This window comes from Hypanus sabinus, chromosome 2 (assembly GCF_030144855.1).
Source record: "Hypanus sabinus isolate sHypSab1 chromosome 2, sHypSab1.hap1, whole genome shotgun sequence".
Classification (NCBI taxonomy): Eukaryota; Metazoa; Chordata; class Chondrichthyes; order Myliobatiformes; family Dasyatidae; genus Hypanus; species Hypanus sabinus.
Genome location: NC_082707.1, coordinates 157,678,811 through 157,897,859, shown reverse-complemented (window position 1 = coordinate 157,897,859; position 219,049 = coordinate 157,678,811). Strand labels below are relative to the sequence as shown.

At 39.3% G+C, this 219,049-nt stretch overlaps 4 protein-coding genes across 7 annotated transcripts; 1 reads left to right on the top strand and 3 right to left on the bottom strand.

Annotated features, from left to right (window-relative positions):
* Positions 1–13,323: 13,323 nt before the first annotated feature.
* gch1 (GTP cyclohydrolase 1) lies at positions 13,324–60,165 on the bottom strand. Its single transcript, XM_059957652.1, has 6 exons — positions 59,721–60,165; positions 34,833–34,942; positions 28,114–28,169; positions 26,446–26,477; positions 24,704–24,788; positions 13,324–16,842 (listed from the first exon to the last, which is right to left on the bottom strand). Exons 1-6 carry the CDS (start codon positions 60,067–60,069, stop codon positions 16,716–16,718), a joined length of 759 nt encoding a protein of 252 aa, XP_059813635.1. The 5' UTR covers positions 60,070–60,165; the 3' UTR covers positions 13,324–16,715.
* Positions 60,166–82,029: 21,864 nt separating this feature from the next.
* wdhd1 (WD repeat and HMG-box DNA binding protein 1) lies at positions 82,030–160,335 on the bottom strand. Of its 2 annotated transcripts, none has more exons than XM_059957607.1 (26): positions 160,205–160,335; positions 145,315–145,400; positions 143,933–144,044; positions 140,943–141,094; positions 136,479–136,590; positions 136,197–136,247; positions 135,011–135,106; positions 134,543–134,635; positions 134,078–134,184; positions 131,235–131,364; positions 129,901–130,105; positions 128,012–128,181; positions 125,340–125,524; positions 119,196–119,437; positions 115,233–115,370; positions 113,223–113,379; positions 111,836–111,950; positions 107,581–107,712; positions 106,501–106,697; positions 105,585–105,748; positions 105,147–105,203; positions 102,016–102,059; positions 99,963–100,136; positions 99,275–99,399; positions 98,852–98,990; positions 82,030–82,744 (listed from the first exon to the last, which is right to left on the bottom strand). In XM_059957607.1, exons 2-26 carry the CDS (start codon positions 145,389–145,391, stop codon positions 82,538–82,540), a joined length of 3,381 nt encoding a protein of 1,126 aa, XP_059813590.1. In that variant the 5' UTR covers positions 145,392–145,400; positions 160,205–160,335; the 3' UTR covers positions 82,030–82,537. The 2 variants fall into 2 exon arrangements, with proteins under 2 accessions (XP_059813590.1, XP_059813598.1); XM_059957615.1 differs by having other exon boundaries at positions 102,016–102,056.
* A 47-nt stretch (positions 160,336–160,382) lies between these two features.
* Positions 160,383–179,509, top strand: LOC132385505 (suppressor of cytokine signaling 4-like). 3 transcript variants are annotated; one of them, XM_059957646.1, is made up of 3 exons: positions 160,396–160,538; positions 168,880–168,922; positions 174,847–179,509. In XM_059957646.1, exon 3 carries the CDS (start codon positions 175,007–175,009, stop codon positions 176,339–176,341), a length of 1,335 nt encoding a protein of 444 aa, XP_059813629.1. In that variant the 5' UTR covers positions 160,396–160,538; positions 168,880–168,922; positions 174,847–175,006; the 3' UTR covers positions 176,342–179,509. The 3 variants fall into 3 exon arrangements, with proteins under 3 accessions (XP_059813611.1, XP_059813629.1, XP_059813621.1); XM_059957638.1 differs by having other exon boundaries at positions 168,826–168,922; XM_059957628.1 differs by lacking the exon at positions 168,880–168,922 and having other exon boundaries at positions 160,383–160,538.
* Positions 179,510–188,001: 8,492 nt separating this feature from the next.
* Positions 188,002–212,770, bottom strand: LOC132385485 (organic solute transporter subunit alpha-like). The gene is made up of 7 exons (XM_059957594.1): positions 212,499–212,770; positions 209,243–209,397; positions 203,707–203,780; positions 203,461–203,619; positions 200,028–200,139; positions 198,595–198,850; positions 188,002–195,727 (listed from the first exon to the last, which is right to left on the bottom strand). Exons 1-7 carry the CDS (start codon positions 212,545–212,547, stop codon positions 195,600–195,602), a joined length of 933 nt encoding a protein of 310 aa, XP_059813577.1. The 5' UTR covers positions 212,548–212,770; the 3' UTR covers positions 188,002–195,599.
* Between the last annotated feature and the right edge of the window lie 6,279 nt (positions 212,771–219,049).

Here is a 219,049-nt window from a genome sequence, read left to right as displayed (position 1 = left end):
TGACAGTACAGATGTGATGTTTTTGATTTTCTGAAAGTCTAGATGCAAAGTTTCTTCACTAGGTGATTTCATAGGACAGATTAGAGTCAACCAACTGACTGGATTTTGGGGAAGAATTGCACCTGTACCTTCATATTAAAAAAAAATCATTAATAAACAAGATGGATTTCAACCTTTATTTATTCATAGCTTTTTAATTCTAGATTTAATTACTTAACTGTTTATACTTGATTAACTTCAGATGGTTGAATTTGAACATGTGTGAATCATCAGTCCAAACTTATGAATTGTTTGTCCTGTTAGATATAATTTATGTATAAGGTATATGGAGCTTTATTAATTTTGTGCCTAAAGGTATTGATCTCTAAATGTGTAATCCTGGTGTACAGTAAATAATTCAACAAAAAAATACGACTCAATTAGGAACTGCCTCCCAGGTGCCAAGGTCAGGGGTGTATCAGATCTGTCCACAGCATCCTAAAGGTGGGAAACAGCCAGAAGTCATGGTACGTATTGGTACCAATGACAAAGGTAGGAACACAGATAAGGTCTTGAAGGAATGGAGAGAACTAGGCAGGAAGCTGAAAAGCAGGACCTTACAGTTAGTACTCACTGGATTGCTGCTTGTACCATGCACCAGTGAGGGTCAGGCAGATGAATGTGTAGCTGAGGAACTGGTGCAGGGGCAGGATTTTAGGTCTGTGGATCATTGGGATCCCTTCTTGGAAAGGAATGACCTGTACAAAAAGTACAGGTTACACATGAACTTGAGGGCTCCAATATCTTTGCTGGCGGGTTTGCTAGAGCTGTTAGGGAGAGTTTAAACTAGTTTTGCAGGGGGATGGGAACATGACTGTTATGAACCCCGTAACTGGGTTACTTACCAGCAAAGATAGAGAGGTCCGTTGGAGTCTGGTGATACTATTTTTAACAGTATTTATTAGCAAAAATACACAAAAATAATATCAATGCAAATATACAGATAATATATGTCGTCAATACTAAACCTAAAAGTGCGGGTATAATAATAATCAATAAGAAATAAGCTCTATCATTGTCTAGGGGATAATGAATTGTCCGATGGAAATATAAAGTTCGCTGCAGTTCACACAGGCTGCCGTCGTTTGGGAGTCGTTGGGTTGCAATTGTTGGAGAGAGAAAGAGAAAAACTTGCCGACTTCCCTTTATGATTTTGATCCATCAGGTGTCTCGTTGACATGGCCATTCAAGTGTGACCTCTCCTTTAGCTAAACCATTCTTCTGTGATGAGCCCGCCACCCAGGCAAGGGAGGACGCACAGGAGCTCCCACCGGCTTTCGCTATAGAACGCTGTCACTGGATTTCTAGCGTTTCTCCTGGTGCGTCTAAAGGGGTTGTTCCCCAGACCCCTCTTTTATCCTCACTCACGGGGTCTCAGATGTCAATCAGGTTGGGATGATGCAATCCCTCAACCAGACCACTCTGGTTGTCCCCTGAGGGGTTTCAATGAATAGTACAGTACTCAATACACAATTCCTTCTCCAAGAGACAATAACAGTAATCAGTGGTTCCGTTCCGCTTATGTCAGGAGACATTCCACCTGGTTGTGTATTCTGCATCTCTATGGCAACTGCCTTTGCTGTGATCCTGCATCTCGCTCTCTCATTATTGATGTGTATCTCTCTCATTTCCTGGGTCTCAGACCCGAAATAATAGCAATCTTGCGATTTTCAAAAGGGGGGGGGCAGGCATTGGCGATTCTGGACTCTTCTGCCCATCAGATTTACTCCACATTCGTAACACCCTCATCCTTCTAAGGATTTTTGCCACAGGTAAAAATTAATTAATACAGAGTCTTACAGGATTTCAGAATCTAACACAATACAAAAGTTTTTTTTTCACTACAGAGTAATACAGTTATACATTCAATTCAGCATCTAAACAGTTAGCGATTACATTGTCACTTCCTTTAATATCTTAATATCTTGTACCTTAATAAATTCCTGTAGCATCAGACTCCAATTTAGTAACCACCTATTTTTATTCCTTTTCTTCAGCAAAACAAAACTAAAGAGTTGTGATCTTAGCTCACGTGTATATTACAAAAGTACATGCAAATACTAATCTTTATTTTATTTTCAAACTTAACAGTCAATCTTCCATGGTGTTGTCTTTATTATTTACATGCTTTGTCAAAATCCCTTAAAACCGGATCCTGTTATTTAAAGTGGCATCCTGTCAATCCTCACTCCCACGTGGTTAGTTTGCATACCAGTGTGGAATAGGCTTTTGCATGCTCTTCCCAGTTACTCTCTGGGCAACTCGCTTCCAGAGTAAACTCAACCCTGTGGGCTGAAACAACCCTGTCTGCCAACCCAGCAGACTCCTTCAAGATAATGGCATCCTTTTCATCTAGGACTGCCCCTCATTTCATTATCGGGAACACCTTTAAAATTTTCAACTTCTTCAAACAGTTCTGTCAAGCCAGACAGATCATCCATGTCCAACCCTGGACCTTCTAACAGCCTTATCTGTTTCTCATTTTTACTCTGTGCCTCTATAAATTTCCTCCTGGCTAAGGGTAGGTCTATCTCCTCTCCTTTACTCTCTTTCACCTCCCCATTCTCCATTTTACCACCCTCTAAACCCTCTTGGTACAGGGTCGGTAAAAATGTCTCAGCCAAATCGATACTGGCCTGAATTAAACTGGTCTCTTTCTCAGCTGTCTTTCTCGACATGCTGCGAGTGGTCGCGCATGCGGGATAGATCTTGGAACCTAGGGGCGGGTCCTCAACACTTACAGGCTGGCTCATCAGCTCCATGGCTGACCAAACTTCACCACCAGCTAAATCGTTACCCAGAAGGACGTCTACGTCAGTTCTCGGAAATTCTGATCACACCCCTATTTCAACTGGTCCAGATACCAGCTCACAATTTATAATGATCCTATGCAAAGGCACAGCTTCTGTCCCTTTTCCTATGCCTCTCAAAGCTACCTCTCCAGTCTCGGGACCAAAATCTAGTACCGTACTGCGAATCAATGACTGCTCAGCTCCAGTGTCTCTCCAGATCCGCACTGGAACTGGTGTTTCTCCCTCTTTCACAGACACGATCTCTTCTGAAATAAATTTCTCACGCCCCTCTCGTATTCTATCTACCTGGGGCTTTCTCGTCAATTTACTGATCAACACAATACATCCTGTAGGGACTGCTGCTTTCCCTTTTCCTGTCTCCTTCCTCGGAGCAAGGCACTTAGATGCAATATGACCCACCTTTCCACAATTAAAACAGGTCAAGCCAGGACCCCTCCTGCCGTCTTGCCTTTCTTCCTCCTTATTTTTACCACTAGCTCCCGGCGGGATCTCTGCCTCAGCCGGCGGGCTTTCTCTACCGTTCCCACGGTCTGTCTGGTAACTCTTATTCGAGGAAAACTTTGTCTTGTGGGTTAGGGCATATTCATCTGCGAACCTAGCAAATTCGGATATGGACTTATTCAGCTTCTCATTCAAATACATCTGGATATCATCCGAGACACAATCTTTAAATTCCCCAATCAGAATTAATTCCCTTAAATGCCGAAAATCCTCTTCCACCATTTCTGCTGCACACCAATGATCCAAGAGCACACCCTTCTCATAGGCAAACTCCGCATACGTCTGGTTCCACACTTTCTTTAAATTTCTGAACTTTTGTCTATAGGCTTCAGGTACCAATTCGTAGGCCTGAAGAATGGCCTGCTTTACTTCCTCGTAATTCTCATACTCCTCCTCCTCCTCCACAGACAACACTGCATATGCTCCCTTTTAACACACTTTGTAACAATGCCACCCACTGATCTCTGGGCCACTTCTGACTCACTGCCACCTTTTCAAAATGCAAGAAATAACTATCAACATCCATCTCCTCGAACGGAGGTACTAACCTCAACTCCCTACTAACATTAAATCTCTCCTCTCAGTCTGCCCCTTGAGCTCTTTGCTCTTTCCTTAACTTCTCCAAGTCCAGCTCATGTTGCCTCTGTTTCTCCTTCTCCTCATACTCCCTCTGCTTTTCAGCTCTTTCCTTCTCCTTTTCAGCTGCTTCCAGCTGTTTTAACCTAATTTCATGTTCCAACCTTAATTTTTCCAACTCTAACTGAGCCATCCCACTAGCTGGTACCTTTTCAGGGATATTTTCCAATAAATCAGCCGAAAACACATTCTTCACAATATAATACTGAGTTATGGCCCTCCACACCTCCCACTTTTTCATTGACAACCTCACCTCTGTGAGATTTAGTCCTTTTGCAATATTTATCAAGTCCGACTTTGTGGCAGCCTCTAGCGCCTCTGGAGTCAGGTTTTTTATAAATTCATCTATGTCCATCTTTGCTGGTTTCCCGTCTGGTTACCCATGCAACCAGATCCAAGTTTGGACTTAAAAGCCCGATTTACTGGCCCTCCAAAATGGTATCAAATCCCGGACGAGCCCCCAAGTTGTTACGAACCCAGTAACTGGGTTACTTACCAGCAAAGATAGAGAGGTCTGTTGGAGTCTGGTGATACTATTTTTAACAGTATTAGCAAAAATACACAAAAATAATATCAATGCAAATATACAGATAATATACATCGTCAATACTAAACCTAAAAGTGCGGGTATAATAATAATCAATAAGAAATAAGCTCTATCGTTGTCTAGGGGATAATGAATTGTCCGATGGAAATATAAAGTTCGCTGCAGTTCACACAGGCTGCCGTCGTATGGGTGTCGCTGGGTTGTAATTGTTGGAGAGTGAGAGAGAGAGAAGGAGAAAAACTTGCCGAGTTTCCTTTATGATTTCGATCCGTCAGGTGTCTTGTTGTCGTGGCTGTTCAAGTGTGACCTCTCCTTTAGCTAAACTGTTCTTCCGTGATGAGCCCGCCACCCAGGCAAGGGAGGACGCACATGAGCTCCCACCGGCTTTCGCTGTAAAACGCTGTCACTGGATTTCTAGCGTTTCTCCTGGTGCATCTAAAGGGGTTGTTCCCCAGACCCCTCTTTTATCCTCACTCACGAGGTCTCATATGTCAATCAGGTTGGGATGATGCAATCCCTCAACCAGACCACTCTGGTTGTCCCCTGAGGGGTTTCAATGAATAGTACAGTACTCAATACACAATTCCTTCTCCAAGAGACAATAACAGTAATCAGTAGTTCCGTTCCGCTTATGTCAGGAGACATTCCACCTGGTTGTGTATTCTGCGTCTCTATGGCAACTGCCTTTGCTGTGATCCTGCGTCTCGCTCTCTCATTATTGACGTGATGTGTATCTCTCTTATTTCCTGGGTCTCAGACCCGAAATAATAGCGATCTTGCGATTCTCAAAAGGGGGGGGCAGGCATTGGCGATTCTGGACCCTTCTGCCCATCAGATTTGCTCCACATTCGTATCAACTGATAGATCAGAGGATGGGGCAGTTGGTGTACAGGTAAGGGCAGCCTATAGAGAGACAGTTTATAGGGCAAAATTACAGTTGGTTGGATGGGTAGAAATTTGTCTATTTTAATGCAAGAAGTATCAGGAAAGAGAGTGATGAACCTAGAGCATGTGTCAGTACATGGAACTAAGATGTTGTAGCCATTACAGAGACTTGGCTGTCACAAGGGCAGGAATGGCTGCTGGCTGTTCCAGGGTTTAGATATTTTAAAAGGGACAGATAGGGAGGTAAAAGAGGTGGGGGAGTGGCATTGCTTATCAGGTATGCTGACAAGAAGCTCCCAGACCTCGGCCTTGACCCTGCCTTGTGCAGCTAGATCCTGGACTTCCTGTCAGATTGCCAGCAGGTTTTAAGAGTGGACTCCCTCACCTCCAACCCTCTGACTGTCAATGCAGGAGCCCCTCAGGGCTGCGTACTGAGTCTCCTCCTTTACTCCTTGTATCCCCATGATTGTGTCGCCACCCACAGCTCCAATCTGCTAATTAAATTTCCTGAAGACGCTACATTGATTGGCCTCATCTTAAACAATAACGAGGTGGCCTACAGGGAAGAAGATATCTCTCTCCCAAAACATCACAAAAAAACAAAGGAGCTGGTTGTGGATTACAAGAGGAATGGAGACGGGCTAACCCCTATCGACATCAATGGATCTAGGGTTGAGAGGGTAAACAGCTTCAAGTTCCTCAGCATCCACAACACCAAGGATCTCACGTGGTCTGTACATATCAGCTGTGTGGTGAAAAAGGTACAATAGCACAACTTTCACCTCAGATGGTTGAGGAAGTTTGGTATAGGCCCCCAAATTCTAAGAACTTTCTACAGGGGCATAATTGAGAGCATCCTGACTGGCTGCATCACTGCCTGGTATGGGAACTATACCTCCCTTAATCGCAGGACTCTGCAGAGAGTAGTGCGGACAGCCCAGCGCATCTGTGGTTGTGAACTTCCCGTGATTCAGGACATTTACAAGGACAGGTGTGTAAAAAGACCCTGTAGGAACAATGGGAACCCAAGTCACCCCAACCACAATCTATTCCAGCTGCTACCATCTGGGAAGCGGTACCACAGCATAAAAGCCAGGACCCACAGGCTCCAGGAGAGCTTCTTCCACCAGGCCATCAGACTGATGAACGCACGCTGATCTGAGAGTACTCTATATTACATTGACTGTTCTATTTATTATAAATAGTTATGATTGCATATTTTTGGAGACATAACGTAAAGATCTTTACTTTTATCCTAGTAACTTTTATCACAGCTGCAGAAAGGCTTTGGAGGGATCGCCCACCAAGTCATTGTGAGTGGATGTCAGATACACGAAGGGAGTATTCTATAGTGGATTGGTTAACCAATAGAAGGGTTGGTATAAATGGGTGTTTCTCCAGTTGGCAGTCAGTGGTGAGTGGGGTGTCGCAGGGGTTGGTGCTGGGCCCACAGCTGTTTACCATTTACATTGATGATTTGGAAGAGGCGACTGGGTGTAGTGGAGCAAAATTTGCTGATGACACTAAACTGAGTGGAAAAGCAAATCGTACAGAGGATGTGCAGAGTCTGCATAGGTTAAGAGAGTGGGCCAAGGTCTGGCAGATGGAATACAATGTTGGTAAATGTGAGAACAACCACTTTGGAAGGAATAATAGAAGAGCAGATTATTATTTAAATGGTGAAAGATTGCAGCATGCTGTTGTGTAGAAGGACTTGGGAGTGCTTGTGCATGAATCGCAAAATGTTGGCTTGCAGGTATAACAGGTTATTAAGAAGGCAAATAGAATGTTGGACTTCATTGCTAGAGGGATTGAATTCAAGAGCAGGGAGATCATGCTGCAAATATACAGGTTACTGGTGAGGCCACACCTGGAGTACTGTGTGCAGTTCTGGTCTCCTTACTTGAGGAAGGATATACTGGCTTTGGAGGCAGTGCAGAGGAGGTTCACCAGGTTGATTCCAGGGATGAAGGGGTTAACCTATGAGGAGAGATTGAGTTGCCTGGGACTATACTCTGGAGTTCAGAAGAATGAGAGGGGATCTTAAAGAAACATACAAAATTTTGAAAGGGATAGATAAGATAGAAAATAGGAAAGTTATTCCATTGGTAGGTGAGACTAGAACTAGGGGACATTGCCTCAAGATCCAGGGGAGAAGATTTAGGATGGAGATGAGGAGGAACTGTTTTTCCCAGAGAGTGGTGCATCTGTGAAATTTTCTGCCAAGGGAAGCAGTTGAGGCTTCTTTAGTAAATATATTTAAGAAACAGTTAGATAGGTTTTTACATAGTAGAGGAATTAGGGGTTATGGGGAAAAGGCAGGTAGATGGAGCTAAGTTTACGGGCAGATCAGCTATGATCTTATTAAATGGCAGAGCAGGCTTGATGGGCTGGATGGCCTACTCCTGCTCCTATTTCTTACGTTCTTATGATCTTATATTGCCCCCCTCCCCAATAGCAACTGAGAAAATGAAGAGGAGATTGATCGACAGATTTTGTAAAAGTGCAAAAATAACAATGTTGTTGTTATGGACGACTTCAACTTTCTTAATAGTGATTGGCATCTCTTTAGTGCAAAAGATTTAGATGGGGCAGAATTTGTTAGGTGTTTTCTGGGAAGATATCTGACACAATATTTAAACAGGTTGACTGAAGCAGAGACCATACTGTATCTGGTTCTAGACAGTGATGATGTCAGATTTCTTAGTAGGTGAGCTTTTAGAAGACAGTGGCCACAACTCACTGAGTTTTATCTTGGCTTTGGAGAGGGATAGGAGTAGGTAGTATGCGAAAGTATTTAACTGGGGGAGGGGAAATTAGAATGTTATAGGTAGGAACTTAGGAGTGTAAATTGGGAATAGACGTACTCAAGGAAATGCAAAATGGAAATGGGAGCACTTGCTTAAGTCTCTGTATAGGTTTGTCCATGGGGCAGGGAAAGGGTGGTAGGGTGAAGGATCATGGTTGACAAGATATGTGGAATATCTAGTCAAGAGGTAGAAAGAAGCTTAAACGATGTTCAGACAGGTTCCAGAGAGTTGCAATGTAGCCAGGAAAGAATTTAAGAATGGACTTAGGAAAGTTTGAAGGACGGCCTGATAAGGCCTTGGCTGCTAGGATTAAGGAAAACCACAAGAGTGAGGGTATGACTGATCAGGGATAAAAGAGGAAACATGCCTGGAGTCAGAGGAAGTAGGGGAGGTCCTTAATGAATCCATGCTCGGCTGATTCAGAAAATCAGGCATGGGGTCCAGGAAAGCTTTGTTGTATGGCTTTAGAATTGACTTGTACATGGGAGGCTGTTGGTTGTAGATTGAAATATATTCTGCCTGGAGATTGGTGGTCAGTGGTATTCTGTAGAGATCTATTCTGGGATCTCTGCTCTTTGTAATTATTTTAATGACTTTGATGAGGAAGTGGAAGTGTGGGTTAGTAAGTTTGTCAGTGACGTAAAGGCTAGTGATGTTGTGGATAGCGTAGCAGGTTGTTGAGGGTTACAACAGGACATTGATAAGATGCAGAGGTGGGCTGAGAAGTTACAGATGGAATTAAACCTGGAAAAGCGTGAAGTGATTCACCTGCGAAGGTTGAATTTGAAGGCAGAATACTGGGCTACTGTAAATGAACAGAGGAATTCTGCGTCCATGTCATTAGATCTCTCAAGGTTGCAATGGAAGTTGATAGGGTTGTTAAGAAGGTGCACAATGTGCTGGCCCTTATTAGTTGGATTGAATTCAAGAGTTGTGAGGTAATGTTGCAGCTCCATAAAACCCTGATTAGGCTACATTTGGAATACTGCGTTCAGTTCTGGTCGCCACATTATAAGGATGGGGAAGCTTTTGAGAGAGTGCACTGAAGATTTACCAAGATGTTGCCTGCCTTGGATAGCATGTCTTATGAGGATAGGCTGAGTGAGCTTGAGCTTTTCCCTTTGGAGCGAAGGAAGATGAGAGGTGACTTGATAGATGCGTAAAGATAATAAGAGATATTCATCAAATGGACAGCTGGAGACATTTTGCTAGGATGGAAATGGCTAATAATAGGGGCATAGTTTTAAGGTAGGATTATTATACAGCATGGTGGAGGCATGGAACATGCTGCTGAAGATGCTGGTAGAGACAGAGTAGAGGGCTATGTGGGAGGGAAGGGAAAGGGTTAGATTGATCTTGGAGTAGGTTGGCACAACTTCGTGGGCTGTAGGACGGACTGTTCAAGAAATCAAGTCTGCCAAATATGATAAGCAAAAATTAGATATCAGAAACCTACGTGATCCTTTTGCTTGTATGGTTTAAGCTTTTCTTACATTCCTTACCTCAGCAGGGAATATTTTTCCTCTTTAGAACGCAACTTCTTTGCCACTGACAACTTTGCTAGAAGAGTCTATTATTGAAAGTGGAAATGTTATACTTGTATTCAATTACATTGATCTCATTACCTGAATTTATTATTACATTTTGCTGATCAAGCAGTGTTTGTATAATCACTCATAAGTTCTCACTCAGTCTGTGGCTGCAACCTTAAAGCTGGAACAAACAAAACTTAAATATTAAATATACCAGACCTCAAGATTTGATTAAATAAACAAAAACGATTACAAAAGAAGCCCCGTTAAGAAATCAGGTAGACTAGCATTTTCAAAATGGCAAAAAACTGAGGTAAAATAATGGGATATTCCTTTCTCTAAGAATTGAGAAAATTTGGTTGTTCACAATACAACGGTCAAAGGTGAGTGAGTCCATTTAAGATTGCCCAAGGTAGAAGGTTAAGCAAAGTTTATTTTTTATCAACAAGTATTAATCAGGGTGTGGATTCTGAGACACCCAGTCATCATCTGCTTTAGAGGGAATTATGAAATTTTCCTTAACTATCTGATACAATAGCTTAAAATATTTTTTTTCCTTTTTGATGCAAATGACTGCTGGTTTTCAATCAGTTTAATACTCCTATATATCTCTTGCTTGTTGAAGGTGCTGTGTTTTCTTTTGGAATATACCATGATTTATTTGGTTAAAATACTTCCCATGACATTACTAAAAATGTAAAACCAGAAATCTAGGTTTTCATATGCCAGTACTTGGAATAGACCAATTCTTGGTGATCGATTGTAAATTAAAACTAACAAGGCAATACACAAGTAGGTGATGATAAACTATTAATAATGTAGCTTTTTAAAATAATTTATTTAAAATTAATTGGCTAATATGTTAGGAAAATTCAGTCAATAGAAGAGAAACATATTTAAGAATGGCCAAGCTGGTGAATCAGTTTCTGAACTGTAATCCTCCTACAAGTTCCTTTCAATTAGTTTCCCTGCTCATTGCAAACAATCACTGTGTAGTTTTACAAATTTAAGCATTCCCAGTGGATTGAAATAAAGTTACTTCCACTTCAGCTGGAATCATTGCTATCATTGCTAACAGCACAGTAATCTCGATTTTACTTACACCATTGTGCAATTTGTTTTGTTATGTCTCCCCCCTTGCTGTGAAATGAGGACAACACCTTCCCCTATTAGGGAGGGAGAGAGCCTGTGGTATGTCGGATTACTGGGTGACTGAGTAGACTTTGGGGTACTGTAAGTTTGTGTCTTGCTTGGTGGGGGGTGCCGATGCTTTTTTGCTGGTGGGGGTAGGGGGCCTTTGCTGCTGCTTATGTGTGGGAGAGGTTATTTGGGGTTCTAACATTTAACTGTTGTTCATTCTTTTGGACACTGCTCTGTTCTCAACGATGTTTGTAAAGAAGAAGAATTTCAGGATGTATATTGTATCCATTTCTCTGACATTACATGTACCTCATGAAACCCACCTACTGAAATAACTAACTAGGTTAGTCCAATTTTAGGAATAAACAAACAAATCTCATATAACTTAAAGTTGTTGCAGAGTATCTTGACAGTAAATTGCTTGTGCTTTTTGCTAATTAGAATAAGTACACACTTACAATGAGTATATTATAAAATAGCAACTTCTTCAACCAGCTAAGGGGTTTGAACATTTGGATTTCCAATTTAGGAAAGTGGGGGTAGAGTTACTGACCAAATTCAAAAGCAAGATAAATGTTGGTCTGCAGGCGTGTTGAGGACTATGGGGCAAAATTAGCAAAGTGAAACTGAGCTACAATTACATCAGTCATGATCTTATTAAATGGTGGAACCGCACCAAGGGGCTACATAACCCACCTCTCTGTTACTATGTGATCTCCCAAACATATATGGAGGGGCATGTTAAAGCCCTGCTCACTAATGTAAGAAAGAAAACATTAACAGCTGGCCGTCACAAATAAAAATAATCAAATGTTCGCAAATCTCTAATTTTACAGTAACATTAAGAATGAATTAAAACAATTCACATTGTAGGTAAACTAATGAAAGTAATATAAAACTCAACTGAATCTCACTGTTCACTTAATCCCATCAATAGGATCCAGCGCTTTAACATATTCAATTTATGTTCTTTACTTGCCTCTTCACAACTTCATCCAAGCCGCACCTTGAACACATCTATTGGTAACTCTGTTAATCACCAATCATGATGGCACAGAATTTGCACTTCCAATACTGATGAACTATCAGTGTTCACCACTGGAAACAGTTTTCGATTTTTTTTCTATGAGCAGTTATAATATGTGCTATATTTTTCTCCGACACAGAAGACTATTTGGACCATTGAGTGCAAACCTGGTCTCAGAACAATTCCTTTCACCCACCTGTTTCACTGCACTGTACCTTACACACAAATCCTGAAGCTATTTTCAGTGGTTGGACTTTTAATGCCGAGAAGAATAAGTTGACCAAAATGTTAACTAGTTAAAATTTCAAGCTGCAGTAAAATAGAACATAGAACAGTACAGGCAATTCAGCCCACAATGTTGTGCCAACTTTTTAACTTCAAGGTCAATCCAACCATTCTCTCCCACATACCCTCCACTTTACTTTCATCTGTATGTCTGATTCTTCAATCTCTCTAATGTATCCACATCTCCCACCACCTCGGCAGTGTGTTCCACACAATTAATACTCTCTGTGTAAACCACAAAATCTACCTTTGACATCCCCTATACTTTCCACAAATCACTTTGAAATTGTGCTCTCTCATATTAGCCATGTCTGCCCTGGGAGAAGGTTGTCCACTCTATCAATGCCTCTTATGCTCAAGAAAAATGCTATGCGGTCATAATTACTGCTGTCAAGCTCCCTAACCCTAGTAAATATTTCCAAATGTAACAATCTTAACATTTTGGCTCTAATTTAATTGTATATATTTTAATCTTTTCATAGTGCTCTGGCAAATGTTTAAAATATTAGCCTAAAAATTGTTCAGATTGTTTCTAATCGATGAGTTTTGTGTGATTGGCTGGACAGTTGGCTTGATGTTAGCCCTGGAAAACAGCAGAACTACCTGCTCCACCACTGTGCACTCAACATGCTAATCTTGAAGTTGCACAGACCTCCGATGTCTGGGATCAATTTTAGACAGATGTCTGACAGTAATCAAAGTTAGGAAATTGGAAGCCAGTGCTAGAGATCGTTTGATATTTATGGGAATGTTTCTTTTAGGTCAACGGCAAGTGATTGCAAAGATCCAGGCCAGGTTGTTGTTGACTCGCACAAGTTCAATGTCTTATCTCTGCATTAGCAAAGTAATACTTTAACAAGGTTTAATTGGATTTGTTCTGAAACAGCTGGCTTATTTGTACGTCATAGCACCTGACATGTTCCTTCACCTTACCCCATTCCTCCCCAGTTATTAACCTGAGTGAGATAGCCAAGCCAAAATCATTATTCTACCTCAAAGTCAAGCAGGAAGGGTAAAGCAAAATGTCAGTGTTACAACCGACACTGAAATGCTACTCAAGTTTCAGATATATTTGCATTTTAAAGGAACGGTTTGAACACAAGCTGAATTAAAGTTTTAAAGTATAATTTAATGGACATAAATTAACAAATAAAAGCTAATGTACAATATATTAATTAGACGCAACCATCACAGTGCTGAATGTGCATTAAAACCACAAATACATTTCAATAAAAGACAAAACAAGTACAAAAAGCAAGATTAAAACAAACAAATCTGTTTGCTTCTGAAGATACTACAGAGTCCAAGGCCACTTTTTTCTGTGAACAAACACTAGGTTAGTACACCCAACAAGGATACTCGGAACAACATACAGTGAGTCTGGATTTTTACATATTTGAATGAGTTCATGGTAAATTTGAGTACCATTCTGGATGTCTGTGTTTTTTATATGACAAAACAGGTCAATTAATGACATTCAATTTTCAATATACAAAATTGCACAATAACATTTCAGCAGTTCATTCACTTGAGGACAAGTTTTGCAACATCATAGAATGAGAATGTGAAAGTAGTCATCTTTGGGAATACAGGCATCAAAGATATATGCATCCATATTACAAAGAGAATAATTCTGTCACTAAGTCTGTGGCATTTAAGTGCAATTTAGAACAAATCATACAGTAGTGATTAGACAGTGCTTGTGTAAACAATGTCATCTTGGTCAATGGCACATCACATCATGGACAACCAAACCAAATTCCAACTGGTTCCTAACATAAATGAAATATACAGCAAATCTACATTTACATTCTGTTTATTACAAATAAAATACCTGCTCAACTACTTATGTAAATGAAATCCTAAATCCAACCTTCAACCTTGAAATTTAACAAGAAGAGTAAGAAAATAAGTGGAATTAGTCTCCTGGTAAACACAACAGGATCTGTTAAAGTCACAACCCATTTTAGACATTCATTTACATAAATATATGCATATTAGTTAGTTTCTAAATTCCCAATGCTTATTCTTAACTGGATAATGAATTGGATCTATTCTTTTTTGCTAATCATCAAATGACATACTGCTACATACTTAAACATAGTATTGCACTCTCAAAACTAGAAATTAGGCGATGCTCAAGAAGTGTTCATTTTTTAAAAAATTATGATTATCAAGTTAACTTGCAAGTAACTAGTTCTGTATTTCATTAATAAATTGCTCACTGACGATATATTGATACTTTGACATAAATTTTCCTTCACTGTTCTATAAATAGTTAAGATCATTACTGATATATGTGCATTTTTAAATCATACTATATACAACTGCTTAACACCCTTCTACAAATTTATTTACCTGGTTTTTCAGAGACATTAACTTAGAATCATTAAAGAATTTAACAATACCATTAAACCTAAGCATCAAAATAATTCTATGCAACTTCATTATGCTTTTTTAACATCTATTACTTGTGATTTCAAATCCCCACTTTGCAAGGTTGCATCTGTTGTGTTGGAACTTTAATGAATAGATACACATTTAAACACTGTAAAAACAGAATAGTTTATAAGAATTATCTGTAAACAGGAACCTGGTTGGTCCTTACATCAAAAGGGTTTCTTACTTGTCTTCTTACACTAAAAGCTCAACCATTTACCAATGACAAATGTCTCAAATTTGGTCATCTATATTCCTATTGGAAGATATGGCAGTCTGTATTCTCATTTCAGATAAATCTGTTAATGTTATTAACATGTTATTTTTTTTCACACAATTTCTTGATCTTTTCCAAATCTACTGTAATTTGTTATTTATTTTCCTTCTCACAGAGAAAATATTCTCTCTTCTGTCACCCACTATCCCTCTAATTGACCAAATGATATTAGGGACTCTCAGTGAGGACATAACATCCATTCCTTGTTATTCTATTAATGTGATGCATCCTTTATGCTCAGGGGCAGGTAGGAATGATTAAGGCTAATTGAGTGATGGACCTTATTGAAAGGGTGTAATTAAAGATGTTGTAGTTGAAGGAATTTGGTAAAAATTTGATAGGGCTTTGGAAAAAATACATCTGCAGTGGCGTTTTGGTCTCTACTCTTGGAACGATGTGCTTGCATTTGATACAGTATATTGGAAAGAAGTTCAGTTCCTGGGATGAGAAGGTAGATCCTGAGCACACGTGTTTTGCACAATACTCAGAGGAGGTGAGTAGAATAAGAATCAAGCTCATTCATTTATAAAAGTTCAAGAGATTTTAACAGAGTTGATAGTGAGAGGCTGCTTACCCTCACTGGAGAGCTTGTATCTAAAAGCAGAGTCTCCCTTTAAATGCTCAGGCATTTAGGAATGCAATTGAGAAATTTCTTCACAGCTTGTACTTCGAAAATCCTGTATTCCAGAGGGTTGTGAATAATTTCAAGAGAGTTATCAATATATTTTTGGACCTCTAAAAGAAAACAGGACTAGGCCATTTTCAAGTTAGAATATCTATGGAAATGCAATACATTATTGAATTATATTAGCAAAATTTAAAGTTCAAACTTGAAATTTATTACCAAAATATTTATACCATGGACATTTTGCAGGCATGGTCAGACCTTGCCATAAGTATCAGTTCCACTTTTAGTCACGGTGACAAAGGAGACACAGCTATTCCCTAGGACTTTTAATGTTCAGAAGAATTTGGGCTGAAAAGTTTTGAAATAATAATTTGAAAAATACTTACAATTGTGAGATTGAAGCAAAGGGTGCTAGGATGAAATAATTAAAATGCATTGGTTCTGTCCACATTTTGCTTACCATTCAGAACCAACTAGAGTTGTAGCTGTAGTAGAGGCATTCCAGCTAAAAATTTTAAAGAAAAGAAATCTGGGATACATTCTGGAATTAACAGGCCAAATGTGGTGATTGATCCACATTACTGGTTACGTAAACTCTGGTGCTTATTTCAATGGTTAGAGAGATGAAAAAAAATCTCAAAGAAAGAACAGAACAGTATGGGGTGTAGTGGTCTGGGAAGTGAAGACCTATGCTCATCACCAGAGCAAATTCTCCCACTGCATCAACTCTAAGCCATGAGAATCATTAACAAATATTGACATGGGAAATAAAAGTACCCAAACCGTGTTGGGAAAAATATCATTTGACTGATGTAGAACAGACTTAATATTTAGTATATCTATGTGATCATTACAACAGATAGGGAAGGAGAAAATATTTTATGTAATTATCAAACTTTATAGATCTGCAGCTATTACAAATCACTGTTTAACTGCATCAGATGCTATGCTGTTTTATCGAAAATCATAGTTATAAAACTAAAATATTGTCCATTTGAAACTTTGATACAAGTATACAGTCCAAATTTAGTTTTTAACTTGTATGACTTAAAAGAAAATCTAAATCCAACATCTCTTCCTCTTACAATATAAAACATCTTCTGAATGTCTATAAGGATCTTGACCATCCAATGAGGTTCCATCAAGGACAAGATTTTCAATTCCTGATAAGTGTCAGAAACTCTTCTCGGGTCTTTGGGTCTTCCCGAAACACACCCAACATAGTGCTGGTTACTGTTTTACTGTTCATCTTTTGTACTCCCCTCATAACCATGCACATGTGCCTGCAAAGAAAAGTTGCATTAGGAACTGTTGCCAGTGTTGTTGTCCATCTTTTTTCCCAATGAAATCCTCTAGGTGTTTGTTTGTTCAGTAATATTAGTCTAACTTCATTCCATTAAAACTTTTAAATTTAAAGAAAATGTTCGTAGTGATTTTGTAATTGTACTACCAAGTTTTCCATTTTCCAATATCAACCACTAGCAGGTGCGCTTTTTGTTTTGCCAGTAGGGGGAGGGGGGAATTGTTGTTTACGTGTGAGGGGAGGACTTTGGGGTTCTCGCATTTAACTGTCGTTCATTCTTTGGGCATTTCTCTCTGTTTTCATGGATGTTTTGTGAAGAAAATGCATTTCAGGATGTGTATTATATACATTTCTTTGACATTAAATTGAATCTTTGAACCTACCCTTACACTCTGGGTAATATTTAAATTGTGAACTTCCGCCATTAAGATTTTACTCTTTTCTTTTTCAATATTTTTATTGATTACTTGCATAGATGAATACAAATACATTATGATATTACGAAAACAGAATCAAAGTTGAAATGTCCCATATCTGTATATAGTAAATTAAACGTGATATTGAAAAGGTATATTTTATTCTAAACTAAAACAAAATCAAAACCCCATAACAAAAAAAAGAAAAAAACAGCCATTTGGTTAAAAGAAAAAAAAATCCTTAACATATTTGTAAATTCAAACATATAGTAGCCATCATCATTGCTGAACAAGTCAAAGACTGTGAAAGTAGTTCCAAAAATGTCCCCATAATGTGAAAAGATCTTGTCTAGAAATAGAACACCTAATCTTTTCTAAATTTAAACGTGATGTAACATCAATCAACCAATCGGCATGAGCAAGCGGAGCAGCATCTTTCCATTTAAGCAACAAAACTCTTATGGCTAAAAGAGAAATAAAAGCCAAAATATGCAAGTCATTCCGCTTAAGAGTTTGTTGGAGATAGTCATCATATTTCCTCATTTGATCAACTATCTATTCAATATAATCTTTGTAAAGCTCACCTTTTTTACACATTTACAAATTAGAGACTTCTTGCGTTCTCAACTTCATACATTTCCTAAATGTCCAGATAAAAATCTAATTGATACAATATTTACTCTGAAACCTATTCATAATGGATCTATTTCTAATATTTATTGTATGTTGTTGGCAATGAGAAACATTCCGTTAGATAAAATTAAAAATCTCTGGGAGCAAGACCTACAGATTTCAAATGATGAGGATACTTGGTATGAATTTTTTTCAACTTGTTTACACCTCTTCGTTATGTGCGCATCACTCTCTTTTACAATTTAAAGTGGTTCGTTCTGTAACGTTCTCCTTCGGGTGTAACGTTACAGTGAAAAAGCGGCATTATCAGGTGTTTCAAGTGCTGCAATGTCATCTCAATCCAGCATCAAGTCGATGCCGCCCAGCGACAAGGGCGGTAGGGCATCAGCAATTAAGGCCGCCCAGGCAAGAGCTAAGGCAGATGCTGCCCATGTGCGGGTGGACTACGCCAAGCAACTAGCAAAATTGAAAATGGAAGCGGCCGCAAGAGAAGCCGAAATCCAGTTGGAAATGGCAAGGATGTCGACAAAGTTGCAAGTGCTGCAGCCAGAAAGAGAAGAAGAAGCTGCCAAGGCGGAAGCAGAGTACATAGAAGCTGAAGGAATGCATGATCTGACCGAAGTAAGATCTACTTCAGAAAGGACCAGATTGGAACGAACAAGCGACTATGTCCAATCTCAAATAGACAGGCAGGCTCGTCCTTCCTCTCCATATGTATTCGATAACATCCCATGTCACGAGGATCCTCAGGGAGGCACGATTGCATCACATCCATACGAGGAAGACAATTTACCCTCGCAACTCCGTGATGAAGTCGAGAATGAAAGAACCGACAACGCTCCTTCACCCCCACAACAGGATGGCGGGGAGGGAGAGGCTCACTCCGGGACAACAGTTGTCAGCACGAACTGTACAGGAGTTTGCGGTCAAGGTCAGTCAAGCCGTTCTTGTTCCTTTCTTTCTTTCTAAATCTTTTTATTAATATTAGTAATATGGACAGAATACAGATGATATATTGATAAAGAAATTACCAACATACACATTCCATTACATATGAAAAAAAAACATACATAATAGTTACAATATAAATGAGTTTACCAAGACATAAGCCATAAGATATATGTATGGACATAGTAAATCTAAATATTTCATAATGTATAATATAAAAAAAACAGAAAAAAGAAAGAAAAAAAAACAAAAAAAAATTTTTATAATGCAGAACTAGCTAATCTAATCTAATAACTATAACTAATAAGTAATATAAAAGAAAAAAAACAAAAGAGAAGGAAAAAAAAGGGGGGCTGTTTATAATATCTCACAAAAATAAGTATTCATCAATGCCGTCACTTCCGGTCCTCTCAAAATACATAAGCTAAAAGCTGGGAAATCAAATGAACTTGGCACAGGGTCATATTACATCATATGAAAATGTTGAAAGCCGTTCTTGTTCCAAGATCTGCCTCACTAAGGTGTACCCTAAGGAAGCACAACAAGACGTTAACAAGTGTAAAGTAACTGACGAGACGCTAGGTCAGTCAGTTTTCGTTCAAACCGAGCATGGTAATAAACTTGCTCAATCAGCTCAAGATGCCATTTCCTTAAAAACAAAGGTCTTCAGAGATGAAGCAAAGAATGGGGTCACCCCATTGGCTTTCAGAGAACCACGCCAGCGCTTGCCAAATAACAAAGAGCAGGCAGTCAAATGGTTCACGTCCTTACAAAAAACCCGGAAAAGGAAACCTGAGATGCAGCAACGCACCCGACTGACCCACGAGGTACTGTGCACCCTAATGGCAGAGGTCACAGCCATTATAAACGCACGACCACTCCTACCTGTGTCTTCTGACTCAGAAAACCCCTTCATACTTTCGCCATCAACGCTCCTTACGCAGAAGGCAGGAGCTCCTCCTCCACCAGGAGACTTCTCAGACAAGGATTTGTACACAAAGCAATGGAGACAAGTCCAAGCTCTGGTAAATCGGTTCTGGTCTCGCTGGAGACTGCTCAGGGACAAGCAAATCGCCCGCAACAGCTGGCCAATGGCCAGAATCACTGCTACATTCCCTAGTGGGGATGGACATGTCAGGAAGATCGAGTTGAAGACTACCGACCAAGGCAATGTGAAAATTTACCAAAGGCCAGTTACAGAAGTTATTCTACTTCTACCTAATGACTGATTAAGAGACTAAGTTTTGTACCCTGTTCATTGTGACCTTACGAAGGTCAGGTGGGGAGCGTGTTGTCTTTATGACAGTTATTTAGTTTATAATATTTTTGCTCAGTAATTCATTTGTTAGTATTTTGTAGTTAGAATTAGAAGTGTTTATAGTATATTCATTGCCTGTAAAATATATCGGCATGCGATGACGTCACATCCGGTTTCACCGCGTCTTGTGGGAAAGTACCGGTTTGAGATCAACACGAGGGTGGGGGCTCACCACGAGGCAGACCCAAGCAGAAGTTGTTTTGCAAGCATTAGAAATCACAGTGAGAGCAACGCTGTAAGTTAATAGATAATCGATATATTGAACTAAGATGTTAACGCCAATCCTGTTAAAAGTAACGACGGTCGATAATGTTTATGTTTTCGTTAGTTAAAGAGTTGCGGATAGTTTGCATTGAAGTGTATTTAAAGTAGTCAATGGCGTAGGTAAACTCTGCCTGTATACTGCACCTTAATGTAATGAAGTTATAGTCACTTTTACAAGTATTTACGATGGAAATGTGATATTAAAAAAGGAACAAATACTGTATCAATCTTGTATTGTTTTATCAACAGTTTTCACCATATGTTAATATGAAGAGTGAACAGTAAATGGTTAATCTTACTGCGACCTGGTTCTCATTGACTATGGTTTATCTCGGTGTTTAATTCGGCGTTACGTTACACCCGAAGGAGAACGCTATAATGACTAAAGATAAGCTCTCTCGTTTAGGTGTAATGTCGAAGCCGCCTCTCTAATTCATATGTTTTGGTCCTGCCTGCGGCTTGATAAATTTTGGAAAGCAGTATTTCAAACTTTCTCAGAGCTTTTCAAAGTAAACTTTAAAGCCAACCCTCTGAATGTATTGTCTGGCATTGTTGAAAGATTTTACTCTTATTCTTCTGCTTTCCCTTTATATTTCATCTTCTCTCTCCTTATTGTTTTTTTAAGTTGTCTTCTCTTAGTGTTTAAAGTCTTCCAATTCCCTAACTTCCCACTAACATTTGTTAAATTATACACCCTCTCTTCTGTTTTTATTCTGTCTTTGACTTCCATTGTCAGTCACGGTTGTCTCATCATCCCATTAGAATACTCCTTCTTTGGGATGCATCTGCCCTGCATCTGATTTTAGCTTCTCCCTCTGAAACTAGTTCTGGGAAATGAGCCTGGCCAAGTGACTAGCCTTTCAGTGGGAGAGCATTTGGAGAACAGTGATAACAACACCTTAAGTTTTAATATAGTCATGAGTAAGAGTAGGTCTAGACCTGTCAGAAAGTACCAAAGGGATGGGATGGGGGGGAAGGACAAATTACAACATTGTGAGACAGGAGCTAAGGGTCATTAACTGGGAGCAGCTGTTATCAGGCAAGTCCATATGTGCCATGTGAGACTTGTTTAAAGACCATTCTAGGATACATGCCATTAGGCCTTGATGGCATACATGTATGTCAATCAGGAGAGGGAATCAGTTGGGTACAGGCAAGCTAGGATCACAGGAATCCTGGGAGGAGAGAGGGGATGCATAAATGTACTCAAGAAAGAAATCAGAAAAGAGGCAGAAGGTAGCTTTGGTAGAGAAGATTAAGGCAATCCATACAAATTTTATAATTATATTTGGAGTAACCAGGAAAAAAAAAACAGGGTTCCTCAAAGACCAAAGTGGACTGCAGGAGATGGGTGAGATCCTCAATGAATATTTCTCCTCTGTTTTTACCATAAAGGCAATGAAGAGTTTGAACCTTGAGGAAGTAAATGGAGAAGTCTTGGAAACAGTTTTCATTGCAACAGGGGTATTATCGAATAGAAAATTAGAAAACCTACAGCACAGTACAGGCCCTTCAGCCCACAAAGTTGTGCTGAACATGTCCCTACCTCAGAAATTACTAGGCTTATCCATAGCCCTTTATTTTTCTAAGCTCCATGTACCTATCCAAAAGTCTCTTAAGAGACCCTATCGTATCAGCCTCAACCACAGTTGCCGGCAGCCCATTCCACACACTCACTCTGAGTAAAAAACTTACCCTTGACATCTCCTCTATACCTACTCCCCATCACCTTAAACCTGTGTCCTCTTGTGGCAACCATTTCAGCCCTGGGAAAAAGCCTCTGACTATCCACACAATCAAAGCCTCTCATCATGCACACATCTATCATGTCACCCCTCATCCTCCATTGCTCCAAGGAGAAAAGGCCAAGCTCACTCAACCTATTCTCATAAGGCACACTCCCCAATCCAGGCAACATCCTTGTAAATCTCCTCTGCACCCTTTCTATGGCTTCCACATCCTTCCTGTAGTGAGGCGACCATAACTGAGCACAGTACTCCAAATGGGGTCTGACCAAGGCCCTATATAGCTGCAACATTACCTCTCAGCTCCTAAGTTCAATTCCACAATTGATGAAGACCAATGTTGGTGAGGCCACTTATGGAATATTATATTTAGTTTTGATCAGCCAGCTAATGGGAAGCTTAATGGCATTATGCTGGAAAGAGTGCTGGGGGATTTATAAGAATGTTGTCTGGACTTAGGGGTCTGAGTTGTGGAGAGAGGTTGAGCAGTTTAGGAGAGCAGGAGAATGAGGTGTTTACAAAATTATGAGGGCATAATGTAGATAGGATGAATGAACTCAGTTTTTTTAAATCTAGAACTGGGAAATCAAGGTGCACATTCAAGATCGGAGGGAACAGATTAAAAGGAACCTGAGGACAACTACTTCCAGTCAGAGAGTGGTTAGTTTATTTCATGATCTGCCAGAAGAAGTGGTTAAAGCATGGACATTAACAACATTTAAAAGGTGCTTGGGCAAATACATGGATAGATAAGGTTTAGAGGGATATGGACCAATGGGAATTGCTTAGTTGGGAATCTTGGTGGGCATGGGCCAGTTGGGCCAAAGAACTTGATTTTCTGTACTCTATTTGACAAGGTTGCTCATAAATGCTGATTCATAAGATCAAGATACATGGGATCCACAGTGACCGGGTAGTTTGGCTTCAGAATTTGCCTTGCTCTTAGTGGAAGGGTGTTATTCCAGCTTGAGGTCCATGCTTGTGGTTTTCCACAGAATTAGTGCTGGGACTCTTTTTAGATGAAAAAATAGAGAAGTGGGTTAGTAGATTTGCAGACAACACCAAGCTTGGTGGAGTTCTGGACAGTGAAGTAGGCTGTCAAAGGACACCACTCTGAAAGGGGACGTACGGGTAAGTAGGGTCGTAAAGAATCCTGTCTATGCCTTCATTGCTTGGTCACTGAGTACAAGAGCAAGGAGTTATGTTGCAGACATATAACATTTGTTAGGCTGTGTATTGTGTATTGTGTGTATATAATTGTGTGCCCCATTGCAGGAAGAAGGTGGACAATTTAAAAAGAATACATAAGAGGTTTAGTAGGATGCTACCTAGATTACAGAGTAATAGCTATGAGGAGACATCGAACAAACAGGTTATTTTCTCGGAGGCAGAGTGAAGACTGGATAAAAGTTTATAAAATTATGAGGCCCGTAGACAGGGTAGGTCAGAATCTTTTACCCAGGGTAGAAATGTCAGATACTAAAGGACATACATTTAAGGTGAGGAGTAAAGTTTAAGAAAAATGTATGAGCAACTTTGTGTTTTGCAGAGAATGATGGGTGCCTGGAACAGGCTGCCAGGGATAGTAATGAAAGCAGATACAATAGTGGTGTTTAAGAGGCTTTTGGACACATGAATAAGCAGGGAGTAGAGATTAATGGATCATACGCAGGCAGAAGAGATTTAGTTTAATTTGGCACTGTTTGCTGCAAAGATTTGGTGGGCTGAAGCCATGTTACTGTGTTGTACAGCCTGAAGTTCTAAAACAGTTTGCTAGTATAGTGCACCTATCAGAGAACACGTAGTCTACTCTAGGTTTTCTAGGATGCTGTCTGGGTGACTACAGTGATTGTAATCTCACAAAGACATTGTAGCAGCTCACTAAATTTAATTCAGCCACACTTCACTATACCAATGAAGCAATGTTAAGAACCACATTATCACTTCTAATACTGACCAGATATTTTTTGATACTGCAAGTTTCTATCAATATTAATATACATTAGTTGTCCACCACTCCCTTCTCAGATAATTAATATAAATACTTACATTCACATGGATATAAAATCATATCCAAAATGGACTTTGATTTAATCTGAGCATTCCAATTCATGAAAAACACTTTCACCTTTGTAAAATTTCATGCTATTAAATTGCTACAGATGGCAGTGGAAGCCAAGTCATTAGGTATATTTAAGGCAGAGCGTGATAGGTTCTTGACTAGCAAATGTATCAAAGATTACAGGGAGAAGGCAAGAGAATAGGGTTGAGAGGGATAATTAGCCATGATGAAATGGTGAAGCTGACACAATGGGCTGAATTATCTCATTCTGCTCTGTCTTATGGTCTTAAAAACACTAACAAATTCAGTGAGAGTCTTTAACTAAAAAAAACAACGCATACTCTTTGATTCTCAATAATACAATTATCAACTTAATGTTGGATTCATTTTCAATCTGTATTAAGAATTATTAGAGAGAAAAGAAGGAGTTTAGCTTTTCTGTGTTCAGAACTTACGTGGCTTCGATTACAACTCCAACTCCTGCAGGCTGTAAAGCTTCTGTGATTGCAACAGCAATCTGTTTAGTGAGACGCTCTTGGACTGCAAATGGACAGAACCATGTACCCATTAGGAAGGAATTCAGAGCTAACTATTACTTTAAAAAGGGAAATCAGAACTGTACTTAATGATGTTTATTTCAATATATAAAACTAAATTCAGACCAGGATCAGTGCTCACTTTTTGTGGAAGGACTGAGTTCATGCAGCCACTCTCCTTGTGTGCGGATGGAAGGATATTTCCAATATTCTGAGATTTATGTGATTACTGGGCTGTACTTTATATTGGTTTCCTTCAGTTTTTTTGGTGTTTTCTCTCTTGTGGCCAATTGGTGGCTTGGTGTATCTGTTAGTTTTTTGTGTATAGGGGGGTGGTGATTTTGGTGCTACTGTCGCTGTTCTTTTCTATGAGTGAGGGGGTCAGGGATTATTATTGTAGCTGTTATTTTCTGTGAGAGAGGAGGTTGAGGATGGTTATTATCTGTTTTTTTCTCTCACGGATGAGGGAGTCGAGGGTTGGATGCTTTTTTTTTGAACGGGGAGGGGGTAGAAGTTATTGGGTTCTGCAAGTTCTGTTTTTTTTGTGTGGGGGAGGTAATGTTTTTTCCTTACATCAACTTTCATGGTCTTTCTGTATTTCATGGCTCTCTGGATAAGACAAATATCAGAGTTGTACATGTATACTTTGACAATAAAATGAACCTTTGATTTCCTACTATATAGTAGTTTGATACATTTCATGCAAAAGGCAAATGTTTGATAATACAGCTATTAGCATAAAAATATATTAAATCCTCATTACTCTTCGCAGACATAAGTAATAAGTAGAGGGTACATGTCAGATGGTAAAAACCCTTCACGGTGGAGGTCACATTCTTGGGGCACTGCTTGTGAAGATGGCCTTAATAGTGGGGAGGGTTGTACATGTGATGGAGCTGGCTGAGTCGACAACTTTGTGATCCTGTGCAGGGAGCCTCCGTAACAGGTTGTGATGCAACCAGTAAGAGTGATCTCCACCATTCAGCTATAGAAATTGCAAGAATCTTTGATGAACATCATCAAACTCCTAATGAAGTAGAGCCACAGATGTGCCTTCTGCATTACTGCATCAATACCTTGGGCCCAGGACAGATAGTCCAAGAAGTTGACACCCTAAAATGTAAAGCTTCCTACTTCAATAAAGACCAGGGCATGTTCTGATATCTTCCCATTCATTAAGTCCACAATCAATTTGTTGGTGTTGAACAATTTTCATTAAGCACTGGCCTCACTGGGTTAGTTTATTAATTATTAGACCAAACAGCACAAAGACTACAGTTAAAATTAGGTAAGCACATAAGAACACGTGTAGCAGTATGCCATAGAGCTTACTCCATATTCTGTAATTGTGTTCATCTGACAGGCTCGGATTCCCACTCCTGCTACATCCTGAAACCTTAGTTCCCCTCTCTATCTCAGCCTGGAAAAGATTCAGTGATTCAGCCTCAAATACTCCACCCACAAGATCTGTAAAGTGTATTCCATATTTGTCTTAAAAGGAGTGTAGGCGTCTCTATGAGCTTGTGCCTCAATGTTAGAGATTTCCCCATGAGGGAGACCTCCTCTTGCCATCTATCCTGTCAAATCCCACCAGAATATTATGTGGTAAGATGCATATCAAATTTTTTTTGAAAACTTTGGCAGTTTAATTAACTACTTACCCTGAAGTCTCCTACTGTAAATCTCAACAATTCTGGAAAATCAAAAGTCAGAATGAGTAATTAATTTAAGCATGTACATAAATGCAGTAGAAATGCTTCAGTAAGTTACAACAAACTTTTCCTATCACTCAGTTTTTTTTTCCCTAGTGTGGCACGAACACAAAAAAGACGGCATTTAAGTACGTCTTAATGTTATTGCTTCTCTATGATATTTGCATTTAATATCAAAATCCATAATAACATTAATATCTGTATTTTGACATGGCATTTTTCCGAACTAAATTAGCTAAAAAAATACCAGGAGGATGCATTTGAGAAAATGTTTTATAGTAATACTTGTATAACTTGATTATGAGTAGATAAATCAAATGTTTCAATAGCAAACAATATACTCATGGTAAATGAAGTGTAAATTGAGTTAATTTGCATAATTTGTATTACCAAGGTGAATTTCCATTTCAGATTTATGGAGATGCATCCTGAAGGTAAGGAAGGAAAGTCAGTATTCCATAGAAGATCAAATATTAATGAAAGAAATAGTACTGGAATAGCAACTTTACTAAATGATGGAAAGTTTAATTTCTAATTCATAGAACATGAGGACTTCCCCAAAGAATAATAATTTATTTGCTTTAAGCTTGAACTGCTAGGATAGTTTAACACTTGACAGATGTCATCACACTCAAACAATCAGCTTTTGGCTACTATGCAGAGATTATTTTGGAGTCATCTTTGGAATCTATTGTAAACGCACAAGTACAAGGTGTTTTTATTGGATAATTGATTGCTGCAATATTCAGATATTTCAGCCTTGAACCTGCCGGTCCATCTTTCTTTGATGTGTTACTGTTGACTATATGTTCTATGAAATATTCCCATTCAGGGTGGTAGTTGCTAAATATGTTGAAGGAAAGATCTTCACACCTGAGGAATTACTGAAAAATGAATTTAATTTGTGTAAATGCTCGCAATTGAAACTAATTAATTTTTGCTCCAACTCCACACTTCAAAAGGTGTGTTAGTAGATAAATTATCATTGATTTATTATAAAATGTCAACTAGTTAATGTTTTTGACGGAGACATGTAACAAAAACAAATGCAACATTACAGGACTGCACTAATGATCGATTTGTGATTTCTGAACAAAATCAGATTTCCAGTTTGAATAAATCTATTCTTCTTTACCTTAAGGATAAATACATTAAGAATATCTGACAACCTATAAATACAAATCAAACTGTTGTCACAATATGATTAAAGAAAGATTTTTGATATATATGAAACAAACAGATATATATGTATTCCCTTCACCATAGTGAGATTCTGTCTGTTCCTCTCACTCACCACTTTCTTGCCATTCCTAATATCCTCAATCCTCTTACTGCCTCAAAAATGTACAGACTTCAGCTTAGTACCTACTCAATAACTTAACATTCATATATATCTTAAGTGTATCTTGAATCCAAAATAATTAATGAATTAGCCCAGATGTTTTTGAAGTTATGGTTTGTTAGCAGTATACTGTATCTGATATATTCAACAGTTGTTTTGCACCAATTTCTTAAGGTAAATGTAAGATGTTAAATAAAAACAAAGCAATGATGGAAGGCATTGATTTGAAGTAAAGATGCCCTTATAGTCCTCATTCACAGCTATTCGCTACTTACCTGGCTAGCTTGCTAAGACCAAGGAGCCGCCTCTCAGGTAGATAACCTATATGTACCTACAGAATGGAAAGAAAACATTGACTACATCTGACCACACAATGAAGGGACCGAGAACTTTCTCAGCCAGGTCAAACTGAAATTTCTAAACACAAAAGAGATGCTGATATTTTCTGATGGGTCCCGAATCAGTATGAGGCCAAATGTGTGCAATGGGATGACCATGCAATTGTAAGCAGCCTTTTGGAATAAATAGCAAGCTGTGAGTAATACTGCTCCAGGGAAAGGTGTTCATTCAACTACAAGACAATGAGCTAAACTATACGCAACTCTGATTTTCTAAAGGAATTAACAGCCAGTGTTATATCTCTCAAGTCTTTGGCAAAACGGGCATTGCAAAAGATTTCCAGTAATGCAATGGTCATGCAGATCTACATCAATGGCATTTGGGTATCTTTTGATCACACCAATATATAGTAATGTTCAACAGTTAAATATGATTAAAATAGTTCATTAAGAAAAATTACTGGCACACATGCACCATGTTACAGTGGTTTTAACTTCTTTCTTCTGTCAAACCAAAGACTTAGGGTATTGCCACAGATAACAACAATTGGGGAAATTTTGTTTCATTGGGTGCTTGCTCCTATTCAGGCTAACTGAAATAGTGCACATCCAACTGAAACCATTGTTTCTACAAACTCCCATTTGTTGCATCTTTCACTCTCTCTCTCTCGCTCTCTCTCTCTCTCTCTCAAGCTCTTAGGCCTAGTTACCTGGCTAATTTGCTCACTCCTATAACTTTTCTGTTTGGTATATAACCAATTGAAACCTGGAAAAAAAGGAGAGAATTTCAAAGGTAGAGAATCTGACATTTAATAGATTATATTGGTAACTCTGGTTTATGAGCAGAAAATATAACTGAAGAGACAATAAAGGAAATTAGTTTGCATTTCAGCTGCATTAATCCTGGTTAAAGGATGTTTAAAGGGCAAAAAAATACCCGGGCAGGTTAAAGTAGCATGTCGTGTTGTAATATGTATTGCATCCTCGATTCTCTGAATGCTAGATTTCGTGACTTTCTCCTGAGCTTCCAATTGTGGGGACAGTTACTTGTGGTCTTTAGCGTCAGATTTATAAACCGAGCAGAGCTTTCTGGAAAAGTTTGAGATCTTCTGGGTTATTATACAATTGGCAAGCACCAATAAAAAGAAGTTAAGTTTAAGCAGAGCAGCCAAAGTGTGAGTGGGATGGAGTTAGAGTGAGTTTGGCTCAAAAGGCTTTGGGGAGGAGAAGCAGTGGCTAGTTTGAGTTTTTGACCGATTTACTTTTCTTTCTGTCTTAGTGTCTAACTAATGTAGTCAGGATGGTTCGCTGGTCAGAGATGTGCTCCTCATACAAGATTCAGAAGATCTGGGAGATTGCCAGTCTCCCTGATTGCTACATATGGTGCAGCTCCTAACGGACCATGTCAGCAAACTAGAGATGGAGCAGGATGACCTTTGGCTCATTTGGGAGAATGAGGAGGTGATAGATAGGAGTACAGAAAGGTAGTCATACCCAACTTGCAGGAGGCAGGTACTTGGATGACTTTCAGGAGAAAGAAAAGGCAGTGGAAAATGGAGTACCCGTGTGGTCATTCCCCTCAACATTAAGTGAACCACCTTGGATACTGTTGGGGTTGGGGGGTGGGAATGACCTACCAAGGGACAGCAGCAGTGACCAGCTTCTGCCACTGCAGCTCAGGGTGGAAGAGCCAGAACAAGAGGAGAGTGGCGATGATTGGGGATTCAGTAGTTAGGGGAACAGACTGGAGATTGTGTGGACATGGAAGATATTCCTGGATGCTTTTTTGCTTCCCAGATGTCAGGATCAGGGACATCTCAGATCAGATCCACACCATTATTAAGGGGGATGCTGAGTAGCTAGAAGTCATGGTACACTTTGGTACCAATGACAGAGAAAGGAAAGGGATGACGCCCCATAGAGAAAATACAATAACCTTCTTGCAATGATGGATTATAATGTGCCTGCGTTCATCTGAGTTGAGAAAAATGAAGCGGATTTCATAGACATTCAGGATTCTGCGAGGAATTGTTTGTGAGAGGTTGTTTCTCTGGCTCATCAGATTATAATATTCTTTTTAGAGAAATAAAGAATATAGATTATTATATTCTTTATATATAATTAAAAATCTCTTAAATACAGGTGACCCAAATATTATATTTGCTCTGGTTACAGAAATTTGCTGTTATGAAATTCACAAGCCATGAACACAAAAACCTAAGATACAGAATGAAACTTGCTTTTACAGAAATTGTTTGTTTAAAAGAAGTATTAAAGAAACACCAAATGTTTTGTTTTCACCTCTCGTCTTTTGTTGGATTTGGTGAGAAATATAAAGTTTAGCATTTTGGAAAATCATGATATGGGTGGTTTGTAGGAACACTACCATTCCACCACATGCATCACCTGTGCACCATTTGTGCAGGGCCGTGGATGTTTTGTTCAAATCAAGAGCAAGGTTTTTTTTTAATGTATCATGGGAATGTATGGAGAAGGAACCAGGCTTTGGGATCAGAAATGATTGTTTTGATCAGCAATGCCATTTTGGGTCCCTGGAGCCTGGTGCTCGACCCAATGTTGTTAAAGTGAGAAGAACCAAGAATACTACAATTAAGTACACCGTGACAGCTGTTTTGATCTATTATTTCATTATTGTATGCTTTTGTTTCAAGATGTGGGGAAGAGCATTAAATAATTGATTGAAAAGTGAGTCTTTAAATTCCTTAAATAACCTAGACTAAGCAACAATCCCCATTAGAATAAATGCAGTAATTTATAATTCCTCTTCCATCTAATATTGTTTTAAAAATAAATTGAAGAAAAAATTATTATGAACAATCAAGTGAAGTCAAATTACTTTTTATTGTCATTTCACCCATAACTGCTGGTACAGTACACAGTAAAAACGAGACGACGTTTTTCAGGACCATGGTGCTACATGAAACAGTACAAAAACTACACTGAACTACGTAAAAACAACACAGAAAAAACACTACACTAGACTACCCAGGACTGCATAAAGTGCACAAAACAGTGCAGGCACTACCATAAATAATAAACAAGACAATAAGCACAGTAGAGAGAAGTAAGTTGGTGTCAGTCCAGGCTCTGGGTATTGGGGAGTCTGATAGCTTGGGGGAAGAAACTGTTACATAGTCTGGTCGTGAGAGCCTGAATGCTTCGGTGCCTTTTCCCAGATGGCAGCAGGGAGAAGAGTTTGTATGAGGGGTGTGTGGGGTCCTTCATAATGCTGTTTGCTTTGTGGATGCAGCGTGTAGTGTAAATGCTACATAATCCTGCTACATAAACATTTTGTCTATAAAAATGGCGGCAATCTTTATCCAGGGTTACATAGGCAATTGCTCTTTTTGTCCCCAGATCAAAGGAATGCACAAACCCATCAAAACAAAACATAACACTTACAATATATTATCAGATCAGATGTATTGCAGGCAATAGAAGATAAGACTTACCCCCCCCCCCCCCGAAACATTTGAACATTGTACTATTTATTATTCTGCAGTTAAAATACAGCTATGAATTATAGCCTAAATTGGCCACTCTTTTCCTGGTTATTGCAAACAGGTCCAACAAAAGGACCAGTTTGCAGGCCATTCTACCATTGACCTTTACACCTGGTTGTTGCAAACACTCTTAGACAATGCAGATGTCAGATACCATTACTCCCGATCTGCTGCTCTGCCAAAGGGCTCAACACAACGTACAAAATGTTCTGAGCTGAGGAGCCAGTTGCATTCTACACCTGGTAATTCCAATTAATTAATTAATTAATTGGTTGGGGTTGGGGTTGCTGACCTTAGTAGTAAACTGCAGCAACCGGTTTGATTGAGTTGAAATCAATACTAAACAATTAGTACATTTAAAAAAATAATATCTAGGGAACATATTAATATTTTATTTAAACCAGTCATGAAAGATGGTTCATTCCAGCACCACCTGTATGGATTTTGTATGTTCTCCCTGTGACTGTATGGGTTTCATTTGGGTTCTCTGCTTTCCACCCATGGTCCAAAGATGTACTGGTTAGGAGGTTAACTGGTCATGGTAAATTGTCCTGTGATGAGAGTAGGACTAAATGGTGGGTTGTTGGATGGTGCAGTTCACTGGGCCGGGAGGCTCTGTCCCGCATTGTATTGCTGAATTAAGTAAAAATTTTTCACAGTGAGCTGTCAACAGATGGGGGAGAACTTAAAAAGATGTTTTGTATTCAGGATACAGACACAGAGTCTATAAACTGAGGCAAAGAGTAACAAGATTATGAACCATATATGGAATATAAAAGAGGAGGTTTTGCTGTCTTAAGGCAAATTAGGGTGGAAAAATACCCAGGACTTGACAAGGTGTTCCCTCAGATCTTAAGGGAGGCTAGTGTAGAAATCAGAGTTTGGTGAGGTATTTAAAAAGTCCTAAGCTACAGGTGAGATGCTGGAAGACTGGAGGATAGCAAATGTTATTCTGTTGTTCAAGAAAGGCTCTGAGGATAAGATGGAAAATTATTGGCCAATAAGTCTGACATCGGTAGAGGGTAAGTTATTGGAAGGTACTCTAAGAGACTGGATGTGCTGTACAAGTATTTGGATAGACAAAACCTGATCTGGAATAGTCATAGTGGCTTTGTGCGTACTAGGTAGCATCTGATTAAAGTTTGTTGAAGAGGTTACCAGGAAAGCTGAAGAAGGAAAGGCAGTGGATGTTGTCAAGATGGGCTTTAACAAAGTGTTTAACGAAGTCCTGGATGGGAGGCTGGTCAAGGAGGCTCATTCACTTGGTATTCAAGATGAGGTAGTAAATTGGATTTGATCTTGGCTTCACGGGAGAAACCAAAGCGTGGTACTAGATGCAACATACACAAAATGCTGGAGGCACTCAGCAGGCCAGGCAGCACCTATGGAAAAGAGTACAGTTGATGCTTCAGCCGAAAGAGCATGTTGACTGTACTCTTTTCCTAGATGCTGCCTAGCTTGCTGAGTTCCTCCACCATTTTGTGCATCTCGTTCAGATGTTTCTCTTGTTAGTGGTAGTAGATGGTTGCCTCTCTGACCAGAGGCCTGTGACTAGTGGTGTGCTACAGGGATCAGTGCTGGATCCCTTTTCGTTTATCATCTCTATCAATGATCTGGATGATAATGTAGTTAACTGGATCAGCAAATTTACAGATGACACAGACTGGGGGTGTACTGGACAACGAGGAAGCCTACCTAAGCTTGCAGCAGGAGCTGGACCAGCTGGAAAAACAGCAGATGGATTTTAATGCAGACAAGTGTGAAGTGTTGCACTTTGGGAGGAGAAACCTGGGTAGGACTTGCAGTGGGTCACTGAGGAATGTGAGAGAACAGTGATCCATAATGGGGATACAAATCCATAATTCCTTGAAGGTGGTTTCACAGGTTGATAGAGCCATAAAAGAGAGCTTTTGGCATATTGGCCTTCATAAATCAAAGTACTGAGTACAGGAGTTGGGGAGTAATAGTGAAGTTGTATAAGACATTGGCAAGGCCAAATTTGGAGTATTTTATGCATTTCAGGTCACCTACCTACAGGAAAGATATCAATAAGAATGAAAGAGTACAGAGAAAATTTCAAAAAATGTTGCTAAGACTTGAGGACTTGAGTTATAGAGAAAGGGTGAATAGATTAGGATTTTATTCCCTGGTGTGTAGAAGAATAAGGGGGAATTTAAAGAGGTATACAGAATTATGAGTATGAGGGTAAATACAAGCGGGCTTTTTCCACTGAGGTTGGGAGAGACTGGAACTAGAAGTTACGTTTTGAGATTGAAAGGTGAAGTATTTAAGGGGAATCTGAGGGGGATCTTGTTCAGTCAGAGGACCAAAGGGCCTGTTTCTGTGCTGCAGTGCTCTGGGACTTTATTCGGCCTTCCCTGCAGCCTGTCAGAGGAATCGGCTGGGCCTCAACCTTTAACATCAAAGGCAGGCATTGTTTGTATCAAAACATCTCTTCAGTGTATTGGTTCAATTGAGTGGACAGCTAAACACCAGACTGAGATTCCATCTCAGGATTACACTTTTTTTTTGCTGCAGCTAGTCCCAATCTAAAATTAAATGAAGGAAGATTAAAAAAATTAATATGAAGTAGGGGAGCTGGGAATATAATCCTTAAGCCCAACAAAGAGGGCAGAATTGCAAAAATATTGCAAGTATACTAATCTTTTTTTTACTGGAAATGGTCACGGTAAAATTCAATATTCACTAAATATTTATTGACCATTCGTGTTGAATTGATCCCTTAGGTATGACAGAAAACAAACATCCCCTTGCAGAGACCTGCTCATGCAATAATTTTCAGATTGTATAAGATTCTGTCAGTTGCGATCTGGTTTATTTTGGTGATGTCTACCCTGAAGCATTCCTTGCACTCACCAAAGAATTTTTAAATAAATGTCAAGAGCTTTTCAAATGCTCTAGCTCTGGATGGTGGTAAATTAACCTCCTCCTATTGGAAATCAGCCTTCAAAAAAGTTAATGCATGACTCAGAAACCAAGATTATGTCGCTTTTCTCGTTTGACGTTTTATCTCACTGTGCAGTTTAACTACAGTGTGACATTGTATTCAGATTAGCCACTCAGTTAATGGTGTGGCTGATCTCAACTAAAGACAGATTTTGTTGTTCTTACCTTTCCAATAAATGGAACTAAATGATGTTCACACATTGAAAACATGTCAATGTCCTTCACTATTACCATCTCATCATGGTCCTCGTCAAATATGGCATCATTCAAAACATCTAAAGAGGAAAAGACATTATCTTATATAGCAAGAAACATGCAGGATTGAATATACTTTTGATATTAAATTGCTACTCATCACTTGGAGCTAATGGAAAGCATTTCATATTGCTTGGTTACAAGTAGTTAGCAGAAGCTCTAACATCTTTCAACACACACAATATGCTGGAGGATACATCCCTTTCCAATGCCAGCACATCGTTTGTGCCGAAGTGCTCCAAGTGCAGTCAGACCAATGCCTTATAAAGCTTCAGGATTACATACTTGTTTTTATATTCTAGTTCTCTCAATATGAATGCCAACATTGAGTTTGCTTTCATTACCACCAACTACCTGCAAGTTAACCTTTAGGGAAGGACCTCTCTAAAGAAGGGGATCTCAAACATTTTTATGCCATCGCTTAATGGTATTGGTCCACGGCATAAAAGTTTTTCGGAACCCCTGCTTTAGAGATTCCTGCACAAGGCCTCCCAAGTCCCTTTTTACCTCTGATTTCTAATTGCTCTTTGTTTAGAAAATAGTTCTATGCTTTTTTTTAGCCTTCTACCAAAGTGCATGACCATATTTTGTTTTACTCTGTATTCCACCTGCCACTTCTTTATGCATTCTTCTCATCTGTCTAAACCCTTCTGCAGTTGGCCTGCTTCCTCAAAACTAACTGTCCCTCCATGTATCTTTGTATCATCCACAAACTTGGCCACAAAGCCATCAATTCTGTCATCCAAATCATTGACATATTACATGAAAAGAAGCAATCCCAACACCGACACCTGTGGAACACCACCAGTCACAAGCAGCCACCAGAAAAGACCCCCTTTATTCCCACTCTTTGCTTTCCTACCAGTCGGCCAATCTTCAGTCCATGCTAGTATCTTCCCTATAATACTACAGACTCTTATCTTGTTTAGTTGCCTTATGTCAAAGGCCTTCTGAAAATCCAAGTAAACAACATCCACCTTTGTCTATCCTCAAAGAATTCCCCTTAAGGAAACCATGCTGACTTTGGCCTATTTTTATCAAACACTTCAAAGCACCCCAAAACCCCATCCTTAGTAATAGACTCCAGCATCTTCTCAACTGCTGAAATCAAAGCTAACTGGTCTATAATATTCTGTTTAACATCCCTCCCTTTTCAAAGAGTGGAGTGACATTTGCAGTTTTCATTCCTCTGGGACCATTCCAGAATCTAGTGATTCTTGGAAGATCATTACTGATGCTCCCACAATCTCTTCAGTTACGCCTTTGAGAATCCTAGGGTGTAGTCCATTTCAATTCTCTCACTAACCAGAAACACACCTTTGTACTTTATTTGATTTTCTTTTGGAAAATGGCTATATTAACTCACCCTACCAGTTTTAATGACGTATTTGCTCCAAAATCCTTTAATTCCTTATTTGATTTAATTTTTCCCCCAAGAAATATATCACCTTGTGTTTATCTGTACTTTTCTTTATGCTTTTCTTATTTAAACACCTATTCCACAAATTTAGACATGTTCTCTTAAAATTTATTGCAAGCAATCTCCACCTCTACAATTTGAAATTTTGCACATTTTTAGAAATTTGATTCAAGTCCAAATCCTTAAGAAAAATTGTTAACTACAACTGTTCAGCACTTGCCCTCCAAGTCTGTGATACTACACTTGAAAACAGCTAACCATCCAAATCCAGAGCAGTACTGACAATTCTAAAATTTTATGCACACCACTGCCTCTACTTCCTCAGATGGCTGATGAAATTCAGCAAATCCCCAATAAGGATGAACTTTCAATCTACATGGCCCTTGCACTTTATTTGTCCACCTGCACTATAATTTCTTTTTATCAGTAACACAATATTCTGCATTTATTCCTTTTGTAATTCTGCAATGTACTTATGGAACGATCTGTCTGGAAGGGGTGGTATACCTGTTCCTGTCTCCTCAATGGTACTCAAGGTGAAAGGATTGAAAGTTTCTCGGAATGAAGATCAGCAATAGCCTGTCCTGGTCCAACCACATATATGCCACAGCCAAGAAAGCTCGCCAACGCCTCTACTTGTTCATGAGGATATAAAAAAATTTGGCATGTCCTCATTGACCATTACCAATTTTTATCAATGCACCAGAGAAACACCCTACCTGGATACATCATGGCTGCTCCACTCTGCCCGTGACTGCAAGAAACTGCAGAAAGCTGTGGACTCAATTCAGCACATCACATCACATCCCGGAATCCAGCCATCCATCTATGGACTGCTCGCTGCCTCACTAAAACACTCAGCATAATCAAAGGCTCTATCAACCCTGGATATTTCCTCTTCTCCTCTCTACCACTGTGCAGAAGATACAAAAGCCTGAAAGCATGTACCACCAGGCTCAAAGACCGCTTCAGCTCTGGTTTTAAAAGACTCCTGAATGGCTCCCTATTACGACAAGATGGATTCTTGACCTCAGAATCTTCTTTGTTATGATCTTACACCTTATTATCTACCTACACTGCACTTTATTCTTTATTTTGTTATCATCTGAACACACTGTGTAATGAATTGATCAGCATGAACAGTAATGCAAGACAAGCATTTCACTGTACCTTGGTGCATATGACAATAAAAAGCTAATTCCAATTCCAAAAGAGCTTCTCACTGTATCTTGTACATACCACAATAATAAAGCAATTATCAATTAGCTAAGGAAATGCCTTTTAAGAATATAGAAAAATAAATACTTCTAAGGCATTAACTTTGCCTACTCTCCCTGTTCCATTTCAAAGAATTCAATATCATCAATCAAGCAAGATTTTTCCATGTAAGATCTGAGCTGACTAAAACCTGGGCCTCCGTACCTCCCTCTGCAACTGGATACTCGACTTCCTCACCAGAAGACCACAGTATCTGTGGATCAGAAATAACATTTCTTTGAACAATACCTCACAACTTTTTTGCACTACTTATTTAAAACACACACCTCTTACAGAGGCCCAGGTGACAGGGAGAAGGCTGGGAACTGGGGTTGAGGAGGAGAAAAGAAAAGGATCAGCCATGATTGAGTGGTGGAGCAGACTCGATGGGCCAGATGTCCTAATTCTGCTGCTGGTCTAATGGTCTAACATCTCCACCTTGCTGATAATCAACACTGGTGCACCTCAAAGATGTGTGCTTAGCCCATTGCTCTACTCTCTTTACATCCATGACTGTGTGGCTAGGCACAGGTCAAAACTCATCTGCAAATTTGCTGATGACACAATTATTGTTGGCAGAATTTCAGATGGTAACGAGAGGGCGTACAGGAGCGAGATATATCCGCTAGTTAAGTGGTGTCGCAGCAACAACCTTGTACTCAACATCAGGAAGACCAAATAATTGATTGTGGCCTTCAGAAAGAGCAAGATGAGGGAACACACACCAGTCCTCACAAAGCTATTGGAAATGAAAAGGGTGAGTAATTTCAAGTTCCTGGGTGTGAACATCTCTGAGGGTCTATCCTGGGTCGAACGTATTGATGCAGTTACAAAGAATGCACAACAGCATCTGTATTTCATCAGGAGTTTGAGAAGATTGGTACGTCACCAAAGACACTTGCAAATCTCTACAGATGTACGGTGGACAGCATTCTAACATCATCGCCTAGTATGTGAGTGGGGGATTCTGCACAGGATCAACACAAGCTGCAGAAACTTATAAACTTAGTCAGCTCCACCATGGCACTAGCCTCCCCAGCATCCAGGACATCTTCAAGGAGAAATGCCTCAGAAAGGTGGCATCCATTGTTAAGAACCCCCAACACCCAGGGCATGTCCTTTGCTCACTGCTACCATCAGGTAGGAGGTACAGAAGCCCGAAGGCACACACTCAGTGATTCAGGAACAACTTCTTCCCCTCTGCCATCTGATTTCTGAATGGACATTGAACCCATCAACAATACCTCTCTACTTATTTAACACACACACACACACACTTTTTACTGTTATTCAGTTTTTATGATGTATCACACTGTACCGCATCCACATAACAACAAATTTCATGACAGATGCTGGTGACAGTAAACTTAATTGTGATTTATAATAGTTTTATTTCCAGTTTAGATTTTTCCTCTAGGATGGAGTTCATTACATTTCTTGCCACTAAAGAAGGTTACTAACAGCCAATAGTTTTGATGTTACTGTATATGCTTTTATCCTGCCTGTGCTTTGATGAACCCATTCTCATGTGAACTCTAGTTTCTTTCTCGGGGCGGATTACAGCAGCGTACATTACTGAAATACTCTGGACATCCATAAGGAATCCTGGGGGTTCTGAAATATTTTGTGATACAAAGCAGACATTTTACTATTTGTTCAGAATCACGCTCATGGTTTTAAGATTTAAAACACCAAGCTCACTTGAGAGGGAAAGGAGATAAATTAGGTATAAAGAAATAGGAGAAAAGAGTGCTGGAGGATAAAAAAAATTCTGCAGTATGACATGACATGGAGTACTGCATTCAGTTTTGGTCTCCTTACTTGAGGAGGGATACACTGGCTTTGGAAACGGTGCAGAGGAGGTTCACCAGGTTGATTCCAGAGATGAGGGGGTTAGACTATGAGGAGAGATTGAATTGCCTGGGACTGTACTCGCTGGAATTCAGAAAAATGAGAGGAGATCTTATAGAAACATACAGAATTATGAAAGGGATAGATAAGATAGAGGCAGGAAAGTTGTTTCCACTTGTAGTTAAGACTAGAACTACAGGACATAGCCTCAAGATTTAGATTTAGACGTAGACGAGGAGGAATTGTTTTTCTCAGAGAGTGATGAATCTGTGGAATTCTCTGCCCAATGAAGCAGTGGATGCTACCTCAGTAAATATACAAACCCCATTTCCAGAAAAGTTGGGATATTTTCCAAAATGCAATAAAAACATAAATCTGCGATATGTTAATTCACGTGAACCCTTAATTATCTAACAAAAGTACAAGGAAAAGATTTCCAATAGTTTTACTGACCAACTTAATTGTATTTTGTAAATATACACAAATTTAGAATTTGATGGCTGCAACACACTCAACAACAGTTGAGACAGAGTTAAAATAAGATTGAAAAGTGCATGGAATATTCAAGTAACACCGGTTTGGAAGACTCCACATTAAGCAGGCTAATTGGTAGCAGGTGAGGTATCATGACTGGGTATAAAAGTAGCGTCCATCAAAGGCTCAGTCTTTGCAAGCAAGGATAGGTCGTGGCTCACCCCTTTGTGCCAAAATTCGTGAGAGAATTGTTAGTCGGTTCAAAAGGAACATTTCCCAACGCAAGATTGCAGAGAATTTAGGTCTTTCAACATCTACAGTACATAATATTGTGAAAAAATTCAGAGAATTCAGAGACATCTCAGTGCGTAAAGGGCAAGGTCGGAAACCACTGTTGAATGCGCGTGATCTTCGAACCCTCAGGCGGCACTGCCTAAGAAACCGTCATGCTACTGTGACAATTATAGCCACCTGGGCTCGGGAGTACTTCAGAAAACCATTGGCACTTAACACAGTCCGTCGCTGCAACCAGAAATGCAACTTGAAACTGTATTACGCAAGGAGGAAGCCATACATCAACTCTATGCAGAAACGCCGGCAAGTTTTCTGGGCCCGAGCTCATCTCAGATGGACTGAAAGACTATGGAACCGTGTGCTGTGGTCAGATGAGTCCACATTTCAGCTAGTTTTTGGAAAAAACGGGCATCAAGTTCTCCGTGCCAAAGATGAAAATGACCATCCTGATTGTTATCAGCGAAAGGTGCAAAAGCCAGCATCTGTGATGGTATGGGGGTGCATCAGTGCCCACGGCATGGGTGAGTTGCATGTATGTGAAGGTACCATTGACTCTGAGGCGTATATTAGGATTTTAGAGAGACATATGTTGCCATCAAGGCGATGTCTCTTCCCAGGGCGTCCATGCTTATTTCAGCAGGACAATGCCAGACCACATTCTGCACGGGCTACAACGGCGTGGCTTTGTAGACACAGAGTGCGTGTGCTTGACTGGCCTGCTGCCAGTCCAGATCTATCTTCTATTGAAAATGTATGGCGCATCATGAAGAGGAGAATCAGACAACGGAGACCATGGACTGTTGAGCAGCTGAAGTCTTATATCAAGCAAGAATGGACAAAATTTCCAATTGCAAATCTACTACAATTAATATCCTCAGTTCCAAAACAATTAAAAAGAGTTATTAAAAGGAAAGGTGATGTAACACAATGGCAAACATGCCTCTGACCCAACTTTTGGTGAGTGTGTTGCAGCCATCAAATTCTAAATTTGTGTATATTTACAAAATACAATTAAGTTGGTCAGTAAAACCATTGGAAATCTTTTCTTTGTACTTTTGTCAGTTAAATAAAGGTTCATGTGAATTAACATATCACAGATTTTTGTTTTTATTGCATTTTGGAAAATATCCCAACTTTTCTGGAAATGGGGTTTGTATTTAAGACAAGGTTGGATAGATTTTTGCATAGTAGGGGTATTACAGGTTATGGGGAAATGGTAGGTAGGTGGAGATGAGTCCATGGCCAGATCAGCCATGATCTTATTGAATGCCAGATCAGGCTCGACGGGCCAGATGGCCTACTCCTGCTCCTATTTCTTATGATAATGGAGAGTTGGAGATAACTGGGAAAGAATAAGTGAAGGAGGTAAAAAGGAAATTAAAAGTAATACATTATCTACTCTGCTTACAAGCAGAGCTAAGATCTTAGAAGATTTTACTAGTACTCAGTTGAAGAACTTTTACTGAAGAAATGTAAATTCCAGATCCAATTCCCGAACAGGAATTATAAAACAGTATTCTATTGCCAGTTCAAATAATTAAAAATAAGATCTGTGTAAATGAAGTTTCATTCCTGTTCCTCAGTCTCTCTAGCAAAGTGAATAAAGACAATAAGATGTTATCAACTGTCATTTTCAAATTGATCTGAGGAAATTCACTTTACTGCTCTGAGGTCTGAACATCCAAAAGATTGTGGAAGTAAGCAGGAAATCTTTTTAAGCATGACACTGCAATTTCACAATACAGTGCAGCATTTCGTATTTTTTCCCCAGTGTGGATGTGAACAGGTAACAGTTACTGTGTTTCAATCAGCATGGAATTCAAATACAGAAATTATGAAGTGGAGATTAAAAGTAATATAACAAACAAACAACTTTTTTGTTGGAAGTGTTAGGTTTGAATAACTTCTGCCATTCATGTGTTTTGTTTTTCTAACTCGTTTCTTTTCATTAGGAAAACCAGTAAGTTGAATGGTATCTGAGCAGCTACATACTACAATACCACAATGCAGAAAAAGGAACTTGAAGAGATGGTTGATGACACTGGCAATTGCAAATGTTCTGTCACAGAAACAGGACTTCTTCCTCAAATTTCTTCCTCCAGATATGTTATTTCAAAATATTCTGGCAGAGAAATGAATTCCCTGAATAGACACTTGGTTGGCTGGAAGTGATGCATCAATTATTACATCAGAATATTTAACCAGAGCAATTAAACAAAATGTATTTCCATTTTTTAAACACAAGTAGCTTTGTGGCTTCAATTTTCTTTAATTCTTCATTTTCTTTCCAACTTAGTTTTGATAAATCTTTGTGCCATTGTAAAATCCTCATCTTCAAACCCTCCACTGCCTTATCACGCTGAGTTTCCTATTCCTAGTTTCACACCCTGTTCAACCCTACCCTGACAAGGAATACAATTTCCATGTACTTTCATTTTAGTATATTGCATTCCCACACACAAAAAATTCAGCACAGAACTAATTGCCAGCATCTTTCAATATACTTATTTTCTGAGATAGAATATCTAGAGATAGAAATGAATAATGCCTTCCCATTCCCATTCCGACATGTCAGTCCATGGCCTCCTCTACTGCCACAATGATGTTGGAGGAACAACACCTAATATTCCGTCTGGGTAGCCTCCAGCCTGATGGCATGAACATCGATATCTCAAACTTCTGGTAATGCCCCGCCCCCCACTATTCCCCTCTCTCATCTTCTCTCCTTACCTACCCGTCACCTCCCTCTGGTGCTTCTACCTGCTGTCCCCTCCTTCCTTTCTTCCATGGCCTTCTGTCCTCTCCTATCAGATTCCCCCTTCTTCGGCCCTGTATCTCTTTCACCAATCAACTTCCTAACTCCTTACTTCACCCCTCTCCACCCTCCCGGTTTCACCTATCACCTGTGGTTCTTCCTCCCCTCCTCCCATGTTCTTACTCTGACTCCTCATCTTCTTTTCCCCAGGCCCGATGAAGGGTCTCAGCCTGAAATGTTGACTGTACTTTTTTCCATGGATGCTGCCTGGCCAGCTGAGTTCCTCCAGTATTTTGTGTGTGTTGCTTTTATTCCCTCTTGTTCATGTGTACAAAATTAAAAATCAAGAAAGCAAAGCTGAATAATTTTGTTTTTTAAAATCCACATAAAATTACTGGTTAAATGCTGGGATATTTAATTAACTGAATTTCAATTAATCTTCTCAAACCATTCATAGTTGGTGTATCTGAAAATATTCCCACTTATTTTAAAAAACATTTTCTCCTCAATCCATTTTTCAAAAAATGCATTATTACTCGTGGTTCACAGGATCAAAGTGGCACTGCACGATGTTAATTTCCTGTCTTTCATCCATGACCTTTGTCTGTAATTACAGAAACCACAAAGTGCGCATAATTCTCAGTTGTTACACATAGACTTCAAACAACACGCTTGCACTGTATTTATGGGCTTTATTGGTTGCATTGGCTACTTATGGTCCTTATAGTCAGGGGTGGTAGTGGGGACAAGCTCCCAATACTTATTAAATGCTCCCAATGGCATGCATTTCAAATGGCCTTGACAATCAAGTCCAGCTCCTGGCCTCCATGGGTGGCTTAGCTACTAAGTCCATCAGAACCATTCTACTGACAGAAGGGGCAAAGGTGGGTTACTGGTGCCTTAAAACCTGTTACTTTGGGCAGATGGAGCTCATCTGCCTAGAGAGTTCATGGCTATTATTATCACAGCAATGTATATTCTGCCGCAGGCTGATATTGACCTGGCTTTCAATGAACTGTACGAGACCACCTGGAGACTGTACACCGAGGCTGCCTTCACCATTGCCAGAGATGAGTGTGACTGTCTAAAGTCTCTCTGAAGTTTTGTCAACACATCCAGGTGAGTACACGGGGAGATAGCATACTCTCCCTTCCGCAATGCTTACAAAGCACTCCTCCGTCCGCCATTTGATAAGTTGGATCATTCCTCCAACTTGTTTCTGCCAATGTACAGGCAGAAGCTGAAGCAAGAGGCTGCCATAGTTAAAACCGTCCAACCAATCGGTCTCCATGGCCTGCTTTGATTACGTCAACTGGAATGTCTTTCATGATGAGGATGTCTCCGAGTTCATGGATGGGTCACAAGCTTTATCCAGAAGTGCATCGAGGATGTTGTTCCCCAAAAATCGGTCAGGGTCTACCCAAACCAGAAACCCTGGATCAACAGTTCCGTGCGAGCAGCACTTATTGCACAAGATAGAGCTTACATTACTGGTAACCAACAGGAACTCAAGAAATGCAGCTACTATCTATGCATCAAGGCAGAGAAATGACAATACAGGGACAAGATCCAGATACAACTCTCCACCAACAACACGTGCAGCCTATGGCAAGATCTGCACATCATCGCAGACTTCAAAGCTAAACGCAGTGGTGCTGCCAACATCACTGCCTCTCTCCCAGATAAGCTAAACCTTTTATACACTTGGTTCAATGTCACCACCACTGAGCTCGAGGAGAGCTGCTGAAGTGACCTGCACCTTGGTCATCTCTGAGGCTGAAGTACACAGGTGTTTCCAACGAGTGGACAGCCATAAGGCTGCGGGACTGGACGGCATCCCAGGGTGAGTACCCAGAATGTGTGTGGTACAACTGGCAAGTGTGTTTACTGACATTTTAAATCTCTCCCTCTCCCATGTAGAGTGCCCTCCTGCTTCAAAACATCCACCATTGTCCCTGTACGTACATGTCTGAACAACTGGTGTCCTGTCGCACTCACCTCAAAGCAAATGCTTTGAGAGGCTGGTCAACGACCACATCTGCAGCATGCTGCAAACCCACACTGGACCCCCTACAATTTGTCTACTGACATAACCATTCAACAGATGACCACAATAGCCACAGCTCTACACATCGTCCTTACACATCTGGAGAAGAAGGACACTTATGTGAGAATGCTGTTCTTGGACTACAGTTCAGCATTCAACACCATAATTGAAAGAAGCTCAGAGACCTCGGCCTTCACCCTGTCTGTGCAGCTGGATCCTGGACTTCCTGTCAGATCGCTGGCAGATGGTAAGAGTGGGCTCCCTCACCTCTGCCCCTCTGACCCTCAACACAGAAGCACCCCCTAGGGCTGTGTCCTAAAGCCCCTCCTTTACTCTCTGTATACTCATGACTGTGTCGCCACCCACAGCTCCAAACTGCTAATTGAAATTGCTGATGATACTGCATTGATTGGCCTTATCTCAAATAATAACGAGGCAGCCTACAGAGAAGAAGTCATCACCCTGACACAGTGGTGTCAAGAAAACAACCCTTCCATCAACCTGTGCAAATGCAAAGGAGCTGGTTGTGAACTACAGGAGACAGGCTAACCCCTGTTGGCATCAATGGATCTGGGAGTGTGAGGGTGAACAGCTTTAAGTTCCTCAGCATACACATCACTGAGGATCTCATGTGGTCTGTACACACCAGTTGTGTGGTGATAAAAGTACAACAGTGCCTCTTTCACCTCAGAGAGTTGAAGAAGTTTGGTGTGAGTCCCCAAATCCTAAGAACTTTCTACAGGGGCACAATTGAGAGCATCCTGACTGGCTGCATCACTGCCTGGTATGGGAACTGTACCTCCCTTAATCGCAGGACTCCACAGAGTGGTGTGGGCAGCCCAGCACTTCTGTAGATGTGAACTTACCATTATTCAGGGCATTTACAGAGATAGGGGCATAAAAGGGCCCAAAGGATCATTGGGGACCTGAGTCACCCCAAGCACAGACTGTTCCAGCTGCTACCAATAGGAAACTGTACCGCAGCATAAAAGCCAGGACCAACAGACTCCGGGAAAGCTTCTCCCACCAGGCCATCAGACTGATTAATTCAAGCTGATACAATTGTATTTCTATGCTATATTGACTGTCCTGTTGTACATACTATTTATTACAAATGACTATAAATTGCACATTGCACTTTTAGACAGAGACGTAATGTAAAGATTTTCACTCCTATGTATGTGAAGGATGTAAAAAATAAAATCAATTCAATTGTTGGTGTGAGACTAGAATTTTATATAGGATGGAAAGGTAGAGATATTAGTCAAGGGGGATTGATTTTTTACAGAAATTGTGTGAATTTATAGTCAACTCAATTATTGACAAAATCTTATTTTCAGACATTACCTTGATAAGAAAGACCATTTCTTCATGTCTGGAAACACCACTGTAAATCATGCACCAATCATATGCTATTGCACAATTCTTTGTAATATCAATAGTTGGAATTAACAAAACACAATTCTGACAATGATTTTGGTTAGTGGTTACAGCCAAATAAATAATCTAATTTATATTATTTAAAGATTAAACTGGAGATTTTTCAAATATCTTTCTTCCATTTAATGGCAAAAGAACACATCGATTGTCATACAATATGATTAGCGCCAGCTAAAACAATTCCAATCACTGTAAATATTTCAGCAACACGTTTAGCTGACATAGAGTTTCAATCACTTGGGGATATGAAACAGCAAACATGATGACTCCATATCTTTCAATAAACTGAGATTAAGTTTGACTATACCCATTTATTTTCAGAAACTGCATTATATAAAGACAATGGGTTGATATGGCAACTGTCTCAATTGTTGCAAACATCTCAATGTACACCCTGGTTACAGAAGAAACTGATAAAAGCAATGAGAGTAGCTTATCAACACTATTGTAAACCAAGGAAAAACTAAATGAAGGATATTAAACTGATACATTATTGAACAGAACTCAGTAAAACATGGTAAGCACACAGCTGTTTTTTTCACTTTCCCCTGTCGTTCTGAGATATTCAAATGATTTTTAAATTCTAAATGTCACAGTCATAAGACTAAATGTTGAACTGAAAGAACTTAAACCAGACTCTTTAATAGCAAATGTCCAGTGCTTTATTCACAGCTTTAACCTACTGAACAGTTGCAGTGACAGCCTCATGGGTTTGAATTCTTTCAGTTCAATATGCTGTACAGTATATGATGGAACATCTACATTTAATGCCGTTGTCCCTGAATTTATATGTAAGTAAGCACCTGTTGATGATGAACATACGGAAAATATGAGTGTATGTTGGCTGGGCATGTACAAAGACAAGTGAACAAACTGAGTCAGGAAGGCTTGGTAGGAAACTCTGAATGAGAAATGGGAACAGAGGAGATCACTGTAGAAAATGTTACTTTGAACCTAGGTAAAGAACTACAAGACTGAAACTTCAGTGCCCCTCAGGGAACAGCTGCATCAGGAATGTGAGCCAAAGCCAGAGGTCCAGATACTGGATAGGTTTGTAGCTTGAGCTGGGGCCCAGAGCTTCTGTGCTTTTCCTGCTCCCTTTGAACACAAAAATATTTATTATACTACTGTGTAACTTCAAAATCAATGAAATAAAACCATGCTTGAGTATTAATGGAAAGAATTCAGTAGTCCTAGAAAATCCTCTTGCGCCATATTACTGGAAATCCAGCCTCACCAAGGCTCCTTGTAATTGGATCAACTCTTGTATTGAAATCCTCCTGTAATAAAGGTTAACCTAGTTACATACATATCAAGTTTTGGAAATTTGTGAGACAGAAGCTTTTCTGAACAATTTCAATCTCTTTCAAATCTCTCAACATTAAAAAAATAACCTGCCTTCAATGTTCTCTGACAAAGTAAATGATGTATCATTTTGCCACATATTCAAAATATCCTGTCCTTGCCCAATCACTTATCAGATCCATAACCACCAAACCTGTCAGCTCACACTGAGACCTATCACCAGAAAACTTGGATATGATATACATGATTCCTTCAACTAATTCTTTCAGTTGCACATATACCACATCATATGGTATGTGTGCAATTGAGGACACAGCACTAATCTCTATGGCATCCTACTGAAAGTAACTTCCATATTTAAAAACAACCCAGTTATTCCCACTTTCCTTCTATGCATTGTCAAATTGTCAATGCAAAGAAGGAAAGTAGGAATAAATAGGAGAAATTGTCAAATGCATGCCAGGATATTATCCCTGATACTGTTTGGTCAGCAGTGAAAGTACTGTAATTTAACTTTCACATTGGTGTGGTATTATTGCTATCATTGCTAATTAGTACCACTTCTGCAAATCCAGTGTGAAGATCAATATCAAAATGGATTGTGTTCCTCCAGCAGTTCCAGATTTCCACTTTTCTTTGTACAAACTTTCGCTTAAAATGTTATGCTTAAAATATATATCACTAATTTTAAGTCACATCATGTCCTACTTTCATGACACAAGAGGCCACTCAGCCCAGAGTCTATTCTAGCTCACAGAACATTTCCCATTCCCTCATTGATTTTCCATGCAATTTATTCTCCTCCACACCCCACCTTCAACTCGACTACCAGCAACCTGCAAAGGACAATTAGTCAATCAATCTGCATGTTTTTGGGATTGGGAGGAAACTATTACATCCAGGGAAAACCCACGTGCAAACTCCACGTGGAATTGTGCAGAGTTTAGTACTGAACCTTTCCGGCAGCTGCTCTGCTACTCATCTAATGTGCTGCCCATTTCTTTGATAACCACCCCCCACCCCCACCCCAAGAGGGCAGTTCCACTTACTATACAGTCCCAGTCATTTATTTGCGTCAAACATTCCTCATTAATTCAAGCTTGCTCTGGGCAACTCGCCTTCATAATTTAGCTCGCTTGAATCTATACTTGGATTAAATGCCCTTGGTCTTCCAGAGTTCCTTGCTTCTCACTGTTTTCTCCAGTGTTTCCCCAAACTTGCTGAACAATTATTTCCTCTCCCTGGGCACTCCCCTCATCCATGCCCTATTCTTGAATGCTAATTAGGAATAACAATTTGAACTCACTCTCTTCATCTGCCCTGCTAATGGGAGGCTTATCCCTTCGAGCAGCCTCTTGAGGCCAGTGTTGAATGGTTTTCACTCCATTTCTTTTAGCTCTAGGATATAAGCCATGCATGGGAAGTGTGGGTCAGTAATCTAGGGGTGTGGGGGAGGGTGAGAAAGGGATTTAAGAATGGTGCACGCCTTCCAGCACTTTTGAACAGATGATCATTTCACAACGCCATTCCAAATATTCCTGTTCCACACAGGGATTCCCACAGGTTGCTGGGAAGTTACGAGGAGGATCTGAGAACTTTTCTGAATCATTTCCTTCAATCTCTTACTAAGCTCTTGCTGTGATGGAACATGAAATAAAATGCCTGTCATTTTAGAAGCCTAATACTGGGATGTATGAGCAAAATACCCCAATCATACGAGTCGAATACAAGCCTAGGGCCTCAACTCTGGGGATAGAAACCTGCTACGCAGTACTGACATGGTTCACTTATCCCATTAGTGAATCTGCATTTATCAGACATTTTGTGGTGGTATCACTCTAGTGCTGAGTTGTCTGCTAGAGGCAGTCTAAGCCTCTGGAACATATTGGAAGGCAGATATCATTGCTACCAGTTGATTGGTTTGAGGTCTTGATCTTTGAACGATTTTCTCCTCAGAAGCTGTGCTGGCACACAGGAGGGAATGATGAATTTTAGCATTGATGTTTCCCTTCACTCATTGGTGGGTTGTTTTCCAAGGCCATGTCATGGACTTTTATCATTTATCATTTTGGAGGGTTTCTTTGTGCAATGGAACAGGTAGGTACTGATGTTTATTATCTGCTATGCTTTAGTGATAATGATGACTTGGATCTGGGACTCTAAATGTGTACATCAGCAAGTGTTGTCTGCACATTGCAGATTGGAGGTTGAGGTTGGTGTGACGACGACTCCAGGATGGAGTTGCCAAGGTTGAACTGGCTCCTATTCATCCTTGTAGATTAGTTCCATTCCAGTGGACAGCTATCACTCATCCTTCCATTGAGTTTACAATCCAAATGAGTGATTTCACACTTCTCACATTGAACTCCAGATTTGCCCATTTACTTTATTCCTCAAAGCCATTTTGTCACTTTCTACTTTTATTGACAGTACTTAGTTTGCCATTTATCAAGATTCTGCCACTGAATTTCTGCATGTAAATTTTTCATTCTTTCATATAAGATGTTTGAAAGTAAACCAAAGTGCTTTGGAATTACCCAACCAAGGTGAAGGTATCTCCTGTCAAATTGAGGTTGTAATCCTTAACCATACTCGAGTAGATGTATAATAGTTAAGTTACCCAGAGACGTTAGTTCGCATTCTTCCAGGGCAGCTGGGAACATTAAGTTCAAATAATTACATAAAGTAACTATGAAATTAAAGGAAAAATAGTAATGTTAACTGTGAAATTGCCAGCTTGTCACTTAAACCCATTTGGTTCATTAACTTATACAGTCTAGCTTAACACACATCCCCAGACCTAACAATGTCAACTGGGACTGTGTGACCTGAACTGCTTCCTCCTTTAATGGACAACAGGGTGCGGACAACAAATCACAGCATTTCCATAGACATTCTCTGAACAGTGAGTTTTTATTTAAATCTCCAAAACAATTCTTTTATACAAAACAAAGTTGCTTTGAATTCCATATGCTGTTAATTTTATTAACTACTTCCTGTATGGAATATTATGAAATGCATTCAAAAACTTTAATTAGCAAAAAAATGTAAACTTGTTCTGTTAAATGCAGTTCAGTACAGTTCCATCAGAACACTGTACCTTTGAATTCTCTTGTGTATGAAAACTGCAATCCTTGCATGAGAGAGAAAAGGAAATCACATTTTCCAGAAATAAGGCACACATTGCACATTATTGTCTACAACACAGGAATGGACAGAGGTGCTAACTACAAAAACGGCTACACATTCTACAACTTGATGCAAAAATTAATTATAATTGCTTACAAAGTGTAATCTTATTAAATGTTGTTTTAAGTAACTGGTGTATTCCATTCAATTCCTATCCTTTAGCAGTCTTAAAAGCAAAAGGATTGACTTTGATTTAACTTCAACATGTTGAAAACACTGTCTACACTCACTGAAGTACTCTAGTATACAGGTTTTCAAAGAAATAATTCAGAATCCTCATTTACAGACTTAGCCCCCAGTCCAATTTTGAATTCGTCTCTCAGCCCTCTCTCTCACTTCCAACACATAAATTAACATATTGGTCTTTTCTCTTAGCTCCATTAGTCACAGAACAGAAGAAATCCCCAAAAGGCAGATATACTGTAAGGATAGTTGAATTACTTGACCACAGTATCTTAGGTCAAACAACTATGACAGCTAAGTAACTTCACATTTCTTGTAAATGAAAACATTACTTCTTCCTCTTATTGAAGCAATATGATTTTGAAATCTGTTGCAACTAACATTACTCACTGTATGACTCACAGTATGAAAGTCCACAGTATGAAGTGTATGTGGTGTGTTCTGACAACAGGCCTATAGTATTTTTCCAAGATAAATGATGTATTAATCAGTGTTTACAAAAGGAATATTAATACCTCTGGAATAAAGTAGAGGATTTTAAATGATCGAGATTGCAATAAACATTTATTAATTCCTTAAAAATAGCAGACAGTTAACTAAAAAGCTGCACGAGATTTTATATCTAACACTATTTCTCACTAATGTCTTGTGCACTCAGTGGCATCTTTCACAAGCCATGTTGAAATTTTGCCTTTGACATTGTGAAGTTTGTTTGCGCATTACGTATGTGATCATGGTCTTTCCATGACCCTGACTGCTCTTAGCAATGTTTTCTTGAGAAGTAATCTCAGGATTGCTGCCTGTGCCACATGCTAGTGAGTGCTAGAATAGCATGATCAGGCATATTACTCTGTGGCTGAGAGACTGGGGGCAGGGCTTCAGATTCCTGGATTATTAGTTCCTCTTCTGGGCGAGGTATGATGTGTACAAAAAGGACAGCTTACACCTGAACCCGAAGGTTTCCAATATCCTAGCAGGCACATTTAATAGAGCTGTTAGGTAGGGTTTAAACTAATTTGGCAGGGGGATGGGAACCGGAGCGATAGGTTTGAGTAAGGGGAAAACAGAAATAAATCAAAGATAGCATACAACAGAGATTGTAGAAAGAACAGGCAGGAGCTGAGGCTTAATCACAGCCAGTGGGATGAGTTACAGGGCAATAGAGGCGTGGTGCAGTTAAAACAGAAAGCAACAAATACTGGACTGAAAGTGTTATATTTGAATACACACACCAAGAGGAATAAAATGGACAATCTTGAAACTCAGCTATAGAATAGCAAATATGACATTATGGTCATCTCTGAAACTTGGCTGAAGGATGGCTGCCATTGGGAGCTGAACTTCCAAGGATATACGGTGTATCAGAGAGCTAGGCAGAGGGGGTGGTGTGGCTCTGTGTATAAGAAATAATATTAAATCATTAGAAAGAGATGACATAGGGTTGGAAGGTGTGGAACCTCTGGGTTGAGTTAGGAAATGGCAAGGGTAAAAGGACCCTAATGGCAGTTGTATACAGGCCTCCAAACAGTAGCTGGGATGTGGATTACAAATTACAGCAGGAGATAGAAAAGGTGTGTCAGAAAGGCAGTGTCAGAAAGCTTAATAGTCTGAGGGTGGATAAATCTCCTGGACCTGATGGAATTCACCTTCAAGTTCTGAAGGAAGGAGCTGGAGAGATTGAGGAGGCATTAACGATTATCTTTCAAGAATCGATAAGATTCTGGCATTGTACACGATGAATGAAAAATTGCAAATGCTACTGCGCTATTTAAGAAGGGTGGGAGGCAGCAGAAAGGAAACTATAGACCTGTTAACCTGACATCAGTGGTTGGGAAGTTGTTGGAATCGATTGTTAGGCATGAGATTAGAGTACCTGGATGCACATGACAAGATAGGCCAAAGCCAGCATGGTTTCCTGAAAGGAAAATCCTGCTTGACAAACCTACTGCAATCCTTTGAGGAAATTACAAGCAGGTTGGACAAAGAAGATGCAGTAGACGTGGTGTACTTGGATTTTCAGAAGGCCTTTGACAAGGTGCCGCACATGCAGCTGCTTAGCACGACTAGAGCCTATGGAATTACAGGGAAGTTACTAGCGTGGGTGGAGCATTGGCTGTTCGGTAGAAAACAGAGAGTGGGAATAAAGGGATCCTATTCTGGCTGGCTGCCGGTTACCAGTGGAGTTCCACAGGGGTCGTTGCTGGAACCACTGCTTTTTATGATGCATGTCTATGATTTGGACTATGGGATTAATGGATTTGTGGCTAAATTTGCTGATGATACAAAGACAGGTGGAGGAGCGGGTAGTGTTGAGGAAATAGATAGCCTGCAGGGACACTTGGATAGTTTAGGGGAATGGGCAAAGTGGCAAATGAAATACAATGTTGGAAAGTGTATGGTTATGCACTTTGGTGGAAGAAATAAACGGGCAGACTATTATTTAGATAGGGAGAGAATTCAAAATGTGGAGGTGCAAAGGGACTTGGGAGTCCTTGTGCAAGATACCCTAAAGGTTAACCTCCAAGTTGAGTTGGTTGTGAAGAAGGCGAATGCAATGTTGGCATTTATTTCTAGAGGTATAGAATATAAGAGCAGGGATGTGATGTTGAGGCTCTATAAGGCACTCGTGAAATCACACTTGGAGTATTGTGTGCAATTTTGGGTTCTTATTTAAAAAAAAGATATACTGACATTGTAGAGGGTTCAGAGAAGATCCACAAGAATGATTTCAGTAATGAAAGGGTTACTGTATGAGGAACATCTGGTAGCTCTTGGGCTGTATTCCCTGGAGTTCAGGAGAATGAGGTGGGGGGGGGGGATCTCATAGAAACATTCTGAATGCTAGAAGGCCTGATCAGATTAGATATGACAAAGTTATTTCCCATGGTAGGGGAGTCAAGGACAAGAGGGCACAACTTCAGGATTGAAGGACATCAACTTAGAACTGAGATACTGAGAAATTACTTTAGTCAGAGGGTAGTAACTCTGGAATTTGTTGCCATGAGCGGCTGGGGAGGCCAAGTCATTGGGTGCATTTAAGGCAGAGATTGATGCCCTGGCTAATCAAGAACCTATCAAAGGTTATGGGGAGAAGGCAGGGGAGTGGGGATGACTGGAAGAATTGGATCAACCCATATTTGAATGGAGCAGACTCAATGGGCCGAATGGCTCACTTCTTCTCCTATATCTTATGGTTTTATGATCTAAGTAGTTTGTCATTGCCTTCTTCTGGGCAGTGTCTTTACAAGGCAGGTGACCCCAGCCATTATCAAACCTCTTCAGAAATTGTCTGCCTAGGTCAGTGGTCATGTAACCAGGACATGATATGCATCAGCTGCTCATACGACCATCCACCGCCTGCTCTCATGGCTTCACATGATCCTGATCAGGTGACCTGCAGGCCAGCAGAGGGAAGGAATGCCTTACACCTCCTTTGGTAGGGATGTATCTCCACACCACCACAAAATGAATGAATCAAACAAAGGGACTTAAAAATGTACACCGGCCTGAGTGAGAAGGGTCATATTCAGCCCCATTCTAGTCAATTCCATCAATAAGAAGCAATAATGCCGACTAGAATACCAACCTGATGTCTGGTAGATAGATGGCAAGGGTGGCATGACTCTGTTGGTAAAACATGAAATCAGATCCTTAGAAAGAGGTGACATCGGATCAGAAGATACAGAATCCTTGTGGGTAGAGTTAAGAAACTGAAAGAGTAAAAAAACACTGATAGGAGTTATGTGCAGGCCTCCGAACAGTAGCCATGACGTGGCTACAAATACGAAGGGAGAAGAGAAAAGGCATGTAAAAAGGGCAATGTTATGATAATCAAGAGGGATTTCAATGTGTAGATAGATTAGGAAGATCAGGTTATTGCTGGATACCAACAGAGAATTTGTACAATACCTACAGGGTGACTCTTTAGAACAGCTTGTGGTTGAGCCGACTAGGAGAAAGGCAATTTTGCAATTTTACTTTAAGTATAGAAAGGACTTTCATACTGTTGTGTAATGAACTGGATGGGATTAGGGAGTTTAAGGTAAAGGAACCTTATAGGATATAGGAGAAGAAGTAGGCCATTTGGCCAATTGAGTCTGGTTGGTCCATTTTTCCTCTCAGCCCAAATCTCTTGCCTTCTCCTTGATTCTCTTCATGGTCTGACCAATCAAAAACCCGTTAACTACTACCTTAAACATACCTAATGACTTGGCCTATGCAGCCACCTGTGGCAGGCAATTCCAAAGATTCACTACTCTCTGGTTTAAGAAATCTCCTCCTCCAATCTTCTTTCAAAATGGACTTCTCTCTATTCAGAGGCTGTGTCCTCTGGTCTTAGACAACCCCACCATAGAAAACATCCTCTAAATCCTAATGGTGCCTAACAGCAACTCCTTTGCTTGCATTTTTAGAAACAGCCCTATTTCCATCTTTAATATCTCCAGTTTTCCCTTTCAGAGTTCTTTTGAAGACCCTGACCTGGAGTTACATGCTGACTTTGGTTCTTTGCGGGAATAGGACCCACTCTCGGGGTTTCACTACATGCCATTATTTGATACGCCAAGGATGAGGCCTAAGAGATTAGCTTCTCTTCGGAGTTCCAGGATTTTGTGGTTCTGGAGACATTCAGACCGAAGGTCGGTGTCTTGGCAGGAAATCAGTGTGTCATAGGAGACAGATCTCTGGCTACGTGCCCCGAGACCCAAAATTTTTGGCCACAGAGATTGGAAAAAGTGATGCAACGGACTTTTAACATCGTAAATCAGCAAGTTTTTTGTTATGTCTACTCTCTCGCTGTGAAACAGAAACACTTCTTTCTCCCTTGTTAGGGAGAGAGAGAGCCTGTGGAATGTTGAATACAGGGTGAATGAGTAGTCTTTGGGGTACTGTAAGTCTGTGTCATTGCTGTTGCTTTGCAGCAAGCTTGAGTGCTCAGTGGTGAGTGCTGATGCTTTTGTTTTGCTGATGGGGAGGGGGGATTGTTGCTTTGCTGCTACTTACGTGTGGGAGGGAGGGGAGAGCTGGGGGGCTTTGGGGTTCTAACATCTGTCATTCATTCTTTGGGCACTCCTCTGTTTTTGTGGATGCTTGCGAGGAAAAAGCATTTCAGGATGTATATTGTATACATTTCTCTGATATTAAATGTATCTTTGAAACCTTGGAAACATCCACTCTTTTGAGGCCTTTCAATATTCCATAGATTTCAATGAGATTCCCCCTTTATCGTTCTGAATTCTAGCGAGTACAGGCCCAGAGCCATCAAATGCTCTTCATATGATATGCCTTTCCATCCTGGAAGCATTTTCATGAACCTCCTATACACCCTCTCAAATGTCAAACATTCCTTAGATAAGGGGCCCAAAACTGCTCACAATATTCCCAGTAAGGCCTCAGCAGTGCCTTATAAAACCTGAATGTTACATCCTTGCTTTTATGTTCTAGTCCTCTTAAAATGAATGCTAAAGATGTGTTTGCCTTTCTTACCACCAACTAAACCTGCAAGTTAACCTTGAAATCCTGCACAAGGCCTCCCAAGTCCCTTGGCACCTCAGATTCTTGAATTTTCTTTCCATTTAGAAAATTATCTACATTTTTATTTCTTCTACCAGAGTGCATGACCACACATTGTCTGGCATTATATTCCATCTGTCGCTTCTTTGCCCATTCTCTAAGCCCTTCATTAACCTCTCTGTTTCCTCAATACTACCAGCCTTTCCACTGATCTTCATATCATCTGTATCTTGGCCACAAAGCCAATAACTCCATCATCCAATTCATTGACATATAACGTAAAAAGAAGCAGTCCTAAAACAGACCCCCGTGGAACACCACTAATCGCTGGCAGCCAACCAGTTCCTTTTATTCTCACTCTTTGCCACCTGCCAATCAGCCACTGCTTTATCCATGGTCTTTCTTGTGATACCATGGGCTTGTAGCTTGTTAAGCAGCCTCATGTGTGGCACCTTGTCAAAAGCCTTCTGAAGATCTAAGTACACATCAACTGATTTTCCTTTGTCTATCCTGCTTGTTATTTCTTCAAAGAATTCCAACAGATTTGTCAGAAAAGATTTTCCCTTGAGGAAACCATGCTGACTACGGCCTATTTTATCATGTGCCTCCAGGTACCCCAAAACCACATCCTTAGCAATGGATTCCAACATCTTCCCAATGATAGAACCCATAGTATTACAGGAAAAATAGTAGCATGGATAGAACTTTGGTGATTAGCAAGAGGCAAAGAGTGGGAATAAAGAGAGCCTTTTCTAAATGGCTACCAGTGACCAGTGGTGTTCCACAGAAGTGGGTGTAGGGACTGCTTCTTTTTACATTGTATGTCGACAACTTGGGTGACAGAATTAATGGCTTTCTGGGCAAGTTTGCAGACAATGCAAAATTAGGTGTAGAGGCATGTAGTGTTGATGAAGCAGGGAGGCAGGACAGAATAATTAGAATAGGCAAATAAGTGGCAGATAGAATACAGTGTCGGGAAGTGTATGGTTGTGCACTTTGGCAGAAGGAATAAAAGCTTAAACTATTTTCTAAATGGGGGGGGGGGGAATTCAAAAATCAGAGGTGCAAAGGGAGTCCTTGTGCAGGATTCCCTAAAGGCTAATTTACAAGTTGAGTCAGCGGTGAGGAAGGCAAATATAATGTTAGCATTCATTTCGAGAGGACTAGAATATAAAAGCAACAATGTTTTGCTGAGGTTCTACAAGAGGCTGCTGAGGCCTCAATTGGAGTATTGTGAGCAGTTTTGAGCCCCTTATTTAAGAAAGGATGCAATGACATTGGAAAAGGTTCAGAGGAGGTTCACAAGCATGATGCCGGGAATGAAGGGCTTATTGTGAAGAGTGTTTGATGGCTGTGGGCCTTTACTCAATGGAATTTAGAAGGATGAGGAAAGATCTCATTGAAACCTATAAATATTGATAGCCCAGATAAAGCTGATGGAGAGAGGATGTATTTTTATGGTGGGGGAGTCTAGGACCAGAGAATCAGAATAGGAGGGTGTCCAGCTAGAATGAAGATAAGGAGGAATCAGTGGAATTTATTACCAAAAGTGGCTGTGGAGGCAAGGTCACAAACGAGAAAATCCAAAGGGTCTTGGCCTAACACGTCGACTGTATTCATTTCCATAGATGCTGCCTGGTCTGCTGAGTCCCCCAGCATTTTGTGTTGTGGATTGGGTGTACTTAACGTGGAGGTTGATAGGTTCTTGATAAGTCATGGCATGAAAGGTTACAGGGAAAGGGCACAAGGAGGGGATTGAGAGGGAAATGGGTCAGCCATGATGAAATGGTGCAGCAGATTTTATGTGCCAAATGGCCTAATTTTGTTCCTAAGTCTTATGGTCTCATGTCAGCATGAGATCTCACTTAAAAGATGAATGCAACAGGTACATGCCAAATCACAAAAAAGGACATTAATTCTAGGTAGCCCACAAAATGACGCATATACAAAGATAAAGCATCATGTGGATCACAACAAGGAATATGCAGCTATTAACTCATAATGGAATTTAGAAATAAGAGCTAAAAAACCTTTCATGGTTACTTATTTACTTTCAATCCGGTTCATACATTGACATGAGAACATATAAAACTCACTACATTCAGATTCAAACATTACATAATTGTTAAAAAATCAGGAAGGAGATCTAGAACTAGATCATCAAGCCAATATAAAACCCAAAATAAAACTTCCCTTTATTTTGGAATGTTTTAAACTGTCACTAAATTTGCCAAAAACATGACTTGTAAAAATACAAATGTTAAGGTCAGTTTTGATGAGTCATGCCAGTATAGATGCACAATCAAATTTCATATATGAAATAGAGATTTAATTGATGAAAAAGTGTTTAACTGCAATCAGAAATCCTCTTGTCAACTTAAGAGGGATATCATTGTGCTATGACAAATACCCCTGCATACACAACCAAAGTAATTCCCGTATTACTAAATCCTTTTTACTTCCTTCCCAGAGGGGAAATTGGATACCAATTAAAAAAACACATTTGTCATCAGGTAGTAACATATTTCTGGAACAGGATATACTGCTGAAAGAAAAGTGATATGGTGACATTTTATATAAGGGTGCTATCGAGAAAATAATTATAAAGTCCTGATGAATTGAGAATATTTGTTAAAGTCACCTACACATTGTTGACAGATCAGCTTTGTAGCGCTTCTGTCTTAGGTCAGTGCTCATAGAATAGTTTTATTCACCACAAACACCTGTTTTTTTTAGACAACAGGAACCAACCCCCTCCACCTGAACACTGAGCATTATTAAATCACATTATTTTCAAGCCCGGATGACCATTTAGGCGAGGTGGTACATTTTAAAACTAAATGAAAATCGTGTTGTTTCGCGCCAACTACATTGTGTTAAAAATGAACTTTATTTGGCAGAAGTGCGAAATCGAATGAGGTTTGATAAACTGAGAGCTCAATCTTTGACAGTAAATACCAGCAATTTTACAAGAAAGCTAGGATCTGGGAAGTCCCGAAACATTGATTAATCACCAAGATTGTATAGAGGTTTTTGTTTAGTTCACCACTTCCTCGTCAACGTAATCCCTACCTGAAATTTTCTCTTGGTAACCCTTGGTGAAGAATTGCATGGCAGTGGCGGCTCGCCACGGCGTCCGCAAGAGCCCCTGTCTCCCGGGATCCTCGCCGAGCCCTCTCAGGATAGCCGAGTACGCAGCTTGCAGGCTCGGCAAGTTCATCTGATTATCCTCGGTGCTGCGAGTCCGTTCCTCCTTCCACTGAGTTGCCGCTCTTGGCTGCGCAGTCCACTGCGGCGACTCCGAAAGTCCGTTCAACCAGACTCCCTTCTCCTCGCAAGCGGGCACGGGGAGCCTGCCCGAACCGGCACCGCTCAATGCCACGGCCTTGCTCCCGTCAGCGAGCTGCTCTGCGTAATCCATGAACGTTGTGTGGTTAGGCAGCACTTCACAGTGTCGAAGATGGGTCTGTCCGCTGTGACAAGCCGCCAGTGCTCGTCTACTTTAATACAAGTAGGATTTCAGAGGTATCCTGTCATTGGCTGCGTAGGCTGCCGCTCCCCCAGACAGAAAACATCCATTCATTGAGATCAGTGACAAAACCGCCTTCCCTCAACCCCAATCAGAGGAGGCAGATGTGGGAAGCTGGGCGAAGCCGCGACAGACGGAATTTAATACGGACGAATAACGAACACCAGATGGTCAAATTGTAGTAGTGAGAAAATGGCAGAGAACTTTGGAGTTTTGGAGTGTTCATACTTTGAGATGGTAGGGTGCAAGTCCACAGCTCATTGAAAATATTGACACAGTTGCTTGCTGTATCAGGTCAAGGGTTTGAAGATCAGAGTGGGGATGTTATGTTACAGTTGCACATTATAAACATTGATTATATCACACATAACGATTATTGTGTACAATTTTGGCCACAGCACTTCAGGAAGGCACTGATAGGCATAATGAGTATATTAGAGATTCTCCAGTCTGTAGCAAAACCCAATCGTACTTTGTACATCCAAAGTATATCAGAATTGGCAGCAGGTGTATTATCACTGACGTTCAAAGTGAAAGTAGCTGTTTTGCTCAGCAGTACATTGTTTTATAAGACATAAGTTTGTAATTGTCAGTTTTCTAAGTTACAAAATAATTCATGGTCTTATGATAATGACAAATTTTTCTATAGAAGTGGTTTGCCATTGCTTTCTTCTGAGGAAAGCATTTAATATGCTTGTCTTTGTAGGTTAAGCTATTGTCGATCAGAGTAGGAATGTCATATTGCAGTTGCACAAAAACATTAGTTAGACCACACATAGGATTATTGTGCACAGTTTGACACTCTACTCCAGGAAGGGGCTGTTAGGTGTAAAGAGTGCATTGGAAGTTCACCAGAGTCTTGCTCAGAATGAAGGGCTTAAAATAAGGAGAAATATAAACATCTCTAGAGTGAGATCTTCACCCTAGAGAGCTATGAATTCCTGGAAAAAGATGGCTGCAGTTGCAACACTTAAAATATGTTTGGACAGGTATTAAAATTGGAAAGGTAGAGGGAGATTTAGATCAAATTCACAGTTGGCCTAAAGGTTCTATTTCTGTGGCATATGACTCTAGTTACATAGCACCTCGATGAAAAGAATTCACACCACGTATTTGGTCTGAAATCATATTCAGACAATGCAAGGAGGAAAAATGGAAATAACTTGGAACATTAAACGCCTGCAACGAAGTCCTGTCATACTACCATATTACGCATCCAAAGTATATTAAAATTAGAATTGGGTTTATTATGTCATGAAATTTGCAGCTTTATGGCAGCAGTGGAGTGCAAGACATAGTAATATTTTATGTCACAAGTAATATCATGGAAAAGATGAGTAACAGAGCACTCATGGTCCGTTCAGAAATCTGTTGGCTGAGGGGAAGAAACTGCTGCAATTTTGAGATGGCCATTTCCTTCTACTGCTAATGCAAGCCTATGCTCCTTATGCATTGCCTCAGGTCTCAGTACCATCCTGAACACTCTCCCCTTGGAGCAACCACGTGCCACATATTCCCAGTAAGGCTGCTGCATTCTTCAGAGACTTTGAACACTCCTTTGAATCCTTTTCTCTGTTTGCCTGGTAATCTCTTCACATGACAGAGCTCAGAAAATTGTTGGTTTTGTTCAAAAAGGTGGCAAAAGACTGTGACCAGGGCTGCACTATTGGGGATATTAGCCTGAGCAAAAACAGTAGTTCTTAAAGCATTTGTATTGCACATGGGTTCATAATTATCTGTATGTGTTATGATGCATTTCCCTTTTAAACACATGGAAGTAGCAGACTGATCGGATTTCCATGCTTAATCTGGTCACTGGCTCTGTCCAGTATGTTATATTGGTGTTGGAAAATATCATCCAATATTGTTTCAACATAAATTACTTAAATATTTCATGTAGAAATTCAACCTAATCAAACCCACTCGCAGATACAAGGGTATACCGATCACTACAAGCTACCTTTTAAATAATTTCACTTACATAATTAAACTGTGGAACTAAAGTTAAAGGACAAGGTGATCTTGAAAGCAAGTTGTGGTTACAACTAACTTGGGTATTTTATGCTCAGCCAGCACTGGGAATAATGAAAAAGAATTTTATGTAAAAGTGTGCACATAGACCCACCTTCCTCAGAAATAGCTACAACACGGCAAATTTCTTCTGTGGTATATTTTCCCTTGGAAAACTGAGCCATTACCTTCTTTGACAGTCTCTTCGGATGAGAGGAAATCATATAGTAACCCATAACATTTCTAACAGTACTAGACAGAATAGATGCATTAAAACTGTTGCTAATAACTGGGAAGTACAGAATCATTAGTCCAGTCTCAGGGTAATAGGGTATACCATTTAGAACTGAATCCAAGTTTTCTTATCCTAGAACCAGGTGAAACAGTGGAGGCAAAGTCAGTAAATATACTTAAGAAAGAGCTGCATATATTTCACAATTTTATAAATGTATCCCTCTCACCGTAGGCTCGTAATGAGTTAGTTAGTACTGTGAATACAAGCTAACAGTAACATAACTCTACAAGGCATGGGAATAACAATGAAAAGGCCATTTCCAATAAATAAACATGTCTAAAGTAAATATGATTTGGGTAAACACAAAATAGAAGTTTCAATTTTCCTTCTGAATGAAATCAAGGCAATTACCTGTCTGAACATTGCCCCACCAATGCCAGTTCACTGTTCACCAGGAAACACTAATTTGGCTCACGCCAAGCACTAACCTGGATCAAAATTGTATTGACAAAATATTTTAAACTATAACAAACAGAATAATACTATATAATACAAAATAAAAGGCCATCATATATACTTGTCTATAGTCACGTAAATGTTGGAGCTCACTGTTGCGTAATCAATCCAGTTTGCTTCATTATGTTTACGCACAGTACCGAGATGGCTCTGCGCTGAAGAACCAGTCCAAGTGAAGAAAATCTATGCAACATCCAAGGAAAAAGGCATCAAACCTTCTCTAAAGTCGTGTGCTAGATAGTTAGCTAACCATAAGTCATCCGTGAGACCAAAGTCTACATGAGGATTTTCCAATATCGGTGTCTGTCCTTCCAAATGGGTTCTGGGAGCATTTCACCATGTTCTTTACGATATTTGTTGTCTGTTTCCATTTTCTTTCTTTCTCTTCCTTCAATTCCCCACTCTCTAGAAAATGGCAACACCATTCGCTCTAGAATATTCCCAAGTCAGATCTTATCTATTGGCTGATTCAACAAGCCTAACTTATCAATCAACTGAATTTTTATTATAAACAGCACTGTGAAAAGGGCTTCGTGTGTTTTCCTTCTCACGCTTCCCCTACCATTTTTGTTCTTTTGGTTCATTTTGCACTGCCTGTGACTTTGGAGTGGGTATCCAAGGCATATGCAAAATATAATAAAAACATTCCATTCAGGGAACTCTGCTTACAGATGCCAGGAAGGAGCATAGAGTTAGTAGCTAGGAAGTGGATTTTATGGAGTGGATAACAGATGAACACTTTTGTCTTTAAGTGATAAAATTTTTCTTATCTACATGATGATTGCAATTTGATTCAAATTCTAAAATAGATCTTCTACATGATCTGCATAATTAAAATCCAGGTAAAGATCCTTCATCTGGACTGGATAGAGAGCGAGGAGATATCTAAAATACCCAACATTCATATACAGTATAGTTGGAAGAAATTAATTATTTTTTCAGTTCAGAATGTTGCATAAGCAGCATGACAAATCAACAATGAGGGTCTGACAGTAAAAGGATCTAGTGCTTTCCTGGCATATATGATGAATAAACTGAACGGAACACCCAGATGGTATGCTGCCTCCCAGGTGCCAGGGTCAGGGATGTCTCAGATCATGTCCACAACATTTTGGAGAAGGAGGGGCAGCAATGGCATAGGAAGGAAAAGTAATGAGGTCCTGAAAAGAGAATTTAGAGAGCTAGGTAGAAAGCTGAGAAGCAGGAACTCCTGGGTAGTAATTTCTGGATTGCTATCTGTGCCACGTGCCAGTGAGGGTAGAAACAAGATGGTTTGGCAGTTAAATGCGTGGCTGAGAAGCTGGTACAGGGGACAGGGCTTCAGTTTCTTGGATAATTGGGATCTCTTCTGGGGGAGGTATGACCTGTTCAAAAGTGACGGGTTGCACCTGAACCCACAGGGGACCAATATTCTCACGGGCAGGTTTGTTAGAGCTGTTGGGAAGGTTTAAACTAACTTGGCAAGGGGTGGGAACTGGAGTGAAGGGTCTCAGGATAGGATGGATGGTTAAAAAAAATAAAGATAGTGTCAGTCAGACTGTCAGGAAGGGCAGACAGGTGATGGGACTTAATTGTAGCCAACAGGCTTAATATCAAATCATTAAGGATGCATAATCAGAAAGGATAGCAAATATGTTACTCAAAGTATTGCATCTAAATGTGTGTAGTATAAGAAATAAGGTGGATGATCTTGTTGCAATATTACAGATTGCTAGGTATGATGTTCTGGCCATCACTGAATTGTGGCTGAAGGATGGTTGTAATTGAGACCTGAATGTCCAGGGTTACACATTATAATGGAGGGATAGGAAGGTAGGCAGAGGGAGTGGTGTGGCTCTACTGGTAAAGAATGGCATCAAATCAGTAAAAAGATGTGACATTGGTTCGGAAGATGTTCAATCCTTGTGGGTTGAGTTAAGAAATTGCAAGGATAAAGGGATATTGATGACAGTTATATACAGGCCTCCCAACAGTGGCTGGGAGGTGGACCACGGGTTACAACAGGAAATAGAAAAGGCGAGTCAAAAGGGCAATGTTATGGTAGTCATGGGAGATTTTAACATGCAGGTCGACTGGGAAAATCAGGTTGGTAATGGATCTCAAGAGAGTGAGTTTGTTGAATGCCTAAGAGAGCTTTTTTGAGAGGTTTGTCGTTGGGCCTACTAGGGGATCAGCTATACAGTACTAGATTGGGTGTTACGTAATGAACCGGAGGCGATTAGGAAGCTTAAGGTAAAATAACCCTTAGGAACCAATAATCACAATTGATTTTCTCAACGTGAAATTTGACAGGGAGAAAGTAAAATCTAATGTAGCAGTATTTCAGTGGAGTAAGGGAAATTACGGTAAAATCTAATGTAGCAGTATTTCAGTGGAGTAAGGGAAATTACAGCAGAGCAGCAATGACGTGCGTTTCTGGGAAGAATGAGCAAGATGCAGGACGTGTGTAATCCAAAAATGAAGAAATACTCAAAAGGTGAAATAGTACAACCGTGGCTGACAAGGGAAGTCAAAGCTATTGTAAAAGCAAAAAAAAAAGGGCTTACAACAAAGCAAAATTTAGTGGAATGATAGAGGATTGGGAAGTTTTTAAAAACCTAGAGAGAGCAATTTTTTTAAAAATTAGAAAAGAAAAGAGGAAAAACTACCAAATATAATATCAAAGTGGATAGTACTAGTTTTTTCAAGTATGTTAAAAATGAAAGAGAAATTAGAGTCGATATACGACCGCTAGAAAATGAGGCAGGTAAAAGAATAAAGGGGGCAAGGAGATAACTGATGAACTAAATGAGTATTTGGCCTCAGTCTTCACTGTGGAAGAAACTAGCAGGTGCCTGATGTTGTAGTGTGTGAAGGAAGAGAAGTGGGTGCAGTTACTGTTACAAGAGAGAAGGTGCTCAAAAAGCTGAAAGACCTAAAGGTACATAAGTCAACGGACTAGAGGAACTGCACCCTAAGGTAATGAAAGAGGTAGTTTTGGAGATTGTGGTGGCATTAGAAATTATCTTTCAAAAATCAATGGATTCTAGCATTGTGCCAGAGGACTGGAAAATTGCAAATGTTACTCTACTTTTTAGAAAGGAGGAAGGCAGCAGAAAGGAAATTATAGATCAGTTAGCCTGACCTCAGTAGTTGGGAAGATGTTGAGAGTCAATTGTTAAGGATGGCCTAATTATGCTCCTATGTCTTATGGTCTAATCTCATCTTGGGCTTCCAGCTGGATCGATCATAACCGACATTTTGATGAAAATCTCTGCCATCTTCATCAGGAATGATGCCTTAGCATCTCTAGTCTGGGGGTATATATACCCCCGTCCATCCTTCCTCATTGGTTATTCCTCATGCAATCAGATTTCCGCTGTCCTACCTTGTTTACAATCAAATTCCAGTTCTTACTTCGAACTTTGAGATTTGAGCTTCCTTCCTCAAAGAGCAGCTCTTTCTAATTTAATTTACTGTGTGAAAACTATTTCAGACCCAGAAAGTTTCCATGAGAAAATAAGATGATTATGCATGAATCAAATCGACAAGGAGTCTATCGGAAACTCACTCACACAGACTTGTGCTACATAATAGCCTCCATCATGCCTCCCAATGTAGAGTGCTTCTTTCTACTTTGATTAACAGTGCAAAAACTTACGGACCTGAGACAATTACACACAATGTTCCTACAGAATGGCTACAATGTGGAAGAAATCGAGCCCTTAAAAGAAGAATCAGGAAACCTGACAATGTGGAGAACCTGTTGCCACTGCCTGTCTTCCCTATATCTCCATGGTTTCTGGAAGGATTACTAGGATCCTGAAGAAATATTGGATTAATACCATCTATAAACCTGTAAGGAAGCTCAAATCACTGAACTAGATAAGTCAAGGCATTATCCCTGATGAAGATGGCAGAGTTTGTCATTGAAACATCAGTTCAAATCGATACCCGTACCCAGATGGAAGATCAAGAATAATTTAGGGGATGAGAGAGATGGTGATGAGGGAGAACATAATATGTTCTTGGACTAAGCACACACTTTCATCAGAGGACTAAAGTGGGCAATCAAAATATTTCATAATGTACGCAAATGCTCTAAATTAATTTACAGCATGTATTCCAATTAATGCCAGTATTAAGATATTTATAAATTTACTGCAGAGAAGAAGATTTTAAATCCTAAAATCAGCCTCTGAAAAAATAATTTTGGGAAAAAACAGACTTGAAGAATGGGTAGACATGATATCAAATTTAATCCAACTTCTGAGCTCTACACAATAAACTTTGTCCAGTAAGATTTTCTGATTTCATAGTATCTAGATTACATATCTAAATTTATAATTTAAATGTTATAAATTTCCTACAGCTACCTTTTTTTTTTCCAATTTCTTTTATTTCCAGACTGGGAAAGTCTTAACATAGAACATACCCAAGTAAAAAAATTGTTTCCCATTTACCAAAAGAAAATATTACACAATTTCCTAATGCAAGATTTGATGAATGTAAATGAAGAAACCCTTGAGATTACAGGAATAATTCAGCCGAAGCTCCTTACACAAGAACAAACTCTGAGGTGCACAAGCAAAAACTGAGCATCAGCCTTAAACCTTAAATGATGTGAATCTTTCTTTTACACATGATGATTGCAATTGGATCCAAATTCTAAACTTGTACCAATGCAAATCTCAACCTTCCATATGATTTGTACAAGGAAGCTAAGTTGCAGCATGATCTTGAATTGTATCTAAGGGCATGGGAAAGTAACACAAAGTACTGGAGGAACTCAGTAGGTCAGGCAGCGTCTGTGGAGGAAAATGGACCGTTGACATTTCGAGTTGAGGCCCTACATCTGGACTGATTAGAGAGAGGGGAGATAGCCAGTATAAAAAGGTGGAGGGACAGTCTGGTACAAGAGCTGCCATTGATAGGTGCACACAAATGAAGCATGGATGTTAGACAAGTTCAAACTGTAAAGAAAGGTAATCACTGGATGATCTTATTGAAACATCATTTCACCACCCCATCTCATTTCATTCCTAGTTGTGATGGTAGAATCCAAAGTGACCCTAAATCCAAAAAGTGATTAAAAAAAAATCTAAATCATCAGAAGGTTAAATCCAATACAAGAGATCGTGGACTTAATATAACTTATGAAGACACTTAACTTCCAGATGAATTCAAACTCCAAATCAATAGCTGGTCCAGATTCTATGTAGCACCCACAACCTACAACATCAGTCAATAATGTTTTCACAGACGCCACCAATACTTAAGGAAGAGCCTTGTTCAATTTATATAACAATATCTACAAGAGCTGTCTTCAATGTTTGTGAGAATATAAAACATAACATAAACAAGTCATTAGTATTTTAAATGGATAAGCCTATTTCATATTGTTTCAGAGGTGTCTTAACATCTTTGTGACAATGGAACTGTGTTGTAAAGATTTATAATGTTCTGAGGAAAGCAGCAGAGCAAATACAGTTAATTGGGCAGCCGCTAATTTGGGACAATTCTTAAAAAACAATAACTAATCAAGAAAATAGCTGGGATTCCCTTTGTTTACTTAGGACACTATGCCACTTAATTGGGGCAGAAGACTGTTGCCGAATAGTTTCTAACTAGCAAGTGCAATTATGAAGAAAGCATGGCAGTGTCTCTAGTAATAGTTTGCAAAAAAAATCTCCGTGATCTAAAACTTTGACAAACTTCTATAGAAGTGTGGTGGAGAGTATACTGACTGGCTGTATCACAGCCTGGTATGGAAACACCAATGACCTTGAATGGAAAATCCTACAGAAAGAAGTAGTGGATATGGCCCAGTACATCACAGGTAAAGTCCTCCCCACCATCAAGCAGAGCAGATCTACATGGAGCACCGTTGCAGGAAAGCAGCATCAGTCATCAAGGACCCACACCACCCATGTCATGTTCTCTTCTCGCTGCTGCCATCAGGAAGATACAAGAGCCTCAGGACTCACACTACCAGGTTCAGGAACAATTATTACTCCTCAACCATCAGGCTCTTGAACCAGCGGAAATAACTTCGCTTGCCCATCACTGAACTGTTCCCACAACCTATAAGAGACTTTTCATCTCATGCTTTTGATCTTTATTGTTCATTTATTATTATTTTTTGTTTTGTATTTGTAGTTTGTTGTTCTTGGCATATTGGTTGTTTGGCATTCCTGTTGGGTGTTGACTTTATTCTGGTTCTTAGATTTACTGAGTATGTCTACAAGAAAACAAAATTCAGCATTGTATATGGCAACCTATGTACTTTGAAAATAAGTTTACTTTGAACTTTGAACCAACTAAGGGACAGAGAGAACAAACGAGGGGCCTGAAATTCACAAGGGGCCAGAATTCTAGACTACTGGTATTAAGGACACCATTCAAAGTGCAGACTAAGGTACATTACAGTAAGCAAATATGATTATAAATGGTTCAATTTGCGAAACAATAGTGCACGGCTAGGAATAAATGAAATATAAATTGTATTTTTGAAAGAGCGGGGCAAGATAGCTCAAATTTGTTAGCTCGAATGTATGATTTACAGAAACAGAAAAGATGTACAAAGTCAGAGGTCAAAAAGAGAGCAATTGCATGCAGAAGGAAAAGAACTTGCAGTCATAAGGACAGAGCAGAAGCAAGAGAGATCTGAACCAGTTACACAGAATGCAAACCTCTGACAAACAACCATGACTACCATTGTCGTATTGAATGGAACTTAATAAAATCTGTTGTGCTCATGCCAATATACATCTTACTGTATGGCTTGCAGTACTAACAAACAAGTTTCTTGAACTGGGTCAAATCCAAATTAGCAAATGTTACAAGAGGGGAAAGCTCATAAGTATGAATAAGAGATCCTTCATTTAGTATGTTTTGTTTTGGATACATATTGGAGCTCAGCTTCATTATCCAGTGGCTACACACTCACCAATTCTTGGTTCTGCATGTTTTAACATCTTCCCTCATTTGATGGTATGAGGCATCTCTCTGTTCAAGCTGATCCTTCTGGCACTTGAAGCTCTACAGAAAATATAAATCATTTACTTAAACATTCAAAATATTTTAAATCACTTAGTCCACCTGCAGTTGACCAAGAGAAGATGTCATTGTCTCCACATTTGGTCTTCATAACTTTTTCCACCAACATAGCTGCAAAAAAAAAAACAAACGTGCATGAAAACTGGAAAAGAAGTCAAAGAGAAATGCACAATTTATTGCAATACTGAGAGGAGAGATGAACATTACCTCATTCTGTTCAGCATGAAGTTGAGCTTTCCATTTCAGGTAACCCAGACTCCTGCTGTCCTCCTCTCACACACATTTCTTCTCCCTTTGTTTACTTTTCCCACCTGGTTCCATCTGCCCATTCATCTCCCCCCCACTTTCTACACTGTATCACCCCTCTCTCTACATATTGCTCTATACTGGCAAACTTTCTTCTTTGTCCTGCTGCAGAGACATGACTGGAAACACTGACTTAACACATTTTGCCTCCACAAATGCTGCTCAACCCACTGAGGTGCTGGAATGTGGAACAAAAAAGAGACACCAGCACTGTTTTTTTTTGTTCCAGATTACAGCATCTGCAATCTCTTTTGCCTTCATAAAAACTGAAAACTGGAATCCAGCACCTTGGAGGATATGAAATAAATCCCAGTGGTTTGGCATCTGACTCTCTGGATGGTATTTCCCACATTCTCCTTCCACTTACCAGGTCCCCAGATTCCCATATTCCCTGTCAGCTCACTAAGGCATCAGATCCCCAATCCATTGAAATGTACTAGATTCTTTGAAATCTTATCGTGTAATATCTAAAATAATTAAAAATGTGTTGGAGTATTAATAAAAGAACAGCTCAGCCCTGAAAACCTGCTGGTCCAGCACCTATCAAAATCCTGAACATACTTACAAGTAATTAAGAACCCACTGTTTAGATTAGCAACAAGTTCCAAGTAAACCCAACAATTTATTAAAAGGAGTATTCAAATAAAATTTACAATTTACCCTTTTGAAACAATGCAATATCTAAAATTTATTGCAATATTATTCATAATAAACTCTACAACATAGAAGTATTTCTAATGTCATGATCTTCATCAAAGAAAGTTGTTGCAGTCAAAATTAATTTGATTCACCTGTCACATGACTTTCCACACCCTTCTATACTATTGCACACTGTATCTGGTGGGTAACTGATTGCAGGTCCTCTTCACTTGCAGTCAAAATAGATACCTTAAACCCCATTAAAAACTGCCTGCTTTTGAGAAGAACACCATTTGACTGAACAGCAGAAATGCCACAAGTGAGAAACCAAATGCAATGCATGTTGCTAAATGTAAACTTCATAAAAGAGATATTAACTATCCCCAATGCAACAAAGTTCATTTTCACGAACATTTGTAAATCAAGCTTGTTTAAACTTAAATTTAATAAATGCAATTTACAAATAAGATTCTATTATGTTCAGATCATGTTGAAGCAATTAACAGCATTGTTAGTCCTTTTTGAAAGCAAAGGCAGACAGTCTTGAATTCACAGTAGGATATTCTTGTTTCTTCTTTTTGGCAGAAGCTTCAGATTCTTCAGAATTTTCCTTTCTGTCTTCCAGTTCATCCACACCCTTCTCCTCTGGACGCTTGCGTTTTTTAACCTCTGTATCGGGTATGGTATTGGTAGCACTTTTAGCCCTCTCTGTCCAGGCCTGGAAAATAAAATCATTGTATGATCTATCCATTTTGGAATGGGATAACTACTTAACTGCAACTAATTCTAACTTTTCTTTTATTGAAGAGTTAAAACAGGAAATGCACAAGATGTTTACCATTGCCTTCTTTAATAGGTAGGAATCTAAACTATAGATACTTTAAGTAAATTGATGATTTGCAAGTTGAGAACTTATTGGACTAAAAACCCTAATGTTACTAACCTAGAATCTCACCATGTCAATTTGTGAAGCTGAAATCAAGTCGTCACTTTTTATTGTCATTTTGACCATAACTACTGGTACAGTACACAGTAAAAACAAGACATTTTTCAGGACCATGGTGCTACATGAAACAGTACAAAAACTAGACTGAACTATGTATAAAATAACTTAGGGGGGTGGAGTTTCAAGATGGCGACGTAAGCATCTGCCTTTTAGGCGCTCTTTATTTTTTTAACTATAATCACCCTTTAATTAGATCTTTTCGAACTTAATCATATGAGTTGCTACCTTTGATTGACCCTTTTTTCCTAAAATAATAGTTGATCTAATCTTGTCAAACCTAAAATGGCTACAAGTAAGAAATCGGCTAAGGATCCTGTATCCATCGACGCAATTTCTGGTCTTTTGGACATTAAACTGGATGTTAAATTTGCGGGTATGGAAAGTAAATTGGACAATAAACTGGATGCTAAATTTGCGGCTCTGGAAGGCAGACTAGAAGGTAAATTGGACAGTAAACTGTTAAGTTTGGAAAGGAGGATTACTTCGAAAATATCCGATCTTGAAGGAGTTGTTAAATCGCTTGAAACTAAGTTTCAGTCGCAGGCGTTAGAGGTTCAACAGCATGGAAATAAGATCACGACTCTTGAACAATCAATTTGTGAAAAAGCACGTACAATTGAAGTGTTAGAGAAGAAGATAGAGTCGACTGCTAAAACTTTAGATCAGTACAAGTTTAAAATTACTGATCTTGAAAATCGTTCTCGCAGACAGAATTTGCGCATCATCGGAATTCCCGAAAAAGTTGAGTCCGGTGATTTAACTGAATTTTTCTCTAAATTACTGTGGGAAATTTTCGGTGGTGAAGGTTTGAAAAATGAACCTGTTATTGACCGCGCTCATAGAGTTGCGAGGTTTTCGTCTGTGTCTGATAAACCACGAGCGGTGATTGTTCGCCTTCATTATCCTCGTGAGAAAGAGCTTCTAATTCGATTAGCTCGTAAAAAAGGTATGATCTCCTACAGAAATTATTCATTTCGAATAGTTGAAGACTACTCGTATGAAGTAATGAAAGCCAGGATCGCTTTTAAACCAGTGATGGCAGAGATTCATTCGATTGGATTTAAACAAGCTTTAATGTATCCAGCGAAGCTTAGAATGGTGCTGCCCGACAACAGTCTACACTTTTTTAACACTCCTGAAGAAGCGAAGAAATTTGTTGAAGAATATCGATCCTCTAGTGCAACTTGAACTATGAGTTACATTGAAGATTTTTTTTTGGAGAGAGGATGTCATTTCATTTTAAGTTTTAACCCTGGAAGTTGGGTTATAACTTTTTATTTTGAACTATGGGTCTGGGTCTTTTTTTTTTACTACTATTATTATTGCTTATAGATGCTGTTTTAATTTTTATAATATCCTTTTTTTATACACGTTTGTATTTTGTAATAATGAATTATTTTTTCAAAATGTCGTTTCTTCTTCCCATAAGTCTTTACTTTTTATAAGCGTTTATTTGCTTGCCTGTATTTAGAAATGGAACAAAGGTTTTGAATTCTTTTTCTTTAGTTTTTTTTTATATATGTTGTAGTGTCTATTAAATCTTTTTTTTTAAAAAAAAATTCTATTTTGATAACTTTTTTACTATATTTTCTTATTAGATTGCTGAATTTATATTCATATTTTGTAATATGGCTTTCTCAAAATGTCGTTTCTTCTTCCCATAAGTCTTGGCTTGTGAAACATCATCTTTGTATCTGAATATGGAATTTCTTTTTTAAAGGTGTATCACATTTTTAAACCAGGTGAAACAGTGGAGGCAAAGTCAGTAAATATACTTAAGAAAGAGCTGCATATATTTCACAATTTTATAAATGTATCCCTCTCACCGTAGGCTCGTAATGAGTTAGTTAGTACTGTGAATACAAGCTAACAGTAACATAACTCTACAAGGCATGGGAATAACAATGAAAAGGCCATTTCCAATAAATAAACATGTCTAAAGTAAATATGATTTGGGTAAACACAAAATAGAAGTTTCAATTTTCCTTCTGAATGAAATCAAGGCAATTACCTGTCTGAACATTGCCCCACCAATGCCAGTTCACTGTTCACCAGGAAACACTAATTTGGCTCACGCCAAGCACTAACCTGGATCAAAATTGTATTGACAAAATATTTTAAACTATAACAAACAGAATAATACTATATAATACAAAATAAAAGGCCATCATATATACTTGTCTATAGTCACGTAAATGTTGGAGCTCACTGTTGCGTAATCAATCCAGTTTGCTTCATTATGTTTACGCACAGTACCGAGATGGCTCTGCGCTGAAGAACCAGTCCAAGTGAAGAAAATCTATGCAACATCCAAGGAAAAAGGCATCAAACCTTCTCTAAAGTCGTGTGCTAGATAGTTAGCTAACCATAAGTCATCCGTGAGACCAAAGTCTACATGAGGATTTTCCAATATCGGTGTCTGTCCTTCCAAATGGGTTCTGGGAGCATTTCACCATGTTCTTTACGATATTTGTTGTCTGTTTCCATTTTCTTTCTTTCTCTTCCTTCAATTCCCCACTCTCTAGAAAATGGCAACACCATTCGCTCTAGAATATTCCCAAGTCAGATCTTATCTATTGGCTGATTCAACAAGCCTAACTTATCAATCAACTGAATTTTTATTATAAACAGCACTGTGAAAAGGGCTTCGTGTGTTTTCCTTCTCACGCTTCCCCTACCATTTTTGTTCTTTTGGTTCATTTTGCACTGCCTGTGACTTTGGAGTGGGTATCCAAGGCATATGCAAAATATAATAAAAACATTCCATTCAGGGAACTCTGCTTACAGATGCCAGGAAGGAGCATAGAGTTAGTAGCTAGGAAGTGGATTTTATGGAGTGGATAACAGATGAACACTTTTGTCTTTAAGTGATAAAATTTTTCTTATCTACATGATGATTGCAATTTGATTCAAATTCTAAAATAGATCTTCTACATGATCTGCATAATTAAAATCCAGGTAAAGATCCTTCATCTGGACTGGATAGAGAGCGAGGAGATATCTAAAATACCCAACATTCATATACAGTATAGTTGGAAGAAATTAATTATTTTTTCAGTTCAGAATGTTGCATAAGCAGCATGACAAATCAACAATGAGGGTCTGACAGTAAAAGGATCTAGTGCTTTCCTGGCATATATGATGAATAAACTGAACGGAACACCCAGATGGTATGCTGCCTCCCAGGTGCCAGGGTCAGGGATGTCTCAGATCATGTCCACAACATTTTGGAGAAGGAGGGGCAGCAATGGCATAGGAAGGAAAAGTAATGAGGTCCTGAAAAGAGAATTTAGAGAGCTAGGTAGAAAGCTGAGAAGCAGGAACTCCTGGGTAGTAATTTCTGGATTGCTATCTGTGCCACGTGCCAGTGAGGGTAGAAACAAGATGGTTTGGCAGTTAAATGCGTGGCTGAGAAGCTGGTACAGGGGACAGGGCTTCAGTTTCTTGGATAATTGGGATCTCTTCTGGGGGAGGTATGACCTGTTCAAAAGTGACGGGTTGCACCTGAACCCACAGGGGACCAATATTCTCACGGGCAGGTTTGTTAGAGCTGTTGGGAAGGTTTAAACTAACTTGGCAAGGGGTGGGAACTGGAGTGAAGGGTCTCAGGATAGGATGGATGGTTAAAAAAAATAAAGATAGTGTCAGTCAGACTGTCAGGAAGGGCAGACAGGTGATGGGACTTAATTGTAGCCAACAGGCTTAATATCAAATCATTAAGGATGCATAATCAGAAAGGATAGCAAATATGTTACTCAAAGTATTGCATCTAAATGTGTGTAGTATAAGAAATAAGGTGGATGATCTTGTTGCAATATTACAGATTGCTAGGTATGATGTTCTGGCCATCACTGAATTGTGGCTGAAGGATGGTTGTAATTGAGACCTGAATGTCCAGGGTTACACATTATAATGGAGGGATAGGAAGGTAGGCAGAGGGAGTGGTGTGGCTCTACTGGTAAAGAATGGCATCAAATCAGTAAAAAGATGTGACATTGGTTCGGAAGATGTTCAATCCTTGTGGGTTGAGTTAAGAAATTGCAAGGATAAAGGGATATTGATGACAGTTATATACAGGCCTCCCAACAGTGGCTGGGAGGTGGACCACGGGTTACAACAGGAAATAGAAAAGGCGAGTCAAAAGGGCAATGTTATGGTAGTCATGGGAGATTTTAACATGCAGGTCGACTGGGAAAATCAGGTTGGTAATGGATCTCAAGAGAGTGAGTTTGTTGAATGCCTAAGAGAGCTTTTTTGAGAGGTTTGTCGTTGGGCCTACTAGGGGATCAGCTATACAGTACTAGATTGGGTGTTACGTAATGAACCGGAGGCGATTAGGAAGCTTAAGGTAAAATAACCCTTAGGAACCAATAATCACAATTGATTTTCTCAACGTGAAATTTGACAGGGAGAAAGTAAAATCTAATGTAGCAGTATTTCAGTGGAGTAAGGGAAATTACGGTAAAATCTAATGTAGCAGTATTTCAGTGGAGTAAGGGAAATTACAGCAGAGCAGCAATGACGTGCGTTTCTGGGAAGAATGAGCAAGATGCAGGACGTGTGTAATCCAAAAATGAAGAAATACTCAAAAGGTGAAATAGTACAACCGTGGCTGACAAGGGAAGTCAAAGCTATTGTAAAAGCAAAAAAAAAAGGGCTTACAACAAAGCAAAATTTAGTGGAATGATAGAGGATTGGGAAGTTTTTAAAAACCTAGAGAGAGCAATTTTTTTAAAAATTAGAAAAGAAAAGAGGAAAAACTACCAAATATAATATCAAAGTGGATAGTACTAGTTTTTTCAAGTATGTTAAAAATGAAAGAGAAATTAGAGTCGATATACGACCGCTAGAAAATGAGGCAGGTAAAAGAATAAAGGGGGCAAGGAGATAACTGATGAACTAAATGAGTATTTGGCCTCAGTCTTCACTGTGGAAGAAACTAGCAGGTGCCTGATGTTGTAGTGTGTGAAGGAAGAGAAGTGGGTGCAGTTACTGTTACAAGAGAGAAGGTGCTCAAAAAGCTGAAAGACCTAAAGGTACATAAGTCAACGGACTAGAGGAACTGCACCCTAAGGTAATGAAAGAGGTAGTTTTGGAGATTGTGGTGGCATTAGAAATTATCTTTCAAAAATCAATGGATTCTAGCATTGTGCCAGAGGACTGGAAAATTGCAAATGTTACTCTACTTTTTAGAAAGGAGGAAGGCAGCAGAAAGGAAATTATAGATCAGTTAGCCTGACCTCAGTAGTTGGGAAGATGTTGAGAGTCAATTGTTAAGGATGGCCTAATTATGCTCCTATGTCTTATGGTCTAATCTCATCTTGGGCTTCCAGCTGGATCGATCATAACCGACATTTTGATGAAAATCTCTGCCATCTTCATCAGGAATGATGCCTTAGCATCTCTAGTCTGGGGGTATATATACCCCCGTCCATCCTTCCTCATTGGTTATTCCTCATGCAATCAGATTTCCGCTGTCCTACCTTGTTTACAATCAAATTCCAGTTCTTACTTCGAACTTTGAGATTTGAGCTTCCTTCCTCAAAGAGCAGCTCTTTCTAATTTAATTTACTGTGTGAAAACTATTTCAGACCCAGAAAGTTTCCATGAGAAAATAAGATGATTATGCATGAATCAAATCGACAAGGAGTCTATCGGAAACTCACTCACACAGACTTGTGCTACATAATAGCCTCCATCATGCCTCCCAATGTAGAGTGCTTCTTTCTACTTTGATTAACAGTGCAAAAACTTACGGACCTGAGACAATTACACACAATGTTCCTACAGAATGGCTACAATGTGGAAGAAATCGAGCCCTTAAAAGAAGAATCAGGAAACCTGACAATGTGGAGAACCTGTTGCCACTGCCTGTCTTCCCTATATCTCCATGGTTTCTGGAAGGATTACTAGGATCCTGAAGAAATATTGGATTAATACCATCTATAAACCTGTAAGGAAGCTCAAATCACTGAACTAGATAAGTCAAGGCATTATCCCTGATGAAGATGGCAGAGTTTGTCATTGAAACATCAGTTCAAATCGATACCCGTACCCAGATGGAAGATCAAGAATAATTTAGGGGATGAGAGAGATGGTGATGAGGGAGAACATAATATGTTCTTGGACTAAGCACACACTTTCATCAGAGGACTAAAGTGGGCAATCAAAATATTTCATAATGTACGCAAATGCTCTAAATTAATTTACAGCATGTATTCCAATTAATGCCAGTATTAAGATATTTATAAATTTACTGCAGAGAAGAAGATTTTAAATCCTAAAATCAGCCTCTGAAAAAATAATTTTGGGAAAAAACAGACTTGAAGAATGGGTAGACATGATATCAAATTTAATCCAACTTCTGAGCTCTACACAATAAACTTTGTCCAGTAAGATTTTCTGATTTCATAGTATCTAGATTACATATCTAAATTTATAATTTAAATGTTATAAATTTCCTACAGCTACCTTTTTTTTTTCCAATTTCTTTTATTTCCAGACTGGGAAAGTCTTAACATAGAACATACCCAAGTAAAAAAATTGTTTCCCATTTACCAAAAGAAAATATTACACAATTTCCTAATGCAAGATTTGATGAATGTAAATGAAGAAACCCTTGAGATTACAGGAATAATTCAGCCGAAGCTCCTTACACAAGAACAAACTCTGAGGTGCACAAGCAAAAACTGAGCATCAGCCTTAAACCTTAAATGATGTGAATCTTTCTTTTACACATGATGATTGCAATTGGATCCAAATTCTAAACTTGTACCAATGCAAATCTCAACCTTCCATATGATTTGTACAAGGAAGCTAAGTTGCAGCATGATCTTGAATTGTATCTAAGGGCATGGGAAAGTAACACAAAGTACTGGAGGAACTCAGTAGGTCAGGCAGCGTCTGTGGAGGAAAATGGACCGTTGACATTTCGAGTTGAGGCCCTACATCTGGACTGATTAGAGAGAGGGGAGATAGCCAGTATAAAAAGGTGGAGGGACAGTCTGGTACAAGAGCTGCCATTGATAGGTGCACACAAATGAAGCATGGATGTTAGACAAGTTCAAACTGTAAAGAAAGGTAATCACTGGATGATCTTATTGAAACATCATTTCACCACCCCATCTCATTTCATTCCTAGTTGTGATGGTAGAATCCAAAGTGACCCTAAATCCAAAAAGTGATTAAAAAAAAATCTAAATCATCAGAAGGTTAAATCCAATACAAGAGATCGTGGACTTAATATAACTTATGAAGACACTTAACTTCCAGATGAATTCAAACTCCAAATCAATAGCTGGTCCAGATTCTATGTAGCACCCACAACCTACAACATCAGTCAATAATGTTTTCACAGACGCCACCAATACTTAAGGAAGAGCCTTGTTCAATTTATATAACAATATCTACAAGAGCTGTCTTCAATGTTTGTGAGAATATAAAACATAACATAAACAAGTCATTAGTATTTTAAATGGATAAGCCTATTTCATATTGTTTCAGAGGTGTCTTAACATCTTTGTGACAATGGAACTGTGTTGTAAAGATTTATAATGTTCTGAGGAAAGCAGCAGAGCAAATACAGTTAATTGGGCAGCCGCTAATTTGGGACAATTCTTAAAAAACAATAACTAATCAAGAAAATAGCTGGGATTCCCTTTGTTTACTTAGGACACTATGCCACTTAATTGGGGCAGAAGACTGTTGCCGAATAGTTTCTAACTAGCAAGTGCAATTATGAAGAAAGCATGGCAGTGTCTCTAGTAATAGTTTGCAAAAAAAATCTCCGTGATCTAAAACTTTGACAAACTTCTATAGAAGTGTGGTGGAGAGTATACTGACTGGCTGTATCACAGCCTGGTATGGAAACACCAATGACCTTGAATGGAAAATCCTACAGAAAGAAGTAGTGGATATGGCCCAGTACATCACAGGTAAAGTCCTCCCCACCATCAAGCAGAGCAGATCTACATGGAGCACCGTTGCAGGAAAGCAGCATCAGTCATCAAGGACCCACACCACCCATGTCATGTTCTCTTCTCGCTGCTGCCATCAGGAAGATACAAGAGCCTCAGGACTCACACTACCAGGTTCAGGAACAATTATTACTCCTCAACCATCAGGCTCTTGAACCAGCGGAAATAACTTCGCTTGCCCATCACTGAACTGTTCCCACAACCTATAAGAGACTTTTCATCTCATGCTTTTGATCTTTATTGTTCATTTATTATTATTTTTTGTTTTGTATTTGTAGTTTGTTGTTCTTGGCATATTGGTTGTTTGGCATTCCTGTTGGGTGTTGACTTTATTCTGGTTCTTAGATTTACTGAGTATGTCTACAAGAAAACAAAATTCAGCATTGTATATGGCAACCTATGTACTTTGAAAATAAGTTTACTTTGAACTTTGAACTAACTAAGGGACAGAGAGAACAAACGAGGGGCCTGAAATTCACAAGGGGCCAGAATTCTAGACTACTGGTATTAAGGACACCATTCAAAGTGCAGACTAAGGTACATTACAGTAAGCAAATATGATTATAAATGGTTCAATTTGCGAAACAATAGTGCACGGCTAGGAATAAATGAAATATAAATTGTATTTTTGAAAGAGCGGGGCAAGATAGCTCAAATTTGTTAGCTCGAATGTATGATTTACAGAAACAGAAAAGATGTACAAAGTCAGAGGTCAAAAAGAGAGCAATTGCATGCAGAAGGAAAAGAACTTGCAGTCATAAGGACAGAGCAGAAGCAAGAGAGATCTGAACCAGTTACACAGAATGCAAACCTCTGACAAACAACCATGACTACCATTGTCGTATTGAATGGAACTTAATAAAATCTGTTGTGCTCATGCCAATATACATCTTACTGTATGGCTTGCAGTACTAACAAACAAGTTTCTTGAACTGGGTCAAATCCAAATTAGCAAATGTTACAAGAGGGGAAAGCTCATAAGTATGAATAAGAGATCCTTCATTTAGTATGTTTTGTTTTGGATACATATTGGAGCTCAGCTTCATTATCCAGTGGCTACACACTCACCAATTCTTGGTTCTGCATGTTTTAACATCTTCCCTCATTTGATGGTATGAGGCATCTCTCTGTTCAAGCTGATCCTTCTGGCACTTGAAGCTCTACAGAAAATATAAATCATTTACTTAAACATTCAAAATATTTTAAATCACTTAGTCCACCTGCAGTTGACCAAGAGAAGATGTCATTGTCTCCACATTTGGTCTTCATAACTTTTTCCACCAACATAGCTGCAAAAAAAAAAACAAACGTGCATGAAAACTGGAAAAGAAGTCAAAGAGAAATGCACAATTTATTGCAATACTGAGAGGAGAGATGAACATTACCTCATTCTGTTCAGCATGAAGTTGAGCTTTCCATTTCAGGTAACCCAGACTCCTGCTGTCCTCCTCTCACACACATTTCTTCTCCCTTTGTTTACTTTTCCCACCTGGTTCCATCTGCCCATTCATCTCCCCCCCACTTTCTACACTGTATCACCCCTCTCTCTACATATTGCTCTATACTGGCAAACTTTCTTCTTTGTCCTGCTGCAGAGACATGACTGGAAACACTGACTTAACACATTTTGCCTCCACAAATGCTGCTCAACCCACTGAGGTGCTGGAATGTGGAACAAAAAAGAGACACCAGCACTGTTTTTTTTTGTTCCAGATTACAGCATCTGCAATCTCTTTTGCCTTCATAAAAACTGAAAACTGGAATCCAGCACCTTGGAGGATATGAAATAAATCCCAGTGGTTTGGCATCTGACTCTCTGGATGGTATTTCCCACATTCTCCTTCCACTTACCAGGTCCCCAGATTCCCATATTCCCTGTCAGCTCACTAAGGCATCAGATCCCCAATCCATTGAAATGTACTAGATTCTTTGAAATCTTATCGTGTAATATCTAAAATAATTAAAAATGTGTTGGAGTATTAATAAAAGAACAGCTCAGCCCTGAAAACCTGCTGGTCCAGCACCTATCAAAATCCTGAACATACTTACAAGTAATTAAGAACCCACTGTTTAGATTAGCAACAAGTTCCAAGTAAACCCAACAATTTATTAAAAGGAGTATTCAAATAAAATTTACAATTTACCCTTTTGAAACAATGCAATATCTAAAATTTATTGCAATATTATTCATAATAAACTCTACAACATAGAAGTATTTCTAATGTCATGATCTTCATCAAAGAAAGTTGTTGCAGTCAAAATTAATTTGATTCACCTGTCACATGACTTTCCACACCCTTCTATACTATTGCACACTGTATCTGGTGGGTAACTGATTGCAGGTCCTCTTCACTTGCAGTCAAAATAGATACCTTAAACCCCATTAAAAACTGCCTGCTTTTGAGAAGAACACCATTTGACTGAACAGCAGAAATGCCACAAGTGAGAAACCAAATGCAATGCATGTTGCTAAATGTAAACTTCATAAAAGAGATATTAACTATCCCCAATGCAACAAAGTTCATTTTCACGAACATTTGTAAATCAAGCTTGTTTAAACTTAAATTTAATAAATGCAATTTACAAATAAGATTCTATTATGTTCAGATCATGTTGAAGCAATTAACAGCATTGTTAGTCCTTTTTGAAAGCAAAGGCAGACAGTCTTGAATTCACAGTAGGATATTCTTGTTTCTTCTTTTTGGCAGAAGCTTCAGATTCTTCAGAATTTTCCTTTCTGTCTTCCAGTTCATCCACACCCTTCTCCTCTGGACGCTTGCGTTTTTTAACCTCTGTATCGGGTATGGTATTGGTAGCACTTTTAGCCCTCTCTGTCCAGGCCTGGAAAATAAAATCATTGTATGATCTATCCATTTTGGAATGGGATAACTACTTAACTGCAACTAATTCTAACTTTTCTTTTATTGAAGAGTTAAAACAGGAAATGCACAAGATGTTTACCATTGCCTTCTTTAATAGGTAGGAATCTAAACTATAGATACTTTAAGTAAATTGATGATTTGCAAGTTGAGAACTTATTGGACTAAAAACCCTAATGTTACTAACCTAGAATCTCACCATGTCAATTTGTGAAGCTGAAATCAAGTCGTCACTTTTTATTGTCATTTTGACCATAACTACTGGTACAGTACACAGTAAAAACAAGACATTTTTCAGGACCATGGTGCTACATGAAACAGTACAAAAACTAGACTGAACTATGTATAAAATAACTTAGGGGGGTGGAGTTTCAAGATGGCGACGTAAGCATCTGCCTTTTAGGCGCTCTTTATTTTTTTAACTATAATCACCCTTTAATTAGATCTTTTCGAACTTAATCATATGAGTTGCTACCTTTGATTGACCCTTTTTTCCTAAAATAATAGTTGATCTAATCTTGTCAAACCTAAAATGGCTACAAGTAAGAAATCGGCTAAGGATCCTGTATCCATCGACGCAATTTCTGGTCTTTTGGACATTAAACTGGATGTTAAATTTGCGGGTATGGAAAGTAAATTGGACAATAAACTGGATGCTAAATTTGCGGCTCTGGAAGGCAGACTAGAAGGTAAATTGGACAGTAAACTGTTAAGTTTGGAAAGGAGGATTACTTCGAAAATATCCGATCTTGAAGGAGTTGTTAAATCGCTTGAAACTAAGTTTCAGTCGCAGGCGTTAGAGGTTCAACAGCATGGAAATAAGATCACGACTCTTGAACAATCAATTTGTGAAAAAGCACGTACAATTGAAGTGTTAGAGAAGAAGATAGAGTCGACTGCTAAAACTTTAGATCAGTACAAGTTTAAAATTACTGATCTTGAAAATCGTTCTCGCAGACAGAATTTGCGCATCATCGGAATTCCCGAAAAAGTTGAGTCCGGTGATTTAACTGAATTTTTCTCTAAATTACTGTGGGAAATTTTCGGTGGTGAAGGTTTGAAAAATGAACCTGTTATTGACCGCGCTCATAGAGTTGCGAGGTTTTCGTCTGTGTCTGATAAACCACGAGCGGTGATTGTTCGCCTTCATTATCCTCGTGAGAAAGAGCTTCTAATTCGATTAGCTCGTAAAAAAGGTATGATCTCCTACAGAAATTATTCATTTCGAATAGTTGAAGACTACTCGTATGAAGTAATGAAAGCCAGGATCGCTTTTAAACCAGTGATGGCAGAGATTCATTCGATTGGATTTAAACAAGCTTTAATGTATCCAGCGAAGCTTAGAATGGTGCTGCCCGACAACAGTCTACACTTTTTTAACACTCCTGAAGAAGCGAAGAAATTTGTTGAAGAATATCGATCCTCTAGTGCAACTTGAACTATGAGTTACATTGAAGATTTTTTTTTGGAGAGAGGATGTCATTTCATTTTAAGTTTTAACCCTGGAAGTTGGGTTATAACTTTTTATTTTGAACTATGGGTCTGGGTCTTTTTTTTTTACTACTATTATTATTGCTTATAGATGCTGTTTTAATTTTTATAATATCCTTTTTTTATACACGTTTGTATTTTGTAATAATGAATTATTTTTTCAAAATGTCGTTTCTTCTTCCCATAAGTCTTTACTTTTTATAAGCGTTTATTTGCTTGCCTGTATTTAGAAATGGAACAAAGGTTTTGAATTCTTTTTCTTTAGTTTTTTTTTATATATGTTGTAGTGTCTATTAAATCTTTTTTTTTTAAAAAAAAAATTCTATTTTGATAACTTTTTTACTATATTTTCTTATTAGATTGCTGAATTTATATTCATATTTTGTAATATGGCTTTCTCAAAATGTCGTTTCTTCTTCCCATAAGTCTTGGCTTGTGAAACATCATCTTTGTATCTGAATATGGAATTTCTTTTTTAAAGGTGTATCACATTTTTAAACTTTAATGTGCATTTTTTTTTATTAATGATTTTTCTGGTTTTACTATATTAGTTTTTTTTTGATTTGTCTGATATGGGTGTGTATGTGTATGTGTATATATATATATATATATATGTAGGTATATATATATATATATATATATATATATATTTTTTTTTTGCAACTCTATATTTTAATTGGGGTGTTATATAGTTTTTTCTTAAAAAATTTTCTTATGGAGCTGCCATCTTGAAATGGGGGTAATATTAGTATTAGTTTATGCGCCTGCCGCTTGGCTTTCTTTCAAAGGGTGGGGGGAGGGGGGAGGGATCTTTTTTCATGCTTTTGCTTTTTATTTTTTTGCTTTTAGTTTATGGGCTGACTTTAAATTGTTAATATTGTTGAGGTGTCAGGATCTCCGGTTGCTCCTGAATCAATTTTCCTTCTTCCTAAATTGTGGGTTATGTGTCTTTTTAACCTTTTATGATACACACAATTAATATTGGTATGATGGATAAATCTATTAACTTTATCTCGTGGAATACTAATGGTTTAAATCATCCGATTAAACGTAAAAAAATATTTAAAGTATTCCATAGATTGAACGCTAATATTATTTTTGCACAGGAGACCCACATTAGGAGGGAGGATAATCAACGTTTTTTTAGGTTCTGGAAAGGGCAACAATTTCACTCAAATTGTACCGCTAAAATTAGGGGTGTGTCTATTTTTATAGACGCCTCAATTTCATTTACACATTATGAAATTATTTCTGATCCACAGGGTAGATTTTTGTTGATAACTGGTTCACTTTTTAATCGGAAAGTTGTTTTAGTTAATATTTATGCTCCAAACTTTGATTGTCCTGAATTTTTTAAACGTTTATTTACTTCTCTTCCTAATTTGAATGAATATATGTTGATTATGGGTGGAGACTTTAATTGTTGTTTGAATCCTTCGATGGATAGATCTAAACCTATTCGAACTCTTCCGAATAGATCAGCTTTACTTATTAATTCTTTTATGGTTGATTCTGGAATTACTGAAATATGGCGGTTTTTGAACCCTAAAGATAAAGAATTTTCATTTTTTTCACATGTATATCATAGTTATTCTAGAATTGATTACTTTCTTATTGATCATCGTTTATTAACAGATGTTATTGATTGTAAATACGATTCTATTGCTATTTCGGATCATGCGCCTTTGAAGTTATCTATCAAGATTTCGGATTCTTCTATCAATACTAGATCTTGGAGACTTAATGCTACTTTACTTCAAGATCCAGAATTTATTACCTTCATAAAACAACAAATTGACTTATTTTTTTCAACAAACTATAATGAAGAGATTGATAAAGGAATACTTTGGGACTCTTTCAAGGCTTTTATTCGTGGACAAATTATTTCATATTCCGCTGGTAAAAGAAAACAAAGATATTCAGAAATAGCTTTATTGGTGGATAAAATTAAAGAAATTGATAAGATTTATTCCGTTACTCCTACCAAAGAACTTTATAAGAAGAGAGTTGAGCTTCAAATGGAACATAGTTTATTATTATCTTCTTCAATTGAGAATCAATTAATTAAGACTAGGGCTCAATTTTATATTCATAGTGATCGAACTGGTAAATTGTTAGCTAATCAATTAAAAGCTATTTCGACTAAGCGACAAATTATTAAAATTCGTAAACAAGACGGTAATTTAACTACTGATTATAAAGAAATCAATAACACTTTTCAAGATTTTTATAAATCTTTATATCAATCAGAATTTGACGGTGACCGGTTTACGATGGATAATTTTTTTAATAATTTGAATATTCCTAAACTGATAGATGAAGATTGTAGCTTGTTTGATGCTCCTATTTCTATGGATGAAATAAGAGAGGCTATCTCATCAATGAATTCAGGGAAAGCTCCTGGTCCTGATGGTTTTATTGTAGAATTTTTTAAAACTTTTTCTTTATTGCTTTCTCCTTGGCTATGTGAAATCTTTAATGATGCGTTTGTTAAGAAGAGACTACCTCAATCGTTTTATGAAGCTACTATCTCTTTAATTCTTAAAAAAGATAAAGATCCTACCTTATGTGCATCTTATCGCCCTATATCATTATTAAATGTAGACTCTAAGATTCTTACAAAAATTTTAGCCATTAGATTAGAAAAGGTATTACCACAGATTATTTCAGAAGATCAAACTGGTTTTATTAGGAATCGATATTCCTTTTTTAATATTAGAAAATTGATTAACATAATTTATACTTCATCACCTACAACCCCAGAATGTGTTATCTCATTAGATGCTGAAAAAGCCTTTGATAGAGTTGAATGGACATATTTATTTAATGCATTGAGAAACTTTAATTTTAGTCCTAATTTTATATCATGGATTAAATTAATATATTATAAACCTGTTGCTTCTGTTCTTACAAATAATTATAGATCCTCTTTTTTTCAATTATCTCGTGGTACGAGACAAGGTTGTCCTTTAAGTCCTTTATTATTTAATATTGCATTAGAACCTTTAGCTATTGCTATTCGTGAGTCTCCTAATATTTTTGGTATTACCCGTAATGAGAAGTTATACAAATTATCGCTTTATGCTGATGATTTGTTGTTATATATTTCTAATCCTAGTAGGTCTATTCCTGCTATTTTATCCTTGTTGGCTCAATTTGGTAGCTTTTCTGGTTATAAGTTAAACTTAGATAAGAGTGAGTTATTCCCTTTAAACGCGCAAACTTTATTGAGTGATAGGATGCCATTTAAAGTTGTTACTGATAACTTTATCTATTTAGGTATAAAAATCACCAAGAAATATAAAGATTTATTTGGACTGAATTTTTTACCTATGCTTCATCAAATTCAGCAACTTACTACTAGATGGTCTCCCTTATTTTTATCATTAGTTGGTCGGATTAATGCTATTAAAATGATGATTTTACCGAAATTTTTATATTTATTCCAAGCTTTACCAATTTTTATTCCTAAATCTTTTTTTGATAATATTGATTCAAAAATTTCCTCATTTGTGTGGCAAAATAAAAATCCTAGGTTAAGCAAAAGGCAATTACAAAAGTCTAAAAAAGATGGTGGTCTAGCTTTACCTAACTTTAGATTTTATTATTGGGCGAATAATATTCGTAACCTAATGTACTGGAAACTAGATTTGGATTCACCTGTGTGCCCACAGTGGGTAAATTTGGAATGTAGTGAGGTTAAGGGATATTCTATATTTTCCGTTCTTGGTTCTTTTCTTCCTATTGATTTAGCCAAATTCAATAAACAGATATCTAACCCTGTTGTTAAACATACACTACGAATTTGGTTTCAATTTCGCAAATTCTTTAATCTGAAAAACTTTGCTCTGGACAGCCCTATTTTATGTAATTTTTTTTTTAAACCTTCATTGACAGGTCAAGCTTTTAGTATATGGAAAAGGAAAGGTATAAAATGTTTTCGTGATCTTTTTTTTGAAGGTACTTTGATGTCTTTTGATCAACTATCCAACAAATTTGAATTACCTAAATCTAATTTTTTTAGATACTTACAAATTAGAAATTTCTTACATAAAATTCTTCCATCTTTTCCTAACTCAACTCCATCGGATTTTTCAGATTTGATTTTTACTTTTAATCCTTGTCAGAAGGGATTAGTAGCTTTTATTTATAACATGATTATGAAGATACAGCCAGAAATATCGGATAGAATTAGACAAGAATGGGAAAAAGAACTTCGATGTAATATATCAACAGATAAATGGGAAAAAATTTTACAAATGGTTAATTCCTCCTCTATTTGTGCTAAACATGCTTTAATACAATTTAAAATTGTACATAGAGCTTATATGTCTAAAGATAAACTTGCCCGATTTTATTCGCATATTAATCCTCAATGTGACAGATGTCACTTAGAAGTGGCTTCATTGACTCACATGTTTTGGACATGTCCCACTTTACATAACTATTGGAAGGACATTTTTGATGTCATTTCCTCAGTATGGAATATCGATTTACAACCCCATTTTATTACTGCAATTTTCGGTATACCAAATGAAGATGGCAATCAGCTTTCCCCTTCAATCAGACGAATGATTGCCTTTGTAACATTAATTGCCAGAAGGTCTATATTACAAAACTGGAAAGAAGTAAATCCTCCTACTACATTTCAGTGGTTCTCCCAAACTATTTCTTATCTGAGTTTGGAAAAAATCAGAAGCACTATCTTTGATTCTTCAATTAAATTTGAAGAAACCTGGGGACCATTTATTCGACACTTTCATATGAATTAATTTGGCTTATTTCAGATCCTTTTCTCTACTTATACTTGTTCAGGTATGGAGTTCTGGAGTTCTTTTCTTGACACCTTTATATATTTATAAAGTGCTATTATTGCCCATGTTAGTTTTAGTTTAGTATTTTTTTTCAATATATATTTTTTCTTATATATAATTTTAATTTTTTTTTTCTTCTTTTTTCGACGATTATTTTTGTTTTTTTTTCATATATATTTATATAGACTTGATTGATTTATGTACCTTTTGTTGATGGATGTTTTAATAGGATATTATTATCCTATTACTAATGTAATCTCAAGTTTATTGAATCTGTAATCTATTCATTATTTTGTGTTGTTTTTTTTTTATATATGAAATTTAATAAAAAGATTGAAAAAGAAAGAAAGAAAATAACTTAGAAAAAAACTACACTGGACTACAGACCTACCCAGGACTGCATAAAGTACACAAAACAGGGCAGGCATTACAATAAATAATAGACAAGACAATAGGCACAGTAGAGGGCAGTAAGGTGTCATCAATCCAGGCTCTGGGTATTGAGGAGACTGGTAGCTTGGGGGAAGAAACTGTTACATAGTCTGGTCATGAGAGCGCAAATGCTTCGGTGCCTTTTCCCAGATGGCAGGAGGGAGAAGAGATTGTATGAGGGGTACATGGGTTACTTCATAATGCTGTTTGCTTTGTGAATGCAACATGTAGTGTAAGTGTCTGTAATGGCAGGAAGAGACCCCGATGATCTTCTCAGCTGACCTCACTATCCGCTGCAGGGTCTTGCGATCTGAGATGGTGCAATTTCCAAACCAGGCAGTGATGCAGCTGCTCAGGATGCTCTCAATACAACCCCTTTTAGAATGTGATGAGGATGGGGGGCAGTGGGAGATGGGCTTTCCTCAGCCTTTGCAGAAAGTAGAGAGGCTGCTGGGCTTTCTTTGCTATGGAGCTGGTATTGAGGGACCAGGTGATATTCTCCGCCAGGTGGACACCAAGAAATTTGGTGCTCTTCACGACCTCTACCGAGGAGCCATCAATGTTCAGCAGGGAGTGGTTGCTCCATGCCCTCCTGAAGTCAACAACCATCTCTTTTGTTTTGTTCACATTGAGATAGGATAAGATGTTGGCTCTGCACCAGTCCGTTAGCTGCTGCTCCTCCTCCTGTAAGCTGACTCGTCTTTCTTGCTGATGATGTGGTTCGAGCTGTGTGTTGCAGCACAGTCGTGGGTCAGCAGAGAGAACAGCAGTGGACTGAGCACACAACCCTGGGGAGCCCCTGTGCTCAGTGTGATGGTGTTGGAGATGCTGCCTCCGATCCAGACTGACTGAGGTCTCCCAGTCAGGAAGTCTAGTATCCAGTTGCAGAGGGAGGTATTCAGGCCCAGCTTTCCAATCAATTTCTGAGGGATGATTGTGTTGAATGCTTAAGTCTACGAACAGCATTTGAACGTACATGTCTTTTTTGTCCAGGTGGAGGGTGATGGCAATGGAGTCATCTGTTGAGCGGTTGGGACGGTACACAAATAGCAGGGGGTCCAATGAGGGGGGGGCAACAGGGTCTTGATGTGCCTCATGACAAGCCTCTTGAAACACTTCATGATGATGGATGTGAGTGCAATGGGACAGTAGCACCGGATGCAATAAACAACCCCAGTTGATTTGCAGGTGAAGTGTTGCCTCACCCAGAAGAAGGACTGGTCGGGGCCCTGAATGGAGTAAGTGTAATGGGCAGGTGTAGCATTTAGGCCGCTTGCAGGGATAAGTGCCAGGATGGAGATTAGTGGGAAGGGATAAATGGACAAGGGAATTATAGAAGGAATTATCCATTTGGAAAGTGGAGGGGGAGGGGAGGTAAAGATATGTTTAGTGGTAGTATAACTTTCCAAATGGCAGAATTTGTGGAGGATGATGGGATGGTAGGTAAGGACAAGAGGAATTATTGCTGTTAAACAACGGGAAGATGGGGTGAATGCAGATGCTTGGGAAATGGAGGAGCTGCGGGTGAGGGCAGCATCATTCTCTGAAGGAGAACATCTCAATGAGCCCTGACCAGCATCCAGTCCGGGCATCAGATGTCTGGAGAAGAGGGGACTTCAATCACCTCCACTGCTCAAGGATAAAAGGCAGGACCGAGTCATGGCAGCGTAACAGAGCTTTGAGCAATGACCAATTGGTGTTTGGGATTGATTAGTCAGAGCAAATTAAAGGAAGGCAGGGGCAAGAGCAGCAGCTGTCATTGAATGAACACAGAATGGTGACCTTAACGCTTTGGGGGGGGGGGGGGGGGTGATGACCTAACAGAGGAAAGTCACAGTGGTCAAATCTCCGGCACAGAATCTGCCTCTGTGACTCAGGAGTGAAGTGGGGAGAAGTGGCGTACTATGATGATTGGATTTGTTAGTTAGGGGAACGGACAGGAGTATTCTTAAGTGGGAGGGTGAACAGCCAGAAGTTGTGGTCCACGTAGGTACCGATGACATGGGTAGGACAAGTGACGAGGGTCTGCATAGTACTACAGGGAGCTAGGTGCTAAGTTAAAGAACAGGACCTCCAAGGTTGTGATTTCAGGACTGCTATCCGTACCACGTGCTAGTGAGGCCAGAAATAGAAAGGTTATACAGTTTAAAGTGATGCCAAGGAGTTGGTGTAGAAGGGAGGGCATAAGGTTTTTGGATCATTGGCTTTCTTCCAGGGAAGGTGGGACCTGTACAGAAGGGACAATTTTCACTTGAACTGGAGGGGGTCTAACAGACCTAGTGGGAAGATTTGTTAATGCCACACAGTGGGGTTTAAACTAAAGTTGCAGGAGGATGGGAATCAGAGTGCCAGAACAGTTACTGGAGAGGTTGTGGAGGCAGATGTTGGTAAGACTTCAGACACAGTTAGGAATCACTAGATTTTGGAATGGTTCCAGAAGACTGGAAAATTGCAAATGTCACTCCAGTCTTCAAGAAGGGAAAGAGGCAGAAGAAAGGAAACTATAGGCCAGTTAGACTAATCTCAGTGATTGGGAAGATGCAGTTGATTATTAAAGATGTAGTCTCAGGGTGCCTAGAGGCACATGATAAAATCAGCCGTAGCCAGCATGGTTTCTTCTAGGGAAGGTCTTGCCTGACAAACTTGTTGGATTTCTTTGATAAAGTAACAAGCAGGGTAGACAAAGGAGAATCAGTTGATGTTGTGTACTTGGATTTTCAGAAGGCCTTTGACAAGGTGCCACACGAGGCTGCTTAATAAGCTACAAGCCAGCCCACAGTATTACAAGAAAGATTCTAGCATGGATAAAGCAGTTACTAATTGGCAGGAGGCAAAGAGTGGGAATAAAGGAAGCCTTTTCTGACTGGCTGGCGGTGACTAGCGATGTTCTACACTGGGCTGTGTTGGGACTGGTTCCTTTTACGTTATATGTTAATGAGTTGGATGATGGAATTGATGGCTTGTTGCAAAGTTTGCTAACGATATGAAGATAGGTGGTGGGCAGGTAGTTTTGAGGAGGTAGGGAGGCTGCAGAGAGCCTTAGACAAATTAGCCAAAAAATGGCAGATGGAATACAGTGTTGGGAAGTGTATAGTCATGCATTTTTGGTAGAAGAAGTGAAAGGGTAGACTATTTTCTGAAGGGACAATACAAAAGTCTGAGGTGCAAAGGGACTTGGGAGTCCTTGTGCAAGATTCCCTAAAGGATAATTAGTAGGTTTAGTCTGTGTTGAAGAAGGTAAATGCAATGTTAGCATTCATTCAAGGGGACTAGAATATAAAAGCAAGGACATAATGTTGAAATTTTATAAAGTATAGTGAGGCCTCTCTTGGAGTACTGTGAGCAGGTTTGGGCCCCTTCTCTTAGAAAGGATGTGCTGAAACTGGAGAGGGTTCAAAGGAGGTTCACAGCCCCAGAACAGAGGGGCGTCCTTTTAGAAAGGGGATGAGGAAGAATTTCATTAGCCAGAGAGAGATTCATCTGTGGAATTATTTGTCACAGCCAGCTGAGGAGGCCAAGTCTTTATGTTTATTTAAGGCAGAGGTTCATAGATTCTTGATTGGTCAGGGCATGAGGGGATGGTGGGGAGAAGGCAGGAGACTGGAGCTGAGAGGAAAACTGGATCAGCCATGATGAAATGGGCCAAATGGCCTAATTCTGCTCTTATACCTTATGATTTTATCTTTGATTCCATTGGAACCATCAAGCAAAAGGGATCATTTCAGCCTCCTAAATCAAGGAGTCCTTTAGACCAGCAAGGCTGCAGAGACAAGACAGCCACTACCAAAACCCATACTCCTGCAGAACGGATAAATAGGGTGAGGCAAAAATTAGGAGGAGGTGATTAAAACAAAGGTTAAAAAATGTGAGAAAAGCTAATAAGTTACATTTTGAGCAAAGTAACATTGGTATTCAGAGGAATAAAGTGATGCAAGAAAAATTTTAAATGCTAGAAGCATAAATTCTGCTTAAAAGAGACTTGGTTACAACCAAAGCACAAATAGAAGTTTAAATTATTTTCAAAAAAAAACAAAAGTCAGGAAAATGGGAGAGGATTGTTTTAGTTCAACAGGACAGGTTAAACTTGATTATGTCTGTTGAACCACAATTTGATTAAAGTGAGAAAATTTAATACTAAGATCAAATCAAGAGACTGAAGGAATGAATCACTACAGATTTAAATAAAACACAAAAAATAATTACCATTAAGCATACCGGTATATTCATAAAAACCCTGAGACAGCTGTACTTGAAGTAATAACTAGTAAATCTAAAATGAACACATGCTTATACAAATCAAAAACTCTACTTGGGAATTTATGCAACAATGACAGAGAATTTAAAAAATAATGTAATATAGAAACCTTGCAAAGGGTATCAAAGCCTATACCAAATATTTTACATATTTGTAGAATGTTACAAAAATGACAATTATGGCAGGTGCATGTGATCATTGATAACAAGAAAAGGGTAATATTGAATCAGTACACTTCATTCATATTAAAACTATGGAAGAAGAAAGGAATATAAATATTAGTTGAAAGATATGGTAAATATATAATGGCAATGGAAGAAAATAATAAGATTGAAAATAGACTAATCTTCAAGAAATAATGTTTCCTATCCAGAGTACTAAATTAAAAATGCATCAATCATTATACCCTAATTCACCCACAAGTCTGCCTGACAGTGTCTCCCAGCACAGAAACAGCCTACAATGTCCATCAGCTACCCACTTAAACAATTCCATTTACCAGCACTTGGCCTCTAGTCTACACTACCTTGGTGATTCAAGTGTTAACCAGACACTTCTTAAATGATGTGAAAGTACCCACCTCCACTACCTTTTCAGGCAGTGTGTTACAGAATTCAACCACTGTCTGGGTGAGAAAGCTCTTCCTCAGGTTGTCTCTTTACAATTTGCCACTTACTTCTGACATTAATAAACACATTTACCATTTTAAGCTCAGCCCATCCTGTTTCTTCCCATAACTGAAATGTTCCTTCATTTTGCATGAACTTTCTCTGCACCTCTACTGTAATCGCTTCCTTCCTATTGTGTGCCAACCAGGATTGCACCCAGCCTTACAAAAATGTTTTCAGAGTTTAAAGTTCCAACCAACTTGGACAAAGTTCCTTGATGCTCTCAAATTAACACTTACTTTTTGCACTTCCTCCAAGCTTTGTCTAATTTTTGGTTATATTCAATTATTTCAGATTTGAGTTTATTTGCAGGATTTTCTCTTGTTTTACATACATCTTTGGTCCCTTCACCCTTTATTTTATTTTCTTCATATACAGTAGTTGATTTCCAATTGATTGTGAAAATAAGCCCATCACTTTAACAAAAGTTGAGTGACATTCATTTGCAAGAGAGAAAAAAAACGAATGGTAAGGTGCATATCTGTCTAAATCTCCACCCACCCACAAAATTGCAAATCCTACCCATCAGCCAAGACCCTTTATATACATTCATTGAGCAAGACTGCTGCAAGCCTTTCCATAAAATTCTGTTCCTCATTCTCCAGCTTTTATCTGTCAATTATGTGACCATCTGTCAAGTTGGTTAAATACCAATGTCATTTGCTCACACAGAAATATAATAAATATTAACAATACATTTATATATAGTTCCTCAGCAACACCAATTTAAAACCAACTTAGTTACATTTACATCTGCCCAGGATTTTCAGGACACCCGGACACAGCCACTTACCTGAAATATCGTCTGTTTATTCCTCTCCACAGATGGTAAGAGGGCTGGGCCGCATGTGATGGTGAAACAGGGGGTTTAAGCCACCACTCCCCAGCATACTAACTAGCTATCATCTAAGCCATCAAGAACAAAGCTGATAAGGTAAGGGCAAGACTGATCTACCAAAGAAACTAAAGGATTTCTATGTGCTATGCCTCACCAGCCGGTTCCCTTCAAACTGAGGGCTTTTCAATTCACCAGCATCCTTAAGTAAAATTAGAGGTGGCGGAGTCTGGTGAGTTCCTGCTCAACCAATTTGGAATGTTTAACAGTAATGGCATTCCACCTGCCACAGGAGTTAACTTCAGCTATCCTAACTGCAGACTACATCCCACCTCATACACACATGAAACCTGCATCCAACGAACTCTGGTCAAGAGCCTTGTAACAGGACACCCAGTGTCCCTTTTCTTCATTGCTAGCGACTTCAACCAGGACAACTTCAAGAGGTTATTACCAAAATACTACTAGCATGTATTCTGTCCCACCAGCGGCCTGAACACAGAGCCATTGCTAAATAGCCATCAAAGATGCCTACCAAGCCACCCCTGTCCACACTTTGGTAAATCTAACCATAGGCTGTGCTCCTATTCCCTGCGTACAAACAGAAACTGAAACGGGAGGATCTGGTGAAGTCTGCCAGTGCAAATGCTGGCCTGAGGAAGTAGATGAGCTTTTACACATCTGGTCCACGTTCAATGACACAGCTGCCAGCCTCAATGAGAATGTAACATTCTCTATCAGCAAACATATTGACGACTCTATGCCAAAGAGGACAATCTGGGTGTTCTTAAACCATAGATGAACTGGGAGATGCACTCCCACTTAGGACTGCAGCACTCAAATGGGATGACCATTACAAAACTTGAAATACTAACCCATAAAGCCATCAGAGCTGCCACGAGACAATACTAGTCCAAAATAGAGTCCCAGAGCAGCTGTAAATTGTGGCAGGGCTTACATCCTCTCAGGAAACTACAAAGCAAAGTCAGGCAGCATTGCAACAACAGCACATTCCTGTCTGAAGAACAACTCATTCTATGAATGTTTAGAACAGATGCTCCACTGGCAGCTCACTACACAATTGTATCATCCTCAAAGTAGCAAAGATCCCCCTCAGGCTCTTATTAAATACTTCCACTTTCACACTTGCCCTGTCACCCTTCTCTAGTCTCACTTGGCCTCAGTGGAAGAAGCTTGCTTGCATTAACTCTATCTATACACCTCAATTGTTTATACCCCCATCAAATCTCCCCTCATTCTCCTTTGCTCCAGGAATAAAGTCCTAACCAATTCAATCTTTCCCTTTCACTAAGCTCCTCAAGTCCAGTCAACATCTTTGTAAATTTTCTCTGTACTCTTTCAATTTGATTGATATCTTTCCTGCAGGTGGGTGACCATTTATGCACAAAGAATATTCCAAAATAGGCCTCACCAATATCTTATACAACTTCAGCTTAACATCCTGACTCCTATACTCAATACTTTGATTTACAAACGTGTCAAAACCCTTCTTTTCAGCTCCATCTCCGTGATACCACTTTCAAGGAAATATGGATCTGTATTGCTGAGGCTTTATACAGCATTGATCAGACTGCATTGGAGTACCGTGAGCAACTTTAGGCCTCTTATCTAAGGAAAGATGTGCTGGCATTGGAGAGGGTCCAGAGGAGAACAATTCCAGGAATGAAAGGGTTAATGTATGAGGAGTGTTTGATGGCTCTGGGCCTGTACTCAATGGAGTTTAAAAGAATGATGAGGAATCTAACTGAAACCTATCGAATATTGAAAGGCCTAGGATAAAGTGGACGTGGAGAGTATGTTTCTTAAAAGGGAAATCTTAGACCACAGCCTCAGAATAAAAGTACATCTCTTTATAGTAGAAATAAGAAGGAATTTCTTTAGCCAGTGGGTGGTGAATTTGTGGAATTCATTGCCACAGATGGCTGTAGAGGCCGAGTCATTGGGTATATTTAAAACAAAGGCTGACAGGTTCTTGATTAGTAAGGGTGTCAAAGGTTATGGGGAAAAGGCAGGAGAATGGTTCTGAGAGGACTAACAAATCCACCATGATGGAATGGTGGACCAGACTCAATGGGCAAAATGACCTAATAGTGCCCCCAAGTCCTATGGTCTTATGCCTCTGCTCTACCATATCCTCAATGCCTCACCATTTATAGTACTAGCCCTACTCTGATTTGTTCTTCCAAAGTGCAACACCTTACACCTGTCTGCATTAACTTCCATCTGCCATTTTTCAGCCCAGTTTTCCAGCTGGTCCAGAACATGTTGCAAGATTTGATAGCCTTCCTCCTTCTCCAATATGCTCGCAATCTTGATGTCATCCGCAAATTTACTGACAGTTTACCACATAATCATCCAGATCACTGATACAGATAACAATGGACCCAACATTGATTTCTACGATACACCACTAGTCACAGGCTCCCATTTACTACCACCCTTTGGCTTCTTCTAAGCCAACATTAGTCAAATATAATACTTCATCCTGAATGCCAGGTGATTGAACCTTTTTGATTAGCCTCCCCTACAGGACACTGTCAAAGGCCTTGCTAAAGTCCATGAAGACAACATCCACTTCCATTCCTTCATCCACTTTCCTGGTAACCTCCTTGAAATACTCCAAAAGATTGGTGAGACATGATCTACCACACACAAAGCCATGTCGACTATCCCTTCTAATGATCAATGATGATAATCTTGCACCTTATTACTTACTTTTTCAATAGTAGTTACACTTTATTCTGTGTTGTTTAACCTTGTTCTACCTAACTGCACTGTGGAATGATTTGATCTGTATGAACAGTATGCAAGACAAGTGTCAAACAAGCTGCCAGTTGAAGTGGTAGATGCAAGTTTGATTGCAACATTTAAGATCAGTAGGTGGATGGGAGGGGTAAAGAGCAGTTACTCAGATGCACATTGATGGACTAGGCAGACTAACAGTTCCTCAACTCATGGGTCACAGGACCTGTTTCTGTGTTATAGTGCTCCATGACTCCATAGGCTTTACACTGTAACTCGCTAAGTGATGATAATTAACCAATTCCAGAGAAAATGAATTTAAAATTAAAATCAACATTGCTTCCTGATAAATTTTCCAGTATTTAAAAAATATCAGTATGCTGGATCTAACTCAATATGTCTATACAGGCTTATATTCTTTCCACCAAATTAATCAATAACTATCGATTTAAATCTGTATGTCAGCTACAAATAGGCAAGCTTACAAAATCATACATTGTATACAAACAGATGTTTTTAAAGATAACGGATTTTCTTTAGCACTGTCAAAGCAATCCAAGGTGAGAATCCAAACCAATTAAATACTAAAATCATAAGGCAAAACATAAGACTACAAATCAAAGGAATGATCAAAAACTATTTGTCCAAGCATATACATTCTCATGGAAGTGGATTTTCTGAGCTAATAATCGTAAATAACTTAAAGATGTCAATGAAAATGTTTCCAAATTAACTTTATTATTTATAAAGCCAAGACAAAATTGGTGTATTAAAAGTATCAAGAGCTAATTTCCAGAGATGAGTTTCCTACCTTCCTTTCCTCAGCAGATAGAATGCGGAATCTGTTCATGCCTTCTTTAATTATTTCTTCTTCTGTCAAATCCGGACTTTCAGCAATAATATTATCTCGGCTTTCCTCCAACCAGAGTTGGAAACCCGTTTTCTTTGGCCTTTTCACAATAAAAAAAATTACTCCTTATTACTGTCTCTACTCTAAGTCCATTTGATTAGAAATTACAATTGGTGCTTATTATGGAAATATTAATCTCAAATTCAAATGCTGTGTGTAGTTGCTATCTGGTAGTATTGTAATAATTTAAATCATACAGTATTTATAGAAAATGAGTCATAAAGTTTTTAATACAAATACTTAGTACAAATTATTAAATTTCCAAGCAGTTTAATGGTTGTCTAAAGTGTTTATCCTTTGTATATAATGTAAAAACACACTCACTTTTTGTCATTTGTAACTTTGCTCTCTGGATTAGCTGTTTGTACAGGCTTAGCCTCAATAGGTTTATCTTCCGTAATTGTACTGCTGGACTTGGGGGTAGTTGTTTGGAAGAGTGTAGCTTGGGTCTGAAAAAACAGTGAAAAATAGATGCCAAAATAGATTCACAGCACCAATGCATTGCACAAGTTAATTACTCAAGACAAAAACTTTTACAGTGGCACTTAAAATCAAACTTTTATTTTATATTTAGCTGTCTAATGCTGGAAAAACCAGATAACCATATTTCAAAGCAATAAGGATGCAAGACAAGTAATTACAAAATTGATTCATGATATTCAGCAAAATTATTTGGAACATCTTTGAAATAAAATTATATAGCATCTACGTGCAACTTTGTACCCTCTAGAGTTTGACGTACAGAAATGCAAAATATTTCCTTTTTGGTTCTACTTTAGTACTTACTGCATGGAGCTTACAAACATCAGCTATATTGGTTATTTTTCCATATACAAAAATAAAATATGAATTTCACAGTATTTTTCAACTCAGACTCACTTGTGATTGAAAAGAACTTCTATATAATAATGTGGTATATGATTGGCTAATGTTTGTAACTTAGTCACAAGGGGAAATACCAAATGTACGTATAATTCTGAATTCCAAACTAAATACTTAATTAGGTTAGTACCTGTTTTGCCTTTAACTTTGACATCAGAGGCTTCAGGACTGTCGATTTTTCCTTATTTGTAGATTGACTGTTGTTGCTTGTTGATCTCTTATTAGTTTTCACCATGCTATCCAGAATGCTGGTGTTACGAGTTTGAGCTCCAGGTAGTCCAGGGGTTATGCCACCAGATGTCACCTTGGAAGGAGAATATAAAAGACTGGATTTGAGAAAATTAAAAATGCAAAGAGCTCCCCATGACCTCTCTACTGCCATGATGAAGCCAAAATCAGGTTGGAGGAGCAACAGCTCATATTCCATCTGGCAGGAACACTGATTTCTCCAACTTCCAGTAACTTCTTCCCCTCCCTGCTTCTCTCCTTTTCCATTCCCCATTCTGGCCATATTCAAGCTTGCTGACTGTTGTAGGCCGAATCAAAAGTGGTGATGATTCAGCATGCAGGAGAGAGATTGAAAATCTGGCTGAGTGATGGCATAACAGCAACCGTTTGTTCAATGTCAGCAAGACCAAGGAGTTGATTATTGACTTCAGGCAGAGGAAACCAAAGGGCCATGAGCCAGTCCTCCATCAGCAGTGGAGAAAGTCAGCAACTTTAAATTCTTAGGTGTTATCATTTCAGAGGACTTATCTTGGGCCCAGCACACAGGTGCAATTATGAAAAATGCAATGCGGCCCCTCATATTTCCTTTGGAGCTCGCGAAGGTTCAGTAAGACATTTAAAACTTCGACAAACTTCTATAGACTTGTGGTGGAGAGTATAGTGTCTGGCTGCATCAGAGCCTGGTATGGAAACACCAATGCCCTTGAATGGAAAATCCTACAAAAGTAGTAGACACAGCCCAGTCCATCACAGTTAAAGATCTCTGCACCATTGAGCACATCTACACGAAATGCAGGAGAGCACAATTCATTATCAGGGACCCCCCGCCCCCGCCCCCCACAACCCAGGTCAAGCTCTCTTCTCCCTGCTGCCTTTAGTAAAAAGGTGCAGGAACCTCAGAACTCACACCACCAGGTTCAGGAACAGTTATGACCCCTCAATCATCATGGTCTTGAAACCAAAGGAAATAACTTCACTCAACTTCATATGCCCCATCACTGAAATGTTCCTGCAACCTGAAGACTCACTTTCAAGGACCCTTTATTTCATGTTCTCAACATTTATTGCTTATTTATGGATTAATATTTTTCTTGTTGTATTTGCACAGTTTTTTGTCTTTTGCACACTGGTTGAATGCCCAAGTTGGTAAGGTCTTTCATTGATTCTATTATGGTTATTCTATTCTGGATTTATTGAGTGTGCCCACAAGAAAAGGAGCCACTGGGTTGTATATGGTGACATAGATATATACTTCGATAATAAATTTACTCTGAACTTTGTTCACCCTCTCACATCTCCTCTTCTCACTTGCCCAGCACTTCGCTCTAGTTTTTGGTCCCTCTTCCTTCCCCTTCTTCCAGGGTCCACTGTCCTCTCCTGTATCCCCTCCCAGCTTCTTATTTCATCTCTCCTCTTCCACCCATCTACCTACCCCCCTCACCTGCCTGCTTGTATTTCTTCCCCTTCCCCACCTTCTTCTTCTGCCTTCTACCCACCTTTCTTTCTAGTCTTAAAGGGTCTTAGCTCAAACTGTTTATTGCCCTCTGTAGATACTGCCTGACTTGAGTTCCTCCAGAATTTTGTGTGTGTTGCTATTAATATATTCCTACTAAAGTCAGCTTTGTTGATATGAGATACTGCTCCCTGGGAAATTTCAATACAAATAATAAGCAGAAAGATATGCAACTTCATCAGCAGACAGGCTCCATTTGTACTCATAATTTGAAAATACTGAGAATATGCTTCTTCCCCTTTTCTAGAAACAGGCCTCACAAGAGTAAAAAGTCTTTCTTCATTTTCTGGGAGGAATATTTAGGATGTCACTGAAAAATTTAATTTACAACACTAAATGGCAAACTATCTTTTTCTGTCATTTTTCTACCTATATTCGAATGCTGAAGGAGAAGGAATACAATTAGCACACAATCTTCAGGTAAAGTAAAATAATCCCTTACCTTAAAGGGATTGCCACGTGTAAGGATATTGCTTGTAAGAGCTACTGTTAACAGAAGAGATACCAAGTTATATAACAAAAACTTAGAAGGACAAAAATGACTTTACAATTCTACTGATGGAAAAAAAGTGTTGTTCCACAGTATATTAAAATCTACATCAATTAGTGTATGAAGAGATCATCCAGACACAATCAACAGACGAGGATTGATGAGGGCAAGGCTGTGGGCATTGTCTATATAGGTTTTAACAAGGCCTTTTACAAAGCTCTGCATGGTAGGTGAACTTGGAAGGTTAAATCACATGCAATGTAGAGATCGCTAGCTTGATGATAGAGGTTGATGATGAAAGGTTGTTTCCAGACAGGAGGATGTGACTAGTAGTCTGCTATGGGGATTGATGTTGAGCCTACTGCTGTTAACACAAACGAGTTGGATGAGAATGTATAATTCACGGTTAATAATTTTGCAGATGACACTTAAATGTGTGTATGATAAAATACGAAGAACGTTATCAAAAATTACAAGGGGATCTTGATCATCTAGATAAATTGGCCGAGGAATAGCAAATGGGATTCAATACAGATAACAGCAAAGTGTTGCATTTTGGAAAGCCTACAAAAGCCTGTAGAATGGTACAGTGAACAGTAGTGCTCATGGGAGTGTGGCAAAGGACTCAGGAGCACAAGTACATGGGTCATTGAAAATAGCATTGCAGTTAGACAGTATTTTGGCATGTTGACTTTCGTCAGTATACCTACAGGAAAGATGCAAATAAGGTTGAAAGAGTACAGGGAAAATTTACAAGAATATTGCCGAATCTGGAGAACTTGAGTTATATGGAAAGATTGAATAGGTTAGGACTTTATTCCTTGGAATGTAGAAGCTTAAGAGATTTGATAGAGGTATACAAAATCATGAGGGGTATAACTAGGGTAAATGCAAGCAGGCTTTTTCCACTGAGGTTAGGTGGGACTAAAACCAGAGGTCATGGGTTGAGGGTGACAGATGAAAAGTTTAAGGGAAACATGAGGGGTTAATTACTTCATTCAGAGGGTCGTGAGAGTGTGAAATGAGTTGCCAGCACAAGTAGTGCATGCAAGCTCAATTTAAACACTTGAGAAGTTTGGATAGGTTCATGGATGGTAAAGGTAAGGAGGGCAATATTCCAGGTGCAGGTCAATTGGAGTAGGTAATTTCGATATGGACTAGAGGGGGCAAAGGGTCTGTTTCTGTGATGTACTTCTCTAGGAATTCATATGCTTGAACATTATGTTGCAGCTGTACAAGATGTTGGTGAGGGTGAAATTGGATACTCTGTACACTTTTGGTTAACTTGTTATAGAAGAGATGTCATTAAGATGGAAAGAGCGCAGTTGCTGGAATGTTGTCAAGTCTCAAGGAAGAACTTGAGCAGGCTAGGGCTGTTCCATACAGTATACGAGAGTGAAGCTATAGAGGTGTATGAAATCATTAGGAACAAGGATAAAGTGAATACACATAGCCTTTTTCCCCTAGAGAAAGACAACTGAAAAATAGAAGGCAGAGGTTTAAAATGAGAGGGGAAAGATTTAAAAGGAATCCAAATGGCAACTTCTTCACACAGAGGGTGCTATGTATATGGAATAAGCTGTCAAAGAAAGTGGTTGAGGCAGATACAGTAACAACACTTAAATGACATTTGGATAGATAGATTGATAAGAAAGGTTTAAAGAGAACTCAGCCAAATAGGATTAGCTTTGATGGGCATATTGGTTGGCATGGCCACTGTCAAAAGAGTCCCTTTCTGTGCTCTTATACTCCATTTAAAGGAAATGATCCTGGATCAAAACTATACTTGATGCGACACTTACACCATTGCACAAATCATACTCAATATAGTCCACTGTCCCAGCACCACACTTCTCTCTTTCTACATTCCAACCAGTCACTGTGTCCAGTCGTACTTGAACTCCTGTTTCAGGAGCAAGATGAAAAGGCAGAGGGAGCTTCACATATTTGCTACGCATCACTTATAAACCTACCTGGATTCTTTACTTGACTAGGCTTTACCCTGACAGATTCTGATAGGTTAGCTTTTGAAGTTTTTAATATGTCTCAGATCCATGTGAATAGCTTTTAAATGTCTGACTCTAAATACTTATTTCAAATAACCTAAAATGCAAAACAGCGAGGTACTATTAAGAAATTAGGAACATTACAATAATCCTAGCACCTGTCTTTCTTGGCATGATCTGATCGTATTCAAATCCAAGGAGCACATGTTCAAACACCAGACATCCTTGGAATAAAATTTAAAGAACAGATGCAAAGTGGAGCCACTATCTCAGAGTCTGAGACACAGGTTCATTCCTGGCCCTGGGTACCGTGTGAGGAGATTCTGTGACTGCATAGGTTTACATTGGCTTCCTCCCACATCCTAAAGATATGTGGTTTAGTAGGTTCAAACACGAGGAAATCTGCAGATGCTGGAAATTCAAACAACAACACACACAAAATGCTGGTAGAACACAGCAGGCTAGTCAGCATTTTGTGTGTGCTGTGATTTAGTAGGCTAATTGGTGGTGGTGGCTGTAAATTGCCCTGATAGTGCAAGCAAATGGTAGAAACTGGGGGGGGGGTGGGGGGGAGGCAGGGGGAATTGATGAATACGTAGGACGATTTAAAAAATGGAATTCACAGTGAGTATTTGCTGATCAGCATACTCAGTGGGGCCAAAAAGCCTGTTTCCCTGCTGTGTCTATTAAAAGTCCACCTATCTTATCACTTCTGCATCATTGAACTCAGTGGTAAGCCCAGCACAAAGCAGATGGTTAACTGCATCAACAACTAATGTCCAGTGCATCTCAGATTTCCGTGCACGGAAGACCAAGATACACCGACTACCTAACAGCTGATGGAGAATCGTTTTACTGGTGAACACGATTCAGTCAAGTAACGAAGCAAACGGTTGAACAAATTCTGACGTTTTAAGGCATGGCATACTGCAATACGTATTAATCATGCAAGCTAACTGAATGAACCCCAACACTGTAAGTTATAGTATTTCTCAAATTATAATTCTAAATATGTACTAAATATGTAAAAAATTGCAGTACTGGCAAGTTACATGAATATAATTTGATATTACATACCAGATTTTGTAGTTATTTTTTCCGGAGAATCAGGATCTTTACTAAATGGATATAGTCCTGCAGCAGAGAAGTCCACAAATTAATTGTATTCAATAAGTACTCAATGTTGTTTTAGATGAATACTAGATAAACCAACTGACAAAATGCCAGTAAAAATAAACTAAAATTATTTTAGGAAATTGAGGGAAAGTTTCAGTCAGTCTATTTGTACAAGTATTTCCTCTGTTTATTTTTAATACACTTCTGCACTAAAGGATGAAATGAAAGTGGGCAGTTAACTGCAGTAAAAGTAATACAATTATGTTTATTTAATATCCTCATGGGAATGGCCTCACAAAAGGAACAAGCAATATTGTAGAACTACAGCTGGTTAGAATTAGAACCAGGACAGGCAAATACTGTGTAAATTTATATATTTTAATATTTGGCTCGTCTCACTTCTACTTTCATGAAGTCGTTCCTCAGGCTCCAATCCAGAGACACCATCTTCTTCTGCATCGTTCTGTACACCTTCCTCATTTCCTCCTCCCGCATTCTGAATGCAACTTTGAGCTGAAGGTTGCATGCGAGGTGAATTATATCCAGTAACTGATCTACTGTAACTATATAAAGAAAACAGTGTCAATAACTAGCAGAATTTACTCCACTAAGTACCTCAAGGTTTAAGTTAAAGAAGATCATTTTTCTATACCAAACAATTCAGTGCCAAGGTATAAAAACAAGCAGAGGCTGGTTGCTACCCTATTTATTTCAATGTGATTAGGTGAAATCAATTGCTCTTTAGAATTTAATGGGCAACTGTGTGCAATGCTATTTACTGTATTTCAAAATGTCCTAACTGTTCATTTTTTCTTCAAAGCTATGAATGATATTCTAGTTATATGGGGACTCAGCTTATGCTTCACAAATAAACTTAATTCAAACCATTTGTACTTCACTCCAGCATGTTCCCTACACGTTGATAACATTTGTAAATGCATACACATCAGAGTAATATAGTACAAGCTAAATTAGGAGTAGAACCATTAGAAAGAAATGGTGTAAAAAATCTAACAGGAGGAATTTTCAATTCATGGTGTGCAGCACTAGATGAGATTCCAGATGTTAACTACATTCTGCTGAGCTATTAACAGTATTTGGTGATTTTGGCTTGGTCATTTTATCTACATTTTGTCCTATAATACACTCTCAAGCTTTATAATGTATGTGGAATAGTGTGGCCTTGAGATGTCAATGTTAACCCTGCAAAGAATTTGTAACTGTGTTAAGATCAATGAAAACTAGTATCTTTTTTCCATAGACCATGATTTTGTGGGAATACACTGCAATTACAATTTAACACAAGTGCCAATACCCAGTATTTAATTCCGTATCCTCCTCTTGTACAGCAGTCAGTGTTGCAGCTTTCTCTTGCGCCAGATCACTAAGGTGCTGTGCAAGTGTTAGACGTTTTGAACGTGAAGCATACTTGATAGCCAAATTTAAGACATTCTGGGTCATAAACTCCGAAAGCTCTTCACAACGAAATTCACGATCAACCTTGCAAGATAACTAAATGATAAACAAAATATTAATGCTTTACCTACTTGTCAGATTAGTTCTCATTTTAAAATGGTTTACTTTTAAAATATACAAAATGCAAGAAGGAACATTAAACAGTTATCACCTTTGTCCTGTAGTTCAAACATCAGAGCTCAAATTAATCTTGAGCGATAAGGAATCTGCATGCATGGATGATGCTAATTTTTCTTTTGTATCATCCATGAAGAATTTCCAATGCATTCAGAGTCAGTATTTCTGCTTTTCAACAATATTTAAATCAAAACTTCAGGTAAAATAAAAGAAAAATAATAACTCAGACTATTTGAGGACAGGCTTCTTAACATGCAAATGCATGATTTAAAAAGAACTGTGACACAATATCCATAAGTCTATTCTGCAAACGTCACATGGGTCTCCAATGCACAATACTACAATAAAGTGGCAAGAATAGTTCTATAGTACATCGTCTCATTCACTGCAATGTTAGAAGATTCATGTTTCAGTTTACAAGGGGCCCAACATACTTATAAAACTACTTTTTGTTGCAAATGCTAGTAAAGATACAAGGTGGAATAAATCACCCTCACATTAAAAATATTTGCATTTTACCTTACAAATACTGCACTTGAGCCAGATCAATCCAAATTCCAGTCGCTACTTGTTTAAACTTTGAGAAGATGGGGAGTTAAAGTAGCTCCAAATTGACTGTATATAAAACTACTGAGCAGTAGCATCACACGTTGTACATTAAAAATAAGATCACAGCCACAATTTATCATACAAAGATCCTTTTGTTAAAGAATATTAGAAGAGTTCCATTTTCACTAACAGCCATGAGATAATACTTATATTTGCAGAAACAGCTGTGGAAGATTATATAGATTATACTCACAGCAAACATTTTCATAAGCAGTTCCTGCTGTTCCTTCACTGCTTGGTTTTCTGCAGCTAGATCGAATTCATAGTTATTTGCTTCCAAATAGTCAAAATGGTTATGAAATAGAACAGATCGCCAGTACTGCTCCTGCAAAAAGAGAAAAATTGAAATTATCTATTACATGCTACTCACAAAATTTGAATACAGGAACTTGAAATACTGAGCATTTGCAGATTGAGCCAACTAATATCCAAAAAGCAAAAATCTCCCCAGGGCTTACATGAAATTCATCTATACTAATTATCTTCAAGATTAACCTCTGCTTACACATCCAAATCCCACAGAAGAATTAGTTGCTTGAAGCTGCATTATAGCTCCATCTGGCACTGGGCATCACAACAATCACAGTGGCAACAATTGCCTATTTAAACAGTGGGTCGATTCACTTACAGGTGACATACAAGTAGGTCTGCAGCAGTGACATTCACCCCTCTTGGAAGATGAAGTAGTAGAATGGATCGGTCAATGATTATGGAACCTAGCTGAATTTAATTTCTGTTGATTTGATCAGAAATGGCATCACCCAAATAATTACCCAATACTCAACCCTCCCAAACATCACAGTATGGCTCAGTTTTTTCAAAATACAATGGGCAACTGGGGATGCACAATAGCGTAGTGGTTAGCACAACACTTTACAGTATCAGCAACCCAGGTTTAATTTGCACCAATGTCTGTATGATGTTTGTATGTTCTCCCCACGACTGCATGGATTTGCTCTGGGTGCTCCAGTTTCCTCCCACAGTCTAAAGACCTCCCAACTGGTAGGTTAATTGGGCATTGTAAATTGTCCCATGATTATGCTAGGGTTAAATTGGGGGAGGAGAGTGGGGAGGGGGGTTGCTGAGCAACACAGCTCAAAGGGCCAGTAGGGTATATTCTGCACTGTATCTCAATAAATAAATCAATCTATAAAACTTGTTGGAATTTTTGATCCTAGCTACATTTTCAGAATTAAAGCCTATCATCCCAAAATATACTTTGAAAAAACATGACATAATATTATACACACATACCTACATCGTCTACTGAACTTAAGAATGCAAACTTAGAAAAATGGTTAACATAAATTTCACTGATTTAAAAAAATAATATATTTCAACAATTAGTTACACAGAGAGCACAGAAGCAGGCTGTTCAGCCTACCACATCCATGCCAACCAAGCATCAATCTAAACTAACCCCGTTTAGCGGCACTTAGTCCAGAGCTTTCTATAACATACAGTTCAAGTGCTTGTCTAGGTACTTCATTAGTATAGAAACATAGAAAAACCTACAGCATAAAACAGGCTCTTCGGCGCACAAAGCTTAGAACTACCTAAGCTTTACCCACAGCCCTCTATTTTTCTAAGCACCATGTAGCCATCCAGGAATCTCTTAAAAGACCCTATTGTTTCCGCCTCCATCGCTGCAGCCGGCAGCCCATTCCACGCACTCACCACTCTCCGCGTAAAAAACTTACCCCTGACATCTCCTCTGTACCTACTTTCAAGCACCTTAAAACTATGCCCTCTCATACTAGCCATTTCAGCCCTGGGGAAAAGCCTCTGACTATCCACATGATCAATGCCTACTATCTCTTCAGACATTGTATCCGAGGTCACAAGTGAAAAAAAATCTGTCTAATCTTTTATTCACTTTAAACCATGTACTTTAAATGTGTTTGGTAGAAGATAGAACAATGCAGACCCTTCTAATACCATCCGCTCCTATCTCTCTTCAAGGCTTTGGTTAAGGTCAGGGAGTTGTGGTCACTGTCTCTGACATGCTCAGCCATCAAGATATCTGACACCTGACCAGATTCATTGACTAATAGCAGATCCAGTATGGCCTCTCCTCAAGTTAGGCCGTCTAAGTATTGCGTCAGGAATCCTTCCTGGAAATGCCATCTCACCTGAACTTTTTGCACTAGAGGTTCCAATCACTCTTAGGGAAGTTGAAGTCACCTATGACACCCTGTTATTCTTCCATTTTTTCCAAAATCTGCCTATCGATCTGCTCCTCAGTGTCTCTGTAACAATTGGGGGTGGGGGGGGGGGGTCTATAGAATACTCCCAGTAGTGTGATTTCTTCCTTCATGTTTTGTGATTTCTGCCTATCGATCTGCTCCTCAGTGTCTCTGTTACAATTGGGGGTAGGGTCTATAGAATACTTCCAATAGTGTGATTACTCTCTTCATATTTCTGATCTCCACCTACAACTGAATCAGTAATCAATCCCTCCATATCTTCCCTTTCTGCTATCCCTGATTAGCAATGCCACTTCCTCATCTCTTTTACCTCCTCCCTGTCCCTTTTAAAACATCTAAACCCTGGGAACATCCAGCAACCATTCCTGTCCATGTGACAGCAAAGTCTCTGTAATGGCTACAAAGTCGTGGTTCAATGTAGTGATCCATGCTCTGCATTCAACCTTGATCCTGATACTTCTTGCATAATAGATACATTTCAACCCATCCAATTTACTGCAGGTATGCTCTATCCACCGCCTAACATTCCTCACAATCGCTCTACACATTATATCCACCTTTACACCAACAGCTCCCTTATCTGACCTGTCACTCTGGTTCAACCCTGTCAACCTAGTTTACACCAACCCCAACAACTCTTAGCAAACCTGCCTGCAAGGACGATGGTTCCCCTTGAGTTCAGGTATAACCTGACCATTGTGTACAGGTCATACCTTCCCCAGAAGATGTCCCATCAATCCACAAATCTGCAACCCTGCCCCCTCCACACCAATTCTTCAACCACACATCTGCCCTATCATCCTATTCTTACCCACACTGGCATGTGGCACAGGCAGCAATCTAGAGATTACTGCCCTTGAGGTCCTGGTTTCTAGCTTCCTACCTACTCCCTGTATTTGCTCTTTAGGATCTCACCCGTTTTCCTAACTATGTAAGTTGCACCAACATGCACCACAGGTTCTGGCTGCTCATCCTCCCCTTAAGGACTTGATCTAATATGGCCTAACTTGGCACCTAGGAGGCAACATATCATCAGGGAGTCTCTTTCACATCCACCTGTCTACTGAATCTCCCATCACCACAGCTCTCCTCTTATCCCCCATTCCCTTCTGATCCACAAAGACAGACAGTGCCAGAGAACTGGTCGCTCTGTCTTTCCCCTGGTAGGTCACCCCTCCCGCCAACCCACAATATCCAAAGCGGTTTACTTGTGAGAAGGGAACAGCCACAGGGGTGACACTGCACTGTCTGCCTTTTTCCTTCTCCTGACGCTCACCCAGCTACCTGCCTCCTGCAATTTAGATGTAACTACCTCTGTAGCTCCTATCTATCCTCCCACATGATCCGAAAATCATCCAGCTTCATCTCCAGTTCCCTAACACAGTCTGCAAGTAGCTGCAGTCAGATGCACTTCTCGCAGGTGTGGTCATCAGGGAGACTGGAGGTCTCCCAGACTTCCCACATCGTACAAGGAACACACCACTGCCCTGGGATTCATTCTCTTTCTATAACTAAGCCAATTTTGTATCCAATTTGACAGCTCCACTTGGATCCCAGTGTAGCATTCTGGACCAGTCGTCCACGTGGGATCTTGTTCAAAAACTTTGCTGAAGACCGTGTGGGCTACATCAACTGCACTGCCCTCATCGGTAGATTTTGTTACTTCTTCATTTGTCATACAAAATCTCTGACAAACAAAGCAATGCTGATTATTCCTCATCAATCTCTAAATTTCGAGTCAAGTCACTTTTTATTATCATTTCGACCATAACTGCTGGTACAGTACATAGTAAAATTGAGACAATGTTTTTTCAGGACCATGGTGCTACATGACACAGTACAAAAACTAGACTGAACTATGTAAAAACAACACAGAAAAAAACTACACTAGACTACAGACATACCCAGGACAGTATTCCAAGTATAAATTAATCCTATCACACAGAATGTTAATTTTCCATTGACATTCCTACAATTGACAGTAAACTCACTGACTTATAATTACCATATTTGAATCAATCCAAAGAAGAAAGCAACCACATTGAAATTCAGTTTGAAAACACACTGGTGGCATTCTTTATGATTTCTTAAGCAATTCATAATCAGTTAATTTGCCTTTGATTTTATTTTGTTGCAATAAAGAACAAACTAAATTTTGCGAGCATTAAGTACTCAAGTAAAATTCAGGTTATGTTAAAAAAAAAAGAATTTGTGACATAGGACCAATATAAGAGAACATACCTCCATTTGTCCTTTTTCTGAAGTAGTCTGACAATAGGGAAGTTTCAGTGGTAGGACTGTTACAGTGGGACGAGGAAGTGTTGGTGGAAACTTTGCTCCTTTGCATGGAATGCATCTGTTGATAATGATATGTTTTAGTTCCAAGGATGTGATTAAATTTAATCATAATTATTAGTTTTAAATTACAAATGCCACTTGCTTGCTATATAATGCAAGTATTAGTAATGCATGTATTAGGTGAAACCAGGTAAAAGGGGAAGTAAGTGGGTGATATATGGGTGAGTGAATGCTATATAATGCAATTGCTATGAGTCTTCCCAATAACTTTTTAAAGCTGCGTTGTTCAGGTTGCCTTACTTGAAACATGCTCATCAGTTAAAAAAAAAGACACTGCCACAGAGAAATTCATCATCACAACCACTGGATTCCACTACGAAGTTAGTACACCATCTTGCCATCTAGCAGAAATAGGACAGTGCAAGCTAGAAGCCAATATCCTCACAAATTATTGTAGACTCAATGGAATTGTTTTTAAGAAGCACAACACGGAAAAGACCCTTCCAGCCTAACGAGCTACACCGCCCAGCCACCCACCTATTTTACCCTAGCTTAATAACCTGTATGCCTTTGACTGTGGGAGGAAACCGGAGCACCCGGAGGAAACCCACACGTCTATGGGAAGGACAAACAAACTTTCTTGAAGAGGGCGTCGGAACTGAAATAGCATTACAATAACTGCTCTGCTACCATGGCACTCATATTTGACCATTTCTCAAAACAAATGGTATTTTTAGAGTAATCGATTACTACAGCACAGAAACAGGCCTTTTGGCCCATCTAATCTGTGCCAAACTGTTATTCTGCTCAGTCCTATCGCCCTGCACCAGGATCATACCCCTCTCATCCATGTACTTATCCAAGCTTATCTTAAATGTTGTAATCAAACTTCCATCACTTCCACTGGCAGATCGTTCAACACTCACACCACCTTCTGAGTAAAGTAAACCTTTAGGTTTTCCTTAAAAATTTCACCTTTCACCCTTTACCAAGAACTTCAAGGATCAAAGTTACAAATTGTAGACAATCCGACATTACTTCTATAATAGTTTACTTGAAGTACTTTCAAAAGCTTTTTGATATTTTGTGGTAGAGTTAAGACTTTTCAAATTTGCAACATAATTCAAAATATTTCCTTACTGTAGTTACAATGTAGACAATTTGAAACATCTGTAGTAAAACACAAACATAAGAAAATCTGCAGATACTGGAAATCCAAAGCAACACACGCAAAATGCTGGAGGAACTCAGCAGGTCAGGCAGCGTCTAAGGAAAAGAGTAAACAGTCGAACCCACATAATACATGTGCTAACGGTTATAATTCTTTCACCTGAGTTGTTGAGGGTTTTCGTGGATACCAATCACCCAGTAATGATCAGACTTGCTCTTGCAATGGTCCCTAGTGTTAGAAATAGGAATCCAGGTCTTCCCTAGAGATCTGTTCAACATTCGCACTATCCCATCCGAATCTGCAAATGCTGGAGTTCCTGTAGAGAAATAATGTTACAAGTTACAACAGTTACTGTACTGAATATGATAATTATTTGGGGTCATGAGTTGATCATATGCCATAACATGTAACAAGGGTGTAACAAGGATGTTAGACGAGGGTAAGCCAGTGGATGTTGTGTACCTAGATTTTCAGAAGGCATTCGATAAGGTGCCACATAGGGGATTGGTGAGTAAAATCAGAGCTCATGGCATTGGGGGCAGGGTTTCAACATGGATAGAAAACTGGTTGGCAGATAGAAAGCAAAGGGTAGCAGTGAATGGGTGTTTCTCGGACTGGCTGGAGGTGACTAGTGGGGTACCACAGGGCTCTGTATTGGGACCACAGCTCTTTACGATTTATGTCAATGATTTAGATGAGGGCATTGAAAACTATATCAGCAAGTTTGCTGACGATACTAAACTGGGTGGCAGTGTGACATGCGAAGAGGACGTTAGGAGAATACAGAGAGACTTGGATAGGCTGGGTGAGTGGGCAGATACTTGGCAGATGTCATTCAATGTGAATAAATGTGAAGTTATCCACTTTGGAAGCAGGAACAAGAGGGCAGAGTATTGTCTGAACGGTGTAGAGTTAGGTAAGGGAGAAATGCAAAGAGACCTAGGAGTCCTAGTTCACCAGTCAATGAAGGTGAATGAGCAAGTGCAACAGGCAGTGAAGAGGGCAAATGGAATGTTGGCCTTTGTTACAAGGGGAATTGAATACAAGAGCAAGGATGTCCTTTTGCATTTGTACAGGGCCCTGGTGAGACCACACCTGGAATATTGTGTACAGTTTTGGTCTCCAGGTTTAAGGAAGGACATTCTGGCAATTGAGGAAGTGCAGCGTAGATTCACTAGGTTGATTCCTGGGATGGCAGGGCTGTCTTACGCAGAGAGATTGGAGAGATTGGGCTTGTACACGCTGGAATTGAGGAGATTGAGAGGGGATCTGATTGAAGCGTTTAAGATAATTAAAGGATTTGTTAGGATTGAGGCAGGAAATATGTTCCAGATGTTGGGAGAGTCCAGTACCAGAGGGCATGGATTGAGAATAAGAGGTCAGTTATTTAAAACAGAGTTGAGGAAGAGCTTCTTCTCCCAGGGAGTTGTGGAGGTGTGGAATGCACTGCCTTGGAAGACGGTGGAGGCCAATTCTCTGGATGCTTTCAAGAAGGAGCTAGATAGATATCTGATGGATAGGGGAATCAAGGGATATGGGGACAAGGCAGGGACTGGGTATTGATAGTGAATGATCAGCCATGATCTCAGAATGGCGGTGCAGACTCGAGGGGCCGAATGGTCTACTTCTGCACCTATTGTCTATAACTATTTCAAAAGATAACAATTACCACAATATGAAGACAATGGATTAAGAACTTCAAAAGAATATTCATCTAATGTTTTAAGTTCTAGTCTAGCATTTTTGCAAAAATATGTTTAGTACTACACTTCCAAAACATTTTTGATTAACCAATAATTCTCAATGTGGTAAAACAATGTTCCAAAATGGAGACCAAAGTGAAAAACCACCAATAACCAATGAAAACAATCAAAGCAAAAATTTGCACTTTTGATTTAATAACCCGACATAAATAATATAAATTAAAAGAATAATCAGTGTTTTTATTATTAAAATATTACCAGGGTAATCCACAACATGAATAACCTATTAGCATAGAACCTGACACAGAAAAATTTCCCTCTGCAGAACTCTCTGGTTTGTTTCTTTTTCTGACATTGCAGTGCAAAATTAAAGGTAAGAAACTGTCATGTTGGTTATTTGAAATTCTATTTTGCCTACGTATTTTCCCCTGCAGCAAGTGTCCTGTTAAGGACATACTAAGATTACCTTCAGCAGAAAAGCCCTGCCATGTCAGATATGACTTTCTACTTAAAGGAAGGGGAACACCATGGAGAACCTGTGACTTTCTTTTTCCTAGTTCCATAAGTTGGACCCCAAGACACTGATCTCCATCAAATCCGGTGCCTGAAGAGAAAAATAAATTTTCAATCATATAACAAATTATTTTAATAAAGGAAAATAACTAAAAGAACAAAGAAACTATATTATCCACAATGTCCTTAAGAGAATGGTGAAACTGTTCTCCTGTTAATTCTACTTTAGCAATGATCACATGCATAGAAATCTCTAAAGTGCTGAGGATTTACCATAAATACATTCTGCTGAGCATTCCACAGAAATGTATTCTGCCTGCTAAATGTTTGTAGTGTTTTCAGTTTTTACCCTATTAAGTTCATAACTATGAAATGTGTTCATGATAAAAAGATCGAGATTCAAGATCCCTATTTATTTATCTATCGTGAGTATATCAAAAGTTTCATTTTTGTTAACACTATTTGTGTCAAAAACCAACACATATTCCAGTGCCAATATAGCATGCTAGCAATAAACATTACAAGTCTCAAATGGTTCAAAATCTCTTGAATAATTTCTTTCACTTCAGCACCTGAATTAAATAATTCAAACCTGTGGCTTATTGAAAATGAACAGCTTTCCCATAAGGTACAGCAAGCTTAGAAAAATTGAATCAGCCTTCAGCAGAAGTGCTCACTTGTAGTTAAGTGCGAGGCCTAAACAGTAAAAATACACTAAAGTGTAACCTAAACAGCAAAAATTAAGCAGCCTAGAGAAAATCTTTTCTCTTCCCCAGGATCATATCATGCACGAAGGCAGAAATACTTAATCACCCAAATGTGTGAGATTTCTTAATCAACTTCCTCAGCAAGTACAAACAGCAATTCTAATTGACACCATTCAGCACAGTCTACCCCACTTCCTTAAATCAGCAGAGCAAGAATGCTATATTCAGCCGAATCAGGATCAACCATATTCTGAGAGCAAGTTAAAAATACTAAATATAAGACAAATGTCTTCATATCAAAACCTCAATATAATGTTGGGCAGATCTAAATAATCTTTTTTCCTCATGCTTTCAAAGAAAAGCAACATAGAAGGATATAAAAGTTTAATGGACAATGTTAATCTAAGACACTTTAAAAAGAATCCTTTATCAACTGATGCTTGGGTAATGTAAGTGCCTTCCAGCATTGTTACCAACGTACATCAGGAAAAGGGCAAAGAATATTTTATTATTAATATAATGTATTTTGCTATGGTGGCATTGCAGTTAGTGCAATGCTGTTCCAGTTGGAGTTCAGAGTTCAATTCCAGCATCCTCAGAAGGTAAGTCTGTACATTCCTTCCTGTGTATGCACGGGCTTCTGTGTGCTCCAGTTTCCTCCCACAGGTATATAGGCATTGATCGTGTGGACAGTCAGAGGCTTCTTCCCAGGGCTGAAATGGCTAACACGAGAGGGCACAGTTTTAAGGTGCTTGGAAGCAAGTACAGAGCAGATGTCAGGGGTAAGTTCTTTATGCAGAGAGTGGTGAATGCGTGGAATGGACTGCCAGCAATGGTGGTTGAAGGCGGAAACGATAGGGTCGTTTAAGTGACTTCTGGATAGGTATATGGAGCTTAGCAAAAAAAGAGTGCTATAGGTAACCCTAGGTAAATTCTAAGGTAAGGACATGTCCAGCACAGCTTTGTGGGCCGAAGGGCCTGTATTGTGCTGTAGGCTTTCTATGTTTCAGTCCAAAAACGTATCAGCTAGTAGGTTAATTGGTCATTGTAAATTGTCTCATGATTAAGCTGGTATTAAAATGAACTGCTGGGCAGCACGGCTCGTGGGGTTGGAAGGGCCTGCTCCACACTGTAATTCTAAATTAAATAAATAAAGACATTTATTTACGATCTGTCTACCAAAGAAAGCAGGATCTCTCAGTGGCCACACATTTCAATTCCACATCCCACTCCCATACTGATATGTCTATCCATGGCCTCCTCTACTATCAAGATGAAGCCACACTCAAGTTGGAGGAACAACACCTTATATTCCGTCTGGGTAGCCTCCAACCTGATGGCATGAACATTGATTTCTCTAACTTCTGTTAATGCCTATCCTCCTCTTCTTACCCCAACCCTGATTTATTATTCTGTCCCTTCCCCTTTTTTTGTCTCTCTCTGTCCCTCTCACAATCACTCCTTGCCTGCTCTCCATCTTCCTCTGGTGCTCCCCTCCCCCTTTCCTTCTCCCCAGGCCTCCTGTCCCATGATCCTCTCCCTTCTCCAGCTCTGTATCCCTTTTGCCAATCTACTTTCCAGCTCTTAGCTTCATCATTCCCCCTCCTGTCATTTCAGATCTCCCCCTCTCCATCCCACTTTCAAATTTCTTACTATCTTTTCTTTCAATTAGTCCTGATGAAGGGTCTCAGCCCAAAACATCAACTGTACTTCTTCCTATAGATGCTGCCTGGCCTGCTGCATTCCACCAGCGTTTTGTGTGTGTTGGTTAAATAAATTTCTAGTCTACTAAAACAATGACATGTCTAAAAATGCAAGAACTTAAGATCCCACTAGGTGGCAGTCTGTATTTCCAGACAGAATGAACCAAACTCGCTCTTGTTAGATCAAAAATGACTTCCAATTAGACAGCAATTTTACTGTTAGAAAATATCCCATCCTCTTTGCAGAGATGTAATCAAAAAATGGGAACAGCCAAATAAGGAGGTGTTCGAAAGGATGGACAAAAGTAAAATCAAAATGAAAAGATTTAAAGGGCGTAACGAGGAGACAGACAGAGTCATACAACACAGAAGCAGTCATTTAGGCCTATTGTGCCCAAGCCAACCATCAAATGAAAACCTTACTGCCCTTGGTCTGTGGTCTTCCTTGCCTTGGTAGTTCAATTGTCTGTCTAGATACATGTTAAATGTGTGAGAATACCTGTGTCCACCACCCCTCAGGCAGAAGTGAACAGATGGATTTCTGTCTGGGCTGCTGTGGGAAAGATAAAGTGGAGATCCAAGGCATGTATACCCTACCACATCATTCTTCCATTACTACTCACACATTCTCCCATTTGTCAATGTCTTCCCTCATCTCCCTCATTTCCTTGCCTACCAAGTACCTTCTGTCATGACAGTCAACATCTTGCTGAACAAACGTCAGTTATTTACTGAGATCTGCGGCCCTCCCACACCACCATGCACAATACTCCAGCCACCCCTCACCAGGTACTCCTCTTACCAATTCCCTCCAAAATATTCCCAACCATCCCTGCAAGATCCTCTTGCCTACCTCCCCAATCATGCTTTCCTCATTTCTTGCCAGTAATAATACTCTCCCGGTCTCTTCTACATTCCATCTAAACACAGCTACTCACAAACATACTTCCACCAACCCTCTTACTGATTCTATAACCCCAGGATTCATTTATTAATTTGACAGCTCCAACAGTTTGGATCTCTCTAGATTAACTAGCACAAACTGGTTACTCTTTATCAAAGATGTACATGATTTAGCAAGGCAGTACTGTGGTTATATTTCTGCATTGTTTTTCTAGAAGTTTGTACTAATGATAATCAAACATGAACTACAGTCCCACAAACAATAGATTAAAACGTTACATTCAGTAATTTAGGTAAATCGGGAACAAACAAACAAACAAGTATCAAGAGTGGTAAACAAGAAACGATTAGTTCTCATAAAAACTCTTCTGATTTGGCTAATACCCCAGAGAAAGAAAAATGCCACATATTCTGCTCCTAAGTCTTTTGGTCTCACGCCATTCTGCCAGGGCACGTGAATATTTATTCAGAATTTTGCTACACGAGTCTCAGCGGGCTTGCTGTTTAATCTCAAACTGAAGTGTCAAAATTTAAAGATAATTTATCCTCTGCAATAACATCAACAATCAGGTACAACGTAGATTCTCAAGTTCAGTTCTTTACCTCGATGATAAGAGATCATTAGTTGTTCCCCGTGTCCTGACATGGAGACCACAGGCCCTGGTAGACTGAAGAGTTCCTTTTGGATACCACCAATGCTGAATATACGAACAATTAGAGCACTTGTTGAAACAGCAGCCCAACCTTGACCAAGACAGATAGCTTCAATGTTTTCATTGTCTGCCAAGTCAACCATCCATTCTTTATTTGTGTCCCTGGAGTTGAAGTGGATACACTGCAGTGTGCTAATTGGTAGATAAACAGAAAGCAGAACGGCTTAATATGCACAATAATTTCCTTTACAAACTTTAAAGTTCAAAGTACAAAGTACGTATATGTCACCAAATACTATGTTGAGGTTCATCTTTTACAGGCATTCACAATAGAATCAATGAAAAACTACACACAAAAACTGACAAGTAATGTGCGAGAAGACAAATTGTGCAAATAAAAAAATAAACAAATAACAACAAATAAATAATACTGAGAACACGAGTTGTTGAGTCCTTGAAAGTAAGTCCATTGGTTGTGTTCAATGATCAGTCCTGTGTTGTGCTAAGTGAAGATGTCCACACTGTTTCAGGAACCTGCTAATAACTGTTCCTAAACTTGGTGGTATGGGACAACTAATCCAGCATTTTATAATTGGACCTTCAAGGAGAAATAAGCAAAATGAATGTGCTGAACAATTTAAGAAATTAATTTAAGAGAGAAATGTGCCCCACAATTCCCGAGGAGCCGTTAGATTATGCATATTTGGCACCGGCAGGGCAAATAAAAAGATGTCAGGATTAAGTGGTGGGGCCATTGTGTGAGTGGGCCAGTGTTAGGGTGGGAAGTTCAGGCTTTGGCAAGGAGAGGTAGAGGCAGTAGGTAGATATTTTTTGTTTAATTTTCCTTCCCTACTACACAGTTAGAACAGTGGGGAAGCCAGGCAGGATAGTGAAATGCTCCTCTTCCTGGTTGTAGGGAGGCATGGAAACATTCAGTGTCCCTGATGACTAAACTTACAAGAAGTTTGTAGCTTCTAGCTACAGCTTCTTCCAGATAAGGAAACAGAATTAAAGCTGGAGCTGGATGAACTACGGATCATTCAGGAGACTGAGGTATTGATTGACAGGACATACAAGGAGGTCATTACACCAAGGTGCAGGACAGAGATAACTAGATGACTGTCAAGAGGAGTGACGGGGATAAGCAGCCAGTGCAGAGTACCCCTGTGACCACTCCGATCAACAACAGGTATACTGCTTAGATACTTTTGCTGGGGGGGGGGGGGGGGGTACCAGAGCATGGACAGATAGTGGAGTGGTTATGGGGAAAGATGTTGTTAAACCTATATGCAACGTCAGGAAACAAAAGCATGGTTGGACTGATGTTGTGAGCAGTGCACATTTCAAAGCAAAGAGTATTGTAGGAAAGGCAAATGAGTTTAGGGCTTGAATCAGCTCATGGAAGTATGACATTGTAGCCATTAGTGAGACTAGGTTGCAGGAGGGGCAGAACTGGCAGCTCAGTGTTCCAGGGTTTTGTTGTTTTAGACATGATAGAGTAGAAGGGACTAAAGGGGAAGGGGAAAAAGGACTGGAAAGGTTATGTGTATGGAAATAAGGAAGGGATGACCACGTTAATGAGATTATATCATAGACCACCTAATAGTTTGCATGGTTTAGATAAGGAAATCTGTAGAAATCACAGACTGCTGCAAGAAACACAAGATTGTAATAATAGTGATAGTAGATGTGGAAAGAATGTTTCCCATGATTAGGGAATCTAGGACAAGAGGGGCATCTATTTAAAACAGAGATGCAAAGAAATCTCATCAGCCAGAAGGTGGTAAATTTGTGGAATTTATTACCACAGGCACCTGTGGAGGCCAGGTCATTGTTGGGTGTATCTGAGGAGGATATTGATAGGTTCTTGATTGGCCATTGCATCATAAGTTTGGGGAAAAGACCAGGGAGTAGGGCTGAGAAGGGGTAAAAAGAATCAGCCATGATTGAATGGCCCAATTCAGCTCCTATGTCTTATGGTCTTATCCTGTAGGAGACTAGTGCAGAAAATGCAGGAGGCCATAGCAGAGATATTTAAAATATCCTTAGTCACTGGTGAGCTGCTGGAGGATTGGAGGATAACTAATATTATTCCATTGTTTAAGACAGGCTCTAAGAATAAGCCAAGAAATTGCAGGCCAGTGAACCTGACATCATTAGTAGTAAGTTATTGTAAGGGACCACATATATTTGGATAGAGAGGGACAGATTAAGGATAGTCAACATGGCTTTGTGCATGGTAGATCATATCTAATTAATCTTATAGGGTATTTTGAGGAAGTTACCAGGAAAGTCGATTAAGGCAAGGCAGCGGATGTTGTCTACATGGGCTTTTCAAGGCCTTTCACAAGGTCCCACATGGGAGGTTGGTCAGAAAGGGTCAGTCATTTGGCAATCAAGATGAGGCAGTAAACTGGATTAGACACTGGCTTTGCGGAGAAGCCAGAGAGTAGATGGTTGCCTCTCTGACTGATGACCGAGGCCTGTGACTAGTGATGTGCTGTAGAGATCAGTGCTGGGTCTATTGTTTGCCATCTCTGTCAATGGCATGGATGATAATGCAGTAAACTGGATCAGCAAATTAGCAGATGACACCAAGATTGGAGATGTCCATGGACAGTGAGGAAGACTTCGAACCTTGCAGTTGGATCTGGGCCAGCTATAGATTTCAAACAACATGCAGTAAAATTCCAATAATTGGCACTCCCATTGTTCCGAAATCCTCATGGATTGGCATCTGGCTCATTTGCGTCTTTCCACTCATTGGGGACCCGTTTCCCCATACTCCTTTTAAATCCACCTGCTTCCTTAGAAAATTTTTGGTGTGCAACATTAGAAGTGTATTAGGAATGTTAATAGGAATAAAACCCATCAGTTCAGAAAATCTTGACAGCTCATCACCACCAAATACCGTGGGGTGTCCGTGTATCAGAAATTTACATTACGTTGACAGCAACAAGAACATCCACTGGTACAGATTCTTCTTTAAAATGAGCAAAAGCGCTTTCCTGGTATACTGGGCAATGATTCACTTGTGTTTGTGGGAGCTTTGAGCCAATAACCTGCCGCGTTTGGCTAACGATGCTTCAACATATCAAGGGAGTAAGTTCCATTAAACGTTTTTATTCCTAGCATGACAACATGTTGTCCTGGAGTGAAGGAGGAATAACTATTTGCAGTTCCAGCTCCTAACCATCATCCAACAGCCAGTGTACACAACAAGCTTGAACAGAGCTACAACAGGCAAATAATGCCATTGACAAAGTCCCGCACAATCCTGAAGTTTAGAACACATGCAATCCAGAATGTGTTAGCTAAATGGAATCAAAATTGACTTGGTGACAAGAGATAGAGGGTGGAGGGTTATTTTTAAATTGTAAGGTTGTGGTAATGAAGTTCCACAGGGATCAGTGCTGAATCTCTTGCTGTTTGTCATATCATCATCATTATGTAGCAGGTCACATGATATGGGCAATCATGGTCTTGACCACTATTGTTCTTGGCAAATTTTCTACAGAAGTGGTTTGCCATTGCCTTCTTCTGGGAGGTATCAATGCTCATCAGAGATTGTGTGCCTGGCGTCAGTGGTTGGATAACCAGCTACACATATGACCATCCACCACCTGCTCGCGTGGCTTTACGTAACCCTGATCAGGGGTCTAAGCAGGTGCACACCTTGTCCAAGAGTGGCCTGCAGACTAGAAGAGGGAAGGAGTGCCTTACGCCTCCTCTGGTGGAGATGCACCTCCACCCCACCACCATTATTTGTCATGTGGAATAATGACTTGTATGGGAATGTAAGTGGCATGATTAGTAAGTTGGCAAATGACACCAGATTCAATGCTTTAGTGGACAGTGAAGATAGTCTAAAGTTACACTTAGGTCAAAATCAATTGGAAAAGTGGGCAAAGAAATGATAGATGGAATTTAAATCAGGAACATAAAGGGACGGGAAGTTAAACCAGGGTGGGATATGCACAGTGAACGCTAATGCCCTGTGGAGTGTTACTGGAGAATGTGATTGAGGGATGCAAGTATAGAGCTCCCTATAAGTGGGAACAGAGTTGGACAAGATAGTGAGAGTGGCACATGGCATGCGAGGCTTCACTAGTCAGGGCAATGGGGTTTAATACAGATTGCACAAGTTGGCATGGATGAGTTGGTCCAAATGTCCTGTTTCCATGCTGTACAATTCTATGATCAGTGCATAAGTTGTTCAGGATAGTATCCAAGGCATAACTCTCTCAGCTGCTTCATCAATAACCTTACATTCATCTTGTATTCTGAATCAAGATGTCTGTACAATATTTACCTGTGTTCACGACATATCAGAAAGTGAAAGTGTCTGGATGCAACAAGATCTAAGCAACAGGCAGATAACACACAGCTGCCAGGCAAAGACCATCTCCAACAAAACAAAGTCTATAATCTGTAACCCCGGCTTTCAAAGGCAGTAACATTGCCTCATGCCCTAGTTTATTTACTATTGACTAGAAATATAATGGGACAAGCTATGCTAATAATGTGGCTACATGAGTCACCCCATAACCTAGTGATTAAATTTGCCTGGAAGAGTGCAACCAAGACTGGCTCCTTGACTGACACCTGATACATGACCCTAAAGGCTCATTCCCTAAGCCACTAGCATCCTGAGCTTGTACTCTGCAATCTACAAAATGAACAATGAAGACTCAACTCGACTACACTCACTGCATCTTCCAAGTCCATGATCTCTACATTGCAGAAGGAGAGGAATACAGTTCCACCACCTGCAAGTTTCCCTCCAAGTCTCAATTATCTGAATGGAAATGTAGAGCATTTCTTCATTATCGTTGGGACAATATCCTGAAACAGTGGTGGAAAGGGTGAGAAGTGGGTAATACTTTACCTAATGAAACATTTCAAGGCACAGATCATTGCCATCTTCTCAAGTTCAACTAGGGACAGAGAATAAATAATGGTCATAGCAATGACATACACACACAGCCCCTAAAGAAAATCGTCACATGCTGCCTACTGGTCTAGTGCTCTCAGAGCTGCCAACCAACCTCCTGCTATAACATCAACTGAAAATTTACACTGATATGCCAATACCTTCTTCCCGATCTTTACTGATTATTGATCTCTCAACATCTCAAACTTGAGATTCACATCTTTGCAAATAATAAGAGTTGAATGCCTGGCACTCCCCATCTCAGTAATGAACAAGTTTCTCTATTCATCTTGCTCCAGTCTCTTACACTTGTCTCACTATTATGGCCGGATTGATTGTGCTCACTACTTCAGTGCTAGTACATTGTTATGCCTTTGAAGGAAAATGGGGTGTGCATATAAGAACATCATCACTTCTGAATTCCTCGCCAAGTCACACTCCTGTCAGAGTTGGAATGGATTATTAACATTTCTTAATCATCAGTGACTTCCTGTTCTCCTTCCCTACCAGTACTTTCACCAAACACGCTCAAAGTTCATTTTTCCCAGGATGATTATTTATAGAAGATAAAGAAGCCTTGCCAGAAATGTACACACTTATGAGTGAATTTTAAAATAAACCTAAATGTCTTGTGTTGTGTGTTGCTCATGGAAATTACTAACACAATAGAATTGCAGGTCAGATTTCGCCCACAGACTGAACATTTGATATTGTCAAAGGAGGGAGGAATTCTGAATTACAACCACTGAGTAAACATTCAAGGATGATAGTCCAGCCTAAATCTCTTGATGGTATTAAGCACTGGGTGCCATAGTAGCAGATCAGTTAGCACGACACTATTACAGTTCAGGAGTTTTAGCTCAGAGTTCAGTTCCAGTGCCATTCTGTAAGGAGTCTCACATGGAATGAGTGGGTTTTCTCCGGCTGCTCCGGTTTCCTCCCACAGTCCAAAAACATACCGGGTAGGTTAACTATTTATTGTAAATCGTCCAGTGATTAGGTTAGGGTTAATCAGCATTGTGGCATTGCTGGGGCATGTGCTCAAAGGGCTGGAGGGGCCTACTCCACACTGTATCGCCAAATAAAATAAAAAATAAATCAAACGAACAATTAAAACAGACCAATAAAGATGACTAAAACATCCACCCTCCGTAATTTTACCTGGGATGTTCATCAGATTTTGCACAGGCCAATAACACTGCTTCATGTGATAAATCTGCCATGGTATGATTAAGAAAGTTACTCAAATGAATTGCGTGGTGTATAGAGGTATCGTGGAATTCTACATCTATAGCATTATCTTGATCATCACTGTAGCAGCGAATAATACCAATGGAATTCCAGACCTAAAAACAAACAAGCATATTACAATAAAGAAATACTGTGACTTAAAGTTAACATTAACAGTGTTTGAAGCAAAAATGTTAAAAAAGAGTGGCCTTGGATCATAGCAAATCAATTTCATACACAACTATATACACAAGATTTTAACTCGTGCATCATTGCATTTCAACAAGAACAGAGCTTCTAAATGAATTGCAACATCATCTTAACAAAGCAAAGAAGCATGACTATAGTTCAAATATAGTGTCAAATATAAAATCTCTTTCATTCATTTATTGGAAACTGCTTTGTTATATCCGTTACTTGAAAGGAACTGAGCCCATATTATACAAGTAAAAAGTTACTTTTTATAAAAATCCCAAAAATAGTAGTCAGGGACACCTGCTACTCAAAAAATTATTTTGGTCCACTTGCTCTTTACTGCCTACATTAACGGCCAAATCAACATAGCTTTATCAATATCACAGACCTGGCACAGTCCTGTCATTTTGTGTCCAAACACAATTTAACAAACACATTATAGTCACACCGCTAAATTCCATCAACTAAGCCAAGAAAATTACAGCTGTACCTCTTCCATAAGCTCAGGAGTAATACAACTGAAATCTAAATGTAAACTGAAAAGCCATTAGTCTCATTCAGCACAAATCAAAATTACCCCAGAATCACACCCATATAATAAGACCCATAATGAGGTTTCATGATCTAATTTAAGCAATGTACACTAAGCTTATTCAGTAAAGGAATGCTTTGCCTATGTCAAAACAAAATCTGATGCTACAGAATAAGGCAAGATGGAGGTATGCTTAGCGACCTTTTACGGGCCCAACAAATGGTGCAGATGTCTGTCTTAAACATTTTTCTTGTGATGGCAAGACTCTGTTGAACATTGGTAATACCAAATGCTACATCCAGTTCATTGCTGAGACCAATGGTGAAGCAGCTGTGTGGTCTCATTGTTGTGAAACAAGGTCCTGGGGGAGGAGGTGCCAGAGGCAACCTGGGAGGGATCAATGTGTGCCAGGTGCGCTGGAACCCGTGCTGGGTTGGAGGCTGGCCTTCGCAGGCTGACTCTCTTGTCAGTGCTGCTCCCCGGAAGTCAAGCTGGACTGCCTTCATCTGCGACTGACACAGTGCGAGAGGAGGAACCGTTTGTTCTTGCAGAAATGTGGCTCCAGTACAATATCCCATGCACCATTAATCTTCAGAACATGCCATTCAGAGACTTGAGCTAATATTATTTTGTGACTGAATGTGCTATCGTAACTATATGTGCTGTGTGCAACTTTATGTACTGTGTTTTGCATCTTAGACCCAGAGGAATGCAGCTTCATTTAGCTGTATACATGAGCATGGTTGAATGAATTTGAATCACAAATCACTGCCTTAACCATCAAATGTCAACAACATGAACATCTTCAGTGGATCTAGAGATCAGTGAACAGCCAAGTGGTAAACAACAAAAATAATTACACACAATGATCATTCATACATACATTCCTCCTGCCAACACAAGGAACCAGCGCTAGCCGTAAAAGTGCGAGGGGCGCTGGGACTTTGCAGACCTCAACAGTGGGTTCAATTTGGGCATTACAACAATTAAGCAGCATTCTGCAGAGGCAGAAGAAAAATGAACCACATGTAAAGTGCTAAACTGCCTTCATAACCATCATTCCCAAAACCCTGAATTCCAGTAACACTTGGTCTGCCCAATGCCTGCTTATTGCCTACATGTTTGAAGATTTGACAGAGGTCCGAAGGAGAACTTCAAAATAATGACCAAAATGGGAACGTAACTGGCTTTGAAGGATAGATATGAAAAGATGATCATTCCCTCAGATCAGCTCTTAATTCTCTTGAAAGAAAGCATACTAAATATCACAAAACTGTGGCATCCTAACATATTGGCTTTAATCAGCATCTACTTTAAAACTGCGTCAAGGAACAAATGTAAAAATTTTTGTGCAATGGGAATGTTTTCTCTGGTAGGAGAATCTAGAGCTAGGAATTACATTTAAAAGTAAGGGATCCTCCATTTAAGATACACAAGGTAAGGATTTCCATCTAAGAGAGTTGTTAGATTTTGGAACTCTCAACCTCACAAAGCAGTGGAAGCAATCTTTGAATTTTTTTAAGACCGAGATAAATGGATTTACAATATGAAAGGGCTGAAAGGCTTCCAGGGTTGTAAGGAATGCAGAATTTAGTTTATAATGAGATCAGCCTTGATTTTCTTGGATGGAAGAGCATGCTCAAGAGAGTAAGTGGTCTATTTTTGCTATTTACTATGTCCGGATATGCACGCGCTTGACAGTTGATAGCACTGTCAAGAGTGAAGGGTCACCTCATTCAATATTCTGCACCCAGAAAAGGAAAGCATGTACCAAAGGCAACAAGCCCAACCTAAGGGCCAGGTATACGTAGGATGGTTGTTTATTTTGTATTTCATATAAGATGTCCAAACAAAGCTTACCAGCAATGCTGCTTACCATGAACCGATGTGAGAGGTGAGAGGGTGTGGAACACGGCTGAAAAGGCTTTTGCTTTGGTGTTGGCAATGGTCCAGTGTATCCAACAGAAACTGGTGCTGCTTGTGCAATACTAGCATGGTCGTCATCGTCATCGGCCACTTTATCTAGATGGTTGGGAGATCCAATATCTGAAAGAAATTTATAGTTTAAAAATGTGATTGAAACATTCCTATGCTTCACCCTCTGCACTATTACAAAATAAAAACCTGGTGATTATAATAACTGCTGTCTCTATTAATTATATTTATTTTCATTAATTATAAAGGATTGAAATAGTTTCCTTTGTTAATGGATCAAATAAGTCAGGACATAATGCAGTTTGAAACTCTTTGTTCTGGCACACTTGGGAAATGAGTGATGCTGAACCACAGAAATTGCTCCTATTCATTTCCTCTGTGGAAAACTGTTCTTGAGTACAGGCGACCCCCCCCCCCCCCCCCCCCGGGTTAGAGACATTTAGGTAACAGAATTTTGCCTTTGTAGAATCCACTAATCATGGCTCAAAAATTTGAAATACAAGATAAAATTTGGTCTCAAGAAACGTGTGCAAAAAACATCAAAAGTATCAATTGTATTTCTTGACAGTTGTGCAGACAAAGCAGCTTCATTTTAAAAGGAATAAATAAATCTCTATATGGACTTTTTTGTTCAGGAATGCAACAAACACACCTCCACCAGCCACAACTCCAAAATCATTACCTGGTATTTGTGTGGTGCAACTACCTCAGTGCGGTATGGATTGCCTCAATTTGAGGATATTCAAATAGAAGCAGCTTTCATAGAAACTGCAGCAAATATCCTCACATCTAGCCACATAATGGGAAAGGATTATGGATGAGGCAGCAGAAAATGTTGAGCCCAGGACAGTGCCCTTATGAACACCTGCAGTAACTAAGATGATTCCACTTCAATAAAGGCATCTATGAATGAGGTAGGACTCCAACCAGGCTTTACCCTTTCCCCGTGCCTGTTGACTTCAATTTGACCAGGGCTCCCCAGTACCAATTCAGTGAAATGCTGCCTTAAGACTGGCATGCCAGTCTTAGGTCCACATTTGGACTAAGATTGTGACAGCATCTGCAGCTGTAACCCTACTGAAGCCCAAACCAGTCAATTGTCAGCAAGTGCCTTATCATAGCAAATTAGTGTCACTTTCCACAACTTTGTCAGTGCTGGAGAGAACACCAATCACATGATTATATAAGCAGATTGGATTGGTTCTGCAATTGTGGACTTGATTATAATGGAATAGTGCCACACCATGATTTTACAGATTGTTGTAATCCACATTTGTCTAGTTAAAGGTCGACAGCTGTTTCAAGCTACCACGTCTGACTTGATTCTGCCACACCTCACAATCAAAGATATCCTGACTGCTAAGTCATTTGTATAATGTTTCTCAGCACATTCAAAAAATTTTCAAACTGGTTACGGAAGTACATATTCCCACACAAAAAGTTGTGCTCATTTAAAATCAGTAATTTCGAATGCAAGGAAACAGAAAATATATTTTACAGATATAGTAAGATGGATTTCCTTTTCCCCCTTTAAAAAGCACTGTTAAATCGCCATTCCTGATCCTTTACTCAAAAAAAATGACATCTAGTTTACTATTCTTCACCACTGTGGTTTAAATTATCATGAATGATGAAAATAAATTTAAAAAAGCCAAAAGGATGGATGCAACACACATAAAATGCTGGAGGAACTCAGCAGGCCAACCAGCATCTATGGAAAAAAGTACAGTCAATATTTCCGGCCGAAACCCTTTGGCAGGACTCATCCTTGTCTCTTCTGAGGATGGATGCATTGATATTTTCACAAAAAAAAATCATTGCTCCTCATACCATGTGAGTTATCATCTTCAATTGCCCGATGATATTGAGACCGGTTGACTATGCCTATCACATTGTCATCTTCATCATCATCATCTGCTAATGGATGCCTTATTGGTGATGACTGTGACAGATAGGTTTCTTTTGTTGTCAAGTCACCACTGTCTTCATCAAACAAACCATCCACTGTAGCAGCAGTGGAATGCGAAGTCAATCCCTAAACATAAAAAAATCCATTAACGCATAGTAACTGATTTGAGCTGAAGTATTTGAATCTTTAATAAAGTACCATGGATTCCAGATAATTGGAACACATCGGGATAGTACATTTGGCCCAATTAGGCAAATGCCCCAATTAGCCTAAGTTTCGTGGAAATGATTAAAAGGGTATTTAAAAAAAGACAAATTATCGTCTGAGTAATAAATTATGTATTTAAATGAAATACAGAGCCAATTAGAACACTACCGATATTACTACAGTACTATAAAGCTGTGTATTAGTTCCTAATAGTTGTCAACAGAGGAATTAATCCAGTGTATATTACCATGTTCTTTTGATTATTGTAAATTAACAATTCTTTGTAGTACCTAATATGTTGAAGAGGTGAAATTGTTTCATTTTCACTCCTGGCCATTTCTGGCACCTCCAAGCCTGAATGCTTCAAACTGCAGCGAGCAAAACAATTCTGAATTGTCGTACTACTTATTTCTTGCCAACTATCAGTCACAAAAACCACTGCTTTTTGAACACAAACACATGCAACCGACACCTTTTAAAACTGTTTGCTCTAAGCATGGTGTAGTGTCTAATGGCCTCACAAAAGCATGCAACTAATGCTCATTGCAAACTGTTTGGCAACAGTCTCTTGTCCCAATTAAGTGCCATAGTGTCCCAAATAAATTAACAGAATCTAGGCTATTTTCTCAATTAATTTTTGATTTTTAAGAGCTGTCCCAAATAAGCAGCTGCCCCAATTAACCAATGGCCTAATTAACTGGAATCCTCCATGTTTTTAAAACAAGCAATAAAATCAAAAATGTTTATATGAAGACAGCAAAAGCACTTTAGAGTGTGGAACAAACATTTGTTAATCAAAGTTAATTAATATAACAATTTTCTGCCAAAGAACATAGCAATAACACATGCACTTAAGCTGTGCATGCACTAATATAAACACACAATATTTATGAAAATAGATTTAGCACAAAGGCACAATTAAATAAAGGAACTTTAACTTTATTTACCATTGGTCACCACCTCACAGTAGCATGTTTAAAAAGGACAGAGGGCATAACACTAAATTATACATGGAACTAAACACCTGTTAACATTGTTTCCGACTTACTTTGCTGCTAGCATCTGCCCAAATCCCTTCAAACATCCCCAAATTTCCTTCAAAATCCGTATAAGCTAGATTTCCTTTCAAAGGATGCCATGCCATTGCACATATTCGATAAGCCTTCTCATGCCGCAATCTAAGGAAACACATTTTATAACACTTAATATATATTTGACATTTACCAACTCTTTTGAAAGACAGCAAACAGACCAGCTGCAGAAAAAGAAGTTTTATTGCTGAAACAGCTGCAATGCCCCAGGGTTGTGTGTCGGGCCCATTGCTGTATGTTCTGCTCACGTATGACTGCAGGACCAAACATCTAAGTAATCATGGTCAAGTTCACCGATGACATGAGAGTGGTGGGGCTCATCACCAATAACAATGAGATGGCCTACAGAGAGGAGGTGGAAGATCTCTAAGTCTGGTGGTAGGCAGATAACCTCTTCTTCAATGTCATCAAGACAAAGGTAATGGTCATCAACTACAGAAGAATTCACACCCCTCTTTACACATCAGCAGCACAGCAGTGGAAACTATGAGCAGTTTCAAACCCCTAGGACTGGATATATTGCGCAACCTCTTAAGGTCCCAGAACACTCTCTACACAATCAGGAAAGCTCACCAACATCTCTGCTTTCTGAGGAGGCTAGAGAGCTGGACTATGCACATCTATACTCATGTCTTTCTACGGATGTCCAGTAGAGAGCACCCCAACATGCTGCATGGCGTGGAAACTGGACTGCAACAGACAGGAAGGCTCGACAAAGGGTAGTCAAAACTGCCCAATGCATCACCAGCACATTTCATTAAGGAACGAGGCTTGGAGTTGCAAAGAGTGAAAGGTGGTAAGTGGGTGGGGTGATATTTCCACTAGCAACACAGTAAATAAAAGTGACAAAATTATCTGCCTATTATCACAAGAACGAAGAGGAAGAATGAAAGCTCTAGACTTCTGCAAGTTCTAAACCACATATGATAAATAGGCCGAAATCAGTATGGTTTCCTTCAGAGGAGAACTTGCCTAACAGTTTGGTTGGAATTCTTTGAGGAAGTAACAAGCAGGACAGACAAAAAGTCAGTGGATATTGTTTACTTGGATTTTCAAAAAGGTCTTTTGAAGGTGCAACACATGAGGCTTTTGAGCAAGATAGTCCATGGTAGTACAGGAGTACAGGGAAAGGTAGAAGCATGGACAAAAGACTTGCTAGCTGACAGAAGGCAAAGATTAAGAATAAAGGGTTGGCTGCTAGTGACTAGTGAAGCTCCACAGAGTTCAGAATTAGGTCCCCTACTTTTCACGTTATATTTTCACGATCTGGATGACGGAACTGATGGCATTGTGGCCAAGTGTACAGATGATACAAAGATAGGTGGAGAGGCAGGTAGTGTTTAGGAAGCTGAGAATTTGCAGTAGGACTTGGACAGATTGGGAGAATGGACAAAGTAGCAGATGGAAAATAGTGCAGGAAAGTGTCTGATCATGCCCATTGGTAGAAAAAATAAAGGTGTAGTCTACTTTTTAACGGGGAGCAAATTCAAAAACTGGAGGTGCAAAGGTACTTAGGGAGTCCTAATGCAGAACATCCCTAAAGAGTCACAGTAGCAGTTAGTCATAGAGGCAAGTCCAGTAGCGTAACACTTTACAGTACCAGTGACCAAGGTTTGATTCCCACAGCTGCCTGTAATGAGTTTATACATTCTCCCCATGCCTGTGTGGGTTTCCTCCCACAGTCCAAAATAAAAAGACATACAGGAAAGTAGGTTAATTTGTCATTTGGATGTACTTGGGTGGTGCTGGCTTGTTGGACCAGTAGGACCTTTTACTGTGCTGTAGCTCTAAATAAAATAAAATTAAAGCAAGGAGGCAAAGTAATGTTTGCATTCTCTTCTGAAGTTCTTGAATATAAAAGCAAGGATGTAATACTGAGGCTTTTCAAGGTGTGGTCATAAGTGCAAGAGATTCCGCAGATGCTGGAAATCTTGGGCAACACACAAAATGCTAGAGGAACTCAGCAAGTCATAGGGCATTTATGGAAGAGAACAAAAATTCAATGTTTTGGGTCGCGACACTTCATCAGGACTAGAAAGGAAGGAGACAGAAGCCAGAACAAGGCGAGTTTGGGGAAGGACTACAAGTTGGCAGGTGATTGGTGAGGACAGGTTAGGGAGGTGGGTGGGGGGGGGGGTGAAATTAGAAGCTAGGAGGTGACAGATGGAAGAAGTAAAGGGCTGAAGAAAGAATCTCACAGATAGGATAGTGGACATGTCACAATTTTCCACTCTATATTCCATCTAACAGTCTTGTGCCCATTCACTTAATCTATAGCTTTTTGTGATTTCTTTAGAACATATTAACCTATTTATTTTAGTATAATCAGCAAACATGGCTACAGTACATTGAAGTGTTTTTATCCAAGTAATGAATATAGTTTATAAATAGTTGAGGCTCCCAGCACTAATCTATATATTAGCCAACACTAGTTGCTGACTGCCAATCTGAAAAAAATGACCCATTTATCATTACTCATAGTTTTGATTTTAATCACTCCCCTGCTTTTGGCATTGCATATTTCCGATCACTCATGAGTTTCCAGGAGCTAACAGGGAAAAAAAGTTTTTCACTTTATCTCAAACCTTTACTCTTAGGGTAAGCACATAGTCCCAAATTTCAAGGTGTCCAGCTGGGGGAAACAGCTTCACAATATCTACTGTCATATCGTTTTAACCAATGCTCAGATTTCCTTTAACAGAAAAAAAAGGAAATCTAACTATTGCACAATTCAGTATGAGCTTGTATTCTAAATTCACAAATGATAACAAAGTTTCACAAATTACTAGCAGCATTATACCTTTCTACACATTTTTTCGTCTGTACATTCCATACTGCCATGGATCCATCAATACTCCCAGCAGCTACATAATCACCACATGGAGACCATGATACAACATTTAATGGCTGGAGGAAGAAAAAGTAAGAATATAATTTATTCATGTAATTTTTGAAGATTATCTTTTATGCTTTTCAACAGTATCCAAGTCTCTATGAAATAACTTTCAATTAGCAAGAATACTTTAACATATAAATACAAGAGTATTCATAAAACAAACAATTTCCTCCAGAAACATTCCATTATTTTGGTTAAAACATTGATTTTTCTATGATATTCAAAACACTAATGCTATTTTCAGTTAAGTATTTAGTTGTGTCAAACTATTCCTGATTCATTAAATCATTTTCCTAATGTATTACATGTATATCTATTTTCTGCCGTTATATCCAAGAAAACTGCTTTTAATTTTGATATAAAGCTTACCATCGTAATGCTGTCATCTGAAAGATTGGCAACATTTTCCCAGGATTCTCTTTCATACAGTTTTACAACTTTTTCGACTGGAACAGCCAAGAACTAAGTGCATGTACCAAACAGAGAATAAAAAGTTAGACTGAAGAAAACTTTCAGACATGCTTATGTTATTAAATATCAAAACATAATATCCCAAATCTGTTCAGTCTCTGCTCCTTTAACCTATTTTCAAAGTTTATCAGATGAGCTCTGAAGAAACCAATCACCATGCTTAAGACACAGTGCACATTGTTCAAGATTGATGATTTGCAGTAAATACATCCAGTTTAGAGAACTAATTCTCACTTACAAATATTAACAATATCCCACTTGTCACTTACAACCTGCTTCAGAAGAACAACCATCAAAACTTAGTAAGTGCACACTAAATGTTGTGCAGTAGGACAACACAAGCTAAAGCAATTTGAAACGATTTACCTTTCCAGACTTCGGTTGCCACTCAAGTCTGCAGATGGATGTAGCACGGTTCACCTCATTGAATTTGGTTAGCAATGGCCAACTAGATGCAAGTGTCTTCAAAGCAAAAAGGACAATTGCCAAACCTATTAGACATGCCATGTTGTAAACCACATAGAAGCAATTTGAAATACTAGTTTCTTTTCATGAAAAAGCTTGGACATATCATGGAACATTCCATCAAGACCAAGGAACTGATTGTGGATTTCAAAGGAAGAGGAAGTTGGGAGAATACATAACAATCCTCATTGAAGGAACAACAATGGAAAGGATCAGCAGCTTTAAGTTCCAGTGTCAGCATCTCAAAGATTCAATCCTGGCTACAATACATCAATGTAATCATGAAGGCAGCAAACCAGTGGCTCTACTTTGTTCAGAGTTTGAGCATATTTGGTATGCCACCAAAGACTCTACCAAATTTCTACAGATGTAAAGTGGAGAGCATTCTGACTGCTGGCATCAGAGCCTAGCGTGGAGGCTTCAATGCACAGGGCTGTAAGAAGCTGCAGAGGGTAGTATCATGGGAACAACTATTTCCACCACAGAAGTCATCTTCAAGAAACAGTGTCTCAAGAAGATGGGATCCATCAGCAAAGATCGTCACCATCTGGGACATTCCCTCTTCTTGTAACTACTATCAAGGTGGTACCTTAGGAGCCTGAAGGACATTACCCAAAACTTTCAGAACAGCTTTTTCCCCTTGCCATCAGATTTCTGGAAGGCCCATGATCATTATCTCATTATTCCTTTTTCTTACACAACTTTTGTAATTTATATATCTTTGCACTGTTCTGCTGTCACAAAGCATGAAATTTAACATCGTATATCAATGATAATAAATCTGATTCTGACTTCTACAGATATACTGCAGAAAGTGTCCACATGTTGCATCAATGGGAGGCATGGCAATTCAAAGGCACAAGAACATAAAACATGAGGTGCTACCTCAAGAGCACAAAGTTCAAATTCATTGTAGATTAACCCTCAACTCTGACTTTGCATGGGACTTAGATACAGACTTCTCCACCTCAATACATAAGTCAAATCATAATTTTTCTTCAGAACATTTTAAAGAATAACACAAATGGTGCATTTTCATTCCTAATACCAATCACATAATGTAAACTATAAGACTTATCCAACTAACCTGATCAGTTATTTTCCAAATACATACTAATCCATCACAGCTGGAGGAAGCCTGAAAAATAAAACACCTTGAGATTATTATGAACAAAGCTACTGAAGTATTGAACTGCACAAGAGTTGTAAATATTGTATGCCACTATCAATTAAAATATCAAAAATACCAGAAGCAAACATTGTAAACCTACTCGGGTAATATAAAGTCTATCACAGTTGTTCTTTGGCTAAAGCAATTTAAGCTGCTACTACAGATTCTACATGAATCAAGTTGTTTTAAATTAATTACCAGGTACACATCCTTTGGGTCAAAAGCAACACTGAGAATAGGACCATCATGACCTCGAATTGTCTTCTGTTGACTATTGTCTTTGACATCAATGATCTTTACCATAAAATCACTGCAAATTGAAGACACAATACAAAAACTTGAAGCAACATTCATAATTCAATTAAAGAAAAATAGATCATGAGAACATAAGAAATAGCACACGTTCTGTTTAGTTCACTGTGCAATGAGATCAGATCCAATCTTGTACCTCATTACCATTTTCCTGCACCTCTTTTATGTTGTTAATATTGTTACCACAACCACTTCTGGCAGCTCCTTGTATACACTGACCACAATTTGAGTGAAAAAGTTGCCCCTCAGGTTCCTATTAAATCTCACCCATCTCATTTTGAGCTTATGCTCTTTAGTTCTTGATTCCCAAAACTGGGAAGAAGACCAAGTTCCTTCACCCTATTTGTGCCTCTCATGAATGAATATTCCTCTGTAAGATCACCCCTCCTTCTTCTAAGCTCAAATGAAAAGGAGTCCCAACTTGCTTAACCTTTCTCTGGAACTCAGTCCCTCAAATCCTGGCAGCATTCTCGTAAATTTCCTCTGTACTCCTTCCAGCGTAATGGCATCTTTCTTATAGTAGAGTGACCGAAAACCAAGTACAACATACTAAATGTAGCCTTACTAACTTTTTGTTCAAATGCAACATAAATGTCCCGGCATCAACACTCAATACCCTGACTGATGAAAGGCAGCAGATCAGAAGCCTTCATCGTCATCCTGTCGACCTGTAATGCCACTTTCAGAGGATCAAATACTTTGTACTCCTGAATTCTTCTGATCTACAACAAACCCCAAAGGCCGGACACTATCTAAATTCTACCTTCATCTGTCATCCCAAAATTCAACATCTGCTCTTGGCAAAATTAACCTCTATTTTCCATTCCTTAGCCCACTTATCGAGCTGATAAAGATCCCTTTGCAAATCCTGATTCACTGCCAATACCACCACCTATTTTAATGTCATCTACAAACTTACTTATCTTAATATAGGTGACAATTAACAACGAGTGTAGCACCAACCCTAGGGAACACTATTAGTCAGAGGTCTCCAGTCTAAAAACCTGAATTCCATGTGATATAATTTTCCACAGCAGTCTATAATATGGTATCTTATCAAAGGCCTTACTGAAGTCCATATAGACCACATTTACCACACTGCTCTCATGACATTCTTGGCTGCTTGTTCAAAAAAAAACTCAATCAATTTGTGAAATGCGGTCTCTGATACAGAACTGTGTCAACTATCCATAATCAGCTTGTCTTACCAAGTACTTGCATTTCCTATCTTACAATCAAAACACCTCTGCCAGGGAAACACCATCAATGCACCTACATGTCAAAACTCATAGGAATCTGAATTCTCCTCTCATTCTTCCGAATGATGAAGGGAATGGGACTTGGGTCTTCTGCCAAAACAAAACCATACCCCTCCCCGCACCCATCCTGAATCACCTCAGTCAATTTAGTGAAACCAATGCCTCTGTGGGCAAGAAGATTAGTACTGTACACAGTGACTACTTTGTGATCTTATTAGGGATCCCAAATAATTTCAGCACCACATCTTTACACATGACTAAAATTCTTTCGCTATAAAGGTAAAGTAACCATCAACTTTCCACAATTCCCTGCTCCTGCATTTTAATTTTCAATGTTTGATGTACAACGACAACCTCTAATCGACAATACCCATCAGATTCTCAACTTTTTTTCTACTAAAGTGAATAATCTCAAAATTACCATCATCATCAGTATGTCACATCCACGTGCTTAGGTTGTCTGTGTCCTCTTGATACCTCCCTACATCCCCTTTGCAACCCACACTGATACCTGGCTTTGTATATCATCAGCAACCTCAAAGCATTAATTTGGCTCCCTATCAATATCATTGACATGAATCATTACAGCATGGGGCCCAGCACTGAACCTTGCTGCAAATCATTTCTCGTGCCCTCCAAACCTGAAAATAACCTATTTCTACTCTCTTATCTATTAATCAATTGCCAAAGCATTCAAATAGTCAGATCAAGTTTAATTATCATTCAAATCATACATGGATACAGCCAAATGAGATAGCGTTTCTCATTCCTATCTGTTTTGTTTTATGATCTTCTGAGGTGATTTATAGAATTTTTGAAAATCCAAACACACCATACCAAGCATTCTGATACTTAAAACCTCAAAAATCTCCAATAAAATCCCTCTTGATTACTTTATCCTAATTATAGTCATCCTATCTTTAGGCACCTATAGATATCTAATGTTTTCTTCCCATTTATGTTCCTTCGCAGTACACAAAATGTTTCTAAGCTATGATCCTCCCTCTGTCTACACTTATATCGAGGCTATCCCTCCTCCCTTTCCGTTTTTCCTGTCCTTTCTAAAAATTAAGTATCCTGGAATACTTAACTCTCAACCTTACATCACCCTATAATCACATATTCAATACTAATTAGATCATACATATGAATTATGTCATCGGTTTATCAATCTTGTTACACAAGCTGTATACATTCGGTTTACATAGCAACAAACTTGAGTTTTTACCTTTTTCCTCTTATAAATCTAACTGGTATTCTTCTTTCTTATTTGCTTTCCTTTACAGACTAACTCTAGTTGTAGATATTTTTTGCCTCCTGCACTATCATTTAGTCCATCAAATACCTTGACCAATATATTTCCTTCCATGATTTAGTTTGCCTTACCTGCAAGATTTGCTATCTGATAGATTTAAATAAAGCATATTTCAAAGGGACAGATTCCCCCCCCCCCTTCCTTAGTGGTAGGGCTAGTGGCCCATGAATTAAAATCCATTTCTCCCCTCCCATTTTGAGCTACATACTCAACTCTCAGACCTTACTGATTCAATGTCCATTTGCATATGGCTCAGGTACTAATCCAGAGATTATCACTGTGTTTGTTTTTCTTTAAATTGGATTCTAATATTCCTTTAGGAGAATCTTTTTTTTTTGACCCTTCTCTTTATCCTAATCCCCTTCATAAACATAAATAATAAAAAAATAATTCACAAAATCAGTAATAGCTATTGAGTGCCATCTGCAATCTTTCCTGCTGCCTCTAGAAATTGCACAGTTGATTTAAATTTTTTGAAGAATTCTCCACCAAAATCAAAAACTAGGGAAAAGTTGTTGCAATATGATGAGGAAATAACAGGCAGGGCAGACAAAGAAGAACCAGAAGATGTTGTTTACTTGGATTTTCATAAGGTCTTTGACAAAGTGCCGCACATGAGGCTGATAAATAAGTTAAGGGCTTGAGGTAGTACAGGAAAGATGCTTGCGTGGATAGAAGATTGCACGACCGGCAGGAGGCGAAGAGTTGGAATAAAGGAGGCCTATTCTGGTTGGCTGCAGGTGACTAGTATTGTTCCACATGGGTCGGTGTTATATGTCAACGATTTGGATGACAGGATTGATGGTTTTGTGGCCAAACTTGCAGACGATACAAAGATAGGTGGAAGGGCAGATAGTGTTGAAGAAACAGGGAGTGTGCAGAAGGACTCGGACCATTTGGCAGAATGGGCAAAGAAGCAGAAGGTAGAATATAGTGTTGGGAAGTGTATGGTCATGCACTTTGGTAGACGAAATAAAGGTGTAGACTATTTTCTAAATGGGGAGAAAATTCAAGAATCAAAGGTATGAAGCAAAATAGGAGTCCATGTGTAGGATTCCCTAAAGGTTAATTTGCAGGCCGAGTCAGTGGTAAGGAAAGCAAATGCAATGTTAGCATTCACTTCAAGAAGACTAGAATATGTGAACAAGGATGTGATGCTGAGGCTTTATAAGGCAGTGGTCAAACCGCAGTTGGAATACAGTGAGCTGTTTTGGGCTCCTTGTCTAAGAAAAATGTGCTGGCATTGAAGAAGGTCTAGAAGAGGTTCACGAGAATAATTCCAGGGATGAAAGGGTTAATGTTTAAGGAGCATTTGATGGCTCTGGGCTTGTACTTGCTTAATTTTAGAAGAATGAGAAGAGATCTCATTGAAACCTATTTAAAGGCCTAGATAGAGTGGATGTGGAGAGGATGTTGCATATAGTGGGTGAATCTAAGACCAGAGTACACAGCCTCAGTATAGAGGTATGTCCATTTAGAACAGAGGTAAGAAGAAAAGTCTTTCACGAGAGGGTGGTGAATCTCTGTAATTCATTGCCACAGTCTGCTCTGAAAGCCAAGATACTGAGTATATTTAAAGCAGAGTTTGATAGGTTCTTGATTAGTCAAGCGTCAAAGGTTATGGGGAGAAGGCACGAAAATGAGGTTGAGAGGGATAATAAATCAGCCATGATGAAATGGCAGAGCAGAATCAATGTGTTGAGTGGCCTAATTCTGCTCCCATGTCTTATGGAAAGTTGGCTCCAGATCATGATCATTTCTCCATTATTACTTTACCTGGATCCAGCAGCAACACTAGTTGCATTGTTATTGAAAACAACGTGGTTTGCTTCAGCAGTGAAGCGAGTTAAAATTCCATCTGGGGAACCATCAGGGAATGAATTTACTTGCACAATGTTATTAGAAACAGTGGTAACAAGCATTCCATTCTAGAAGAAACAAAAATATTCATTAGATAGTTATTGTCTCAAATGCAAACCATTTTCTATGAACATAAATCTCTCTAAATATAGTGAAAATGAAATGCCACATGGCAGTACCCTGAGATATGACCCTAGAGATCCTCAAGGTAGCCATTTCCTGAAAAAAACATCTGCAAAGTGATGTTCTGTCCCATTTCAACACCAAGTTCATATCTGCCATATTTTAAAACAGTGGTCACAGAATCTATTGCATCACAGGTGGGAACCAATGTACAAGTGCTACAGTAGCAATTGATTTCTCCCATCTGGGCCAACTCTGCTGACAATGTGGCTTCACTGTTAAATGCTTCAAGGACGCCACAGCTCGTCAACAATCTGTTCTCTAGCTGGTAAATGGCTCAGCCAAAAAATACTGTTGGGTGGTTCAAAAAATTATTGGAAATCCTAGAGAAGGGTAAACAAATAGAGGTCACAGTCACATTGACTTCAACAACTTGATTTGAAAAAAAGCAAAGCGGTCTAGCAAAATGAATTGAGGAAACTACATAATATATTTAAGAGCAGAATCTCTAAGATTACATGTCATAAAATACATGCCAACAGCTATATTTCATTAAGAGTTTGAGGAGATTTGGCAAGACTAGGCACAGAACAGGCAACTGCTTTGCTATTTCAAGTTTCTGGTTAAGTGTTATTTCAACTCCACTTCCTAGTCCCACACTTACTTGTCTGTCCTCAGTCTTTTTGTTACAGCCATGGTGAAGCCAAATGCAAACTAAAAGAACAGCACTTAACATTACACTTTGATAGCCTATAGCCCAATAGTATGAACATTGAATTCTCTGGCTGCCCTGAGTTACTCTCCCTTTCCTTACCTTTTCCATTCCTCCTCCCACCTGCCTCCCCTTATTCCAATAACATCACCCTCCTCCACCTGATTCCATCTGCCTGTTACCCCTCCTCATGTCAACCATCAACTCCCAGCTCCACTCAGTTTTATCTGCCAAATTTTTTTTAACCTATTTCCAAACATCATTTGTCAGCCTCCATCTCCACTCATTCCGCACCTTCCCTATCTACCTATGAATCCCCCACTATATTTTTGTGGGGCACAGAGCAATTTTGACAGGGGTACTATAAATGTCTAGAACTAGTTATCATTAGAAAGGAATAAGTATTAGATGTCTGAACAGGCCCAGAGGAGGATTAATCAAGAGAGTCTGATGAAATATATCCCAGTGTGCTCTGGAAGGCAAAGAAAGAGACTGTTGGGGCTCTAACAGAGATTTTTATATCTTCACAGCTCACGGGCAAGGTGCCAGGTGATTCCAGGTCAGTAAATATGGTAACTTTATTCAAGGAGGGTAGCAGAGATAAACCATGTAATTAATCTGTGGTCACTGATTAGAAAATATTCTGAAGAACAGAATTATGTACAACTAGAAAAGCAAGGATTAATCAAATTGAGACAGCACAGTTTTACTGAGCTAAATCTTGTTTCACCAACTTATTCCAAAGGATTAACTAAGGACAGTGTGAGTGATGTAATCTACATGAATTTCAGTTAAGTCTTTAACAAGCTACTCCAAAATTTTAAGGTCTATGGGAAAGGTTGGCAAAGTAAATCCAAGAGTAAGAAGATGATTGTTCATACTTCCAGTATGCCCATCCAATCATCGATATTTATTTAAATTAAGTTGGTAGATTGTGCTACTTTCTGGACTTGCTAACTTCCAAATGTTCCTGATACTGGGAATGGACAACACTAATAGTGCTAAAAAGGAGAAATAGAGACCACCACTTCATACAGACATCATCAGTTGCTGGTTGCCACATTATTCTCAATATGAAGCAGGACAAGGTCCAGTGCACCTTGTTCTTTCTATATTCTATATTAGTAGAGTGAAGTCCTCAAGTGAATCAGGATTAGAAGCCAGATCTTGACTGCATACTAAAAGAAAATTTCCTCGTTAATATTTGCGGATATTTTCCTTTTGCTTCCTGATCCAAAAAGGTACTGGAAAAGGGCCAGTAACATCATGGAGGATGCCATCCACTCCCTGCTCATGGACTTTTTGTCCCACTCCTATTAGGGAGGCTACATAGCATCCACACCAGGACTACCAGCTCAAAAACAGTTACTTTCCCCAAGCAGTCTCTCCACACTCCCCACTACTGCTACTTTATCATTTCCCATCAGTCACCTTGCATACAGACACTCCTATGCCTACCATCACTTTATGGACAGACAATCTATGTATATAAGCTACCTTATATATTTATATTCATTGTTTTTTTTTATTATTGTGTTCTTTATCTTATTGTGTTTTTTTGTGCTGTATCAGATCCAGGGTAGCAATTATTTTGTTTTCCTTTACACTTTGTACTGGAAATAACATTAAACTATTTTGAATTGAATTGAATTGCACAGGATGTAAACATGATAAGTTTCAGAATAAGGGCATTAAATAAAAATTTCAGTACAATATATATTGAAAGTGAAGCACCTCCTTATTAACAAATGTGGAAAAGGAAACAGTTTTCATAGTCACTATGGATTGAATCTTACTTCTTCCTTCAATGTCTGCATTCATTTATAAATTAAGCTAAAGTTAGCAGCTGACATTATGAAAATACATTCACTGATTTTAAAATCTTGACATTCCCAGCAAATTATCTTCTTGTCAAACCCCATTTTCAAGAACAAATTTTGAATTTAATTATCATTTTCACTTAATATGTTTGAATTTATAATTAGGTTTTGCCATAAATTACACCACACACTTAATAAGACATTTGCATTTCATAACAGCAGGAACTTTAGAAAGCAAAGGAATCACATACCCGGAGAGCAAGTGAGTAAACTTTATCACCAACATTGATTGATTTGGGATCATCATCATCTAAACTTTCCCAGATTCTTACATCACCATCACTACCTCCAGTTACAATATATCTGGAAATTCAAAAAGATTTGTTTAATTCAGGACCTTCAAAAGATGATTAGCTTATTGACCATTTTGATCATTCCAAGCCATCTTTTTGATCAGAATGGCTTCAAGCACCATTTCAGGTTCAGGAACATTAAAAGTATAACTGTAACTACACTGTTCAGTCTCTCATGTGTTTCTACAACTCAGCATGTCATAATTTAGATTTTACTTGGTACCATTTTCCTGCACAAACCCAACATCTCTCAATTCCCTTCAAATCTAAAAGACTTGTACCTTTCATTTTGAAAATATTCAACAACTGCATCTCGACCTTCCAAATTCACTAACATTTGTGTGAAGAAATTGCTTCTCATTTCAGAACTTAATAGCTAACCCCTTATCTTGAGATTGTAACCACATATCCTAGAAACCCTATCAGGGAAAACTAACATCTTGAGCTATAAAGAATTTTTGTATTTTAGATTTCTAACATCTGCAGATTTTGCTTTGCAATCCCACAAATCAATGTGGTAAACCCACCCTGCAATTCATTGTGAAGGGCATATATCTTTTCCTTTGACAGGAAGTTTCGACATTTCGACAATACAGGCTTTTTAAGTAGAAGCTGCAGCCTCAAATAAGAAACTCTGAATGACATAATGAGAGAAGGAAATATTGTCCATAATGAACAGTTTAGGAACTGTTCTGTGCACTATGGCAAGATAATCATCTATCTCACATCTTGTTCCTTTACGTTAAATAAGCACTGACCATCAAGAAATCCAAAACTAAGGAGGGTAATTATTAAGTTACTCTCTTAACTAGAAAATGAATTCGATCATCTGCTCTTATCAAGTCTCAGAGATTAAACTAATTATAAAAATCCATGAAATAGGACTAGATGGGAAAGTGGACTAAATTGCCAACTTGATCTTGGCCTTGGCTCCATTTTCCATTTTCAGTAGCCCATAATCCTCAAGTTCCCCCACAGACTAAAAATTTTAACTTCTAATTTATTTAAAGGGTTGGCATCTCTCTGGGGTAGAAAATTCCAAGAGATTACAATTCTGTGAGGAGAGAAATAATTTCTTATCTTTGTCTTAAATAGGTGACCCTTTATTCTGAAACTAGCTCTGGATTCCACTCTCCCACCAAACTTAAGTGGAAACATCTTCTCAGGACCTACCTTGTCACACGCTAAGGTAAAAATGTAATTTGACAGTCAGTTAAACTTTAATATAGAGTTTAACTATGGTGTGCTCTATTAAATTTGGATACATCAAGGGACCTTACCTTCCTGTTTCATCAAAACAAACACCAGTGTATCCCTCGGGGTGTGCGTATCGCATTGGCTTTCTCTCAGCTGGCATCCTCAATTGCTGTTTTAACCAAGGAAAAATAACAAAGTGATGGCACAGATTTTGTATGTACAATAAAATAGAAACTAACCAGTCTCAATTCTTGTTACACATAATGAGAAATCAACATTTTCAGAGTGGTCTGGTGGATTGTTGTGAAAGATGCAAGTACAATACACTTAATCCAAAAGAAACTTGACTATTTCATTTTGGAAAATTAAACAAATTTAAATATATTAATCTGTATGCAATTTCCTCAAAACACACTAGGTTATTCCTGGAATCACAGATATCATCCTGGAGTGACCAATTCCATTGCAAACAATGCAGGACACGAGCTTGAACTGGTCTGATGGAAGCCAACCACCAACAAATCATACAATAACTGGAAGGATATAGAATTTGGAGCATAGAGCAGTAACTAATTATAATCTCTATTTATGTTCCAACCGTACAGATATATAGGGGTATTAGCAAAAAAGTGCACACAGTGACAGTATAATTGTCCAGCACAAGCAGGAGGAGACAGATGCTAAATAAGTAAGTATGCTCTCAGTATTGATCTGGTGCTGGCCTAATAACCTCCTCTGAAGTGCCAACTAACTGACCTTCTCAGTACTAAAATGGCCCGAGGATGTGGTCCTAATGCAGGCAACGGGATTACCGTGGATGGGCAAAAGGATCAACATGGAAGCAATGAACCAAAGATCCCACTTCTGAGCTGTAAAACTCACGACTCTTGCTATCATTGTATTGATAGAGTGGAGACGATTGGAAGGGAGGGAACTACACCTACGTGAAATGCATCTAGCTGCAGCTCCTTGAAGACTGTGTTAGGGATCTGGACCAGCAACTAGATGACCTTCAGCTTGTACAGGAGAGTGAGGAGATCATCAGAGTTACAGGGAAGTCGTCACCCTTGCGTTGCAGGAGGTGACTGTCAGTAAAAGAAATAGGAAGGCATATAGGCAGTTAGCACAGAGCAACCCTGTGGCCATTCCCCTCAATAATGATGATACTGTTGTGGGGGATGACCTCCCAGGGGAATGCCACAGAGATCAGGTTACTGGCACTGAGCATGGGTCCGTGGCACAGAAGGGGAAGAGGGAGAAGGGAGTGGTAGTGATAACGGTCTCAATAGTCAGAGGAACAGACAAGAGATTCTGTGGACATGAACGGGACACCTGGATGGTGTATTGCCTCCCAGGTGCCAGGGTTGAGAATGTCTTGGATTGCATTTTGGAGAGCGAGGGAGAGTAATGACAGAAGGAGGAAAACCAATGCGCTCCTAATGAGACTAGGGAGAAAGCTGAGAAGCAGGACCTCCAGGCTTGGAATTTCTGGATTGCTACCTGTGAAATACACCATTGAGGGTAGAAACAGGATGATCTGGCAGATAAATGCATGGCTGAGAAGCTGGTGCAGGGGGCAGAGCTTCAGGTTCTTGGATCATTGGGACCTGTTTGGGGGAAGGTATAACCTGGACAAAAGGAACAGATTGCATCTGAACCCATATTCTCGCTGGCAGATTTGTTAGAGCTGTTGGGGAGGGTTGAGCCAGAGTGAAAGGATTCAGGATGGGATGGATGGTAAAAAAGCAAAGAGAGCATGAAGTCCAGCATGGGCCAGGAAGGGGCAGGCAGATGACAGGGCAACATTGCAGTCAGCAGGGAAAGTATCAGTGCATGAGAAATGCATTATCAAAAAGGGTAGCAAATACAGTACTCAAAGTGTTATATTTCAATGCAAGGAGTATGGGAAATAAGGTGGATGATCTTGTTGCACTTTTACAGATTGTCTGTATGATGTTGTAGCCATCACTGAATCATGGCTGAAGTATGGTTGTAGTTGAGAGCTGAATGTACAAGGTTACACATTGTATTGGAGGGATAGGAAGGTAGGCAGAAGGGGTGGAGTGGCTCTGCTTGTAAAAAATTGCCTCAAATCATTGGAAAGATGTGACATAGGTTTGTAAGATGTTGAATCCTTGTGGGTTGAGTTAAGAAACTTTAAAGGTAAAAGGACCCTGATGGCAGTTATATACAGGGCTCTAACAGGAGCTGGATGTAGACTGAAATAGAAAAGCCATATCAAAAGGGCAATGTTATGATAGTTATGGGAGATTTTAACATGCAGGTAGACTGGGAAAATCAGGTTGGTAATGGATCTCTAAAGAGCAAATTTGTTGCATGCCTGCAAGATGGCTTTTAGAGCAGTTTGTTGTTGAGCCTACTAGGGGATCAGCTATACGGGATTAGGTGTTATGTTATGAACTGGAGGTGATTGGGGAGCTTAAGGTAAATGAACCCTTAGGAAGCAGTGATTACAATATGACTGAGTTCAACTTGAAATTTGATAGGAAGAAAGTAATGTCTGACATAGCAGTATTTCAGTGGAGTAAAGGAAATTACAGTGGTATGAGAGGAGCTGACCAAGGTAAATTGGAAGGAGATGCTGGCAGGGGATGACATGAGTTTCTAAGGAAAATGAGGAAGGTGCAGGATAGATATATAAAATACTCAAATGGCAAAATAGTACAACTGTGGCTGGCAAGAGAAGTCAAAACTAATGTGAAAGCAAAAGAGGGAGCATACAACAAAGCAAAAATTAGCAGTAAGATAGAGGATTGGGAACCTTTTAAAAACCCACAGAAAGCAACTAAAAAAATCATTAGGAGGGAAAAGATGAAATATGAATGCAAGCTAGCAAACAATATCAAAGTAGATAGAAAAAACTTTTACAAATATATAAAAATAAAAGAGAGATAAGAGTAGATATAGGACCGCTGGTAAATGAGGCTGGAGAAATAAAACAGGGGACAAGGAGATGGCAGATGAATGAAATGAGTATTTTGCATCAGTCCTGATGGTGAAAGACACTAGCAGTGTACCACGTGTTGAAGCATGTGAAGGAAGAGAAGTGGGTGCAGTTACTATAACAAGGGACAAGGTGCTCAAAAAGCTGAAAGATGCACAAGTTACCTAGACCAGATGAACTGCGCCCTAGGTTTCTGAAAGAGGTAGTGGTAAAGATTGGGGATGCATTAATAATGAGCTTTCAAGAATCATTGGACTCTGGTTCCGGAGGACTGGAAAGCTGAAAATGTCATTTCACTGTTTAAGAAAGGAGGAAGGCAGCAGAATGGAAATTATAGACCAGTTAGCATGACCTCAGTGGTTAAGAATATGTTGGAGTCAATTGTTAAGGACGAGGTCATGGAGTACTTAGTGGCAGGGACAAGATAGGACAAAGTCAGCGTGGTTTCCTTAAGGGAAAATCTTGCTTGATGAACCTGTTGGAATTCTTTGAGGAGATTACAAGAAGAAAGGAGATGTAGTGGATGTTGTATATTTGGATTTTCAGAAGGCCTTTGACAAGGTGCCACACATGAGGCTGCCTAAAGTTACTAGCAGGGTTAGAGCATTGGCTGACTGCTGGGAGGCAGTGAGTATGAAAAAATGTATCCTTTTATGATTGTCTGCTAGTGACCAGTGGTGTTCCACAGCGGTCGGTGTTGGGACCGCTTCTTTTTATGCTGTACATCAATAATTTAGATGATGGAATAAATGGCTTTGTTGCCAAGTTTGCAGATGATACTAAGATTGGTGGAGGGGCAGGTAGTGTTGAGGAAACAAGAAGGCTCCAGGAGGACTTAGACAGATTAGGAGAATGGGCAAGAAAGTGGAAAATGACATACAATGGTGGAAACTGCACGGTCATTCACTTTGGTAGATGAAATGAATGTGCAGAGTATTTTCTAAATGGGGAGAAAATCCAAATATCTGAGATGTAAAGGGACTTGGGAGACCATGTGCAGAACATCCTGAAGATTAACTTGCAGATTGAGCCTGTGGTGAGCAAGGCAAATGAATGTTAGTATCCATTTCAAGAGGTCGAGAATACAGGAGCAGGGATGTGATGCTGAGGCTTTATAAGGCACCGGTGAGGCCTCTCCTTGAGTATTTTGAATAGTTTTGGGCCCCTCATCTTAGATAAGATGTGCTGGCATTGGAGACTGTCCAGAGGCAGTTTACAAGGATGATTCTGGGCATGAAAGAGTTATCATAAGAGAAACGTTTGATGGCTCTGGGCCTATACTCACTGGAATTTAGCAGGATGAGGTGAGATCTCATTGAAACCTTTCAAATGTTGAAAGATCTAGACAGAGTAGATGTGGAAAGGATGCTTCCCATGTTGGGGGAGTCTAGGACAAGAGAGCACACCCTCAAGATACATGGGCATCCATTTAAAGCAGAAAAGCGGAGAAATTTATTTAGTCAGAGGGTGGTGAATTTGTGCAACTTGTTATCACATGCAGCTGTGGAGGCCAGGTTGTTGGGTGTATTTAAAGTGGAGATTGATAGGTTCTTGATTGGCCGCGACACCAAAAGCTACGGGGAAAAGGCTGGGGAGCGGGACTAAGGAGGGAAAAAATGTATCAGCCATAATTGAATGGCAGAGCAGACTCGATTGGACAAATGGTCTAATTCTGCTCCTATGTCTTATGGATAAATTTGCTATCAGTCAAGCTAAGTAACTGAAACTGAATTTAAGACCCATAATTAGATGTAACACTTGTTCTTCTTCACTGAAGAATTATTAATCTAGTTACAGAAAGAACTTCCTGTAGTTTTTAAATTTGATTTTTTTTTGTTAAATAGACCATTTCCTGAGTAAATTGACTTTACTGTAGAGGTTGACTGGACAAAAATCTGGCACATGCAGTATAGGTGGAAAAATGTAAAATCATCCACTTTGAAGGGGAAAATAAAAGAGCAAAAACAAAGAGAGTAGAATCCTGAGATGCAAAAACAATCGAGGTATCCTCAAGCAGAATTCCCAAAAGGATATAATTGAATTAGAAAAACTAATAAAATGTTATTGTACTGACCTCCTCTAGCAATAAGGCAGGGAAATTATACTTTAGCTGTGTAGGGCTTTGAAAAAGTATTTACATTTCTATATTAAAAAAAAGAGCTCCTCATTTAAAGAAGGATGGCATTGTGTTGGAAACAGTTTTATTAAAATTTACTAGACTAATACCTAATATGGATGTGTTCTTTTACAAGGTTGAACAGGCCAGGCATACATAGTAAATCACAACCACAAGAAAATCTGCAGATGCTGGAAACCCAAAGTAACACACACACACGCTGAACAGGCAACATCTATGGAAAAGAGTAAACAGTCAACATTTTGGGCCAAGACCCTTCTTCAGGACTGAGAAGGAAGAGGGAAGATGCCAGAATAAAAAGATGGAGGGAGGGGAAAGAGACTAGCTGGAAGGTGACGGGTGAAGCTATGTGGATGGGAAAGGTCAAGGGCTGAAGAAGAAGAATCTGATAGGAGAGGAGAGGGGACAACAGGAGAAAGAGAAGGGGTGGACCCAGGGGAAAGGAATAGGTAGGTGAGAAGTACTGAAAGGTCAGAGTGGGGAATAGAGGAAAGGAAGGGAGGGAAATCTATTCACTGGAAGGAGAAATCGATATCCATGCCATCAGTCAGAGCTACCAGATGGAATATAAGGTGTTGCTCCTCCACCCTGAGAGTGGCCTCATCATGGCATGAGGATGCCATAAATTGAAACTAAAGTTTTTGGCCACTGAGAAGTCCTGTTTGTGGCAGATGATGTGGAGGTGCTCGACGAAGCAGTGCCCAATTTACGACTTGTCTCACCAATGTAGAGGAGACTGCATCGGGAGCACCAGACACAATAGACAACCCTAGCAGATTCGCAAGTGAGGTGCTGCCTCACCTGGAAGGACTGTTTGGGGCCCTGAATGAAGGTGACAGAGAAGGTGTACGGGCAGGTGTAGCACTTAGGCTGCTTGCAGGGATAAGAGCTAGGTGGCATACATAGATTCTACAGTTTAGAAGAGTGAAAGGGGACTCATTTAAATATACAAGATCCTGAGGAAGTTTTCTCTTCAGGGAAGATCTACAATTAGGGAGTCATTGTTTAAGTACAAGACAGCTAAGGCAAAACACTTTAGTCAATCACCTTAGGAACTTTCTATCTTAAAGGATAGCAGAAACAGGGTCTTTGATTTTTTTTTTAAAGCAAACTTAGTCTAGATTCTTGATAAAAAGGCTGAAAGGTTACCGTGGGTGGACAGGAACACAGTATTGAGGTTACAATCAAAATCAGCAACCCAGGTGCAAAATAGTCAACTTCTGCTCTGAAGTGACAGCTACTAATGGTGAAATAATTAAAATTGTGAAGCTTGAATGGACGAAATATGGAATCACAAATATTGCAAAGGACTGCAACGCCAAAGAAGACAAGCAAAGCCTGCAGAGATACTAAAACATGAGTGGGAATTTCAAAATTATGACATTGCTTAACTGGAAGTCAAATAAGTTATAGCACCAGTTACGAATGTAATGGTCGTTCACTATCTCAGACATATAAAAGGATTGCCACAAAAACTTATAGCAGGTGCTCTTGGAGATTGGACGGACACCTGGTTGAAATGTTACCAAGCAGATGAGAAGTTTGGTTCGACCTCAACATCTACCATGAGGGGTGGAGTTAGCTGATAGAAAACAGTTCATGTGGCTGGAGCCAAAAGCCTTCAACTTGGTCCCCTTAATATTCAGGTGGATGAAAATCGTGAAAGGGAAAGAATGGAAAGGTTATCTTGTATATGCTAGGCCTATACAAGATAACACAAAACATTTTTTTTAAAAAAAGGTGCAGCACCTAGTTGGAAAAGGGGCTTGGAATAAGGAGGTAACAATAATGAATCAGGAATAGAAGCCTTAGGGTGATGAACAATGATTAAATGAAAAGAATGGAAACAGGTAATAGTGAAGGGGAGGAATAGCAGTTTTGGACACCAAATTGGATGACTTCCAACCGAAAAGGAAAAGTCAATATCAAAACAAGAACTTTTTTTTACTCTTGGATGAAAACATCATGCCCCTGTAGAAAAAGGAAGGAGAGGAGCAGCAAGCAAATGTTCTACAATTTCATGCACTACTGAGCAAAGCTAGTCCTTCATAAGAAACGTTTACTAAATATCAATACTCATTCAAAAACCCCAGATCTTGACCTTCAGACAGTTGAGCTCCAACCCAAACCTCTGCAAGCTTGCTGGCGTAACTTCCAGCTAATCCACTATTCCTAGCTTCTAGCCACCACCCCCCAACAATATTCCTACCCCCACTAAAAATCACTCATGACCATCATAATCAGAATTTCCTTGTCCTTCATAACCAAACCCATAACACTCCAATCTGCATCAAGCTCCAGATCCAAATCAGTGAGCCAGAATTTATCCCGTAAAACACTGCTGGTCTCAGATTCTTTCAACATTGAGCAAATTTTGCTTGACATCCAAATTACACGTCCTGTTTTTCATTTGAAACTAACAGCAACACCTCATTCAGCACATGTGCTCTATGGCTGCCAGAAATCACCATTTTTCTGTTAACTGGCTTCCTTGCTGTTATGATACCCTTTTTTGAACCCGAATGATGATTCACTTCCAGTTCACTATTATAAAAAGCCCAACCCTAAGTGCACTTATTTGAAAACGCTAGCTCCTTTGACAAACATCCAGCTATGTTGCATCATATTAATTTTCACAATATCTGCCAGCTTTTCATAAGTTTGAAAAAAGCTTGAAGATTGAAGAAATAAAACATAAGCGGAATGTATACAATAAACAACAGGACCCTTGGGATCACTGAGGTGTGAATCTATAGTTCCCAACAAGTTAAAAGGGTGGTAAGGATGTATGGCGTACTTGCCTCTATAGGTCAACATGTTGAGTATAAACACAGAAAGTCACATTGCAGCTGTATAAAACATCGATTAGGCTACAGTTGGTGCATTTCTGGTCACTCCTGAAGGATACAGAGGCTTTGGAGAAGGTGCAGAGGTTCACCAACATGTTGCTAGATTAAAGATTATTAGCTATGAGGAGTACTTGGACAAACTTGGATAGGCCAATGCACCATATGCCTTCTTAACCACAGAGTTAACCTGCGTAGCAGCTTTGAGTGTCCGATCCCTCTGATCCTCCACACTGCCAAGAGTCTTACCATTAATGTTATATTCTGCCATCATATTTGACCTACCAAAATGAACCACCTCACACTTATCTGGATTGAACTCCATCTGCCACTTCTCAGCCCAGTTTTGCATCCTATCAATGTCCCACTGTAACCTCTGACTGCCCTCCACACTATCTACAACACCCCCAACCTTTGTGTCATCAGCAAATTACTAACCCATCCCTCCACTTCCTCATCCAGGTCATTTATAAAAATCACAAAGAGTACGGGTCCCAGAACAGATCCCTGAGGCACACCACTGGTCACCGACCTCCACACAGAATATGACCCATCTACAACCACTCTGCCTTCTGGATCCACAAAGCAATGTCCCTTGGATTCCATGCCTCCTTACTTTCTCAGTAAGCCTTGCATGGAGTACCTTATCAAATGCCTTGCTAAAATCCATATACACTACATCTACAGCTCTACCTTCATCAATGTGTTTAGTCACATCCTCAAAAAATTCAATCAGGCTCGTAAGGCACAACCTGCCTTTGACAAAGCTATGCTGACTATTCCTAATCATATTATGCCTCTCCAAATGTTCATAAATCCTGCTTCTCAGGATCTTCTCTATCAACTTACCAACCACTGAAGTAAGACTCACTGGTCTATAATTTCCTGGGCTATCCCTACTCCCTTTTTTGAATAAGGAAACAACATCCATAACCCTTCAATTCTCCAGAACATCTCCCGTCTCCAATGATGATCAAAGATCAATGCCAGAGGCTCAGCAATTTCCTCTCTCGCCTCCCACAGTAGCCTGGGGTACATCTCGTCCGGTCCTGGTGACTTATCAACTTGATGCTTTCCAAAAGCTCCACCACATCCTCTTTCTTAATATCTACATGCTCAAACTCTTCAGTCCGCTGTAAGTCATCTCTACAATCTCCAAGATCCTTTTCCGTAGTGAATAGTGAAACAAAGTATTCATTAAGTACCTCTGCTGTCTCCTCTACTTCCATACACTTATTTCCACTGTCACACTTGATAGGTCCTATTCTCTCACGTCTTTTCCTCTTGCTCTTCACATACTTGTAGAATTTCCTTAATCCTGTCTGCCAAGACCTTCTCATGGCCCTTTCTGGCTCTCCTAATTTCATTCATAAGCTCCTTCCTGCTAGCCTTATAATCTTCTAGATTCCTATCATTACCTAGTTTTTTTGAGCTTTTCATAAGCTCTTCTTTTCTTCTTGACTAGATTTTCAACAGCCTTTGTACAGTTCCTGTACCCCATCATCCTTTCTGTCTCATTGGAACAGACCTACTCAGAACCCCACGCAAATATCCCCTGAACATCTGCCACATTTCTTCCATACGTTTCCCTGAGATAATCTGTTTCCAATTTATGCTTCCAAGTTCCTGCCTGATAGTCTCATATTTCCCCTTACTCTAATTAAATGTTTCCCTAACTTGTCTCTTCCTAGCTCTCTCCAATGCTATGGTAAAGGAGATAGAATTGTGATGACTATCTCCAAAATGCTCTCCCACTGAGAGATCTGACACCTGACCAGGTTCATTTCCCAATACCAGATCAAGTACAGCCTCTCCTTTTGTAGGCTTATCTACATACTGTGTCAAGAAACCTTCTTGAACACACCTAACAAGCTCCACCCCATCTAAACCCCTCATTCTAGGGAGATGCCAATCAATATTTGGGAAATTAAAATCTACCACAACAACCCTGTTATTATGACTTAGTTAAAAAGATTTAAGTTGATTTTAAACCCCACTTTCCCTGCTACCTCAACCTTCAGCTCTAACCATGAATATTAAATATCCACGTACTTTATTAGTCAAACCTCGCTACCTTTGTGGCTTCCTCATAAACTCCATTTTCCAATTTCATGCTGCAGTAGCTCTCTGGGATCTCAACTCAACTCTCATCACCTCAGGCTTCTTCTCTGCCTATTTCTGACTCCACTCCAAGCTCACAACCTCAATGACCCTCTCTCTACTACCGATATCCCATTCTCATTAAACTGCTAACCAACATTGCTTCCCACTCTCATGGCAACAGACATTGTAAACAATTTCCCCAGGGCCAAATAGATTCCATCAGTGTCTGTGACCACCAAACAGAGCATAGCTACAGTTGTAAAGATGTGAAAGCAAAATCTGTACCAACACAGGAACATACAGAGACCCTGCACTTTCAAAGACTTCATCTTTGAGGTGTTATTCCAAGGCTCCTCTGGCCAGTATTATGGTGCACAAAAGAAAGCATGGTACTGTTTAAAGAGTAATGCCCTAGGCAGCAGTGAAATGCAAACTGCTGGAAGAACACAATGTGTCAAGCAGGTGTGAACAGGAAGGGATGGTTGATGTTTTGAATTAAGACCCTGTATCAGAATTGAGAATGTAGAGGGAAATAGATGCAAACAGATTTGCAAAGGGAGGAGGGGGAAGGAAGATGACAGACAGATTTAAAAAGCAGGATTTCCAGGGCTGCAATCTCAGGATTACTACCCCTGCCGCATGGGTAGAAACAGGTACACATGGCATTCCAAGACATGGCTAAGGAACTAGTAGAGGAAGGAGGGCTTCAGATTTATGCATAATTGGCAAGGCAGGTAAGATCTCCACAAATAAGAGTCTTCATCTGAGCTGGAGAGGAATCAGTACATTTGCTAGTGCTATTTGAAGAGTGGCAGAAGGGTCGGAACCACAGCAGCAGGGCAACAGGTGGTAGGGTTGAGGGTAAGGAAGATAGTACGCCTAGTTAGATTGAAAGGGAGGACAGCAGGGTATAAGCTAATAAACATGGTGGGACAGGATGGCTGAAATGTGTTTATTTCAGCACTAGGGCTATTTTGGGTATCAGATGAGCTTAGAACCTAGATAAGTACATAGAACTACGATGAATTACAAAGACCTGGTTGCATGAGGGACAGTACTGGCAGCTCATTGTTCCTGGGTTTCCTTTTATATGTGATAGAGGGGGTTTGGAGGAGGGTAAAAGAGGTAGGGGGGTTTCACTAAGAGATGAGGGAGAATGTCACAACAGTACTCAGAGAGGACTCATCGGAGGGATAATCCAGAGGCAGTTTGGGAGTGACTCCAAAATAAGAAAAGTGTAATTGTGCAAATGAGATTGTACTATCACGTCCTCCCCATAAGCCCCTGAGACGTGGAGGAACAGGTATATAGACAGACTGTGGAAAGGTGTTAAAGCAAAGGGTTTAAAAAAGGTGCTAAAGTTGGGGAATTTAACTTTAATTAATTTGAAATTCCTTAATACAAGAGGCTTTGATGGAGCAGGATTTCTTCAGTGCATCCAAAAGTGTTCCTGAAACAGTATGTGGAGAATCCAACTGGAGAAGAAAACATACTGGACCTGGCTTTGGGAAATGAGCCAGGACAGGTGATAGATCTGACAGTGCGTGAACATTTTGGGAATAGGACTGACATGTGCAGGTAAGGAGTAAGGGCAAGAATGTTACGATAAGAGAGCCTTGAATGACCTGAAAGATCCAAAATATAGTCAGGAAGATTAAGGCAGCATACGTAAGGATCAGGAAGAAGAAAAAAAATCAGACTAGACCTTGTAGAATATAAAGATAGCAGGAAAGTACTCAAGCAGGCAATGAGGAAGGCTAAACGAGGTCAGGAAATGTCCCTGGCAACCAAATGAAAAAGAAGACAAAGGCACATTAAGAAAAAAAGAGAATAACTTAAGAGAGGCCAGGTCCACTCAAGGATGGGGGTCGGTGGGGGGGTGGGTGGTTGTGCTTGGAGTCAAAGCAAGTGGCTGAGTAAATGAGTACTTTGTGTCAGTATTTACTGAGGAAAAGGATTTGGAGGATAGCGTGGGCAAGCAAATGTATTGGGATATTTTAAAATTGAGGATGTAATGCTGAATCTTCCAAGACACATTAAGGTAATTGTCCCCAACCCCTGATAGCATATACAGTCTACCAGAATATTGAATGAAGTGCAGAGACTGCTAGGGCTTTAACAAAGATTTTTGGGTCCTCACTAGCAACAGGTAAGGTCCAAGAGCATTGCACAGTAGCAAAGGTTGTGTCTTTGTTCAAGAAAGGAAATTGGGATAATCTAGATTGACCAACAACCTTCACATTAGCCATCAGGAAGATATTGGATAGGACAGTAAAAGATAAAAATTGTGTGTTTGGAAAGACATGGCCTGCTTTGAGACAGTCAGCATTGCTGTGCAGGGCAGGGCATATCATCAGATCATGCCTTATAAACTTAACTAAGTTCCACCCCCCCCCCCCACCCCAAAGGGTAAGACTGTGAGTATTACCTACACTTGATAAAGTCCCTAATGGTAGGTTGATTAAGATAAAGATGCATTGCATCCAGGTGAATTACAAGTTTGCCTTGCCCATTGAATGCAGAGTAGGGGTGGAAGACCGTTACTGTGACCAGTATGTGACTAGCAGTGTTCTGCAAGGATTCTTGTTGTTTCTGATATACTGTAAACCAATAATTTTAATGAAAATACAGATAGGTGGATTATCAAGTTTTCAGATGACAGCAAGATTGGTGGAATTGTGAACCATCTAAAGGACTATTAAAGAATACAGCAGTATATAGATCAGTTACAGCAACAGGCAGAGAAGTAGCAGATGGAGTTTTAATCTTGTTTTATGTCTAACCGCAGAACAATATATCATGACATATATCAGTGACAATAAACCTGATTCTGATCCAGACGAGTACGTGGTGTTGCACTTGGTGAGGTCAAATCAAAAGAGGAATTATAGGTAGGTAAGTTAATGGTAGGCCACTTAATAGTATTGAGGTATAGAGGGATCATGGAGTCTAAGTCCATAGCTAAGTGAAAGTCGCTATATAAGTGGATACGGTGGTAAAAATGGCATATGGCTTACCAGCCTTCATTGGTTGGGGTGTTCAGTATAAGAGTACAGAAGACATGCCACAGCTATATAAAACATCAGTCACACTGCACTTGGAATATTGCATGCGGTTCTGGTCACGCCAGCATAGGAAGGATGTGGAGGCTGTAGAAAAGGTGCAGAAGATGTTTACCAGGATGCTGGCTAGATCAGAGGGCAGGAGCGGCAAGGAAAGTGTGACTCTGTCCTGAACATCAAAAGCTGAGGGGAGACCTGATAGATGTCTATAAAATTATGAGAGGCATAGGTTGGGTAGATAGTCAGCATCCTTTCCTCAGGGTAAAAATGTCAAACACCACAAGATATGTTTTTAGGGGTGGAAGTGGAAGTTTAAAGGCAACATTAAGAGCCAGTTTGATCTTAATAATGTAGAGAGGTAAGTGCTTGGAATAGGTTATTGGGGGTAATAATGGAAGTAGGTAGTTTGCTGGAGTTTGAGGTTTCCACAATTTTAAAGGAAATGGAGGGATATGGAGAACAGCAAGTATAACTTGGCATCAAGATCAACAGAACATTGTGACTGAATGTCTTACCAGTGTTATATTGTTCATGTTTGATGTAGATAGGGCCAGGTGGGGGAAGTCATGTTACAATAGATGAACCATGGGGGGGGGGGGGGGTGGAAACAGGCAGATGAAGCCACATGGGAAAATGGAGGAAGAAGGGTGGAGACAGGTAGGTGATAGGATGAAGGGAGGGATGATGGGCAGATGGAAACCAGGTAGAGGGTAGGATGGGAAAACTAAACCAAAGGGTATGAGATCCAAATAATTCATGTTAGGTATGTGGGTAACACACACACAATGCTAGAGGGGCTCAGCAGGTCAGGCAGCATCTGTGGAAATGAGTACAGTCAACGTTTCAGGCCTAGATCTTTCTCCAGCATCTGCAGATTTTCTCTTGCTTGTGTAAGGTATGTGGGTAATGGGCAGGGCAATGTGCTGGACATGGAGGCTAGTGGGTGAAAGATGAAGAGCAGAGGAACTCCATTTCTGTTGTGTCTAAGAAAAGGAGCGAGTAGGAAATAGAAGAAATTCATGTGAGGGCTCCATCTATTACAGTAAGGGAACAGCTACATTTTCAAAGGACGACTTTTCAGAAGTTCCAGAGTGGAAGGCCTCATCTTGAGAGCAAATGCAGCAGATGACAAAACATGAGGAAATGTGCAGATGCTGGAAATTCAAGCAACACACACAAATGCTGGTGGAACACAGCAGGCCAGGCAGCATCTATAGGAAGAAGCACTGCCGACGTCTTAATCTGCAAATCTACAGTTGACAAAACATGGTTTGTGAAGGCTTCTGTAAACATTCCTTCAAGAGCCAGTTCGGAGGAAGTGTAGTTGTGGTAGTAATGGGAGTCTTCGGGTTTATGGTAGATAACGTGACAAACGCTACAGAAATATTTTCTCTTCTTCACTTAACCAGATTGAGACTCGCAGTCCTCCACTTTCTTGAAATGTTTGCCTTCAATATCTGACCTAACAAACATCACCTCATAATCAAATATCTGCAAATATGCTTGTAGATGCATTTCTACTGTAACTTTGAATCACTTTAAATATTATTCTCGCTACACCACCGATAAGGGCCAGTTCATCAAAAAAAAACATTCCTTTTTCATATCTGTAAAGTTTGATGTCGACGAGAATTCAACAAACCACCATTTCCCGCTTAGGGAGACCCCCGTCACCTGCGATCACATCCAGAGCCCTTCCCCTGCTTCACTTGCGCCCCTACTTCAACATTCTCTGCCTGAACGTTACACGAAGGATCCTGCACCCCTCGCCCCGATTTGGTTGAACTTGCAGAGCTGGTATCCGCTTGTTCTCCAAGGGGGAGGGGGTGTTTCGAGTCCGACGGCAGCGTTTTCACTCACCGGGCACCGGTCGCCTTCCTCTCGCTCGGCAAAGGGTTCGTCTTTCCCGCCAAGCTCCTCCGTCACGTCACCGGCTGCGCCTGATGATCACGATAAAATACCTCATCTTGGACCGATTCTTACACTAGAACTTCTTTTGTTCTTTTTAAAAAGTGAATCGGGGGGGGGGGGGGTGGGAAGTTTTCTTTTTGTGTGGATTTTAATCTTAATGACTTGCTGCGAGCAGCCTCCCCGTCGTCACTTCCTATCGCCGCTTATGTCAGACCGAGGTGATAAAAGGGAGGGCCCGGGCCGGCGGCTCCGACGATCCGGCGGACGGTCGGTAACGTGAATTGTAAGTCCTGATCTTCTGTTGCCGTCGAGACAGCTCCCTGTTACCCAGCCGTTTGTCCGGCTCCCTCCTCCCGTCACCCCCCACCCCCGGCTCACGCCACTTTTGTTATGGCTTCTACTTTCCGGCCACTTCCTTCCCATTCATTCGGGGTCAAACTGTTCGATGAGCGTCGACAGAGTAGACACCGACAGGAGAAAATGGTGGTGGAATTAGTATAAAGGGCCTATATTATTGATCCCATTACGGCAGCCGAGGAATCTAAATTCTGGTAATGAAGTAAATCTGAAGATCGATCAGTAGAGATAAGTTTGAAGCGACTTAGATCTACTAACCGTACCTGTTCTGGCGTGTATGTGACTCCAGAATGATTGAATTAAAACGGACACATCTGAGAATGATAGCTTTACCAATAGTGTCCAGTGAGTGAATTCAGAAACAATACTAAATACACACCATTTACAGACCTCAATCACCAAACTCATTCCTCCACACGTTTCCTAACTCTCCTACCCACACCCTCAATTCGGTACTCACATAGGTCTCTTTACATTCTTCCCCTCCTATGCCACACCACTGAAGTTACCTTACTCTCTCCCCTGCACCTGCAGCCCAACCTGGTTCCTAAATTTACCTCCTTCCACACCAGCCTCATGAATCAGCCTATGAGTTTGTTAATCTGGTTACTTTCGTCCACAGCAGATCTCTTTCTCCCTTTTTCCTAATTCCACTTGCCCAGAGTAGTTTTCTTCCTCACACCGCTCCCCCCCACCATGTGCCATTGAAAGTATCCTGCACCCCTAACCTCAGAAGCTGTTTCCAACTCAATCCCTCTAGATAATTTTTTCTTCTTTTTGTAAGATTTAATGGTATTTGGTAGACTAACATAAGGTGCTTTACGACTATCTGTTGAGTTGGAGTGGAGCATAGAAACAGGAAATACAACCACTAAATTAACGATAACAGTGATATCCTAACAAACTTTCCATCTTAAACTTTGTCCCAATCGTCTCAATTTAGCAATTAGATGTTTCCTTTGCACCTCATAGGAACTTCATTCTGACAAAATACTGTATGCTGCACTGTTTCTTGACAAGTGCACTTCCTACAAATGCCTGTATCATGTATGTAAATTCTGAACAAGGAATTATTTAGCCTAGTGTGTCCAATACGTAAATGTCTAATTATAACTTCTTCCGCCTTTTTATACCCATCTCCCAGTTGAGTTCCCACCAACCGCTCAATTTTATATAAATGCCATCCTTTCGTTCCCTTATTCATCTTTATCGCCACAGTGATCGAATAGACTTTTAAATTATGGCTTTCACCTCCCCTTTGTGCAAAATTTTTGTTGATAAGTAAGAAGCCATAATGTCTGCCTTGTGATGAACTACTTGTGCCACTGATATGCAATCGTTCTTCATCTTGATCTTTTCCTGAAGCCTTAAATTAACCAGAGAGAAAGGGCAATACTATGGAGGAGCAACAGCAAAGAATACACTGAGACCATCATCCACATTAAACAACCCAAAATTTTGTGTCCATTCATTTCCCATCCACCCAAAAGTGGAAACCTTAGGAATGCAATGCTCCCAACACTCTACAAATGTTGCCGATATTGGATGACCAACTTTAAGTCTTATTACGTTGATCCAATAAACCATTGCTAACTGTAGCCTGCGTAGTTGGAAAGGTACTTCACCCATTTCTACCAGTAATGCTGAAAGTGGGATGATTTAATAGCATCCCAACATAATCTCAATGCTTGAACTTTAAGACCGCTATTGACGCTGACCCATAAGCAACACATCTATAAATCAAAGACGTCTTAATTAAAAAAATATACATTTGTTTAAGTGATATCCTACTTACACCCCAGTCACACCTAACTAAGCACCTAACCACATTAAGGGCTTCTTTCTTCACACATCTCTAGGGAATTTATTCACATGCACTTTCCATGTTAGTCTTGGGTCCATCCACATTCTAAAAATTTTATCACTGACTCTTGTTTAAGAGATTCACCATATAACTTGAGGTCAATTCTGGGTATAATATTCCTTTTAGAAAAACAAATAACGAGCCTTTGCAACAGAAAATTTAAACCCCACTGACGTCACCATTCCTCTACTTCATTAATAGCTGCCTGCATTTTCCTGACTATATAATTTATATTCCTGCCTCTTCCACACTACACTATCATCAGCATGCAATGATTTGGAAATATCTGAGCCAACATTTAAGAAAATATCATTAATCATAATATTAAAAAGGAATGGGCTACACCGTGGAGTTCTATTCTCTATCTCATACTAAAAGAATGTTATTGCAACTTAATGTGTACCTTCCTATAACATAAAATATCTTGAATCCAAATGAACATTCTCTCACCTATTCCCATCTTTTGCAGTTTGAGCAGTAACCCTTGTGTCCATAAAATATTGTAAGCGTTCTCTACATAAAAGAAAACTGCTACCGCTGATTCTTTATTAACTTTGGCCTTAAGAATATCAGACTCCAAATTTAACACCAAGTCCATGGTCATTCTCTTTTTTTGAAATCCAGTTTGGTATACAGCTAATTTCACTTACTTTCCACAAAATAAGAAAGCTTTGCTACAATCATTTGTCCCATTAGCTTACATACAGGCAAAATTGGCAAAATAGGTCTGTAACTGGAAGGGTCTGATCAATCTTTAACAGGTTTCAATATAGGGATAACAACTGCTATTTTCCAGGAAGCAAGAAGTTGCCCTTCAACCCATATTCTATGAAAGAATTTCAAAACCAACGTAAGTTTTGAATCCAATAACTGTAAACATGTTACAACAAATATCTTTCCCAAGTGATGTTAAAAGCACCATTAATGGTCCTTTTACATTCAAACAATGTAAATTCAAAATCCAAGCAGAAACTGGAACATTCTTTTTTTTCCTCAGCAATCTGAGGAATGCTTGCCAAAACTGTTTCTCTATAAGACCTCGCTTCTTTAATTAAATTGGCCAAACTGTGTACACTGACATATGGTTTTACTAATAACTCTGCTTTTTCAGAGTCAGTAACTGCAGCCTTCTCCCCACCAGACAAAACTGGTAATGCATCAAGTTTTCAAACTTTCCCCCATTTTCTGTATCATATCCCTAACTTCCCCGACCTGGGTCTGTTTCCCAATGCTACCATAATACGGTCTCTGATACATTTTCTTCGCCCTTCTCACTACTTTTCTAACTATAGTTTGAGCTCTTTTATATGTATGAAAGATGAATAGGAGTAACACTAGAAGTTTTATTCTGCACCTTCACAGCTCCTTTTCATCCATCTGTCCATCAGGGAACAGCTCCCCTTTTATTATCTCCCAGTAATCTGGGGATTGATTCCTTAGCTATTGAGTTGAATGAAGAGCACAAAGTATTATTATTCATCTCGATATCCTCCAAAACCAAATGATCCGGAAATCTACTTCCACATAAATCATCAAGTACATCCCAATTTGCCTTTTAAGATTCCATCTGGAGATATGAGAACCTTTCCTCTGATGCACATCAAAGTTTCAAAGTACATTTATTATCAAAGTATCTGTTTCGTGTGCAACCCTGAGATTCGTCCTCCCGCAGGCAGCCACAAAATAAAGAAACACCTGGAACCCATTTAAAGAAAACATCAAACGCACAACACATGAAAAGAAAGAACAAAGTGCGCAAACAGCAAATATCAGACAGAATATTAAATATCAAGCTACAGAGTCCCCGAAATGATCCAGGAGTGGCAGCCACTGGGTCAGTTCAGTTTAGCGCTATGTCAATGACTGCAGACTTCAGCCATGAAGCCAGTTCTGTGCCAAAGCAACTCATCAAATTGCTTTTTGTCAATATACACTTCCCAGTTACACATACTTGCTATATCCTTAGATACCAGCATAGGGTCTATAGCAGAAACAGTGCTATTAAATAGATTTATCCTTGTGCTCCTACTATCATTCAAGCACACCAAACACCTTCCTTCCAGAAAGTCTTCCACCAACGTTCCATTCACATTTCTGTTACTGCAATCCCACATAGCACCATGAGCATTAAAATTCCCACACCATATAATCTTATTTTTCTTGTTTTACTATTTTTTCCCCAAATTTCAACCATACTGACTCAGAAACAACTCCCAATTTCTATAACTCTATGTGCTATTCCATTTTTCACAAAGAGTAGCCACTTGTTCAATACCCATTTTCCAATCAACATAAACCTGTATCTTAAAACTTAGACAAGATTTCAACCAGATTTCCTGCACATTACATGGGGTATATTTGGTAAATCTTCAATAAATGTCTTAAATTCTTGACCATTGGCTAACAGACTTCTAGCATTCCATTGTAAGATTAGAGGAACGATTAACAGCCCTCCTATGAAGTCAAAACATTATTTACTACTCCTGTAAGGCATCATTAATAACATCTAGGGTAAAGTCTTTTATCTCTAGATGCTTTTCTCTAGCTTTTAATATATTTTATATTTTTCTGTCCTATTTACGGTTTCTGCTATACAATTTACCACATCTGCCATGAAAGTAACAAACTTCAGTGCACCAACAGTCAACCAATCCTTTGTTATATATTCAAGTACTTACATAGTCGTGAAGAAGAGTCTCGGTCTGAAACGTTGAGTGTTTACTATTTTCCATAGATGCTGCATGACCTGCTGAGTTCCTCCAACATTTTGTGTGTGTTGCTTTGGATTTCCAACATCTGAGGAATTTCTCATCTTTATGATGCACTTTACACACTGTCTTTAATCTGTCTGTATTCAGGATATTATTAGGTCCCATTGACACTGTCTTCTGTACTTTCTGCAGAATCTCTGCATATGACATACCCATTTCCACTCAAACACATTGCACCTCCATAGCTTTCTTATATATAGGACACACTGCTTAAGCAGAGCTATGTTCCCCTCCAAAGTTGCTACATTTTAGCCTAATGCCTTCACAATTGCCATAATCATGTTCTCCACCACATCTACTACACAACTTTTTACATGGCCAAACTTCTTGCATTGAAAACATCTCAGAAGGGGCAGCACATCCACTCGAACCATAATAATCTAAATTAACCATATCCAGCAACTTTTTCCATCAAATTTAATCAACACCGATAAGTTATCTGTTCTTGGTCCATCACAAAAACCTTTAGATCATTTTACCATCTGCAAATTTTCTCCCAACTAAATTGTTTTTAACTTACTCCATGGATACATTTAGAGGCACTCCAGAGATAACTGTCAAAGCCACTGTTGTTCAATATGTATCCTTGGCATTCCTTCCTCCCACAGCTTTTAATTGCAAAATTTCCTCACATTGCTTACTGTCTTTGCAAAATACTAAGATTGTCCCATCTCTTAAAGGTTTTGAGACCACAATATCTCCTAATACTTTTTTCAGATCCTTAGTTTGGATTAATATCAGAAACAGGTCCACATTCAAAACTCAACAAGCCTTAAACTATTCTTTCCTTCTTTTATTTAAATCCTGACTATTGCCTTTGTTACTAAGTGATAAACCACTACAATCCTCAATCAGCCACTTATTTTTCAGTTTCCCAGAAACAAGCCATTCGCCTTTTTCCATACAACTCCTGTCACCCAATACCACCTCCTGTTGGCTACCTCCATCTTCTCTGTTGCTTCCTGCATCTTCTTACCACTCTCCCCCCTTCCTGCCTGAGAGCAACTCCCAACAGCAGGCTCAGTCCTCTGCTCCGACCCCAATCATTCAACCAAGCCTCGTGCATGTTGCTGGCTGCAGGCAGGAAGAGCATTCCTCCAGAAAGCTCCTTGCATCCTAATTAAATTATTTTCCAGTTCATCCATTTTAAATTGTGGGCAATTTAGCAAGCTTTAATTTGAAGCTCCCATTTTAACAAGTAAGCCACTCATTTCTCCCACCAGCTTGTCCCTTTTCTCATCCAATCCCTCCTCTTTCCTTGGGAATGTACTCTCCCTATCATAATTACAATTGGTTCATGACCTCTGCTCCATTTTGCTACTCAGTACAGGTTTCCCCCGCTATCCGAAGGGAGAGCGTTCCTATGAAACTGTTTGTAAGCTGAACTGTTGTAAAGCGAAGAAGCAATTACCATTAATTTATATGGGAAAAATTTTTGAACATTCCCAGACCCAAAAAATAACCTACCAAATCATACCAAATAACACATAAAACCTAAAATAACATGAACATATAGTAAAAGCAGGAATGATATGATAAATATACAGCTTATATAAAATAGAAATATCGTATGTACGGTGTAGTTTCACTTATCAAAATCAGGAAGACTGCGAGCCAAAATTGATGCAGAGAGAAAAAGTCGGCACGTACACGCATGCGCACACAACTGCCCGCACAAGGCTTCACGGTCATGGTAGTCTTTCTCGGGGTAACACACTTATAAAGCAGGCGTCTTTTTTTTTGTAAAAGCGAAAATCCTCTTTGGTTAACGAAAACAGGTACTAATGTAGATCTATCATAACAGCGAGCTGTCGTAAAGCGAACGTTCAAAAAACAGGGGCCACCTGTACATCAGTCAGTATACACAGGGAATAAATATCCATCATCTTTTTGGGTGGGGAATTACAAAAGCTTATAACTCCATAAGTAAAGAAATTTTTTCACTCAAGAAGCCGAGCTGTAAGGAAAGTAATGAAGAGTGAAGTCAGCCAGAGTGATAGCAATAAGGAACTTGATAGTAGGGCTGTCTGAGAGGGGAGGATAAGCAGAAAGTGGTTGTGGTCCAGTTACATAAACAGGAGCGGGGAGGAGGTCCTGCAAGATGATTTTAGGATGTGAGGTAGAAAGTTAAAACGCAGGACTTGCAGGGCTGTAATCTCAAGATTACTGTCCATGCCGTGTGTTAGTGAAGAGAATAATAGATACATAGTACAATTCAATATATGGCTAAGGAGCTTGTGCAGGAAGGAGGGCAACACACACAAAATGTTGGAGAAACTCTGAGTATAGTCAACATTTTGGGCCAAAACCCTTTGGCAGGACAAAGGCTTCCAAGGGGTATCAACCCAAAACATCGAAGGTACTCTTTTCCTAGATGCTTCCTGGCCTGCTGAGTTCCTCCAGCATTTTGTGTGTGTTGTTCAGATTTCCAGCATCTGTAGATTTTCTCTTGTTTGTGGTAGGAAGAAGGGCTTCAGTTTTATGAATCATTGGGCTCTCTTCCAGGACAGGTGGAATCTCTATAAACAAGATGGTTTGCTACTGAACAGGAGAGGAACCAATATCCTTGCCAGGAGTTTTGCTTGTGCTACCTGGGAAGGTTTAAGCTGGACTCGCAGTGAGATGGGAACCACAACCGCAGGGCAGCAGGTGGTAGAGTTGAGGGCAAGAAAGATGGTATTACAAATAAGGTGTATTACAAATAAGAGTAAAAGCAATGGCCAGACAAGTAAACATAGTGGGATTGAATGGCTGAAAAGTGTTTATTTCAACACTAGGGGTATTATGGATAAGGAAAATGAACTTAGAATCTGGATTGGTACATGGAATTACAATGGTGGTGAGGTGAGGAGCAACTTTTTTTATGCAGAGAGCGGTAGGTGCCTGGACTGGTTTACCAACAATAGTAATGGAATTATTATATTTTGTGGAGTTTAAGAGGCTTTTAGATAGATACATGAATATGAAGGGAATGGAGGGATGGAGGGTTATGGATGAAGACATCTATTATAAATTGGCATCAAAATTGGCACAATATAAAAGGGTAAATGTTCCTTAATTTAAAAATATCCAGACCGGAAACTTCTTAACATTTATGTTGTTAGGAATAAACAGAATTTGATATTCTGGATAGGTGGTTTTTACACAGAGAGTGGTGAGTGTGTGGAATGGGCTGCCAGCAACTATGATGGAGTTGGTTACAATAGGGTCTTTTAAGAGACTCCTGGATAGGTACATAGAGCTTAGAAAAATAGAGGTCTATGGGTAACCTGAGGTAACTTCTAAAGTAAGTACATGTTTGGCACAGCATTGTGGACTGAAGGGCGTGTATTGTGCTGTAGGTTTTCTACGTTTCTATGTGATATACCTTTTCCAATCCGGGTCAGTATTGATAAATACAGGTCAGATAAGTAAGCCAAGTTTCTCCTGTTACTGATATCAAGCGATTAAATCTTATTGAAACTTATTTTTGCAGTACCTCTATGTAATACTTCAAAATATACTTGTTTATTTTTGGTTTTTATTTAGTGATACAGCACAGAACAAGCACCAGCTATTTAACCTTTGTCTACTCACAGGACAATTTACAGTGACCAATTAACCTACTGACCAGTGTGTCTTTTGGAATGCAGGAGGAAACCGGAGCCCCGGAAGAAACCCACACACTCTCAGGAAGTATGTATATACTTCTTACAGACAGCGTTGGAATTGAACTCTAATGCCCCAAGCTCTAATACAGTAGTGCTAGAAAGTTTGTGAACGCTAGAATTGTCCCCATTTCTGCATGTGACCTAAAATGTGATCAAATCCTTCATGCAAGTCCTAAAGAGAACCTTTTTAAATAAATAACACAAAAATCATACAGTTCTTGTTCATTTATTTATTGAGAAAATTATCTAATATTACATGTATTTGTTGGAAAACGTATGTGAACTTTTTTTTTTCAGTAACAGGTATTGACCCCCTTGTACAGCAATAACTTCAACCAATCATTTCCAGTAATTGTTGATCAGTCTTGCCCATCGGCTTGGAGGAATTTTAGGCCATTCCTTTTTACAAAACTGCTTGAACTCTGGGATGCTGGTGGGCTTCCTTGCATGAGCTGCTTGCTTCACGTCCTTTAACAACATTTCTATTGGAATAAGGTCGGGACTTTGACTCAGCTGTTCCAAAACACGAATTTTCTTCTTTCTAAACCATTCTCTTGTTGATTTACTCTTGTCTTTCGGATCATTGTTGCATTGTCCAACTTCTATTAAGCTTCAGGTTATGAACTGCTACCCTGACATTCTCCTGTAAAAGGTCTTGGATACGATTTTGAATTCATTAATCCCTCAACAATTACAAGCTGTCCAGGCCCTGAGGCAGCAAAGCAGCTCCAAAACTTGCTTCACAGTTGGGATGAGGTTTTGGTGTTGGTGTGCAGTGTCCTTTTTCCTCCAAACATATCAATGTGCATTTCTACCAAAAAGTTCAACTTTTGTCTCATCTGCCCACAGAATATTGTCCCAGAAGCATTGTAGAACGTCCAAGTGGTCTTTTGCAAATGTGAGATGTGCAGCAATTTTTTTTTTGGAGAACAGCGGTTTCCTCTGTGGAGTCCTTCTAGGAACACTGTTCTTGTTCAGTGATTTTCTTATAGTGCACATGAACAGAGACCTTAGCAATTTGTAGAGATTTCTGCAGGTCTTTTGCTATTACCCTTAGGTTCTTTTTCACCTCTTTCAGCATTACACATTGTGCTGTTGGTATGATCTTTGCAGGATGCCCACTCCTAGGGAGAATAGCAACAGTAGAGTACTGTATTTCCTCCATGTGTAAGCAACGTCTCTTACTGCGGACTGATGAACAGTCAGGTCTTTAGAAATGCTTTTGCAGCCTTTTCCAATTTCATGCATCTCTACAGTTCTTCTAAGGTCCTCTGAAAGTTGTTTCGATCAAGGCATGGTGCACAGAAACACATCTTTCTTGAGACAAGCAGGCTCTGTCAGTAACCTGAATTTGTGTGTCTTTATTATAGGGCAGGCTACCCCTACAACCCACATGCAATCTCATCTCATTGATTGAACACCTGACTCCAAATAGCTTTTGTAAAAGGCATTACTCCAGAAGTTCACATAATTCTTCCAACAAATATGTATAGTATTTGATCATTTTTTTCAATAAATAAATGAACAAGTATAATTTTTTGTGTTATTTATTTAATTGGGTTCTCTTTATCTAATTTTAGGACTTGTGCAAAGATCTGATTACATTTTAGATCATATTTATGCAGAAATGGAAAAAATTCTACGGAGTTCACAAACTTTCTAGCACCAACCACTGTAGCTATGCTACTGTGGTGCCTACACATGACGTGAGATTAACCTAGCCTTTTCTTAGTGTAAAAAGGCTCTAGCATGATTTTTGCTTCCGAGTCTTACTCCATCTTTGCAACAATCTCTGCTGACTGTACTGAAGAGAGTACTGCATTGTTGGAGGTGCTGACTTTCTTTGTGTCAAGCCCTAGTCTGCACTTGCATGATAATGTAAATGGTCTATTATCACTATTTTGAAAATGTTTTTGGACTATGGTAATAATCTTGTGATGTGATAGTGACAAATCATCTTTGAGCAAGTACTCTGTCAGATTGTTATCTTATTTTCTGTGAGAGCCTGTAGTTCCAAAAGTGGCTACAATATTTCCTATCTTTTGCTTCTAAATTTCATTAGCTGTAGACTATTTCATGGACACAGAGTTATAAAAGATGACATTGAAATGCAACATTTTAATGTAATCACAAAAATACAACTGCAGATGTTGTGGATCAAAGAATACATACACAACGCTGGAAGAACTCAGCAGGTCAGGCAGCATCCGTGAGAAAAGAGTACTCTTTTCTCACTGATGCTGCCTGACCTGCTGAGTTTTTCCAGCATTGTGTACGTAACATTTTAATATTTTTGCAGTGGTAATGATGGACAAACCATTCACCCATTCTCATTTGTTCATCCCCTTTATGTCAGTCTACTCTCTATATATACAGTACCTGTGAAGCCTTGTAGTAACAAATCTGTAATTAGTACTTTCTGCTTAAATATTAGGTTTTATAAATTGTAGTTTTAACTTTTTAATTCAACTTGCATAGTTTCAACTGTCTTTTTCTTAGCAGTGAAGTGCTCCTTCCCTAAATTGACCAGGACCACCTCATGTAGTGGGTATGAATGTTTCAGCCTGCTCTGATGTTAATTTTTCAAAGGGCAATGTCAAAGGCATAGTGTGGGTTAGTGCCTCTAAATATTATTTTTCATTTTATTTGCACAATTTGTCTTTTTTTGCACATTGCTATATGTCAGTCTTTGTTCATGTATAGCTTTCATAAAATTCTATTGTATTTCTTTTTACCCTTGTAAAGAAGGACTGCAAAAAATAAATCTCAAGGCAATTACATATACATACATTGATAGTAAGTTTACTTTGAGCTTTGTTTAATCATAACCCAAGTTTAAAAGTAAAAGGTATATTTTATCATCAGCCTTTTAGATGGTAGACTTTTTTTAAAGTAAAAATCATCACATAACCTTGAACCAGATGGACAGACGTAACAGTATATTGCTTTGTGCACATTTAAATCAACACCTGGCACCCATGATGAATGAACAGGTTGGTGTGAATTTATAGTTGAAGTATTCTTAGTCTGCCCATAAAATTCTTTCTCTTCTCTAAGATTGATATCCTATTAGTTTTATAACAAATTTACTGTTTGTTACTTCCTTAGGAATACAGTTGCTCTTGTTTTTGTTTCATTTTATTGATTACTGTTCAAGATGATTGCAGCAATTTATGAAGTTGCGCTATACCACCTTCCTTGAGGAGTTAGATATGGACAATAAATGTTGCCACTAAGATCCTCTTTCCACAAACAGATGAATAAAAGTTTAGAAGTAGAACATTTTTTAGTCAACAATTGCTGATTTGCACTGAGACTTATAATCCTGACTGGTACTTTAGCGCAGTACTAAGCTAACAATGTATCATTTAATGTTACATCCTTTCCTCAAGACTCTGGAATAGAACAAGAATCATCCCATAATGAAACTAGTTCTTGTATAGCATCTTAACCCTGAATGTTAATTTGCGGGTTGAATTGATGGTAAGAAAAGCATATGTTAGCATTCATTTCGAGGGGACTAGAATATAAAAACAAGGATGTAATGCCGAGTGTTTCTAAGGCATTTCTTGGAATATTGTAAGCAGTGATGTGTGCCCTTATCTACGAAAGGATGTGCTGACACTGGAGAGGGTCCAGAGGAAGTTCACAAGTCAGGGTTACGTATGAGCTCTGGACCTGTACTCGCTGGGGTTTAGAAAAATGGGGAGGTGAAATATCATTGAGACCGATAAAATATTGAAAGGCCTAGACTGAGGCTACGTCAACACTACACCGGATAAATCCATAACCGAAGCTTTTTCTCTTCGTTTTTACCCTCCATCCACACTAAAACAGCGATTTCATCCCCCCCAAAACCGGAGCTTTTCAGAAACGGTTACCAGGGTATGTAATTTTGAAAACGCCACTTGGGCAGATCAGTGTGGTCGGGGTAACTGGAGAAATCTGAAAATGCTGTCAGATGGCAGCGCACTATTTCATTGTTTTCTTGAAGACAACCTGACAATTTCAGAACAGACAGCAACGAGACTGAAGTCAGAAGAGTTAGAAATGTACTTACCAAATACTTCGATCCATAACTTACTGAATAAATAAGTATACTCACTTTGCCTTGTTTTCTGTCCTTGCTCATATGAAGGTGGTTTACCTATTCATGCAAGTACTTCTCTGACAATAGATTTGTAACAGCCTAATGTAACATTGTATGGATATACAAGATAATACTGATGCAGACATGTTTTACACATTTAACAAGATGCTTTATTAATGCAACATAGTCAGTTTTTCAATGTTCGTCATCAGCCGGGTCATACCATCCGTGAACTCCCTGTCGGTTCCCTCAATATGCTTCAGTATTTGTTTTTTTTACTTTTAGGTTCTCCTGCGTGAGAGCCAACATCTGCCCGTTGTTTAAGTTTCTCTAGTCTGTAATTGAACAAACACATACCATCTTTCACAGCGAGATTCGACATCAAACATGTCGCTTGTTTTCGGTAAATGTGTCCTGGAGGAGGAGGAGATTCACCGAAATCATTTCAATGTGGACAGAGATATTTTTAAAAACACATGGTGTGGACGCCTATCGTTTTTATGTGAAATCGACGTTTTCAAAATTATCTGGTCTAGTGTAGATGTAGCCTGAGTGGATGTGGAGAGAATTTTTTTTATAGTGGGTGAGTCTATGACCAGAGGGCATAGCTTTAGAATGGAATGATATCCCTATGGAACAGAAATAATTTCTTTAGCCAGAGAGTGATGAATCTGTGGAATTCATTGCCACAGGTGGCTGTGGAGGCCAAGTTATTGGGTAAATTTAAAGTAGAGGTTTATAGGTTCTTAATTTGAAAGGGTGTCAAGGGTTAAGGGCAGAAGAATGGGGATGGGAGAGATAAGAAATCAAATGATGGCAGACGATGGTTCGACCGACCAAATTCTCTTCCTATGTCCTAATGCAGAAAAGTACCCTGGGTTCCTTAAGTGATTTGGCCATATTGGCAGAATGAGTCCGTTACAAGTTGAATCTGTGGTAAAGAAGGAAAATTCAATGTTTGCATTTATTTCAAGGAGAGTAGAATATAAAAACAAGGATATTGCTGAGCCTTTATAAAACATTAGTCAGGCTGCACTTGGAGTATTCTCAACAGTTTTGGTCTCCATTTCTCAGAAAGGATGTGTTGTCATTAGAGAGAGTCCAGAGGAGGTTCACAAGGATGATTCCAGGAATGAAGGGGTTGACATATGAGGAGCATTTGGCAGCTTTGGGCCTGTACTTACTGAAATTAAGAAGAATGCAGGGGGGTCTCATTTGAAACCTACCGAATGTTGAAAGGACTAGATAAGGTGGATGTAGAAAGGATGTTTTTTTATGCTGGCGATATTCTGAACTACAGGGCACAGCCTCAAAATTGAGGGACAACAGAGGTGAGGACTTTTTTTATCCAGAGAGTAGTGAATCTGTGGAATGTTCTGCCACAGACTTTGGTGGAAGCCAAGTCCATGGATATATTTAAGGCGGAAGTTCATCGTTTCCTGATTGGTCAAAGGATATGGTGAGAAGGCAGGTGTATGGGGTTGAGTGGGATCCGGGATCGGCCATGATGGAATGGCAGCGCAGACTCGATGGGCTGAATGGCTTCTTCTCTTGTGTCTTATGGTCTAATGCAGATTAAAAACTTGAATCTTAGAGAATAAGCAGTCTTGGGAAAGAATTTCAAAACAATGGCTTTATCAGCTGAATGTTTGCAGCAGGGGAGGGGTGGAGGAAACACCAGATTTTCAGAGTCCTTGAGCCTGGGAAGGGTGAGATGTTACCCTAGATATATAATTGAATATGCAATCATCTGGCCAGAAGTTCGTGCTTCTGTGTGAATAAAGCTGATGGAAAAGAACATTTCAGTCTTTCAGAAATATCTCTTTAAAATTAAAGCTCTCATTTTCTCTTTTATGCAGATTTTATCTTTTGAAGATGCATGGTGAATTGTCTGTGCAGCCATTGGATGAAATAGTCCCATTGAGATTTACCAAATCCTAGATCGTATATTTTGCCATTGAGTTTGCTGTAATACTGATGTCCTGAATGAATCCAGCTATCTGAAAGTTAGTGAAAGCAATGTCACATCAAACAGGAGCAGCAGCTCATAATTTGGATGTAAAACCCAAGGATGGCCAGGGAAAAAATATTGATCGTAGGGACGGTTATGCTTGGAGTGGCAAGAAACGTTCACGCACTTCCAAGGTAGATTCTACTTCAGATGGTGAGGTTGGGGATGTTGCTGGCATATTGTCGATAACTCCGAGAAGGGAGAAGAAATGGAGTTCTGAGTTGGATCTTGAAGATTCATGTTCTCGCAAGCTTTCTAGTCGATCACTGAAGCAAAAGATACAAGATGCAGTTGCTCAGTGTTTTCCTCTTAAAGCAAATAATCATAAAAACTCTGTAGCTTTAATTTCAAAAAGTAAAATCCACATTAATGATCTAGTCAATAATTGTACATTTCCAGCTGGAATGGAGCTGGCTGAAAAATGGGACTTAATTAATTGGCACACAATTCCATTAACTCAAAACTGTGACATTTGGGAAGGCTCAGCAGTGGGATTTGATGAAGAAGAGCCAGGAGGAGGATGCAGAATGAGTGTTGAACTAGAGGTGAATCCATCAGATACACAGATTCACAACCTGGAAGTGATTTCTCGGATTAATGCATTACATGGACAGGACTCTGAGGTGGAGTCTGGAATAACTGAATTAGCAGGTGACAGTGGTATTACATTTCCGTCAAATGATTCAGACTCTGACGAGGAGATGATGGCTCTTTTCACAGATGCTGAAAGTCAGGCAAATACCAAGTTGGATTTTGAGAATAAGTGCAATTGGCTAACACCCTTTCATAAATGCCAGACTCAGTTCGGCTTCACCTACTGCTTAGTCCCAGATCTATTTCGGATCAGTAATAATCCATGTTACTGGGGTGTGATGGATAGATACGGAGCTGAGGCTCTGTTAGAAGGTAAACCAGAAGGTACATACTTGCTCAGGGACTCTGCTCAAGAGGATTATCTCTTCTCTGTCAGCTTCAGACGTTACAGCCGCTCTCTTCATGCTAGAATTGAACAGTGGAATCATAACTTCAGTTTTGATGCCCATGATCCCTGTGTTTTTCATGCACCAAGTGTAACTGGGCTCTTAGAACATTACAGCGACCCAAACTCTTGTATGTTCTTTGAGCCACTGTTGTCTCTTCCACTAAACAGGACTTTTCCATTTTCACTTCAGCATCTTTGCAGAGCTGTTATTTGTAGCCACACAACCTATGATGGTATTGGTGCACTTCCTGTACCACCATCAATGAAAACCTACCTGAAGGAGTATCACTATAAACAAAAAATAAAAGTACTTAAGATAAGTACACAACAATGGCATAGTGGATTGAAAGGAAACCAGTGAAGGTTACAAGGAAGATTAAGAAGGATCTCCAGGAGCTTCCTCCACCATTAAAAAAAAACTTGAACCAGTTTTAAATAGGAGATTACTGGTAATAATTTTCTCCCATCAGAAATTTTGTTTGAAGACTGTTAACTTCTATTCTTTATTCATGTACTTGTTATTTTTTCCATCTCAACAATACAATGAAACATAATGTACCTTGTCTGACCTGACAAATCATTTGTGCTTATCTTCTACAGTCCATGACATTGTGGCATTCTAGTATCATGTTGGAATGCAGTTTCATGACAATGACTTTATTTCTGAAGCCACAACCATCACGCTAAAGTGTACTTTTAGAAATTCATGAAAATGTTGGCATGTGTATCAATTTTATTTGCACTTTAAAAGATGTTCATATGTCTAATTTTCTAAGTTATCTGATGCTTTAAGTATGTGACATACACTATTGCAATGTAATTTTTAAATTAATTTTGAGTAAAACCTCTGACAGAAATATTGTTCTTATGTTTTGTATTGAATTATGCAACTTATAAGTCAGATATTAGTATATCCAACATTGACAAGTATCCATCTTTATGTTGTAATCCGCAAACAGTCCAACAAATGGTTAGGGAAGCAACTTTCTAAATGTGAAGGATTAGAGGATACTTGACAAGTACACCCTTCAATTTTTTAGACATTCAGCCAGAGCTCCAGAAGATGACAGTAACCATGGCATCACCTAACTTTAAAGTTTTTATATATATATATAGTGACAGCACTTGCCATTTCACTTTGTAGATCGCGTTTTATTTTTTCAAAATATTGTGCTAAAATATACTTATATCTGGCCCCATTTTTTTTGGATCACTTTGCCTTACTCATTGGCACACATGCATTAAAGACCATAAGATATGTAGGAGTGGAATTAGGCCATTTCATCATGGCTGATCCATTTTCTCTCTCTTGCCTTTTCCACATATCCTTTCATGCCCTAACCAATCAAGGATCTATCAACCTCTGCCTTAAGTATATATCAAGATTTGGCCTCCACAGCCACCTGATGCAATTAATTCCACAGTTTCACCATTCTCTGGCTAAAGAAATTTCTCCTCATCTTTGTTCTAAAAAGACACCCCTCTATTCTGAGGCTGTGTCCCCTAGTCCGTGACACTCCCACCATAGGAAACTTCCTCTCCACATCCAGTCCATCAACGCCTTTCAACATTTGATAGGTTTCAATGAGTTCCCCCTCATTCTTCTGAATTCTAGTGAATGCAGGCCCAGAGCCATCAAACGCTATTCATGTGACAAGCCATTCAATCATGAAATCATTTTTGTGAACCTCCTTTGAACCGTCTTCAGTGTCATCACATCCTTTCTAAGATAAGGGACCCAAAACAGCTCACAATGCTCCAAGTGAGGCCTCACCAGTGCTTTATAAAGTCTCAATATTACATCCTTGCTTTTATATTCCAGACCTCTTGAAATGAATGCCAACATTGCATTTGCTTTCCTTGCCACCAACTCAACCTGCAAATTAATTTTTCGGGAATCCTGCACAAGGTCTCCCAAGTCCCTTTGCACGTCTGATTTTTGAATGTAGTAAATAATCTGCCCTTTTATTTCTTCTACCAAAGTGCATGACCATACACTTCCCAACACTGTATTCCATCTGCCACTTCTTTGCCCATTCTCCTAATCTGCCTAAATGGCAGATTGTCCATACTGATGTCTTTGCCCAACGACATCAATCCCTTTTGCCTGCATTATGTCTGTATCCCATTCTTTGCCTATTCAAGTGCTTATTTAAATGTCTCTTAAACATGGTGTTTATCATAGAGCTGAGAAGCACAGAAACAAACCCTTTGGCCCACTACATCCATGCCTACCTTTTTGTATTCTCATTTTTATTAGTTCCCCTGGCAGTAACTTCCAAGTATCAATTATTCAGTCTAAAAAGGTTTGCCTCAAATTCCATCGTAACCCCTTTCCTCTCACCTAAACCTAAACTCACCTAGTTCTACCATGGAAAAAACAAGATTCTGATGATTTACTGTATTTATCCCTCTTGTATACCTCTATCAGGTCATCTTCAGCCACCTTTACTTGCTTGAGAACATTATTGTTAATGATTGATTCTTGGGTGAATTGCCATTCAGGTTAAAATATATAGTCACTTCAATTTCATTCGCTGCTGTGCACCCTCCTGAAAGGAGTCTGAGAAGAAAGGACAAACTTCTCCAGTGCAAATTTCATTGGCCCTGCGTTTGTACCGGATAGGGAGGGATAGAGGCTGCATTCAGACCAGTGATTCCTTGCAATTTGTTTTCTTGCACTTCAGTAGCTTTTTCACAACACTCGCTAACTTTTTCTTCTTCTAGGATTTTTTTATTATTAAAGAATTTTATATTTTGTAGTGTTGTCACTGTTGTTGTAAAGCAAATATGATACTCAGTTGCATAAACCAAGCATCTACAAATATAGACCTTAATAATTAGTTTTGGTAATTGACTGAGCATACAACATACACAGCACAGGAACAGGCCCTGTGATGCTGTGCTGAATTAATTTATGAGCCTAATTAAAACAATTCCTTCTGGCTGCTTGTAAGGTAGCCAGGACACCCATGATATTCAAACACCACCCACCCACTAACAGCTGCAGCAGACCTGCCTGCAGGGATATTGCTCCCCCTGGAGTTCAGGTTTAACCTGTAATTTTTGTACAGGTTATATCTTCCCCAGAAGAGATCCCCAATGATCCAGAAATCTGAAACCCTGCCCCCTGCACTAATTCCTCAGACAGCAATCCAGAGATTACTACTGTACTCTGCAGGCCCTGCTCTTCAGCTTTCTACTTTACTCCCTATATTCTCTCTTCAGGACCTCATCCCTTTTCTTACCTAGGTCCCTGGTAGCAATGTGTACCATGGCTTACCATTGCTCACCCTCCTCCTTTAGAATGCTGTGGACCCGATCCAAGACATCCTTGACCCTGGCACCTGGGAGGCAACCTACCTCATGTCAACAGAATCTCTTGCCTACTTAAAATCTAGATTCACCTATCACTAATGCACCTCCTCTTTTCCTCCTCTTCCCTTCTAAGCCACAGAGCCAGACTCAGTGCGAGACCCAGTCACTATAGCTTTCCCCAGTAGGTCATCCCTTGCCCCCCCCCCCACAAAAGTATCCAAAGTACTGTACTTATTATTGAGGGGAGTGGCCACAGGGGTACTCTGCATTGGCTGCATAATCCCTCTCCCTCTCCAGACGGTCACCCAGCTACCTGACTCCTGCAACTTAGGAGTGACTACCTCCCTGTTCCTGTCTACCTCCTTCTCATTCTCCTGTTTGAGCTGAAAGTTATTGAGCTGCAGCTCCAGTTTCTTAATATGGTCTCAAAGGAGCTGCAGCTCAATGCACCTCTTGCATGTGTAGCTATCAGGGAAAGCAGAGGTCTCCCAGAGTCCCTAAATCTCTCACAAAGGACTGATCACTAATCCTTCGACCCATTCTCACTGCACTGGCTATGTACCAACAAAGAAAGATGCAAGCTTACCTTGACCTTCATCCTTTCTCATCAAAACCTAATCCTGATCACTCTTAATGTCCACTCTCACAATGCCCCTCTCCTTACACCTCGTGTCTTTTATTGCCCTGTGCTGAGATCGTTATGATTGCAACCCACAGAAAAGTCTCAAAAGGCTCAGCCCCTGTGAAACCTCATGCACCTCAGCCAAACGAGTGCTTGCGATGATTGAAGTCTGCTGAAAAATTGCAAAAGCATTGCTGTAACTCACCTAAAATATTTTCAATAAATGTGTAGTTTTCTTTACTGTGTAGCTATAAATTAGACACTCACTCAATCCATGATGTCAATCTTCCTAAAATGTATTTTCTAAAGTTGTTGCTAATGTCATTTCAAATAAAGCCAAATATTTGACTTAGCCTAATTTCCTGTGATCACATCTGCCAGGAGTTATGTTTTTGCCATTTAAGATCTGCCAGGCAGAATCACTAAAGTGACTTAGGAAACAAAACAACATTGAAATGCTCTTGTGAGGATGGAAGGGGAAGCTTTTAGGTTATCTCTAAAGACTGGATTATTGATTAAGAGATCAATGTAGCATCACTTCATACATCCTGAAATAATACCCTATTTGTAAAACAAACCTCTATTGACATTTAGAGAAGAAATAAGTTCTATATTGAAGTGGATTTTACAGTATACATTGTCAGTACAGATTTGCTGCTAATTTTGTGCTAAGGGCAATTCTGAAATGGATATATAAAACTAAAGAAAGGTGAAAACCAGCAAACTGTATTGTTATGACTGATTTTCAAAACACTCAACAGAGAAAAGACAAATGATGCAGAATGAAGTGAACAAGAGAGCTTTCTGTTCACCCGTTGTTTAAATCAAACAAGAAAATCTGCCTCAGAAAAATTGCAAACCTAACTCATTTCCTATAATGAATCAAGGTGAGAAATAATAACAAAGGGTCTCAGCCCGAAACGTCGACAGCGCTTCTCCGTATAGATGCTGCCTGGCCTGCTGTGTTCCACCAGCATTTTGTGTGTGTCGTTTGAATTTCCAGCATCTGCAGATTTCCTCGTGTTTGCTCTGAGAAATAATAACATTTGGCTTGCCCTTTGGTATTTTATAGTCTAGCCAATTCCCTATATACAGTATATCATTTTACATATTAAACTCTCATTATCTCAAATCCAATTTTTATTTGAGACAAAGGTCTGTAGATTTCATAAATTTACAATTATTAAAACTAAACGGCGTAAGGGGACTTCGGTAAGCTTGTGTGATTGCTCGCTGAGGGGAAGAAGGTAAGGTCGCTAGGTGCTTTTTAGACTTATTCTATCAATCCAGTTCAGGTATGGGGGAGACAGTCAGAGCAGTGGTGTGCTCCGTATGCAGTATGTGGGAGGTCAGGGTCAACACAGTTGTCCCTGATGACCACACCTGCAAAAGGTGCGTCCAGCTGCAGCTCCTATCAGACCGAGTTAGGGAGTTGGAGCAGGAGCTGGATGAACTACGGATCATTCGGGAGGTGGAGGCAGAGATAGATAGGAGTTATCAGGAGGTAGTCACACCAAAGAACCAAGAAGTAGGCAGATGGGTGACAGTCCAGAGAGGCAGGGGGAGCAGGCAGAGAGAGCAGAGCACCCCTGCGGCCATTCCCATTAACAATAAGTATACCGTACTGGATACTGTTGATGGGGATGACCTACCAGGAATGAGTTGTTGTGGTCCTGCCTCTGGCACAGAGGTTGAACCCTCAACTAGAAAGGGGAGGAGGGAAGAGAAGAGAGCGATAGTTTTAGGGGACTCTATAGTTAGGGGGGCAGATAGGAGATTTTGTGGGGCAGATCGGGAGTCTCGGATGGTATGTTGCCTCCCTGGTGCCAGGGTCCGGGACATCTCAGATCGGGTGCAGGCTATTCTTGAGAGTGAGGGCATGAACCCAGATGTAGTGGTCCATGTAGGGACCAATGATGTAGGTAAGGTGAGTGAGGGGGTCCTGCTTAGAGAGTTCAGGGAGTTAGGAGTGAAGCTGAAAGGCAGGACCTCCAGGGTGACAATCTTGGGATTGCTACCTGTGCCACGTGCGAGTGAGGCGAAGAATAGAATGATTATGCACATTAATACGAGGCTGAGAGCATGGTGCAGGAAGGAAGGGTTCAGGTTTTTGGATAATTGGTCTTTGTTCCAGGGACATTGGGATCTGTTTCGAAGGGATGGTCTACATCTGAACCGGAGGGGTACTAACATTCTTGCAGGAGTATTTGCCAGTGCTGCTCGGGGGGGTTTAAACTAGTTGTGCAGGGGGCAGGGATCCAGATCCAGAGGGTTGGTCAGAAGGTGCATGGGGTTAAATGTGTACAAGGTTTGGGTGATCTTGAGAAGGTCATCAAAATTCAGGGTGCAATTTGCCCGATGGAAGTTCAAGGAGCTGGGTTAGGCACAGTAGACAGTGTTTTAAGTAAAGAGAGGAGGAATGGGCTAAGAATTCTATACTTGAATGTGCGTAGTGTCAGAAATAAGACAGATGAGCTTGAAGCTCAGATGAAAATGGGGAACTACGATATTGTTGGGATAACGGAGACATGGCTGCAAGGGGATCAGGCCGGGGAATTGAGTGTACCAGGGTATACGTGCTATCGTAGAGACAGAAATATGGGAAGAGGGGGTGGGGTGGCCCTGTTGGTGAGGAATGAGATTCAGTCCTTAGCAAGAGGTGACTTGGGAACAGGGGAAGTAGAGTCTGTGTGGATTGAGCTGAGGAACAGTAAGGGTAAAAAGACCCTAATGGGTGTTGTGTACAGGCCCCCAAACAGTAGCGTGGATATTGGGTACAAGTTGATTAGGGAGTTAACATCGGCATGTGCTAAAGGTAATGCAGTTGTTATGGGAGATTTCAACATGCAGGTGGACTGGGAGAATCAGGTAAGTGCTGGACCCCAGGATAGGGAGTTTGTGGAGTGTCTAAAGGATGTATTTTTGGAACAGCTTGTGCTTGAGCCAACCAGGAACGAGGCTATTTTGGACTTGGTGATGTGTAATGCACAGGAATTGATAAATGATCTTGAAGTAAAGGAGCCATTAGGAAGTAGTGATCATAACATGATAAGTTTTTATCTACAATTTGAGAGGGATAAGGGCAGATCAGAGGTGTCAGTGTTGCAATTAAATAAAGGAGACTACGGAGCCATGAGGGAAGAGCTGGCCAAAGTTAAATGGGCGGATGCCCTGGCAGGAAAGACAGTGGATCAGCAGTGGCAGATATTCTTGGGCATAATACAAAAGATGCAAAAGCAGTTCATTCCAATGAGAAGGAAGGATTCAAAGAGGGGGAAGGGGCCACAGTGGTTGACAAAGGAAGCCAGAGATTGTATAGCATTAAAGAAAAGAAAGTATGACAGGGCTAAGATGAGTGGGAATACAGATGATTGGGAAAGTTTTAAGGAACAGCAGATCTTAACTAAAAAAGCAATACGGAGAGAAAAAATCAGGTATGAGCTCAGTCTAGCCAGGAATATAAAAGGGGATAGCAAAAGCTTTTTTAGCTATGTGAAGAGAAAGAAGATAGTTAAGAACAATGTTGGCCCCTTGAAGAATGAATTGGGAGAAATTGTTATGGGAAACAGGGAAATGGCAACAGAATTTAATGCATACTTTAGATCTGTCTTCACCAGGGAGGACACAAGCAATCTCCCAGATGTATGGATGGGCCAGGGTCATAAGATATCAGAGGAATTGAGACAGATTGACATTAGGAAAGAAACTGTGATGAGTAGACTGGTAGGACTGAAGGCTAATAAATCCCCGGGTCCAGATGGTCTGCATCCGAGGGTTCTAAAAGAGGTGGCTCAGGAAATTGCGGATGCATTGGTAATCATTTTCTAATGTTCCTTAGATTCAGGATCAGTTCCTGAAGATTGGAGAGTGGCTAATGTTGTCCCACTTTTCAAGAAGGGAGGGAAGGAGAAAGCGGAGAACTATCGCCCTGTTAGCCTAACGTCAGTCGTGGGGAAGATGCTTGAGTCCATTATTAAGGACGAAATAGTGGCACATCTAGATGACAGAAATAGGATTAGGCCGAGCCAGCATGGATTTACCAAGGGCAAATCATGCTTGACTAATCTTTTGGAGTTTTTTGAGGGTGTAACAAGGATGTTAGACGAGGGTAAGCCAGTAGATGTTGTGTACCTAGATTTTCAGAAGGCATTCGATAAGGTGCCACATAAGAGATTGGTGAGTAAAATCAGAGCTCATGGCATTGGGGGCAGGGTTTCAACATGGATAGAAAACTGGTTGGCAGATAGAAAGCAAAGGGTAGCAGTGAATGGGTGTTTCTCAGACTGGCTGGAGGTGACTAGTGGGGTACCACAGGGCTCTGTATTGGGACTACAGCTCTTTACGATTTATGTCAATGATTTAGATGAGGGCATTGAAAACTATATCAGCAAGTTTGCTGACGATACTAAACTGGGTGGCAGTGTGACATGCGAAGAGGACATTAGGAGAATACAGGGAGACTTGGATAGGCTGAGTGAGTGGGCAGATACTTGGCAGATGTCATTCAATGTGAATAAATGTGAAGTTATCCACTTTGGAAGCTGGAACAAGAGGGCAGAGTATTGTCTGAACGGTGTAGAGTTAGGTAAGGGAGAAATGCAAAGAGACCTAGGAGTCCTAGTTCACCAGTCAATGAAGGTGAATGAGCAAGTGCAACAGGCAGTGAAGAGGGCAAATGGAATGTTGGCCTTTGTTACAAGGGGAATTGAATACAAGAGCAAGGATGTTCTTTTGCATTTGTACAGGGCCCTGGTGAGACCACACCTGGAATATTGTGTACAGTTTTGGTCTCCAGGTTTAAGGAAGGACATTCTGGCAATTGAGGAAGTGCAGCGTAGATTCACTAGGTTGATTCCTGGGATGGCAGGGCTGTCTTACGCAGAGAGATTGGAGAGATTGGGCTTGTACACGCTGGAATTGAGGAGATTGAGAGGGGATCTGATTGAAACGTTTAAGATAATTAAAGGATTTGATAGGATTGAGGCAGGAAATATGTTCCAGATGTTGGGAGAGTCCAGTACCAGAGGGCATGGATTGAGAATAAGAGGTCAGTTATTTAAAACAGAGTTGAGGAAGAGCTTCTTCTCCCAGGGAGTTGTGGAGGTGTGGAATGCACTGCCTCGGAAGACGGTGGAGGCCAATTCTCTGGATGCTTTCAAGAAGGAGCTGGATAGATATCTGATGGATAGGGCAATCAAGGGATATGGGGACAAGGCAGGGACTGGGTATTGATAGTGAATGATCAGCCATGATCTCAGAATGGCGGTGCAGACTCGAGGGGCCGAATGGTCTACTTCTGCACCTATTGTCTATTGTCTATTGTCTAAACAACTAATGCACTTAAATTATTTACTTTTAATGAAAAATAAATTTTAATTTTTCTTAATCATCACTTTCATTCTAGCAGCCCTACAATTGTGCATTCTGTACCAAAACCAATTAGCACAACATTGGACGGCAGTCTTCCCCAGTGTATCTATTGCCAGTCCATTACAAACTCTAGCTTCACCGAAGTAACTGTGCGAAAACGAATGCTGATTTTTCCAAAGAGCCCCTTAAAATATAATACAGTTGCACACGATAATAAATGTCAACAGCTTGGTACTTCATTGGTAATATTTCCATAACTTAAGTAAAAGTAAGTATTTATTCTTAATTTTGAATAAATACCAGAAACACTCAGTAGGTCATGCAGCATCTACGAAAAGAGGAACACAGGTCATCCAGAAACATTAACTGCTACGTTTCTTTGCACCACTGGTGACTTATCTACCGAAAATTTCCACACTGTTTAATCATTCAGTTCTTAATTACATATTTCAATAAATTCCTAGACATTAAGCCAGCCAGTCCATAATTCCCTGGTTTTCATTCTCATAAATAGCAGAGAGATATGCAGAATGCATATCAATGCAGTTACAAAGAAGGCACGATAGTGGCTATATTTCATTGGAAATTTGAGGAGATCTAGTGTGTTACCAAGTACACTCCCAATTTTTTTACAGATGTACCTTGGAGCATTCTAACTGGTTGCATCAATGTCTGATATGGGAGGTGGCACTGCACAGGATTGAAATGAGCTGCAGAAAGCTCATCATTGGCAATAGCCTCCCCAGCATGCAGGATTTCTTCAAGGGGCGATGCCTCAAAAAGACGGTAACCATCATTAAGAACATCGCATCTTCCTTTCTGCCATCTGATTTCTGAATGGACATCGAACCCATGAAAACAATCTCACTACTTTTTTCCCCTCTTTTTGCACTACTTATTTAATTTAACTTTTTAATATATATCTACTTCTTACTGTAATTCATTTTTATTATTATGTATTGCAATGTACTGCTGCTGTGTAACAAGTTTCATGACATGCCAATGATATTAAACCTGTTTCTGATCTCTAATGATTAAAAAAGAACAGGACCCTTATCGATAGAGCTTCAGAAGACATAGATCGAAGTCAAGGTTGAGTTTATTGTCATATGCACAAATATATGCTTGCATAGGTAACAAGAAAAACTAATTTGCAGACAGATCAGAGACATATAATGTACACAGCATTAACAAGAAAAGCATAAATTGTACATAAATTGCATACAATTCTTACAAGAGCATATTGGAAGATTTAGACAGGTATTTGAAATATTGTCATTATTTTCTTTACAAATGGTAAGTTCTGCACGTTTCATCCTCTTGCGCAAAATTATTGACCACTCCCAACTTCTGCTTCTCAGAAATCACTCCCTCCATAAATTCTCCAACTATTTCCGTTACCACCTTTTCAGTCTCGCCACTTTCCTAGGTTTCGCGGCTTCAGTAATGTTAAGTCTACATCATTACTTCCTGCTGTATCTTTACCCCAACCCTTTTTCCAACACAATGTTTAAAATACAATTCTCACTGTCTAAACGATACACACTTTTCCCTGCCGCTATACTTTTGTGTCTCCACCTGCTGTAACACCCCTGCAGCTGTGGCTTTGCGCAACCGTACACCTTACCTCCAACTTCGGTGCTAATCTCCTGCAGTACTGTTGTGATCTCTCATTCTGATAATTCACAACAACAACCTGAACACTTACACAACCATTAATTTACAAAAATATAATAATGTGATTTAATGAATTATAATTCAGCACAGATGGATACAGAGGCAGAAGGTTACCAGATGTGTATTAATGTGGAAAATCTCTGCAATTACTACAGCTGCCAGGTTGAACAACACTGAAGTGGCAATTGTGTATAACCACAACAGCAGAGGCTAGATTAAAACTGTGAACAGGAAAAATTCTGCAGGTGCTGAAAATCCAAAGCAACACACACAAAATGCTGGAGAGACTCAGCTAGAGAGACTCAGCAGGTCAGGCAACATCTATGGAAATTAATAAACAGTCAACGTTTCAGACCGAGACTCTTCTTCATGCTGGAAAGAAAGGGGGAAGATGCCAGAATTAAAAGGTGGGGTTAGGGGCCAGAACTGTCAAACAGTTCTTCCAGGTGAGGCAACACTTCACTTGTGAATCAGTTGGGATTGCCTCTTGTGTCCAGTGCTCCCATTATGGCCTCCTCTACATTGGTGAGATATGTCACATATTGGGGGGGGGGGGGAAATCGCTTCATCAATCACCTCTATTCCATCCACCGAAAATGTAATTTCCTGGTGCCCAGACATTTTAATTCCAATTGCAATTCCCATTCCAGCTTGTCAGTTCATGGCCTCCTCTTGTGCCAAGATGAAGCCACCCTCGGGGTGGAGGAGCAATACCTTATATTCTGTCTGTGTAGCAACCAACCTGATGGCATTAACATCAATCTCTCCTTCTGGAAAAATATATTTTTCCCTCCCCCTTCCCTCTTCTTTTATTCCCTACTCTGACCGCTTCTTCCCACGCTTCTTCCCCACCGCTTCTGCTTTCTCCTATGGTCCACTCTCCTCTCTTAACAAATTCCAGCCCATTACCTTTCCTACCCACCTGGCTTCATCCACTACCTTCTGGCTATCCTCCTTCCCCTCCCCCTACCTTTTTATTCTGACATCTTCCTTTCTAGTCCTGAAGAAGGGTCTCAGCCTGAAATGTTGACTGTTTATTCATTTCCATAGATGCTGCCTGACATGCTAAGTTCCTGCAGCATTTTGTCTCTGTTGCTTTAGACTAAAATTGCCCAGGTCCTTGGGTAATTTGGTGATTTATTACCACTTGTTGGATCCTGCAAGTATCTTGCCTATTTGAGGAAACTGCATAAAAGATTGTTTACCTTGGTGGAAATATCTGCAGCCAAGCAAAAACAGAAATGTTCAATAGGTCAGACAGCATTAATGTCAAAAACAGATCATGAAAACTAAAAAAAAACCAAGAAGATGAGTTTATTGTAAATTACTGAAAAGGGAAAGTGAAGAGAACAAAAAGAACACGTTGATGCACCAGTTACTTCAAAGAATGGAACCTTCTATGGGACATAATTTCCGTGGGGGAAGAACAGGTTGAAATAATCAGTCTAGTAATAGATCATGGAATGGAAGTGGCAGTGAGGGTTATAACTTTGGGGTTCTTTGAGGTTGGAGCCAATGCAGGGATTATTAATAAAATGAGAGCAGTGATCTTTGATTCAATAGCCAGTTACTGGTAACAATGGTGGTATCATAATCCAGTAAGGAGTATAAAGAGATTCCTGGGAACTTGTGATATGATTGTGTGTGGTGATATGAATGTTACAATAATATCTTTATTTAATCATTCTGTTTTTGGTGTCTACTAAAATTATAGATGATAGAGGTACCCTAACATTGTCTCTTTTCTATAATATTACATTTTTCAAATGTTGTGTTAAATGGGAACTTAGACCCTTATTTAAATGGGTGAGAAGCATAACTCATTTTTCAAGTGTCACTGGAATATGGCTGAAAAATTGCCCTCACACAATATCAGGTGGCTCATCTTTGGATGTAAGATAATTGATTTTCAAATTAATCCCTGAAACACATGACCTCCAATCAACATTTAATATGCTAACTTCATAAACCTGAAACATTATAAATTGTGTGAAGGGGAGTTGTTAATATGTATTATTGTGGTGAGATAATAGAAAATTTCCATGCATCTTTTAAATCCTTGCGAAAGCAGAAATATACTTCCAGCTTAAACTGAAGTACTGTAAATACCTTTAACAATCCTGACGCACGTTGTACAATTTAATTCTAACTGGCTGGCAGTCAGTGGTGAGCAGAGTGCCGCAGGTGTCAATGCTAGGCCCAAAACTGTTCAGGTCACGGTATACATTAATGATTTGAAAGAGGGACCGTATCTAAGTTCACTGATCACACTAAATTGAGTATCAAATCAAATTTTACAGAGGATGTGGAGAGTTTGCAGAGACATATAGATAGATTAAGTGACAGGGCAAATGTCTGGCAGATGGAGTACAGGTAACTATGAGGTCAGCCACTTCAGAAGGAAAAATAGATCAGATTACTATTTAAGCGATAAAAGATTGCAGCAGGCTATTGTGCAGAGGAACTTGAGGGTGCTTATAGATGAATCGCAACAGGTTGGTTGGCAGGTACAACAGATTATCAAGAAGGCAAATGGAATGTTGGACTTCATTGCTAGAGAGATTGAATTTAAGAGCTGTGAGGTTATACTGCAAACGTACCTCAAGTACTCCATGCACTTTTGGTCTCCTTATTTGAGCAAAAGCATAGAAGTTTTGGAGATGGTGCAGAGGATGTACACCAGATTGATTCCAGAGATGGGAAGGGGTTAATGTATGTATGAGCAAAAATTGAGTTGCCTGGGACTATATAAAATTATGAAAGGGTTAGGTGAGATAGAGTCAGGAAAGTTGGTTCTACTAGTAAGTAAGACAAGAACTAGAGGACATAGCCTCAAGATCTGGGGTGGAGGGTGTATAGATTCAAGACGTAGATGAGGAACAACTGCTTTTCTGTGGATTCTATGCCCAGGGAAGCAGTAGAGGCTGCAACAAGAAATATATTAAGACACAGCAAGATAGATGCTTGCATAGCTGGGAAAATTAAGGGTTATGAGGTGGAGCTGAGACTATGGCCAGATCAGCCATGATCTTATTGAAATGCAGAGCAGGCTAAACGGGCCAGATGACTGACATGGCAGTCAAGTTGGTTAGTGCAATCATTTTACAGCACCGGTGATTATCAATCTGGGTTCGATCCCCACCACTGTCTGTAAGTTCTCCCCGTGACCATGTGGGTTTCCTCTGCGTGTCCTGGCTTCATCCCACGTTCCATGCATATATGATTAAGAAGTTGTGGGCATGCTACATTGGCACCAGAAGCGTGGTAACACTTGTGGGCTGTTCCCAGCACAATCTTTGTGACAAGTAAAGCTAATCTTTCATCTTAATCTTTATTTCCTACTCCTATTTCACATGTTCTTGTATAGATGTGACGATGGTTGCTTTTATCATGTTACAATATATAAAGAAAGGAATGGCTTCATCAGAAAATATATTGACAGCCTAATGCAGTGTTTTCTAATATTCTAGATGTCTTGGCATTGCATAAATCATTGACCAATTGTTAACAAGGAATGTGAATTTGCCATTATGTGCTAGTTAACATACATTCAGTTCAAATGCATGATATGTTAAAGAAAAGTTAACAGCATATGAAAAATTCCATATCAATTAACGAGCGCTATTGATCTTCATTATGGTACATTGTTTCAATCATTAAGAAAAGCAGTAAATGTTTAAATTATTTATAAAAAGAAACTCCAGTGATACAACCAAATTGTAAAACAAAATTAGCTAAGAACACTTTAGAATGATATTAAATCATTATAGCATTTATTATGCAAGAGAATAGGGCCCAGGGAATCATTTTCTACACAGATGTTTGAAACAAAAGGTTTCGATTGGTTTGAGTAAAAAATGCAATCACTTTCTGAGATATCAAAGTACAACATAATATCTGTGTGCTATTACACAAAACATTCCCCTTTTGCAACAAAAACAAAGTTTAATTCTTAGGGACAGTGTTGCTTCCCTTGTAGGGGCTGCTGGTTCCCGATGTTGAAGTTTGGAGATTTATGTATTGGACTGTAGTTCGTATTGGCCTCTTTCAGTTCTGTATTTTCTTTACATGTCCTCGCCCATTCTTTCTGGTTGACAACTGGTGGGCTGGGGTTGGGGGTTTGATGTTCTTGTTGTCTCTCCATGTGGGAGATCTGTCAACTTCTGTGCGAGGGAGGGGTTGGAAGGGTCTGGGGTTTACAAATTTTTGTTTTTTCTTTTTGTATGGGGGGGATTGATGTCTTTTTTTCAACTACTATGTACTTATGTATTTTATGGGTATCTGGAGAAGACAGATCTGAGTTGAATTCTGCATATAAACTTTGATAATAAAATGAACGTTTGAATCTTTGGTGCATGTAGTCAAAACTGAGTAAACACTATTGATCAATGCTCATGTATTTCACCAATCACCATTTTTTTTATACTTAACTTTATTCAAATTTCTGCAGCTGTAATCCTGTGCTATATCTACTGTATGAACTTACTGTTCTGAAATCAGCAGACTTACTGCTACTTCTGATTAACACAAAATGTTCAAAAATGTTCAATAAACTCAAAATGTTCAAAATAGGATCCTAACATTCCCAGTGTTTGTTAACCCTGTCTGGGACTAAATGATAAAATAGAGAGATTTTGGTAAAACTATTTATATCCACATCTTGAATGCAATGAAAACCTCATTATATTTCATGGGAATGTAATAGCTATTCTTGTAATTGATATAAAATATCAAAATTTCATCAATAACATTTTCTATTAAGCAAAACAAAAAGAAGCAGAAGAGAAAGAGGTATATTTCAAGTATTATCTTGAAGGAAGAAAGAAATATAATGGAAAAATAGAGAGGAAATGCCAGTGTTTATAGTGTTGACTGCAAAGGACATTGCTGCCTGCTGCTTGTGGTGGAACTATTAAAATCAGAGGCTCAGGAGGTCAGGGTTGGAGGACAGCACATAACTTGAGAGTTTAGGTTGCAGATTGTTAAGATAAAAGAAACAATGGTGGATTTGCAGGAGTTATTTAACTAAGAGTCATTATAGTCCTGTATTCAGTCTGCAATTAGAACTCACTCCTCTAAATTCTGAAAAAACTTCCAACAAGGGATCAGAACGGTTTATAACATTTACCTGAGATAAACATTGTATGTCCTAATCTCTGTTTTATACAAAGTTTTGCATCCAATAACATTTCATATCTATACACTGGTGTTCTTGTACATCAGTCAATGAAAGCAAGCATGCAGGTACAGCAGGCAGTGAAGAAAGCTAACGGCATGCTGGCTTTTATAACAAGAGGAATTGAGTATAGGAGTAAAGAGGTCCTTCTGCAGCTGTACAGGGCCCTGGTGAGACCCCACCTGGAGTATTGTGTTCAGTTTTGGTCTCCAAATTTGAGGAAGGACATTCTTGCTATTGAGAGAATGCAGCATAGGTTCACAAGGTTAATTCCCGGAATGGCGGGACTATCATATGTTGAAAGATTGGAGCGACTGGGCTTGTATACACTGGAATTTAGAAGGATGAGAGGGGATCTGATTGAAACATATAAGATTATTAAGGGATTGGTCACACTGGAGGCAGGAAGCATGTTCCCGCTGATGGGTGAGTCCAGAACTAGAGGCCACAGTTTAAGAATAAGAGGTAGGCCATTTAGAACAGAGATGCGGAAAAACTTTTTCACCCAGAGAGTGGTGGATATGCGGAATGCTCTGCCCCAGAAGGCAGTGGAGGCCAAGTCTCTGGATGCATTCAAGAGAGAGTTAGATAGAACTCTTATAGATAGTGGGGTCAAGGGATATGGGGAGAGGGTAGGAACGGGATACTGATTGTGTATGATCAGCCATGATCACAGTGAATGGCAGTGCTGGCTAGAAGGGCTGAATGGCCTACTCCTGCACCTACTATCTATTGTTATTATTGAATAGATAATAATCAAATATGATCTTCCAGTTTTAATAAAACATTGTGGATAAGAAAAATCCTTAGTTAACTATAACAAAGTAACTTAATGACTAACATGTCAATAGAGTCCAGGTGGCAGTGACTTACACATTAAATTTCGATATGAGCTCCATACCATTACAACATAAAATGACTGTCAGAAAATATGAAGCAATTGCTGTAGTTCTGTTCATCAATTACTCTATTTATAACCTATATTGTTCTGCTACAAAAGTCAAGACAGTTACCTACAACTTTAGGAAAAAATTCAGTCTTTAAGATTCCATAAAACTGGACACTTAATTCCAGCCAAAGATTAAAATTACATGTGAATATGAAAGTGAAATTCTTTAAGCTAGATTTGGAGACTTGCAGCATGGTAACAGGGCCTTTTGGCCCGACAAACCCTGTCCACCCCATTACACCCATGTGATCAATAAACCTACTAACCTGTAAATCTTTGGAATGCTGAAGAAAATAGTTGCACTCAGAGGAAAGCCAGGCAATCACAGTGAGAATGGACAAACTCCTTACAGACACCAGTAGAAGTGGACCCGCGTCACTGGCACTGTAGTAGCTGTAATAATGTTACACGACCCACTGTGCTACTGTACCACCCCAACTGTACCTACTGCTGCAGAGTTCCACAAAAGTTGCAAAATATCTTTAGTGTTTAATCCTAACAATACCTTCATTGGATACCAAATTGAAAGGCCTAGACAGAGTAGATGTGGAAATGATGGGGAAACGATGGGGAAGTCTAGGACAAGAGGGCACAGCCTCAGGATAGAGGGGTGCCCTTTCAAAACAGAGATGCGCTGAGAACAGAGTTCTTTAGCCAAAGGGTGGTGAATTTGGGGAATTTGTTGCCACATGCAGCTGGGGAGGCCAAGCCATTGGTGTATTTAAGGCAGAGATTGATAGGTTCTTGATTGGACATGGCATCAAAGGTTATGGGGAGAAGAACGGGAACTGGGTTTGAGGAGGAGATAGAAAAAAAAATCAGCCATGATTGAATGGCGGAGCAGAGTCAGTGGGCTAAATGGCCTAATTCTGTTCCTGTTAATTACAATTAATATTACAATTATATGAATTCAAAATACTTTATTTATTAATATTAATAATGTTATGAAATAGAAAGTTGTAATCTTCCCAAAGGGGTGGTAGGCTTTCTTAAAATCAGTCTGTCTATGGCTATGAAGCTGATGATTGTCCTCTCATGGAGCCATACGGTTCTCTATTATATCAACCACCTACAACACAGTAAAACATTCACCCAGGGATGAATGCAAATTACAACAGAGACAAAATAAAAGAATCAGGTAATGACCACACTTATGTAGTTGCCATGTGCTCAGAAGAGGCTTTATTAGAGAATGTTGGGAAAATGAGTCAAGATGCTGGTGTCACAGTTTAACAGTGGTACATAGAATACTCCAGTCGTGCAACACAGGCTAGTGGAGTGAAAGTTATCATGATTCTGCTCTTCAGTTAGTTCTTGTACCATGCCCTTACTAATTCTAATGCAAATGAGTTCTTGACAGTGAAGAAAAAATTGAAGCTGCAGATGATAGTGAAAATAAAAATCAAACCTGATTTAATTTTAAGTGATTTGTGTGTAGCCTAATCCTATCATCCAATTCAGCAGCCCTGTGGTTAATAAATATAAAGCAGTCTAATAAATACAGACAAAATTTATACGCTCGATACTCGTTATTATGACCATGTCATGGATCTGCAGGAATAGATAGCAATCTCTTGTGATTAAAGGGACAGAGAAATAGTGGTACTTTTAAGCTGAATGTTACTTTTTAGAAAGACGGTACAATGACAGTAAAAGAATTAAATTACAAGCTTGTTTCTGGCCTCGTATGTGCCCATATTTTGGCACCACCAGCACCAGCTGATTTCCTCACCACACCCGAGGTCGTTACCCATGATGCTATCAATGGAACATTTCAGACAGGGAATGCCCAATTTGAAACCAACATGCCACGGGCATTGTCCCAACTTTTCTTTTTGCCATGAGAATGAGTATTTTAGGTCAGGTTAAAATTGAGTACTACATCCCAAATTGTAGGAGTGGTTTAATTAACATAATAAAATTTAAAAATGCATTGTTGTGCCCAGGCTAAGAACTCAGAGAGCTCTATAAAAGGGACATGATTTTGGGAGGCCACAACATGTGAAAGTGATTTAACAGTAGGTTGCAATGGTAGAGTGATGACAACAATAGATTTAAGGAGAGAAAAACAGAACCTTATGATAGAGAATATTAAACATATTGATTAAAGTTGGTGGTCAGTTGTCCAGTGGGAATAAAATTGAGGAAGCCAAGGGTAAGACTTATGAACGAGATAGATTTGTAGAATGCTTGAGAACAGACGGGACAGAAACTCAAATAAAATGCAAGGTTGAGCTTAGCATTGGAGGAACATTTGTCTTTTGTTTACTAGTTATGGGAATTAAGTTAAGTGGGAAAGGCAGCAGTCTGAAAATCACATTTCAATTATGTTAAAGGAAACAAAGTCTTCTTACCTTCAAGACATAAACTTTTCTTGTAATTATTGTTGAAAACACAATGAAAAAATGTCAGATCTTACTAAATTATAGATTATTAAATCAAATTGCAGTTTTTGAACCGATGACTCAGTAGTCAGTGTTAAACATAATTTATCCATTGGCATCAAATCAAGGCATATTGTGAAGTGGGTTTTCAAAGTACAGTGGTGAAGCTTCTGGCATGCGTTTCCGATAGTACTTTCTGGATACAAGAAGAAGTATAAACATTTCCAGGATTTTCAGATGGTGATCTATTTCTGTAAAAGAAATCATAATTATGTGCGAGTGTAAATTCCGGAAGTAAACAAAAGATTGAAAAATATTTGGCTTTACACTGACATTGAAATAGTTATAAACATTAATGGCATTCCAGGAACAAATAGATGAAAGGAAGAGTAAAGCTGATAAAAGATAAATACTACTGTAACATGAAGCTATACAAACATTAGAAATGAATGGTGATTAACGTTTTACTAACACCAAAGCAAACCACTATGACAGACAATGCAAAATTACAAAATCTGCAAATCTGCAGATCCAAGCAACGTTTACAAAATGCAAGAGGAATGCAACAGGCCAGGCAGCATCTATGGAAAAGAGTAAAGTCAACGTTTTAGGCCAAGACCCTTCAACAGGACTTATGATGAAGAGTATCAGCCTGAAACGTCAACTATACTCTTTTTCATAAATGCTGCCTGGCCTGCTGAGTCTCTCCAGCATTTTGTGTGTGTTGCAAACTACTGTGGATGCTGATAACCTGATAACAATAGTGTTAATCCCATGGGATCAAACTATTAGTGAAAAGAGAATAGAGTTAACTTTTCAGATTGATGACCTTTTATTAGAACTAGAAAAAGCAAGCACCAGAAAAGAAAAAGGTCAGGCAAGGGAAGAAAAGGGAAAGTCTGTAATAGATCGGATGATGAATCAATCACCAATAGATTGAAAGAAAGGTGAAGGTACAAGGAACAAACAGACGTAAAGAAACACAAACAATTCATGTGTTAATATTATTTATATTATGTCAGGGGACGTCAGGGGTAAGTTATTTACTCAGAGGGTGATGAGTGCATGGAATGGGCTGCCGGCGACGCTGGTGGAGGTAGATATGATAAGGTCTTTTAAGAGTCTTTTGGATAGGTACAAGGAGCTTAGTAAAATAGAGGGTTTTGGTGAGCCTAGTAATTTCTAAGATAGGGAGATGTTCGGCACAACTTTGTGGGTCGAAGGGACTGAATTGTGCTGTAGGTTTTCTATGTTTCTATATTTTATTATTATTATTTGATTTTTTTTATTTCCACAGTTTATCTTCTTTTGCTCATTGATTGTTGGCAGTATTTCCATTGTTCTTCCATTGATTCTATTGTATAGCTTTGTTCTACTGTGAATGCATGCAAGAAAGTGAATCTCATGGGGACACATGTGTACTTTGATTATAAATTTACTACCAGCAGAAAAAAAGATTGTGATTCAAATTTGGACTTAGTTGACACCATAAGTTTGAAAGTATGTGGTCAAAAGTGGTGGTGCAGTCCTGCAAATGAGTCTCATAGGATTAGGAAGGCACAGATAAAGACAATTAAGTCAAACTGGCATTTAGGCTCTACTTTAGCTTCCTGCATCTCTTCTCAACTAAATCTATCACCGTAATCACCTATTCTTATCTCCTTTGTACACTTGCTATGGATCTGCAGGAATAGATAGCAATGGATGTGCAACCTCTTGTGATTAAAGGGACAGAGAAATAGTAGAGCTGCATGTTACTTCATGCAGATTTTTGGTAAAATTCCTGACATTCTGGAGGAAGAATGTGAGAATAGAGATGTGTACGTAAAGTTTATCTAGAACAATGCAGGTTAGAAGTGATGGATAAGCTAATGTATACTGGCATTTGTCATTACATTGGCTGATTTCTTGTGCCATTACATTCAGAGTCAAACCCAAATATGGCTATAATATCAAGCAATATTAGAGTGCATAGGAATAAGTACACATTGGTGTAGAAAAGGACATGGAAAACAAGGTAGAAAATAGTTTTTCTTTTCTTAGAATATAAAGTTAAACACGGAAATTAGAATACTTCTTCGAAACACTTTGACCTGACTTCTCATGTCAAAGTGCTAAGATATTGAGGAGGTCAGGGAGCGATGTGACCCAGTAGCCCAGACCCAAAATGATTAGTGTGCTCATGGAACAGCTGCAAAATTATGCTGCAATGACAAGTATCATGGCAACACAATCCATCTGCTTAACAGTAGAACAGCTCTTTTATAGAGCCATAAATTGGCAAACACAAACATTGCCTAAAGGCAGGCCACATCTCATATAAGGTAGAAATTAATTCTGAGGTCAGCCAGATTTGAGGAGAATGTTCCATAGAAACTTCCAGCTGATAGAATCAAAGTCTTCAGTGGGAGTGTGCCTGGAAATGGTATATTTCATCTGGAAATTACATGGGAGACACTGGGCAAAATGGCTGAGGCTCATCTCATGATACAAAGTATGCAGAGCTGCACCTATGGTTTCCCAATACTTGAGACTAACTTTGATTTTTTAATATCTTCAGAAAAGGCAAGAATTGAAAGATGCTTAGATTGTGTCCTAAATTCATCTCAAAACTGCACTCCACTCAGTAGGTACCCACTTAAAAGGAACTGTGAATGAATTTTCAAAGAAGTGTATTCCATATTCCATCACCAATTTCTGTGTTGAATCCAATAATCTGGAAAGGTTTCCACATTTTCTCTTACCTGGATTGATATGCTCTAAATTTAGATAATGAAACTGAAGTTTGATATTAAGCCTCAAAGGTAAATTGTGAAGATTAAATAGTAAACTAAACATAGGCATATTTATATTAGCATTCTTTAAATGCCTTAAATGTAGATCTGATCCCAGATATATTTTTCAAGTTGAATAAACATTTTGCCAAAATTCTAATACAGTAGCCTATATTCATAATTGTAACAAAGTTGTAAAAATATTTCATTTTCATTTTCAGTGCAAATTTATCAAAGTACTGTTATTTTTTAAAAATTAAAACTCTTTTGTACATTACATTATTTTGCCTGCTGGATTTGCATAAATATCAAATTATTAATAAATAATGATAGAGGCTACTCACGTGAAGCTCTGCCTTTTGAGGAATACAAACTGACACAGGGAATGATGTTGTAGGTTGCAAGCCAGCTAAGGATTAGTGGTTGTAAATTGCAGAGGATGATGTAGACAATAATGATTACATATTTAGCCACAAGATGATAGCCTGCTTCTACAATTCCAAATGCAGTCTTCAGCAACAGATTAAATACATACAGGGACATTAATGCAGATATATTGAGCAGGATCTTAATGTAGAATATAGGGTTGGTTGAATTGACCTGCAACAGGAAGTTTTACTGATAACTACAGATGAAAATAAATTCCGTATTTCGATTGCAATGGTAACGTTTCTCTACTGAGACACATAAAAAGCTGTTTCTACAGAATATGCAGAACCATGACCTCAAAAGGTCATTAAATTAATAAAGGTTTAAAGGTTCATTTATTATCAAAGTATACATCTCTGAATTCTTCAGTTCTCGGGGTAGCCATGAAACCAAGAAAGAAAGGAAGGAAGCACGATCATCAACACCGCCCCCCCACCCAACTCCCTGCCAAAAAAAATGAACAAAAACTGAACAGGGCATCAACCCTCAATTCCCTCCTCCCACACAAAAACCCAGCAAAACAGATCAAGCACATCGAATACAAAAAACTAAACTGAGGAGATGAGCTGGATGCATATATACTGTAGGTGTTTGCCTTCTTCCCACTCCATTTGATGCAGTCATTGAGCATTGCCATACTAGTGTAGGATTTATCTGTTCAGCAACCTGGGTTAAAGTTTTCCTCCAAGTATGAATAGCAAACCAGTGTCATTAAATGTTTTTTCAGGAAAAGAAAATATGATAAAAAGATAAGGTAGTCACATGGGATATCTGTTTACATGGTATTTAAGCATCAATGTATATTTTTTGGTTTGAATAACTTGCTTTGCATTATAATACAGTACTTTGAAAAATTCCCTGTTTGATTTTTAAATAATTAGGTGTAGGGATCCTTGTTGAGCATGATAACCAGCAGAACAACCCTACATGTGGGAGTGATTCCTACTTTCCCGATAACCGCATAAGATTGGAAACATGGAAATTCATCATGTTATCAGCTGGAGTTGATTTACAGCAGGAGATTTTGCCCCTTTGCATTGTTATGCTGTAAATACAGGATACACAAGCAAGTCCCATGGCTATCTTTAACAGCTGTTGTCCCTGGACATAGATTTATAAAATCAATCAAAATCTCATCATCTTTACTTGGAAAAATATTCATTTAAATTAAGTTCAGTTACTCTAAAGGTAATTAAACATATAGGCATTTCATATTGTTTTGTTAAAAACTGTAATGCAGACTATCCATGGGAATTCTCAAATGAATGAAAATATTTAAAAGATTGACTTGAGGTGATCTATTAGCTATACATTTTAACACTGATACAAGTAAATTTCTGAAAACTACCTCTCCATTGTCATATTTCCCATCAGCCCACAAAACAGCAGAAATAAACTGAAGCACTGGTTGCAGAATTAATGTCTGTAAGATGCCAAATCGAAGGATTCTGTAAGTTTTTCTGTAAAATAAATATTCCAGAATTTTAAAAAAAGATTAAAATAGCACTGCTCATTACTTCAATGGCTGTTGAGTGCATTAGGACACCCTCAGATTATAAAATCGCTGGATGTAAAAGCCTGCATGTCTATCAATTAATCCCACTGAAAGCTTATTACCTGACCATTCATTTCCAACCTAAAAAAAACTAAATAGCTATGAAGATAAGGGGGTCAGTTTTAACTTTAACAGCACAGTAGAAACAAACAAGTCCCAGTGAAAAAGAAATGTGTCACTTATTTAGACACAATATATATTGCTGACATTAACTCTACTATTATGTAGTATTTCAGCTCCTATCTAAAGCAGACAGGAGCTTCACAAATTTATGCAATCTCAATAGGAGATATGATACTGCTTTAACTGGGTGTCTGCAGAGAAAAAGCAGTGGCTTTGTCACAATGTAGAAACCATTCTGTGACTATCCATAAGTAGGGAAGTCCTTCAGGTTAATCTAAAGCGCTTCTTAATGGAGTCAGACGAAGCCAATATTTTTCCAGAATTCATGAGGAATCTTCTTTTCTCTAATTCTATATAACTGAAGCCCAGAAGTTAAAAGTACGGAGGGGATTTTGCTCTCTTCATCCAGCTTCTCAATACAAAGCCTCTTAAATTTAATATCAAATTAAGTGAAAATAAGTAAATTCTTCCTTTCCTGGATTCTGACACATTTTGCCTATAGGTAAATTAATTAATATTCATGGGCCCATAGAAACCTCATTTTAACACCTTATCTAAAGAATCTACAATACTGCTTATTCATCACAGAGTGTGGGTGTTACAATGATCTTTCAAAAGAAATTTCCACATTCTCAGGTTGATGTAATAAATATTACGTTAGTTTGGAAAACAGCTCCAAAGCTTGTGTGTTGTTTGGTTGATATTTATCCCCTAAACAACGTCAGTAAAACCTGGACCATTCATTGTGTAATTTTTCTGTTCACAAATTGGCTACCATATTACCATACCTTGCAACAGTTATACTTCTCTATACTATTTTAAAGAAAGCACTAGCTGGTTTAAGATAAATACCTTATTAATAATGTACAAAACAACAATACATTATATTTTATGTCTGACAATTAATATCTCAACTTGTACGTTGAGCCACATAAGGTTGCTGGATTGAGGGGAGGAATTAGAGAACAGAAAGAAAAAATGAGTTAATATTATGAGGGGTATAAATAGGGTAAATGCAAGCAGGCTTTTCCCACTGAAATTGGGTGGGACTACAACCAGAAGTTAAGAGTGACAGGTGAAGTGTTGAAGAGGAAGAACTTCTTCTCTCAGAGAGTGGTGAGAGTGTGGAACGAGTTGCCTGTGCAAGTGGTGGACCCAGGATCAATTTCAACATTCGTGATAGGTACATGGGAGGTGGGGGGTTGGTATGGAGGACTGTAGTCCAGGTGCAGGTTGATGGGAGTAGACAGATTAATGGCTTGGCACAGACTAGATGGGCTGAAGGGCCTGCTTCTATGCTGTAGTGTTATATGACTCTATAACTCTATATTGTTGTATAACATGATTGAACTAATGAAGTATGAGCAATTACTATGATTACTTTTGTTGCTACTGGTATCACATATCAACAATAGTTATCACTATGGATCCAATAAAAAGGTTCATTTTATGCAATTGTGCTTCCGATATATGATGTTTTAAAAACAGATTCCGTTAATGTTAGTTGACCTAAATATATTGCACCTAAACTCTTCATCAGAAGTCCTGATGAAAGATCTCGGCCTGAAACATAAGCCATTTATTCATTTTTATAGACATTTTATTTGTGTTGATCTGGATTTCCAACATCTTCTGTATCTCTTGCATTTATGTTAATGATAGTTTTATTGAATATATTTTTTCAAATTATGTTATCCAGGAACCCTAATATAATTTATACATGTATAAACATTAACATATGCTTGCTTAGCTTGCTCAAAAGCAAAATATACTGTGGAATTAAGTCATATTTAATTTGCTAATTTGCAGTTCTGCTTTGTCAGTCTTAACAAATGTGTCAACCAACAGTCTATCATGATATTTTTGGAGTTTGTGAAATTGAGTTTATATCTGGTGCCACAGATAAACAGGAGACCTCAGTGAAAAGAGTCAGTGGTAGGCCTATTATCATCAAATGGGGAAAGAAAAAATAGAGAATTAAAGGAAGGGTGAGAGCCTGAGATAGAAGTGGTCTGTCCCATACTCATGACTCTTCCAGCTGGGTAACTGACAGGTTGGTTTAATTGAATTACTAATTGATTTGTTACTGTTACTCTGTTACTTGGATAAGTGCACAAACATTTCAGGTAGCATTCAAAAAGGAGGAAAGATCAGGCAGGACATTAAATGGATTTACACATTATGAAAATACTGACCATTTGTCCCACACCAAGATGATATTGTATGAAGTATATAACATTGTGTTGTTAACTTTTATTTGTACAATTCGAACCACAATGAAGTAGTTCAATCAAGTTACTGTGCCATACTGGCAGTAACATCACATCTGTTTTATGCTGTGAAGGGCAACACTACAAAAACCACAAACAAATTTCAACTTCAAATAAATTTCGGACAGTTCTGCTCCAGTTGTATGAACTAGGGATATAAAATATTACCTGGAGTATAACCTTCGGCTTACTTTGCAAGGGCGGCAAACCAATGTGTGGCAACATGCCGCACGTGCAAAAATAAATTGTTGGCATGCAACATGCAGTGTTATCCTTTGATTCAAAACACCTCCCAGAATATAAAGATACTTATCTTTACTGCCAATGAAGCAACAAAGGATGTTTTACAACCTAAGAGCAGAGAGATGTTTTCACAGTAAAGGTCTCAGCCAACTTGGTACCAGTTAGATGATTGTAAGGACATTGGATGTTATGTTTGAAATCCTCACAGTACCTCTGTATTGGATAGTAAATGATTACAATAACAATACTATTTAGAAATTATATTTTTCTATTACCCTCCTAAAACTTAATTTTAATAATTTTAATAGGTTTTTAAAAATGCTTCATTTATTTCAATTTGTCTCACATACATTTATTAATAGTAAAACAATGAATACAGAAAAATTAGAAACATCCTTTTTACCTTTAAAATGTCCATAATTATTGCTACCAATTCATTAATCAATGATAATCTCTGCTCAAAATTACCATGGCACATAAAAGAATTTTTTAGATTATCATCAGTTTCAGCACACACTCTCAGAAAAATTTGCCACCCTTGCTTTATAGCATTTTATTACATTAAACATTAAAACACAATAAATACACACCTGGTTATCTTAACCTTTGGAAGACATATGCAACAACAACAACAAGGGCCCACATTTAGAGATGCCTCCACATACTGCAGCTTATCAATAGCTTCAGTTACTCCACCAAGGTAAGTTATAGCAAGGTGAAAGAAACCAAACAAAGATATACTTGTATAGCTGTAAAACAAAGATCATTGAAGTTAGGTATTAAAAGTGAGTTCAGCATGGCCACATGTAACAAAGTTGATTTACAAATATACTTACACTGCTGCCACAAAGTCGATCAAAGTTCCAGCTCGTGGAACAAATATGCCCAGCTGATAGGCAATTGTAGTTACCTGAAAAACAGGAGTATTAACCTGCTGAAGATTTCCCATTTTCTGCACTTTATGCATATGAAATGATTTTGGTTATATGTAATGATAGTAATGACCAAGTCAAGACTATAGTTACATGTAATTATAGTAACATCAATAACTAATGCTATTTTCCACCTAAGAGTTGTATCTTCATTGAAGAACATTCAGAGGACAAGAAGGTACAAGTACTTTAAATACTAAAAATATTTATCAACAATGATATAATTTACTTTTAAGTGCAATGCTGGATGATTCTTAAAAGAAGAATAACAGTGTATTAAAGATGTCTGCTGTCATTAAGACATAAGACATAGGAGCAGAATTAGGTCATTTGGCCCTTCGAGTCTGCTTCTCCCTTTCATCATAGTTGATCTATTTTCTCTCTCAACATCATTCTTCTGCCTTCTCCCCGTATCTTTTCATGCCCTGACTAATCAAGGACCTATCAAACTCTACCCTAAATGCACCCAGTGACCAGGCCTCCACAGCTGCCAAGGGAAAGAGTTCCACAGATTTATCACCCTCTGGCTAAAGTAATTTCTCCTCATCTCTGTTCTAAGTAGATGTCCCTCTATCTTGAAGCTGTGCTCTCTGGTCATAGACTCTCCCACTAAAAGAAACATCTTCTTCACATCCACTATCTAAGTTTCAATGATATTCCCCTCATTTTTCTAAGTTCCTTTGAGTGCAGGTGCAGAACCTTCAATCGTTGCTCATGTGATAACTCTTTCATTCCTGGAATCATTCTTGTGAACCTCCTCTGAACACACTCCAGTGTCCGCACACTCTTTCTTAAATAAGGGCCCAAATCTACTCACAATACTTCAAGTTAGGTCTCACCAGTGTCTCATGCAGCTTCAGCATTTCACCCTTGCTTTTATACTCCGGTCCTCTTGAAATTAACGCTAACATTGCATTTGCCTTCCTCACCAGTGAGTCAATCTGACTCCCAAATCCTTTTGAAACTCAGATTTTTGGATTTTCTCCCCATTCAGAAAATAATCTATGCTTTTGTTCCTTCGACCAAAGTGCATGACCATACACTTCCCAGCTCTGTGTTCCATCTGCCATTTCTTTGCCCATTCTCCCAATCTGTCCTACTGCAGCCTCTTTGTTTCCTCAACACTAACTGACCCTCCATCTATCTTAATATTGTCCGCACGGTTGGCCACAAAGTCATCAATTCCATCATCCAAATTGTTGACATACAATGTACAAAGAAGCAATCCCAACACAGTCCTGTTGGAATACCACAAGTCACTGGCAACCAATCCAAAAAAGATCCTTTTATTCCCTCTCTTTGCCTACTGCCAACCAGCTAATACTCTATCCATGCTAGTATCTTTCCTGTAATACCCTGTGTACCTACCTTGTTAAGCAGCCTCATGTGTGACTACTTATCAAAGCACTTTTGAAGATCCAAGTACACAACATCCACTGATTCTCCTTTGTCTATCCTGCTTGTTATTTCTTCAAAGAATTCCAACAGATTTGTCAGGCAAGAGTTTCTCATAAGGATCCATGCTATCTTTAGCCTATTTTGACATTTGCCTCCAAGTATCCTGAAACTTCATCAACAATCGACTCCAACATCTTCCCAACCATTGAGGTTGGGCTAGCTGGCTAATTTCCTTTCTTCTGGCTTCTCTCCCTTCTTGAACAGTGGAGTGACATTTGCAATTTTCTAGTCCTCCTGTACCATGCCATAATATGATTCTTTAAAGATCATTACTAATGCCTCCACAATCTCTTCAGCCACATATTTCGGAACCCTGGGGTGCAGTCTGTGACTCATCTACCTTCTGACCTTTCTATTTCCCAAGCTCCAACTCCCTAGTAAGAGCCACTGCACACACTTCTGCCCCCGACACTCTCCAACTTCTGGCATACTATTAGTGTCTTTTACAGTGATGACTGATGCAAAATACTTGCAGCACACATAAAATGCTGGAGGAACTCAGCAGGCCAGGTAGCAACTATGGAAAAGAGTAAACAGTCGATGTTTCAGGCCAAGATCCTTCATTGGGACTTATGAAGAGTCTTGGCCCGAAACATCAACTGTACTTTTTTCCATAGATGCTGCCTGGCCTTCTGTGTACATCCAGCATTTTGCGTGTGTTGCTTGGATTTCCAGCATCTGCAGATTTTCTCGTGATTGATGCAAAATACTTATTCAATTCATCTACTATGTCCTTGTCCCCCGCTACTATCTCTCCAGCATCATTTTCCAACAGTCCAATATCTACTCTTAACTTTCTTGTAACTTTCTTTTCCTTTCATCTCCCCCCCCCCCCCCGATGGTTTTTTTAGTTGTCCTCTATTGGTTTTTAAAAAAAATTCCTAATCCTCTAACTCCCCACTAATTTTTGCTATATTATATGCCCTCCCTTTTGCTTTTGTGTCGGCTTTGACTTCCCTTGTCAGCCACGGTCGCATCATCCTGCCTTTAGAATACTTCCTCTTCTTTGGGATGGATCTACCTTACGTCTTCCGAATTGCTCCCAGAAACTCCAGCTATTGCTGCTCTGTCATCATCCCTGCTACTGTCTCCTTCCAATCAACTTTGGGCAGCTCCTCTCTCGTGCCTCTGTAATTCCCTTTAATCCACAGTGATACTGATACATTTGACTTTAGCTTCTCCCTCTCAAATTGCCAGGTGAATTCTATCATATTTTGACCACTGTTTCCTAAGCCCCCTAATACACGACACCCAGTCCAGAATTGCTGATTCCATAAAGGGCTCAAGCACAAGCTGATCCAAAAAGCCATCTCGGAGGGGTGCCACAAATTCTCTGTCTTGTGATCCAGCATCAAATTGATTTTCCCAATCTATTTGCATATTGAGATCCCCCAGGACTAACTTTGACATGCTATTTCTGTCTCCTGCTGTGATTTGTAGACCACATCCTGGTTACTGTAAGGAGGCCTTTAAATAACTCCCATCAGAGTCTTCTTACTCATGCAGTATCATGACTCCACCCACAGGAATTCTATGTCATCACTTTCTAAAGCTTTTATTTGATTTTTTACCAGCTGAACTACACCTCCTCTTCTGCCTGTCCTTTCAAAAATTTAAGCAGCACTGAAGGAATGTGACACGAAATGTGAATTTTCAAAATTGCTGGCAAATTTACCCTATGTTATAGAGTGAAAAAGCACAGAAATAGATCCTTCAGACTATCAAATCCATGCTGGCCATCAATACCCATTTAAATTACACGTACTTTATTTTCTGCACATTCCAACCAGCTCCATCAATACACATGGGGCAATTTTTAGGGACCAATTAACCTTACAACTCACATGTCTTTGGGATGTGGTAGAAAACTGGACTACCCAGTGGAAATGTACACTGCCACAGGGGGAATGTACGAACTCCACCCTGGAGGTGAGGATTGGCCCAGATTGTCAGTGCTGTGTGGCGGCAGCTTTACTACAGCACCAATATGCTGCTGTTCATTGAAGGGCATTATGGTACTTTACCCTCAGTTTTCTTCAAACTGGTGGATTTGCACCTCAGTTGTTCATTTAGCTGACCATGATGAATTACATCAGGAACTTAATGATTGTTCAACACCAATTAAATTCTCTGGCATAGAAAGAAAACCACTTGGAGTACTGTGTCCAGTTCTGGTCGCCTCACTATAGGAAGGATGTGGAAACATTGGAAAGGGTACAGAGGAGATTTACCAAGATGATGCCTGGTTTAGAGAGTATACATTATTATCAGAGATTAAGGGAGCTAGGGCTTTACTCTTTGGAGAGGAAGATGAGAGGAGACCTGATAGAGGTATACAAGATATTAAGAGGAATAGATAGAGTGGACAGCCAGCACCTCTTCCCTAGGGCACCACTGCTCAGTACAAGAGGACATGGCTTTAAGGTAAGGGGTGGGAAGTTCAAGGGGGATATTAGAGGAAGGTGTTTTACTCAGAGAGTGGTTGGTGCGTAGAATGGACTGCCTGAGTCAGTGGTGAAGGCAGATACAATAGTGAAATTTAAGAGACTACTAGACAGGTATATAGAAGAATTTTAGGTGGGGGGGGGTCGTATGGGAGGCAGGGTTTAAGGGTCAGCACAACATTGTGGGCCTAAGGGCCTGTACTGTGCTGTACTATTCCATGTTCTATAAACTGCCTACTCGTATTTCTACATGTAGTAAATTGTGCACTTAGGCCCCACTGATATTTAAATAAACTGTACCGTATATGTCTATTGATGACAAGACCAATATTTTTTGATGATCCTTGATGATTTGTTAGTGAACTGCTAAACTGAACCTATGCAATCTGTATGGTGGGTTGGGAATCTCACTATGTAAACCCCGCAGTGCTGACAGAACAAGAAACCGGAGGAAGACCTAAAGATAATTACGTCTGATAAGATGGCGGTGCATTCGATTGCAGTAGCTTCTGATGGGTCAACCAAAGTTGTCATTGCCTTTTTTTTTAAATGTATCTTTTATGATTGCAAGACCCTGCTGGACATAAAGAACTTAAAGTACTGCAGAGGTCTCCCAATCAGCGAGTCGCTCGTTGGTGGAGAAACTGAAGGAGCTGGACTTGGTGTGGATCGTGTTGCTGCCTGCGTCAGAGAGACACTGGAGGAGTTTGGTGGGCAAAGGCAGTTTGCAGTCTAAGTCACCTTTCTCCTGATCACAAGGCCCTGTCAGACATGGTTAATGTCGAATGCCGCAAGTCTGATTCACTGATTTGTTGATGAGCGGCAGGGTCGGATGTTGGGGGAGCTTCGTGGCCTCAGTTGTAGCGAGGATTGGGCTCTGTTACTTGTTTCTGGCCGCCCTGAAGAAAGGTGTTGGAGTCAATGTGCTCCACCCTAGGTGGTGTGGCACAGCGTCCAAATGGAATTGGTGCTACCTCCGATGCTCACTTGGTAGAACACAAGCTGTTTTGTGTTCGACTGCAGACTGCTGTAACATTCATGGACTCAGGGTCTTAGACTATTTTTGTTTGGTGTGGCCATATTTTACTGATATCTTATATGTGCTACCTATATTGTATATGATATATGTGCCTTGTGCTGTGTATGATTGTTGGTACTATGTTTTGTACCTTGGTCCAGGAGTAATGCCATCTCATTTGACTATATTCATGTATGGTTACACGACATTTAAACTTAAACTTGAAACTTAATGATGTGCCTTCTGCCCTTTCTAGATGGTAAAAAAGAATCACAGTTTGGGGAGGTGTTTTTAATTTATCGCAGTGAAGTAAAAGGGATGCATTTTGTAGATGGTACATACTACACCCAGGATGAAATGATAGTGGAGAGAGTGAATTTACACGTTCTAAAATGTTAACACATCTGTAACCCATCAGCTTCAGCATCTAAAACTGTAAATAAACAGTAATGTGCAAATATTACTGTTAATAACACCATTGGCACAATGCAGCAATATTCAGTCAAAGCAAGCTACTTACTGGAAATAAGCCAAGGACTAGGAGGGTCTTCTCTTTAATTGCATCATTTACAATGTTTTTGTTCAAATAGATCCATAGCTCAATGAAGATGGCATAAATGACAATTGCTACTATATTAAGCATTACTGTGACAACAACATCACCAGCTGTGAAACCTATTGAGAGAAGAAAAATAAATGTGCTAGAAAGGCATGAGTTTCATATTTAATCCAAATTGGTATAATAATGTATATATTATTAATTTATATCTAACCACAGAAAATGTAACTAACTAAATAAATTTTCCATTAAAATAATAAATATTTTATTAAAAATTCTCTGAATTAAACCCTCTGATTGCTCTTTTCGGTACTTCAGGAGAAGTTGACATACATTTGACTTCGACTGAGCGTCGTACATTGTCTTTCACCTCTCTTTTGGCCAGACGTGCAGCTTTCTTAGGTGGAGAGATGATGCCCCAGCCACTCATGCTCAGTGGCTCAGAGATATTATGTCCTGCTCAGACCTTGAAAAGGTTCATTATTCACTTATTAATTCAGACATAAAGTTCTAAAAGGTGCGGGGACTTTTTCTTGAATATTTTCATAATTCCCCTTTAGATTAAGGGTGCATCCCTCCCTTTTTTCTTTTGCATTTAAATCCCTTACTTCCAGCTTCCTGTGGTTAAGATTTATGGTTTTTTTTAATGTGTAAACATATTATAGATTGGGTAGTAGGCAATATACCTTCTTTTTATAAATACAGCTCTGTGGTGATATAGTTCTGATTAACACTTTTATATATCGTAAGGTTGGCTTGGAGTTGGGTGGTGGGAGGCTGGGGTGGTAACTAACCTTATACGATTCTACTATGGGTGCTTTTCTTAATTGTTATGAACTGTACTTTTGATATGTTTGTTTTGCACTGTATAAACCTCTTTTTTTACTGCTTTTGTTTTGTCACATTGTAGAAACTCATAAAAAATTAATTTAAAAATTCTCTGAATTGCAATGACTGAATTTTCCTCTCTTTGGAAACCAAGTAGTCACTGGAACATCCTCTGAATGTATGACTGTATCAATGGCACACATTAATTTCACCCGAAGGTGATTATTCCTAATCAAGGACTATAGTATATTTGGCCAGTTCAGCAAATGCAATTAGGTTTACTAGTACTAATTGATTAAAAGAATGCAGTTGCTGATAGAGATTTCAAAGGCAAACTAAATTTTATATGTTGGAACCTAGAAGAAGAACAGATACTACACTGGAAGAATTTAGTGTCTGTGCAGGTAAAGGATGTAAGCCGGTGTTTCAAGGTGGGATCCTGCATCAGAACTGCAAGGGATCAGAAGAAAATTGCCAGTACGTTGCAGTACAAAGAGGCTGCTAAATGATAGGAGGAAGCAGATGGATAAACAATGATGAGCAGATGGAACCAGTCGAATAGAGGCTGATACATGACTTGTGAAACCAGATAAGGAGGAGATAATGGGCAGATGAAACCAAATATGGGGAGCAGATAGGAGAGATGAACAAAGGGAGAAGAAAACTAGGCAGACAGACTAGAATATGTGAGATCAGAGTGGCAGGTGACTTGAAATTGGAATATTCAAACCATATCCTACTAAGCATAATATGAAATGTTGTTCAGCCATTTTGAGTTTGGTCTCTGCGTAGCGGTGGAGAAGGCTGAGGACAGACGTGTCAGTGAGAGAGTGAGACTTAAAATGATATGTAACTAAAAGCTTGAGGTAGAATTGCAGGCAGACCACAGGTGATATCCAAAAGTGTCACTTAGTCTACACTTGGTTTCACCAGTGTAGAGGAGGCCATGTTATGCAGACCAAATATAGAAGTGGTGAACCTCGGTCTTACCTGAAAGGACTATTCAGGGCTCTGGCTGAGGTGAAGGGGAAGGTGAATGGACATGTGATACATCTCCTTCACTTACAGGGGAAAAGCCAAGGATCAAAATGTTTTGATATACAGATACTGCAGAAAGTAGAGCAGAGGGCTCAGCTAACCTGCAGCATTTGCAGTAGCCTTGGGGTTGCGGGGGTGGGGTGATGCTACTGGAAAGATTCCTAAATCTATGGAATGCTTGAGGCCACCATTACCCGGACAGCTTTTACTGCAGAGGTAGAAGTGATACTGCACTGCAGCCTCAATGATCCTGGAACCACATTCTGTTTTAATCCAAGTTACTGTGCTGTGTAGGTTCTGCCAGGAGTTCTGATTTCCTCTCACATTTTGAAGAGCTAGCAAGTTAATCGGTTACTGTCAGTTACTCTAGGCAGCAGTAAAAGCAGTAAAGTGGAGTTGATGGGGCACTTGAGAAAGAATAATTGCAGAACTGTAGGGAAATTGTAAGAGTGGGTCTGCTGAAAGTCAGCGAGGACTGTGGACCAGCATAGCGTCTGTGCTATGCTAAGTGAAGCTGAAAGTTGCTGCTCTCTGCATGACAGAGGGGATCATCAGTCTCTTGTGCATGAGCTGGCAAGCACTCAGTTGGATCAATCATGGATATCACAGTCTTTCAGAACAATTAAAATTTGTGCTGAGCTCTTGTTTTAATCAGGTAGAAAAACTTGTCCCTGTGCTGTATAACTCAATGACCCTTTGCAGCATTTCAGGACTTTGTACACTTGAACAATGAAGTGGTGAATGAAGTGGTTACAATGTTGGTGGCTTCGCATTCAGATCAGACATCAAACTAAGGACTCTTCTATTGGACATAAAAATATTTCATTCTACTAGTTGAAGAAATACTACTTATTTTTCTGGTTTTAGAGCTGACATTAAAATCTTTCACCAAAACGGATTTCTGTGATTTGATTATCATTTATTTATTATTATTATTTATTATTATTTATTATCCATCAGCTGATTTGATTACACTTTAGCAATGATGATGCTTTGGATGGGCTGTGTCAAAGGGGATGAGGACACCATATACAGAACTGAAAGTTCTTTAATTCATTGGGATTGTTAAGGCAACCTCTTCATATACTATACATACCCGAATTTATGAAACTGGATGTTTTTAGGTACTTGTTTATTTTTCAGGAGACCAAAGTTTACTGCCCATTTCTAAATGCCTTGGAGATGCGCTATCTGCTTGAGCAACTGGTATACGTGCTACTAGAACATTGTTGGGCAGTGTTCCAGGATTTAAAATCAGCAAAAATTAAAGTACAGTGACATATTTCCAAACCTGTACAAGTTCTGATACTGAATTGTGTTTCATATTTCAAATCATTATCTATAGTCCTACCTTTGATTTGATCTTCAGACCTCGGAAAGCTGTGACTGCAGTTTGACATGACTGTTGTAAGTAAAGCTTCAAATTAATCGCTAATCAAGGAGTTCAGGCAGGATTAAATATTTTGTTGTAGTTGAGAACCGTTCCAAGTTCTTCCCAATAACTAGATTAATTTTTTTCTGATACTTTGTTGTATTCATTTAGAAATACTCATATCCAAGAGTTTGGTCACTGGAACCTCCTCGCCCAGAACTGTGCAGACCAAATAAAAATTCTGCAGTTAAGAGCAGGAAATTATCTCTAATAAAATGCGAGACAAATGAACTTTGTCATTTAACTCTTTGAGTGTTCAGCACATTTTGTGAGCTTTCAAAGTACTGTACTCAAACTTCCTTAACGCAGCATCTGAAACAATGAAATGTATTTACAGCAATCAGTAAATGAATTGCAAAAATTATGAAAATGAAGTTTATTTTATCATGTCTGATAATTATTCTACAATTCTACAAAGGGTTAAAAAAATTAGCAGTTAGTGACTGGTACAACCAAGCTAAAGCAAACAGCTTTATCATGAAAATGGAATGTCATAGGTACACAGTGAGAGGTAATGGAGGAGTTTCTAAAAGGTAATTTGTCATAAGGGTGATATTTAATACATTAATAATAAATAAGGTTTTTTCTACAGAATATATTAATTGGATTGGAATTACTTTAAGTTTGATTTCTTCCAGCTGTTTCCTCCAACCATTTCGCTGTGTTTTACAAAAAATATAATTTAAGATTATAAGCCATACAGAAATTCATGTTTAAAACGCAATCACCGCTGATAATCTGAAAACAAATACATTCAGGTAAAACCAAGATAACACATATAAATGAACAAAGCTTTTTACTTTGTGAATGAAGAGAGAGAAGACAAGAAAGAAGTTTGGCCAATGGAGAAATTAGGAAATGATGAGAGAGTAAGAAAAGAAAGATTAGGGGTAAAAACAGAAGTGAGCAGAGTGAAGAAATGTACAAGGGTGATTGATAAGTTCGTGGCCTGAGGTAAAATGAGTCAGTTTTAGAAAACCTAGCACATTTATTTTTCAACATAGTCCCTCCTACATTTACACACTTAGTCCAGCAGTCGTGGAGCATATGGATCTTGGACCTCCAGAAAGTGTCCACAGCCGGGGGGTGATTGATAAGTTAGTGGCCTAAGGTAGGATATAAATTATACAACTCTCGTTACATGCGCATGCAGGGCAATTCTTTCAGTGATTATGCAGAAAGTTTGAAGATAATAACTCATCTCCTCCTACCTTAGGCCACAAACTTATCAATCACCCCTGTTGCATTATTAACTGATGAATTATTAACTCATCAACCCCAGAAATTGAAATTGTCTACAGAACAGATGGCAGACTTTTCAATCTTGCCCGACTCTAGTCCAAAAACAAGACATCCACGAGTTCCCTCATCGAGCTCCAATACGCAGATGACAACAGTGTTGCAGCTTTTTCAGAAAACTACCTACAACAGATTCTGACTGCTTTCAACCGTGTATACACGGAACTTGGACTTACCATCAACTCCAAGAAGACTCAGATCATCTACCAACCGTCACCAACTGAGACAAATCGGATTGAACCATCAATTCAACTTGGCGAAATAACCCTGGAAAGCGTGGACCACTTTCCGTATCTTGGAAGTCACCTCTCCTCCAATGTCGACCTTAATGATGAGATCCAGCATCGTCTTAAATGTGCTGGAACAGCTTTTGGACGTCTCTGAACAAGAGTCTTCCGAACAGACACCAAAATGTTAGTGTACAAAGCACTGATGATCCCAACACCCCTGTATGCATCAGAAACCTGGACAACATACCGACGACATCTGAAAACACTTGAAAAGTTCCATCAATGCTGTTTTCGAAACATCTTAAATATCAGCTGGGAAGATAGAAGAACTAATGCCAGTGTGCTAAATGAAGCAAAGACAACAAGCATTGAAACCCACATCATCAAGAACCACCTAAGATGGAGCAGTCATTTGTTCGGATGAAAGATGAACGTCTGCTGAAACAAATCTTCTACTCCCAGCTTGAAGGAAAACGTAAAAGAGGCACACAACAAAAGAGATTCAAAGATGTCTTAAAAGCCAACATGAAGAAATGTAACATCGACATCAGCAAATGGGAAACCAATGCCAAGGACAGGAAACTGGCAAGCCATCAGCCGAGAAGGAACAGCAACTTTCGAAGCCAACAGATGTGCAGGATTAGAAGAAAAGAGAAGAAAATGGAAAGAGAGGCAGCAACAACCAAAACCCAATCTGCCATCTGGAACTACCTGTCCTGAATGCGGAAGAACTTTCAAAGCCAAGATTGGACTCATAAGCCACTTGAGAACCCATAAATAGATTACAGAATGAAGACCATCATCCTCAACCTCGAGGGATAGCCGCGACGACGAGGAGTTATCAACTTCAAACTTTCTGCATAATCACTCAGAGTTGAACTGCATAACTCATCTCCTTCTACCTTAGGCCACAAACTTATCAATCACCGCTCATAAAAGGAACTAAGAATGGGAAAGGAAAAGGAAGGGGGAAAGAAAGAGGAACAGAGATTTTTGTTTGTGCAAGAGGAGGAAGCTTTATGACTGATAAGTTTGCTTTAACAGGGCAGAGATTGGTAAATTCTCCTTCAATAAAAGAATTAGTTCTTTTTTAAAATTTGAAGCTGGTACTTGTTTATCATCCCCTGACGTCAACAGCGCTTCTCCCTATAGATGCTGCCTGGCCTGCTGTGTTCCACCAGCATTTTGTGTGTGTTGCTTGTTTATCATGTTTACTTTTTCTCTCTCTCTATGTAAAGTTTCATGGGATTTCCAAGGTTATTTGCTTTGGGCTTTCAATGACAGGACTCACATTTTGCTTGTTATTTCAGAAGGCTGCAGTGTATTTTAGACTATTATTTCTCTTGGGGATTGTTGGGAGATGCACAACTAACTCATTCTGACATCAACATTTTGCAACAGCAAGCATAATTGCCCTTAAGCCTGTTCCTACCTTTGGCTCCATCATTCTTCTTCAGGTTTGAAACAAGCAGAAATTGAATGCTCTCTTCATTTTCAAAGATTTATTTATTATTCCAAATATGGATGTTGATTTTTTTCCTTTTGATAGCTTTAATGTAAGATTGTGCCACATTACATCATGCTTACAAAACCATTGAAACTGTTCATGGCTTATAAATATAAACTTCAAATGCTGAGAAATTTTCTGTAAGTACTTTTGCAAAATAATTAATCTGTTAAGCTATTTCAGAGAAAACAACTTATCAGGAATTTCTGCTTTATTTTCTTAATAACTGTAGTAGGTCTAAGTTAAACACTTAGAACTGTAACTATGGAGCATAGATGTAAATGAGCAAATTCACCTGTTTGGATTATTGACTTGCCATCAAGACAGCCAACCACCAAAGCAAAAAACAGCATAAAGTCTGCCTAGCTATTTTGGCGCCACAGCAAGTGAGGCTGAAGAAACAAGCTGTGCATTTATCATTGTAATGTAGCATTGACCCAAATAGAAAATGGTGGCGTCATCATTCGTAAAGATTTGAAGCATATGGGCAGCATGAATTTAGCCTCTTGCAAATGGCTGGGAGAATATTCATGAGCAATGTTCCCTCTAATTTGTAATGACCAGTGTGTGTAAAAACCTTGTGCTGTGCAATGTTTTGCTCAGTGACAACAGCATGTGCGCAATGTATTTTATATATAGAGAAATTCATTTTAACAGCTAGGAAAGCAGCTAGTCAATAATACTGTAACTTTGACTCCTCTGGGTTTGATTGTTTTTGCTCTCATTCATCTGCACCCTCACAAAACACACATAGCAGGCCTGTAGTGGGTAATGAAGGATTTTCTCGCCAGAGCTTTTGCATACTGTCTATATGTGATTTGCTTGCTAAAGGTCACTTTAAAAAGTCAAGTTTCCAAATATCACTCCACTTCTCCCAATTACAAATATTTTGCACCCCTACAATACATGCAGGTAACACCAGTTTCTGTATTGTACATTAATATTTCTTGTAGCTGCATGTTCCTGACCTCATGAGCTTTTGGTGTAGCAGTTTCTAGTGTTTCATTAAGCCATTCCGCTTTAAATGGACTAGCAGTTCTTTTGTGCTTCACACCCTTTGCTTCTTTGAAATTTGACATAGTTAATCAATAATTTCATCTACAAAAACTGTATGAATAAGCCAGTTCTAAAATCCACAGACAAGTCATTACAAACTTCACATTGTCAACACTGTCCACATCAGGAATTGGAAAAGGAAATGTGATTGTGTACAACTTAACATGCCAATAAGGCAGAGGGTAACAACCTTTTGTGCACAGTTTAAATTCCTTTATGTGCTAGTAGCAAAAGATGTGTGTGTGTGTGTGCACACCTCAGTGGCAACATTGTTCATGAGTGAGACTGGCAAACTGTGAGACTGGTAAGCCATCATGGAAAGCAGGAAAATAGTAACTGAGAACCAAATATAAAATCTGGGCTGTTGCAGGACAGAAAGAGGAGAATTCAATTTTAAACCATTTGATGTCAATGTTTTGTTGACAAATATATAGCATGTTCTCTCAGAACATGAAAATGGGTTTGGAGCAGAAAGGTGAGAGTTCGATGGGATAAGATGAGAAGATAGAAAACAGAATAAGAGAGTGATAAATCTTGGGTAAAGGGAGAATGGTGGTGGTGACATAGCAGTGGGGGAATGGAGCAGAGGGAAATAGCATGATATTGGGGGTTGCAGAGCAACAAGTTGGAGAGGGGTGGGGTATTGGGGGGGAGGAAGGGATTGAAAGAACAGGTCAGAAGGAGTTTAGGAGAGGAGGACCAAGGAAGGTAAAGAAGGATTTAGGAGAGCAGGCACTAAGGAAGAGCACGAGTGCCCATGTGCGCATGTGAAGTGAGTGTATATCTCATTGCAGAATGTTCACTGCAGTCATAACACCAGATATTTTTCCTGCTTAAATTTTGTTTTTTTCACATTTTCATTGAAATAATCTAGGAGTTTCTCAAACCAATTACTACTAACTCACAATAAATGCATGCGTTTATTTGGACAAGTACTCACAAACGATAGTGAACACTGAAGTGACTCTTCAGAGACCAAGAGTTTTAAGTCTAACACTACCTAACAGTGGTGATTCCCATCCTCCTGTGTGCTTCTAAGACAAAGCTAAGCTTAAAGACATTTCTCAAAACAGTGGAGAAATAACACTGACACTGTCTCCACAAATACTCTGAATCTCTGGGCAGAATGAGAACTAGGCTTAGTGTCATCTCCCAATCCAACATATCCACTCATATTCAGCCTGCTCTGGTTGTCCATGAGATCACCTGTAAGCCCACTACCAAAGTCCCAAAGAAAGGCGGTAAAGCGGATTTCAGTTAATTGGGTCATTTGTTAATCGGGGCAGCCACTTATTTGGGACAACTCTTAAAGAACAAAATCTAATCGAGAAAATAACTATGGTTTCCTTTATTTGGGATACTGTGCCATTTAATTGGGACAGGAGCATCGGTCAGTCATGTGCATTTTGTCTGGCCATTAGGCGCTACCCTATTCTGAGAGTGAACAGTTTTTATATAGCATCACTTGCATGTTTGTGTTCAAAAAGCACAGATTTTTGTCACTGATAGTTGATGAGTAATAAACAGTCAGATAATTCAGAACTGTTTTGTTCACTGCAGTTTCAGGCATTCAGACTTAGAGATGCCAGAAATGGCCAGGAGTAAAAATGAAATGACTTCACCACTTCAAGTTAGCAGCTATGTAGAACTTGAAGGTACCAACAATCATCTTGAATGTTGCAATTAAAATGAAGGCTTGGAAAATGAAATTGCCAGAAAGATTATATGAGGGCAGTCCACTAGTGTTTGTGCTGATTTTGTTCATTTACTCAATCAAAAGAACATCAGTGTACACTGAATGAATTCCTCTGTTGATGACTATTAGTCTTATAGTACAGTAGTGGCATTGTTAGTGTTCTAATTTATTCTGTTCTTCATTTTAATACATAATTTGTTACTCGGTTAAATAGTAGTTTCTCTTTTTCGAACCTTTTTAAGTGTTTCCATGAAACTTCAGCCAATTGGGGCAGCTCTTAATGGGGCCAAAATGTACTGGCCTCTACTTACTGCCCATTATGTCACTGGCATTTAGGGCATCAACAAAGATTCGCTGTTGCTGGTGGTGTTCAGGTCTTCCTTCATCATGTCAGTAGCTTCCTCTTGCTTTTCACTGCCATCAGTCATGCAAGACCCGGGTAGAGTCTCAGGAATACCATCACACTCTGATGTAGAGGATTCTTCATTGCTGTTTCCAAAAGAATTTTGTTTTACCAGTCAGGGTTGTTAGCCCTGAGCTGAACCACCAAACCTGGAGATCTGGTGGACCACTTTTAGTCTGGTCTCCACCGTTTAACCTTTTTGGCGTGTGTGAGCCTATCAAGGGCCAAAGCACAAGGCCCTGACTTCAAACAGCGTAGCGGTCCAGGTCATTGAGACAC

Excerpts from the sequence above, each read along its gene's own strand:
- gch1 (XM_059957652.1), bottom strand. The coding sequence starts at position 60,069 with ATGGATTACGCAGAGCAGCTCGCTGACGGGAGCAAGGCCGTGGCATTG. Across the intron at positions 26,478-28,113 it reads GGTCTTAGCAAGCTAGCCAG|AATTGTTGAGATTTACAGTA; the intron begins GTAAGTAGCGAA and ends TTGATTTTCCAG. Across the intron at positions 24,789-26,445 it reads TTACAGTAGGAGACTTCAGG|TCCAAGAGCGTCTCACTAAA; the intron begins GTAAGTAGTTAA and ends GTCCATTTGCAG.
- wdhd1 (XM_059957607.1), bottom strand. The coding sequence starts at position 145,391 with ATGCCAGCTGAGAGAAAGCCAATGCGATACGCACACCCCGAGGGATAC. Across the intron at positions 134,185-134,542 it reads CAGATGACAGCATTACGATG|CCATTAAATGTTGTATCATG; the intron begins GTAAGCTTTATA and ends TTCTTCCTCCAG. Across the intron at positions 102,060-105,146 it reads AAAAATAACTACAAAATCTG|TAGCTCTTACAAGCAATATC; the intron begins GTATGTAATATC and ends TTCTGTTAACAG.
- LOC132385505 (XM_059957628.1), top strand. The coding sequence starts at position 175,007 with ATGTCACATCAAACAGGAGCAGCAGCTCATAATTTGGATGTAAAACCC.
- LOC132385485 (XM_059957594.1), bottom strand. The coding sequence starts at position 212,547 with ATGTCAAACTGCAGTCACAGCTTTCCGAGGTCTGAAGATCAAATCAAA. Across the intron at positions 203,781-209,242 it reads TAGTCCTTGGCTTATTTCCA|GTAACTACAATTGCCTATCA; the intron begins GTAAGTAGCTTG and ends CCTGTTTTTCAG. Across the intron at positions 200,140-203,460 it reads CCAAAGGTTAAGATAACCAG|AAAAACTTACAGAATCCTTC; the intron begins GTGTGTATTTAT and ends TTTATTTTACAG.